We start from the raw sequence: 288358 nt of genomic DNA, 5'->3' as shown, positions 1-288358 counted from the left end.
ATCATCACATTAGATCCATCTTTCTCAAATGGTGTTCTTAAGATCTGCGTTGCGTGAAGTGAATAATCAGCATTAGGAAATGTGGAAATTTTGGTTTATTTTATATCTGATTTTTTAAAGTCACTGCTGGAATTAATCTCATAATTATTATTTCATTATTATTCTTTTTATTGATACGTAGTCTGGCTTGTTTCTAGCTCTGCATGTTATGTGAGAATACTATCGGAGATCCGTCATTTTTTTTATAGTTTATGAAATGTTTCCGTGCAAAAATTAAATTAAAAAACGCTCTCTTGGATAAAGTGCTGGCGAAGACATTTTATTAATACACGAAGCGTATTAATAAATGTGTCAATCAGGTACTGTTCAATATCCATTGAACCGCACCTGATTGATCCCATCTGTGAGATGAGGTAACCACTGAGTTGCCTGGTTGCCAAGTTCTGTAGCCCACAGAAAAGTCAAGCGAACAGGTTACTGATTAGGCTTCTAAATTAGCATTAGCATTAGTAGAGGCATTTGATGCAAGTAAGCAAGCTTATGCAGCATCAGCCAAAAAAAAAAAAAAAAAAAAAACCCTTCCACTTCACCCCTCCTTTCGGTCGAAATACCCGTCCAGCTGAGCCTTAAATTTATTTAGGCTATCAACTTCCACAACAAGGGATGGAAGTCTGTTCCACCAACCAACTATCCGCTGGCTAAAGGCAAATTTCCGCACATCTATCCTACATCTGTCTTTCCTCAATTTGAATTTATGCCCTCTCAGGTGATTATTCTGAGCAATAGGAAGAATCCCATCAGCATTGAGCATGCTCAAACCATTCAAGGCTTTGTACACCTCTTTCAGATCACCTCGCCGGTGCCTAGTCTCCAGACACTGTAATTTGGAAAACTTAAGCCTTTCTTCGTAAGAGCACCCCTTTGTTCCATTCACTAACCCGTTCACTAAACTGGGGACACATCTCACCTTTGCAGTCCACAGAGACATCCTCTGAATCCACATATGCACTCATTATTATGGAAAATCGTTTCATTTCCTTCTTTCCTTCGCCCCTTAATAGAACTGCTTGTGTGCTTTTTTATATTTCATATAGCTGTTATTCTATACAATAAATTAGTACAAAACAGATGAAATAAAGAAGGTTTTGGAGAGAGAAAAAACATTTCAATTTCTGGAGTTAACGAGATAGTTTTTTGGCAGCTGATCAGTCTCAATTTAGGGGTCACACGTTGAAGGTGATGGACCCTTCGGTGATGGTGAAGAAAAGACTGCTGCTGTTCAATTGACCGTTACGATAATTCTAAATCCTTTGTTTTATGGTGGAATTCGGGCAGAAATCTGCTCTTCAACTTCTTCTGTAAGTTCCACTTGGGATATTGTGCTGAAGTGAGAACGTGAAGCACGTCATCTCTGCTTCTTGCGTGTTTCACGTAAAAGTTGTAGAGAATGGCCTTGGCGGCAACGAATAAGTTGCACGTGGTGTGTGTTGTCTGTTCAGAGTGAAGCAGATACCAGTAGGCCTCCCGAATGTGGGCTTGGTTGCAGGCAAGCCTCGCAGCATCCAATGCGTACTCTATCAGTAATGATAATAATTCTATAACTTTATAAAATTCTTAATATCACTTATACCCCCAGTTTTTCCCTCCTAATTAACACCTGACTCTTTTAATTTTTCAGAAATTTTCAGATGCAAGTGGGAGGGGAGTCTAGTACTTCATGTAGGCCTCCTCCGGGGCAAAACTCAGGTTCATCATATATAACATTGTTTATTCGCGCTATTTACAAGACAAATTAACTGAGTACATTATTAGTAGGTAAAATTTGTTCAATTTCTAGCATTAAACGTGTGCAATGGTGCAAAGACAATATAATAATACCAACACATCACTGTGTTTCTTCGTGTCTCTTGACAATAGCTCCACCAGGTCCAAGTTAACATCTCACTAAACACTATTCATTACCTTTACAGTACAATTTTACAGTAGTGGACACGGCATACACTTCTGAATTTATATATGTATATATATATATTTAACTAAATATCTATATGTTCTTTCCAAAATTTCCTTTAATTACCCCTTCCAAAATAAGGTGTTTGACATTCTTACTTCTCAAGATAACACATATCTCTTACGTGTGCATAGAACTAAGTTTACAGTCCTTATATCTTAACTATATAATAAGTCCAATTTATCTATGAGACTCCCTTACTTCCCTTTATATTAGTACATGTTCAAACTCTCTATTAATTTAAGAGTACTTCCTCTAAAGTCCTTTCCTTTCTTAAACTAGTATTGCGTACTTATCTAGTACTTACATATGCTGCTGAGTGGATCTCTCTGCAGGCTTTTTCTTTGTTTCTGCTCAGGGCGGCCATCATCTTCTATATAGGGCATTGTCAGGATCCTCCTGGAAATCGTCATCTAGCTAGTGGGGGGCTATTCTTCTATTGGAATCTGCTTTCCTTCCGAAACTCTCACCTCTATCTATTCTGTAACTGCTAAATCTCGTCAGGGTACTCATTTCCTCCCCCCAGGGTCTGCTCTGGGTGTCCAAATCGTTCCACGATTCTAGGATGCTTGACAGAATCGTCAGGTTTCGCTTCTCTGCTCTATCGGGAAACCGAACCTTTCAAAGTTCCCTTTCTCTTTCTTTTCCTCTCTATATTTTCTTTTCTCCGGGATATTTCTATTATCATGGATAGGGTTCTTACAGTGCCAAAGTCTCCACGGGATGTCGGTTTCCGATTTGGAACGTTTTGTCCTGTACTGGAGGTTCCAGTGAAAGTTAGATGGTTCCTTATTTTAGCGATCCCATTTGTTACAGTACAGTTCAGTGTCAAGGCAACTCGTTGTGAAGGCAAAGTTATCTTTCTGCCAGACACTGTGCCTGTACCCATTGCACCCACAGCTACTCTTTTTCAAGCTGACAACGGTACACATAACCCAGTGTGGTCTCTTCAGGTGATCTCCTTCAGTTAAAGGCCTCATGTCCTCCAGTTTTCGATCTTTGAACAGCATTGCACTTTAAAAGACATTCATTACGGATAAAAAGGTCATTGTGCTTTTTAAGCATTTAAAGGATTGGTCTACAACTTTGAGGAGACTCTGCGAGAAGCAACGCCAAATGAAAGGATCGCTAAATATGGTCCAACACAAGCCAGAAACCGCACTGGCCAGTGAACAACAGGAAAAATCGACCCAGCAAACCCTCATTGTAAATGTTTATGTGGTTCGTGAGTGTGTGTAAAAGAATTAATGAAAGTCTGTAGGCAGTAAATAAAGCAATGCCAGAAAAAACAGAATAATTTTTATACCAAAAATAGTTTACATAAATTAGAATAAATATTATGCATAAAAGCCTCAGACTAAGACAGCTATATAACATTCTAGCAGAGGTTAGGCCAAAATTATTAAGATTATATAACAGGCATTATACCTAGCAATACCAGGTAACCTCGTCAAGGCGCATCCACCAAATGAGATTGGTACTTTCGCAGCAGTGCTACTTTGTCCACATTTCAAGTTTTTACTCTAACCTACTATAATCACACAAAAGAATTTACACAAGAAATGTTTTTGGAGAAATTTAACGCGCTGTTTTTCATTGAAGTTAAATTAACGTGAACACAAAAAAAAAAAAAAAAAAAAAAAACCCCGGAAAATTCCAACTTGAAATTTTCATCGTTCATTCTGTCAGTTGTGCGAAATCTGCAGCACCACCAAACCCACTGATAAACAACTGGTCCCCAGACACTCCTCTCAACAAGGATTAAAGAAAGTCCTTTTAAGGATGCTACAGAAGATTGTGCCTCAGCAACCTGTACCTCTGTATTTAAAAATAAAGTCACGAAACAGAAATGTCTGTTGGGCCGTCCATTTTTAAGGTTCATATCGGCCATTTAGTATGGGGTGCACAGTATATTGTAGAGTAGATTTGGGTCGGAGTTCCTCTCCAAATGTATTCTAAGTATACTGTCTGATCACAGCAATAAGAAATAGAATGTGACAGATTTTGACAGTTTTTAAAATTTTCACTGGATATAGTATTTCTCAACTCACACTGGAATATCCAGATATAACAGTCAACTTTAATCTCTGAGTTGTTTTTGATTACAGAGAAATAAAAAATAATAAGAATAACAATAAGGATAAAATAAGTAATAACAACAGTGCACAGATATGAATAGAAAACTTTGTCACTTAGAATAAACTGAAACTGTAATTTTAAATATAGAACCTCAGTGATCTTAATTAATCTGCCTTCACAGCGAGTTGCCATCGTATTGCACCACTTCTAGTATTTTCCTTGATTAAGTTCATCGATACGAGTAGATTTTACAAAAATATACATAAAAAGACTATGTACAATGATGATACATAAATAAATACTGGGCTTCGGAGTCCAGGAGACTGGTCAATACATCAGGTAAGAGTAATGCAAAGAAACAGTCTTGCATTTTACTGAACCTCAGGAGCAATTTCCTCCTTTTAAACTCTCTCTGCATAGGCGGAGAAGGCAGGATAATATTCAGAACAGTCAACCAATGTTGGCAGTTGGGAGCAGTCAAATACATTTGTGACAAGTTGAAAGTCCAGTCTTAAATCATCATACAGGGGACAATGAAAGACGAGGTGCTCAACAGTTTCTTGAGCACCACAACTGCAGAAAAGAGTGTTACTTAATCCCACTGAGAGCAATTCAAAGTTAAGACTTCCACGACCGGTATATAAAAACTTAAAGGTATCCCTACCCAAAGTAGAGGTGGACCAGGTATTTTGCCACGCTCTACAACATTCATTTCTCATTCTTTTAATGTCTACATTTTCTTGTAAGTCAGTATTATATGTTATACCATTTACAATCACAGGAACATTTTTACTTCTACAATATAAAAGATAGTGTAACATTACTTCATATTGGATTGGCAGTCGATGACTGAGGACCTGGAGAGCAGCTGTAGAGGCAGTTCGACAAGCTCTACTTACAGCGAGAAGAAAGAATCTTTGTGCTTGGGTAAGATATTTTTGAACAAGGGAGTTACCGATTCTGTATCCCCAGGCCCCAGCCCCGTAACACACAATTGGTATAAATATACAAGAGTAGTATAATTTAATGGAAGATTTCTTTACACCAAAAGTACTCCTGGTAATCTTAATAATCTTATAGGTCATAGCTTTTATTTTCTGAAGTATATATTTTGCGTGCTAATTTAAAATTAAGATGGTCATCAAAATAAATTCCTAAGTATTTATGCTGCCGAGTACTCCTAATCATTTCTCCATTCAACGTAATAACAGGTGGTCAATAACAGGTGTTCTGTTCACATCAAGAGAGCCTTTTAGCAACATTCGTTTTGTTTTATTAGTCACGATTTGAAGTTTATGTGTTTGACACAGATATTCAAGTCCTCTACAACTTCATTTGCTCTGCACTCTAGCTCCAGGCGAGAATTATCAAAAATCAGAATTGCAGGGTCGTCTGCATAAGCTGTCTGAAGGATGTTGTCTCGATCAAACGAAAGCCACCCATCAAGGACCATGTTCCAGCACACAGGCCAATAACAGAGCCCTGATGGCAGCCCCTAGAAGCAGATCTGGAGACAGAGCAGAATCCTGAGGAAACTGTGATGCTGCGGGAATCAAAGTAATTCGAAAGAAGACGGTAAATAGGAGCAGAGACCCCTGCCTCTCTGGACTTCGCCAGGACACTGCCACCATACAGCATCGAATGCCCCTTTGAAGTCAACAAAGAGACAGATGACATATTTAGAAGTGGAATGTTTTTGAACAGTATTCAGAACCTGACAAATAGCATCAACAGAAGACCTTCCACGGGTAAAGTCGAATTGAAGTGGGGAACTTAGATTTCTATCTAAATAGAAATTTAGAAAACGAGATACAATTTTTCTAGGACTTTGCCAAGGATGGGCAACAGAGCAATGGGCCTGTAAGAGGCCGGATCATTGGAGAGTTTGTCAAAGGACTTAAGCAGAAGTTTAAGTCTAGCCTGTTTCCAAGCCAGCGGGAATAATCCTGAAGACAGACAAGCATTCAAAAGATTTACTATAATTAATGGGCAATTTTTCCAAAATCTTTTAAGTACAGAAACCTGAAGGAGATCCTGTCCAGGACACTTACCATCCCTTAAGGTTAAGGTAGCAGATTCCAACTCAGTATCCGTAAAAGGAGCTTCGGCTCGGGCCCTTGGTAAAATACAAATCATTTCAATGAGATGAGATCATTTGTAAATGATCTCATCTCATTGTAGTTTGGATGGTGTTTTCACAGTAGGCAGTGTGCTCATGGAGCAAGCCGTCCAAGATAGCATTTACGGACAAACTCCAGTCCAGGGTTTCATTACCATTTACAATCAGAGAAGAAAGAACACCGCCGGGATGAACCTTGTTACTAACAAGTTTGTAGGATAATCCCCACGGATCTTGGTTTATGTTATGCTGAACAAACCTTGCCCAGGCAAGTTTCTTCTCTTGGAAAATGGTATAGGTATACCATTTTCCAAGAGAGAGAGAGAGAGAGAGAGAGAGAGAGAGAGAGAGAGAGAGAGAGAGAGAGAGAGAGAGAGGGAGATAATCTTTATTGCCCTTCACGGCCATAAAGCCTGGGGTTTAACTCCTTCTATTGGATTTATACAACTCACCAAGTATGTCAATCTCATCTCTAGGCCTGTTAGCTCTCTGAAAATTACGATGAGCATTTTGTAAGTTTCTTCTGAGAATTATGAGATTTGGGGTCCACCATGAAACACTATTCATTTTTCGTTTTTTTTCTTTTTTAAGAGTGGGCTCACAGACGGTGATTAGAATCTCTTGAACCCTTGAAACCTGCATATCAGCAGGAAGCGAGCCAAGTTGGACGATTATTTCTTCTGAAACAAGCTCATGAACGTTTACATCAAAGATATTCCAATCAATGTGTTTTGTTTTAAACCGCGGAAAGTCAAAACAGCACCTAATAATCATAGGATTGTTGTTTAACTGATCATAAAAGTGATGACATTGTGGTCGCTCGAGCACCACGAAGTATGGCTAAGCCATTTGGAAATGTCATAACCAAGAGTAGAGTTTGAAAGGGTAAAGTCAATATATGATTGACTCAGAGAGTAAATAAAACTAGGCGGATGGCCTGGCGTATTCCACAGAGTGAGGTTAATGGACTGAATAAGCTTCTCCAAAAGCTCACCTTTAGAGTCTGTAGTAGGGCTATTCCAAAGCTGGGAATGAGCATTAGCATCCATCATAAAAATGATGGGAAAACCAGATAAACGGATCAAAACGTCTTCCATGTAATTTAGAAATGGCTCTATGGCCTGTCCAGCCTGACTACATTGAGCGTACAGAGAAACAACATAAAATAAACACTGCCAACTGGTGGAAAGAAAATTTTTCTACACCCATACAAGCCCGCTTCAAGATAACAAGGCTTCTCCAGTTTGAGACGATAGAGAGCATTAACTAGGTCGTATTTCTGATTTATTTTTTTTGCCACCACCCATCCGAACCCAACAAACACACACACACAGGAACTGAATGTTGGGATCCGCTTTCTACCCGAACCGACCAAAGGGCACCCGTAAGGGGAACCCCGAACCATCTGAGCTGCCACCGTCTTTCTGGCCAGCAGAAGGATGGAGGCGGCTCAGGGAACCCTCCCTCAACCATACCATAAACACTCCAAAATAAACTTCCCATAAGATAGGGATGGCCCTTTCCCCACAGCATAACAATTCCAAAAGACACCTTTTCAATTAACACCCATAATGCAACGCCACAAAATTAAAATTAAAAATATTCACTTTGACGTCGCAACAAATACATTCAATGGTTACATCTAACCCAAATCGAACGGGGTACCCGCACAGTCACAAGGAAATGTCGAAGCCCACTGTATACGATGATTCCAGTTCAAGCTCAGCCCAAAGATAAAAATAAATTGAAGATTAAATTCTGAAATTAAAACCAACGCTATCTACTTACAGAAAAACAAAACAATGCCAGAAAAATAAACATTTCTTTTCAAACCCCCTCAGGTCAAGTCAAGTGTTTGACTGGTCAAGTCAAGTGTTTCACTGGTCAAGTCAAGTGTTTGACTGGTCAAGTCAAACACTTGACTTGACCCGTCATCCACTTGCCAAGGAGAGCTTGGCAAGTGGATGACGGGAAAAACGTTGCAGTGTGCCATGACATAAGTAGACATTTTTGGATGGTGCAGGAGCCAGACGTACCGTATCTTCTGGTAATGTGATGACGAAGGTGGGTGCAGGTGAGGATCTGGAGACATATCCAACCCCTTTTGTGTTATGATATCTAGAACGGCTTGTGCAAACGATGATTATAGAAGTCTGTATTGCTGCTTTGAATTTATGGTTTTAATGGGAAAGTCTTTTGATCCTTTCCATTCACGCGGTGGTGTCAGGAGGGTTCCAGTGGTCGTACTCCTGCGCAGTTCCACGTACGAAGAAGGAGAATTTCATCGGTTGCACGATCTGTTATCCTTTTATTGTACAAGAGCGGTTCAGAAAGTATTGCGGGAAATGATGATCCCTCAAGAGTGTGTTGAAGATTTTTACAGCGGTACAGAGCATCTTTACAGAAGGACGGTAATCAGAGAGTTGCTGGTTCCACATCGATTCTCAAGATTGCTAAGCGAGATAATACTCTAGTTGCTGTTGTTATTAGTTTATCCTTAGTGGCGGTTGTGGGCATTTCATTTGCAGTGTCTTAAGAAGATGATCCGCAAGGTTGCGATTTTGTCATCAAGCGAGACCAACCCCTAATCCCCGTGAGTGAATGGCAGGTAGAGTTTAGAACAGGACGTCCGGTTGGTTTCTTCCAAATGAAGCTTCGGATGGATGCTCGGATTTGGTGAAAGAAGTCAACGGCGGAGTTAGAACTTTAAGGTGCGCCACGAACGCTTTCCGCCATCTTGTTCACCACAAGCAATCGAACTCTCAGCAAAGATGTAGCGCACATTCTTCTTTATTTTCCCAAGTATTCTATCGATACGACTCAGCAGTTCGAGGCAGTTCTTGTGGGAGAAAAGGAGGTTATTGCAGGGATACACCCCCAGATATTTCTGTCCCTCGCTGAACCATGTGCATGGATTGGGGGTCGGTTCTGGTGTATCACTTTCCAGCCCAAAGGCCACTGGTTTCACCGTGGTTAAGTTTTGTTCCTGATGCTTGAGCACACAGATAAATAGACCTTTTGTCGATGTCATTCATCGGAAAGTAGTGCAATACCAGTGTAACGCTTTGGGAAGAGAAACAGTTTTTTCTTTGTGAATGGCAATATTGTTTCCTTGCCTCAGCAGTTTAAACCTAGATAGCCAAAAAAATAGCATTTTCCTCTAGCTATTATTTTAGCAACTGAAATATAAGCTAGATGAAAGAAGTCTGTGTCTTGCGGCTATTATTTCACTGTAATTTATTGCATAGTTTAAAATAAATCGCATATAAAAAGCACACACCGAAATCGTTGGTCGTCAAGAGAAATGATTAATGTTATTGTGGTATCCTTTGTAATTTGTCTAATTATTTTTACTTGGGGACATTTACAAATGTAGAACCAGCGAACCCATCTGAAAATCCAATGGCAATTACGTCTTCTATCACTGAGAACCCGACCTCTCTTTCAATTTACTTGAAGATGTTTGGATTAAACCTTAACCTTTAAAATCTGCAATAATGATTTATTCGTTGAAACAGCAACCAACAGTAATTCAACCATCAGTTTTGGGTACTCTCATCCCAGTGGTTACCTGCCATAAGGACCTCGGTGTCTATTTTGATCCGAAGCTGAAATTTAATGTTCACACAGAAAACCTCCAGAAGCGATTTAACACCCTACGCTGGACAGCGAAGCAGCACTTACTTCATTCCAAGGAACCGCAACCACTACCAGATATCTTCAAACCAATGTTTACTACCTTATTTTATACGCTGTTGAAATTTGGGCATCAGTTTTTATTTTAATACCTGCCCAGGCTCTCCCCAAAATTCAAGAACTGCTCCGTCTTGAAGTTAACCTGCAGAAAATGGCTACCCACAACAAATACCTTCGCATTCTCCCCGAGTGGATTGCATCTGTTGAACTGAGAAAAATCTTCCGAATTCTGTTACAATGTTCAGTTCTGTTACTCTTAATATTTTCTATTTATTATAATTTCATATTTACATGTTTTAATTTTTGTGTAACCCAAATCTGATGTAACTGTTTTTTTTTTTTTTTACCAATTTAAACTCTTGGCTATGTTGCCTTGATGACAGTTATTGTTTCTAGTACATCTATCACACTTAGCTGCAATAAAGAAGTTTATTAAAATCTGAAACCTGCTGTCATAATACCATCGGAGAAGTATTTTTAAAATTAATAATATGATTTGAGCGAGCCAATTTGTTTGAATATAGTTCAATATCAAGACAACTTGTTGTGAAGGCAAAGTTCATCTTTCTTCCAGACTTTCTGCCTATATCCGTTGCACCCACAACTACTCTTTTTCGACCTGACAAAGGTATAACCCAGTTTTGTGTCTTCCGGTGATCTCCTTCCCTAACAGGTCTCAATCCCTCCAGCTTTCGATCTTTGAACAGCATTGAATCATAGTACTGTCCATTGACATCGTGCACCGGTTTGACTTCACGAATTTTAAGAATCCCCCGGAATCCACTGATATTAATGAATTGAGATATGCGTATGTCCAGCCTGTTCATGTAAAAGAGTGATATTTAATGAATTATTGCATGGAAAGAATTTTCTTTATTGTAAACACCCATGAAATTGAGCTCATTGTAAAAATCACGAGGATTTACTATTAAGTGAAATAATATTATAGTGGAGTATCAATAAAATAATAAACTAATTAAGATGAGTAAATAATAATGAGATATTTTAAAATATCAGAACATTGTTAGTGAGAGCAGTCACAATGGGAAATAGTTTACTGTTGGAGAAAAAAGTTGCAATTTTCTCTAATTTGTGTTTCCAATTGTCAGGTCACAATGGCCAAAGCTCACTTCACGCATTCTGTTCTTTTATTCTTCGTCATTTCATAGACTCATCTTCTCGTATTAGCAAGCATTTCTATACAAAGAAAAGCAATAAGCGAAATAAAGGAAAAAACTACTCAGAAAGAGAAAGAAGTAATTCGAGAGACAAAGAAAAAGGGAAAGAAAAGGAATTAATAATATAAAGGAGAAAAACAGGAAGAAAAATAAAAAAGAAAAGGGGTAAGTAGTAGAAAGAAGAAAAGGAGTAAGAAAAAGAAAGGAGTAAGAAAAGAAAGAAAGGAGAAAAAGAAAGGAAAGATCTCTCTCTTTTCCTCCCTTCCCCCCCCATCCCCCCCCCCCCCCCCCCCCCCCACCTTACCCCCCCCCCCCCCCCCCCTTGGATTACCCCATGCATCAATCTGTATCACACAATCCGCGACAGAAGAAGGGGTAAGTTTACTAAGGTTTTTTCATGTCTTGTTGTTATTATTATTAGTAATAATAGTTATTATTGTTAAAAATTATAAGATGGAAACTGTAAAATCTTGAAATTGCAACCAATTCATTTTGGATATCAACACCGAATCTGGTTTTATATTGCAGAGAGGAGACTTCTCAGGTTAAGAGAAAAACATCGACAGATGCGGAACGAAAGAATAGCCAAATACGGTCCTTATGGTCCAGCTCGACGCACCAGAGGAAGCCTCGATCTTCGACTTGCAATGGCCCGCCATTATCGAGAACGGGCAGAAGCGGACGCGGCCGTGTATAAAATCCTAACTGCATCAGAACCGATCCCGGGTCGAAAATCTCCAAGACCACCAAAGCCTCGCATAAATAACTGGTTCCCCGGCACTCCTCTCAACAAGGAATAAGCGAGACTTTACTGTGTCCTGGAAACCCTTTTAATAAACGTTAATGTGGTGTGATTGTTGAGGGGATGTCAGGGAACCACTTATTTATTCTTTCTGGTATAAGAAAGAGAAATCTGTAAGCAATAAATAAAGGATTGCTGTAAAAAAACATTGCAGTCTTTATATGTAATAGTTTACTCAAAATCAAATATTCTGCATAAAACCCTCACACAATATAACACTGTAGTATCGGATAGGCCAGTGGTGTTCAACCGGGGTGCTGCAACAACATTCCAGGGGTCCACATAGCTCGAGCTAAAGTTACTTAAACTTATTATTTTTTTTTAAATTTATTATTTCATTATGAAAAGGTGCGCAGTTTTTGTTTAATTTTGTAAGGAACTATACTGATGTTTACTTAGTACTCCTGTTTTTTTTGTCCTCTCTTTTTCCCATTAAATATTTAGGAGAGAAACGTTTTTACTGTTTTGTCCTGTACGGGAGGTTCCGGTGAAAGCTAGATGATGGCATTTGGGGAAGGGTGCAGGAACAGCTTGGCAAGTGGATGAGAAAATCGTGGCTGTTTGGCGTGACATAAGTAACTAATAGACTTTTTTGAAAGTGAAGAAGGCAGCGATACCGTATTTTCTGGTGATGAAGTAGAAGAAGGTGGGTGCAGATGAGAATCCGGTCACATTTCCAAACCCTTTTGCTGTTGTGATATGTGGAAGGGCTTGTGAAAACGCGGATTTAGACGTTTGGGAAAGTCTTTTGATCCCTTCCATTCAAGGCGAGGTGTGAGGATGTGTCCAATTGTACTAATTTTGTCCAGTTCCACGTACGAATAAGGAGAATTTCATCAGTTGCAGGGTCTGTTTTTTTTTTTATTGTGACACAGTCCACTGTCAGCTGTCTCGAGGTCCCCCTGGGGTGGGAGACAACAGTGATGTGGCGCCTCAGTAGCCAGGTGGGCAGGAGCAGCAGTGAGTGGCAAACGCTTCTTGATTGGACCAGGGTTCGAACCCGTGACCTCCAGATACGGAGGATGCGGAAAGGTCAGGGAATGACCACCGCATATCCCCGGAACAATATGGCCTTAGTTGCTAATGCTCCTAAAAACCAAATAACAAACAAATACCAGAGATCATCAAGTCAGACTTGACTCTACACATCTCCTGACCAGCGTCTGTGGCCTCTGAAACAAACTCACCGGACATGACTATTGCTACAGCTTCCTGCTAAGGCCATTGGCCTCCCCCATGCCAGTGCACTCTTGCACGGTACATTCTTCCTACTTTCTGGGTGGGGGGAGGAGAAGTAAATTGTCTACTCCCCTCCTAGCCACCCGATTTTCTTCAATCTGGTGGGGCATGGGCATGTCTCACTGACCATTTGCGGTCGCCTTCTCTATTGACCCATCCTCTGTCTTACCCCACAGTCTACAGTCTCCCCCCCCTAACTTTGCGACCGCATCTAATGAAACCCAAACTCTTTAAACCCACATTCAAAAACTCAAGTCCACCATGCAACAACTATATTACCATTCGGCCTATCCCTTGGTATAAACTATCGTGCGGACCGGGCTAGCCAGGTGGGTAAAGTACCAGCCTGGGAACCTAAAGGTCGAGGGTGCTTCGAATCACCCCTCGTGCTAGGATCACAAGAAAATGCAAAAACTTTGGGAGGTGCATTATGGCCACAGAAGCTGATGCGGCAACAAGAAAAATAAAACATAGTAACTTTTTTTTTAGATCCTAGTCGCTGAAATCTCGGGAAATTAGGTGGCAGGGCCTGCCAGAGTAAATATAACTATACTGGGTGTACCTGGTCTGCCTCCATGAGGCCAAGTCTGGGCAACGGGGGGTCCCATTTAGGGTGCAATGGCTAAAAGGCCAGATGAACAACGGTACAAAACATTACACATATACAAGATCCACATACCTTTAAATCTCTGGCCTTTACAGTGTACTGTATCACAAGACAATGTATACTAAGCTGAGATGTAGGAAACCCCTGGTGCCGTTTGACCCGAAAACACTTTACGCTTTATTGCAGAAGAGCTGTTCGGGAAGTATTGCGGGAAGTGATGTTCCCTCAAGAGTGTGGTGAAAATTAAGCGTTTTAGAGCGAAACAGGGCGTCTTTACAAAAGGACGGTAGTTTGAGCGTGGCTGTTTCCAAATCCATTCTCAAGATTGCTGAGAGACAGACAGATAGCACTCTAGTAAATAAATAAATTTTCTGTTTATACTCCAGGACGACCAAACGGTCAGAGGAGTTTACAAGGTACACAGAATACAAGAAACAGCACCGTATTCAGCAGTCACGGACTTGAACCCCGGTCACTCAAGGCACGTGTACTTATGCACCCGCGCGCCTGACCACTAGGCTACGGCGGCCTCTAGTTGTTGCTAGTAGTTTATCCGTAGTGGTGGTTGAGGGCATTTAATTTGCAGTGTCTTAAGAAGGTGATCCAGAGAGCTATGATTTTGTCATCAAGAGAGGTCAACACCTAAGCCCTGTGAGTGAGCGACCTGCAGAGTTTAGAACAGGACCTCCAGCTGGTTTTGTTTCAAATGAAGCTTCGGATAGATGCTGGGATTTGCTGGAGGAAATCAAAGGTGGAGTTTAAACTTTTAAGGTGTGCCACCAAACGCTTTCTTGCATCTGGTTCACCACAAACACTCTCAATCTGACCGAATGCGAAGAGCACACTTTTCTACATTCCTCAACACTCTCTTGAAACGGCTCAGCAATTCGAGGCAGTTGTTTTGAGAAAAAAAGAGGGTAATGCCGACTAAAAACCCCAGATATTTCTGTTCCTCGCTGAACCATGTGCTTTGGATTGGGCAGTCTGTTGTGGTTTATCAGTTTCCTAACCAACGACTACTGGTTTTACCGTGATTAAGTTTTGCTCCTGATGGTTGAGTGCATAGATAGATCGATCTTTTGTCGATGCCATTCATCGGAAAGTAGTGCAATACCAGTGTAACGCTTTGCGAAGGAAAACGTTTTTTCTTTGTGAACGCAATATTGTTTCCTTGCCTGTAAAGTTTAAATCTTGGTAGCCCAAAAATCTGAAATCAGAAAAATAGTCTTTTCCTCTATTATTTTATCAACTGAAATACAACCTACATCGGCGGTTCTCAACTTTTTTTTTTGCCCCATGCACCCTTTTCACCATATGTTTCAATGTCATTCCCCCTTTCGAAGATTGTTTGACTCAAAAGGTGCATTCCAAAAAGATAAGGAAAAGGAAAGTGAAATGTTTATCTTTATTTTTAATTTAATATCGGACATGCAATAAATTGTGATGTCCTCTAGATTAAATAAAATATTAAACATTAGCATTAGAAGAGGCGTACAGTACAAGAAAGCAAGCGCTTATGCAGCATCAGCCAAAAAAAAAAAAAAACATCCTAACATGGTTAGGGAAGGACGTAACGTGGTTTCCATCCATTTGAGTTATATCTAAATTACCACTCTTATGCCACATGGAGCTCCAATATATTGTACTTAGGTGCCACCGAAGCCAATACACAACGTACAATGAACAACATTTCAGGCATCCTGCCGATAACCACCACCACACCTTGCTGTTGGGAGACAAAAATATATTTTACATTGAGCAGATCTAAATAACAATCAACTAAGATGTATTTACACACGATCAATTCTAATTTACAAAAATAGATGAAAAGTTCTGTTACAATGAGCTATTTTTAGTTTCAATTACGGTTAACCTATTTTTAATTAAATAAATAATATAAGTTATTTTTTCTCCCAAAAGCAATGCTCGGCGATGGGTATCGTCAAGATAATTGAAATTTCACTCATTTTCTACAGAACACATAAACAAAATAGAACAAAACTCCACGTGGTAATTTAGATATATTATAATTTAACAAAAAAAAAAACATTTCAGTACAAATGCTTATCAAGGTCACCCTTAAATTTATTTAAGCTATCAACTTACACAACCAGAGATGGAAGTCTGTTCCAGCATTCAACTAACCGCTGGCTAAAGGCAAATTTCCGCATAGCTATTTTACAACTGTATCTCCTCAGTTTGAATTTATGCCCTCTCAGGTTCTTAATGTGAGCAAGTAGAAAAATGCCATCAGCAATGAGGTTGCTCAACCCGTTCAAGACCTTATACACCTCAATCAGATCACCTCGCATGTGCCTAGTCTCCAGGCAGTGCAATTTGTAGAACTTATGCCTATCTTGGTAAGACCACCCCTCACCGATCTTGTTACCCTTCTTTGCGCTCGTTTTAGCAACTCTGCATCCTTCCTAAAATGAGGCCTCCAGACCTGTACGCAGTACTCAAGGTGGCCTGATCATTGCCTTGTACAATAAGTTAATCAATTCTTTGTCCCTGTTAGAAAACTTTCTATATATCATTGACTAGAGTTAATGACCTGTTCTGGCAGCCAGTCTACGCTACTCAGCGAACTTCATATCTGACACAATTACCCCCAGTTCTTTTTGCCTCTCTATTTCCCTGAGTGTAGTACCACACAGTTGGTACGTTTCTCTTGGGTTACTGCTACCCATATACATTGTGTGTACTGCCACTACCAGTGTTGCTAATGAGCTACCCACTTTCCCTCATTTCGGTTATCTTAAACTATTATGTGTTAGTTAAAATTTACAATTAAAAGAAGGCAGCGAGCCGGTCAGTAAAATATTTCACAAAACTAACAAATGCCATTGATCACAACTGGCTGTGTCTGCATCAGTGTGCAACTGAGCAGGTGAAAATGTGGGTGAGTAATGTGCTTCTGTATCATGTACAATCTGTACAATTGTAGTTTGTAGAAAGATCAATGTGTCCCAATTCGCAACCCCCCCAAACTCTAAAAATCCCATTTGTCGGGAATTGCTGAGATAGATGAAAGAAATGCAAGTGTTTCACGGCTATTATTTTAGTTTAATTTATTGCATACGGTTAAAATAAATCGCGTACAAAAAGCACACACAAAAATCGCAATGAAAAATGTTATTGTGGTATCATTTTAATTTGTCTTATTATTCTTCCTTGAGCCCCTTTACTATTATAGAACCACCAAAATCTAAAACCCGCTCTCATAATCTCATCGGAGAAGTATTTTTCAAATTAATAATAATATGGGATTTCTGTTATTTTCCAATCATTTTAGCGATCCCATTTGTTTGAGTACAGTTCAGTGTCAAGGCAACTCGTTGTGAAAGCAAAGTTTACCTTTCTGCCAGACCCTGTGCCTGTACCCATTGCACCCACAGCTACTCTTTTTCAAGCTGACAAGGGTATAACCCAGGGTGGTCTCTTCACTGGTGATCTCCTTCCGTTAAAGGTCTCATGTCCTGCAGTTTTCGATCTTTGAGCAGCATTGCACTTTAAAAGACATTCATTACGGATAAAAAGGTCATTGCTTTTTATCTCAATTAAGCATTTAAATGATTGGTCGTACAACTTTGCTTTTTCTAGTCAAATAGCATTTAGATCTTATTATTTGAATTAGAACTAAACGAGATATTCAAATGTCCACTTCACTCTGAAGATACTTTTTTTTTTTTTTTTTTTTTTATTACAAAATAAGTGTATAATGAATGCAATAACTTGGAAAACACACGGTTCCTTTCGTAAGAGTTGCTTCGGTGTTGCACTAATTTCAAATGGAATGGCTGAATAATCGCACGGGAACGGAATACTGAGGTATTTAATAAGATTCAGGTACAATATCAGTAAATAATACTGAAGTATCAATAAATAATATCAATAAATAGAAAAAATATCAGAAAATAAATATCAATAAGAAAATAAAGAAATAAGAATCAGAAATAAAGGAATAAGAAAATAAAGAAGGCACATAACTCAGCTCCCAATGGAAGGAATTTTCATGACATTTTATATTTCAGCCTTTTAGAAAGATTTTTGGATCCATCATTAAAAATGAGAAATTTGAGAGACAAATAAGGAATAAAAGAATCGTTAAATATGGCCCCACACAAGCCTGAAACCGCAATGGCCAGTCAACAACAGAAGCAAACGGCCCAGCAATCCCTCACAGGAAATGTTTACGTGGTTCGTGAGTCTGTGTATAAGAATTAATGAAAGTTTCTACGCAATAAATAAAGCAATGCCATAAAAGACAGAACAATTTTTATACCAATAATAGTTTACGTAACATCGAATAAATATTATGCATAAAAGCCTCAGACTAAGACAGCTATATAATATTCTAGCAGAGGTTAGGCCAAAATTATCAAGATTATATAACAGGCATTATACCTAGCAATACCAGGTAAGCTCGTCAAGGCGCATCCACCATATGAGATTCGTACTTTCGCAGCAGTGCCACTTTGTCCAGATTTGAAGCTTTTACTCGAACCTTCTATAATTACACAAACGAATTATAATATTCAGAACAGTCAACCAATCTTGGGAGTTGGGAGCAGTCAAATACATTTGTGAGAAGTTGAAAGTCCAGTCTTAAATCATCGTACAGGGGACAATGAAAGACGAGGTGCTCAACTGTTTCTTGAGCACCACAACTGCAGAGAAGAGTGTTACATAATCCCAATGACAGCAAATCAAAGTTAAGACTTCCACGACCGGTATTTAAAAACGTAGCGTATAAACCAGGATTGAACCAGTCCATTTTCTTGTCGTAATCAACAACCTCGGGAAAAAACTTGAAGGTCTCCCTACCCAAAGTAGAGGTGGACCAGGTATTTTGCCACGCTCTACAACATTCATTTCTCGTTCTTTTAATGTCTACATTTTCTTGCAAGTCAGTGTTATACCATTTACAATCGCAGGAACATTTTTTCTTCTACAATATCAAAGATAGTGTAACATTACTTCATATTGGATTGGCAGTCGATGACTGAGGACCTGGAGAGCAGCTGTAGAGGCAGTTCGACAAGCTCTACTTACAGCGAGAAGAAGGAATCTTTGTGTTTGGGTAAGATATTTTTGAACAAGGGAGTTACCGCTTCTGTATCCCCAGGCCCCAGCCACATAACACACAATTGGTATAAATATACAAGAGTAGTATAATTTAATGGAAGATTTCTTTACATCAAAAGTACTCCTGGTAATCTTAATAACCTTTCAGGTCATAGCTTTCATTTTCTGAAGTACATATTTTGCGTGGTAATTAAAATTAAGATGGCCATCAAAATAAATTCCTAAGTATTTATGCTGCGGAGTACTCCTAATCATTTCTCCATTCAACTTAATAACAGGTGGCCAATAACAGGTGTTCTATTCACATCAAGAGAGCCTTTTAGCAACATTCGTTTTGTTTTATTAGTCGAGATTTCAAGTTTATATGTTTGACACCAGATATTCAAGTCCTCTAGAACTTCATTTGCTCTGCACTCTAGCTCCCGATGGGAAATACCAAAGATAAGAATAGCAAGTTCGTCTGCATAAGCTGTCTGAAGGATATTGTCTTGATCAAACGAGAGCCACCCATCAAGGACCATGTTCCAGCACACAGGGCCAAGAACTGAGCCCTGACGGCAGCCCCTAGAAGCAGATCTGGAGAAGAGCAGAATCCTGAGGAAACTGTGATGCTGCGAGAATCAAAGTAATTCGAAAGGAGACGGTAAATAGGAGCAGAGACCCCTGCCTCTCTGGACTTCGCCAGGACACTGCCACCATACAGCATCGAATACCCCTTTGAATTAACAAACAGACAGATCACATATTTAGAAGTGGAATTTTGAACAGTATTCAGAACCTCACAAATAGCATCAACAGAAGGTCTTCCACGGGTAAAGCCGAATTGAAGTGCGGAACTTAGATTTCTATCTAAATAGAAATTTAGAAAACGAGAAACAATTTTTCTAGGACTTTACTAAGGATGGGTAGCAGAGCAATGGGCCTGTAAGAGGCCGGATCATTTCAGGGTTTGTCAAAGGACTTAAGGAGAAGTTTAAGTCTAGCCTGTTTCCAAGCCAGCGGGAATAATCCTGAAGACAGACAAGCTTTCAAAAGATTTAATGTAATTAATGGGCAATTTTTCCAAAATCTTTTAAGTACAGAAACCTCAAGGAAATCCTGTCCAGGACATTTACCATCGCTTAAGGTTGAGATAGAAGATTCCAACTTAGTATCCGTAAAAGGAGCTTCGGTTCGGGGCCCCGGTAAGATAAATGATCTCATCTCATTGTAGTTTGGATGGTGTTTTCACAAGAGGCAGTGTCCTCATGGAGCAAGCCGTCCAAGATAGCATTTATGGACAAACTCCAGTCCAGGGTTTCATTACCATTTACAATAATAGAAGAAAGACCATCGCCGGGATGAATCTTGTTATTAACAAGTTTGTAGGGTAATCCCTACGGATCTTCATTTATATTATGCTGAACAAACCTTGCCCAGGCAAGTTTCTTCTCTTGGAAAATGGTATAGGTATACCATTTTCCAAGAGAAGAGAGAGAGAGAGAGAGAGAGAGAGAGAGAGAGAGAGAGAGAGAAAGAGAGAGAGAGATAATCTTTATTGCCCTTCACGGCCATAAAGCCTGTTGTTTAACTCCTTCTATTGGACTTATACAACTCACCAAGTCTGTCAATCTCATCTCTGGGCCTGTTAGCTCTCTTTTCTCTCTGAAAATTACGACAAGCATTTTGTAAGTTTCTTTTGAGAATTGTGAAATTTGGGGTCCGCCCTGAAACACTATTCATTTTTCGTTTTTTTCTTTTTTAGAGTGGGCTCACAGACGGTGATTAGAATCTCTTGAACCCTAGAAACCTGCATATCAGCAGAAAGCGAGTCAAGTTGGACGATTATTTCTTCTGAAATAAGCTCATGAACGTTTACATCAAAGATATTCCAATCAATGTGTTTTGGTTTAAATCGTGGGAAGTCAAAACAGCATCTAATAAACCTAGGATTGTTGCTTAGACTGATCATAAAAGTGATGACATTGTGGTCGCTCCAGCAGCACGAAGTATGGCTAAGCCAGTTGGAAATGCCATAATCAAGAGTAGAGTTTGAAAGGGTAAAGTCAATATATGATTGACTCAGAGAGTAAATAAAACTAGGCGGATGGCCTGGGGTATTCCACAGAGTGAGGTTATTGGACTAAATAAGCTCCTCCCAAAGCTCATCTTTAGAGTCTGTAGTAGGGCTATTCCAAAGCTGGTACTGAGCATTAGCATCCATCATAAAGATGACGGAAAAACCAGATAAAAGGATCAAAACGTCTTCCATGTAATTTAGAAATGGCTCTATGGCCTGCCCAGCATGACTGCATTGAGCGTACAGAGAAACCACATAAATTTTCCCAGAAATGCCTTCCAAGCATGCACATGCGGCATGTGTGGTTCAAAGACTAGAAATTTTTGTTACACTAATGAGGGGGTCAGAAACCAGCAGGGCGGCAGAAACCCTGGTGGCGTTACCACGGTCACCGAACGTAACCGGGTTCAAAGAAATAATGCGACAGCTGAGAGGGAGGCCCTTGACCACACCCTTATAAGAATACAGTTCTTGTAACCCCAAAAGTTGAAATGTATCTTGGACCATTAACTTAGAAAGATCACTTAAAACCGATAAAGATTGTTGACAATTTAACTGTAAAATATATACACAAGACATTCCAGAGTTAGGTAAAGTCGGTCCGAATATTTTTTACCTCTGGGGAGAGGTAGAAGCACTTGAAGGAATGGTCCGCATTCCACTTCTTAAGACGACAATTTCGCCAAACAACAGGTCCTCCATTTTAGAACAATCTATGAATTTGATGACCCAGGTCACCGCAATCTCCGTAGGAAAACTCGGACTGGTGGCAGTTTTTAGACGAGTGTTCGTAGCCAAGATATTTAAAACAGCGTGATGCTGGAAAAAAGTCCTTCCTACCATGGACGGCCATCGGACAAAAACCTTGCAATTTGAAGCCAAAAACACTTTCCTAATTTTATTTGAGATCTCAAGAACCCGATATTGATTGTTTTTGTTCCGAGACCTGATTTTAAAACTAACCTTAACAGACTCGAAATCTTTCGGGGAAATCGCATGATCCACAAGGTTTTTATGGAATAAGTCCTCCAGAAAATCAAAGTCATTGACATCTTTAGGTATGTCATATATTATGAAAGTTGGGTTTAATTTTTTAGGGGAATCCACAGAGAATTTTAACGCCTTGAACTTAGGGCAGGATTTAAGTTTATTTAGATCCTTGCTGATGTCAGTTTGGATTAGAACTCTCTTTTCTCTTATCTTTAATTTTTTAAATTAACGTTTAAGACTTTTAGAAATTTCAGCTTTAACTTCCTCACTACTTTTACAATTACTATCTGCATTTGCTTGAACTATGAGTACGTAATTTGTTTGAACATCCGGTAAGTTATCAATACTCTGAGATTGTTTGCCAGTGCCTAAGGCAACCACACCCGCATAGGTGGGAGCCAAGACATTTACATTGAATTTTTAGATCATTTCATTTTGTTCTCAACTTCTTATTCACTATAGTTACATCTATCACTAACTGCTATATATTATTCCAATTTATGGACATCTCAACAAACATAAGAGGTGTCACAGTAGAGCCCTCTACAAAAATATCAAGCATATTTGCTTTTAATTCAAAAGGATAGTCGAGAATAGCTGCACTACCAGTTTGTTCACAATCTTGAGAATCATCAAACGTATGAGTAGAATTTAAAGGTCCTTTTGTAGGGGGAAATTTGTCCTCCAGTGTTTTTTCCATCATAGCTAGTGGTTCCTTGAAACTGGTGTCTCGAACTTCAGAGAAAGTCAATTCACCAGACAACTCGGCTATTGAAGCACTACAATCCGACATTTTGGAAGACAGAAATTTGTATGGGGGAGGATCGTCAAAGCTTTCCAGGAACACGAAGCCGCCTTTTCCATTAGGCACTGCTCAAGGGCTTTGTGACGAACGCTGTATGTCGCTCCGTCCTACGGCGAGACGTCACTTTAAGAGACTTCACCTTATTTGGGAATTATCACTCCTCTCTGACCTTAATGGGGCTGCAATCCAGTAGGCAGAAATCCGAACTGCTGAAAATGATGATCTTCCACTGCAGATCTTGCCTGGTACGATTACACTTACACATAATTTGAAAGCGTTAGAATAAACGGATCCTGGAGATACTCACCTTGGGAGAGGTAGAACCATTTGGCCGTTGCACTGTAACATGTGAGAACATCACTTATATTAGAAAAATCGAGTGACAATCAGGAGCACTTAAAACAACCTCTTAACCGAGTCCAATGCAAAGTCCCAAATATAGACACAAAAAGATCGAAACCCCCCACCCCACAAAAATAGAGCAATTGTGGAATGCCAGTTGCACAGTAGCGATTCGAGTGATGAACAAGCGACCGTATCGAAATCCCACCGCATCCGAACCCAAAACCCAAACAGAGGAATTGAACCTTGCAATCCACTTTCTACCCGAACCGACCAAAGGGCACCCGGAAGGGGAACCCCGAACCATATGAGCTGCCACTGTCTTTCTGGCCAGCAGAAGGATGGAGGCGGCTCAGGGAACCCTCCCTCACCTATACCATAAACACTCCAAAATAAACTTCCCAGAAGATGGGGATGGCCCTTCCCCCACAGCATAACAACTCCAAAAGACACCTTTCCAATTAACACCCATAATGCAACGCCACATAATTAAAATTAAAAATATTCACTTTGACGTCACAACAAATACATTCAATGGTTACATCTAACCCAAATCTAACGGGATACCCGCACAGTCACAAGGAAATGTGGAAGCCCACTGTATACAATGATCCCAGTTCAAGCTCAGCCCAAAGATAAATATAAATTGAAGATTAAATTCTGAAATTACAACCAAGGCTATCTACCTAGAGAAAAACAAAACAATGCCAGAAAAATAAACAATTTTTTCCAAACCTCCTCAGGACATGGTCAAGTCAAACACTTGACTTGACCCGTCATCCACTTGCCAAGAAGAGCTTGGCAAGTGGATGAGGGGAAAAATGTGGCTGTGTGCCATGATATAAGTAGATTTTTTTGTAGAGTACAGGAGCCAGAGGAACCGTATCTTCTGGTAATGTGATGACGAAGGTGGGTGCAGGTGAGGATCTGGAGACATATCCAACCCCTTTTGCTGTTATGATATCTAGAACAGCTTGTGCAAACGATGCTTATAGAAGTCTGTATTGCTGCTTTGAATTTATGGTTTTAATGGGAAAGTCTTTTGATTCTTTCCATTCAAGCGGTGGTGTCAGGAGGGTTCCAGTGGTCGTACTGCTGCCCAGTTAAACGGAGGAAGAAGGAGAATTTCTTGGGTTGCACGCTCTAAGAAAACAGGGAACCGGTCAGTAAAATATTTCATGGAACTAAGAAATGCCATTGATCACAACTAGCTGTGTCTGCATCAGTGTGTAACTGAGCAGATGAAAATGTGGGTGAGAATTGTGCTGCTGTATCATGTACAATCTGTACAATTGTAGTTTGTAGAAAGATGAATGTGTCCCAATTCCCCCCTCCCCGAAACACTAAAATTCCCATTGGTCGAGAATTCCTGAGATAGATGAAAAAACATGCAAGTGTTTGACGGCTATTATTTTAGTTTAATTTATTGCATAGGTTAAAATAAATCGCATACAAAAAGCACACACAAAAATCGAAATGAATAATGTTATTGTGGTATTCTTTTAATTATTGTTCCTTGAGCCCCGTTACTATTGTAGAACCACCAAAATCTAAAACCTACTCTCGTAATCTCATCGGAGTAGTATTTTTCTAATTAATAATAATATGGGATTTCTGTTATTTTCCAATCATTTTAGCGATCCCATTTGTTTGAGTACAGTTCAGTGTCGAGGCAACTCGTTGTGAAGGCAACTTTTATCTTTCTTCAAGACACTGTGCCTGTACCCATTGCACCCATAGCTACTCTTTTTCAAGCTGACAACAACGGTATAATCAACCAGTGTGATCTCTTCAAGTGATCTTCTTCCGTTAATGGTCTCTTGCCATCCGGTTTTCGATCTTTGAACAGGATTGAAGCAGACTTTAAAAGACATTCATTACTTAAATTTCCACATGTGCGCCATGAAGAAATACAGAACTACTGTAAATGGCAGAAGTGTTGAATGTGTAGTATTGTGCTGGGTTCTGTTGTTATTTCTATTAAGATTTTAAATGACTGGTCGTACAACTTCGGTTTTTCGAGTCAAATAGCATATAGATATTAATATTTGAATTAGAACTAAACAGCCCACCGGGCCCAGCCAGGTGGGTAAAAGTGCCTGCCTGGCAAACCAAAGGTCGCGAGTTCGAATCCCGCCTCGGGCTTGGATGAAAGTACTGCAAAAACCTTGGGAGGTGCATTATGGCCATAGAAACCGATGCTCCAACAACTACAAAAGAAAAGAACTCAACAAGATGTTCAATCTGAAGATACGTTTTTTCCTCTTTTTTTTTTCGGTAACGAAATAAGTGTGTAATGAATGCAATAACTTGGAAAACACACGGTTCCTTTAGGAAAGAGTTGCTTCGGTGTTGCACTAATTTCAAATGGGATGGCTGAATAATCGCACGGGAACGGAATACTGAGGTATTTAATAAGATTCAGGTAAATAATAAAGTAAATATAATTTTAGATATTTTAAAATCGCAGAACATTCTTACTCAAAGTGGTCAGAATGGGAAATAGTTCAATGTTGGAGAAAACAAGCTGATTCGGAGACAAAACCAACCTTACTGCCTTTCCTGGTCACTACACAACGGTCAAATTTGGCAATCGAAATAAATTTTTCTTCCACTCCCCCCCCCCACTACAGTAAATGCCCTCTGTTACCTAACAGCACCAAATCTTATATTTCATGTAGTTCAAATTTGATAGAACAGAAATAAGTGAACTTCTTTTCTCTAATTTGCGTTTCCAATTGTCAGGTCACAACGGCTAAAGCTCACTTCAAAAAGGATTAAGCAAAGGGGTTCAATGAAAATGTATTAGAAACATTTTTCCATGACATATTTTTATTCTTTTGTTCTCTCCAGGAAACCTTCTTATTAAATGTTTATATGGTTTATGAGTCCGTGTATAAGAATTAAAGAATGTTTGTAGGCAATCAAGAAGGCAATGCCATAAAAAACAGAATAATTTTTATACTAATAATCGTTTACATAAAATCGAATAAATGTTATGCATAAAAGCCTCAGACTAAAACAGCTATATAACATTGTAGCAGAGGTTAGACCAAAATTATCAAGATAATATAACAGGCATTATACTTAGCAATACCAAATACCAGGTAACTTCTTCAAGACGCATCCACGAAATGAGATTGGTACTTTCGCAGCAGTGCCACTTTGTCCAGATTTGAAGCTTTTACTCTAACCTACTATAATCACACAAAAGAATTTACACAAGCAATGTTTTAAGAGAAATTTAACGTGCTCTTTTTCATTTAAGTTAAATTAACGTGAACACAAAAAAAAAAAAAAAAAAAACCGGAAAATTCCAACTTTAAATTTCCATCGTTCCTTCTGTCAGTTGTAAACCAGCTCCACCTGCGAAACTGGTAGCTCCATATTTAAAAATAAAGTCACGAAAGAGAAAATGTCTGTTTGTCCGTCCATTTTTAGGGTTCATATCGGACATTTAGTATCGGGGGTGCACAGTATATTCAAGAGTAGATTTGGGTCGGAGTTCCTCTCCAAATGTATTCTAAGTATACTGTGTGATGACAGCAATAAGAAATAGAATGTGACAGATTTTGACAGTTTTTAAAGATTTCACTGGATATAGTATTTCTCAACTCACGCTGGCATATCCAGATATAACAGTCAAATAATAATAAAAACAATAATAATAGGATAAAATAAATAATAACAATAGTGCACGATATGCATAGAAAACTTTGTTACTTAGAATAAATTGAAACTGTAATTTTCAATATCGAACATCAGTGATCTTAATTAATCTGCCTTCACAGCGAGCTGCCGTCGTATTGCACTACTTCAAGTATTGACAAAAAAGAAAGAAAGAAATTATCATTAAAATTGAAAATTCCCAATCAGCTTATTTTTTTTTTTTTTTTTTGTTCCTCACTTTTTAATTATTACCACATTAGATCCAACTTTCTGAAATGGTTTCTGCGTTGTGGGAAGTGAATAATCAACATTACCAATGTCCAAACAAAATTCTTTTCTGATTTTTTAAAGTCCCTGCTGGAGTTAATCTTATAATTATTATTTGTTTATTATTCTTTCTATTCAGCTTGTTTTCTACCTCTTTACGTCATGTGAGAATATTATCGGGGATCTGTCATTTTTGTATACTTTATGAAATGGTTCCGTGCACAAATTAAATTAAAAACGCTCTCTTGGATAAAGTATTGCCGAAGACATTTTGTTAATACACGAAGCGATTTTCTTTTCCATTGAAGAGAACGAACAGTGACGAATTGACCCACCTGTCAGGTGGGGTAACCACTGAGTTGCCTGGTTGTCAACGTCTGTAACCCACAAGTTAAGCGAACACGTCTGTGAATACACTTCTGAACTGAGGACACATTCTCACATCTGCAGTCCACAGAGACATCCCCTCAATCCACATGCACTCAAGGAAAATCGTTTGATTTCCTTCTTTCTTTGCCTTTTAATACAACTGCTTGTGTACTTTTATATATGAGATTTATTTTACATTTCAGATAGCTGTTACTCTAAACAATAAATTAGTACAAAACAGATAAAATAAAGCAGGTTTTGGAGAGAGAAAAGAAACATTTCAACTTCTGGAGTTAACGAGAGAGTTTTTTGGCAGCTGATCAGTCTCGTTCTAGGGGTCACCCGTTGAAGGTGGTGGACTCTTCGGTGATGCTGAAGAGACGACCGCTGCTGTTCAATTCACCGTTACGATAATTCAAAATCCTTTCTTTCTAATGGTGGAATTCGCGCAAAAATCTGCTCTGCAACTTCTTTGCAGGCTCCACTTGAGTTGTGCTGATGTGGCAAATGAGGCACGTCATCCCTGCTTCTTGCGTGTTTCACGTAAAAGTTGTAGAGGATGGCCTTGGCGGCAATGAATACGTTGCACGTGGTGTGTGTTGTCTGTTCAGAATGAAGCAGATACCAGTAGTCCTTTCGAGTGTGGGCTTCGTTGCAGGCAAGCCTCGGAGCTTATAATGTGTACTCCATCAGTTTGTCGTTTACAAGGCACGCCACGTATGTGTGTTCCATGGCACCGCGAGTTGCGCACAAGAAATAGTAATTTGAGTGAAGTAATCCGAAACTGTTTTGCTTTACTGGGGTAAAAAGGAAGTTGGGCCTCAGTTTCTACTTGATGTCACTGTTCGATTTGGAACATTTCGTCCTGTACGGGAGGTTCCAACGAAAGTTAGATGGTGGCATATGGGGAAGAGTGCAGGAACAACTTGGCAAGTGGATGACCGGAAAATCGTGGCTGTGTGGCATGACATAAGTAGCTGATAGACTTTTTGGAAGGTGAAGAAGCCAGAGGTACCGTGTCTTCTGGTGATGTGATGACGAATGCTGGCGCAGATGAGGATCCAATGACATTTCAAACCTCTTTTGCTGTTGTGAGATTTGGAAGTGCTGGTACAAACGTTGATTTTAGAGATCTGTTGCTGCTTTCCATTTATGGTTTTAGTGGGAAAGTCTTTTGATTCCTTCCATTCAAGGCGAAGTGTTGGGACGTGTCCAACTGTCCTAATTTCTGTCCATTTCCACGTTGGAAGAAGGAGAAGGAGAATTTCATCGGTTGTAGGGTCTGTTATTCTTTTATTGTGACACAGTCCACTGCTCACCTGCCTCGATGTCCTTCTGCGGCGGGAAACACCTGTGATCACCAAGTCAGACTTGACTGTACACATCTCCTGACCAGCGTCTGTGACCTCTGAAACAAACTCACCGGACATGACTATTGATGCAGCTGGTGCTAAGGCCATTGGCCTCCCCATACCAGTGCACTCTTGCACGGTACTTTCTTCCTACTTTCTGGGTGGGGGGAGGAAAAGTCAATTGTCTCCTCGATCCCCGACTTTCTTCAATCTGGTGCGGTATGGGTATGCCTCACTGACAATCTCGGGTCGCCTTCTCTATTTACCCAACCCCTGTCTTACCCTCCCAGTCTTTATTCTTCCCACCCCTCTCTAATTTTGCGATCGCGTCTAACGAAACCAAAATTTTCGAAACCCACACTCAAAAACTTTAGTCCGCCCAGCAAAAACCCTATTACCATTCAGCCTATCCCCTTTCACCATAAAATATAGTAACTTTTTTTTTTCTTTGTTTTTTTAGGTCCTAGCCACTGAAATCTCGGGAAATTAGGTGGCAGGGCCTGCCAGAGTAAATATAATTATACCTGGTCTGCCTCCATGAGGCCAACTGTGGGCAACGGTGGGGTCCCATTAAGGGCCCAACGGCTAAAAGCCCAGATGAACAACGGTACAAAACATTACACATACACAAGATCCACACACTTTTAAATCTCTGGCCTTTACAGTGTACTGTATCACAAGACAAAGTATACTACTCGGAGATGGGGGAAAATCCCTGGTGCCGTTTCACCCTAAACACCCTTTCACTTTCTAGTAGCTGTTGGTAGTACTTTATCCGTATTCCCTGTTGTGGGCATTTCATTTGTAGTGTCTTAAGAAGGTGATCCAGAAGGCTGCGATTTTGTTATCAAGAGAGACCAGCACCTAACCCCTGTGAGTGAACGGTTGGTAGAATTTAGAAGAGGGCATCCAGCTGGTTTTGTTTCAAATGAAGCTACGGATAGATGCTCGGATTTGCTGGAGGAAATCAAAGGTCGAGTTAGGCCTTTTAAGGTGTGCCGCCGAACGCTTTCTTGCATCTGGTTCACCACAAGCACTCTCAATCTCAGAGAAGGCGTACGCCCGCTTTTCTACATTTCTCAATACTCTCTTGAAGCGGCTCAGCAATTCGAGGCAGTCCATGTGGGAGAAAAGGAGGGTATTGCCGAGATACACCCGCAGATATTTCTGTTCCTGGTTCCACATCGATTCTCAATACCACTGTGCCTGTATCGAGTCCACACATAGCTACTCTTTTTCAAGCTGACAACGGTACACATAACCCAGTGTGGTCTCTTCAGGTGATCTCCTACCGTTAAAGGTCTCAGGCCCTCCAGTTTTCGATCTTTGAACAGCATTGCAGCAGACTTTAAAAGACTTTCATTACGGATAAAAAGTTCCTTCTGCTCTTTATTTCTATTAAGATTTTAAATGACTGGTCGTACAACTCCGGTTTATCGAGTCAAATAGCATATAGATATTATTATTTGATTTAGAACTAAACAAGATATTCAAATGTCCAGTTCACTCTGAAGATTCCTTTTTTTTTTGGTTAAGAAATAAGTGTGTAATGAATGCAATAACTGGAAAACACACGGTTCCTTTACGAAAGAGTTACTTTGGTGTTGCACTAATTTCAAATAGGATGGCTAAATAATCGCACGGGAACGGAATACTGAGGTATTTAATAAGATTCAGGTAAATAATAAAGGAAATATAATTTTAGATATTTTAAAATCGCAGAACATTCTTACTCAGGGCAGTCACAATGGGAAATAGTTTAATGTTGGAGAAAAAAGTTAGAATTTTCTCTAATTTGCGTTTCCAATTGTCAGGTCACAATGGCCAAAGCTCACTTCACGCATTCTGTACTTTTACTATTCTTCGTCATTTAATAGAGCCATCTTCTCATGTGAAGAATCATTTTTAAGGAATAAAAAAAAAAAAAAAAGGAATAAGCAAAATAAAGAAGAAAGCTAATAAAGAATGAGAAAGACGAAATCTGAGAGACAAAGAAAAAGCGAAAAAAAAAAAGAAATTAATAACCTAAAGGAGAAAAGGAGGAAGAAAATGTAAGGAGAAAATTAAAAAAAAAAAAAAAAGAAGAAGAAATACGGAACCGAAGAAGGAAAGAAAGGGAATGAAAATAATTATTTATGGAAAGCAAAGAACAATGGACGTGGTGGAGTGTGTTATGTATTGGATAACGCCATATATTAATCTTTATCATACCATCCGTGATAGACGAAGGGGTTTCTATGTCTTCTTGTTATTATTATTTGTAATAATACTTATTATGGTTGAAAATTATAATGAAGAAATTGTAAAATCTTGGAATTGCAACCAATTTATTTTGGTTATCAACACTGAATCTGCTTTTACATTGCAAAGAGGAGACCTTTGAGACTCCGCGAGAAGCATCACCAAATGAGGAATGAAAAAATCGTAAAATTTGGTCCTTATGGACAGCGCGACGCACAATAGGAAGCCTCAAACTTCACATGGCCCGTCAACAACAGGAACAAGCCGCCCAGTAAACCCTCATTGCTTCAGTACCAAAACCATAAATAAACAAATGGATCCAAGACACTCCTCTCAACAATGAATAATGAAGACTCCTGTTTTCCACCGGAAACCCTCTTAGTAAATGTTTATGTGGTTCGTGAGTCTGTGTATAAGAATTTAAGAAACTTTGTCTACATAAAATAAAATAAATATTATGCATAAAAGCGTCACACTAAGAAAGCTAAATAACATTCTAACAGAGCTTAGGCCAAAATTATCAAACTTATATCATCATCATCAGCCATTTCCAATCCACTGCAGGATGAAGGTCTCTCCAGCAACTTTCCAGTTCCTTCTGTTTTCAGCACTGGCCATCCATATACTACCCGCAAACTCATGAATTTCATCTATCCATCTCCGCCTTTGTCTTCCAGGTTTTCTTCTAGCTCCTCTTGCGTACCATTCTGTTATTTTCTTAGTCCATCTGCCATCATGTCTTCGAGCTATGTGTCCTGCCCAAGACCATTTTAGTTTTTAGTGTTGATAAGAATGTCCTTTACTTGAGTTTGTTGCCTAATCCACGTGTTTCTCTTCTTATCTAACAGTCTGATTCCCAATATAATTCGTTCCATTCTTCGCTGTGTAGTTCTCAGCTTCTCTTCCATTCTTTTGGTGAGTGCCCAAGTTTCACTTCCATAAGTCATGTTGGGGAGCACAAATTGGTTCATTATTTTACGTTTCACACAAACGGGGATATTGCTCCTCACTACGTGACTATATTTCCTGAATGCTATCAATCCAAAATTTATTCTTCTCTTGACTTCCAGCCATTTATCATTATTACAGCTAATAACTTGTCACAGATAAGTATATGACTCCACCTTTTCAATTACTGCTCCTTCAATCATTGTATCCCTTTCTATGGCATACTTGTTCATCATTACTTTTGTTTTAGCCATATTCATCTTTAGTCCAAAATCCTTATTAACTGTGCATAACTGATCAAGATTTTCCTCTAATTCTTGGGTATCGTGGCTTATGATCACAATGTCATCTGTAAATAGTTTAGGTACTCTCCGTTCACATTCACTCCTTTCTGCGACCAGTCTAATCTTCTGAAAGCTTCCTCAAGGGCAGCAGTAAACAGCTTCGGAGATATTGTGTCTCCTTGTCGAACTCCTTTCTCGATTTTAAATTTGCTACTGTCTTTGTCTAGTCTAATAAAGAAGGTAGTGTTCTCATATATTTTCTTCAAATTCATAATATATGGGGTATCTATGCCTCGTCTTTCCAGTGCCCGAAACATTGCCTTATGCTGTATGGAGTCAAATGCCTTTTCATAATCCACAAATGCCAGGCATAATGGTGTTTTATATTCATTTGCTTTCTCCATTAGCTGTGATATTACGTGAAGGTGATCCATAGTTGAGAATCCTGTCCTAAAGCCAGCTTGCTCTTTCGGTTGATTCTCATCAAGTATTCTTTCTAATCTGTTAGTAATGACCCTTGTGAACAACTTGTAGTTGTGGGATAACAAGATAATTGGTCTGTAATTTTAAATTTCTGATTTATCTCCTTTGTTATGCAGCAAAACTATGATTGCATTATTCCACTGCTTAGGCATCACACCTTTTCAAATGCACTTTGCGAAGAGCATTGCCAGTTTCTGTGTCTCTTCCTCCCAGATTTAACAACTCTACAGTAACTTCATCTTCCCCCGGGGCTTTCCGATTCTTCATTTTCTTCAATGCATGTTCTACCTCATCAGGAAGAATATTGGGTATGTCGTATGTGTTGCTACTTTGCAATCCATCTTCCCCACTGCTGGCATTCTCTCGCTCCTTGTATAATTCTCTATAGTAGTCTTCTGCTATTTGAATTATGCCTTCTCTGCTGTTTATAAGTACACCATCGCTATTCTTCAGTTTCAGTATCATTTGTCTTTCTGTATTACTGCTCATGGCTGCTGATTTAAATCCTCTGTTTTCCCTTAATGTTTGTTTCCTCTCTGAGTCTCTTTCTAATGGCTTTGCATAACTCAATTTTCTTCTTGTCACTGTTTATCTTGCTCTTCATTTTTCGCCTTCGGTTCATTGTAACGAGTGTTTCTTGACTAATTTTTTCTTCTTTGGATTTCTATTTCCCTATAGGTTTCTTGGGCTTTATCACTTTCAGAAAGTTGTAATATTCCTCGTCGATACCTTCGTCCTGAGCAGTCTGCAGAAGCTCAAACTTGTTCTTAAGTTCCAGTACAAAAACTCGAGTCAGTTTTTTCCTTTCCTTTCCTACATTTATATCAAGTGTACATCTTACCATTCTGTGATCACTTCCAACATTTACCTTGTTCAGGACGGTAACATCATTCACGATATATCTTCTGTTAGTGAGGATGAAGTCGATTTCATTAGTTGTTAATCCATTTGGACTCTTCCATGTCCACTTTCTGTTCACCCTTTTCTTGAAAAAAGTGTTCATTGCTGACAATCCTTGAGATTCTGCAAATTCCAGACGTCTTTCGCCTTTCATTTCTTTCACCAATTCCAAAATTTCCTATAGTTCCCCTTTCTGCGCTGTTTTGTTTTTTTTTCAACCTTAGCATTGAAGTTCCCCATTATGATAGTGTAGTGGGATTTCTGCTCCATCTAGAAAACTCTCAATTTCGGTGTAAATTTCTTCAACCTCTTCATCATGATGACTGGATATTGGCGCATAAATCCTTATAACCTTTAGTTTGAACCTCTTAGAAATCGTGAGTATTAGTCTTGACACCCTTGGTGATGTGCTTTTGAATTCCAAAATGTTGTTTGTTAAATCTTTATGGACCAGAAACCCAACTCCACCTTCACTCCTTTCATTGTTTCCATTAGTACAGCAGATTTCCAATTGATAAACTTATAAGTGATACATTTCTTCTTCTTGTTTTAGCCAAATAGATGATATTCCACTTTGTCCAATTTGAAGCTTTTACTCTAACCTACTATAATCACACAAAACAATTTACACAAGCAATGGTTTAGGAGAAATTGAAAGTGCTCTTTTTCACCGAAGTAAAATTAACCTGAAAACAAAAAGAACGGAAAAGTCCAACTTGAAATTTCCATCGTTCATTCAGTCAGTTGTAAAACCAACTCCACGTGCGAAACCTGCAGCACCACCAAAGTTACGTCTTCAATCGTTAATCCCGTTATCCTCGATTTTGACAGTTTTTAAAGATTTCACTGGATATATATAAAAAAAAAAAAAAGGTAAAGTGCAGCCATTATCAACCCACTGCAGGATTGAAGCCTCTTCAACAATTTATGCTGAGGGAAACGGACCATAATCTGCCACGCTTGTCCATTGCGGGTTGACAGAGCGACTGTATTCAGCAGTCAGAGGCTTGAACCCCGGTCTGCTCAAAGAGCGTGTGCTACTGCACTCCTCCTCCTAACCACTCGGCTACTGAGGCATCTCACTGGATCTAGTAATTCTCAACTCACACTGGCATGTCCAGATATAACAGCCAACTTTAATCTCTTAAGGTGTTTATGGTTACAGAGAAATAAAAAAAAAAATAATAAAAACAATAATAATAAGGTAAAATAAATAATAACAATAGTGCACAGATATGAATAGAAAACTTTGTTAGTTAGAATAAACTAAAACTGTAATTTTCGATGTCGAAGATCAGTGAGCCTAATTAATCTGCTTTCTCAGCGAGCTGCCATTGTATTGCACTACTTCAAATAGCTGCCCTACCACTTTGTTCACAATCTTGAGAATCATTAAATGTATGAGTAGAATTGAAAGGTCCTTTTATAGGGGGAAATTTGTCTTCCAGTGCTTTTTCCATCATAGCTAGAGGTTCCTTGAAACTGGTGTCTCGAACTTCACAGAAAGTCAATTCACCAGACAACTCGGCTATTGAAGCACTAGAATCGGACATTTTATTTTGGACTACAGAAATTTGTATGGGGGTGGATCGTCACTTTAAGAGATTTCACCTGTGGGGGGAATTTTCACTCCTCTCTGACCTTAATGGGGCTGCAATCCAGTAGGTAGAAATCCGAACTGCTGAAAATGACGATCTTCCACTGCAGAACGTGCCTGGTTCGATTAAACTTACACACAATTTGAAAGCGTTAGAATAAACGGATCACATGCTACAGCAAGGGCTATTTGGCCGTTGCACTGTAACATGTGAGAACCTTTAAACATCGCTTATCTTAGAAAAATCGAGTGACAATCAGGAGCACTTAAAACCACCTCTTAACCGTGTCCGCGCCCAGTGCAAAGTCCCAAATATAGACACAAAAAGATCGAAACCCCCCACCCCACAAAAATAGAGCAATTGTGGAATGCGAGTTGCACAGTAGCGATTCGAGTGATGAAAAGAAAACGCGACCGTATCGAAATCCGACCGCATCCGAACACAAACAGAGGAACTGAACCTTGCAATCCACTTTCTACCCGAATCGACCAAAGGGCACCCGGACTGGAGCCCCTAACCATCTGAGCTGCCATCGTCTTTCTGGCCAGCAGAAGGATGGAGGCGGCTCAGGGAACCCTCCCCCATCCATACCATAAACGCTCCAAAATGAACTTCCCAGAAGATGGGGATGGCCCTTCCCCCGCAACATAACAACTCCAAAATAAACCTTTTCAATTAACACCCGTAATGCAACGCCACATAATTAAAATTCAATGGTTACATCTAACCCACATCTAAAGTCACAAGGAAACGTCGAAGCCCACTGTATACGATGATCCCAGTTCAAGCCCAGCCCAAAGATAAAAATAAATTGAAGATTAAATTCTGAAATTACAACCTACGTTATCTACCTAGAGAAAAACAAAACAATGATAGAAAAATAAACAATTTTTTCCTGACCCATCAGGACATGGTCAAGTCAAACACTTGCACTCAAAAGCATTCAGTTCAAACAGAATTCCGATAGCACTGAAGAGCTTGGCAAGTGGATGACGGGAAAAACGTGGCAGTGTGCCATGACATAAGTAGAGTTTTTTGGAGGGTGCAGGAGCCAGAAGTATCGAATCTTCTGGTAATGTGATGACGAAGGTGGGTGCAGGTGAGGATCTGGTGAGATATCCAACCCCTTTTGCTGTTATGATATCTAGAACGGCTGTGCACACGATGATTAAAGAAGTCTGAATCGCAGCTTTGCATTTATGGTTTTAATGGGAAAGTCTTTTGATCCTTTCCATTCACGCGGTGGTGTCAGGAGGGCGCCAGTGGTCGTACTCCTGCGCAGTTCCACGTAGGAAGAAGGAGAATTTCATCGGTTGCACGATCTGTTATCCTTTTATTGTAGAAGAGCAGTTCGGGATGTGATGTTCCCTCAAGAGTGTGGTGAAGATTTTTACAGCGGTACAGAGCATCTTTAGAGGAGGACGGTAATCAGAGAGTTGCTGGTTCCACATCGATTCTCAAGATTGCTACGCGAGATAACACTCTAGTTGCTGTTACTATTAGTTTATCCTTAGTGGCGGTTGTGGCCATTTCATTTGCAGTGTCTTAAGAAGGTGATCCGCAAGGCTGCGATTTTTCATCAAGAGAGACCAAACCTTAACCCCCGTGAGTGATCGGCAGGCAGAGTTTAGAAAAGGATGTTCTGGTTTTCTTCCAAATGAAGCTTCGGATAGATGCTCGGATTTGGTGAAAGAAGTCAAAGGCGGAGTTAGAACTTTTAAGGTGTGCCACCAACGCTTTTCGCCATCTGGTTCACCACAAGCAATCGAACTTTCAGGGAAGATGTAGCGCACACTCTTCTTTATTTTCCCAAGTATTCTGTCGAAACGACTTAAGAATTCGAAGGAGTTCTCCTGGGAGAAAAGGAGAATATTGCCGAGATACACCCCCAGATATTTCTGTCCCTCGCTGAACCATGTGCATTGGATTGGGGAGTCGGTTCTGGTTTATCAGTTTCCAGCCCAAAGGCCAATGGTTTTGCCGTGGTTAAGTTTTGCTCCTGATGTTTGAGCGCATAAATAGATATACCCTTGTTGATGCCATTCATCGCAAAGAAGTGCAATACCAGTGTAACACTTTGTGAAGGAAAAACCTTTTTTCTTCGTGAACGGCAATATTGTTCCCTTGCCTGCACAGTTTAAACCTAGACAGTCACAAAAGTATTATTTTGCTCTAGCTATTAATTTATCAACTGAAATATAAGCTAGATGAAAGAAGTCTGTGTCTTGGGCCTATAATTTCACTGTAAATTATTGCATAGTTTAAAATAAATCGCATATAAAAAGTACACACCAAAATCGTTGATCGGCAAGAGAAATGATTAATGTTATTGTGGTATTCTTTGTAATTTGTCTAATTATTTTTACTTGGGGACATTTACAAATGTAGAACCAGCGAACCCGTCTGCAAATCCAATGGCAATTACGAATTCTATCACAGAGAAGTTGACCTCTCTTTCAACTTACTTGAAGATGTTTGGATTAAACCTTAACCCTTCTTAATCTGTAATAATGATTTACTCGTTGAAACAGCAACCAACAGTAATTCAACCATCAGTTTTCGGGTACTTTCTTCCCAGTGGTTACCTGCCACAAGGACCTCGGTGTCTATTTTGATCCGAAGCTCAAATTTAATGTTCACACTGAAAACCTCCAGAAGCGATTTAACACCCTACTCTGGACAGCGAAGCAGCACTTTGCTGCTTCGCTGTCCAGATCGAACTCTGTTCGATCTTGTAAATAGATCGAACTCTTGTCGATGCCATCCATCGCAAAGTAGTGCAATACCAGCATAACGCTTTGCGAAGGAAAATGTTTTTCTTTGTGAACGCAATATTGTTTCCTTGCCTGTAAAGTTTAAATCTTGGTAGCCACAAAAATATGAAATCAGAAAAATAGTCTTTTCCTCTAACTATTATTTTATCAACTGAAATAAAACCTACATCGGCGGTTTACAGCTTTTTTGCACCATGCACTCTTTTTAACATACAGGGTGATTCACTACCAGTGCGACAAACTTGCAGGATGTGTAGGGGCCACAAAGACGAATCGGAATCACATAGCATAGCAGTGTACGATTTTCGCACGTGTGCACAGAAGGTTACGTGAGACTGGTTGTTGCACGAGAGGTACCACCAATCGAGAGCGAACGACGAGGACGCCAGACAAGGAGGAGAATGTCCTACGTGTCCTACGTCTTGTAGAAGGCAATCTGAGTACGAGTATTCGAGCGATAGGCCAACGATTGGGTATTTCCCAATCCACTGTATGGAGGATACTGTCAACAAACCAAATGAGTTCATACCATCTGCAACACGTCCAATCATTGGAACCTGCGGAATACCCACGCCGGAGGACTTTTGCTACTTGGTTTCTTCAACAGAAACGGTTCGCAAATGCTGACTTCCAGCGGGATCGCTGTTCACGCGACCTCCCGTTCAACGTCCTCTTCCGGTGGACAAAGGCATTTCGAACCCTGCAATGCTATGTGATTCCGATTCGTCTTTGTGTCCCCTACACATCCAGCATGTTTGTCGCACTGGTAGTGAATCACCCTGTATGTTACGATGTAATCCCCCCTTTCGAAGATTGTTTGACTCAAAAGTTGCATTACAAAAAGTAAAATGAAATGTTATCTTTATTTTTAATTTAATATGGGACATCCAATAAAGTGTGATGACCTCTAGATTAAATAAGACATTAAACGTTAGCATTAGAAGAGGCGTACAGTGCAAGAAAGCAAGCGCTTATGCAGCATCAGCCAAAAAAAAAACATAAAAACACATTCTAATATCGTTAGGAAAGGAAGTAACGTGGTTTCCATCCATTTAAGTTATAATATATCTAAATCACCACTATTATCCCACATGGAGCCCCAATATATTTTACCTAGGTGCCACCCAAGCCAATACACAATGTACAAACAGCAACATTTCAGGCATCCTGCCGATAACCACCACCACACCTTGCTGTTGGGAGACAAAAATATATTTTACATTGAGCAGATCTAAATAACAATCAACTGAGACGTATTTACAGATGATCAATTCCAATTTACAAAAATAGATGAAAAGTTCTATGTTACAATGAGCTATTTTGAGTTTCAATTACGGATGATCTATTTTTAATTAAATAATAAATGATATAAGTTATTTTTTCTCCCAAAAGCAAGGCCCGATGATGGGTATCGTCAAAGTAACTGAAACTTCACTCGTTGTATATTAGTCTACGCAACACCCAAACAAAATAGAACAAAACTCCACGTGGTAATTTATATATATTATAATTTAACAAAAAAAAAAAACCCATTTCACTCCAAATGCTTATCCAGCTCAGCCTTAAATTTATTTTATCAACTTACACAACCAGAGATGGATTTCTGTTCCAGCAATCAACTAATCGCTGGCTAAAGGTAAATTTGCGCTCAACTATTTTACAACTGTCTCTCCTTAGTTTGAATCTATGCCCTCTCAGGTTCTTAATCAGAGCCATTTTAAGACAGGTACCGGATGAGGTTAGCAATTTCAGTTGCCTCTTGAAGTGTCCGGAGGTGTCAAATATCTCCATATTTGTTTTGTTTATTGATCTTGCAGTCCTATTGTAGAAGTTATAGAATCCATAATTTGTTCTCGCATAGGATGATTTCAGCAGTGGATGGTTTCTTCACGCTCTTGTCGGAGCGTTGAAATTTATTTGTGAGACGAGATGAGGGCAATTCAGGGTACCATTTAACAGCTGGTTAAGAAGGAGAAAGGCGGCTTTATCTCTTCTTTTTTCCAGCGTTTCGAGTCCAAAAAATACAGACCACTCTTTGTAGGATTTCTCACCGTATTCAAGTCCACTTTTAAAGTAAACGTATTGGATTGGTCTTTTATGAATATTTTCAATTTCTAATTTTTGGTAAGCAACATGTGGGGATCAGACCTGTGAGGCAAATTCTAGGGCTGGCCTAATATAGAATAATGTTATTGTGGTATCCTTTTAATTTGTCTAATTATTGTTCCTTGATCCCCTTTAGTATTGTAGAACCACCAAAATCTAAAACCCGCTCTCATAATCTCATCGGAGAAGTATTTTTCATAATAATAATAAGGGATTTCTGTTATTTTCCAATCATTTTAGCGATCGCATTTGTTTCAGTACAGTTCAGCGTCGAAGCAACTCGTTGTGAAGGCAAAGTTTATCTTTGCCTTCACAACGAGTTATCTTTGCCTTCACAAAGACACTGTACAGGCACAGTGTCTTTATTCAAGACACTGTGCCTGTACCCATTGCTACTCTTTTTCGAGCTGACAACGGTATAACCAACCAGTGTGGTCTCTTCAGGTGATCTCCTTCCGTGAAAGGTCTCATGCCATCCAAGTTTCCATCTTTGAACAACATTGAAGCAGACTTTAAAAGACATTCATTACTTAAATTTCCACATCTGCGCCACGAAGAAATACAGAACTACTGTAAATGGCAGAAGTGTTGAGTGTGTAGTATTGTGCTGGGTTCTGTTGTTATTTCTATTAAGATTTTATATGACTGGTCGTACAACTTCGGTTTTTCGAGTCAAATAGATATTATTATTTGAATTAAAAGTAAACAAGATATTGAAATGTCCAGTTCACTCTGAAGATACGTTTCCTTTTTTTCTCAGTTACAAATAAGTGTGTAATGAATGCAATAACTTGGAAACACACGGTTCCTTTAGGAAAGAGTTGCTTCGATGTTGCACTAATTTCAAATGGAATGGCTGAATAATCGCACGGGAACGGAATACTGAAGTATTTAATAAGATTCAGGTACAATATCAGTAAATAATATCAATAAATAATAAAGTAAATATAATGTTAGATATTTTAAAATCGCAGTACATTCTTACTCAGGGCAGTCACAATTGAAAATAGTTTAATGTTGGAGAAAAAAAAAGTTAGAATTTTCTCTAATTTGCGTTTCCAATTGTCAGGTCACAATGGCCAAAGCTCATTTCACGCATTCTATTCTTCGTCATTTAATAGACTCGTCTTCTCGTGTGAAGATTGATTTTTATGCAAATAAAAGGAATAAGCAAAATAAAGAAGAAAACTAATAAGAATGAGGAGAAAAAAAGCGAATAAAATGAATTAACATTAAAGAGGAAGAAAAGTAAGGAGAAGACTTAAAAAAACAAAGAAGAAAAGGAAATGAAAATAATTATTTAGAGAAAGTAATGAACAATGAGTCTGTTTTTTAACGCCACGATATCACACCAATACAAATCACAGGTGAAGGATAACAAGAATGGAAAGAGGAAAGAGTAAAGGTATAAGTTTAGAAACGTTTTTCTAAAACTTCTCATTTTTATTAAAAATAACAATTGTTTTCTCATTCGCCAGGAAACCCTCTTATCAAATGTGTATGTGGATTATGAGTCAGTGTATAAGAATTAAAGAAAGTTTGTAGGCAATAAAGAAAGCTATGCCAAAAAAATCAGAACAATTTTTATACATATAATGGTTCACATAAAATCGAATAAATGTTATGAATAAAAGCCTCAAACTAAGACAGTTATATAACATTCTAGCAGAAGTTAGGCCAAAATTATCAAGATTATATAACAGGCATTATACCTGCAAATACCAAAAAGCAGGTAACTTCGTCAAGGCGCATCCACCAAATGAGATTGGTACTTTGGCAGCAGTGCCACTTTGTCCACATTTCAAGCTTTTACTCTAACCTACTATAAACACACAAAAGAATTTACACAAGCAATGTTTTCATAGAAATTTAACGTGCTGTTTTTCATTGAAGTTAAATTAACGTGAACACAAACAAAAAAAAAAAAAAAAAACCTGGAAAATTCCAACTTGCGAAACATGCAGCACCACCAAAGCCACTCATGAGCAAGTGGTTCCCAGACACTCCTCTCAACAAGGATTAAACAAAGTCCTTTTTCGGATGTTACAGAACATTGTGCCTCAGCAACCTGTGGCTCCATATTTAAAAATAAAGTCACGAAACAGAAAATGTCTGTTGGTCCGTCCATTTTTAAGGTTCATATCGGACGTTTAATATGGGGTGCACAGTATATTGTAGAGTAGATTTGGGTCGGAGTTCCTCTGGAAATTGTATTCTACAGTATACTGTCTGGTCACAGCAATAAGAAATAAAATGTGACAGATTTTAAGTTTTTAAAGATTTCACTGGATATAGTATTTCCCAACTCGCACTGACATATCCAGACATAAAAGTCAACTTTAATCTCTAAGTTGTTTATGGTTATAGAGAAATAAAAAATAATAATAGGATAAAATAAATAATAACAATAATGCACAATATGCATAGAAAACTTTGTTACTTAGAATAAATTGAAACTGTAATTTTTAATATCGAAAATTAGTGATCTTAATTAATCTGCTTTCACAGCGAACTGCCATCGTATTGCACTACTTGAAGTGCAATACGATACGTCGTATTGCACTACTTGAAGTAGTGCAATACGACGCATTTTCCTTGATTAAGTTCATCGATACGAGTAGATTTGAGTAGAAGAAAGAAAGAAAGAAATTATCATTAAAATTGAAAATTCCAGATCAGCTGAATTTTTGTTCCTCACTTTCTAATTGTTACCACATTAGATTCATCATTCTGAAATGGTGTTGTTAAGCATCTGCGTTGTGCAAAGTGAATAATCAACGTTAGCAATGTCGAAATTTTTTCTTTTTTTTTCATCAGATTTTTTGAAGTCACTGCTGGAGTAAATCTTAAAATTATTATTTGATTAATATGCTATTCATTGATACTTACTCTGACTTGTTTTCTACCTCTGTATGTGAGAATATTATCGGAGATACGTCATTTTTTTATAATTTATGAAAAGGATCCGTGCAGAAATTAAATTAAAAAACGCTCTCTTGGATAAAGTGTTGGCGAAGACATTTTGTTAATACACGAAGCGATTTTCTTATCCATTGAAAACAAGGAAAACAGTGACAGATTGAGCTCACCCGTGAGGTGTTGTAACATCACTGAGTTGCCTGGTTGCCAACGTCTATAACCCACAAGTTAAGCGAACAGGTCTGTGAATACACTTCTGAACTGGGGACACATTCTCACATCTGCAGTCCACAGAGACATTCCCTGAATCCACATGCACTCAAGGAAAATCATTTGATTTCTTTCTTTATTTCCCTCTTAATACAACTGCTTGTGTCCTTTTTTATATGAGATTTATTTTACATTTCAGATAGCTGTTACTCTAAACAATAAATTAGTACAAAACGGATAAAATAAAGGTTTTGGAGAGAGAAAAAAAACGTTTCATTTTCTGGAGTTAAGGAGAGAGTTTTTTGGCAGCTGATCAGTCTCATTCAAGGGGTCACCCGATGAAGGTGGTGGACTCTTCGGTGATGCTGAAGAGACGACCGCTGCTGTTCAATTCACCGTTACGATAATTCAAAATCCTTTGTTTTTAATGGTGGTATTCGCGCAGAAATCTGCTCTGCAACTTCCTTTGTACGCTCCACTTGAGTTGTGCTGATGTGGCGAAAGAGGCATGTCATCCCTGCTTCTTGCGTGTTTCACGTAAAAGTTGTAGAGGAAGGCCTTGGCGGCAATGAATAAGTTGCACGTGGTGTGTGTGTTGTCTATTCAGAATGAAGCAGATACCAGCAGTCCTCCCGAGTGCGGGCTTCGTTGCAGGCAAGCCTAAGAGCTTACAATGCGGACCCCATCAGTTTGTCGTTTGCACAGCCCGCCACGTACGTGTGTTCCATGGCACCGTGTGGCATCGTGAGTAGCACACAAGAGATAGTAATTTGAGTGAAGTAATCCGAAACGTTTGTGCTTTATTGGGGTAGAAAGGATGTCGGGCCTCATTCTCTACTGGATGTCACTGTTCGATTTGGAACATTTCATCCTTTACGGGAGGTCGGAACGAAAGTTAGATGGTGGCATATGGGGAAGAGTGCAGGAACAGCTTGGCAAGTGGATGACGGGAAAATCGTGGCTCTGCGGCATGACATAAGTAGCTGATAGACTTTTTTGGAGGTGAAGAAGCCAGAGGTACCGTGTCTTCTGGTGATATGATGAGGAACGCGGGCGCAGATGCGGATCCAGTCACATTTCCAACCTCTTTTGCTGTTGTGAGATCTGGAAGTGCTTATACAAACGCTGATTTTAGACTTCTGTTGCTGCTTCCCATTTATGGTTTTAATGGGAAAGTCTTTTGATCCCTTCCATTCAAGTCGAAATGTCGTGATGTCTCTAACTGTCCTAATATCTGTCCATTTCCACGTTGGAAGAAGGAGAAGGAGAATTTCATCGGTTGTAGGGCCTGTTATTCTTTTATTGTGACACACTCCACTGCTCACCTGCCTCGATGTCCTTCTGCGGCGGGAAATACCTGTGATCACTAGGTGAGACTTGACTGTACGCTTCTCCTGACCAGCCTCTGTGATCTCTGAAACAAACTCAACGGACATGACTATTGCTGCAGCTTGCTGCTAAGGCCATTGGCCTCCCCATACCAGTGCACTCTTGCACGGTACTTTCTTCCTACTTTCTGGGTGGGGGGAGGAGAAGTCAATTGTCTCCTCCCCTCCTCGACATCCCCATTTTCTTCAATCTGGTGGGGCATGGGCGTGTTTCACTATCCATCTGCGGTCACCTTCTCTATTGACCAACCCCTGTCTTACCCTCCCAGTCTTTATTCTTCCTACCCCTCTCGAACTTTGCGACCGCCGCTAATGAAACCAAAATTTTCAAAACCCACACTCAAAAACTTTAGTCCGCCAAGCAAAAACCCTATTACCATTCGGCCTATCCTCTTTCACCATAAAATATAGTAACTTTTTTTTCTTGTTTTTTTAGGTCCTAGCCACTGAAATCTCGGGAAATTAGGTGACAGGGCCTGCCAGAGTAAATATAATTATACCTGGTCTGCCTCCATGAGGCCAACTGTGGGCAACGGTGCGGTCCCATTAAGGGCCCAATGGCTAAAAGCTCAGATGAACAACGGTACAAAACATTACACATACACAAGATCCACACACTTTTAAATCTCTGGCCTTTACAGTGTACTGCATCACAAGACAAAGTATACTACGCGGAAATGGAGGAAAATCCTTGGTGCCGTTTCACCCTAAACACACTCTCTCTTTCCAGTAGCTGTTGCTAGTAATTTTTCCGTATTCCCTGTTGTGGGCAGTTCAGTTGTAGTGTCTTAAGAAGGTGATCCAGAAGGCTGCGATTTTGTTATCAAGAGAGACCAGCACCTAAACCGTGTGAGTGAACTGTTGGTAGAATATAGAAGAGGACATCCAGCTGGTTTTGTTTCAAATGAAGCTATGGATACATGCTCGGATTTGCTGGAGGAAATCAAAGGTCGAGTTAGGCCTTTTAAGTTGTGCCACCGAACGCTTTCTTGCATCTGGTTCACCACAAGCACTCTCCCTCCCAGCGAAGGCGTACGCACGCTTTTCTGCACATCAAAACACTCTTGAAACGGCTCAGAAATTCGAGGCATTTCATCTGGGAGAAAAGGAGGGTATTGCCGAGATACACACCCAGATATTTCTATCGCTGGTTCTACATCGATTCTCAATACCACTGTGCCTGTACCCAGTCCACCCATAGCTACTGTTTTTCAAGCTGACAACGGTATAACCCAGTGTGGTCTCTTCAGGTGATCTCCTTCCATTAAAGGTCTCAGGCCCTCCAGTTTTCGATCTTTGAACAGCATTGAAGCAGTGTACTTTAAAAGACATTCATTACGGATAAAAAGTTGCTTCTGCTCTTCATTTCTATTAAGATTTTAAATGACTGGTCGTACAACTTCGGTTTTTGAGTCAAATAGATATTATTATTTGAATTAGAACTAAACAAGATATTCAAATGTTCAGTTCACTCTGAAGTTACATTTCTTTTTTTTTTTTCTCGGTTACAGATAAGTGTGTAATGAATGCAATAACTTGGAAACACACGGTTTCTTTAGGAAAGAGTTCATTCGGTGTTGCACTAATTTCAAATGAGATGGCTGAATAATCGCACGGGAACGGAAAACTGAGGTATTTAATAAGATTCAGGTAAATAATAAAGTAAATATAATTTTAAAATCGCAGAGCATTCTTACTCATGGCAGTCACAATGGGAAATTGTTTAATGTTGGAGAAAAAAGTTAGAAAATTCTCTAATTTACGTTTGCAGTTGTCATGTCACAATGGCCAAAGCTCCCTTCACGCATTCTGTATTTTTAATTCCCATTCGTCATTTAATAGACTCGTGTGAAGAAGCATTTTTATGCAAAGAAAAGGAATAAGCAAAATAAAGAAGAAATCTAATAAAGAATGAGAAAGAAGGAATCTGAGATACAAAGAAAAAGCGAAAAAAAAAATGAAATTAATAACCTAAAGGAGAAAAGGAGGAAGAAAAAGTAAGGAGAAAAAAAAAAAAAAAAAAAGAAGAAGTACGGAAAGGAAGAAGGAAAGAAAAGGAATGAAAATAATTATTTATGGAAAGCAAAGAACAATGGACGTGGTGGAGTGTGTTATGTATTGGATAACGCCATATATTAATCTTTATCATACCATCCGTGATAGACGAAGGGGTTTAGAAACGTTTTTCCATGTCTTCTTCTTATTAGTAATAATAGTTATTATGGTTGAAAATTATAATGAAGAAACTGTAAAATCTTGGAATTGCAACCAATTCATTTTGGATATCAACACTGAATGTGGTTTTATATTGCAGAGAGGAGACTTTTGAGACTCCGCGAGGAGCATCGCCAAACGAGGAATGAAAAAATCGTAAAATTTGGCCCTTATGGACAGCACGACGCACAAGAGGAAGAAACTTCAGATGGCCCGTCAACAACAGGAACAAGCCGCCCAGTAAACCCTCATTGCTTCAGGACCAACTGCACCAAAACCATAAATAAAGAAATGGTTCCGAGACACTCCTCTCAACAATGAATAATGAAGACTCCTGTTTTCCACAGGAAACCCTCTTAGTAAATGTTTATGTGGTTCGTGTCTCTCTATAAGAATTAAAGAAACTTTGTCTACATAAAATCGAATAAATATTATGAATAAAAGCCTCACACTAACACATCTATATAACATTCTAACAGAGCTTAAGCCAAAATTATCAAACTTATATCATCATCACCATCAGCCAATTTCAATCCACTTCACGATGAAGGTCTCTCCAGCAACTTTCAAGTTCCTTCTGTTTTGAGCACTGGAGATCCATTTACTGCCCAAACACTCATGAATTTCATCTATCCATCTCTGCCTTTGTCTTCCTGGGTTTCTTCTGGCTCCTTTTGGGTACCATTCTGTTATTTTCTTAGTCCAACTATCATGTCTTCGAGCTATGTGTCCTGCCCAAGACCATTGTAGTTTTTAGTTTTGATAAGAATGTCCTTTACTTCAGTTTGCAGCCTAATCCACGTTTTCTCTTGTTATCTACAGTCTGATTCCCAATATAATTCGTTCCATTCTTCGCTGTGTTGTTCTCAGCTTCTCTTCCATTCTTTTGGTGAGTGCCCAAGTTTCACTTCCATAAGACATGGTGGGGAGTATACATTGGTTCATTATTTTACGTTTCAGACAAACTGGGATATTGCTCTTCAGTATGTGACTATATTTCCTGAATGCTATCCATCCAAAATTTATTCTTCTCTTGACTTCCAGCCATTTATCATTATTACAGCTAATAACTTGTCCCAGATAAGTATATGACTCCACCTTTTCAATTACTGCTCCTTCAATCATTATTTCCCTTTCCGTGGCATACTTGTTCATCATTAATTTTGTTTTAGCCATATTCATCTTTAGTCCAAAGTCCTTACTAACTGTGCATAACTGATTAAGATTTTCCTCTAATTCTTTGAGATCGTCGCTTATGATCACAATGTCATCTGTAAATGGTTTAGGTACTCTCCATTCACGTTGACTCCTTTCTGCGACCAGTGTAATCTTCTGAAAGCTTCCTCAAGGGCAGCAGTAAACAGCTTCGGAGATATTGTGTCTCCTTGTCGAACTCCTTTCTCGATTTTAAATTTGCTACTGTCTTTGTCTAGTCTAATAAAGGAGGTAACACTCTCATACATTTTCTTCCAAATCATAATATATGGGGTATCTATGCCTCGTCTTTCTAGTGCCCGAAACATTGCCTTATGCCGTATGGAGTCAAATGCCTTTTCATAATCTCCAAATGCCAGGCATAATGGTGTTTTATATTCATTTGCTTTCTGCATTAGCTGTGATATTACGTGAAGGTGATCCATAGTTGAGAATCCTGTCCTAAAGCCAGCTTGCTCTTTCGGTTGATTCTCATCAAGTATTCTTTCTAATCTGTTAATAATGACCCTTGTGAAAAACTTGTAGATGTGGGATAACAAGCTAATTGGTCTATAATTTCCAATTTCTGATTTATCTCCTTTCTTACGCAGTAAAACTATGATTGCATTATTCCACTGCTTAGGCGTCACACCTTTTCTAATGCAGTTTGTGAAGAGTCTTGCCAGTTTCTCTGTTATGGCTCTTCCTCCCAGATTTAACATCTCTACAGTAAATTCGTCTTCCCCCGGAGCTTTCCGATTCTTCATTTTCTTCAATGCATGTTCTACCTCATCAGGAAGAATATCGGGTATGTCGTATGTGTTGCTACTTTGCAATCCATCTTCCCCACTGCTGGCATCATTCCCTCGCTCCTTGTATAATTCTCTATAGTAGTCTTCTGCTATTTGAATTATGCCTTCTCTGCTGTTTATAAGTACACCATCGCTAATCTTCATTTTCAGAATCATTTGTCTTTCTGTATTACTGCTCATGGCTGCTGATGTAAATGCTTTGTTTTCATTTTCTTGTGTTAAATCTTCTTATGTCCTCTCCGAGTCTCTTTCTAATGGCTTTGCATAACTCAGTATACTCAATTTTCTTCTTGTCAGTGTTTAACCTGATCTTCATTTTTCGCCTTCGGTTCATCATATTAAGTGTTTGTTGACTAATATTTTCTTCTTTCGATTTCGTTTTCCCTAAGGTTTCTTGGGCTTTATCACTTTCAGAAAGTTGTAATATTCCTCGTCGATATCTTGGTCCTGAGCAGTCTGCAGAAGCTCAAACGTGTTCTTAAGTTCCAGTACATACTGCTCTTTCTCCTCTTCTGTTATCTCAAAGACCTTTGTATTATTTATTCGAGTCAGTTTTTTCTTCCCCTTTCCTACATCTATATCAAGTGTACATCTTACCATTCTGTTATCACTTCCAACATTTACCTTATTCAGGACGGTAACGTCATTCACAATATACCTTATGTTTTGGAGGATGAAGTTGATTTCATTAGTTGATTTCATTTGTTAATCCAGCTGAGCCTTAAATTTATTTTATCAACTTACACAACGAAAGATGGCAGTTTGTTCCACCAATCAACTAATCGCTGGCTAAAGGTAAATTTTCGCGCAACTATTTTACAACTGTCTCTCCTCAGTTTGAATCTATGCCCTCTGAGGTTCTCAATCAGAGCCATTTTAAGTCAGGTGCCGGATGAGGTTAGCAAATTCAGTTGCCCTTGAAGTGTCCGGGGTGTCAAATGTCTCAATATTTGCTTCGTTCATTGATCTTGCAATCCTGTTGTAGAAGTTGTAGAATCCATAATTTTTTCTTGCATAGGATGGGTTCAGCAGTGGATGGTTTCTTAACGCTCTTCTCGGGGCGTTGCAATTTATTTGTGAGACGAAATGAAGGTAATTCAGGGTACCATTTAACAGCTGCTTAAGAAGGAGTAAGTCGGCTTTATCTCTTCTTTTTTCCAGCGTTTCGAGTCCAAACAATACTCTTGGTACGATTTCTCACCGTATTCAAGGCCACTTTTAAAGCAAACGTATTGGATTGCTCTTTTTTGAATATTTTCAATTTCTAATTTTTGGTAAGCAACATGTGGGGATCAGACCTGTGAGGCAAATTCTAGGGCTGGCCTAATATAGAATAATGTTATTGTGGTATCCTTTTAATTTGTCTAATTATTGTTCCTTGATCCCCTTTAGTATTGTAGAACCACCAAAATCTAAAACCCGCTCTCATAATCTCATCGGAGAAGTATTTTTCAAATTAATAATAATATGGGATTTCTGTTATTTTCCAATCATTTTAGCGATCCCATTTGTTTGAGTACAGTTCAGCGTCGAGGCAACTCGTTGTGAAGGCAAAGTTTATTTTTCTTCAAGAATGTGCCTGTACTCATTGCTACCCTTTTTCAAGCTGACAACGGTATAACCAACCAGTGTGGTCTCTTCAGGTGATCTCCTTCCGTTAAAGGTCTCATGCCATTCAAGTTTTGATCTTTGAACAACATTGTAGCAGACTTTAAAAGACATTCATTACTTAAATTTCCACATGTGCGCCCTGAAGAAATACACGGTTCCTTTAGGAAAGAGTTGCTTCGGTGTTGCACTAATTTCAAATGGGACGGCTGAATAATCGCACGGGAACGGAATACTGAGGTATTTAATAAGATTCAGGTAAAATATCAGTAATAATATCAATAAATAATAAAGTAAATATAATTTTAGATAAATTAAAATCGTAGAACATTCTTACTCAGGGCAGTCACAATTGAAAATAGTTTAATGTTGGAGAAAAAAAAAGTTAGAATTTTCTCTAATTTGCATTTTCAATTGTCAGGTCACAATGGCCAAAGCTCACTTCGCGAATTCTATTCTTTTATTCTTCGTCATTTAACATCTTCTCGTGTGAAAAATCATTTTTATGCCAAAAAAAAAAAAAGGAAAAAGCAAAAGAAGAAAGCTAATAAGAATGAGGGAAAGAAACGCGAATGAAAGGAATAAGATTAAAGAGGAGGAAAAGTAAGAAGAAAACTTAATAGAGGTGGAGTCTGTTTTATAACGCACCAAGGAATAATCGTTATTGTTTTTTTTTCGTCAAGAAACCCTTTTATTAAATGTCTATGTGGTTTGTAAGTCAGTGTATAAGAATTAAAGAATGTTTGTAGGCAATAAAGAAAGCTATGCCATAAAGTACAGAACAATTTTTATACATATAATGATTTACATAAAATCGAATAAATATTATGAATAAAAGCCTCAAACTAAGACAGTTATATAACATTCCAGCAGAAGTTAGGCCAAAATTATCAAGATTATATAACAGGCATTATACCTGGCAGTACCAAATACTAGGTAACTTCGTCAAGGCGCATCCACCAAATGAGATTGGTACTTTGGCAGCAGTGCCACTTTGTCCACATTTCAAGCTTTTACTCTAACCTACTACAATCACACAAAAGAATTTACATAAGCAATGATTTCATAGAAATTTAACGTGCTGTTTTTCATTGAAGTTAAATTAACGTGAACACAAACAAACAAAAAAAAAACCTGGAAAATTCCAACTTGCGAAACTGCAGCACCACCAAAGCCACTCAGAAACAACTGGTCCCCAGACACTCCTCTCAACAAGGATTAAAGAAAGTCCTTTTAAGGATGCTACAGAAGATTGTGCCTCAGCAACCTGTAGCTCCATATTTAAAAATAAAGTCACGAAACAGAAAATGTCTGTTGGTCCGTCCATTTTTAAGGTTCATATCGGACGTTTAATATGGGGTGCACAGTATATTGTAGAGTAGATTTGGGTCGGAGTTCCTCTACAAATGTATTCTGCAGTATACTGTCTGGTCACAGCAATAAGAAATAAAATGTGACAGATTTTGACAGTATTTAAAGATTTCACTGGATATAGTATTTCTCAACTCACACTGACATATCCAGACATAAGAGTCAACTTTAATCTCTAAGTTGTTTATGGTTATAGAGAAATAAAAAATAATAATAAAAACAATAATAATAGGATAAAATAATAATAACAATAGTGCACGATATGCATAGAAAACTATGTCACTTAGAATAAATTGAGACTGTAATTTTTAATATCGAACATCAGTGATGATAATTAATCTGCTTTCACAGCGAGCTGACATTGTATTGCACTACTTGAAGTAGTGCAATACAATACTTGAAGTAGTGCAATACGACGCATTTTCCTTGATTAAGTTCATCGATACGAGTACATTTGAAAAAAAGAAAGAAAGAAAGAAATTATCATTAAAATTGAAAATTCCAGATCAACTGAATTTTTGGTCCTCACTTTCTAATTATTACCACATTAGACCCATCTTTCTAAAATGGTGTTCTTAAGCATCTGCGTTGTGCACAGTGAATAATCAGCGTTAGCCATGTCGAAATTTTTTCTTTTTTTTTTCTCTGATTTTTTGAAGTCACTGCTGAAGTTAATCTTATAATTATTATTTGATTAATATGCTATTCATTGATACTCATTCTGACTTGTTTTCTACCTCTGTATGTTATGTGAGAATATTATCGGGGATACGTCATTTTTTATAGTTTATGAATGGTTCCGTACACAAATTGGAAAATACTATCTGGGATAAATTGGTGGCGAAGCCATTTTAACAATAAACGAAGCGATTTTCTTATCCATCGAATAGTACGAACACTGTCGGGTTGACCACACCTGTGAGATGCCTGGTTGCCAAGTTCTGTAGCCCACATAAAAGTTAAGCGAACAGGTCTCTGATTATTAGGGCTTGCAAACCGGTTAAATCCGGTTTTCATATTGAGTTGTTAAAACCGAAACCGAGCTTCTAAAACCGGATTCGAATATTTTCTTAGTTAGCCGTCGAATATAGTTTTTTGTTACGCACATTTTCTTTTGTTTGTTCGTTTGTCTGGATCGTTCAACTGCTTATAGTATTGTGCCTTTGTTATCTTCAATATTTTTATTTAAAATTGTTGGTGATATAAATTCCTAATTAATATTTATTACTCTGAATATGTCTAAGATGAAATCCAATGTATGGAATTATTTTGCTCGAAAAAGCAAAGATGAAGCACAATGTTCGACATCTCTGAAAATAATGAAGTCGTCTGGAGGATCTACATCATCTTTGACGTTGCATTTGAAGAAAATGCGTCAGATTGACATTAAACAAGATAACAGTGAACCTCCCGTAAAAATGGTAAGAACATTGGAAAACTTTATCGTTAAAAAAATCTATGGAAGAAGAGATTTCAATATTAGCTGCTTTAGATGGATTTTCTTTTAATTCAATTGCCAAGAGTGCGTTTATACAATCAAGCCTTCACCTTCAGAGAAATAAATACGATAAATTACCACCAGCCTCAGTGAATGGAATTAAAAATATGGTTCTGAATTATTATAAAACTAAGAAAGAAGAACTCATTCAGCATTTCAAAAATTCATTGGTTTTGGGTGCACGGTATTCATTGATTCTAGACGAATATACATCTATACAAAATAAAAGGTATATGAATATAAATGTGCATTCAAAAGACAATCATTGGTCGTTAGGTCTTATTGAGATTAATGGTTCACTTGAAAGCAGAAGAACTGAGCAAATTGTGAATGGACACTTGAAGGAATTTGGTTTAAACTTGGATGACGATATTGTTGCCTGCACCACCGATGGAGCAGCAATGATGATTAAGTTTGGCAAACAAATTACGCCTAATCATCAACAACGTATAGCCCATTGTATACATCTGTCAGTTATAGATGTACTTTATGAAAAAGCAATCAGTTATGGTGCCACAGTCTCTGAGTCTCCCAAAAACAATGAAGAAAGTAGTGATGATGAAGAAGTTGAAGAAAGACAGCAAGGCATGCTTTATCAAACCGACTTTACCGATGAGCTCATTTATTTCTTCAATCCAATGGCCAATATTGCACAAACTATTAACAAAGCCAGAAAAATTTGCAAGCTTTTTCGAAAATCGCCTACCAAAAATGACATATTACAAAATTTTGTTAAAGCAAAATTTAATGGGAAAGAATATAAACTTATATTAGATTGCAAGACTAGATGGGATAGCACATTCTATATGATTGAGAGATTTTTGAAATTGCATTCCAAATGCTCTATGTGCAGTATCAACTGAAGCTGTCTGACGATGACTGTAAAACACTTGAATTGCTTTGTGAAACTTTCTGACCTGTTGAAATTATTCTGAAGGCTATATTCTCAGAAGATAGACTTACTTAAACCAGAGTCTTCAATAGAATTTCTGCTTGCTAAGCTTGATACAGCAGAAAACCCATTTGCTTTAAAGTTTCACCAAAGCCTTTAGCAGCGTTACAATGCAAGACGAAATTGCCAAACTGTGGCTTTGCTGAGCTGTAGATTATTTGCAAAACATTCCGAAGGAGTCTTAGCATTGAATGAAGAAACTAAAAATAAACGAACTGTTCTTTTAGAAGAAAACAAAGCCTCGTCTAGTTCCGATGTCGGAGATACACTCATGCGAGAGTATGATAGTGTAATAAAGATATTAACTGAAGAGCCTTCAAAATATCCGAGTGAATTGGAAATCAGCAAAGAATTTAAAATTTCGGAGGCAACTAGCAGTAGAAGTGAAAAGCTGGAGAAAGTTTATAGAGCACTGCTGACCATTAAACCAACAAGTGTCCAATCTGACAGAGTGTTTTCGATCACTGGTCTCTTTAACACAAAAATAAGGTCAAGTCTATCAGGAAAAATGCTTAATATACAGAAAATAAGTGAGCAATAAATAGTAAAGTAATTTCCCCAAGCTGTTTTTTTTCACATTATTTTTATTTATTTATTATTATTATTATAGGACTTATTATTTTTTTGTTTACTATACAAGAAGATAGTTTTTATTCAAAGGATTTGAATACAATTTGTAATTTTGTATAATCTCAAGCTTTTTGGAGCATTTTAATATTTTTTTTACTATAAGAGGTGATAGATTTTGTTTAAAAGATTTGATTACGATTTGTACAATCTACCCAAGATAAAATAAATACCTGTGTGTTATAAGCTTTTAATTATTTTCCCTAAGTCTGAGAAAATCGGTTTTAAAACCGGTTTTAAGAGTAAACTTCGGTTAAACTCGGTTTTGAAATTTCTCGGTTTTATGCAAGCCCTAGTGATTACACTTTTAAATTGAGGACACATCTCACATCTGCAGTCCACAGAGACATCCCCTGAATCCATATATCCAGCACAGATTAATATGTAAACTCGTTTAATTTCCTTTTCTTACTTGCCCCTTAATACAACTGCTTGTGTGCTTTTTTATTTGAGATTTATTTTATATTTTAGATAGCTGTTACTATTAAACAATAAATTAGTACAAAACACATAAGAGAAAGAAGATTTTAGAAAGAGAAAATAACATATCAAGTTGAGGAATTAACGACATATTTTTTTGCCAGTTCATTAGTCTCAATTTAGGGGTCGCACGTTTAAGGTGGTGGACTCTTCGGTGATGCTGAAGAGAAGACCGCCGCTGTTCAATTTACCCTTACGATAATTCAAAATCCCTTGTGTTTTCGAGTAGAATTCGCGGAGATATTTGGTCTGCAACTTCCTCTGTAGGCTGAACTTCAGATGTTCAGCTGATGTGGCGACGTGTTTCAGGTAAAATTTGGAGAGGATGGCCTTGGTGGCAATAAATAAGTTGCAAGTGGTGTGTGTTCAGAGTGAAGCAGATACCAAGTCAAGTCAAGTCAAAGTATTTTATTATTTTTTGGCGAGCTCCAGGGTTTCCCCTATTCGCCGTTGAAAGTAATATATTCATTGTGTACAATTTATGATGATTAATTATACATAAAAAGTACAATGATGGTACAAAAAACAACTATATACAATGATGATAAGTAAATAAATACTGGGCTTCGGAGTGAGTCCAGCAGACTGATCGATACATCAGGTAAGAGTAATGCAAAGAAACAGTCTTGCATTTTACTGAACCTCAGGAGCAATTTCCTCCGTTTAAACACTTTCTCTGCATAGGTGGAGAAGGCAGTATAATATTGAGAACAGTCAACCAATGTTGGCACTTGGGAGCAGTCAAATACATTTGTGACAATTTGAAAGTCCAGTCTTAAATAATCGAACAGGGGACAATGAAACGAGGTGCTCAACAGTTTCTTGAACACCACAACTGCAGAGAGGAGTGTTACTTAATCCCAATGAGCGCAATTCAAAGTTAAGACTTCCATGACCGGTATATAAAAACCTAGCGTATAAACCAGGATTGAACCAGTCCATTTTCTTGTTGTAATCAACAACCTCCGGAAAAAACTTAAAGGTGTCCCTACCCAAAGTAGAGGTAGACCAGGTATTTTGTGTGCAACATTCATTTCTCATTCTTTTAATGTCTACATTTTCTTGCAAGTCAGTATTATATGTTATTCCTTTTACGATCGCAGGAACATTTTTTCTTCTACAGTATAAAAGATAGTGTAACATTACTTCATATTGGATTGGCAATCGATGACTGAGGACCCAGAGAGCAGCCGTAGAGACAGATCGACAAGCTCTACTTAAAACGAGAAGAAAGAATCTTTGTGCTTGGATAAGAAATTTTTGAACAAGGGAGTTCCCGATTCTGTATCCCCAGGCCCCAGCCGCATAACACACAATTGGTATAAATATACAAGAGAAGTATAATTTAATGGAAGATTTCTTTACACCAAATGTACTCCTGGTAATCTTAATAATCTTATAGGTAATAGCTTTTATTTTCTGAAGTACATATTTTGCGTGCTAATTGAAATTAAGATGGTCAACAAAATACATTCCTAAGTATGCTGTGGAGTACTTCTAATCATTTCTCCATTTAGCTTAATACCAGGTGGTCTATTCACATCAAGAGAGCCTTTTAGCAATATTCGTTTTGTTTTATTAGCCGAGATTTGAAGTTTATGTGTTTGACACCAGATATTCAAGTCCTCAAGAACTTTATTTGCTCTGCACTCTACCTCTAAAAACAATAATAACAGGATAAAATAAATAATAACAATAGCGCACAGATATGAATAGAAAACTTTGTTACTTAGAATAAATTTTAATATCGAACATCACCCCCAGGGGCTCACATCCGGTGAGTATGGGCTTGGCACACCCAGGGTCCTGAGCTGGATATCATCATTCTTCTCCTTTTTGGTGATTCCTTTTTCTCTCTCTCTGTTCTCTCTCTCTCTCTCTCTCTCTCTCTCTCTCTCTCTCTCTCTCTCTCTCTCTCTCTCTCTGTCAGGGTAACTGGGGAATTCTTTTTTGGCTGGTGCAGCATAAGCCTCGGGCTTCCTTGCATCATATGGCTAATAATAATAATAATAATAAAATAATAATCAGTGATCTTAATTAATCTGCCTTCACAGCGAGCTGCCGTCGTATTGCACTACTTCAAGCATTGACAAAAAAAAAAAGAAACAAATTATCATTAAAATTGAAATTCCCAATTAGCTTTTTTTTTTTTTTTTTTGTTCCTGACATTTTAATTATTACCACATTAGATCCGACTTTCTGAAATGGTTTCTGTGTTGTGTGAATTTAATAATCAGCATTACCAATGTCGACAAAAAATTTTTTTCTGATTTTTTAAAGTCACTGCTGGAGTTAATCTTATAATTATTATTTGTTTATTATTCTTTCTATTCAGCTTGTTTTCTACCTCTTTACGTCATGTGAGAATATTATCGGGGATCTGTGATGTTTTTATAGTTTATGAAAAGGTTCCGTGCACAAATTAAATTAAAAAACGCTCTCTTGGATAAAGTGTTGGCGAAGACATTTTGTTAATACACGAAGCGAATTTCTTATCCATTCAAGAGAAGGAAAACGGTGAGGGATTGACCTCACCTGTGAGGTGGGGTAACCACTGAGTTGCCTGGTTGCCAACGTCTCTAACCCACAAGTTAAGCGAACAGGTCTGAGAATACTCTTCTGAACTGGGGACACATTCTCACATCTGCAGTCCACAGAAACATCCCCTGAATCCACATATGCACTCAAGGAAAATCATTTCATTTCTTTTTTTGTTTGCCTCTTAATACAACTGCTTGTGTACTTTTTTGTAGGAGATTTACTTTATATTTCAGATAGCTGTTACTCTAAACAATAAATTGTTACAAAACAGATAAAATAAAGGTTTTGGAGAGAGAAAAAACATTTGAACTTCTGGAGTTAACGAGAGAGTTTTTTGGCAGCTGATCAGTCTCATTCAAGGGGTCACCCGATGAAGGTGGTGGACTCTTCGGTGATGCTGAAGAGACGACCGCTGCTGTTCAATTCACCCTTACGATAATTAAAAATCCTTTCTTTTTAATGGTGGAATTCGCGCAAAAATCTGCTCTGCAACTTCCTTTGTACACTCCACATGAGTTGTGCTGATGTGGCGAAAGATGCACGTCATCCCTGCTTCTTGCGTGTTTCACGTAAAAGTCGTAGAGGATGGCCTTGACGGCAATGAATAAGTTGCACGTGGTGTGTGTTTTCATGATTTAATCCGTTCTGGATGTCACTGTTCGATTTGGAACATTTCTTCCTGTACGGGAGGTTCCAACGAAAGTTAGATAGTGGCATATGGGGAAGAGTGCAGGAACAGCTTGGCAAGTGGATGACGTGAAAATCGTGGCTCTGTGGCATGACAGAAGTAGCTGATAGACTTTTTGGAAGGTGAAGAAGCCAGAGGAACCGTATCTTCTGGTGATGTGATGACGAACGCGGGCGCAGATGAGGATCCGGTGACATTTCCAACATCTTTTGATGTTATGAGATCTGAAAGTGCTTGTACAAACGTTTATTTTAGACTTGTATTGCTGCTTTCCATTTATGGTTTTAATGGGAAAGTCTTTTGATCCCTTCCATTCAAGGCGAAGTGTTGGGACGTGTCCAAGTGTCCTAATTTCTGTCCATTTCCACGTTGGAAGAAGGAGAAGGAGAATTTCATCGGTTGTAGGGTCTGTTATTCTTTTATTGTGACACAGTCCACTGCTCACCTGCCTCGATGTCCTTCTGCGGCGGGAAACACCTGTGATCACCAAGTCAGACTTGACTGTACACATCTCCTGACCAGCGTCTGTGACCTCTGAAACAAACTCACCGGACATGACTATTGCTGCAGCTTGCTGCTAAGGCCATTGGCCTCCCCATACCAGTGCACTCTTGCACGGTACTTTCTTCCTACTTTCTGGGTGGGGGGAGAAGAAGTCAATTGTCTCCTCCCATCCTCGACATCCGATTTTCTTCAATCTGGTGGGGCATCGGTATGTCTCACTATCCACCTGCGGTCGCTTTCTTTATTGATATTCGTACGTTGGCATTCGAGGTGAGCGGACGCGCTTAGATAGTGCTCCTCAGTTAAGTGGTTTTGCGTTCAAGGATGGAGACCGCACCTAAAGAAGAACATCGAGCTCCTTGAAAGGGGTGCAGAGAAGGGTAACTCGCCTGGTAAGATCTGCAAAAGGGCGTCCTTGTGAAGAAAGACTTCGAATATGTGGGTTGCAGAGTTTGGAAACTAGACACCTTTTCAATTAACACCCATAATGCAACGCCACATAATTAAAATTCAATGGTTACATCTAACCCACATCTAAAGTCACAAGGAAATGTCAAAGCCTACTGTGTACAATGATCCCAGTTCAAGCCCAGCCCAAAGATTAAATTCTGAAATTACAACCTACGCTATCTACCTAGAGAAAAACAAAACAATGCCTGAAAAATAAACAATTTTTTCCTGACCCCCTCTGGACATGGTCAAGTCAAACACGTGTACTCAAAAGCATTCAGTTCAAACAGAATTCCGATACTACTGAAACGTGGCAATGTGCCATGACATAAGTAGACTTTTTTGGAGGGTGCAGGAGTCAGAAGTACCCTATCTTCTGCTAATGTGATGACAAAGGTGGGAGCAGGTGAGGATCTGGTGAGATATCCAACCCCTTTTGCTGTTATGATATCTAGAACGGCTTGTGCACACGATGATTAAAGAAGTCTGAATCGCAGCTTTGCATTTATGGTTTTAATGGGAAAGTCTTTTGATCCTTTCCATTCAAGCGGTGGTGTCAGGAGGGCGCCAGTGGTCGTAGTCCTGCCCAGTTCCACGTACGAAGAAGGAGAATTTCATCGGTTGCACGATCTGTTATCCTTTTATTGTAGAAGAGCGGTTCGGAAAGTATTGCGCGAAGTGACGTTCCCTCAAGAGTGTGGTGAAGATTTTTACAGCGGTACAGAGCATCTTTACAGAAGGACGGTAATCAGAGAGTTGCTGGTTCCACATCGATTCTCAAGATTGCTAAGCGAGATAACACTCTAGTTGCTGTTGCTATTAATTTATCTTTAGTGGCGGTTGTGGGCATTTCATTTGCAGTGTCTTAAGAAGATGATCCGCAAGGCTACGATTTTGTCAACAAGATAGGCGAAACCCTAACCCCCGTGAGTGATTGGCAGGCAGGGTTTAGAACAGAATGTCCAGTTGGTTTTTTTCCAAATGAAGCTTCGGATGGATGCTCGGATTTGGTGAAAGAAGTCAAAGGCGGAATTATAACTTTTAAGGTGTACCCCGAACGCTTTTCGCCATCTGGTTCACCACAAGCAATCGAACTCTCAGGGAAGATGTAGCGCACACTCTTCTTTATTTTCCCAAGTATTCTGTCGAAACGACTTAAGAATTTGGGCAGTTTTTGTGGGAGAAAAGGAGGATTTTGCCGAGATACACCCGCAGACATTTCTGTCCCTCTTTGAACCATGTGCATTGGATTGGGGAGTCGGTTCTGATTTATCAGTTTCCAGCCAAAAGGCCACTGGTTTTGCCGTGGTTAAGTTTTGCCCTTGATGCTTGAGCGCATAGATAGATCTATCCCTTGTTGATGCCATTAATCGGAAAGTAGTGCAATACCAGTGTAACACTTTGTGAAAGACAAACCTTTTTTCTTCGTGAACTGCAATATTGTTCCCTTGCCTGAACAATTTAAACCTAGATAGCCACAAAAGTAGTATTTTCCTCTAGCTATTATTTTATCAACTGAAATATAAGCTAGATGAAAGAAGTCTGTGTCTTGTGGCTATTATTTCACTGTAAATTATTACATAGTTTAAAATAAATCGCATATAAAAAGCACACACCAAAATCGTTGGTCGCAAAGAGAAATGATTAATGTTATTGTGGTATCCTTTGTAATTTGTCTAATTATTTTTACTTGGGGACATTTACAAATGTAGAACCAGCGAACCCGTCTGCAAATCCAATGGCAATTACGTCTTCGATCACAGAGAACTTGACCTCTCTTTCAACTTACTTGAAGATGTTTGGATTAAACCTTAACCTGCAATAATGATTTACTGATTGAAACAGCAACCAACAGTAATTCAACCATCAGTTTTGGGTACTCTCATCCCAGTGGTTACCTACCATAAGGACCTCGGTGTCTATTTTGATCCGAAGCTGAAATTTAATGTTCACACAGAAAACCTCCAGAAGCGATTCAACACCCTACGCTGGACAGCGCGAAGCAACACTGACTTCATTCCAAGGAACCGCAACCACTACCAGATATCTTCAAACTAATATTTATTATGTTATTTTATATGGTCCTGATTAATTTTTCAAATTAATAATATGATTTCAGCGATTCAATATGTTTGAATATAGTTCAATATCAAGACAACTTGTTGTGAAGGCAAAGTTCATCTTTCTTCCAGACTTTGTGCCTGTATCCATTGCACCCACAACTACTCTTTTTTGAGCTCACAAAGGTATATCCCAGTTTTTTGTCTTCCGGTGATCTCCTTCCCTAACAGATCTCAATCCCTCCAGTTTTCGATCTTTGAACAGCATTGAATCAGAGTACTGTCCATTGACATCGTGCACCGGTTGGACTTCACGAATTTTAAGAATCCCCTGAGTCCACTTATAGCAATGAATCGAGAAATGCGTATGTCCAGCCCATTTCATGAAAAAGAGTGATATTTAATAAATTATTGCATGGAGAAAATTTTCTTTATTGTAAACACCCATGAAATTGAGCTCATTGTAAAAATCCTAAAATGTACAAAACAATAATTTGAAGCATCACGAGGATTTACTATGAAGTGAAATAATATTATAGTGGGGTATCAATAAATAATAAACTAATTAAGATGAGTAAATAATAATGAGATATTTTAAAATATCAGAACATTGTTAGTGAGAGCAGTCACAATGGGAAATAGTTTACTGTTGGGGAAAAAAGTTGCAATTTTCTCTAATTTGTGTTTCCAATTGTCAGGTCACAATGGCCAAAGCTCACTTCACGCATTCTGTTGTTTTATTCTTCGTCATTTCATAGACTCATCTTCACGTATGAGCAAGCATTTCTATACAAAGAAAAGCCATAAGCAAAATAAAACAAAATAAAGAAGAACATTACTAAGAAAGAGATAGAAGTAATTCGAGAGACAAAGAAAAAGAGAAAGATCAGAAATTAATAAAGGAGAAAAGGAAGGAATTAATAAAGGAGCCATCTTCTCAGTGAAGAAGCACTTTCATACAAAGAAAAGCAATAAGCAAAATAAAGAAGAAAATTACTAAGAGAGAGAAAGAAGAAATTGGAGAGACAAAGATAAAGCGGAAGAAAGCGAATATAAAGGAGAAAAAGAGAAGAAAAATAAAGAAGTAAAAGTAAGAAAAAGAAAGTAGAAAAAGAGGAAGAAGAAAGAAGAAAAGGAGTAAGAAAAATAAAGTAGAAAAGAGGAAGAGTCGAAGAAAGAGGAAAAGGAGAAATAAAAGAAAGGACAAAAGGTGGGAGAAAAATAAAGGAGAAAACTTTTAAAAAAAAGAAGAAATAAGGAAAGCAAAAAGGAAACAAAGGGAATAAAAAGAATTATAGAAAACAGAATAATGGAGTTGGTCAATTGTCTTATATGTTGTTTAATTCCCTGTGTCGCTATTTTTCACTCGATACGTAAGAGAAGAAGGGGTAAGTTTACTAAAGATTTTCCTTTTCTTCTTATTATTATTATTAGTAGTAATACTTAATGTGGTTGAAAATTATAATAATTAAAATTAAAATTATAATATTAAAATTAAATTATAATAATAAACTGTAAAATCTTGAAATTGCAACCAATTCATTTTGAATATCAACACCGAATCTGGTTTTATTTTGCAGAGAGGAGGCTTTTGCGACTTAGAGAGAACAATCGCCAATTGCGAAACGAAAGAATAGCCAAGTACGGTCCTTATGGTCCAGCTCGACGCACCAGAGGAAGCCTCGATCTTCGACTTGCAATGGCCCGCCATTATCGAGAACGGGCAGAAGCGGACGCGGCCGTGCAGAAAATCCTAACTGCATCCGAACCAATCCCTCGTCTAAAATCTGCAGGACCACCAAAGCCCCGCATAAATAATTGGTTCCCCGGCACCCCTCTCATCAAGGAATAGGACTGTTTCCTGGAAACCCCCTTAATAAATGATTATGTGGTGTGATTGTTGAGAGGGATGTCAGGGAACCACTTATTTATTCTTTCTGTGTATCAGAAAGAAAAATCTGTAGGCAATAAAGAAAGCATTGCTGTAAAAACACATTGCGGTCGTTATATGTAATAGTTTACTCAAAATAAATAAATATCATGCGTAAAACCCTCAGACGAAGACCTTAGACAATATAACACTGTACTGTTGGGTAGGCCGGTGGTTTTCAACCGGGGTGCCACAACTCTTTTAGAAGGTAAAGAAGGCAGCAGTACCGTATTTTCTGGTGGTGAAGTAGAAGAAGGTGGTGCAGATGAGGATCCGGTCACATTTCCGACCCCTTTTGCTGTTGTGATATGTGGAAGGGCTTGTGAAAACGCGGATTTAGACGTTTGTTGCTGCTTTGCAACAAACGTCTTTTGATCGTTTGCTGCGTGGAAATGGGAAAGTCTTTTGATGCCTTCCATTGAAGGCGAGGTGCCAGGACGTGTCCAATTGTACTAATTTTTGTCCAGTTCCACGTAGGACGTGGGAGAATTTCATGAGTTGCAGGGTCTGTTATTTTTTTATTGTGACACAGTCCACTGCTCAGTCTCGAGATCCCCCTAGGGTGGGAGACACGAGTGATGTGGCCCTTTCGTAGCCCGGTTGGCAAGAGCAGCAGTGCGTAGCACACGCTTCTTGATTCGAAACTGTGATCCCCAAATACAGAGAATCCGGAAAGGTCAGGGAATGAGCACCGCATATCCCTAGACCAATATGGCCTAAGTTGCTAATGCTCCTAAAAACCAAAAAACAAACAACAAACAAACACTAGAGATCACCAAGTCACACTTGATTGTACACATCTACTGACCAGCGTCTGTGACCTCTGAAACAAACTCACCGGACATGACTGTTGCTGCAGCTTGCGGCTAAGGCTATTGGCCACCCCATACCAGAGCACTCTTGCACGGTACATTCTTCCTACTTTCTGGGTGGGGGGAGGAGACGTCAATTGTCTTTTCACCTCCTAGTCACCCAATTTTTTTCAATCTGATGTGCCATGGGCATGCCTCACTGACCATCTGCAGTCGCCTTCTCTATTGACCCAACCTCTGTCTTACTTCCCAGTCTACAGTCTCTCCACCCTCTCTCTAACTTTGCGACCGCGTCTAATGAAACCAAAACTTTCGAAACCCACACTCAAAAACTTAAGTGCACGATGCAACAACCCTATTACCATTCGGCCGATCCCCTTTCAGCATAAAATAGCAACTTTTTTTATAGGTCTTAGCCACTGGCAGTTGTTTTGGAAAAAAAAGAGGGTATTGCCCAGATACACCCGCAGATATTTCTGTCCCTCTTTGAACCAATGTGCATTGGATTGAGGAATCAGTTCTGCTTTATCACTTTTCTGACCAACGAATACTGGTTTTACCATGGATAAGTTTTGCTCTTGATGGTTGAGTGCATAGAAAGATCGAACTTTTGTCGATGCCATTCATCGCAAAGTAGTGCAATACCAGCGTAACGCTTTGCGAAGGAAAAAGTTTTTTCTTTGTGAACGCAATATTGTTTCCTTGCCTGTAAAGTTTAAACCTTGGTAGCCCAAAAATATGAAATCAGAAAAATAGTCTTTTCCTCTAACTATTATTTCATCATCTGAAATATCACCTACATCGGCGGTTTACAGCTTTTTTGCACCATGCACTCTTTTTAACATACAGGGTGAATCACTAGCAGTGCGACGAACTTGCAGGAGGTGTAGGGGGCACAAAGACGAGTATTCAAACGTTGAACTGGCCGAACATGCACCTCTCGTACGGAACAGCGGACTGTGCCGGGCGCGCTGCTCTGCGCTTGTACCACGAACGTTTCCCGCACAGGAGAGTTTCTCATCATACGATTTTCGCACGTGTGCACAGAAGGTTACGTGAGACTGGTTGTTTCACAAGAGGTACCACCAATCAAGAGTGAACGACGAGGACGCCAGACAATGAGGAGAATGTCCTACGTCTTGCAGAAGGCAATCCGAGTACGAGTACTCGAGCGATAGGCCAACGATTGGGTATTTCCCAATCCACTGTATGGAGGATACTGTCAACAAACCAAATGAGTTCATACCATCTGCAATGCGTCCAATTATTGGAGCCTGCGGATTATCCACTCCGGAGGACTTTTTCTACTTGGTTTCTTAAAAGAAACGGTTTGCATATGCTGACTTCCAGCGGGATCGCTGTTCACGCGACCTCCCGTTCAACGTCCTCTACCGCATGACGAAGGCATTTTGGACCCTGCAATGCTGTGATTCCGATTCGTCTTTGTGCCAACTACTCCTCCTGCATGTTTGTCGCACTGGTAGTGAACCACCCTGTATGTTACGATGTCATTCCCCCTTTCGAAGATTGTTTGACTCAAAAGTTGCATTACAAAAAGTAAAATGAAATGATAACTTTATTTTTAATTTAATATGGGACATCCAATAAAGTGTGATGACCTCTAGATTAAATAAGACATTAAACGTTAGCATTAGAAGAGGAGTACAATGCAAGAAAGCAAGCGCTTATGCAGCATCAGCCAAAAAAAAAAAAAAAAAAAAAAAAACACATTCTAATATGGACAGGAAAGGAAGTAACGTGGTTTCCATCCATTTAAGTTATAATATATCTAAATCACCACTATTATCCCACATGGAGCCCCAATATATTTTACCTAGGTGCCACCCAAGCCAATACACAATGCATAATCAGCAACATTTCAGGCATTGTACCGATAACCACCACCACACCTTGCTGTTGGGAGACAAAAATATATTTTACATTGAGCAGATCTAAATAACAATCAACTGAGACGTATTTACAGATGATCAATACCAATTTACATAAATAGATGAAAAGTTCTATGTTACAATGAGCTATTTTGAGTTTCAATTACGGATGATCTATTTTTAATTATATAATAAATAATATCAGTTATTTTTTCTCCCAAAAGCAAGGCCCGATGATGGGTATCGTCAAGGTAACTGAAACTTCACTCGTTGTATATTAGTCTACGCAACACCCAAACAAAATAGAACAAAACTCCACGTGGTAATTTAGATATATTATAATTTAACAAAAAAAAACCATTTCACTCCAAATGCTTATTAAGCTCAGCCTTAAATTTATTTCATCAACTTACACAACCAGAGATAGAAATCTGTTCCAGCAATCAACTAACCGCTGGCTAAAGGTAAATTTGCGCACAACTATTTTACAACTGTCTCTCCTCAGTTTGAATCTATGCCCTCTCAGGTTCTTAATAAGAGCCATTTTAAGACAGGTACCGGATGAGGTTAGCAATTTCAGTTGCCTCTTGAAGTGTCCGGGGTGTCAAATATCTAAATATTTGCTTTGTTCATTGATCTTGCATTCCTGTTGTAGAAGTTGTAGAATCCATAATTTGTTCTCGCATAGGATGGTTTCAGCAGTGGATGGTTTCTTCACGCTCTTGTCGGAGCGTTGAAATTTATTTGTGAGACGAGATGAGGGCAATTCAGGATACCATTTAACAGCTGGTTAAGAAGGAGAAAGTCGGCTTTATCTCTTCTTTTTTCCACCGTTTCGAGTCCAAAGAATACACACCACGTTTGGTAGATTTCTCACCGTATTCAAGGCCACTTTTAAAGAAAACGTATTGGATTAGTCTTTTTTGAATATTTTCAATTTCTCATTTTTGGTAAGCAACATGTGGGGATCAGACCTGTGAGGCAAATTCTGGGGCTGGCCTAATATAGAATAATGTTATTGTGGTATCCTTTCAATTTGTCTAATTATTGTTCCTTGATCCCCTTTAGTATTGTAGAACCACCATAATCTAAAACCCGCTCTCATAATCTCATCGGAGAAGTATTTTTCAAATTAATAATAATATGGGATTTCTGTTATTTTCCAATCATTTTAGCGATCGCATTTGTTTGAGTACAGTTCAGCGTCGAGGCAACTCGTTGTGAAGGCAAAGTTTATCGTTCTTCAAGACACTGTGCCTGTACCCATTACACCCATAGGTACTCTTTTTCAAGCTGACAACGGTATAATCCAGTGTGGTGTCTTCAGGTGATCTCCTTCCGTTAAAGGTCTCATGCCATCCAAGTTTCCGTCTTTGAATAACATTGAAGCAGACTTTAAAAGACATTCATTACTTAAATTCCCACATCTGCGCCACGAAGAAATACAGAACTACTGTAAATGCCAGAAGTGTTGAATGTGTAGTATTGTGCTGGGTTCTGTTGTTATTTCTATTAAGATTTTATATGACTGGTCGTACAACTTCGGTTTTTTGAGTCAAATAGATATTATTATTTGAATTAGAACTAAACAAGATATTCAAATGTCCAGTTCACTCTGAAGATACGTTTCCTTTTTTTCTCAGTTACAAATAAGTGTGTAATGAATGCAATAACTTGGAAACACACGGTTCCTTTAGGAAAGAGTTGCTTCGGTGTTGCACTAATTTCAAATGGAATGGCTGAATAATCGAACGGGAACGGCATACTGAGGTATTTAATAAGATTCAGGTACAATATCAGTAAATAATATCAATAAATAATAAAGTAAATATAATTTTAAATATTTAAAAATCGCAGAACATTCTTACTCAGGGCAGTAACAATTGAAAATAGTTTAATGTTGGAGAAAAAAAAATTAGAATTTTCTCTAATTTGAGTTTCCAATTGTCAGGTCACAATTGCCAAAGCTCACTTCACGCATTCTATTCTTCGTCATTTAATAGACTCGTCTTCTCGTGTGAAGATTGATTTTTATGCATTTGCATAAAAATCAATCTTCACACGAGAAGACGAGTCTATAAAAGGAATAAGCAAAATAAAGCTAAATAAAAGGAATAAGCAAAATAAGGAAGAAAACTAATAAGAATGAGGAGAAAAAAAGCGAATAAAAGGAATTAACATTAAAGAGGAAGAAAAGTAAGGAGAAAGCTTAAAAAACAAAGAAGAAATAAGGAAAGGAAATGAAAATAATTATTTAGAGAAAGCAATGAACAATGGAGGAGGACTCTGTTTTTTAACGAATTATATTTATCACACCCACCATCAACGAGTAGAGGGAGAAGGCATAAGTTTAGAAACGTTTTTCTAAAACTTCTCATTTTTATTAAAAATAACAGTTGTTTTTTCAATCGCCAGGTAACCTTCTTATTAAAGGTGTATGTGGATTATGAGTTAGTGTATAAGAATTAAAGAAAGTTTGTAGGCAATAAAGAAAGCTATGCCAAAAAATTCAGAACAATTTTTATACATATAATGGTTTACATAAAATCGAATAAATATTATGAATAAAAGCCTCAAACTAAGACAGTTACATAACATTCTAGCAGAAGTTAGGCCAAAATTATCAAGATTATATAACAGGCATTATACCTGGCAATACCAAAAACCAGGTAACTTCGTCAAGGCGCATCCACCAAATGAGATTGGTACTTCCGCAGCGGTGCCACTTTGTCCACATTTCAAGCTTTTACTCTAACCTACTATAATCACACAAAACAATTTACACAAGCAATGTTTTAATAGAAATTTAACGTGCTGTTTTTCATTAAAGTTAAATTTACGTGAACACAAACTAAAAAAAAAAAAAAAACCTGGAAAATTCCAACTTGCGAAACCTGCAGCACCACCAAAGCCACTCATAAACAACTGGTACTCAGACACTCCTCTTAACAAGGATTAAACAAAGTCCTTTTTCGGATGCTACAGAACATTGTCCCTCAGCAACCTGTAACTCCATATTTAAAAATAAAATCACGAAACAGAAAATGTCTGTTGGCCGTACATTTTTAAGGTTCATATCGGACGTTTAATATGGGATGCACAGTATATTGTAGAGTAGATTTCGGTTAGAGTTCCTCTGGAAATGTATTCTAAGTAAAAGTAAAAAAGTAAAGTGCAGCCATTATCAACCCACTGCAGGATAAAAGCCTCAACAATTCATGCTGAAGGAAATAGACCATAATCTGCCACGCTGGTCCAGTGCGGGTTGGCAGATCGACCGTATTCAGCAGTCAGGGGCTTGAACCCCGGTCTACTCAAAGAGCGCCTGCTACTGCACGCGCTCTTTGAGTAGACCGGGGTTCTAAGTATACTGTCCTATCACAGCAATAAGAAATAAAATGTGACAGATTTTGACAATTTTTAAAGATTTCACTGGATATAGTATTTCTCAACTCACACTGACATATCCAGACATAAGAGTAAAGTTTAATCTCTAAGCTGTTTATGGTTATAGAGAAATAAAAAAATAATAATAAAAACAATAATAATAGGGTAAATAAATAATAACAATAGTGCACGATATGCATAGAAAACTTTGTTACTTAGAATAAATTGAAACTGTAATTTTTAATATACGACGTGCAATACGACGCATTTTCCTTAATTAAGTTCATCGATACGAGTAGATTTGACAAAAAAGAAAGAAAGAAAGAAATTATCATTAAAATTGAAATTTCCAGATCAGCTGAATGTTTGTTCCTCACTTTCTAATTATTACCACATTAGACCCATCTTTCTGAAATGGAGTTCTTAAGCATCTGCGTTGTGTGAAGTGAATAATCAGCGTGAGCAATGTCGAAATTTTTTCTTTTTTTTTCATCTGATTTTTACGATCGCAGGAACATTTTTTCTTCTAAAATACAAAAGATAATGTAACATTACTTCATACTAGATTGGTAGTGGATGACTGAGGACCTGGAGAGCAGCTGTAGAGACAGTTTGACAAGCTCTACTTACAGCGAAAAGAAAGAATCTTTGTGCTTGGGTAAGATATTTTTGAACAAGGGAGTTCCCGATTCTGTATCCCCAGGTCCCAGCCGCATAACACACAATTGGTATAAATATACAAGAGAAGTATAATTTAATGGAAGATTCTTTACACCAAATGTACTCCTGGTAATCTTAATAATCTTATAGGTCATAGTTTTTTTTTTTTCTGAAGTATATATTTTGGGTGCTAATTAAAATTAAGATGGTCTTCAAAATAAATTTCCAAGGATTTATGCTGCCGAGTACTCCTAATCATTTCTTCAATCCACTTAATAACAGGTGGTCTATTCACGTCAAGAGAGCCTTTTAGCAACATTTGTTTTGTTTTTTTAGTCGAGATTTGAAGTTTGTGTTTGACACCAGATATTCAAGTCCTCTAGAACTTCATTTGCTCTGCACTCTAGCTCTAAAAACAATAATAATTGGATAAAATAAATAATAACAATAGTGCACAGATATGAATACAAAACTTTGTTACTTAGAATAAACTGAAACTGTAATTTTAATATCGGACATCAGTGATCCTAATTAATCTGCCTTCACAGCGAGCTGCCGCCGTATTGCACTACTTCAAATATTGACAAAAAAGAAAGAAAGAAATTATCATTAAAATTGAAAATTCCCAATCAGCTTATTTTTTTTTTTTTTTTTTTTTTTTTGTTCCTCACATTTTAATTATTACCACATTAGATCCAACTTTCTGAAATGGTTTCTGTGTTGTGTGAAGTGAATAATCAGCATTACCAATGTCGAAAAAAATTTTTTTTCGATTTTTTAAAGTCACTGCTGGAGTTAATCTTATTATTTGTTTATTATTCGTTCGATTCACATTGTTTTCTAGCTCTGTACGTCATATGAGAATATTATCGGGAATCCGTCATTTTTTTATAGTTTATGAAATGGTTCCGTGCACAAATTAAATTAAAAAACGCTCTCTTGGATAAAGTGTTGGCGAAGACATTTTGTTAATACACGAAGCGATTTTCTTATCCATTGAAGAGAAGGAAAACAGTGACGATTGACCTCACCAGTGAGGTGGGGTAACCACTGAGTTGCCTGGTTGCCAACGTCTGTAACCCACAAGTTAAGCGAACAGGTCTGGGAATACACTTCTGAACTGGGGACACATTCTCACATCTGCAGTCCACAGAGACATCCCCTGAATCCACATGCACTCAAGGAAAATCGTTTGATTTCCTTCTTTGTTTGCCTCTTAATACAACTGCTTGTGTGCTTTTTTTATATGAGATTTATTTTATAATTTAGATAAGTTTTATTCTATACAATAAATTAGTACAAAACAGATAAAATAAAGGTTTTGGAGAGAGAAAAAACATTTCAACTTCTGGAGTTAAAGAGAGAGTTTTTTGGCAGCTGATCAGTCTCATTCTAGTGGTCACCCGTTGAAGGTGGTGGACTCTTCTGTGATGCTGAAGAGACGACCGCTGCTGTTCAATTCACCCTTACGATAATTCAAAATCCTTTCTTTTTAAAGGTGGTATTCGCGCAGAAATCTGCTCTGCAACTTCCTTTGTACGCTCCACTTGAGTTGTGCTGATGTGGCGAAAGATGCACGTCATCCCTGCTTCTTGCGTGTTTCACGTAAAAGTTGTAGGGATGGCCTTGGCGGCAATGAATAAGTTGCACGTGGTGTGTGTTGTCTGTTCACAATGAAGCACATACCAGCACTCCTCCAGAGTGTGGGCTTCGTTGCAGACAAGTCTCGGAGCTTACAATGCGTACCCCATCAGTTTGTCGTTTACAAGACACGCCACGTACGTGTGTTCCATGGCACCGCGAGTAGCGCACAACAGATAGTAATTCGAGTGAAGTAATCCTAACCGTTTGTGCTTTACTGGGGTAAGAAGGATGTTGGCCTCAGTCTCAGTGGATGTAACTGTTCGATTTGGACACATTTCGTCCTGTACGGGAGGATCCAACGAAAGTTAGATGGTGGCATATGGGGAAGAGTGCAGGAACAGCTTGGCAAGTGGATGACGGGAAAATCGTGGCTCTGCGGCATGACATAAGTAGCTGATAAACTTTTTTGAAGGTGGAGAAGATAGAGGTACTTTGTCTTCTGGTAATGTGATGACGAACGCGGCGGCAGATGAGGATCCAGTCACATTTCCAACCTCTTTTGCTGTTGTGAGATCTGGAAGTGCTTGTACAAACGCTGATTTTAGACTTCTGTTGCTGCTTCCCATTTATGGTTTTAATTTATGGTTTTAATGGGAAAATCTTTTAATCCCTTCCATTCAAGTCGAAATGTCGTGATGTCTCCAACTGTCCTAATATCTGTCCATTTCCACGTTGGAAGAAGGAGAAGGAGAATATCATCGGTTGGAGGGTCTGTTATTCTTTTATTGTGACACAGTCCACTGCTCACCTGCCTCGATGTCCTTCTGCGGCGGGAAACACCTGTGATCACTATATCAGACTTGACTGTACACATCTCCTGACCTGCGTCTGTGACTTCTCAAACAAACCCACCGTACATGACTGTTGCTGCAACTTGCTGCTAAGACCATTGGCCTCCCCATACCAGTGCACTCTTGCATGGTACTTTCTTCCTACTTTCTGGGTGTGGGGGGAGAAGTCGATTGTCTCCTCCCCTCCTCGACACCCGATTTTCTTCAATCTGGTGGGGCATCGGCCTGTCTCACTATCCATCTGCGGTCGCTTTCTCTATTGACCCAACCCCTGTCTTACCCTCCCAGTCTTTATTCTTTCCACCCCTCCCTAACTTTGCGACAGCGTCTAATGAAACCAAAGTTTTCGAAACCTACACTCAAAAACTTTAGTCCGCCCAGCAAAAACCCTATTACCATTCGGCCTATCCCCTTTAACCATAAAATATAGTAACTTTTTTTCTTGTTTTTTTAGGTCCTAGCCACTGAAATCTCGGAAAAGTAGGTGACAAGGCCTGCCAGAGTAAATATAATTTTAATGGGTGTACCTGGTCTGCCTCCATGAGGCCAACTGTGGGCAACGGTGCGGTCCCATTAAGGGCCCAATGGCGAAAAGTCCAGATGAACAACGGTACAAAACATTACACATACACAAGATCCACACACTTATAAATCTCTGGCCTTTACAGTGTAATGTGTCACAAGACAAAGTATACTACGCGGAGAGGGAGGAAAATCCCTGGTGCGGTTTCACCCTAAACACCCTTTCACTTTCTAGTAGCTGTTGGTAATACTTTTTCCGTATTCCCTGTTGTGGCATTTCATTTGTAGTGTCTTAAGAAGGTGATCCAGAAGGCTGCGATTTTGTTATCAAGAGAGACCAGCACCTAACCGTGTGAGTGAACCGTTGGTAGAATTTAGAACAGGACATCCAGCTGGTTTTGTTTCAAATGAAGCTATGGATAGATGCTCAGATTTGCTAAAGTAAATCAAAGGTCGAGTTAGGCCTTTTAAGGTGTGCCACCGAACGCTTTCTTGCATCTGGTTCACCACAAGCACTCTCAATCTCAGCGAAGGTACGCACGCTTTTCTACATTTCTCAATACTCTCTTGAAACGGCTCAGCAATTCGAGGCATTTCATCTGGGAGAAAAGGAGGGTATTGCCGAGATACACCCCCAGATAATTCTGTTCCTGGTTCCACATCAATTCTCAATACCACTGTGCCTGTACCCATTGCACCCACAGCTACTGTTTTTCAAGCTGACAACGGTACAACTCAGTGTGGTCTCTTCAGGTGATCTCCTTCCATTAAAGGTCTCAGGCCCTCCAGTTTTCGATCTTTGAACAGCATTGCAACAGACTTTAAAAGACATTCATTACGGATAAAAAGTTCCTTCTGCTCTTCATTTCTATTAAGATTTTAAATGACTGGTCGTACAACTTCGGTTTTTGAGTCAAATAGATATTATTATTTGAATTAGAACTAAACAAGATATTCAAATGTTCAGTTCACTCTGAAGAGACGTTTCTTTTTTTTTTTCTCAGTTACAAATAAGTGTGTGATGAATGCAATAACTTGGAAACACACGGTTCCTTTACGAAAGAGTTGCTTCGGTGTTGCACTAATTTCAAATGAGATGGCTGAATAATCGCACGGGAACGGAATACTGAGGTATTTAATAAGATTCAGGTAAATAATATCAGTAAATAATAAAGTAAATATAATTTTAGATATTTTAAAATCGCACAACTTTCTTACTGAGGGCAGTCACAATGGGAAATAGTTTAATGTTGGAGAAAAAAGTTAGAATTTTCTCTAATTTGCGTTTCCAATTGTCAGGTCACAATTGCCAAAGCTCACTTCACGCATTCTGTTCTTTTATTTTTCGTCATTTAATAGACTTATCTTCTCGTGTGAAGAATCATTTTTATGCAAAAAAAACAAAAAAAAAAAAACGGAAAAAGCAAAATAAAGAAGAAAACTAATGAAAAAGAAGAAATTTGAGAGAACAAAAAAAAAAAAAAAAACACAAATTAATAACATAAAGAAGGAAGAAACAGTAAGGAGAAGAATTTATAGAAAGCAAAGAATAATGGAAGGGAGTCACCATCCGTGATAGACGAATGGATGAGTTTAGAAACCTTTTTCCATATTGTCCTTCTATTCTCTCCAGGAAACCATCTTACTAAATGTTTATGTGGTTTATGACTCAGTGTATAAGAATTAAAGAAAGTTTGTCGGCAATGCCATAAGAAAGAGAACGATTTTTATAGCAATAATAGTTTACATAAAATCGAATAAATATTATGCATAAAAGCCTCAGGCTAAGACAGCTATATAACATTCTAGCAGAGGTTAGGTCAAAATTATCAAGATTATATAACACGCATTATACCTGGCAATACCAAATACCAGGTAACCTCGTCAAGGCGCATCCACCAAATGAGATTGGTACTTTGGCAGCAGTGCCACTTTGTCCACATTTCAAGCTTTTACTCTAACCTACTACAATCACACAAAAGAATTTACACAAGCACTGTTTTAGTAGAAATTTAACGTGCTCTTTTTCACTGAGTTAAGTTAACCTGAACACAAAAAAAAAATCCCCGAAAATTCCAATTTGAAATTTCCATCGTTCATTCTGTCAGTTGTAAAACCACTCCACGTGCAAAACCTGCAGCGCCACCAAAGCCACTCATAAACAACTGGTTCCCAGACACTCCTCTCAACAAGGATTAAACAAAGTCCTTTTTCGGATGCTACAGAACATTGTGCCTCTGCAACCTGTAGCTCCATATTTAAAAATAAAGTCACGAAACAGAAAATATCTGTTGGTCCGTCCATTTTGAAGGTTCATATCGGACATTTAGTATGAGGTGCACAATATATTGTAGAGTATATTTGGGTCGGAGTTCCTCTACAAATGTATTCTGCAGTATACTGTCTGGTCACAGCAATAAGAAATAAAATGTGACAGATTTTGACAGTATTTAAAGATTTCACTGGATATAGTATTTCTGAACTCATGCTGGCATATCCAGATATAACAGTGAACTTTAATCTCTAAGTTGTTTATGGTTATAGAGAAATAAAAAATAATAATAAAAACAATAATAATAGGATAAAATAAATAATGACAATAGTCCACGATATGCATAGAAAACTTTGTTACTTAGAATAAACTGAAACTGTAATTTTTATTATCGAACATCAGTGATCTTAATTAATCTGCCTTCACAGCGAGCTGCCGTCGTATTGCACTACTTCTAGTATTTTCCTTGATTAAGTTCATCGATACGAGTAGATTTGACAAAAAAGAAAGAAAGAAAGGAATTATCATTAAAACTGAAAATTCCAGATCAGCTGAATCTTTGTTCCTCACTTTCTAATTATTACCACATTAGACCCATCTTTCTGAAATGGAGTTCTTAAGCATCTGCGTTGTGTAAATTAAATAGTCAGCGTGAGGAATGTCGAAAATTTTTCTTTTTTTTTTCCTCTGATTTTTTGAAGTCACTGCTGGAGTTAATCTTATTATTTTTTATTTGATTAATATGGTATTCATTGATACTTATTTTGACTTGTTTTCTACCTCTGTATGTTATGTGAGAATATTATCAGGGATACGTCATTTTTTTATAGATTATGAAATGGTGCCGTACACAAATTTGAAAATACTATCTGCGATAAATTGGTGGCGAAGACATTTTATTAATAAACGAAGCGATTTTCTTATCCATCGAACAGTACGATGACTGTCGGATTGACCACACCTGTGAGATGCCTGGTTGCCAAGTTCTGTAGCCCACATAAAAGTTAAGCGAACGGGTCTGTGATTACGCTTTTAAATTGAGGACACATCTCACATCTGCAGTCCACAGAGACATCCCCTGAATCCACATATGCAGCACAGATTAATATCTAAACTCGTTTGATTTCCTTTTGTGTCTTGCCCCTTAATACAACTGCTTGTGTACTTTTTTTATATGAGATTTATTTTATATTTTAGATAGCTGTTACTCTATACAATAATAAATTTGTACAAAACAGATAAAATAAGGAAGGTTTTGGAGAGAGAAAATAACAGATCAACTTGAGGAATTAACGAGATATTTTTTGGCAGTTCATTAGTCTCAATTTAAGGGTCGCACGTTTAATGTGGTGGACTCTTCGGTGATGCTGAAGAGAAGACCGCCGCTGTTCAATTTACCCTTACGATAATTCAAAATCCCTTGTGTTTTCGAGTGGAATTCGCACAGAAGTTTGGTCTGCAACTTCCTCTGTAGGCTGAACTTCAGATGTTCAGCTGATGTGGCGACGTGTTTCAGGTAAAATTTGGAGAGGATGGCCTTGGTGGCAATAAATAAGTTGCAAGTGGTGTGTGTTGTTTGTTCAGAGTGAAGCAGATACCAAGTCAAGTCAAAGTATTTTAATATTTTTTGGCGGGCTCCAGGGTTTCCCCTATTCGCCGCTGAAAGTAATCTATACGTTGAGTACAATTTATAATGATTAGTTATACATAAAAAGTACAATGATGGTACAAAAAACAACTATATACAATGATGATACATAAATAAATACTGGGCTTCGGAGTCCAGCAGACTGATCGATACATCAGGTAAGAGTAATGGAAAGAAACAGTCTTGCATTTTACTGAACCTCAGGAGAAATTTCCTCCGTTTAAACACTTTCTCTGCATAGGTGGAGAAGGCAGTATAATATTCAGAACAGTCAACCAATGTTGGCACTTGGGAGCAGTCAAATACATTTGTGACAAGTTGAAAGTCCACTCTTAATAATCGAACAGGGGACAATGAAACGAGGTGTTCAACAGTTTCTTGAGCACCACAACTGCAGAGAGGAGTGTTACTTAATCCCAATGAGAGCAATTCAAAGTTAAGACTTCCAGGACCGGTATATAAAAACGTAGCGTACAAACCGGTTGTGGAAGTTAAGACTTCCACGACTGGTTTGTACGCTACGTTTTTATATACCGGTCGTGGAAGTCTTAACGACCGCTACGTTTTTATATACCGGTCGTTAAGACTTCCACGACTGGTATATAAAAACGTAGCGTACAAACCAGGATTGAACCAGTCCATTTTTTTGTCGTAATCAACAACCTCGGGAAAAAACTTGAAGGCCTCCCTACCCAAAGTAGAGGTACACCAGGTATTTTGTCACGCTGTGCAACATTCATTTCTCACTCTTTTAATGTCTACATTTTCTTGAAAGTCAGTATTATATGTTATACCATTTACGATCGCGGGAACAATTTTTTCTTCTACAATACAAAAGATAATGTAACATTACTTCATATTGGATTGGCAGTCGATGACTGAGGACCTGAAGAGAAGCTGTAGAGACAGTTCGACAAGATCTACTTACAACAAGAAGAAAGAACCTTTGTGCTTGCGTAAGATATTTTTGAACAAGGGAGTTACCGATTCTGTATCCCCAGGCCCCAGCAGCATAACACACAATTGGTATAAATATACAAGAGTAGTATAAATTAATGGAAGATTTCTTTACACCAAAAGTACTCCTGGTAATCTTAATAATCTTATAGGTCATAGCTTTTGTTTTCTGAAGTACATATTTTGCGTGCTAATTAAAATTAAGATGGTCATCAAAATAAATTCCTAAGTATTGATGCTACCGTGTACTCCTAATCATTTCTCTATTTAGCTTAATACCAGGTGGTCTATTGACATCAAGAGAGCTTTTAGCAACATTCGTTTTGTTTTATTAGTCGAAATTTGAAGTTTATGTGTTTGACACCAGATATTCAAGTCCTCTAGAACTTCATTTTCTCTGCACTCCAGCTCTAAAAACGCTCTCTTGGATAAAGTGTTGCCGAAAACATTTTGTTAATACATGAAGCGATTTTCTTATCCATCGAGGAGAACGAACAGTGACGGATTGACCTCACCTGTGAGGTGAGGTAACCACTCAGTTGCCTGGTTGGCAACGTCTGTAACCCACAAGTTAAGCGAATAGGTCTGTGAATACACTTCTGAACTGGGGACACATTCTCACATCTGCAGTCCACAGAGACATCCCCTGAATCCACATATGCACTCAAGGAAAATCGTTTGATTTCCTTCTTTGTTTGCCTCTTAATACAACAGCTTGTGTAGTTTTTTATGATATTTATTTTACATTTCAGATAGCTGTTACTCTAAACAATAAATTATTACAAAACAGATAAAATAAAGAAGGTTTTGGAGAGAGAAAAGAAACATTTCAACATTCATGTTTAGTCCAAAATCCTTACTAACTCTGCATAACTGATTAAGAGTTTCCTCTAATTCTTTGGGATCGTGGCTTATGACCACAACGTCATCTGCAAATCGTAAATGGTTTAGGTACTCTCCGTTCACATTGACTTCTTTCTGCGACCAGTCTAATCTTCTGAAAGCTTCCTCAAGGGCAGCAGTAAACAGCTTCGGAGATATTGTGTCTCCTTGTCGAACTCCTTTCTCGATTTTAAATTTGCTACTGTCTTTGTCTACTCTAATAAAGAAGGCAGCACTCTCATATATTTTCTTCAAAATCATAATATATGGAGTATCTATGCCTTGTCTTTCCAGTGCCCGAAACATTGCCTTATGCTGTATGGAGTCAAATGCCTTTTCATAATCCACAAATGCCAGGCGTAATGGTGTTTTATATTCATTTGCTTTCTCCATTAGCTGTGATATTACGTGAAGGTGATCCATAGTTGAGAATCCTGTCCTAAAGCCAGCTTGCTCTTTCGGTTGATTCTCATCAAGTATTCTTTCTAATCTGTTAGTAATGACCCTTGTGAACAACTTGTAGATGTGGGATAACAAGCTAATTGGTCTATAATTTCCAATTTATCTCCTTTCTTATGCAGTAAAACTATAATTGCATTATTCCGCTGCATAGGCTTCACACCTTTTCAAATGCATTTTGTGAAGAGCCTTTGCTAGTTTCTGTGTCTCTTCCTCCCAGATTTAATAACTCCACATTAACTTCGTCTTCCCCCGGAGCTTTCTGATTCTTCATTTTCTTCAATGCATGTTCTACCTCATCAGGAAGGATATCAGGTATGTCGTATGTGTTGCTACTTTGCAATCCATCTTCCCCACTGCTGGTATCATTCCCTTGCTCCTTGTATAATTCTCTATAGTAGTCTTCTGCTATTTGAATTATGCCTTCTCTGCTGTTTATAAGTACACCATCGCTATTCTTCAGTTTCAGTATCATTTGTCTTTCTGTATTACTGCTCATGGCTGCTGATTTAAATCCTTTGTTTTCCCTCAATGTTTGTTCTACTTTTCTTGTGTTAAATCTTGTTATGTCCTCTCTGAGTCTCTTTCTAATGGCTTTGCATCACTCAGTATACTCAATTTTGTTTTCTTCATTTTTGGCCTTCTGTTAATCGTAACTAGTGTTTCTTGACTAATTTTTTCTTCTTTGGATTTCTGTTTCCCTATAGGTTTCTTTGGCTTTATCACTTTGAGAAAGTTGTAATATTCCTCTTCGATATCTTGGTCCCGAGCAGTCTGCAGAAGCTCAGACTTGTTCTTAATTTCCAGTACATACTGCTTTTTCTCCTCTTCTGTTATCTCAAAGACCTTTGTATTATTTACTCGAGTCAGTTTTTTCCTTTCCTTTCCTACATCTATATCAAGTGTACGTCTTACCATTCTGTGATCACTTCCAACATTTACCTTATTCAGGACGGTAACATCATTCACAATATATCTTCTGTTAGTGAGGATGAAGTCGATTTCATTAGTTGTTAATCCATTTGGACTCTTCCATGTCCACTTTCTGTTCACCCTTTTCTTGAAAAAACTGTTCATTACTGACAATCCTTGAGATTCTGCAAATTCCCAAGTGTGCCATCGGTGCATAAATCATTATAACCTTTAGTTTGAACCTCTTAGAAATCGTGAATAATAGTTTTGAGACCCTTGGTGATGTACTTTTGAATTCCAAAATGTTGTTTTTTAAATCTTTATGGACCAGAAACCCAACTCCACCTTCACTCCTTTCACTGTTTCCATTGGTGTACAGCAGTTTTCCAATTGATACTCTTATAAATGATTCATTTCTTCTTCTTGTTTTAGCCACACCGATGATATTCCAAGCTTATATTACAGGCATTATACCTAGCAATACCAAATACCAGGTAACCTCATGAAGGCGCATCCACCAAATGAGATTGGTACTTTCGCAGCAGTGCTACTTTGTCCACATTTGAAGCTTTTACTCTAACCTACTATAATCACAGAAAAGAATTTGCACAAGCAATGTTTTAAGAGAAATTTAACGTGCTGTTTTTCACTGAAGTTAAATTAACCTGAGCCCAAAAAAATGAAAAATTCCAACTTGAAATTTCAATCGTTCATTTTGTCAGTTGTAAAAGCACTCCACGTGCGAAACCTGCAGCACGATCAAAGTTACGTCCTGAATCGTTAATCCCGTCATCCACGATTTTGACAGCTTTTAAAGATTTCACTGGATATAAAAAAAAAAAAAAGGAAAAACGCATCCATTATCAACCCACTGCAGGATGGAAGCCTCCTCATACTGAGAGAAATGGACCATAACCTACCACGCTGGTCCAGTGCGAGTTGGCAGATCGACCGTATTCAGGGGCTTGAACCCCGGTCTACTCAAAGAGCGTGTGCTACTGCACTTCTGCTCCTAACCACTCGGCTATCGATCCCTCTCACTGGATATAGTAATTCTCAAGTAACACTGGCATATCCAGATAGAAGAGACAAGTTTAAACTCTAAGTTGTTTATGGTTACAGAGAAATAAAAAATAATAATAATAAAATCAATAATAATAAGGTAAAATAAATAATAACAATAGTGCACAGATATGAATAAAAAACTTTGTTAGTTAGAATAAATTAAAACTGTAATTTTCGTTGTCGAACATCAGTGAACCTAATTAATCTGCCTTCTCAGCGAGCTGCCATTGTATTGCACTACTTGAAATAGCTGCACTACCACTTTGTCCACAATCTTGAGAATCATTAAATGTATGAGTAGAATTTAAAGGTCCTTTTGTAGGGGGAAATTTGTCTTCCAGTGCTTTTTCCATCATAGCTAGAGGTTCCTTGAAACTGGTGTCTGGAACTTCAGAGAAAGTCAATTCACCAGACAACTCGGCTATTGAAGCACTAGAATCCGACATTTTGGACGACAGAAATTTGTATGGGGGAGGATCGTCAAAGCTTTCCAGGAACACGAAGCCGCCTTTTCCATTACGCACTGCGCAAGGACTTTGTGACTGACGCTGTATGTCGCTCCGTCCTACTGCGAGACGTCACTTTAACACTTCACCTGAGGGGTGAATTTTCACTCCTCTCTGACCTTAATGAGGCTGCAATCCAGTAGGCAGAAATCCGAACTGCTGAAAATGACGATCTTCCACTGCAGAACGTGCCTGGTTTGATTAAACTTACACACAATTTGAAAGCGTTAGAATAAACGGATCACATGTTACAGTGCAAGGGCCATTTGACCGTTGCACTGTAACATGTGAGAACCTTTAAACATCACTTATATTAAAAAAATCTAACGGGATACCCACACAGTCACAAGGAAATATCGAAGCCCACTGAATACGATGATCCCAGTTCAAGCCCAGCCCAAAGATAAAAATAAATTGAAGATTAAATTCTGAAATTACACCCTACGCTATCTACCTAGAGAAAAACAAAACAATGCCAGAAAAATAAACAATTTTTTCCTGACCCCCTCAGGACATGGTCAAGTCCAACACTTGCACTCAAAAGCATTCAGTTCAAACAGAATTCCGATAGCACTGAAGAGCTTGGCAAGTGGATGACGGGAAAAACGTGGCAGTGTACCATGACATAAGTAGACTTTTTTGGAGGGTGCAGGAGCCAGAAGTATCATATCTTCTGGTAACGTGATGACGAAGGTGGGTGCAGGTGAGGATCTGGTGAGATATCCAACTCCTTTTGCTGTTATGATATCTAGAACGGCTTGTGCACACGATGATTAAAGAAGTCTGTATCGCAGCTTTGCATTTATGGTTTTAATGGGAAAGTCTTTTGATCCTTTCCATTCAAGCGGTCGTGTCAGGAGGGCGCCAGTGGGCGTACTCCTGCCCAGTTCCACGTACGAAGAAGGAGAATTTCATCGGTTGCACGATCTGTTATCCTTTTATTGTAGAAGAGCGGTTCGGAAAGTATTGCGGGAAGTGATGTCCCCTCAAGAGTGTGGGGAAGATTTTTACAGCGGTAGAGAACATCTTTATAGAAGGACGGTAATCAGACAGTTGCTGGTTCCACATCGATTCTCAAGATTGCTAAGCGAGGTAACACTCTAGTTGCTGTTGCTATTAGTTTATCCTCAGTGGCAGTTGTGGCCATTTCAATTGCAGTGTCTTAGGAAGGTGATCCGCAAGGCTGCGATTTTTCATCAAGAGAGCCCTAACCCCCGTGAGTGATCGGCAGGCAGGGTTTAGAACAGAATGTCCAGTTGGTTTTCTTACAAATGAAGCTTCGGATAGATGCTCAGATTTGTCGAAAGAAGTCATAGGCGGAGTTAGAACTTTTAAGGTGTGCCACCAACGCTTTTCTCCATCTGGTTCACCACAAGCAATCGAACTCTCAGGGAAGATGTAGCGCACACTCTTCTTTATTTTCCCAAGTATTCTGTAGAAACGACTCAGCAATTCGAGGCAGCTCTTGTGGGAGAAAAGGAGGATTTTGCCGAGATACACCCCAGACATTTCTGTCCCTCTTTGAACCACGTGCATTGGATTGGGAAGTATGTTCTGGTTTATCAGTTTCCTGACCAAAGGCCACTGGTTTTGCCGTGGTTAAGTTTTGACCTTCATGCTTGAGCGCATAGATAGATTGATGCCATTCATCGCAAAGTAGTGCAATACCAGTGTAACACTTTGTGAAGGAAAAACTTTTTTCTTCGTGAACTGCAATATTATTCCCTTTCCTGAACAGTTTAAACCTAGATAGCCACAAAAGTACTATTTTCCTCTAGCTATTATTTTATCAACTGAAATATAAGCAAGATGAAAGAAGTCTGTGTGTTGCGGCTATTATTTCACTGTAAATTATTGCATAGTTTGAAATAAATCGCATATAAAAAGCACACACCAAAATCGTTGGTCGCAAAGAGAAATGATTAATGTTATTGTGGTATCCTTTGTAATTTGTCTAATTATTTTTACTTGGGGACATTTACAAATGTAGAACCAGCAAACCCGTCTGCAAATCCAATGGCAATTACGAATTCTATCACAGAGAACTTGACCTCTCTTTCAACTTACTTGAAGATGTTTGGATTAAACCTTAACCCTGCTTAATCTGCAATAATGATTTACTCATTGAAACAGCAACCAACAGTAACTCAACCATCAGTTTTGGGTACTGTCATCTCAGTGGTTACCTGCCATAAGGACCTCGGTGTCTATTTTGATCCGAAGCTGAAATTTAATGTTCACACAGAAAACCTCCGGAAGCGATTCAACACCCTACGCTGGACAGCGAAGCAACACTTACTTCATTCCAAGGAACCGGAACCACTACCTGATATCTTGAAACCAATGTTTATTATGTTATTTTATACGCTCCTGATTAATTTTTCCAATTAATAATATGATTTCAGCGATCCAATATGTTTGAATATAGTTCAATATCAAGACAACTTGTTTTGAAGGCAAAGTTCACCTTTCTTCCAGAATTTGTGCCTGTATCCATTGCAACCACAACTACTCTTTTTTGAGCTCACAAAAGTATAACCCAGTTTTGTCTCTTCCGGTGATCTCCTTCCCTAACAGGTCTCAATCTCTCCAGTTTTCGATCTTTGAACAGCCTTGAATCAGAGTACTGTCCATTGACATCGTGCTCCGGCATGACTTCACGAATTTTAAGAATCCTCCGCAGTCTACTTATATCAATGAATTGAGAAATGCGTATGTCCAGCTGATTCTTGAAAAAAGTGATATTTAATAAATTATTGCATGGAAAGAATTTTCTTTATTGTAAACACCCATGAAATTGAGCTCATTGTAAAAATCACGAGGATTTACTATTAAGTGAAATAATATTATAGTGGGGTATCAATAAAATAATAAACTAATTAAGATGAGTAAATTATAACGAGATATTTTAAAATATTAGAACATTGTTAGTGAGAGCAGTCACAATGGGAAATAGTTTACTGTTGGGGAAAAAAGTTGCAATTTTCTCTAATTTGTGTTTCCAATTGTCAGGTCACAATGGCCAAAGCTCACTTCACGCATTCTATTCTTTTATTCTTCGTCATTTCATAGACTCATCTTCTCAGTGAAGAAGCATTTTGATACAAAGTAAAGCAATAAGCAAAATAAAGGAAAAAACTACTAAGATAGAGAAAGAAGTAATTCGAGAGACAAAGACAAAGCGAAGGAGAAGGAATTAATAAAGGAGAAAAAGAAGAAATTAATAAAGGAGCCATCTTCTCAGTGAAGAAGCACTTTTATACAAAGAAAAGAAATAAGCAAAATAAGGAAGAAAATTAATAAGAAAGAGAAAGAAGAAATTGGAGAGACAAAGATAAAGCGGAAGAAAGCGAATATAAAGGAGAAAAAGAGGAAGAACAATAAAGAATAAAAGGAGTAAGAAAAAGAAAGTAGAAAAAGAGGAAGAAGAAGAAAGTAGAAAAGGAGGAAATAAAAGAAAGGACAAAAGGCGGGAGAAAAATAAAGGAGAAAACTTTGAATAAAAGAAGAAATAAGGAAAGCAAAAAAAGAAAGAAAGGAAATAAAAATATATATAGAAAAGAGAGAATAATGGAGTTGGTCAATTGTCTTATAAGTTGTATAACTCCCTGTGTCGATATATTTCACTCGATACGTAAGAGAAGAAGGGGTAAGTTTACTAAAGTTTTTCCTTTTCTTCTTCTTCTTTTTATTATTAGTAGTAGTAACAGTTATTATGGTTGAATATTATAAGATGGAAACTGTAAAATCTTGAAATTGCAATCAATTCATTTTGGATATCAACACCGAATCTGGTTTTATTTTGCAGAGAGGAGGCTTTTACGACTTAGAGAAAAGAATCGCCAATTGCGAAACGAAAGAATAGCCAAGTACGGTCCGTATGGTCCAGCACGACGCACCAGAGGAAGCCTCGATCTTCGACTTGCAATGGCCCGTCACTATCGAGAGCGGGCAGAAGCGGACGCAGCCGTGTATCAAATCCTAACAGCATCTGAACCAATCCCTGGTCTAAAATCTCGAGGACCACCAAAGCCTCGCATAAATAATTGGTTCCCCGGCACCCCTCTCATCAAGGAATAGGACTGTTTCCTGGAAACCCCCTTAATAAATGATTATGTGGTGTGATTGTTGAGAGGGATGTCAGGGAACCACTTATTTATTCTTTCTGTGTATCAGAAAGAAAACTCTGTAGGCAATTAATAAATAATTGCTGTGAAAAAACATTGCAGTCGTTATATGTAATAGTTTACTCAAAACCAAATAAATATTATGCATAAAACCCTCAGACAATATAACACTGTAGTATCGGGTAGGCCGGTGGTTTTCAACCGGGGTGCTACATAATCTGAGTTAAAGTTACTTAAACGTATTATTTTTTGTCCTCGACTTTTTCCCATTATATATTTAGGAGGGCAACGTTTTTACTGTTTCGTCCTGTATGGGAGGTTGCAATGAAAGTTGGATGGTGCCATTTGAGGAAGGGTGCAGGAACAGCTTGGCAAGTGATGACGGGAAAATCGTGGCTGTGTGCCGTGACATAAGTAACTAATACACTCTTTTGGAAGGTGAAGAAGCCAGCGGTACCGTATTTTCTGGTGACGTGATTAAAAAGAAGGTGGGTGCAGATGAGGATCCGGTCACATTTCCAACCCCTTTTGCTGTTGTGATATGTGGAAGGGCTTGTGAAAAGGCAGATTTAGACGTTTGTTGCTGCTTTGCAACAAACGTCTTTTGATCGTTTGTTGCACGTGTCCAATTGTATTAATTTTTGTCCAGTTCCACGTAGCACGCGGGAGAATTTCATCATTGCAGGGTCTGTTATTTTTTTATTGTGACACAGTCCACTGCTCACTAGTCTCGAGATCCCTCTAGGACGGGAGACACGAGTGATGTGGCGCCTCCGTAGCCAGGTGGGCAGGAGCAGCAGTGCGTAGCACACGCTTCTTGATTGGACCAGGGTTCGAACCCGTAACCTCCAAATACGGAGGATGCGGAAAGGTCAGGGAATGACCACCGCATATCCTGGAGCAATATGGCCTTAGTTGCTAATGCTCCTAAAAACCAAAAAACAAACAAGAAATAAACACTAGAGATCACCAAGTCACACTTGACTCTACACATCTCCTGACCAGCGTCTGTGACCTTTAAAAGAAACTCACTGGACATGACTATTGCTGCAGCTTGCTGCTAAGGCCATTGGCCTCCCTATACCAGTGCACCTTTGCACGGTACTTTCTTTCTCCTTTCTGGGTTGGGGGAGGAGACGTCAATTGTCTCTTCCCCACCTAGCCACCCTCTCTCTAACTTTGCGACCGCGTGTAATGAAACCAAAACTTTCGAAACCCACATTCAAAAACTTAAGTGCACGATGCAACAACCCTATTACCATACGGCCTACCCCCTTTCAGAATAAAATAGTAACTTTTTTTATAGGTCTTAGCCACTGGCAGTTGTTTTGGCAAAAAAAGAGGGTATTGCCGAGATACGCGCCCCAGATATTTCTGTCCCTCGCTGAACCATGTCCATTGGATTGGGTAGTCGGTTCTGGTTTATCACTTTTCTGACCAACGACTACTGGTTTTACCATGGATAAGTTTTGCTCTTGATGGTTGAGTGCATAGATAGATCGAACTTTTGTCGATGCCATTCATCGCAAAGTAGTGCAATACCAGCGTAACGCTTTGCGAAGGAAAAAGTTGTTTCTTTGTGAAAGCAATATTGTTTCCTTGGCTGTAAAGTTTAAATCTTGGTAGCCCAAAAATATGAAATCAGAAAAATAGTCTTTTCCTGTAACTATTATTTTATCAACTGAAATATAACTTACATCGGCGGTTCTCAACTTTTTTGCCCCATGCACCCTTTTAAAGATATGTTACAATGTCATCCCGCCTTTCGAAGATTGTTTGACTCAAAAGTTGCATTCCAAAAAGATAAGGAAAAGTAAAGTGGAATTTTTAATTTAATATGGGACATCCAATAAAGTGTGATGTCCTCTAGATTAAATAAGACATTAAACGTTAGCATTAGAAGAGGCGTACAGTGCAAGAAAGGAAGCGCTTATGCAGCATCAGCCAAAAAAAAAAAAAAACAAAAAAAAAAAAAAACACATTCTAATATGGTTAGGAAAGGAAGTAACGTGTTTTCTATCCATTTAAGTTATAATATATTGTACTTAGGTGCCACCCAAGCCAATACACAATGTACAATGAGCAACATTTCAGGCATCCTGCCGATAACCACCACCACACCTTGGTGTTGGGAGACAAAAATATATTTTACATTGAGCAGATCTAAATAACAATCAACTGAGACGTATTTACACATCATCAATTCCAATTTACAAAAATAGATGAAAATTTCTAAGTTACAGTTATGTTACAATGAGCTATTTTGAGTTTCAATTACGGATAAACTATTTTTAATTAAATAATAAATAATATAAGTTATTTTTTCTCCCAAAAGCAAGGCCCGATGATGGGTATCGTCAAGGTAACTGAAACTTCACTCGTTGTATATTAGTCTACGCAACACCCAAACAAAATAGAACAAAACTCCACGTGGTAATTTAGATATATTATAATTTAACAAAAAAAAACATTTCACTCCAAATGCTTATCCAGCTCAGCCTTAAATTTATTTAAGCTATCAACTTACACAACCAGAGATGGAAGTCTGTTCCAGCAATCAACTAATCGCTGGCTAAAGGTAAATTTCCGCACAGCTCTTTTACAACTGTCTCTCCTCTGTTTGAATTTATGCCCTCTCAGGTTCTTAATCAGAGCAAGTAGAAAAATCCCATCAGCAATGAGCTTGCTCAACCCGTTCAAGACCTAATACACCTCAATCAGATCACCTCGCATGTGCCTAGTCTCCAGGCACTGCAATTTGCAAAACTTATGCCTATCTTGGTAAGAACACTCCTTTGTCCCCCTCACCAATCTTGTAACGCTTCTTTGTGTTCGTTTCAGCAACTCTGCATCCTTCCTAAAATGAGACCTCCAGACCTGTACGCAGTACTCAAGGTGGCCTGACCATTGCCTTCTACAATAAGATAATCGACTCCTTGTCCCTGTTAGAAAACTTTCTATACATCACTGACTAGACTTAATGACCTGATCTGGCAGCCAGTCTACGCTACTCAGCGAACTTCATATCTGACACACAATTACCCCCAGTTCTTTTTCCCTCTCTATTTCCCTGAGTGTAGTACCACACAGTTGGTACGTTTCTCTTGGGTTACTGCTACCCATATACAGTGTGTGTACTGCCACTACCAGTGTTGCTAATGAGCTACGCAGGTTTACTCATTTCGCTTATCTTAAACTATTTTGTGTTAGTTAAAATTTACAATTAAAAGAAGACAGCGAACAGGTCAGTAAAATATTTCATGGAACTAAGAAATGCCATTGATCACAACTAGCTGTGTCTGCATCAGTGTGTATGAGCAGGTGAAAATGTGGGTGAGAAATGTGCTGCTGTATCATCTACAATCTATACAATTGTAGTTTACAGAAAGATCAATGTGTTCCAATTCTCATCCCCCGAAACTCTAAAAATCCCATTGGTCGAGAATTCCTGAGATAGAGGAAAAAAACATGCAAGTGTTTCACGGCTACTATTTTAGTTTAATTTATTGCATAGGTTAAAATAAATCGCATACAAAAAGCAGACACAAAAATCGAAATGAATAATGTTATTGTGGTATCCTTTTAATTATTGTTCCTTGAGGCCCTTTACTATTGTAGAACCTCCAAAATCTAAAACCCCCTCTCATAATCTCATCGGAGAAGTATTTTTCAAATTAATAATATGGGATTTCTGTTATTTTCCAATTATTTTAGCGATTCCATTTGTTTGAGTACAGTTCAGTGTCGAGGCAACTCGTTGTGAAGGCAAAGTTATCTTTCTGCCAGACACTGTGCCTGTACCCATTGCACCCACAGCTCTTTTTCAAGTATAACCCAATGTGGGTTCTTCAGGTGATCTCCTTCCGTTAAAGGTCTCATGTCCTCCAGTTTTCGATCTTTGAACAGCATTGAAGCAGTGTACTTTAAAAGACATTCATTACGGATAAAAAGATCATTGTGCTTTTTATCTCTATTAAGCATTTAAATGATTGGTCGTACAACTTCGGTTTTTCGAGTCAAATAGCATATAGATATTATTATTTGAATTAGAACTAAACAAGATATTCAAATGTCCAGTTCACTCTGAAGATACGTTTTTTTTTTTTCTCGGTTACAAATAAACTGATAGGTGGTAGATGGCTTTCATCAACCGGTGAAATACCACCACTTTGCTTATTGGAAGCTTGAAGTGGTGAAACCCATGTTTAGTCTCTAGAGCAAAGTTTCCGGCATTCCCCTCCCCCCATACTTCTCCTTCAACCCTAACCCAAGCACGGTACTAAGTACTATAGGTTCTAATACCTCTCGTGTTTGGGGTTCACATAAAAAAAAAAAAAAAAAGTGTGTAATGAATGCAATAACTTGGAAAACACACGGTTCCTTTACATAAGAGTTGCTTCGGTGTTGCACTAATTTCAAATGGGATGGCTGATTAATCGCACGGGAACGGAATACTGAGGTATTTAGTAAGATTTAGGTAAAATATCAGTAAATAATATTGAGGTATCGATAAATAATAAAGTAAATATAATTTTAGATATTTTAAAATCGCAGAACATTGTTAGTCAGAGCAGTCACAATAAGAAATAGTTTAATGTTGGAGAAAAAAAAAAGTTAGAATTTTCTCTAATTTGCGTTTCCAATTGTCAGGTCACAATGGCCAAAGCTCACTTCACGCATTTTATTCTTCGTCAATTAATAGACTCATCTTCTCGTGTGAAGAATCTTCTTTTATGCAAAGAAAAGCAATAAGCAAAATAACTACGAAAACTACTAAGAAAGAAAGAGAAGTAATTTATGAGACAAAGAAAAAGCGAAAGAAAAGGAATTAACATAAAGGAGAAAAGAAGGAAGAAAAAGAAAGGAGAAAAGGAGGAAGTAAAAGAAAGGAGAGGAGAAAAAAAAGGAGAAAGTAAAAGAGAGGAGAGGAGAAAAAAAAGGAGAAAGAAAAAGTAAGGAGAAAACTTTAAAAAAAAGAAGAAATAAGGAAAGGAAGAAGGAAAGAAAGGGAATGAAAATAATTATTTATAGAAAGCAAAGAACAATGGAGGTGGTGGAGGTTAGGCCAAAATTATCAAGCTTATATACCAGTTAACCTCATGAAGGCGCATCCACCAAATGAGATTGGTACCTTCGCAGCAGTGCTACTTTGTTCAGATTTGAAGCTTTTACTCTAACCTACTATAATCACACAAACGAATTTACACAAGCAATGTTTTAGGAGAAATTTAACGTGCTGTTTTTCACTGAGGTTGAATTAACCTGAACACAAAAAAACGGAAAATTCCAACTTGAAATTTCCATCCTTCATTCTGTCAGTTGTAAAACCAACTCCACGTGAGAAACCTGCAGCACTACCAAAGCTACTCATAAACAACTGGTTCCCAGACAATCCTCTCAACAAGGATTAAAGGAAATCCTCTTATGGATGCTACAAAACATTGTGACTCAGCAACCTGTAGCTCCATATTTAAAAATAAAGTACGAAACAGAAAATGTCTGTTGTTCCGTCCATTTTTAAGGTACATATCGGACATTTAGAATAGGGTGCGTAGTAACATTGTAGAGTAGATTTGGGTCGGAGTTCCTCCACAAATGTATTCTACAGTATACTGATTGATAACAGCAATAAGTCATAGAATGTGACAAATGCATTTGTACGCTTTTGACAGATTTTAAACATTTCAGATTTAGTTTTTCTCAAATCATGGTGGTATATCGGGATATAGCAGTCAACTTTAATCTATGCGTTGTTTAAGGTTACAGAGAAATAAAAAATAATCATAATAACAATAATAATAAAATAAAAGAAATAATAAAGTTAATGCACAGACATTAATAGAAAACTTTTTTCTTGGAATAAATTGAAACTGCAATTTCGAATATCAAGACCTCAGTGATCTTAATTAATCTGCCTTCTCAGTGAGCTGCCATCGTATTGCACTACTTCAAGTATTTTCCTTGATTAAGTTCATCGATACGAGCAGATTTGACAAAAAAGAAAGAAAGAAATTATCATTAAAATTGAAAATTCCCGATCAGCTTATTTTTTTTGTTCCTCCTTTTCTAATTATCACCACATTAGATCCAAATTTCTGAAATGGTGTTCTTAAGTATCTGCGTTGTGTGAAGTGAATAATCAGAGTACAATCAGATAGATTTTTGGCAGCTGCTCAATCTTATTCTAGGGGTCACACGTTGAAGGTTGTGAACTGTTCGGGGATGATGAAGAGACGAAAACCGCTGTTCAATTCATGGTTACGATAATTCAAAATTCCCTGTCTTTTATGGAGGAATTCGCGCAAAACTCTGCTCTGCAACTTCCTCTGTAGGCTCCACTCGAGATGCTGTGCAGATGTGGCGACGGGAGGTACGTCATCCCTTCTTCTTTCGTGTTTCAGGTAAAGTTGCAGAGGATGGCCTTGGCAGCAATGAATAAGTTGCACGGGGTGTGTGTTGTCTGTTCAGAGTGAAACAGATACCAGTAGTCCTCCCGAATGTGGACTTTGTTGCAGGCAAACCCCACAGAGTCCAATGCGTACTCCATCAGTTTGTTTACAGGGGATACCACGTAATTGTGTTCCAGGATATCGGGAGTAGCACACGAGAGAAAGTAATTTGAGGCAAGTAATCCCAAACTTTGTTGCTTTACTGAGGTAGGAGAAATGTTGTGCCACAGTCTCCACTGGATGTCAGTGTCCGATTTGGAACATTTCGTCCTATCAGGGAACCAGTTATTTATTCTTTCTGTGTATAAGAAAGAAAAATCTGCAGGCAATTCATAAAGCATTGCCATAAAAAAAACATTGCAGTCGTTATATATAATAGTTTACTTAAAATCAAATAAATATTATGCATAAAACCCCCAGACTAAGACAGCTATCAACTATCACCTCTCCATCAGCCCCAAAAATTTGTCCAGTTCCTCCTTGAATTTATTTAAACTTCCACAACGATAGATGGAAAGTTTGTTGCAGCAATCAACCGCCCGCTGGCTAAAGCAAATTTCCACACTTCTGTTCTGCAACTGGCTTTCTTCAATTTGAATCTGTGCCCCCTCAGATTCTTAATCTGAGCAAGAGGAATAATCCCATCAGCATCGAGCCTGCTCAACCCATTTAAGGCCTTACACCGCAATCCGATCACGTCGCAGGTGCCTAATCACCAGCTGCAATTCGCAGAACTTAAGCCTTTCTTGGGCACCCCTTTGTTCTCCTCATTTGCATACCCCAACGTCACACATCCATTCCCACTAAACGTTTGTCCTGTTCCTCCTTGAATTTATTTAAGCTATCAACTTCTACAACGGCACATGGAAGTTTGTTCCAGAAATCAACTACCCGCTGACTAAAGGCAAATTTCCGCACATCTATTCTACAACTGCCTTTCCTTAATTTGAATTTATGTCCTCTCAGGTTCGTAATCTGAGCAAGCGGAAGAATCCCATCAGAATTGAGACTGCTCAGCCCATTCAGGGCCTCATACCGTTCAATCAGTTCACCTCGCAAGTGCCTAGTCTCCAGACGCTGCAATTTGCAGAACTTAAGCCATTCTTCGTAAGACCATCCTTTCGTTCCACTCACCAATCTTGTTGCCCTTCTCTGTACTCTCTCAAGCAACTCTACATCCTTCCTAAAATGAGGCTTCCAGACCTGTACGCAGTACTCAAGGCGTGGCCTGACCATTGCCTTATACAAAAGGACAATCACCTCCTTTTCCCTACTAGCAAAATTCCTGTATTGCCTATTCGAGAATCCATTGTCGAAACGTTGCTTATTCGAGGTAGTTCAATTTCAGGACAACTCGTTGTGAAGGCATTCACAATATAAGATATAAAAGAAACGATGCCATTTCATCTACTTCGGTGATTTACTACCAACTAAAATGATGATTGGCACTAACTTGTTCGATTAGTGAATTTTCTGTAGTCTGAGGCTTTCAGCGCTAAAACGTTTTTAGTATAAACATTTTGATATAATGGGGAAGTGACATATTGCAATTGCTTTCATCCATATCCATACTGGGTACGTAGACCACATTGAGAGTTAAGTTCTGATGGTTGTGAACAGTTCTAAATTAGTGGATTGTTACTCTGTCTTATTGTAATTGTGACCTTTTTAAGTAAGGTTGAAACTCCAAAGGAGCTCATTCTTCCAACTTGGTAATGAGTTCAATGAACAGAACGTTAAGCAATTAGAAATCCTCAGTTTAAAAATGTTTCCCATAGCATTCTGAAATAGTACTTAAAAATGATCTTTAACTTATTTGCGTGTATCTTTTCATTTTTATTTGTGTAGTTCATACCCTCGGGTCATTTTACCTTCTAAGAAGTTTTCTCGCGTAAGAAGTTAATCTCCAGCCACTTGGAAAACTTCTTATCGGGTTTTACTGTAATTTTAAAATTACCTTTCACTATCCAATTTGTTTATAGGCGTAATCTGTTTTAGTTTGCTTGTGCTTGTCCATCACAAAAATCTCCACTGGGAATATAGTTTGGTGAGGATTACTTGCCTGCAGTTTGTGTCAGCGGACTGACAGGCAACGGTTACTCAGGGGAGTGGCTGATTTGACTGATCAGCCACGTCATTTCCCCTCATCCCGATTGTAATGATCAGGGTGGAAGGAGTTGCCTAGATGACAGGTAACGTTATCTACAGTAATATCCAGATCAGTTAATAGCTTTTGGACCTGAATACCAAAGGATCAGTTGGAAATCTGGAGATGTTCGGATCTAAGGGATATTGGAGTTATTGGATTCATGGGGTATGTACATGGACGGCATTCCGTGACGAAAATTTGAAGCTATTAGACAAATTCTGGAATGCAAGATGATCAATGGCTTTTTGTATTTGCCTTTCAGTGCCTCATACTGCATGAATGGCAAAATACAATACAGTAGAGGACATTGTTTACAATTTGTGGAAGTTGTTCTGTGACAGGATTTATTTTAATGATAAAAAGCGTGGCACTACGAACGGATCCTTGTGGAATTCCTAGAGCAGGGGGCCCCAAACTGCGGGCCGAAACCGATCATCGAAAGAATTTTATCCGGCCCCGAATATTTCAATTAGATCGTAAAAATTAACGTTTATATTAGATCACAATAAAATTTATGAAAAACGTCTGTTAATTCCACTCAAAGCTATTCTTTGTAACTTTGTTAAAATAATCCGTTAATCTTTACTCTGTCATTAAATAGCAATAGACGTTAGAAACAGCAATTAGGCATAGATTTTCTGATTTTAAAAATAATTCAAAGGTGTTTGAACTTTTTCAAAATCTATTTGACGTACCCTTTCATGAGAATTTACAATTACAGTCGGTAGATCTTCAATCTAATGATGCACTGAAGACAATATTTAAAAATTAAAATCTAATTCAATTTTATTCAACACTTTCTGAATCAGATTATCTAAAAATTAAAAATTTTGCAAGAAAGATTACATCAATTTTCAGAAGCACATATAAGCAGACCTTTTCAAAAATGCGATCAAGTCTAACTACCTCCTATTTATAAGACTTTTTTAGAATTGGAACTAGTACAGTACTTTAAAAACTGATATTATGAAACTCAGTCGCACTCTATACCCACATGCACCGTATTAATTAAAATATCCATCGATTTATTTTTGAATCTGTCCATATAGGTAGGTATAAAATTTGTTTCTCTGCATAAATATGATCGAATATAGTTTTAAATAATTAGGAATTTTCTCCGGCTCGCAAAAAAGTCATATGTGGCCCGCTTCTCTAAAAGTTTGGGGACCCATGCTCTTTTTGCAACTACAGCCGGATCTGCAATTGCACATTATGTTCTAGGATTATTGCGGGGATAATGATCTATTATTATTTTTTATTTTTGCTGCTGTACATTCTGCATTCAAAGCAGATATCACAGCGAAATGACATAAAACAAACAGATAAAGATATTATTTCCCAAATTTAGGAGAGAAAACTCATTATTTTCAAGCCTATGATCTATAATGCGGCCCGTGGTATGCTATGAGCAAACGAGAAATCGCTGCTGACGAGATTGCGTAGCGTTGTTCTGCGCATGACTCCTAAAGAAACAATAAATTAATTTTATAAATTATATCATTAGGGTTTATTTATTTTAATTTATAAAATATATTTTCAAATAAAATACTATTTTTATATTTTTGATAATATTAAGATTATTTTTTAAATTTTAGAATCATTAATATATTGCTAAAACACCGTAAGATAACTTATCTATTAAGATTCTATAAGATTTATGTCATTAAAAGTCTGGTTGTGAAAATCCATGTTTTATCTTTGGAATTTCTTTTAATGGTGGAAGAAAGTTTCTTCCGCAGTTGTAATTTTTAGAAAGAAGCCATTTTTTTTTTTTTTTTAAAGATGGACTGATGGGTTTGAACTTAGTGCAATACCAGGGCATCCTCCAACCAAGTTTGTTCTGTCGCGAATCCATGATGAAAGAAATGTGCCTTGGGGACGCAGTAATTTTTAGAGAGAAATCTTGAGGGTTATATACACTGAGTGTACAGAAATCATGGGATACTTACCTAGTAACGGGCAGGCTCACCTTTTGCTTGGATAAGGGCAATCACACGAGGAGGCATTGAGTCCACGAAAGCGTTCCACAGATATTTCCATCCATGCTGTCCATAATTCCGTCACATTCCTGGGTGGAGGATCCAAAGCTCCAATGGACCTTTCTACAACATCTCAAAGATGCTCCACATGGTTCATGTCCAGTGAATGGGGAGGCTATTCCATGGTGTTAAAATGTGCAGAATGCTCTTCGAAATGTTTTTTTTTATGGCAGTGCTTTATTTATCCAGCGTTTTTTTTTTTTTTTTTTTTTAATAATTTGAACCCAAAAAAGTTCCCTTACGTACGTCCATTTTCGCAGCATGACCACCCCTTCTCCACTCTGGGGTTTTTACTGCTTTTTTAAGGTTGCCTAAAAGATTTTCTTAAACACAGACACTCATTCTACATAAACATTTATTAAGAGGGTTTCCTGGAAACCAGTTGTTTATGAGCGTCTTTGGTGGTCCTGGACGATTTGCACTTGTTGGATGACATCGATCAGCTGTAGACGCTTCGACCTTTTGAAATACCGGTATTGATTCAAAAATACAATTCAATAAATAAATAAATGAGAAGGAAATAAATAAGGTTCTTGCGAAAAAAAGATGGGGTTGTGGTTGTTGTTCGGAGTGGTTGCAGACTTACAGTGGTAGTTCTGGGAGCGTCCCGCTATATAGTGAAGAGCTTCGTTGGGCATGTTCTTGTGGTAGAAGTTAATCCGGAAGTTGAATAACAAGCCAGTCAGATAGTGCCCTGGCTTCTACTACTGCTGTGGTAATTTCTTTCAGTAAACAGAATTGTTCCTGAAAGCGTTCCACAGATAAAATTCAACTAAGATAAGAGTTCTTCGTGGAAGGAATCCGCACAGAGGAATCCCACCGTGATAGAGAAGGAACGTTAAAGTAATTACAGCTTAGATAAGGCTGTAATTATTTTAAAGTAAGGATGAAGTTCAAGAAATTACGAAATATTTACAGAAATGTTTGGTATTGAGTTGGTTTATAAAGATAAATATTTTTACTTTACTTTTACTTATCTTTTTGGAATGCACCTTTTGCGTCAAACAATCTTGGAAAGGGGGAATGACATTCTAACATATTGTGAAAAGGGTGCATGGGGCAAAAAAGTTTGAGAACCATCTAGCTTATATTTCAGTTGATAAAATAATAGCTAGAGGAAAAGACTATTTTTCTGATTTCACATTTTTGTGGCTACCAGGATTTAAACTGCTCATGCAAGGAAACAATATTATTGCTGGTATTGCACTACTTTCCGATGAATGGCATGGACAAAAGATCAATCTATCTATGCGCTCAAGCATCAGGAGCAAAACTTAACCATGGTAAAATCAATGAAGAAAAATATGATGAAATAATTGCCTAGAGTGTTACAAGCTTTTCGACACCTATTCCTTCTTCAACTTATTTACATAATTTCCAAACTGGTATGCATTGTGGAATGCAAAGTTCAGGAGTTGAGTGGAAGGTGATTTAGATCAGACATCCCTGGTATTGTGTTCAGTTAGGAGCTTCTTGAACTGGTTTAGTGAAATGGTGTTTTTGATATTTTCAGTAAGAACCGACTCCTCAATCCAATGCACATGGTTCAGCGAGGGACAGAAATATCAAGGATGTATCTCGGCATTACCCTCCTTTCTCCCAGAAGTACTTGGGAAATGTAGAAAAGTGTGCGCTACGTCTTCGCTGAGGCTGAGAGGGAGAGTGCTTGTGGTGAACCAGATGGCGGAAAGCGTTTGGTGGCACACATGAAAAGTTCTAACTCCACCTTTGTGTTCCTGCAGCAAATCTGAGCATCAATCTGATGCTTCCTTTAGAACAAAACCAACTGGATGTCCTGTTCTAAACTCTGCCAGCCGCTCACTCACGGTGGTTAGGGGTTGGTCTCTCTTGATGACAAAATCACAGCCTTCTGGATCACCTTCTTAAGACACTACAATTAAAATGTCCACAACCGCGGCTACGGATAAACTACTAGCAACAGCTACTACAGTGCTCTCTGTCTCTCAGCAATCTTGAAAATGGATATGGAACTAGCAACACTCTAACTACCGCCCTTCTATAAAGACGCACTATACCGCTTAATCTTCACCACACTCTTGAGGGAACATCACTTCCCGCAATACTTACCGAACAGCTCTTCTACAATAAAAGGATAACAGGACCCTGCATCCGATGAAATTCTCCTTCTTCCGACGTGGAACTGGGCAGATATTAGGACCATTAGAGACCTCCTGACACCTCGCCTTTAATGGAAGGATCAAAAGACTTTCCCATTAAAACCATAAATGCAAAGCAGCAACAAACGTCTAAAATCAGCGTTTGCACAATCCTTTCGAGATAGCAAAACAGCAAAAGGGGTTGGAAATGTCACCGGATCCTCACCTGCGCCCACCTTCGTCATCATATCACCAGAAGATACGGTACCTCTGGCTCCTGCACCCTCCAAAAAAGTCTATCAGCTACTTCCTGTACCCTTTAACACAAGCCAAAATCTAACTTTCACTGGAACCATTCGTACAGGACGAAATTTTCCAAATCGGACGCTGACATCCAGTGGAGACTATGGTACAACATCCTTCCTACCCCAGTCAAGCAACAAAATTTCGGATTACTTGCCTCAAATTACTGAATTGATGAGTTGCTGGCTCAGTGTTTTCTGTTCTTCATTGCTCGATACGACACCACTGCATCTACGCTGTCTTTTGCTTCTTACCTCTTGGCCTTGAATCCACCTTGTCAGGAGAAGCTTATAGAGGAAGTGGACAGGACCTTCGACGAATATGGGGAACTAAGCTACGACACCATCAGCAATATTTGGACTGGGTTGTTTCAGAAACTCTACGAATATTCCCTCCTATAATAAACTTGGAGCGGAAAGTGGAATATGACTATAAATTAGGAGATACGGGACTCGTTGTCCCTAAAGGAATGACTGTGTCTATTTCAGTGTATAGTAAACAATTATTGATATAAAAACAACAATGTTTTTTTTATGGCAGTTCTTTATTTATCCAGCGTTTTTTTTTTTTTTTAATAATCTCAACCCAAAAAACTTCCCTTACGGACGTCTAGTTTGGCATCATGACCCCACTAGGGAGGGGTTTAGTGCGTGTGTAGGGTTGCCTACACACTTTCTTTAATTCTTAAACACAGACACTCACTCTACGTAAACATTTATTAAGAGGGGTTCCTGGAAACCAGTTGTTTATGAGCGGCTTTGGTGGCCCTGGAGGATTTGCACTTGGATATTGTCGGATGACATTGAAAGTGAAGAACGTAATGAGGAAGTCAGGTTTTCTTTCGTTTGATCTGGGTCTCGGTAGTGCGTATGAAGTTGAACTGAATATTGTTTGTAACGTGTGCAGTTAAATACACTACTCTCATTTTGATATTGAATACTTGTCCCTCTGAGGTATGGTTGAATTCTTCTGAGCAGAAGTTTTGTCTTCTGCTGTGAGCTTTCTTCTTTTGACTTCAAGAAGGCAGATTAATCTGTTAGTGATGTAATTTGTTTGGAAGTAGTGCAATACCAGAACATCTCGTTGTGAGGGCAAAGTTTGCTGTGCTATAAGTAATATTCTGACTTCTCATGATTGATATGTGGGCCAAATTGCTTGGGGTAGGTAGCTATTGATGAGAGAGTGGAGGTTAGCTCTTTTGAGATTTGGTGAGGGTCTTGGTTTGCCTTAATTGGCGTGAGTAACTTTAGGTCATCAGCCTAAACCATAGTATTTAGCTCTAGGACTATCAGTGGAGCAATAAGAGCGGTGAAGAGGCCAGATAGTAGCAGATTTTGTGTTTTGGCATAACGAAATGGGTGAAGCGTAAACAACTAGTTGATCCCAAACTTTTTTTTTTTTTGATAGTAAATGAATGGAATATTTTATAAAATCAAAGATACTGTTCATCACTTAGCCAAGTGGTCAAGCACAAGGATACAGATGCACCTGCTTGGAGTGGACATGGTTCAAGCTCTTGTGACGACCAATACAGTGATTTCTCGTATTCTCTTTATCTTGTGAACCCTTTGGCCTTATGTGGTCATTCCAGAGTACAGAAAACTTAAAAAAAATTTTTTTTTATTAAGCAACACTACAAGTATACATGCAATAACGGTTATTGAATAACCTATGCATCGTACTCACTCTCTACAAAGAATTGAGAACAAAATGAAATGAATTTTTCTCTGTATCATGACATGATCCGTACCTTTTTGATTTTGAAAACTTTCAAAATTCTCAACTTATACTAGAGCGTCTACGGTAAACCATACTGGCCGCTAGAACAGATTATGGAACACGACAGTCACTCCTGCAAGTATCTGAAGTTGTTTGATGCAATAGAGTTTTCAAAGGCAATCTGATTCCATATACATGCGGTATAATCAGGGTTTTCAAAGTTGTAATATAGCTCAGCTCTTTGTTTTGTCTGGGTGTTGTCACTAGAAACCACCTGCTATCTGATGAGGGACCAGTTATCCGTGAAATAGGCTGTCATAAAAGTGTCTCATCTTTTAAAAAATGCTTAATTAATCTTTTGGAGAGGTCATCCCTTTGAATATAGAGCCTGATCCTAGGGCCTCGGATTTGGCCCAATATTCTGCTGAAGCCGGACGTTGTTGCAACTTCGTTGAAATTGCAACACTGTCCAGAGATCAGTGCAGGTTGAAGAGACATTTGAAGAACTGTTTTTCATTAGGGCTCTCCTCAATTCCGTCAATAGATAAAAGGGGATTCTGAATCAACAATGACATGGTATATATTTTCAAAAGCAGTTTTGGCATCACAGGAACTGGTCCGCAAATCTAATATCATTTTTGATTTATCACATCCTAAGTACTTTGGCAGCAACTTCCAGGAAAAAAAATTCGGTAACAAATAGGAACAGAAAAATGAAAAGAAAAATTACATGTTATATGCATTAAATTTTTTTTTTTTTTTTTTTTTTTTATGTGAACCCCAAACACGAGAGGTATTAGAACCTATAGTACTTAGTACCGTGCTTGGGTCAAATGAATTCATTATTCATAATAAAAATCATTTGAATAATGAATAAAATTGTAAATATTAAAAATTAATATTAATATTAAATTTAAAATGAAATAAACAATTATTACTAAATTATAAAAAATCATTAGAAAATCATTAATTGCAAATAAAATTATAAGGTCATAAAAAGAATTTATATAAAACAACTATTAAACTATAAAGTTATATTATGGCATAAATTCTCTTTTAGCTTAAAACTTTTCGCGGACCATTAGCTTGAAAAAAAATGTTTTCGTGGACACTCACGCTTGGTAATATTTCTACGCTTTAAATTTTTTAAATTAATACTAAATTTCAAGGGTCACCTTGAAAGGTTGGCCTTGAAATTTGGTATCTCTCCTTTAAAAACCTGGTCATGGTGACTTCCTCACAATACTTTTAACAGTGAAAAACATTTTTGAATAAAATAGAAAGAAAACACAACATAAATAAATTCTGTCTGATGTCTTTTAAACCTGTTCTTCTTCATTATTATTATTATTATTAATAATAATAATGAACAAGGAAGCCTGAGGCTTATGCTGCACCAGCAAAAAAAAAAAAAAAAAAAAATTTCCGAGTTACCCCCCCTGTGTGAGAGAGAGAGAGAAATGTAGAAAGGCATCATCAAGAAAGAGAAGAATGATGATATCCAGCTCAGGACCCTGGGTTTGCAAAGCCCATACTCACCAGATGTGAGCCCCCGGGGTTAATGTAGGTCTAAAGGCTCTCTCCATCTTCTACTTTCTTATTTGGCGTCCACACAGGAGGAATGGCAAAAGTTCCATCATATTCTTTTCTTCAGCTTTGTGACTGGTTGTTTTTGTTGTTGAATTTCTCCTTGGCGATAACAGACAACAATTTCCTCCAATGTGATTTGCTCAAGAGAGTTCCCCGTGTTTGGTATTTTATGATTGAGAAAGTTTTATTACAATTTTATAAGTTTGTTCATTTATTTTTAGTTGAATCCAGTTTAGTTTTAATAAATTTTGCAACCATTGTTGCTTTAGGAAAAAAAATTCTATTTAATTTTTTTATTTAAATAAAACTGTTTAAATAAAATTTCAACTTTTATGGACAGATGAAAGTAATAATTTGTGCGTTGAAGCTATGAGGTGACTTTTAAAATTTTATTTTTTATTAAATAATAAAAAACGAGAGATAAAAGCTGTACAATCAAATTTAAATTATAAATTGCAGATTATTTTGAATAAACTTTCCGTTTAGTACCATTATATTTAGATTAGTATTTCTTAATATATATCTCTTTCTAATTAGATTTTTTTTTTTTTTTTAATTTCCTTGTGTGTTCGGTATTGTTATGGAAACCATCTAGTAAATCTATTTATTTTGGAGCAACTGGCTCGAAACCGGAAGTTGTAGATGTGAAACTGATAGATGTCTGGTATTTCTGAGGACATAGTGTTGTCCTCAGAATTGTCAAGCGGCAACTCCCCCCCCCCCCCACGAAACCCTCAACTTCGCATATTTCTGAGGATGCCTGGCAACGCTACTTCCGAAAGGGCGCCTCATCAATCTTTCTCGCCCACGACTTTGCACCTCTACACTCCATAGAGTGAGTGAGTGATTTTAGTTTTTATGGCGCCTCACTAGTCCATAGAGATCACTCTAAAATCTTGTGATGATCTTTGTAGCAACTTTAATGGTATGCAATCCACTGCGGCATTCTTTATCAGGATAATAACTTTAAAATCATAACAGATATACTTAATTGTGAAATGAGTTACCTCACTGATAAACAATCCGACCTAATTAGTGAATGCAGTACATGTAGTCAAAATTGACACTGCTTTAGACATTGAAAATTACTTTAAAGTAATTAACGGAAGTATAGGAAACAAGAAACTCTGGTTTTCATGAAGAGCGCTCATGGCAACTAAACTTATGGTATAGGAGGGCATCAATTGGTTTCTAAACTTCTTTACTCCACCACCTATTATCAAAGTAACATTTTCATTGCCACGTCTGTCTTCATGTTCAATAAATAAATTTGTTAGTCCTTCCCATCCAGGGTGCGCTACGTTCTTTGGAAACCATTGCTAACGAGAATACATAGCATCGTTCCATTGCTCATTTCTTCAAGTGAGTGGGCAAAGATAAATTAAGTTTATAAAATAAATATTAAAAAAATAACATGTTTAATTATGAAATATTTGTGAATATTAAATACTATTTAAAAATATTTTAAATAATATTTAAAAATTTTCAGAATTTTTAAAAATTATTATTATAATATTAAAACACCATAAAATAACTTTTCTACCATCTGTTGATAAGATTTATGCACGAAAACACTTGCTTTTGATAAATCCATGTTTTATCATAGGAATTTCTGACTTTAGGGGAAGTTCTCATATTATATGTTTGTTTTTGGCTTTTATTATTATTATAGCCATATGGTGCAGCAGCCAATGCCCTGAGAGAGAAGAAACAGAAGCATCATGATGTCCACCTCAGGACCCTGGGTGTGTCAAGCTATTTGATATATAAAAACTATGGGTGTATTTACACCGATATTATATAGATATATAAAAAAATATATAAATATACCCCAAGGGCTCACATCTGGTGAGCATGGGCTTGGCAAACCGAGGGTACCGAGCGGGATATCGTCATCTTTCTCTTTGAAAAAAATTTCCCGAGTTACCTCAGAGTAACTCGGGAAATTTTTTTTGGCTGGTGCAGCATAAGCTTCAGGCTTCCTTGCATCATATGGCTAATACAAAAGGATTACTTCTAGAAACACAGAGCAGCAGGCCATAAGGAAGATAGACAAGTGGTATACCCCACTCAACCTAAGCGAGGAGGCACAAATGAAGCTAGAAGATGGGCAGAGAAGACACTCCATGGCAGACACTACAATGATCTCCATCAAGATCACATAGATAAAATTGCTTCCAATTCATGGCTCATGAGCGGGACACTCTTCCTCCGAGACTGAAGGATTCGTGCTCGCCATCCAAGACCAGGTAATCAACACCAGAAACTATAGAAAATGCATCGCAAAGGAGCCCGGAATGTCAGATGACACATGTCGATGATGCCACCTGGCCTCAGAAATGATCCAACACATCACTGCGGGGCAAGGTGATCACCCAGACTGAGTACACCAATAGACACGACCAGGTAGCCAGGATAATACATCAGAAGCTAGCTACGAAATACCATTTGACTAAAGAAAGTGTACCGTACTACAACTACGAACCCCAGGCAGTACTAGAGACCCCAACTCACAAGCTGTACTGGGACCGGGCCATAATAATGGATAGGATAATCCCACACAACAGACTGGACATAACCCTTGTGGACAAGAAGGAAAAGGCTATCTATCTGATTGACATAGAGATACCCAACATTGGCAACCTGCACAAAACCCATGGGGAAAAGATCAGGAAGTATATGAACCTAAGACAGGAGATCAAAGAGATGTGGCATATGCAACAAGTAATGACCATCCCAATCATCGTGTCAACTACAGGTATGGTGCCAAAGATCCTACATAACACCCTAGCAGCAATAGGTCTCCCAGCGAACACCTACAAGGAACTCCAGAAAGTCGCAATCCTGAACACCTGTAAGATAGTCAGAGAGTTCCTCAACCAACAGTAACACCAGACATAACAACAACCACCCTGTGTATTTGGTAGCAATACCCGTCAAGAGGTGGAACCCTCAATCAGGGAGAAAAATAATATGAGAGTAATAATATAATTAATAAATGATGAAAATAAAGTTAAACATAAGAAAGGCACCTGGATAGGATCTATCCATTTATATTAAGGGAGGTAGCAAAGTAAGCAAAAGCTTAGCCATAATTATGAGAGTATCCTTGGATTCAAGGGAGGTCCCCATGGACTGAAGATGTGAGAATGTGTCCTCAATTCACAAAGGGGAATCAAACTGTGACACTTGTAATTACATACCTGTTAGTTTAACTTCTATTCCAGGGAAAGTAATGGAGTCACTGGTAAAAGAAGTAGTGTAGGATCATCTAGAGAAGACTGCAGTTATAGTTAAGACAGCATGTTTCTTAACACAGTGGTCTAATGCTCACATAAGAATAAAGTTTGCTTTCACAATGAAACTCTGGTCAGTGCACCTCCCTCAAACAAATAATGTCACCAAACATTTATCCAAGATTTCATTAAAGGATGACACTGCTATGACATCTCATTTAGACTTATAGGTGCATCATTGGCATTAGCAGTGGCAAATGATGCAAGAAAGCAAGCTTATACAGCATCAGCCAAAAAAAAAAAAAAAATTCTCGACATCTTCCATTTCACCTATTTGTTCTCTCCAATAGTTTGTCTAGTTCTTCCTTGAATTTATTTAAACTATCAACTTCCACCTGTTGTTGTGGTGGAATCTGATAGTTGACCTCTGTATGCATTCCAGCAGCTCCACATCCTAAAATGAGGCCTCCAGACCTGTATGTAGTATTCAAGGTATGGCCTGGCCGTTGGATTATACAATGGGATAATCACCTCCTTATCCCTGCTAGCAAAATGCCTTTATATCATTGACAAAACCCCATGAGCTGTCTTAGCAGCCTGTCTCATTGCACAGAGAACTTCATAACTGACTGCACAATTACCCCAATGTCTTTTTCATATTCCATTAACCTGAGTGTACCACACAGTTGACATGTTACATATGTAGCCTGGGTGTACCACACAGTTGGCATGTTACATATGTAGCACTTTGCATTTGTCAATATTAAACTTCAGCTGTCATTTCTCAGCCCACCTGCCTAACTTTTCTAGATCCTGTTGCAGTAGCATACTATCATAACTGTCATTAACTAACCTGCCAACTTTTGCATCATCTGCAAAAAATGGACATTAAGCCCGATACGCCTTTATCAATATCATTGATAAATATAGAATACAACAATGGGCCCAACACTGAAGAACCTTGGAGGACTCCACTAATAACATTAGGTCATGAAGAGAAATGTACAGTGATTAACACTCTCTGTCTTCTTCCACTCAACCACTCCTTTATCCATAGCAGCAACTTGCCCTTAATGCCATACTGCTCCAATTTGTACAGTACAGTAGTCTTTTATATGGAACCGTATCAAAAGTTTTCCTGAAATCCTAGTATATGATATGATATCAAAATTATTTTTTTGCATCCAGTTCCTTTGTGACCGCATCATAGTATCCAGTCAAATTGGTTAAACAAGACTTTCCTTTAACCAGTTTAAATCATAATGACCACAAAAACACAAGAAGATAGTCCTCCCAAGTTCATATAAAATTACAAAAAGTAGATCTGTTAACAATTTCTTCATTGATATGAATAGTATAGCAACATCACCAGCATAATAGCACTGCTTACTTTGTTATTCCTAATTTGCTTAAACATTTGAACTTACCCTGTGATAACATATGCTGCTCAGTGAAAGCTATGCCCTGCCAAGCAGGATGCCATTAACTATACTTTATACAGCTCACATCAACCCTAGGATATAACAGATTAGCAGAATATACTGCTAGAGGCAGCAATAGTTAACTTTCATAGTGGTGTATTAAAAAAGAGAACCCAGTGCTAAACTTACAAAAGCAACAATTTGGGACACACAGTAGCATGTTTCATGTAGCAATTATTTTATTGCATAAAAAAAAAAAAAAAAAAAAAAAAGCTGCAGCCATTATCAACCCACTGCAGGATGGAAGCCTCTTCAACAATTCATGCTAAGGGAAAATGGACTATAATCTGCCAAGCTGGTCCAGTGTGGGTTGGCAGATTGCCTGTATTTAGCAGTCAGGGTTTTAACCGTCACCACCGTAATAGTATTATTACTATTACGGTGGTGACGCTTTAACCCCAGTCTACTCAAAGAGCACACGCTCTTTGAGTAGACTGACCACTCCTGACCACTCGGCTACAGAGGGCAACTTATTGCATAAAATAATAACAAAATAAATAACACTGAGAAAGGGATACACAAAAAATTGCTGAGTTACTCAAAGAATTCAGAATCACAATGAGCGCTATTATGAATGGTTGTCAGTGATATTGCCAATATTAAAAAAATGAATAAATTTCGGTCATATTGTCAATATTAAAAAAAAATGAATAAATTTCAATAATATTGCAGATATCTTTTGTATTTTGTCCAGTTGTTGTTACTACTAGCTGGAGGATTAGCAAGACCTACAATAGGCTGTCATAATAATCTCATCTTTCATGCATTTTTCTGATAATAGGATTGCAGGGGGGGGGGATACCTAACACTTATTGCACTTATCTGTCTGATTAATCTGTTGGCAATCCAATTTGTTTGAAAGTAGTACAACATCAGGGCAACTTGTCTGAAGGAAAAATTTGTTCATTAACACCATTGGTGATGATGCTGGAAACAGTATGCTTAGTGTGTGGCCGAAAAATTTTTTCATCAAGTTTTTTTTATGAAAGAAGAATTTTTATGAATTATAAATATTTATAAACTGTACTTTTGGTTATTTTTTCATCTTTGACCTAATTTTTGAGTATACCACCAGTGGTATACGACGGCTCCAATGAATATTCTTTTATTGGGGCCATCATACCACCAGTAACCTCTGAATAAATTCCACAATATGTCTCGGACCAAATGTCATCTTATTATATCGCCCTTAGAAAAAGTATCAAATGCTACAAAAAAGTTTTCTTTGAAATAGTTCTTGACACATGCATCGCGAATACTTGGGTAATGTATAATAACCTTGGTGACAACAGCAAGAAATTGGATATGCTACAGCCAGTGGCGGATTCAGAGTTGGGGGGGGGCAACCCTGTCGTTTTTCAGAAAATAGACACCAATCGTTTAAATTCCCTTTAGCTACAAAAAAAAATTGTTTTTCATTGATGAAATAGCTGAGCCACAATTCAAAAATAGATAAAATCCTATGTTAACTGACTACATTTGGCAACATGATGATAATGTGATCACCATTCTAGTGAACAAAATGGTGCCCCCTTGTAATTTTTTTCGGATCCGCCACTGGCTACAGCTTAGACAAAAAATTATAAGAGGATTGTTGGACACTGAAAGTGAAAATATAGAGGCTGATGATGATGCTCAAATTGAAAAAAAAAACAACTCCCTGCAAAGAAGAGACCAAGAAGTAGTAGTACCATAGCTCATCCCAAAATGGGAAAATATGAAGGGACTGCAAATATGAGCAGGAAGAGATCTACTTTATGTTACAAAAAATTCAAAATGAATGAGGCATCAAGGAAGCTAGGGATAAAGCTAAGAGAGTTTGTACATTTTGTGAAGTTGTCTAGGAAAGTCAATTGTGTGCCTACAGTGTTTCAATGAAAAACATAAGTAATAACTATTAGTTTTGAGCTACTTACTAAAGTTTTTATTTTATTGATTAGTTTTCACCTCATTATTTAGAATACATCTGTATTTGTTTCAAAAATAAAAATATATTTTTTCATTTTTTTATATCCTGATTTTATTAACTAATAACATCCATATTTATAGACAAGTGCATCACCAGTGATACACCAAACAACTTGTAGCTATTCTATAGCCGTATGCCCAATATAGAGGGTCTCACTATTAAGTGCAAGATTTTTAGCTATATAGAAAGTGGATTGACAAGTGTACTACCGGTGGTCAACAAAAGCCACAATCAAATGTGTAATGTACCACTAGTATACCACATCGTTGCCAATGTGTTAAGACCAATTTAAATCCTTTATTTTTTATTTTTTTGTAGCAATTGAAATCCTTCTGGCAGCCCACCCTCCTAACTTATACAATTTCAATAAAGCATAGTTTTTAATTTTGAACTTATAATTTCAATGAACTGTCCTATAAAACATATAGCTGACTTTCATAGTATTCAGATTCATAAGCCATTCACTATTTCTCTTGGTTGGCTGTGTAAAATTCTATTTTTAATGAAGGCAATATTAAAAAAAAAAAAAAATCAAACTTCAAGTTCACTCAATGATTACCTATTAGAATGGAAGGGACAACCCTTCACCACTTCTGTCTTGTTTTGAACTAATCCAACAGCAAACTGTGATTGGCCGGTCACTGCCCATTTGCTCTGCCCTGTATCGTTTCTATATGTGTAATATATGAAGGATTTAAAGAGTGCTTTCAGGAATGTCAGTTTTGGGGATTCTTGGCATATTTTTGACAAGTTTGCTCATAGTGTACCAGGTCTTATGATCTCTGTCACTTATTATGTTTGTATAAGTGTGTATTCATAGGCTGAAAAACCTGGAAGTGAAGGAGGCAACCTCCCATATGTTCTTTGATTAGCTGATATAGCACAAAATCTGGAATAAATTTATACAAGCTCATATAGTATCAGCCAAAAAACTTCCTGCATCACTATCCACCCCTCTAATAATTTGCCTAATTCTTCCTTAAATTTATTCAATGTACCCACCTGGTGTTGTAAAGTACCCACTTTGACAACATCAGATGGAAGTTTGTTCCAACAATCATTCTTCCTCAATTTAAATTAATTTTCCCTACCATTACAGAACTGTAAGTCTACTTAGTAACGTCTTTTTAAATTGTGTTTGAAATTTATGCTTAAGAGCAGTGTCAGACTGTAACTCATTGAACAAAAGTATGTGCTGCACCTTCTTGGGGTTGGTAAATTCTGCCATGTTTATAATTTTGGAATTATGTTGTCATGTTCTGCAGTAAGCACATTTTCTAGTTTGTGAATAAAAACTTCAAGATATCCTCTATCACCTGGAAGTGGTTTCAAGTGTATGTGTCACGTACTCTATTCACACCGTAATGCTTTAGTTTTGTAAAGGTTTGTGGACACCCTTTATTAACACCTGCAATGTTAATTGGAACAAAAAAACCCTAAATATTAGATATGAATACCATATGTAATATTTAGATATGGTATTCATACCACACAGCATTGAATTTGAAAGGAATATTTTGGAAGGCACTAACAAAAATACACAATGCTTGTTGAGATCATCTTGTCTTTTTTGCAGCTAGTACTTTTGAAGAGTATGAAATTTGTAAAATAAAATAAAATAGAATATCTACTCACATAACACTGATCTTCATTGAAAGAGAAAGAAACAACTGAATTTTTTTAATCATATAAAAGTACACATTACTTGCTAAGATGACCTTGTCACCTTTGCATGCTTTTGTTTTTTGGAATTTGTGAACCGAAATGGTAGAAGATAAAAATTCAAAACATAAATTAGTATCAGTAATGGCAAATGATGCAAGAAAGCAAGCTTAAAAAGAATCAGCCAAAAAAAAAAAAAAAAAGAAAAAAATACACTTCCCATATCACTCGTCCATCCCCTCTAATAGTTTGTCGTGTGCTTCCTTGAATATAAATTTATTCAAGCTACCTACTTCTGCAATGCTAGATGGAAGTTGTTAACGATCAACTACCCATTGAGTGAGGGGTCAGTAGTGGGAGTGCAGTAGCACATGCTCTTTGAGTAGACCAGGATTCAAGCTCCTGACTACTAAATACAGTCGATCTGCCAACCCGCACTGGACCAGTGTGGCAGATTATGGTCCATTTCCCTCAACGTGAATTGTTGAGGAGGCTTCCATCCTGCAATGGGATGATAATGGTTGCAGTTTACCTTTTTAGGGGCCTCCGTAGCAAAGTGGTCTGGTGCGGACATGCAGTAGCAGCGCTTTTAGTAGATCGGGGTTCATGCTCCTGACTGCTAAATACAGTTGATCTGCCAACCCGCACTGGACCAGCATGGCAGTTTATGGTCAATTTCGCTTAACATGAATCATTGGAGGTTTTCATCCTGCAGTGGATTGATAATGACTGCTGCTTACCTTTACCCATTGACTGAAGGCAAATTTCCACACATCTACCTGCAACCATCCTTCCTCAATTTGAATTTTATTATTATTATTATTATTATTAGCTAATTTATGCCCACTCTTGTGTGTAGTCTGAGCAAGGAGGAGGATGCCATCAGCACTGAGCTTAATCAATCCATTCAAAGTCTTAAACACCTCAATCAGGTCTTCTACAGGTGCCCAGTCTCCAGATACAATTTACAGAACTGAATCCTTTCATGTTAAGAGCACCATTTTTTCCCATCACTAATTGTAATGAGCAAGCAGCAGCCTAGAGGGCAAGTTGCTGAGGGTTTCAAGAGCTGCTGGCAGTCATCATGGAACAAGTAAATACATGGGCTGTGTTAGGGTAACTAAAAGTAGCAACAGGTGCATGTACACCAATGCTAGAAGTATAGTGAATATATTTGAATTTGAAGTGCTGGTCAAGATGTGAAAGGCAGATATTGTTGGGATATCAGAGACATGATGTCACACAGATATAAGCAGTGCAGAATTGGAATTGGGGGAGTACGACATGTACAGAAAGAATGGACAGAGTAGGAAGGGAGGAGGGGTTATGCTGTTAGTTAAGAATACATAAAACTTAAGGAAGTGCATCCAGTTGACATGGGTGGACACTGCAAGGTTGAATCAGTTTGCTGTGACATAAAGACTGGGAAAGGGAAAATGCAGGAGTGTGTTATAGGCCTAATGATTCTGATGAGTACAACAAATAATTGTGCAGAGAAATAGAGTGGGCCAGTAAATCAGAATGTCTTGTAATGGGAGATATTGACTGAAACTTGTGGATTGGTCACTTGCACACTAGCAAGATCAGGTGGTAGATGACTTTCATCGACCGGTGAAACACCACCACTTTGCTTATTGGAGGCTTGAAGTGGTGAAACCCATGTTTAGTCTCTAGAGCAAAGTTTCCGGTATCCCCCTCCCCCCCATATTTCTCCTTCAACCCATGCACGGTACTAAGTACTATAGGTTTTGATACCTTTCGTGTTTGGGGTTTTCATAAAAAAAAAAAAAAAGACTTTTGTGGATTTATTGGAGGATTGTTTTCTACAGCAACATGTTCAAGGGGCAACCAGAGGGAGTAATACTCTTGATCTGATTATCAGCAGTGATTATTCATGCATTAAGAATTTACAGATAAAGGAACCACTAGGTGGTAGTTATCTCACAGTGTACTGATGTGGGATTAACTTAAAGATGCAACTACCATCAAGGGAAAAGGGAAGGGTTTTTGCTTTCATAAAGGTAACTACAGTGGTCTCAGACAGTTTTTAAATTCTATACAGTGGGATCAACTGAAGATGTTAAAAACAGCGACTTCTAAATGGGAAGCCTTCGAGGAATTAATCTTGGAAGCTACTAGGCCTATCATACCAACTAAGAAATATTGTTCAAGATTTAGACCTAAATGGATGTCAGATGAACTAATGAGGTTCTTGGCAGAAAAGAAAAATGCATAGGATGCATATAAATTATCAGGAGACACAGAAGCCTATGGCAGATATAAGCTAGTCTGTAATCAAGTCAGACTAGCTTATAAACAGCGAAGCTGGTTATGAGAAATCCTTGGCAAAGGATGCAAAGAAAAACAACAAAGACTTCTTTACTTATGTAAACTCTAGAAGGAAGGGGATGAATCAGATTGGTCCACTTGATATTGGTGGTTCGACTGTTGATGATCCTGCTCAGATAGCTAACAAACTGAATGAGTATTTTGCATCTACATTCACACATGAGGAATTCTGTAATGAAGGGGGAGGACAGAAGTTTACTAAACTCTTAACAGGGAGCTAAACGATTTTGTAATAACAGAGAGCAAAGTAGAGGAGAAATTGTTGAAGTTAAACATAAAAAAGGTACCTGGGGTGGATGGAATCTATCCAGTTAAATTGAAGGAGGCAGCAAGGGAAGTAAATAAACCTGTAGCCATAATTATGAGAGCATCCTTAGATTCAGGGGAGGTGCAAATATATCCCCTATTCATAAAATAGGGTTCAAAGGGTGACACAAATAATTATAGAGCAGGAGGTAACTTATGAGCTGAATGTGACTTGGGACACTAAACTGCAGGTCTACTGACTCGCTTTGTTTCGGTCTCAGTCTGCCTCAAGCTGTCAGGTTGTATACAGAGTGTTTCTCTGATTTCTAATTGTGACTTTCATTATTATAATCAAATCCACGGCCAAATTGCAACATTTTATATTTACAACAGAATATTACACATTCTTTATTATAATTTAATAAAGTTAAATTATTGCATTTTATAATTAAATGCAACAAGGTATTAAAGCTTTTTTTTTACATTAAGAACAATATTTAAGTAAAATTAAATGCAACAATTCATTATACCTTTAAGAGTATAATAATCTATATAATATCGGTGTAAACACACCATAGACAACTCTTAAACAAAAGACTACGTTAGTAGTTTGAAGGGCATCATTTTATCTGTATCTCATATTGTCTTTTTCCTTCACAATGAGTTGGCATCTCGCATATTGTGGGATTATATTCACAACTGGATTGTCATGTCTGCAATACCAGGGTACCTGCCCACCCACTGATGAGAGGCCAACAAGGCTTGAAACGGTGCTGTCTGGGTAGTGGTGGTGCTCACTGAGAATAAGTAACAATACTCTTCTCTTTTAGTGAAGCATTACTTATTCAAGGTAGTGCAATACATGGCAACTCTTTGTGAAGGAAGAGCACAATATGAGATAGAGATAAAATGATGCCCTTCAAACTGCTGTCGTTTTTTTTTTTTTTTTTTGTTTAAGATTTGTCTATGGTGTGTTTACACCAATATTATATAGATTAAGAACAATAAAAAATTCCCCCTCAGGTTACATTTGATTTAATGGACTTTTGGCATTAATGGATATCCCTTCTCCTCTATTAGTCCATTAAATAGTGTTTATTGTATTTATCAATGATATTGATGAAATATATCAGGCTTAATGTCCAAGTTTGCAGATGATACAAAGGTTGGCAGGGTTGTTAATGACAGTATGCTACTGCAACAGGATCTAGAAAGTCAGACAGATGGGCTGAGAAGTGGCAACTGAAGTTTAACATTGACAAATGCAAAGTACTACATATGGGTAGTAGTAAGTAACCCAAGAGAAATGCACCAACTGTGTGGTATTACACTTTGGGAAGTGGAGAATAAAAAAGACCTGGGGGTTATTGTGCAGTCAGATATGAAGTTCTCTGAGCAGTACAGATGGGCTGCCATAGCAAGTCATGGAGTCTTTCAATGATATATAGGAATTTTGCTAGCAGAGACAAGGACATGATTATCCTTTTGTATAAGGCAATGGTCAGGCCACACTTTGAGTACTGCATACAGGTATGGAGGCCTCATTTTAGGAAGGATATAGAGTTGCTAGAACGAGTACAGAGAAGGGTAACAAGATTGGTGAGAGGAACAAGTGGGTGCTCTTACCAAGAGAGGCATAAGTTCTGCAAGTTGCAGCATCTGGAGATTAGGCACCAGTGAGATGATCTCATTGAGGTGTATAAGGCTTTGAATGGTTTGAGCAGGCTCAATGCTGATGAGATTCTTCCACTTGCTCAGATTAAGAACCTAAGGTTGCACAGATTCAAATTGAGGAAAGACTGTTGTAGAATAGATGCGGAGATGGGAGAAATCCCAGGTGCCGTCCGACACGAACATACCTTATACTTTCATCTGTTGTTGTGGAAGTTGATAGCTTAAATAAATTTGAGGCTGAACTAGACAAACATTTGGAGTGACCGGATGGGAGAAATGGGAAGGTGTTTTTTTTTTTTTTTTTTTTTTTGCTGATGCTGTATAAGCTTGCTTTTTCGCATAATATGCCTCAACTATGCTAATCTATTGCACTTCTCTGCTCCCATTCCAAGGGATCCTTCCTAAAATGAGGCTTCCAGATCTGTATATGATACTCATGATGTGGCCTAACCATTGCCTTATACACCAGGATAATTATCTCCTTCTCCCTGCTGGAAAAATTCCAGTATATAATTAACAAAGCTGCTCAGAAAACTTCATATCTAACTGCATAATTTTCATCAGGTCTTTTACATTCTCTTCTACCCTGATGTGGCACTACTACTACATAGTTGATCTGGGATTACTACAACCCATATGCAGTACTTTGCATTTGTCAATTTTAAAATTCAATTGCTACTTCCCAACCAATCTGCCTAATTTTTCTAGATCTTGATGCAGTAGCATACCCTGACGACTTTCATTAACCACCACCCTGCCAACCTTCATTAGAAATTAGGACTGATATGCCTTCATCAGTATCATAAATAAATATAGAAAACAACAATGGACACAACACTGAACCCTGGGGTACTTCACTAATAACATTAGCCCACGAAGAGCAGTATCCATTAATTACAACTCTCTGTCTTCTCCCACTCAACCATCCCTTTATCCATAGCAGCAACTTGCCCTTAATGCCATCTGCTCCAATTTGTACAGTAGTCTTCCATGTGCAATAGTATCAAAAGTTTTCCTAAGATCCAAGTATATGATATCAAAATTATTTTTTTCATCCAGTTCCTTTGTGACCACATCATAGTATCCAATCAAATTGGTCAGACAAATCCATGGTGTGACTTCAACTGATCAAATACAATTAAAATATTATTGAAAAAAGAACTGTTTCATCTGACGGAACCCCTATCTCATCAGGAACTACAAGGCACTGAAATCCAAAGGAGGGTATTAATGAATGTACAGATTATGAACTAAACAGAGCCATTGGGGAGCTAAGCTACCTTGGACCCAGACTAATGGCCTAGACCATAGCCATAAGTTATAGAAAAGAGGAACTGGAGGGAAAAGATGGACCAAACAAAGCTGTTTGTTCTAGGGCCCATGCTGGCTTTTGATACCCCAGAAACTAAATAATTTTGAAGATAGAGACAAAGATGTTGAAGCAGATGGTATTGTATATAGTAACCATGATTCTGCTACAAACAGGCAACACTAGGTCTCAGCAAATTTTCCTTAATCATGCTAATGTGTGTAGTATGTAAACTGTTTGGCCAGTCATAACTGGTCAAAATCATTATATTCTCACTGATGAATGCAATTTATTTGAAAGATCCTATATATCTTCAATGTTTAAGTGCTAAATTATTTTAGCACTTAAAAAAAATTAGCATTTCCTTAAGTTTCCCATTTACAACTGTTGTTTTTGTATTTTTTATTATATTATATAATAAAATACAATGCAGTTATTATTTTGGAGATTTGTGAAAATCTAAACAGTTCAATTTGTGTAGTGAAATCTGCCATTCATTTCTAGAAAGAATACAAATAATACTCAGATGTTTTGCAATACTTTCTGTACAGCTTCTTCAGTGACTGGATTTATTATAATAAATGTGTGTGCGCAGTTGTCATGTAAATAATTAATAAACAGCAATTCATTCACCGAAGTAGTGGCTCAGGAAGTACCATGATATGTCTGAGAATTATTTTCCTTAATATTTTTTCAAGGAATTAAAGACAGGCTGCACTCTACTCAAGCTGATGTGCATAGATTTTCACTGTTTTTCATTTTAATTTACTCTTCACTATGCTGTAAAAGAAAAACTAAGTTAATTTTTTAAAGAGAAATGTTTCTTCAAAATGTATAGCCATCTTTATTCCTTGTTCAGCATAAGAGAAATACTTTCTATAAATGTGGAGCATTAGATGACTCTTTTAAATCTGGCTTTGTATCAAGTTTGTTGGGGTATTTTGACTTTACCAAGGTTCAAAGTACCTTCTTGCATAATAAGTGAGCAAACATGAATATGTTTCATGTGAAAACAGAAAAAGTAGGCTACTCTTTGCAGCTGTGCATTTAACTGAAATCATTAATATGAGTGAAGATTTAAAGGCCTGTGTTTTGAAATGCTACCATCCCTCCCTTTATTGCTCCCATTTGGATCATCTTTTTGGACCACTAAAAGTGGCATTGAACTTCTTGATCCTTGTGTTCACCTTTTGGGGAAGCAATTGGATCAGACTTTCTTTTAATGGGTCATAATACATATCCTCACAGAGCCCTCCTGGTTAACCAATGCTTTAAGGAGAGTGTAACCTGTATGGAATGGACAGCCAAGTTCTCAGACCTCAACTAATCAAATGTGTTTGAGTTAGTCTATGAAGGAGGGTTGTCATTCACAGCTCCCCCATCCAAAAAAACATAATGAGTTTGCAACATCCCTTGTGCAAGAATGGAAATTAATATTACCAGCACTAATTAATTCTAATTTCCAGGATGAGTCAATGTCATGCCTGTACTGCTATCCATGAAGATCACAAAATTTATTAGGGTATATTTCCTTGCACCAGTTTTAGTGCATAAGAAAATTAAGGATTATGCACAAGTTCATTTTGCTCATGAACTCATTTCCATAACTCTGCAATTTCATAATGAAAATTTGGCCAGTCATAATCTAATATAAGGTGTCTGATTTATATACATTTTTGTGTTTGTTCCTTAGCTTTTGAGAACAATCATATGCTGTCAGAGCATATGTTCCTTCACTTTTATTGAGGATCAAATTTTTGTTACTACAATTCTGGGATTTTAAGTGCCCTTTATGGGGTCTGATATGTGCCACTCCACCTGTCCAGTTAATTTATATTGCACTTTATAAGTTTCCATATTTTATTTCTTATCTCTGAATTGTTTAATTACTTTGTTAAGTGATTGAAAGCCCAATTAATATGTTTTCCGGTGCATTCCCATGAAATTTGTAACACCCTGATCTACTTGGGGTTTCAAAACTCCAACAAAACATTAAAAATTGATTTCAGCCACAATCAGGGGTAATTCCTAGGATATGTGGTGCCCGGGTGCCAATGGAATTTTGGTGCCCCCTTTAAAATTTTCTTCATATGTGTTTGTAAGTTTTCAATCATCCCTTGAATGTTGGCACCTGGGTGCAGTGCACTTCTTGCACTCTTGGGATGGTACATCCCTGGCCACAATAACACACATGTATAGGCTTTAATGAAAAGAATTACTAATTGTTTGCTGCACCATTTTCGGACTTCCTTTCTTTGCTCTCTCACTCTTTTCAGCAAGAGTAGTTGAGTTGGACAGCATTCAGTTTGTTGATGTCATTTTCAGTGTTGATGTCATTTTCTTCATCATCACCTTTGTCCGTATCATTTTAAGGAGCTCCAGTTTCTTCTACATTCACAATTTCGTTTTCATTAAAAACAGGAAACCCTGTAGCATCAATATCATTTTCCATCTGTGCCTTTGCATCATCTTCATCACAATTTTCAAACCCAGAGACTGACTGAAACAAGTTGATCATCTCATTCAATATTTGTCCATCTCTTTCAAATCGATTCTGCTTATCTCCTACAGTTTCTTCTTCAATAGACCACAGTTTTTCCCAAGAATTTTTTTTTTTTTTAATTCTGTGCTGTGAGTGATTCTCACGTGTCAGCTAACGTGTAGTAGTTGTCCATGAGACTGAGCTTTTTCGAAAAAGCTACGATGCTTTCAACACAAGACTTGTTTTTTGTAGATTCTCTCAACTTTTCAATGACTCCCTGGTCCATTGGTTAGAGAAGTGCGGTAACATGACCTTGAATCCGTTGTCGAATTTGTTTAATGTTTCCACTGAAGGATGTGATGATGCAATGTCTAGGATAAGCAAGACTCTGCCCATTTTCCTTCTCTTCACATTATTTCTTGACATTCAGAACAAAATCGTTGGTAAACCTTATCAGATTACAAAGTGTTATGTTTAGTTAGTACTGAATGTTGTAGGGTTTTAGGTGTATCAGTGACTCCCATATTGCTCCATGTATACTGGACAAAAAAACCCGAGTTTCAGGGAGAAAAAACCATGGTACCCTCACCTGAGACTGAGTAACTCAGCACTGTTGTGAAAAAGGTCATAAAAATTTCTCATGTCATCGGCTGGACTTGAACTCAGGTCTTTTCCACCTGGTGTTGGGAGGAGGGCGAACATACCAACTGTGCTACCCATGAGGTCTAGTTAGTACTATATGTATATTACTGTCTGTGTGGGCATCACAGTGGTATCGTCACCATCCTTCCCACACCAGGTGGAAAAGGCTCGAGTTCAAATCCTGTCGATGATGCAAGGAACTTTTATGGACTTTTTCATTCCGTCGCTGAGTTAGTTGGTCTCAGGCTTAGATAGCAAGGATTTTTTACCCCCAGAAACTGGGGTTTTTTCATCCAGCAAAAGAGGCAAATCAACCAGAGAACACACCCAATTTACAGACTCAAATACAGGTTTATGTAAGAAATTATGGGTGACCTTAATATAATAATTTGAATTTTTTTATATGTATATTAATTATTCTATGTATTAAACATAAATTTATTTTTATTTTGCTAACCTGTGGAAGATTTTCATGTATCATTTAATTTTGTTAATTGGTAAGGTAATAAAAGTGTAAGTTTGTGCTTTATATCTTAATTTTTATAGCTTATGGATAATATACCTTCAGTTTTTGCTTATTAGAATTGCCGTTTAATAGAATCAAAATTCAATTTGCAAATGTGATTACAACTGGCGGCACTTACTGTAATTATTTCATGGCATTAGCATAAAAAAAATGTTTGGATTTTTGATGCTCTACTGTATTTAAAAAACTTTGAGCACAGAAAGAATATTGGTAAGTGTTGGGGTCCACAAAAACATTTTCAAACTAAAAAGAATTTTTTAAATGTTTTTCATGCTAAAAGGGGATCCCTATGTCGCTAAAGTGTGAGAACTACTACTTTACATTATGAAATTATTATTTCATTATTATTTTTGAAAACTGTGCATTTATTTAATCGATGCATACAACACCACTTTTCTGCATCGAGTGTATAAGTGGTGAAAATGCTGCACCTGCCTGGTGTATGTCAACTTTCATTGAGGACAGAGATGTAAGATTACATCCATATACTTGAGACTTGAAGTAGTCCCATAACCAAAAATGGCTGGTGTCCAGATGGGAGGCAACCTACACGAATGTCTGCCAAACGGAGAGTGTGCACCCAGTTGACATGAATAATTGTTGCACTCGGTGTGCAAAATTATAGTATCATCTCTGTACTTTTCATGAAGGCTAGGTGTGACAGCATGGCATAAAGGGTCAATATATTGCTACTCTCTAACATGCAGGTTTTCAAACCAGTGGCACAATGTCCTTCAAAGAAGAATGGCCCAATGAAAAATAATGCAGCAAAACCATATCACACCATTACCTTTTGAGCCTACAGAGCAGATTCAGCGAGGGCATGATAATTGTCTTTTGTCCAAATATAGCAATTGTTGGCATTTACTCCATTTAGGGCTTTGTCTGTCCAGTGCACATTGAACAACCAGTTCTTATCCTGCTTAGTGTTTACAAGGGCCCACCTAGTGAATGCCTCTCACTTTGGTAAATCTTATAGTAGCAATTACTGCACATGCTGGATTTTCTAAGGATACTGGCATAGCATTAGCACTCACCACACCGTTGTACTTGGAATGTTTGATGCAAAACTACACGAAATCTTTCTGTTTCAGCAAAGTGTCCAATTCATTAATTTTCTCTTCGATATTAGATGAAACTCCAGTGCATGTTGATGATCTCTCACTTTATGGGTGAGCTGCCAAGCCTATCTGTGAAGTGGGACCCCTTCAACACCTTATTTCCTTGAACCTTCTAGCTTGATGAAATATTGGTCCACCTCTACCCTTCATGTGTCTTTCTGAAAGAAGTCTCTGTAACTTGACTGCCTCAGAATCTTGTATGATCAAGTTGTAGTATAATGTAATCATCGGAGCTTGGTCAGGAAGAGAGAACATAATGATTAATGGAAAGTGAATGGCCAAGCTGCCTTTTAAAATAACCTATACATCCCTTTGCACAACATTGCACCATTCTAGTGATATTTGGAACTAAATAAAGTTTTCATTCCATAAAAACCCCATAAATTATAAAACATTATTGTAAAAAGTGCATTCATCCACACCAGTAATTCTCCTTGTGTAATTGATTTTTAATTTTTACAGACTTTTTGAAAACTATATTTATTTACTTCTACAATATTTGGAATTTTATGATTGTACACAAGAACTTTGGTTTGTTGTATTGTTTTTCTTGCCTTACTGAGTATTGTCCTACTCTGAATATCTGTTAGGATTTCTTTATTTTTTGAATTTCTTCATTATGATCAACTTATATGGAGGTCTGAGCATTAAAGCTTCAACATCTTCCTTCTCATGCCTTGGTGATTAGAACTGTAATTTGAATGTCTTGCCAAGCCTGTTGGTTTACAGTAGACTTCAAAATGGCACCTGGTTGTTTTGGGTTTTTAATATTAACCTAATCTGCAGATACCTGCTATTAAAATGCAATTTAAAAGTTTTACTATTTAAAATCATCTGCTATCAGTATGTGTCATCCACATAAATATAATAGACAGATTTTAAATAGTACTGGTCAATGACCTCTGTTTTCTTCATAAAGTTATAGCTCATGAAAATGTATTTCTTGTGTTTAGCCCCAATTTTTAAATGTGTCATATAAATGTCTGAAATATCCTTGTTTAGTAACCAAGTCATCTATGAAGGTTGCTGAAAAGTAATGGCAACATGAATGTTATGAGGTGATCATGTGAAAATGAAATTATTTTTTAAATTGATAATTTAAAAAATAATGTTTACTATAGGCTTTTGTGTCCCCCAATAAGTTATAATCATCCCATGCATTTTTTTTCTCTGCCACTAGTCTCACAGTTCATCTAATATACATTTAGGTCTAAACATTGAACAATATCTCTTAGTTGTTATACAGAGCTAAGGAGTTTATGTGATTACTTCCCATTTAGCATCTGCATTTATTAACATCAGTTTATCCTACTGAAAAGAATTTAAAAACTGTCTAAGGCCCTTGTAATCACCTTTGCAAAAGAAAAATCCTTTCCCTTTACCGTTGATAGTTTTATTTTTAAATAAATCCCACATCAATATGCTGTATTATGATCATTTCCACCATGTTTTGTATTATCCAAAAAAGAACTGATCCCTAAACTGTATCTTCAACTTTCAGAATTAATCAGTTATAAGGACTCCACTGCAGTAATGCCCTTCAAAGCACCAGCCACATTATACTTTTGCACAGGGTCAGACTGGCTGTAGTTAGCCCTGACGGCCCTCAAAATATTGGCCCTTCTTTTTTTTTAGTTTACATTAGTAACATGCTACAAATACTATTTGCTGTGGCAGTGATTACTTCTTAGCTATCCAAACCAGTTTGCTCCTGCCCTTGCATTGTCATGCAAAATGATTGGCACTGTCTCTAGACAATGGTAGCACTTTCTTCATATTTCTGAGAACAAATGCCTTTTAAGAATGAGAAATAATGGGTGGAATTTACAGTGTTGGCTTGTGGAACAGCATGATACAGAATTAAAACATCCTAGTCATGCAAAATCATTATTTACTTTCACATTCCCTGGTTTGTGTGAATTTTTTTTTGGATGGTGAGAACTTGGATGAAGAAAGCACTGTCATAAGCAACTACACAGTATGTTAGGGATTCAAAGAACATAAAAAAACAGACTCTTACACATTTGTATACTAATGGTAAAGGTATAGCTAATAAATCTGATGAATGTGAAATACTGGAAAATCAGCAATTGCCAGCATAATATCAGAAACACAATATCATTCTGATATGTTAGATGGATGCTGAATTTAAATGTGTTAATACAGGGTTTTGAGGGAAGAGGGGGGGGGGATTACATTTTTAATTACAAAGCACATTGATTCAAGAAAAGTATATCCAGTGGATGAGAACTATCAAGATATGGAGTCAGTCTGCTGCAAATGATGGGAAACAAAATTTGATGGGAGAGAGGACCATAGACCAAATGAGTGTGATGAATATGATGACAATTTATGTAAACAAACTGGTGCAATCCATGTAAATGAATGTATTAACATGGGGAACTTTTCCAGAGATAGACTAGGAATTATGGAGGTCAACTGCATACATTTATATATCAGCAGTATTTATTTTTTTTTTTATGAAAATCCCAAACACAAAATGTATCGAAACCTATATTACTTAGTATTGTGCATGGGTTGAAGGGGAAGTATTGGGGGGATGCTGGAAACTTTGCTCTAGAGATTAAACATGGGTTTCACCACTTCGAGCTCCCAATAAGCAAAGTGGTGGTATTGCACCAGTTGATGAAGGTCATCTACCGCCTAGATACTAGGTGTAGCAATAAAGTTCCCAGACTGGACTGGACAATAAAAGGACACAAAATGAAGGAGTTCAAAAATGGTTCCATTTTTATTCAAAGTAATCACCACCTGATTGAATGCACTTATTACAATGTTCTAAAACTTTCTGAAAAGAGTCATTGAAGGCATCCAAAGAGATGATGTTTAGTTTGGCAATTACATTTTTCTTTATGTCCTCAACGTTCTGAAATCTCTTTCCTTTGAGGGCAGTTTTCACCTTGGAAAAGAGGAAGAAGTCTACTGGTGCTAAATTGGGGGAGTACAGTGGATGATTGATCTGTACAATGCCATGTTTTGTCAGAAATGTGTATATAACAAGTGCAGAATGGGCAGGGGCATTATCATTCAATAAGAACTAGCTGCCTTCTCTAGAAATTGTGGCCTCACCTGTAAGATGCACCTCAATAGTCTTTAAAGCACCTGTACCTAGAATGCAGCACTGACCCTCTCCTCTTCAGGTATACATTTCCTTGGGGTTCACATCCTGTTTGTTGAAAAATATGACCAGCATCGTCTTGATCCTGAACTTCTGTAAATGAAACCTTTTGGGCCTTGGTGATGGTTTGAAAGTCCACTGCATGCTTTCACACTTTGTCTCTAGGTTATACCAAATATCCAACATTCGTCTCCAGTGACAATACAGTTGAGGAAATTAGGATTGTCTTGACAAGTCTGGATGAAGTCTCCACATGATGATGCTCTTTGTTGCTTCTGCTCATGCTTCGGCAGCACAAATTTTGCATACACTGTCCTTTTCCCTAAATCTTCATGCAGAATTTTATGAATCATCTCTTTATTCATATCCAACGTTTCATCCTCAGAATGATGGCTGATGAGATTTACCAAACTTTTGTGATTTTATCCTCATTTTGAGAGGTGCCCACTTCTTGGGTCATCACAAACGTCCTAACATCTACCTTTGAACTGCTTATACCATCAAACACACTGGTATGACTTAATGTTTCATTACTATAACAGTTTTAAAATTTCATACATTTCTGTTGCAGGTTTTTCCAGTTGAAAGCAAACTTGATATCTGTTTCTTGCTCTGTTGCAAAATGGAACATTGACACTAATGAAACTGGTTGTTACTTGCAACTTGTCAGCCTACTGGACAATCTTTGTACCACCATCTGTTGGAGGAAGGTTGAACTATAACATACCACTTCCATTTATTTTCAAACTCATCGAACTTGACTGAAACAGCACCAGCCCTGAAACTTTATAACCACACCTATTTCAGGATTTATTTGATGACTGTTGTTATGGGTTTTCTGGAGCAAAGGGCTACTTAGGATATTGCATTTGGCAACAATAATTGAGGCTAATTATGATGACTGATAGGAAAGCAATCAAAACCACTCATACAGCTTGATTTGTTTCATAAAGGAAACAACTTTAGAGAGTTTTGCATCATTGCTTGTGATATGGCAGAGCAACAAAGATTCTTTTGGATCTGATAGGAAACTGAATGCTGGTTATTGATCATTGTTGAACAAGGTACAGTCAATATGTGCATGGTGTGTGGCAGTATGTACACTGCAGAGGATTACTTCCTGTTAGAAGAAACAAATGAGTGAGGTGGTATGACTGATTTGGGTTCTGGCTTCAGTTACTTCCACTCATCTATTTGCATGAATGCTAGTGGTCCATAATTGTAGTTCAGGTTTAAATTGAAACAGTCTATGTTGTTGCATTTGCCACAGAAGTATCCATTGTTCCATGTATATTCTCCATGTATTGCATCTATAACCATTATATAAGACTAGAAAATTTTCCAAGGCTATGCTGAATGGATGTTTGGCAGCCTGATATGCCACTGTGGCATGGGATTCAATGGAAGACAATGCATTGCATCTGCTAATTGAGATGTAATAGCTCAGATCTTATATTAGCATTATTAACATTAACAAAGACATATGATGCAAGAAAGCAAGCTTATACAGCATCAGCCAAAAAAAATTAAAAAAAACCTTCTCATTTCGCCCATCCACTTGCTCCAAATGTTTGTCTAGTTCTGCCATGAATCTATCAACTTCTACAACAACAGATGGAAGTTTGTTCCAGCAATCAACCATCCTCTGGCTAAAGGCAAACTTCTATACATCTCTATCCTACAACTGTCTTTCCTCAATTTGAATTTATGCCCTCCCAGGCAATTATTCTGAGAAAGAATCCCATCAACATTGAGCATGCCAAACCATTCCAGGCCTTATACACCTCAATCATATCACCTTGCAGGTGACTAGTCTCCAGATACTGTAATTTGCAAAATTTCAGCATTTCTTTGTAAGAGCAACCCTTTGTTCCATTCACTAATCTTGTTGCCCTTCTCTGTACTCATTCCAGCAGCTCTACATCCTTCTTAAAATTAAGCCTCCAGACATGTATACAGTACTCAAGGTGTGGCCTGACCATTGCCTTATACAAGGGGATAATCACCTCCTTATCCCTGCTAGAAAAATTCCTGTATATCATTGACAAGACACCATGAACTACTCTTGCAGACCGTCTGCACTGCTCAGAAAACTTCATATCTGCCTTCACAATTACCCCCAGGTCATTTTCATTCTCTACCACTGTCAGTGTAGTACCACAGAGTTGATACATTGCTCTGGGATTGCTGTTTCCCATACGTAGTACTTTACATTTGTCAATGTTAAACTTCATTTGCCACCTCTCAGCTCATCTGCTCAACCTTTCCAGATCCTGTTGCAGCAGCGTACCGTCATTAGTGTCACTAACAAGCCTGCTCACCTTTGTTTCGCCTGCACACTTGGACATCAAGCCTGATATACCATCATCAATATCATCATTAATAAATACAGAAAACAACAATGGACCCAACACTGAACCCTGGGGGACTCCATTAATAACATTAGTCCACGAAGAGCAGTGTCTATTGATTACCACTCTCTGTCTTCTCCCACTCAACCATCCCTTTATCTATAGCAGAAATTTGCCTCCAATGCTACACTGCTCCAATTTGTGCAACAGTATCAAAAGCCTTTCTAAGATCCAAATATATGATATCAGAATTATCCTTTGCATCCAGTTCCTTTGTGACCACATCAAGTATCCAATCAAATTGGTCAGACAAGAATTCCCCATAACAAATCCATGCTCTGTCCAAGTTATACCTGAAGTGTTACCTAGATGATCCTGCAATGCTTCTTTAACCAGTGCCTCCATTAATGTCCATGGAACAGAAGTTAACTAATAGGTCTGTAATTACTTGTGTTGCCCTTTGATCCTCCTTTGTGAATTGGGGTCCATTTGCACATCTCCAGTCCATGGGTACCTCCCCTAAGTCTAAGGAAGCTCCCATAATTATGGGTAAGGGTTTGCTTACTTCCTTTGTTGCCTCCTTTAATATAACTGGATAGATCCCATCCACCCCAGGTGCCTTTCTTATGTTTATCTTCAACAATTTCTCCTCCACTTTGCTCTCAATTATTACAAATTCATCTAGCTCACTGCCAGAGTTTAATTCACCTCTGGCATTCCCCTCCCTGAACAACTCATGTGAATGTAGATGCAGAATACTCATTTAGTTTGTTAGCTACCTGAGCAAGACCATCAACAGTTGAACCATTGATATCAAGTGGACCAATCTGATTCAACCCCTTCCTTCTAAAGTTTACATAAGTAAAGAACTCTTTGCTGTTTTTCTTTGCATCCTTTGCCAAAGATTTCTTATAATCTGCTTTTGCCTGCTTAACCTCCTTTGTGACTTGGTTACAGACCAGCTTATATCTTTCATAGGCTTCTATGTCACCTGTTAATTTATATGTATTCCATGCATTTTTCTTCTCTGCCACATGTCTAATTAGTTCATCTGTCATCCATCTAGGCCTAAACCTTGAACAATATTTCTTAGTCAGTATGAAAAGCCTAGTAGTTTCCAAGATTAATTCTTTGAATCCTTCTCCTTTTGAATTTGCTGTTGGTAACATCATCAGTTGGTCCCACCGTATAGAATTTAAATAATGTCTCAGACCACCGTAGTCACCTTTACGAAAGCAAAAACCCTTTCCTTTATTCCCGATGGTAGTTACTGCTTTGAGTAAATTTCCACTTCAACACACTGTGAGAACTGCCACTTAGTGGTTCCTTAATCTGCAGATTCTTAATGCATGAAAACTCTTAATGCACATTAATATGCATATTACTTCTTAAAGGATATTAGTGGCAAATGATGCATGAAAGCAAGCTTGTATAGTATCAGCCAAAAAAAAACCCACCTCCCATTTCACCTATTAATTCCCTCCAATAGTTTGTCTAGTTGTGGCTTGAATATATTTAAGCTATCAATCTCCATAACAACAGAGGGAAGCTCGTTCCAACAATCAACCACCCTTTGGCTAATGGCAAACTTCTTCAATTTGAATTTGTGTCCACTCATGCGAATCCCATCAGCATTGAACTTGCTCAATCCATTCAAAGCTTTAAACACCTCAATCAGATCACATCACAAGTGCCTAGTCTCCAGACACTGTAATTTGCAGAACTGAAAACTTTCCAGGTAGGAGCACCCTTTTGTTCCATTAACAAATCTTGTTACCTTTCTCTGTATTCATTCCAGCAGCTCAACATCTTTCCTAAACTCAGGCCTCCAAACCTATATGCAGTACTCAAGATGTGACCTAGCCATTGCTTTTTATAATGGGATAATCACCTCCTTATCCATGCTAGCAAAATTCCTGTATATCATTGAGAAAACCCCATGAGCTGCCCTGGCAGCCTGTGTGCATTGCTCAGAGAACTTCATATCTGACTGCACAATTACCCCCAGCTCTTTTTCATTTTCCACTACCCTGAGTACAGTGCTGGATTAAGGCAAGGGCTAGCAGGGTCCTTGCCCAGGGAGCCAATTTTATAAATTATGAAAAAAAAAAAAAAAATATATATATATATATATATCCTTAGTAAAGGGGGTGCCGAAAAATCTTTCTGTCAGGGATGTGAAAATACCTTTGTCCGGCACTGCTTGAGCATAGTTATACACAGTTGGTACATTACTCTGGGGTTACTGCTACCCGTATGCAGTACTTTGCATTTGTGAATATTGAACTTCAATTTCCATTTCTCAGCCCATCTGCCTAATTTTTCTATATCCTGTTGCAGTAGCATACTGTCATTAACAACACTGCCAACCTTCATATCCTCTGAAAACTTGGACATTAATCCTGATATAAAACTGCAGCCATTATCAACCCACTACAGGATGGAAGCCTCCTCAGCAATTCATGCTGAGGGAAATGGACCATAATCTGCCACGCTGATCCAGTGTGGATTGGCAGGTGGACCATATTTAGCAGTCAGGAACTCGAATTCCGGTCTATTCAAGGTGCGTGTGCTACTGCACTCCTGCTCCTGTCCACTCGGCTATGGAGCCAAGTAAGCCTGATATACCTTCATCAATTTTATTGATAAATATAGAAAACCACAATGAGATCCCACACCGAATCATGGGGGAGGGACTTCACTAATAACAGTCCCATGAAGAGTAATGTCCATTGATTACTACTCTGTCTTCTCCCACTCAATCATCCCTTTATCCATAGCAGCACCTTGCCCTTAACACCACACTGCTCTGATTTGTACAGCAGTCTTTTATGTGCAACAGTATCAAAAACTTTCCTAAAATCCAAGTATATATCAAAATTATTTTTTGCATCCAGTTCCTTTGTGACCACAATGTAGTATCCAATTGAATTGGTCAGACAAGATTTCTCCTTAACAAAGCCATCCTGTCCAAAGTATAATTGTAGACTTGTCCTAATTATCCTGCATTACTTCTTTTACCAGTGACTCCATTATTTTTCGTGAAACAGTAGTTAAACTAACAGGTCTGTGATTACTTGTGTCACTTTTTTATCCTCCTTTGCGAATTGGGGATACTCTCACACTGGGACCTCCCCTGAATCCTAGGATTCTCTCATAATTATGGCCAAGGGTTTGCTTACTTTCTTCGTTGCCTTCCTCAATATAATTGGATATATCCCATCCACCCAAGGTTCCTTTCTTTTGTTTAAATTCAACAAGTTCTCTTCCACTTTTCTCTCAGTTATAAAATCATTTAGCTCTCTTTTAGAGTCTTATAAACGTCTGGCGTCCCCTTCCCTAAAGAATTCCTCATGTGTGAATATTTATATATTTTTTAATATTTAATATACACAACAGGCATGCACCCAGTTAAAGTGTATAACAGAGCAGAAAAAAGATAACAGAATGAAGATTGTACAAAATAAATAGTAGAATAACACACTTTGTACAGTGTAAGGTATTTAGGGTCTAATGGCACCAGGGGCCTTCCCCATCCCTGCACTGCACACATTTCCCGTGAAACACAGCACTCCATGGAGGCCAGAGGCTTAAAAAATATATGGGTACTGTTCTGTTGTGCAGTGTCATGGTTCACCACATCCTGACCCTTCAGCCGCTGGGCCTCCAATAGGACCCACCACCACCACCCACACCTCACTGTGAGGAGGCAGGCCAGACACCCAGTAGATTATATTTCGTACTCTGGCAGGCCCTGCCACCTAGTTTCCGAAGATTTATATGCAGATTCTTAACGATCACCGATACTGATGATCAAAATAAATAAATAAATAAATAAATAAATAAATTTTCTGTTTATACTCCGGCACGACAACCAAGTCAGTAGAGTTTACAATAAATCGTCAATACAAATATTTATCGTATTTAGTGGTCACGGGCTTGAACCCCGGTCCACTCAAGGAACGCGTGCTATGCACACCCAGTAGATTATATTTCGTACTCTGGCAGGCCCTGCCACCTAGTTTCCGAAGATTTATATGCAGATTCTTAACGATCACCGATACTGATGATCAAAATAAATAAATAAATAAATAAATAAATAAATTTTCTGTTTATACTCCGGCACGACAACCAAGTCAGTAGAGTTTACAATAAATCGTCAATACAAATATTTATCGTATTTAGTGGTCACGGGCTTGAACCCCGGTCCACTCAAGGAACGCGTGCTATGCACTCTCGCTCCTGCCCAAAATACTCGTTTGTAAGCAACCTGGGCAGGATCATCAACAGTTGAACCACCAATATCAAGTGAACCAATTTGAATCATCCTATTCCTTCTAGTGTTTACATACATAAAGAAGTATTTGCTGTTTTTCTTTGCATCCTTCTCCAAAGATTCCTTGTAATCTGCCTTTGCTTGCCTAAACCTCTTTGTGATTTGATTACAGACTAGTTTATACCCACCGTAGGCTTCTGTGTTGCCTAATAATTTATATATATCCTATGCATTATTCTTCTCTGCTAAGAGTCTCATCAGCTCATCTCACATCCGTTTAGGTCCATACCTTGAAGAGTATTTCTTAGTTGGTATGAAAAACCTAGTGGCTTCTATGATTAATTCCTTGAATGCTTCCCATCAGTGGGTCCCACTGTATAGAATTTAAAAATGTCTAAGATCACTGTAGTCACCTTTATGAATGCAAAAGCCCTTTTCTTTTCCTTTGATAGTAGTTACATCTTTAAGTAAATCTGAAATCAGTACTCTGTGATCACTGCCACGTAGTTTCTTTTATTTGCAGATTCTTAATGCATGAATAATCACTGCTGATAATCATATCAAGAGTATTACTCCCTCTTGTTGCCTCCCTAACATGCTGCTTTAGATAAGTCACCCAATAAATCCACAAAAGCCTTGCTAATCTGTGAGTGACCAATCCACAAGTTCCAGTCAATATCTGGAAAGTTAAAATCCCCCATAATAAGACATTCTGATTTCCTGACCCCACTCTATTCCTCTATACCAGGGGTGGGCAACTTTTTTCGTCAGCGGGCCGAATGAAATTTTCGTATCATGATGCGGGCCGAATGAAATTTTTGCATCACGATGCGGGTCGGAATAGATTGAACGATTTAATAAAAAAAATCAGAACCTAAAAAATGTTATATTACTTGAATTACCAAATTATTAATGTATTTTTAAAAAAAATATCTGAATGTCCAATTATCATTGAAAATGCGGCATTCGGCATCAATTTTTCTTTTTTTTTTAATTGGCTCATTTTATGGGCTATAAATTATATTAAATTAAAAATTGTAATAATTAGAAAAGGCATAAAACATAAAATATCTCGCACCAATATTATTTTTTTCAATAAGAAGTCAAACCCAAAGGAACTTTGTTCGATCGATGCTACAATAATAATTAGGAATAACTCTTTGACGCTGTGTAGAATCACTTGGTTACTGTTGTACTGGCCGCGATTCCCGATTGAACCGAACGTTTACGGCGAGTGTAGTCAGGTATGGATTTTCTATATTTATGCATTTACCGAGGGGGCCGGATTCAACATCGTCGCGGGCCGGCTGTTGCCCACCCCTGCTCTATACAGATGTTTGTTGTGCTCATTAGAGTCATTAGGCCTATAATACACTCCTACTCTCATTTTTGCTTTCCCAATGCTCATGCCACACCAAACTGACATTGCACTGGCTGCACTGCCTTAAATTTTATATGCTCCTTAACTAAGAGCATAACCCCTCCTATTCTGTTTGTCCTTTCTGTACACATTTTACTCCCCATATTCAAATTCTGCATATGTTATATATAAGGTGACACCATGTCTCCGATATCCCAACGTCATGCAGATGTTGTTGGGATATCAGATGTCTTGACCAGCACTTCAAATTCATTTTAGTAAGGGATAGTTAAGTAAGGTGCTTTTCAAAGCTAAGAGCATACTGTGTGAGTCAATATATATATTATACTTTTTTTGATTGACAGGTGTCATGCAGATGTTGTTGAGATATCAGATGTCTTGACCAGCACTTCAAATTCATTTTAGTAAGAGATAGTTAAGTAAGGTGCTTTTCAAAGCTAAGAGCATACTGTGTGAGTCAATATATATATTATAATTTTTTTGATTGCCAGGTGTGAAATAGTTACTAAGGTAATATTAATGGCATGTAACTCAGCAGTAACACTACTGCATTTGGTGGGAAGTGATATGAAACAGCTGTATTGGGGAACACTGCAGCTGCATCAAATTTATTGACAGACTTGAATCATTAGTGTAGAGCTCAATAAAGTGGGAATAATTTTATGCGAGCATGCTGTAGTTGTTGGCTGTTAATATTTGCTGTAGAACCATTCCTCCTATTGCTCAAAGTAATCATTACTAGAAAGCACGAAGCAATCCATCGGGAATCAGGATCTTTTAAGTCTCTGAGGATTATACGAAAGTGAACATTCCAACATTCTGTTAGGTTCTGTAATCTGATACTGGTAGGCTGATTTGTTTCTACAGTGGGTTGCCCACTGCAGTTCATGTAATAGTGGAAGTTTGTGAGTCCCAACACATAGACGTTGAATTGGAGACAATCTGCATGCATCAAGGGCAATCCTAAGAAAATGTTGGGGGGAGTGAGATGTGCTAAGGTACTCTCCCTAGCAGAATCATAAACAGGCACTCTATAGCCTAGCTGAGATCTAATTGGAGACCTACATAAGTAGAGCAGGGTATAGGGGCTCACATCTGGTGAGTATGGGCTTGGCACACCCAGGGTCTTGAGCTGGATATCATTCTCTTTCTTGGTGAGTTCTCTCTCTCTCTCTCTCTCTCAGGGTAACTCAGGAATTTTTTTTTTGGCTGGTGCAGCATAAGCCTCAAGCTTCCTTGCACCATATGTCTAATAATAATAACAACAATCTGCAACTCACATCATTTTAATGACTGCTTCTTATATTAACATGTTAGAGGTGCCACATGGAATACTCGTATTCTTGACATAGTTCTTTTAAGGATTCAATTGATATTGATAATTTTCATATAAAGGAACCATTAGCTGGTAAATTAGGAAGAAAAGCAGATGGCCAAAGATCACTCACTTATTTTCCCACTCTGCACTAATGCTATGGAAGAGAAGGCCTAGTGGGTGACTGTGAGCTGCCTGTTGTTTTTTCTCAATGCTATAATAACGTTAACATATTGATGTGGAGCATATCTAAAGAGAAATATATTTCTATGGTAATGGAAAAAGTTGTAATGTTTGCAAGGGAAATTGTGATGGCCTTATTTGAATTCTATTCGACAGATAGAGTTGGTGAATCTAAAAAGTGCAAATGCTAAATATTCAAATAAGTAATTTTAAAAAAGCATCTCATCTTTTTATACATTTGCATAGTTATCATTACAGGTCTAGATGCAAGTGGATGACCACTGATGAACATAAAAGGAAGTTGAAAATGAGAAATACAAATTATCAAGAGATATTGAACACAATGGCAATAATAAATTAGTCTAATAAAGTTACTCAAGGAGTAAGATATGCCAAGGCAGACCAATTAAAGGTTAATAAACAGTTAATTGAATGGTGTCAGGCAAAGGGTAGCCTAAAATTGTAGAATTCTAGGGCTATAAATGGCTACTGCTTTAAGTGGACCATGATTGCAAGTGAGTTCCTGAAATTTTAGCACCAAGTTTCCTTGTTGTTTCTGATATTTGTTAATTGCATTAATGCCAACATCACAGATTTGATGTCAAAGTTTCCTGATGATTCAAAGGTTGGGAATGTGATAAACAGTAATCACCACGGTATGCTCCTTCAACAAGAACTAGATTAAATTATTAGTTTAATTGTTGGGAAAATTATTGGTAATTGTAAGGTTCCAAGTTTGTGCACAGTAATCCCAGATTATCTTATTAGTTTGGGAAGCAACAACTTAAGGTGGTTAATAATAATAAAGGGTATAATTATACAATTCAAAACAAAGTTCCTTCGACAATGAAGACAGGCTGCCAAGACAGCACAAAGTGCCTTGACTATGACAAGCAGAATTTTTGCCAGTAGGGAGAAAGGAGTATGAAATCTTCAGATGTTATTGGTTTTACGATGTATTAGCATCTTATGATATAATGCACCAGTGTATTACAGGAATGTCAGTAAAATTGTGTTCACAGGCCAATTTGAATTTTGTGCAAGTTGAAAAACAAAATAACTTGAGAGTACCTACTCCCTCTGCCCAAGATTGGTCAACTATAGCTTCAATTGCAAAGCCATTTTAGAAATTCGTGACCTGTGGCAGGATTCAATCCAGACTTCTCTAAATAAGTAAGAAACAGCTCACTTTGGAATTTGTATTTCTTTTTCTGTCATAGAGGGCAGGTGCACAAATATTTTTGCAAAATAAGCCTAACTTCCTTACATCGATTTGCCTTTATTATTACTAATGTATGTGTTGTGTATCAAAGTGACAAAAAATATTGGCTTTGTTAGTTTGTTATTTGGGTTTCAGGAGCATTAGCAACTAAGGCCATATTGCTCCGGGGATATGCAGTGGTCATTCCCTGACCTTTCCGCATCCGTATTTGGTGGTCACGGTCTTAAACCCCGGTCTAATCAAGAAGCATGTGCTACGCACTGCTGCTCCTGGCTACGGAGGCGCCTGAAAATATATAGGCAGTAATAGTTTCTAGATTTGGGCTGGCTGTAAACCTAAGGCAAGGATTCCTCCACTATTTGTACAGTCACCTCCTCTCCCTTATTCCAGTTTCAAAAATTGCAAATGAAATACATAGTCATAGCATCATGAAAAGATGAGAGAGAGATATTTATGTAAAAAATTACCTTAACAGAGATATTTATGTAAAAGAAATTACCTTAACAGTACAAATGTATTTTTATGGTATACAAATATATATATTTTTTTATCTATTCTCAACAATAACAGGAAATGATGAAACAATATTTTCGTTAACCTCATCTGCTAGCATGTTATCTGACAGGCACCACTTTTTAAAAATTTGTTATTTTTTTAAATCTGGAACTAAAATAAAATCCTATTGTGTACCTTTTCCCACCAATATTCTCTAACTGGTTATACTGTATTTTCAGTTTTCATTTCGATATACTATGAATTACAAGACATTAAATTTTTGTTTGGTGTTTAACAGATTCCAGATGAGCAAAAGTGTCTCCTTTTCTTCTAGGCAACTCCCATTCCCACGTGGCATTTGTAAGATGCTAGAGACAGGTGTCCAATTTTGCTGTAATGCTATGATTTTGCTGGCTAAATGCAAACAGATGACAAAAACAGACATTCACATTGCATCTTCCAGACATCACACATGCATCTTAAGTTTCAATCTGGGAGGGTCAGTGACTCAAATTCTAAAATAAGTACCATAAAAACTTTATTATTATGTATGATTATTGATTTCTCTAATTTATTTTCATTTGATATTTTTTAATTGGATTTAAAAATCATAATTAATAGATCACTGTTTTCAATTCAATAAAAAAAGCTAAAAATTAATTTTTCATAATTAAAACAGGGGGGTTACACAATTACCATGTGAGTGTCCTTGTTAGAGTTGAAATTGTGAGTGATGGTTAAGGGAAATATAGTGGCCCAATGAAAGAAACTGTCTTCTTTCCGAAGGTATCCTGTGTAAAAGCTTAAAACAAGTGTGCTATAAGTTTTGATTAAAATTGCTGCAAAATTTTGGATTACATAAAGAAAGACAAAAGATAATGAATGATACCATATTCAGTAGAAGGTACACATCTTTTTTTTTGTTTATTTTTAATTATTAAAGAAAACTATTTTCCTTTCAAAGAAAATATTTATTTTTTGTAAAAAAATGCATTTGTTTTAGCAAAAATAATTATGCAAATTTTATTGTAATATATGTATATTACTCATTAATATATTAACATTGGAATTAAAATTTTAGCAACCTTATCCTGTAGATCAGGGGTCAGCAACCTGCACTCTTTCAAGAAATACGTGCTTGTTGCACATATTTCTGCACCTCGCAGAAATACATGCAACAAGTGATGCATTTCTGCAAGCAGATATTTTCGAACATGGACTATATTAAAAATAAATCAAGAAAACGTCTGAACAATGTGACTCTTTCAGTATGTTTAAAGATGAAAATTATGGCATACTCGCTCAGGAAGTTAAGCAGCAAAAGTCATTAATTTGTTCCTAATTGGATGTTTTTTGTGTTTTTTCAGTATTAATAAATAATATTTCAAAAAAAAATTTTTTTTAATAAAATAACTTCCCACCCTATTCCATTTTCTTAAAAAACTCCCCTCCTCCGAGCTAGAGCTGAAGCTCTTCGGATTTTTTTTTTTTATTAGATCAAAAATGGCCCTTCACTCAAAAAAGGTTGACGACCCGTACTGTAGATATTTGGAATCTACACAAGAAACTATCACAGGGATCCAGATTCGGTGAGTATTGTGCACAAGACCATCTAATCCTATATTGTCCATGGTTTCAATTAGAGACGATATTATCATTAAAATGTTCCTTCAGGAAATGACAAACCACATTTGTTGTTTGTTGGGAAAATCTTTCTGAATCTCTCTTTTTTTTGTTTGCAACCAAATCTCACTTTAAACTCATGTTGCATTACAGGGAAACTATCAGTTTGATAAAACCTTACACACACAAAAATATTCTTCTCTGCAGTGTTCTCCCCAGAAAATTTTGCCAGCCGGGTGGCATTATGAAGTAACTGGGTGGGGAAGTGTAATACTTTGCAATATTTATAAATGTGACTTAAGCAAGCCAAAGCAAAAATTAATTGCATAATTTAACATTATATGCTCCTGTTGCATTGACCTCAATCACATAGTATGTTCGAATTAATACTGATCAAGATCAGTACCATATGGTACTGTGAGAATCGCTTAAATTTTAGCCAGGCAGTCAGTTAAATTCAATAGGTCCTGGGGAGAACACTGATCTGTATAGTATATTTCTTGTTAGGATATATCATTAACCATTAAAAAAACTCTCTCTTATGTGTTTAATAACACCAGCCCAATACATAAAAAAAAAGATATTCAAAACTGTTATCTTTTTCTTGATGACCCTGTAATAATAAAAGAATTGGCTGTAATAAAATATCAGTTGTAATCTTCTTTGTTCCCAGCCATACAAAAATTTTATTCATATTGTGTGTAATACTATTGCCAATTTTATAGTATTCTGTACCTTCATAGAAAAATAAGAGAAATTCACCTCAATATTTTGCGCAGAACACTTCAATGTGACACTCTCCAAAATTTAACCAAATATAAAACTACCTCTGACTTCTGACACCCAAAGACATACCAATGATTCGACACATCTGGAATTGATGGCTAAGGTTCCCCAACCTGATCCCAAAACAGATCAAACCACTAACACGTAACCCGGAGTGAAAGAAGACATCACGTCCAATAATAAAATCAAGTGAAGAATGATTACAACAATGAAATATGATATTTAAAGTAATTTAATTTAAAATAATTTAGTAATAACTTTCCTTCCTGAAGCTTATGGGGCTTTTCGACTATGAGTCTTGATCACCGAACAGAAGTAATCAAATTATTTTAAATTAAATTATTTTAAATATCATATTTCACTGTTATAATCATTCTCCGCTTAATTTTATTATTGGATACGTGTTCTTTCACTCAGGGTTACGTAAATGTAAACTTCCTGTGATCCAATCTATTAGATTTCCCCAATAGTTTGCCTCCTGTTTTCATATATGTTCCATTTCAAACTGAAAATTCTGCCATCATTAAATTTTCTCCCCCATCCAAATACTTTATACACAATCAATCAAACCCCCCCTGAGATACCTTGTTTACAGGTAACCTTACCCACACCTTTGTCATCTTTCCTCGCATGAATGTCCCTCTGCTCTTTGCACTAGACAAGTCATCTATCTTTGGACTCTTTCAAGAAGCTCAACGTCTTTTATAAAATGCCTCCAAATCTGAACACAGAATTCCAAATGTCTCACTATTTACTTTTTTTTTTTTTTTATGTGAACCCCAAACACGAGAGGTATTAGAACCTATAGTACTTAGTACCGTGCTTGGGTTAGGGTTGAAGGAGAAGTATGGGGGGAGGGGGATGCCGGAAACTTTGCTCTAGAGACTAAACATGGGTTTCACCACTTCAGGCCTCCAATAAGCAAAGTGGTGGTATTTCACCGGTTGATGAAAGCCATCTACCACCTGGAACTGCGACCTAGAGTTCTGCATCGGGTCAGGTAACTGTAGGTTACCCGGAATGCAGATCGGGTCTCGGGTAATTTTGCGGTTCGTGTGCAGTTCCAGTTTTTATAAAATAATTCATTGCCACATAACACCAAAAGACTAGAATTAAAAGGGTCAACAGAAGGGAAAAGGAGGAAGGCAGCAAATTTATTTGATATGGAAGATTCAAGTGATGAAAATGTTGACTTCCATCTGACAAAATCTACAATTACAACACAATGAAACTTACAAAACCAGTTTCTGACAATGGAGATTTTAATTTGTTGAAGTGGTGGGAAAAGTGATTTTTCATATTTTTTTTCAAATCTTGCAGCTGTGGCTCATTTCACTCTTGCCATCCCTCCCTACAGTGTAGTCAGTGAAAGAGATTTTTCTGTAGCTGAATGTCTAATCCAAGAACACAGCTGAACAAAGAAACTGTTGATGACTGTTCTCTTTTTGCACAGCAGAAATGTAATTTAAAAATTAATTGTTATGCATATATTTTCATTATTTTTTGTATTTAATTGTTTTTCTTTAAATTTTTTGTATCATATACAATAAAAATATCTACATTGATTTTTGATGACTGATTTTTCATTATTATTTATGGGTAAAAAATTAAAGAAAAAATTTCTTAATATGTAGTTTTTTTATGCAGGTGTAATACAATGGACCCATGCGGGACTCTATTATAACCTCCCTTTATCTTGATGCAAAGGTACAGAATATATTATTAATGAAACACCATGTGCCTTCCTGGCCACCTACTTACACTGCATGCCTGACCATACAAAAATACCCACATCTATTTCCTCATTCATATCATTCAAATGTATCTCTACTACTTCTGGGTAACTATTTCCCAAACGTAGAACCCTACATTGGTCAGCATTAAAACATAACTGCCATTTCTCTGACTATCCATGAAGCATGTCCAAATCATTTAAGGCAGCCTGATTTGAACTGTTAATGACCCTACTGACCGTTAAATCATATGCAAACTAACTTTTTACTCTTTATTTTCTTGCCTATATCATTCAAGATCAGAAACAAGAGTGACGCTAGCACAAAACCTAGTAAGATCATGCTTATAATCTTGGCCAACTCTGAAGCATGACTGTTTTTAACAGCCTTCTGCCCATTAGCCATCTCTCAATCTACCCTAGGATCCTGCCTGTTTCTGTACACTGAAAGGACAGAATTCATGAGATACCTGGTTCCTGGGCTACACGACTCTGTCACCACCCTCGCTGGTGGATGAACCCAATGCTTGGCAGGTATTTAGGTATCCCCATTCAACAGTATAGTGTTTCAGGAATACGCCATTTCTGTAATAACAGCTCATCGTGGACATTGCTGTGGGTGGAGAAAGGTGGTGGATCAACATGGCTGTTGACATCTGTCTCGCATTTTTTCGGCCAACCAACCACAGAGCAACAGTGGTACAAATCATCGCCAACTTCAATGAGGGAGGTGCCAGAAACGTCTCCACCAAGACCATAAGGCAATTATTAGCCACAATAGGTTATGGGAGCCGCCAACCCATCAAAGTTCCATTGCAAACGCCATGATACAGGACTCTATGCCCAACTGGGCGAAAGAACATCGGCACCGGCCCGATGAGTCCCTTTTCCAGTTATTTTGAGTAGACAGGAGTGCATATTTGGCAGAAACCGCACAAAGCTATGCACTCATCATGTCAATAAGGAACTGTTCAGGCAGGTGGGCGGTCGGTAATGGTCTGGGGCATTTTCAACTGGCACACGTTGGGACCTCTGGTACACCTAGATGCATTTCTGAATGGTCCAAGTTACGTGTCCATCCTTGCAGATCATCTGCATACCTTCATGGTTATCGTGCACCCACAGGGCAATGGACTCTTCCAGCAGAACAATGCACCTACCCACAGAGCTGTGGTGACTAGAACATGGTTCAAAGAGCATTCCGCAGATTTTACCACCACGGAATGGCCTCTGTTCACCGGACATGAATCCTGTGGAGCACCTTTGGGATGCTGTTGAAAAGTCTGTTCCAGCTTTGGATCCTCCACCCAGGAATGTGACGGAATTATATAAAGAGTGGTGCAGCAAGCATAGATGGAAATATCTGTGGAACGCTTTCGTGAACTAGTGGGCTCAATGCCTCGCCATGTGACTGCCCTTATCCGGGCAAAAGGTGGGCCTACCCAATTCTAGGTAAGTATCCCATGATTTCTGTCCACTCAGTGTACAAGATAGAATTTCAGAAGATTCTAGCTTATACAACCCATGTCAATATTTTGTAAAAGTTCCAATTATATTATGTTAAATTGTTTCTTCTATCCAATTCCTACATCTATCATCAGGGTGATCAAACAGGATTTTCTGTTTTAAAATCAGTTTGAAAGAAATTAAATGGATTTATTATTTGCACTGACATTTCATAAAATATCGAGCTGTCATGCTAAATATCCAGTCTCAAATTATAATAAAATCGAAAAACAGCTTAACTTAATTTAGCTTGCATTTCTAAGAAATGTTATTTTAATTTGAAAACTGTGGGCATCTCTGGGATACTTTGATCCTTCCAGTAATAGTAGCTGATTTTTTACTATAAAAAGCTTTTGTTCACATAGATATCACATCAATATCTGTGATTCAACCTAAATTGCAAATGTCATTTAATACAATACCATTATCTGTCTAACAGACAGATGCACCCAACCGTTAAATAATTTCAATGTCTGCATTGAAATATGAACATGCCAACCTCTACTGTTTCAAAATTTTGATTTTTTTTTTGTCCTTGCCTTTTCCCATTATATATGTGGTCAGCGTTTTTGCGGCTGGATGCCCTGACACCAACCCTCACCCTTTATCCGGGCCGGGGATATACAGTGGTCATTCCCTGACCTTTCGCATCCTCCATATTTGGTGGTCACGGGCTCAAACCCCGGTCTAATCAAGAAGCGTGTGCTACGCACTACTGCTCCTGCCCACAGAGGCGCCCTATTTCAAAATTTTGATACATTTCAAAATAATATTATTCCAAATACAATATTTCAAAAATTCTGATATAAAAAAAAAGTTGTGACAGGAACTTACAGAAAGAATAACTAAACTCATTTTTTCTTTATTTACAAATGGATACATACACATGGAAAAGTAGTGTATCAATTAATAAGCATATCTGATAAACAAAATGACTTTTTTCCTTATCATACAAGGTTAAGAGTTAGGGCTACAAAGTGAATAAGAGATCTGTTTAGTTCCATAAAAAAACTTCATTTTTACAGGAGGGAGGGAGAGAAATAAACTCCAAAATTTATAGATAAAGAAACTTCTCAATAACTATATGCCAGAAAGAGAAAATTTATTGGTAAACCACGTATTTAATAAATTCTGTTTCTTTCCAACACTGTGAAGTCCCTTTATCTGTTAATACATGCCTACATGATGTTATTTAGAAGCCATATAAGAATCTTCAAAAACTGCTGGCAGTTTTTAATTCTGCTTTTTTTATTTATTTATGTGAGTTCTAAAGACTTATAACCAGCCTCGTTTTGAGAATTCAGTGAAAATGCATAAAAGCCTCCATTTCAGAAAGCACTAAACAGCAAGTTCCTATCTTATTATGGTACATTTTCATTAGTTATATGAGCATTCTTCTAATTAAATTCTGTTATACAACTAAATGCAAGGCAAGTTTGCTTGCATCCAAATCATGATTGATTCACGACTGCTTTCTAGTAGGCTTGCTATATTCAGATAGATTATTGCTCAAATTGTACGTTATGTTTAACACATTTTATACTAACAATTATCAATTTAGGAAATAGTTGTAATATCTAATTGTTTCATATTTTCATTCCCAGATCTTCAATGACTAAGTTCATGAAATGTAAAGCAGTGTAAAGTCTAAGAAATTACTACAGCATGCCTTTCAAATATAAATATTAAAACTGTATGTGTTGTAGAGAGCAAACATACAACTAGAAATTATATGAAATATAAAGATCAGTGGTGTGCACTTATAAAGGTTCAGAAAATATCAATTTCATTCAACATTTAGTAAAGGGTTAAATAAACTGAATGCATATTTCACAGAGTACATGACCATCCCATAACTTTTTTCTTTTTTTATACAATAAAGGCGTTTGAAAAAGACGTCAAGTTTACTTATACAAACAAGCAAACTGTGCTAAAAATAAAAAGGCCCCCTTTTATTATGCTTCATATGGAGTCACAAGGTAACGTGAGAATTCTTTTACCTGATCAGAACCACGCACTTCATGATCCAATAAAGGAAGGTGAGTAATGTGAAAATCTTCATAGAGATCAGCAATTTGATCTATATATTTTGCTTGTAACTTACATCTCGCAGCACACATTTTACATGGTTTTTCATTAGGTTTAAGAAACAGCAACTGATTTACTACAATGTTATGTGTATCTATGCCATATTTTGTTAATTCTTGAACTAGTCTTTCTGTTTCGTACAATGATAAAAACTCCGCTATACACACACACACAAACGTTGTTTGGTCTGGGTCTCTAAACTGTTCGTTCACTTGTCGAATTACAGGTAACATTTCTTCAACCTTAGAAGACATCACATCGGCTGTAAAATCCTGTAATCCTAACAATGATGCCACCTGAGATATAAATGGATTCAGCTGGGTCTTTAATCTCAAAAGTTTTCCCAAACCTTTTTCTACTACTTGGGGAAATGATAAAAGGCGGAGTGTATGTCCAGTTGGTGCGGTGTCAAATATTACAACGGAAAAATTCATACTTTTCACAAGTTTCATGACTTCAGCATAACTCATAGCTTCATCTATACCTGGAAAAGCTCCAAGAATTTCCTGCATCATTCCTTTACTCATACGCATTGGATCTGCTTCATCAAAATACTCTTCAGGCAATTCAGTAACGCCAAGATTTGGATCAATTTCCATAGCGTACAAATTATGGAAACCTTTTACGAGAGTTGGGACCTTTGAAAATTTTTGATCGAATGCATCAGAAATGTTATGTGCAGGATCTGTCGAAATAATAAGCACACTTTCCCTAACAGATGCCAACTGTACAGCCAAACTACAACTACAAGTTGTTTTTCCGACTCCACCTTTACCTCCAATAAATACCCACTTCAGGGACTTCTGATCCAGAATATTTTTTAGTGACGATTCGAGGGGAGGAAGCATATCTGCGTCACCCATTTTTTTTTTCTTTTAAATTTTGCGTATTATAACGGGAAGAAAAAGCAAACGCTAACTTACAATATTATCACTTCTCTAGGCACCCTTCCTTAAACCTCACAGTAAGCGAAAATGAATGTCACGTGTGTATCTGATACGTCCGCTAGAAGGCGCTTCACTATCCACCTACTAAATAATACATAAATACAGTACATGCATTATTATTGAAGTTTTTTTTTATTTAATATGTACTATATTAAACAATATCTAAAATATACGAAAATATGCACCAAAATACTGTAATACAATAACAAGAGCATTTTTACATTTATTACTAGTTTATTACAATTAATTGAATTGCAATGAATGTCTTTGTATTCAATGTTTAAAAGTAACGAAACCTATTAATTTAAGGATAAATATTAAGTATACCTATTAGTTTAAGGATAAGGATCATTTTGCGAATAGCATGGAATAACCTTTGTTACAGTAAACAGCTGTATTTTTTTCATAGATAACAGCCATAGATTTATAATATGGTCATTTGTAAATCTATGGTTTTTATCGTCCGAATTCATTTCAAAGGCAGAGAACTGATCTTTCCAAGTTGAAGGAAGCGACTGGGCTAAATTTATAAATAAAAACTTTTGAAAACATCTACTTGAAATGGAAGTTATTGTTAATTTCCATTAACACAGTTATCATTGCTCTATACGAAGAAAGTCCCAGTGCTTCAAGTTCAGTTATATAATTACATAATCAGACAATCCGAATCTCAATGAACTTGGCGAAACTATCAGATTGCCACTGCAGAGGGAAGGGGCATAAGGGTTGTCTTGGTATGGTAGTTTAATATCCCATGAGGTTCTCTTTCAATCTGGCGAGCGCCTAGAATTTTATAACATTCAGTTGGCCACTTAATGTTATAAAACACGAAACGTTTTCTAACCAGAGAAACATTTGAAGTTCATTTCTTACCGTTGGGAAAGAATTGGTCCATGATATTTGGACTCTTTCCTCAAAGAAGACAGGAATGTTCTTGAGGAGCTTCCTCTGTTTGCGGATCCTGTTACCAGGACGGGACTTTTTGTAAAATGCCAGGCGCCCATCACACAACAGCAGAACAGAGCACAAATTTACACACAAAACACCACGCACGCGACCGGTTATGGCGCAAGACTCATCATATAGAAATATAAAAGTGGTTAATGGGGGAAACCATTGGGTCCGCAACAACTACACTTAAGTTATTTATTTATTCTAACTACGAGTTCTCACAGTGATTTAATATATTAGATGATAACAGTAATATTGTTATAAATTAGAACTGCTGGATTTCTATGCCTCTGAAGATTATTCTTTTTTGATTCTTGGAAATGCTAATCCAGTGGATTATCTTTTTGGACCTGTATTGTTTGGTGAACTGTTGAAGCCAACTTAGACTTGCTATTGATTGTACATAGTACATATATTTGTTAATGATAAATGTTTCCCTATTAATGGAGTTTGATGGGGTGAAAATTAGTCCATAATATTTTGACTCTTCCCTCAAAGAAGACAGGAATGTTCTTGAGGAGCTTTCTCTGTTTGGCGATCCTGATACCAGAATGGGCCCTTTGGTAAAATGCCAGGCGCCGTCACATAACATAACAGCAGATCAGAGCACAAATTTACACACAAAACACTACACGCACGTGACCGGTTATGATGTAAGCCTCACCACAAGAAGTATAAAAGCAGCTAATGGGGGGGGGACCCTAGGTTTCGCAACAACTACACTTTAATACTTAATTTGGAAAAGAATTGGCTAATGGGAGAAACTCTGGAACAACATATGAATTGGGAAAGAATTGGCCCTCTTGGGTAGCACAGTTGGTGTAATCATCATCCTTCCCACACCGGGTGGAAAAGACACGAGTTCGAATCCCGTGGATGACGCGAGGAATTCACGGGATTTGAACGGGTATTTTTCACAATGTGGCTGATTTAGCTGGCCTCAAGCCAGGGTAGCATGGCTTTTTCTCCTAGAACTCTGGTTTTTCGCTCAGTAATTAGCAAATCGATCACAGACCAATTTTAGCAAATCGATCACAATTAACAGACAAATTAAATACGGCTGAATACAGCCTAAGTTGCTGATGCGCCTAAATCCCTACAACAACCAACCAACATCACCTGAACAGGCAAATGGAGCAGGAATTTCCCTACGATCGTATACCTAAAGCAGCAACGTTCCTCAAATTTGTCATATTCTGTTTTCAGCATTAAGTATATCCTGCATCCTATATCATTATATTCTAGTTATAAATTCTAGAGAAATTTTTATTTAAAAACAAAGACATACAAAATGCATTATCCACATGTTCAACAACATTTGTATATCCCCTCTGAGGCTTAAATGATTATTTTGATGTTAAAAACGTTTTTACTGGCGTTTTCCAAAACTATTTTAACGGAAAACCGTCATGCGAAAAGTGTTACGGAAGTGACGTCATCTTCAGCTTCCTCCAGAAGCGAATTATTGTAACTTGTTTTGTTGCAACCATACTTGTATAATTCTGGACCAAATTTAATGACATTTTCCATGGAGCTTCATCTTAGCTCTATACTAGAAGGACATCTTTCAAACCTCTGAAAATTGCAGCAGTTTTCCCAGGATATTGGAAAATATGAACATGTGATCAAGGAAATTTTCTCACGTAATAAACGGGATAATGTGAACTTACAGCATATCGTTGGAAAGCTAAGGAATTTAGAAACAGAAATATTAAGGTTTTAAGATAATAAAAACTTTCGGAAAATGGGAAATTCGTTAATTCGAAAACGTATCTAGTTTCATGTCACCTGGTGTTTTCAGATTGAATGTAATTTTTTTCTTTACAATTCTGCACATTTATGAAAATATTCTTCAGCTTAGACATGTCATCAGATCTTTCGATAAATACTACACATAATGGAACTACTATAGATGGTGTATTTAGTCGTGAACTAAAATCTCTTCAATGTAAAAATTATGTATCCTGCTTTAGTCAAAACATACCAATACTTTCAGTAACCGATATGTAATTATTATTAATAAAATAAAAACATTGTTATATTATTATCCATGACTTTTATTAATATCTGAAAATTAAAACGTTTTAACGCCTGCCGATGACTCTTAAATGTAAAACACTTTAAATATGCTCGCGGCAGGACACATTATGTACCTGGTACAGAATTTTGTTCTTTACTTATTTCACAGAATACAACTACATATACACTGGTGTGCAAAATTTAAGGACCAGTCAGGTTTTCACCTGTAGCTTCTCATTGGAGTGGCTTGGATATGGGAAAAGCATACCAATTGCATGATACAGATGCATCACTGCCAAAGATGGAACAAAGAGAAGAGGTGGTCCTCAGTAGGAGATATGGCCACCCATAATGTCGATGCAGGCTTTGCACCGCCTATCCATACTTAGAACAATGTTGTTGATAAGTTCTTGCGGTAACATCATCCATTCCTCTGTCAGCGCTATCTTCAGCTGGTGAACATTTTCTGGTGGGTGTGGATGTGCCGCTAGGCGTCTCCCCAGAGCGTTCCATGTATGTTCAATGGGATTTAGATCGAAGGGAACGGCTAGGCCAATCCACACGAATAATGTCCTCACTTTCCAAAAGCATATAAACAACTGCAGTGCGATGGGGTGTGGCGTTATCATGCATAAGCACGAACTCGGGGCCAATGGCTCCTCGGAACAGACGCACATGGAGAAGGATTACCTTAGTGCAGCAGCGTGCACCGGTTACAGTATCTGGAGTTGTGTACGTCCAAGATAACGTCTTCCCAGACGAAAAAACCTCGACCGCCATATCGATCCCTTTCAGTAATGTTTGCGGGATACCCTGTGCCGACCTCTCGCCAATTAGCTGACATATAGAATCGCTGCTGAGACTGAATCTACTCTCATCAGTAAAGATTTTGTGGTTGTAACCTTTAGAAATAGTGTTGGTCCTTAAGTTTTGCACACCAGTGTATTAGATACAGTATAATTCATACATAATCGGTGTATAAACGAGTAGGTCATATTTCTTGTTGGACAATTTCTGAATATAGGACTGCACTCAATGTGTCATCGACACAATCGCCAACTGTAGTGCAATTTAAAAAATAATTTTCCAAAACGTTCCCCTCGAGAAGGGCCGTGTAAGGCCAGGTTCGGTAAAAAGAGCTCTTTGAGCATGCCCAAACCTGGTCCTCTTCTTCATTATGCCATCTTTTCTTTCTACGAAAAATAAATAAAATAAAATAAAATAATGGTTCCTAAAATTCGCGCATTTTCACCCTTAAATCTATAAATATGCATCTGTGAATATTTATGTCATACGTATCACCTTTAATTAAATCTCCCTACAATAGTCGGTACACCGCGCCCACTGATGGCGGCATGAGTGTAGCGCATGCACACTTTATCTTGCTTGGCTGCCGCTTTAGTTGCCTGCTCGTCAGCGTGTGTAACACAGTGGTTAATAATCACCGACAGCCCCACACTGGGTCAGAAAGGCCCGGATTCGAATCCCGTCAATGATGTGAGGTACTTTTATGTTGTTTTTTTTTCACTCTGCGGCTGAGTCATTCGGTAAAATTGAGGACAACAAGGTTCTCAATCGGAAACTCGGGTTTTTCGTACAGCAAACCAGGAAAATCGACCAAGAATATGCACAATTATGGACTTGCTCCGTACGCTGGACTTTGTTAGTCGCACATTTTTCCTCTGAAATAACTGAATTTAATTACCACTGCACGCAACATTTTTGTCATATTATTTTCCAAATTAAAAATAGAAACAGTTAGAAGAGCTAATATACAATTGTACTATACTAGAAGTAAAATTCAAAGAAAACAAATGGAAGTATTAGCATTAGCATTAGCATTAGTAGAGGCATTTGATGCAAGAAAGCAAGCTTATGCAGCATCAGCCAAAAAAAAAAAAAAAACCCCACTTCCACTTCACCCCTCTGTTCGTTCAAAATACCTGTCCAGCTGAGCCTTAAACTTATTTAGGCTATCAACCTCCACCACAAGGGATGGAAGTCTGTTCCACCAACCAACCACCCGCTGGCTAAAGGCAAATTTCCGCACGTCTATCCTACATCTGTCTTTCCTCAATTTGAATTTATGCCCTCTCAGGTGATTTTTCTGAGCTAGAGGAGTAACTGAATTTCAAAGGTATACTACACTTTACAGAAGGATGCTACTTTTTTAATTGTATTATATTATACAGGAACTCCCCGACTTACGCAAGGGTTGCGTTCCGCGGAACGCTACATAAGTCGGGGAATTTCCCCTCAGCACTCGCAACTGTGCTCGCTGAATTGATTGAATCAAAAAAGAAATGTTCGATGAACATGTAAATAGAATTATTTATTGTATTTATTCAATTTTTTTTATCTCATGCGCATGAAAAATTACAAAAGCGCGCAATTTAAAAAATTTCAAAATTATAAAATTACAAAAAAAGAGAGGAGACAGGCATAACATTAGTAAATTTTACCTCTCGAGCATCGTTGCCAAAATCGACGTCTTCAGCTGATACGTACGCCACTGCGGAGGTTGAGGGCTGTGGGGGATATAGAAGGGGGTCGGCCGCTCAACCTTACGAAAGAACATACTAATGGATGACTGGACTGTGGCTTTTTTCTTTTTTTATCGTAGATTTCTTTGTAGCAAGCATATCATTAACCCCTCTGTTAACTTTTAAGAATCGTTCTCTGTCAGGATCCATCTTCTGAAACCTCGCCATTGCCGATGCAATTTCACGAAATGCCATTGCTATCTCTCTGGCGATGAAGCGTCTCGGTTGCTCATTAGATTCATCTTGAGCTTCGTCAGCATTTTCTTCTTTCACTATTGCTGCCTGCAAGTCAATATGTTATTCGTTAGATAATTCCTTCTCTTCCTCTATTAACTCTTCCACGTCTTTGGCATCAACCTCCAACTGGAGTAGCTCTGCAACCTTTACAATCTTATCTGTAACCTTCGTTTTCAAATCCTCCGTAGCATTTTACGTGCCGTGGGCATATTTTCTTCCATGTGACATTTAAACAACTTTTAGTAATTTCTTCCCAGGCCTTATTAATGTTTAAGATGGCGTGGTAAATATTGTAAGATTTTCAAAGTCTCTCAACGTAAAATTTTTCTCATCGTCTACTGCAGACAATGCCTGAGCAAATATTGTGAGTAAATAGTATGCTTTTAAATTTGAAATAACACCCTGATCCATAGGTTGGATGAGTGAAGTCGTGTTTGGCGGTAGAAATATAACTCTCACGTTCGAATTGAAATCATCTAGATGTGGAGCATGCCCAGGAACATTATCTAATAGAAGCAAAATCATGAAAGTAACGTCGTTGTCTTTACAACATTTTCAACCTCGGGAATGAAGCAGCATTTAAACCAATCCTCAAAGAGAGATATTGTTATCCATGCTGTCTGGTTCGATCGGAAATGCACGGGTAAGGTGGGTTTATTGATGCCCTTAAATGCACGAGGATTTTCAGAATGGTACACAAGCAGTGGTTTTAATCTGTAATCTCTCGCTGCATTAGCCCAAGCAAGAGCGTGGCCCTATCTTTTGATGCCTTGAAACCTGGCATTGTATCTTCCTCTTTGACAATGTGTGTTCGATCCGGCATTTTTTTCCAACAGTGAGCAGACTCGTCAACGTAAAAAAATTGCTGCATTGAATAGCCGCCTACATCAAAATTTTTTCCAAAACATCACAAAATTTCTCTGCAGCTGCAGAATCGGTACTGGTGACTTCACCGCATACTTTAACGTTGTGGAAACCAGCGCGATGCTTGAACCTCTTAAACCACTCGTTGCTTTCCGCGAACTTAGGGTGGGTTTTGCCGTACTTATGTTTAATATTTTTATAAATACTTGTTGCTTTTGCTTGAATGGTCATTAAACTCAGGGGAACATGCTTCTGAATCTGATTTTCCATTCACATTATTAACAGCTGTTTATAATTTCGATTATAATTACCAATATTACTATTACAATTACAACTATCAATATTACATTTGCTAATATTGATAGTTGTAATTGTAATAGTAATATTGGTAATTGTAACTGTAATATTCTAAAATATTCAAAATTTGTAACCTTTTCTATTTTCTGTTTCCCCAACAGCATGGTCTGATGATGGGTATCGGTAAGATACCCGAAACGTCACTTTAACGTAATGTAGGCGAACAGTCTAATAAACTACGTTACGTGTAATTTCACGTGATATAAATAACCTTCAATGGTAAATTTTTTAAAATAGTTTTACAGAATAGAGGGCACCACTGAAGGTTATTGACTGTGTACGTTCAGGTTGTTGGCCACGTTGGTAATGGGCTCGGTATTATGGAATTTTGAAGCTGAATTTTCAGTTTGTGTATGAATAATGATTGGTTTTGAGTAACCAATGCTAAAATTTAACTTCTTTAATACGTAGGACAAAGGTTTTTTGTTTACATCATGTTATTTTTTTTAAGAACTATTACTTGGAAAACAATATGCTTGACAATATTTATGTGCTTGTCACAGGGACACAAACTAAATGCCCCGAGATTACTTTTACCTTATAATCATGGCACACCAACTAATTTCACTTTGCAGGTTGTTGATGGTGGAACTAAGTGTTATAAATGGTCAGTTTCAGTGAGAAGTTTATACATCTTAATTTTATCTTAGTATATTTTATACTTCTAAAATTTGATCAGAAAGAGGCATGAGGTTTTCATCACATTTGGCTTTGTAAACCACATCCCCCCCCCCATTTTTAAATATAGAACTATTTAAAAGTATTTTAAAATTTAGAACCAGCCATGATAGTGACGTAAGTGCCATTATGTCATGTAGCTGCATAGTTGAGGTATTTATCGGAACTGCTACTGCTCCTTCAATATTGCTGTATAATTCTTGGTAACTAATATTTTCGCATACACCAAGTGGTATTCTTAGCCAGCCAAGGATATCCATTAGTGGTATACTTCAGGTTTGTGGTGGTGAGGATTCAAACAGAGATACAAGCCAGTCTTAGAACATGTAGACATGGCACACTTAAGTCTGAAGTTTAGCCTTGGTTGCCTTGAAGTTTTGCTTCAAAATAGCCCTTTCTGACAAATAAAACATATTGAGAGTATGAGATTGTTCATAATGTTATAGATAATATAAAGTGTCCCTATTCAACATAGAATACAAATTGCAGAATTTGTATTCCATGTTGGCTTGCAAATTACCTCTTGTCACATGGCCTTAATTGTTGAGTCATTTGGTATTTACCTTAACTGATTTAGAGATGTGTAAAGGGTTGTTGTGGGAGCTATTTCAAATTTTAATGGAGAAGATTACTACTGAATTGGTAAAGTGGTTTAGAGCATAAAAGAGCTAAAGAAATGTATGCCAAAATGACATTCTTAAACACTTGTTGGGTAGGTTATACATCCAGCCAACCAGCTTACCTCAAGCCATTCTTGAGGAATTGTATTCGTTTTATGTATTGTGTAGATAATTTTAAATTTCAAAATAAAATATATAAGAAAAATTACCTGCTTCAAGTGCAGGTTCATGTTCAAATAAATATGTTTCTATTAAATATATCCATAATTGCCACTTTGTATATCTGTGGGAAGAAACCCAGAATAACTCATTATGGTGATAATTTTAAATGAGAACCCATGAAATGTGAATAACTGTCAGTAAGAGAATGTTAGAAACATGATATTTACAAGTAGTGTTCCTTTTTCTGTGCATGGTCTTCATCATCTTCAACAATCTGTAAAACAACAAGTGAACATGCTCAGTGCAGCTGTAAAACTACTTAACATGATTTTTGTAGGTAATTTTGATACCTTAAAGTGCCATCAAAATTTGTGATGTGAAAGCTTATGAAGGCAAACTAGGATGTGAATGTTGAGTCATGTTTGCATATCAATTGTTGTGACTGGAGAATGTTTAGTACAAGTTAGGGAGAGCAGAACAGTTTAGAAAATAAGTATGGTGGCAATTATGATCAGCATTTTTTTTTTTCTTTTTTTGTTAAATTAAGTAATGTCAGTGAATGAAGAATGTTACTTATAAATATTGTCTCTAGCACTTATTTACCTGAAGTCATTTTTATATACGCTGCTGCAACAGGATCTAGAAAATTTGAGCAGATGGGCTGAGAGGTGGCAAATGAAGTTTAACATTGACAAATACAAATGTAAAGTACTAGATATGGGAAGCAGCAACCCCAGAGTGACGTATCAACTCTGGAGTACTACACTGACAGTGGTAGAGAACGAAAAGGACCTGGGGATAATTGTGCAGGCAGATATAAAGTTTTCTGAGCAGTGCAGACAGTCTGCATACTTCTATTTGTTTCCCCTCCCTTCTTCAGTCTTTATCCCTACTCTAACTGAATATGCACTTTTTTTTTAGGCCCTTGCCACTGAAATCTTAGGAAATTAGGTGGCAGGGCCTGCCAGAGTACTTACTTCTAATGCAATCCCTCTATGCCTGACCTGCCTCCTTGGGGCAATGGGGGGGGTCTCACTAGGGGCCCAATGGTTAAAAGGTCAGAGGAACAACACAACATGGCACTACACAACATAAACATATACCTTACACTTTTTAAAATCTCTGGCCTTCACAGTATTCTGTGTTTCACAGACAGTACACAACACAGAGATGGGGGGAACCCCTTTGGCCATTAGATAATGAGCACTTTACCTAAACATCATTGCTGACAAGGTACACCCTTTCATGGCAGTGGTCTTTCCCTCTGGTGGTGCTGTCTTTCAGCAGGATAATGCGCCATGCCACACTGCCCAGATTGTTTGAGACTGGTCCATGGAATGCGAGAAAGACTTCCAGGTATTGTCCTGGTCTCCAAATTCCTCAGACATCAATCCCGTTGAGCATCTGTGGTTTGTGTTGGAACAGCAACTCCGGTCTGCGGCGTCTCAACCACAGACCTTACAGGAGTTAAAGGATCTGCTGGTTACATGTTGGTACCAGATACCACAAGACACATTTAGAAATCTTGTAACGTCCATGCCTTGCTGGGTACGAGCTGTTTTGGCTGCACATGGAAGACCAACATCATATTAAGTAGGTGGTCATAATGTTTTGGCTCATGGGTATATATACTTTTATCATGTAAAATTGCAGATGTAGTGTTTGCTATCATGTTAAGCAGTTGGTGCACTTTAAAGACATTGATATTTCAGTTAATTTCTTTGATGAAGATCTATACTATGGTCAGACTATGTCTGTTCCATATGTAGCTGTAGAATAAATAGTGATTTCCTACGTAGAGAAAGAGTTTGTTTAATTTAGTATATATATTTTTTTTTTAAAAAAATTATTTTTATTTTCTTTATGCAATTATAACATTCAAAGCTTATTTTTGAGTCCTTTTGATCTTTATTTTGTAGGTCATCTTCGGAGCCCAAGTTTGTACGTGTGACACCACTTACCAACACTGGAAGTATTTGTTCACAGAAAGCATTGGTATCAGCCATTTCATCCTCTATTATGCATGTCCGGGCCACTGTTATGGCAGAAGAAGAAGAAGGAGAGAGTAAGTAAAATATATAGTATAATGTGTATATATATTTTTAATCTTGAAAAAATTAATGTTGATTATGTAAATGCAAAGCAGTATATTTGGTGAAAAAGAAATTCATATGCAAGTATTGCTCAAGTTACATGATTATAGCATTCCTAGAAATTGTTATACAAAGCAAAAGTGTATCTCTTTTTTTAAAAAAAGTCTTGTTAGAAAATAATGCAATAGGGCTATGTTATGATCTTTTTCAGAGCATAACAGATATACTATACTTCATCCTGTTAATGGTTTATAAGAATCTTAAATTACAATATAATTATTTCTAACCTACAAAAATTATTTGATATATGTACCGTGTATTGTGTGTATTCATGTAACAGCACCATAGTTTCAAGGCTGTGAAATGAAACTGGAGATATGAAACTTTGCATCTTACTAAGGAAACCTGAGGAATATTACAGATGTGCACCTGGTTATTATTTTTTTTTGATGCATTCTGTAAGAGAGCATCATCAGTTGCCAGATATTATAAAATAAATGGTCCTATATTATGAGAATATTTAGATATCTCAGGATTTTATTATGACAACCTATGCAAAATATGACACCTTAGCTAGTCTACCATATAAAGGATGGATTACATCTTTTTTATGGCAAAGGAAAGCATGAAATTGCATATTCCTCTAATGTCAATTGAAATAGCCCCCTCTCCAACAAACTGAAGATTATCCCCTCCCAACAATCCATTATATGGATGAATTCAATGGACTTAATGGACTTTAATATTGATCTGTTTTTTAAGTTGGTAAGGGGCCTTAGTTTGGAACTCAAAACTACCCCTATAAATTGTTCTTGTTAACTCTGTGTATGTCATTTATTCTTCACTAATGTGCCACACATGCTATTCTATAATGTGATAGAACTAGACATTTTCATAGACATTCTGTTTCTGCTGAATGCCTTTTCTATAGATACTTCTATGGTCACTGCTCTTCTGAATTGGCTTCTATAATTCCTGCTGTCTCTTTAAAAGTAGCCCAAACATGTGGTGCAACCAGTCAACATCCTTTTGCTGTCCAACTTCAAACTCACAGAACCAGCTCATTTATTCATTCAACTTCCGTTTTCTGGAACAACCTTCCTTCATACGTATTTCCTGAAAATTACAGTCTGCAGTAGTTCAAGTCTAATGTCAACAAATACAGTCAGACCTCCATATAACAAAATTGATCATTCGCTTGAAAAAATTCGTTATAAAGAAATATGACCTTTTCAACAATGAAAAATACTGTAATTCAACATTTAGAAATACAGTAAAATATGGGAATTAAATCAGAAATAAGTGGGAATGAATAAATTTTCTAACATTTTAAAACAATTAATTTATTAATACTAATTTATTATTTATTAATATTAAGAAATGACTACTTACATGATGCGCACAATATATTAGTACACTTTTAAGAATTATTTAGTAAAATATTTGGTTATTTTTTGTTGTACACTGGATTTTCCTCTAAATCATTCATAAAAATGTTTCCATTTGTTTAAGCACTCAAATATATTTTGTGGCACATTTTCTTCACACTGAAGGCCTCAATGCAAAGTTTCAAATGCTGCCAACTCTTCATGTTTGGAAGGTTTAATATTGTCTTCGTTGCTCTCAATTTCATACAACTCATCGTCGATATTCTCACTAGTTCTTTGAATACTCTCCAAAATGTTGGAGTCACTTGGATATTCAGCTAATATGACATCGTTATCAACTTCTAAAAATTCTTCAAGAACAATTTCTCCACCAATCAAACCTCTCGCTTGGAGTTCTTCCCAAGGTTGCTCAATGTCTTGTAGCAGTTCATCCCTCTTGTTGCTGTTAATTGGCGTTTTGGAAAAATCTGCTTTTGCGAAAAATTTTTAATCATTGTTTCCATCACATCTTGACTCCAAACTTTTGCCAATTCTGATATACACACTGCAAATCTATAAGGCGCCTCCGTAGCCAGGTGGGAAGGAGCTGCAGTGCGTAGCACACACTTCTTGATTAGACCGGGGTTCGAGCCCGTCACCACCAAATACGGAGGATGCGGAAAGGTCAGGGAATGACCACCGCATATCCCCCGAGCAATATGGCCTTAGTTGCTAATGCTCCTAAAAACCAAATAACAAACAACAAAACAAACAGCAAATCTATAACAGAATCTATAGGTTCATTGGTTTCTGTTCTCAGTATAATTTTTTTCAGTATGCATCCTTCAGTAGTTCATTTTCAAATTCTTGATAATGCCTTGGTCCATTGGCTGCAGTTTAGACGAGGTATTCGGAGGGAAGAAAACAAACTTCACACTTGTAAGTTTCAAAATTACTGAGTGAAGGTGGGCAGGGCAGTTGTTGACAATTAAAGCGATTTTTCTGTTTTCTTTCGTCGTCTTTCTATCAAATTTTAAAATCCACTGTTCAGAAATTTTACTTTCATCCAAGCTTTTTTGTTGTAGTTGTAGTCCAACTCTAACGACTTTACTCCTTTGAAACATCAGGGTTGTTTACCTTTGCCTATTACCAAAAGCTTCAGTTTACCTCTACTACTCCATTACCAGCCATATTTGCACTAACCGAGACTGTAATTCTCTCCGTACTCTTTTTTTACCGCCTACACATTTATCACCTTTAAAAGTCAGTGTCTTGTTCGGCAAACATTTAAAAAATAGACATGTTTTATCAATGTTCAATATTGCTTTGGGCTCGTAGTCCTTTATAATTTTTTCAAAACTGTTTCTTTCCAATGGGTACAGTCTTCTTCAATTACAACCCCACTTTCACCAGAAATAACTTTTTCGAGTAAGTCATGGCACTTTTTAAATTTGTCCAGCTAAGAACTGGCTTGGAAAGTTTTATGCCCAAGAAAAGATGTGCACTCCATAGCCTTTTCTTTTATTAATGGCCCTGATATCGGCATGTTTTGGTTTTGAATCAATATCACCCACTTAAAAACGGCTTCATCTACATCTTCATACAGGCATAATTTCACACGCTTCTGACTGGGTCCTGTTTCCTCAAACAGTTTGAGAATCAAAACACAGTTTTTCAGAATTGTTGACACACTACTGGCAGGGACACCAAATTTTAAAGCGATTTCTTTTTTTTTAATGTTGTGATCTACACTATTAAGTACTTCCACTTTTTCCACTACACTCAAGGATTTCCTCTTATACATTCTAAGGTTACTTGCACAGCAGTTAAAACAAAACCGATGACTCATTTCTGCGAAACAACAGATGAATTTCCGGGATAAAGAAAAATCACTCTCTCCTAATTCTCTAATAGGATGCTTACAATAGGAAACAGGTCGACCAGAGCCAGTGTCCATGTTGGGAATATTCCTTAATCTTTGCCAATGACTGTGGACATATAGATAGCAGTTGAGCAGTATGACTTCTTGGTACGGTAAATGCTTTATGGGCAACACTAAGTTGTGGAATGCTATTAAGAATTAAGCCCTTTAGCTATTAAAAGCTAAAGTGATTTATTCTTAATTCTTTTAGCTCTTAATTTTTTTTTTCTACAGCGTTAGCTCTATTGCCTAAAGGCCAGAGGTGCGAACAATGCGTATCCAGGTCTCTCGAAATCAGTTCATTATATGGAAATTTTCTTTATTATACGGAAACTATTTACAATATAATGACCAAGGGAAAATCAAAAAAGTTCACTACATAGAAAAATTCACTATATGGAAGTTTGTTAAATAGAGGTCCAACTGTATCTTTTTTTTATCTTCTCAACCTCCAAACCCATTCATGGTACTAAGTACTATAGGGTCTAATACCTTTCATGTTTGGGGTTTTCATAAAAAAAAACAAAAAAAAACTAGGTTATCTCTTTAAATGAATATAATCTCTCTGCACCACTAAGATGAGACAGTTATAAGGTCATTGGATACCTATGTCTTTTGTTAGTAAATTTAATGCTGATATGGTAAGGTTTATACTACACAGGCAGTTTCCGCTTTACAAGTTCCCAGGTTTAAGAGATCTTTTCTTCAAGTATTAACAGAATCGAAAATATGAACATTAATTGCAATAAATAAATGCTAAACATTCATAAATGACACATTTCAAACCATGCCTGTAGTTTATATAATACAGTCCTACTGTGCGTGCATTTGTTTGTTCAGGCAGAGATGAGGAGGGAGGTCCAACTCTTAAAGAATTTTGAAGCAATGAAAATAACAAAACGAGCATGGAACAAAATTACAGAGAAAAACATGAAGTGTGTTTGGAATAAACTCTGTCATCAGTTTATTGTTAACTTTGAAGAACCAGCAGAGATCGTACAAAATGAAACAGAAGCGGTCGTAAATGTTGCTAACCAATTGCAGCCTGAGGTATCTACAACTGACATCACTGATCTGCTTCAGTTATACAATGGAGCACTCACAAATGATGACCTCATTGAAGTGGCAAAATGTGAAGCTGAGGAAGAAGATTTAACAGCTGAAACTCCTGTTTCTTTCCTTCACTTTCAAGGGGCTAGATGAAGCTTTTCAACACAGAAAAAGCAATTGAGATTTTCGAGTCACATGATTCAAATTTTGAGTGCACCAGAAAAGTTGCTACAGATTTAAAAAATTCTTATGCATGTTATCATGAACTTTATAAAGAAAAGAGAAGACTGCCTTGGAAACAAACTGACTCGAAGCATTTTCGAAGAAGACAATGACTTCTTGTGCTTCCGACAACCCAACAATGAGTGATGAACCATCAACAAGTAATGAACAATCAATGAATGTGCATTTAGTCAATGATGATGAAGAATAAACATTCTTTAACATTTGTATGACATAAACAATTTCTTTATTATTATAATTTTCTCGATTTTAAAGGCTTTGTTTTCACTTCTTTGGATAAATAAATCATTGTTTAAGCATAAAATATTTTTGTTGACCTTTATTTAACATTACTGTAGTCAAATTTCATTGTTGAGAACATAACCCCTGTTTTTAACATTGTCTATGGGAAATAAATTCTCGCTTTACAAATTTTTGCTTTACGAGCATGCACTAGGAACAAATTAGCTCGTAAAGTCGGGTAGTGCCTGCGCGCGCACACACACACACACACACACACACACACACACACATACACACAGGGAGTCCCTGTGTATTTATATATACACAGGGGGGGCCCCGGTACCAGAGTCCTCGCAGTTACGAGGATTTGAAAATTAAAGGAAGCCCTTGAGAAAATTGACCAAGCACTTGAATATTTTTGCGAGAACAACCCTCTTCATGATCCTGCAGTAAAAGTTAAGCATGAAGTTAAATACATAACTAAATGCTACAACACAATTTTATCTGAAAAAATACTGGAAAAAAAAAACAACTCGGGATTCATTCTTTATTCGTAAAACTGAAAAATAGTGTAACTTCAATAAACTTTACTTAACTTTACATTGTTCAACGTATTATAATAAAAATGTCTAATAAAATAATTGTCTAATTTTTCAGTTCCTTCAATCTAGTTACAAGTATTAATATTATGTACAAGTTCATAATATGCATAAATGCAAATTTGATCCCTGTTTTAAGGGGATTCGTTTTAAGTGGAATTTTCTGGAAACAATTATCCTCGAATAATGAGGATCCCCTGTATATACGTTTTACCTTATATATATATATATATATATATATATGTATGTATATACTGTAGCCAAGTGGTCAGGAGCAGGAGTGCAATAATACATGCTCTTTGAGTAGACTGAGGTTCAAGCCCCTGACTGCTAAATACGGTCGATCTACCAACTTGCACTGGACTAGCGTGGCAGATTATGGTCAATTTCCCTCAGCATGAATTGTTGAGGAGGCTTCCATCCTGCAGTGGGTTGATAATTGGCTGCAGCTTACCTTATGCATATATATATATATATATAATCCAATTAATCCAAAAATTAAATAGAGAGATAGAAATTAATAAAAATATATATTAAAAATAAATAAGAAAAAATAGTGGGAAAGCTGACATCAGTGGCAGCAGGATGGGGATAGCGTGATGATGTGCTAATGCTGCGCTTGTACCGCCATCTATAGCCTAATTTGTTTCTATATATTTTCAGTTCAACTGTTGTTTTGTCAGTGTGGTGTGGTTTGGCCATGCAAGTACTAGGCTTTCTTTCTTATTATTTTTCGCTGCATAAGGACCACCGCTATGCAAATCTATTGCATCAGCGGTGTGATTTTAGTATCATTCTGTCGCATGGATTTGTTTAGTGTTCGAAATACAGTGATTCCCTGACTATTATTGGCCTCGTGGTCCTCTGTTGAGATGGGGCATAATGGTCAGTCTATTTATTTATTTTTTTCATCTATTTATTATTTTCTATTTATCTATCTATTCATCTATTTATCTATCTATTTATTATTTTCAATTTATTTGGTTGTGTAATGTTGTTAGTGAGATTTCACATAATTCGGAAATGGGTGCCATCAAGGGGGCGCCTCTAAATTTCTTTTAATTGGCCTAATTTTCTAAATTATTTTAGGAATGTAGCTTCAATACTACCCTCTTCTTCTTTATCCCCTATATATTTTCTGTTATTGTTATGTTATTTTATTTCGCTAAGTTCTTTTTCACTCTACTGGTTTGCCATGCTACTGGCAAATATCCTGTTTTAATTTAGCTTATATATATATATATATATATATATATATATATATATTAATAAAGGGAAAAAAAAAACATGAGGGAGCTAGAGAGTGATAGAAGGGAGAAGGTAAGGTAACAAAAAAAATGTATAATAAGAGATAAATAATTACAAAAATGATAAGATAATTTCAAAACTGACAAAATAGGGATGTTGCCACAGTTTCAAAACTGGCCTCTCCATCAGGTGTCAACAGCCAGGATTGCAAGCAAAATAGCAATGTCTTCATTTCTGATGTAAACCACAAGTCAAACAGTAAAAGCATAAACATAAATAAAAATGAGAATAAAATTTTATTGTTACCGAAATAAATGAAAATGAAAATAAACTTTTTTTTACAAGGACTGAAAAGGGAGAGGGGGAGTATTTTGAAAATGGCTTGTGAACTTTATTTACGGTTAATACTGCAAAGACGAGAAATTAAAAACTGGAATCGACAGCAGAAATTTTTAGAAACATAAAACTTATTAGTCTAATCCAAGTAAAGGTAAAGAGATTTGGAAACAGTAAAAAGCAAATAGCTGTGGAAAAAATAACTAGCGCTGTAGAGACATGTGAGGTGGCAATGTGACTGTATGTACACAGGAAAAACTGAAATCAGAACTGAAAAGCATGTGCCAATGAAATACAAATATAAAATTATGTGACAGTGACACCTAGTGATAAACAATTGTGAAAACTAGAAATAATTAGAAACTAAAAAAAAAAAAAAAAAATGCATTATATTACACTGAATGATGATAAATAATATTTTTTCTTTATATAGGAAATGGAAATATGTTATATTGTGATGTAATTGTTGATGTCATTCACTCCATTGCAGTAGAGGCTACTAGTTTTGAGATATTCTTAAATAGCCCCCCAGCATTATTTCAGATAAGAGGACAAACTAAAACAGGTAATATTTTTTCAACTGGATTTAAATAATGGCAAATTTTTACTTTTAGTAAATAAATTTGATGAATTTGAGGTATTGCTCAAAACATCAAAGGCAGATATTGTGGGGATTTCAGAGACGTGGTGTCACACAGATATAAGAAATGCAGAACTGGAATTTGGGGAGTACAATGTGTACAGAAAGGATAGACAGGATAGGAAGGGAGGAGGGGTTATGCTATTAATTAAGAAACACATAAAATCCAAGGAAGTGAAGCCAGTCGACATCGCTGGACAGTGCAGTGTCGAGTCAGTTTGGTGTGACATAAGCATTGGGAGATCAAAATTGAGAGTAGGAGTGTGCTATAGGCCTAATGACTCTGATGAGTATAATAAGAAACTGTTCGGAGAAATAGAGTGGGCCAGTAAATCAGAGAGTCTTATAATGGGGGATTTTAATTTCCCAGATATTGACTGGAATTTGGGGGCTGGTCACTCACACAGTAGCAAGGCTTTTGTGGATTTATTGGATGATTGTTTTCTACATCAGCATGTTCGGGAGGCAACTAGAGGGAGTAATACTCTTGATTTGATTATCAGTAGTGATTCTTCATGCATTCAGAATCTGCAGATAAATGAACCACTTGGTGGCAGTGATCACAGTGTGCTGAAGTGGGAGTTACTCAAAGAGGTAACTACCATTAGGGGTAAAGGGAAGGGGTATTGCTTTCGTAAAGGCGACTACAATGGACTGAGACAGTATTTAAATTCTATACAGTGGGATCAACTGATGATATTGCCAACAGCAAATTCAAAATGGGAAGCATTCAAAGAACTTATCGTGGAAGCTACTAGGCTTTACATACCAACTAAGAAATATTGTTCAAGGTTTAGGCCTAAATGGTTGTCAGATGAACTAATGAGGCATATGGCAGAGAAGAAAAATGCATGGGATACATACAAATTAACACGTGACACGGATGCCTATGATAGATACAAGTTGATCTGTAACCAAGTTACAAAGGAGGTTAGGCAGGCGAAGGCAGATTACGAGAGATCCTTGGCAAGGGATGCGAAGAAAAACAGCAAAGAGTTCTTTACTTATGTAAACTCTAGAAGGAAGGGGATGAATCAGATTGGTCCACTTGAGATCGATGGGTCAACTGTTGATGACCCTGCTCGGGTAGCTAACAAACTAAATGAATATTTTGCATCGACATTCACACATGAGGAGTTATTCAGCGAGGGGAATGCCAGAGGTGTATTCAACTCTAGCAGTAAGCTAGAGAATCTTGTAATAACTGAGAGCAAAGTGGAGGAGAAATTGTTGAAGATAAACACAAGAAAGGCACCTGGGGTGGATGGGATCTATCCAGTTATATTAAAGGAGGCAGCAAAGGAGGTAAGCAAACCCTTAGCCATAATTATGAGAGCTTCCTTGGACTCAGGGGAGGTACCCATTGACTGGAGATGTGCAAATGTGACCCCAATTCACAAAGGGGGATCAAAGGCTGACACAAGTAATTATAGACCTGTGAGTTTAACTTCTGTTCCCGGAAAATTAATGGAGGCACTGGTGAAAGAAGCACTGCAGGATCATCTAGACAAGACTTCAGTTATAGCTAGGACACAGCATGGTTTTGTTAAGGGGAAGTCTTGCCTGACCAAATTGATTGGATACTATGATGCAGTCACAAAAGAACTGGATGCAGGGAATAACTTTGATATTATATACTTGGATCTTAGAAAGGCTTTTGATACTGTTGCACATGGAAGACTGCTGCACAAATTGGAGCAGTGTGGCATTGGAGGCAAGTTGCTGCTATGGATAAAGGGGTGGTTGAGGGGGAGAAGACAGAGAGTGGTAATCAATGGACACTGCTCATCGTGGACTAATGTTATTAGTGGAGTCCCTCAGGGTTCAGTATTGGGGCCTTTATTGTTTTCTGTATTTATAAATGATATTGATGATGGTATATCAGGCTTAATGTCCAAGTTTGCAGACGATACAAAGGTTGGCAGGGTTGTCAAGGACACTACTGACACTATGCTGCTGCAACAGGATTTGGAAAGGTTGAGCAGATGGGCTTCGAGGTGGCAAATGAAGTTTAACATTGACAAATGTAAAGTACTACATATGGGAAACAGCAACCCCAGAGCAACGTATCAACTCTGTGGTACTACACTGACAGTGGTAGAGAATGAAAGGGACCTGGGGGTGGTGGTGCAGGCAGATATGAAGTTCTCTGAGCAGTGCAGACGAGCTGCAAGAGTAGCTCATGGTGTATTGTCAATGATATATAGAAATTTTTCTAGCAGGGATAAGGAGGTGATTATTCCCTTGTATAAGGCAATGGTCAGGCCACACCTAGAGTACTGTATACAGGCCTGGAGGCCTCATTTCAGGAAGGATGTAGAGCTGCTGGAACGAGTACAGAGAAGGGCAACTAGATTGGTGAATGGGACAAAGGGGTTCTCTTACGAAGAAAGGCTTAAGTTTTGCAAATTACAGTGTCTGGAAACTAGGCACCAGCGGGGTGATCTGATAGAGGTGTACAAAGCCTTGAATGGTTTGAGCATGCTCAATGCTGATGGGATTCTTCCTCTAGCTCAGAAAAATCACCTGAGAGGGCATAAATTCAAATTGAGGAAAGACAGATGTAGGATAGATGTGCGGAAATTTGCCTTTAGCCAGCGGGTGGTTGGTGGGTGGAACAGACTTCCATCCCTTGTCGTGGAAGTTGATAGCCTAAATAAGTTTAAGGCTCAGCTGGACAGGTATTTCGAACGAACAGAGGGGTGAAGTGGAAGTGGTTATTTTTATTTATTTATGTTACTTTTTTTTTTTTTTTTTTTTTTTTTTTTTTTTTTTGGCTGATGCTGCATAAGCTTGCTTTCTTGCATCAAATGCCTCTACTAATGCTAATGCTAATGCTAATGCTTTCTGAAAATAAGTTTACTAGTTGAATCATGCAAAAGAGATGAAAGAAAGTTGTGTTCAAAATGACCCTCTTGCACATACCAGTATGTCAGCAGTTAGGAATGGTCCATATTTGCAAATTTCTGATATTTTCAGCACATTGAATGGAAGAAAATTAGTTATTAATTTAATTTTTCAAGTGATTTTAAATATAAAATGAAAGTATTTATTAATCAGTGAACCCTCTCTACTAACTCATCATTCTCCTGCACAATTGTATGTTTAATTTTTCTGTTATCATCAGATCTTCCTTTTGATCATTCCTGTTACACCATAGCAATGTAACAGGAATGATCGAAACACCTGATAGCAGTGTACGAGCACCAGTATGAAAGTAATGTCGCCTAATTTTATGCTTTCAAATGTGGTTCCATAGATCATTTTGCTTGTCATTGAGTGGTCACTAGAGGTTTCTGTTTGCACCACATTGAGTGGCGCTGTGATTGATCCATCACAGTGCCATCCGTTTGAACCATCCATGGAGTGCAGCACATGGATGGTTCAAAATGGTGGACGTTACAGATATACATATCAAGCAAAGAGTGATGATTGAATTTCTTACCAAGGAAGAAGTGACACCTATTGAAATCCACATGTGCCTCAAAAACATTTATAGTGACAATACTGTAGATGTGGTGTAGTGTTTTGGAGCTTGTCAACAGCCGGCCACTAACACCATTGACAACAGACAACAAGAGCCAGATTGACATGCTGATCAAAGAGGAATGCCGCATTGCAACATGTTAATTGTGCGATGCAATAGGTATAGGGAAACCTGCTGTGATAACCCTCATAAAATAACTAGGCTACAACAAGGTTTGCGCTCAGTGGGTCACAAAAATGCTGACACATGAGCACAAAGAGGACCACAAAACCGAGCTTGCAACTAGGGTGCACTGTTCTTCCTCACCCCTCTCATAGCCCAGATCGATCTTGCACCTTCCAACTATCACCTGTTCAGCCTGCTAAATGATGCACTCCTCCATGGAACCCATTTTGTGGACGACAATCAGCCGAAGCACAGTGTTCACAAAGCCCTCTGGAGCAAAAGTAAGGACTTTTATAGGATTGGAATACAGAGTCTGACTCAGAGATGGCAGAAGTGCATAGAAAATGGTGTCTTTTTGTGAAAAAATAACAGTGTGTTTATTAATGACTGAGGATTAATTGATGTAAAAGGCATAGGTGTAGGAATTAAATTTCTCAGGAAAAAAATAGGAGGCATTACTTTTGTACCTCTCGTATCTTGACTTTTAGAGATTAAGATATTACTACATCTGAAATTCTTTTGATGCAGTTCTTTCTCTGCAATGATTTGATATGTTTATCGCATATATATTCAAAATTTAATGCATTGATGTTGCAAGGATTTCTATCATGATTCTTAAATAATTTTTTAAAAAATTTTACATGTATTCAACATAGCATGTATTGTTTTTTAATTCTTAAGTTAAGCTACAATGGTGTTTAAACATAATTGTATTAAAAGAAAATGAAAATCTAAAATTAGCAATTTTTGTCTCTTCTTTTACAGAGTAATGACATGACGGATACAAAATTGTTGAGGCTTTTTGAACTGCTATAAAATTGTCTAAGGGCACTATTGTCTAATACAAAAGAATAAAAAAAAAATTACTTTTTCATGCCATTACTCAGGTAGACCGTCAGAAACTACATATATGACTTTTTTTAAAAAATGGTTGAGTTCATTAATGAGTATGTACAGAGTGAATTTCTCTTTCCAAGCATTTCTATTGCTTACTGACAGGGTCTTTGCTAATTAGGTGATTGTAGTTATTTAGCCAAGTAATCTTCACTGTTCCTTGAGAGGTGCTGAAGGTTAAAACTGAGTGAGTAAGTTCATTGGAGCATGGGGAAAACTTTAATTTGTGCTGGGATCAAATTGCCCATTTAACATTCCTCTTTTAAAAAATCTACCTCAATGGCCTTTATGGGATGGCGGGGGGGGGATTCAATAACTTGTGTACCTTGAATATAAATATGATCAATATATAAAAAAGTGTAGCTTTACCATATTCTTATAAATGTCTTATTTTCACAGGTACAGTGGAGTACAGAAGAACACAAGAGATTTAATGTAGCCATCCCAAAATAAAACATCGCTGTCATGAAATTTTAGCAATGGGTTATGAAATTTTATCAAATCATTGACAAAAGAAGGGAATGGATCAAAAGTTATTCATGAATACACGATAGCTATATATGGCAATGCTGCCTCTACTAAATATTAGATAAAATTTTGGCCTAAGCAGTTTAAACTTAGTTGCAAATACATAGAGGATACCCCTACTTGGGATGACCAATGATAGTGACAACTTGAGAAATGTCCCAAAAATCAAAGGCCTGGTTATGTAGGATTGACATATTACAGTGTATGATTTCCAGAGAGTGTAATATTTCTGAGGGTTTGGTGCTATCTTTCGCGAACACTTGGCTGTGTCAAAGGTCAGTTCTTGCAGGCTGTCAAGGATTGTCGTACCTCTTCAGAAATGCTGCAGGGCTCAAATTTACACATGCATGTTGCAGATCCACAAGGGTTTCTTTTGAGAATTATAATTTGTGCTGAAATGTGGATTCATCACTGGGGTCTGGAAACAAAACAGGACTCCATGCAATGGAAACATCATGGGTCAATGCTATCCAAAAATTCAGCACTCAGCCCTCTATCAGGAAGATCATAGTCACCATTTTTTGGGATATGAAAAGAATTTTTTTTGATAGACTATGTGCCACGTACGAAAACAGTTGTGTGTGCTGCTGTTCTAATTTAAGAGGGACCATAAAAAGAACAGAGATATTGACACGGGGTATACTGCTTCTTTGCAAAGTATTCCTGTACAAAAGGTCCTATGTAGGACTTACAGGAGCATTGCTGCTCTGAGAGAGTTTAGACCTGGTCCTTAGTTATATTTCTTCTTCAGAAATTTGGAGAAACACCTATGTGTGCATTGATTTTCAAATGATGATGATTATCTCAAGGAAGCTGTATATGTTTTTTCAGAGACCAGAACAAAGGCTTCTTTTTTTTCAGATACAGCAATACCTCGCACAGTGCAGTTAATGCATTGGAAAAAACCACCGTACTGACTGAATCAGCACTAAAAGGCGAATAGTTTCAATGGGAAAAATAATGATATGTGGATATTGTAAGGATTTTTTTATAGTAGAAATAATTATGCATGATTAGTTAGAAAAATAATGAATACAAATGGTAATGAGGTAGACTAAGAACGAAATTAATTGATAAATTTTATTTTGAAAACAATGAAAACTATAAAATTTTACTGATTAAAGAAAAATATATCTAATCTAAGATGCACCATTTTGTTTATCTTCTTTTCTTTGTGGGGTTCTTGGTAACATTGAATGGCATTTTCTAACACACTTCGGGAGTTAATGCTACGCTCTATGTCTGGATCATGATTAAGTCTGAAGCAGTTTCCACTGCCGTAAACATTTTTTAAAGTTCTTGTAAGGGAAATTCTTTTTCTCGCACTTTACTAGCTCCTTCATTACAATTACACTCTGGACTTTCTTCTGCTTTCTCATATGCCTGTTCTTAGATAGTCTAAGTTAAGGAGAGTATCATTATCGAGAGCTTGAGAATGTGCATCAGTGCACTCTCGAACATTAGCCATTTCCAAAGACTTGCATCTAAGATTGTGCCCAATTTTGATGACGTCTTTGGAAACATCCTGAATTTCAGACTCAAAGTCGCAGGAATCGCTTGCACAATGAGGCAAAACTTGCTTTCATGCTACTCTCACTAACCTCGAACCATGCTTCGTTTATATTTTCAATAACATTTTCCAGAATTCAGCCAAAGATGGTGCAGCTGCTCCAGTTGTAGCCTTTATTGCTTGAGAAAAAGTTTGTCTCAAATAATATGCTTTAAACTTTGCACTGACATCTTGATCCATTGGTTGCAGTAGAGATGTTGTGTGTTGGGTGGAAGAAAATGAATTTTGACATTTTCATTAAAGTCACAAAGTCCAGTTGGATGGATGCTCTGGTGCATTATCCAATAACAACAAAGCTTTAAAATCCACGTTGTTTTCTTTGCAGTAATGTTCGACTGCAGGACAAAAGTAAGTTTTATACCAGTCTTCAAACATTGTTTTCGTTATCCAAACTTTTTTATTTCAACACCAAACAACTGGCAGAACCTTTTTTGCATAATAGCTAAGTGCTTCGGGGTTTTCTGCACAATACAAAAGCAGGATTTTTAATTTAAAATTGCTAGATGCATTTCTGCCCAGAAAAAGCGTCAGGCGATCTTTTGATGCCTTGTAACCCAGTTGGGTTTTTTTCATTTTCTGATAGAAAAGTTCTAGAAGGCATTTTTTTTACAAAACAAGCCCATTTCATCAACATTAAAAATTTGGTTATCTTTGTACCTTTTTTCAATAATTTCTATAAATTCTTTAGGAAATTTTTCGGCAGGATGTTTGTCTGCACTTGCACTTTCACCTACAATATGGACATTATGAATTCCCGTGCATTTTTTAAAACGAAAGAACCAACCACGACTTGCTGAAAATGTTTCTCAGTTGCCCCTTCTCCATAATTTTCTTTCTTACACTTTCTTTAAGTGCATTGAAAAGACTCAGTTTTTGTTTGAATTTCCATTTGACTTAACTGAATTTGCTTCTGATTGCAATCTTACAGTTTACAGTTAGTAAACAGTTAGTAAAAAATTTTGTTGGTCCAGTGAATTGCACTATATTTTGCACCATGAAGAGTAAGATTCAGAAGCCATAGCTGCTAGTATTGGCATGGTTTGAGGTTACACTTTATATGTTTCTCAGGTCTGTGGTATGTGGACGAAGTTTCCTGATTGATGGCTGAAAAACTACCTGAAAATTGTTGTAGATTGGATATCTATTAATGCTTTTGTTGTATATCAGTGTAAAGGAGTAAGAGAACTTCTGTTTGCAGCTAAATTAATCATTACAGTACAGAAAGGAATATTTTGCAAGACTTTGCCCTTCTTTGTGAGCAACAAATTTTAATTTTCCAGATTGCAAGCCAAATTGAGCATTTATAAAATCTAAACCACCTTTGGTACAAATATTCAACTCACCTGCAGTATGAACTGGTCATTTGGAAAAGTGCACTTCAAACCACTTGGGCTCTAAAACCCTCCTTAACACTACGAGATCTTATTGGGAATGTTATTGCTTAGCTATCAAAGATCATAGTTTCTGTTATGGCCTACAAGCCTTCTCTGCCTGAATATTCATTTTTAGAGCTAATTTGCATATTTTGGAAGTGGCATACTTTACTCATAAATTTACTCATGGTACTGTTGCATTCATAATATAGTATTTTTCCATACCATATTTTATTGATTTCTGAAAATTATTTTGCAAACAATTTCACCTGTAAAAAAATTTTTTTAGACATAATTTCAAAGGAATTGCTGAATGAATTTTAAAATATCTATACTTTTCAATAGGACTTACTTTTTCAAGTTTGGGAGGTGTAGAGTTTGAATGGAAGATTAGAAATAATCTCATAGAAAACAATGCTGAAGACAATTCTGTTTTAAGGTAAGTAATATAAATTTGTATCATTAAAAGAATGAAAGATATTTGCCTGTTATGGCAGCAGAAAACTCATAATATAAATTAATGTAGAATATCAGAACTGTTCTTGCTTTATATTTTCGGAAAAATGTGAATTACATAAAATCTACCATAAAAATATTAATTATACAAAATATGCTTGACCATTAAAATAATTGTTTCAGTGATTTAAACTTTAACATTTTTTTTCAGTTTTAAAGCACTATTTGAATCAAACGGGTTTTACAGTTCATTGTTAAATGTAATGAATTTCATCCCACTTGCTTATTTCTTCTGCACAGTCATTTTTAAAAATACAGAATTTAGTAGTTTGAAGTTATTTTATTTGTCTTTATTTTTTGGGATTATGAGCATGGATTATAAGCATGTTCTTAAGCAGGATTACTAGAAGGTTGGAAACTAGATTGCATTTCAATATACATTTTTTTTTTCATTGCTTTTTAAATCTATGAGAGTTACTGTTAATGTTTTGACTGAATTTTAAAGATTTTTGTGCTGTTAATGGATTTTCTGTGTTAAAATAATCTGTTAACTGTCAATTAGTTGCATCAAAAAAAAAGTTGCAGAAGCAGGTGTATTTTATGTTTTTCGGACCTTTGATATGTGAATGAGGATTAGTATTAGTAGTGACAAATGATGCAAGAAAGCAAGATTATACAGCATCAGCCAAAAAAAAAAAAAAAATTCTATTTTATCCATCCATTCCCTCCAATAGTTTATCTAATTCTTCCTTGAATTTATCCAAACTATCCACTTCCATAACAACAGATGGAGGCTTTTTTCCAGCATTCATCCACCTGTTGGCTGAAGGTAAACTTCTGCAACTATACTTCCTCAATCTCAATTTGTCCTCTTAAGTGCATAATCTGAGCAAGAGGAAGAATTCCATCAGCATTGTTTGCTCAAGCCATTCAAAGCGTTAAACACCTCATTGGGATCACAATGCAGATGCCTTGTCTCCAGACACTGGTTTGCAGAACTGAAACCTTTCTTGGTAAGAGTACCCCTTTATTCCCCTTACCAGTCTTATTGCCCTACTCTGTATCCCTTCCAGCAGGTATACTCCTTCATAAAATGAGGCCTGCAGACCTGTATGCAGTACTCAAGATGAGGCCTGACCATTGCCTTATATAATGAGATAATCACTTCCTTATCCCTGCTAGCAAAATTCCTGTATATCATTGACAAAACACCATGAGCCTTTTTTTTTTTTTTTTTATGAAACCCCAAACACGAGAGGTATTAGAACCGATAGTACTTAGTACTGTGCTTGGGTTGGAGGTTGAGAAGATGAAAGAAGATATTTGTTGACATTAGACTTGAACCTCTGTAGACCGTAATTTTCAGGAAATACGTATGAAGAAAGGTTGTTCCATGAATGAATAAACGAAGAAGATGAAAAGTTGGTTCTGTGAGTTTGAAGTTTGATAGTAAATGGATGTTGGCTGGTGGTGGCCCGTGTTCGGACTGTTTTGAAAGAGAGAGTGGGAATTATAGAAGCCAGTTCAGAAGAACAGTGCCCATGGAAGTATCTGTAGAAAAGGCATGCAGCAGAAACAGTACGTCTATGAGACAGCAAGTGGAGAGACTCTGTTAGAGAGAAGTTATTAATTAACCCAACTGCCCTCTTCTGAATGGAATCTAGAAGCCTGAGAGAGGTTTTGGGGGCACAGACCCAGATGTGGGAACAATATTCCATGGTAGGGCAGATTTGCGATTTGTACAGAGTGAGCAGCTGTTTGGAAGAAAAGTAACGCCGAGAGCGAAAGAGAAAACCAAGTTTTTTAGATGCAGAGAAAGCAATATTTGTAATGTGCTTGTGCCAAGAGAGCTTAGAAGTTAGGGTTATCCCCAAAAAAGATATATCATCTTGCCTAGAAATCAGAATGTCACCAAAGTTAAGCATAGGAGCAGAAGAATCCTTTTGCAAGATATAAGACAAGACTGAGTTTTAGAAGGATTGAAATCAACTAAGTTGTCTTTGCCCCACTGGAGAATTACCTGAAGATCGCCATTTAAGGAATTGGTAGTGGATATTCGAGAAGTTTAAGCTGAGTGAGCTGGACAAGGTTTCTCAAAATGGAAAGTGGAATGCAATGTGCTATCATCGGCAAAACTATGGATAGGATTTCTGGCCAATGGAAGAAGTTCATTAATATACAAAAGGAAAAGAACTAAACTTGGGGGACACCAGCATTAGTGGAGAAGTTAGAAGACAGGGAACCATCACCCTCAGTGAGCGATCAGAGAGAAAACTGGATAACCAATTACAAAAAACAGTTGAAAAACCATAAGATGGAATCTTGTTTAGAAGGCCTTTATGCCAAACACAATCCAAAGCCTTTGAGATGTCAAGAGAAACTGCTTGTGTTTCCCCAAACTTTTCCACTGAATTTGTCCATAAATGGGTAACATAAGCCAGAATATCACCAGTGGATCGACACTTGACAGAATTCATACTGGCAATCATTGATCAGACAGAAGGTTTCTAGGTAGTTTAAAAGATGGCGGTTAATTGATTTCTCCATTACTTTAGAAAGAGTAGAAGTAATTGCAATGGGATGATAATTGGATGGGAGGGATTTGTCACCCTTTTTAGGAACTGGCTGGATATGAGCAAATTTCCAAGCAGAAAGAAAAACACAGTGAAAAAAGGTGGCAAAGAACAGGAGTAAGTTCAGGAGCACAAGTTTTGAGAACAAGTGGAGAAATACCATCAGGACCTGGAACTTTCTGAGCATCGAGTTTTGTCAAAATCCTTCTAACATCCTTTTGACGGAATGCCACAGGAGACATTGAATGGAGTGTGTTGGGAATGGTGGGAGGTGTTTTACCAAGATTATTAATACATGAGTTGGAAGAAAAATGGAATGCTAGCAGGTCAGCTTTATCCTTGGCTGAAGTGACAACAGAATCATCTGGTTTTGACAGAGGTGGGAGCGGAGTTGGGCAATAGCTTTGGCAAGAGACAGAATGCTTGGCTACCATTAGGGCAAGAAGCAAGTTTTCTACTCTTAGCTTGTTCAAAACCTTGTTTGGACTGATTAATAACTGCTTTACAATTGTTGCAAGCTTTGGTGTAGGCAGAAAAGGAAACTGAAGAATTGGAAACAAGCCAATTACAATATGCAACATTCTTCTCTTGAACAGCCTTAGCACATTTATTGGAAAACCAAGGTTTAGATAAAGGACGTGATTTTAAAGTGGAGTGTGGAATAAAGGATTCCATTCCTACAAGAATAATTTCGCTGACACAATGTGAGCAAACGTTGACATCAGAAGTTTTGAAACAATAATCTGACCAAGGAAAAGAAGAAAAGAAATCTTGCAAGTCATCCCATTTTGCATCCTTGTAATGTCAAACAACACTAGGTTGGGAATAGCCGTGAGATAAAGGCTCCATTGGTGAAGAGCCAATCACCAAGTTGTGATCTGAGGTGCCTAAATGACCACTCACTTCGATCGTGTATTTAGAAGGTAGAAAATGAAACTGAAGAATTGGAAACAAGCCAATTGGAAACAAGGTCCACACCACATGGAGGAACGCCGCCCCTCTATGTTACCAGGCAGTACTAGGTGGTAGATGACTCTCATCAACCGGTAAAATACCACCACTTTGCTTATTGGAGGCTTGAAGTGGTGGAACCCATGTTTAGTCTCTAGAGCTAAGTTCTGGCCAACCCTTCCCTATCTCTTCCATCATGCAGTATGATTGATGATTTTTGAGGTTATGATGAATGTCGTGGCGAGATCCAATATTCCTTACATTTCGAGGGTACAGCTCTAAAACGGTGTTCGCAGGCCGGCCGCTAGATAGTACACCGGACCAAACCTATTGGTAACTCTCTAGGAGGCTTCCGGATCAGCTAGTGTATAATCTTGCTACCTCTACTCTGCCAGATAGTGACTGGAGGGAGTCCGAGTAGTTTGTATGCGGGGAGCATTGTCGAGGCCACGTTATGTCAAGGATCTGGGTATATTCTTACCACATGTACGCCATATCCAAAAATTTCATTACTTCATACAGCATGTCCCACCCACTTTTTCTTACCATTGAATACACCATGAATTGTCAAAATAATAGAGCAAGCTTATCTGCGAAAAGATCTAAACCTCCCAAGGACTTCCTAATTCATTTCACAAATATACGTGGTCTTAATTGAAATCTCAACGATGTCCATTTCCACTTGCAGTCTTCCAAACCCCATGTACTTTTTCTGACTGAATCTCAGTTATCAGTTGATTCAACTACTGCTCATCTCAGATGTCCAAATTATTTGCTGTATGATTCCTTTCGCCTCAAAGGTGGTACTTGTGCATATGTCCGTTCTGATATTCCCTGTCAGAGACTTGGCAATTTGGAATCTCCTCTCTTTGATCTTCTCTGGCTTAAAATCTCTCTACCTCATTGTGTAAAAGTCATCTGTTGTCTCTACCGTTCTCCCAACTCCACTAATCACTTGGAGCTCTTTGACTTCCTCTCTTTGCAACTTGACTTTCTCCAGTCCAACTTTCCTAACAGTGAGGTAATTTTCCTTGGTGATTTTAACGTTCACAACTCCAGCTGGCTTCCGTTTTCTAGTCACACCGACCCAGCAGGTCGAGATGCTGAGGCTTTTGCAATTACTAATGACCTAGCACAGATTGTTCATTTACCTACAAGAATACCGGACAATCCTAATCATACAGCCAATACGCTTGATCTTTTTCTCACAAACAACCCTTCTAAGTACAAGGTTGAAGTGAGAGGCCCTTTAGGCACTTCTGATCACAACTTGGTGATTGTCTCTTCTCCAATGGAACCTTTATCTCATGGCTATTCCCAACCTCGTATTGTTTGGCATTACAAGAATGCAAAATGGGATGACCTGCGAGACTTCTTTTCTTCTTTTCCTTGGTCTGATTACTGTTTCAAAACTACTGATGTCAACGTTTGCTCAGATCGTGTCGGTGAAATTATTCTTGCAGGAATGGAATCCTTTATCCCACACTCCACTTTAAAATCTCGTCCTTTATCTAAACCTTGGTTTTCCAATAAATGTGCTAAGGCTGTCCAAGAGAAGAATGTTGCATATCGTAATTGGCTTGTTTCTAATTCTTCAGTTTCATTTTCTGCCTACACCAAAGCTCGCAACAATTGTAAAGCAGTTATTAATCAGTCCAAACTAGAGTTTGAACAGGCTAAGAGTAGAAAACTTGCTTCTTGCCCTAATGGTAGCCGAGCATTCTGGTCTCTTGCCAAAGCTATTGGCCGCAACTTTTGCCCATCTCTGCTCCCACGTCTGTCCAAACCAGATGGTTCTGTTGTCACTTCAGCCAAGGATAAAGCTGACCTGCTAGCATCCCATTTTTCTTCGAGCTCATGTATTAATGATCTTGGTAAAACACCTCCCACCATTGTTAACACGCTCCATTCAATGCCTCCTGTGGTCTTCCGTCAAAAGGATATCAGAAGGATTTTGATGAATCTTGATGCTAAGAAAGCTCTAGGTCCTGATGGTATTTCTCCACTTGTTCTCAAAACCTGTGCTCCTGAACTTACTCCTATTCTTTGCCGACTTTATTCACTTTCTTATTCCAAAGGTGTTTTTCCTTCTGCTTGGAAATTTGCTCATATCCAGCCAGTTCCTAAAAAGGGTGACAAATCCCTCCCATCCAATTATCGTCCCATTGCAATCACTTCTTCTCTTTCTAAAGTAATGGAGAAATCAATTAACCGGCAACTCTTAAACTACCTAGAAACCTTCCGTCTGATCAACGATCGCCAGTATGAATTCTGTCAGTGTCGATCCACTGGTGATATTCTGGCTTATGTTACCCATTTATGGACTAATTCAGTGGAAAGGTTCGGTGAAACACAAGTAGTTGCTCTTGACATCTCAAAGGCTTTTGATCGTGTTTGGCATAAAGGTCTTCTAAACAAGCTTCCATCTTATGGTTTGCCAACTGTTTTTAGTAATTGGTTATCCAGTTTTCTCTCTGATCGCTCACTGAGGGTGATGGTAGATGGCTCTCTGTCTTCTAACTTCTCCACTAATGCCGGTGTCCCCCAAGGTTCAGTTCTTTCCCCCACTCTTTTCCTCTTGAATATCAATGACCTTCTTCCATTGACTGGAAATCCTATCCATAGTTTTGCCGATGATAGCACATTGCATTCAACTTTCCATTTTGAGAAACCTTGTCCAGCTCAATCAGCTTCAAGTTCTCGAAAATCTGCTGCCAATTCCTTAAATGGCGATCTTCAGGTAATTCTCCAGTGGGGCAAAGACAACTTAGTTGATTTCAAACCTTCTAAAACTCAATCTTGTCTTATATCTCGCAAAAACGATTCTTCTGCTCCCATGCTTATCTTTAGTGACACTCCGATTTCTAGGCAAAATGATATATCTCTTTTGGGGATTACCCTGACTTCTAATCTCTCTTGGCACAAGCACATTACAAATATTGCTTCCTCTGCATCTAAAAAACTTGGTTTTCTCTTTCGCTCTCGGCGTTACTTTTTTTCCAAACAGCTGCTCACTCTGTATAAATCGCAAATCCGCCCTGCCATGGAATATTGTTCCCACATCTGGGGTGGTGCCCCCAAAACCTCTCTCAGGCTTCTTGATTCCATTCAGAAGAGGGCAGTTAGGTTAATTAATGATTCATCTCTAACAGTCTCTCTCCACTCGCTTTCTCAAAAACGCACTGTTTCTGCTGCATGCCTCTTCTACAGATACTTCCATGGGCACTGTTCTTTTGAATTGGCTTCTATAATTCCCGCTCTCTCTTTCAAAACAGTCCGAACACGTGCCGCCACCAGCCAACATCCATTTACTGTCCAACTTCAAACCCACAGAACCAACTTTTCATCTTCCTCATTTATTCATTCAACTGCCGTTTTCTGGAACAACCTTCCTTCATATGTGTTTCCTGAAAATTACAATCTACAGAAGTTCAAGTCCAATATCAACAAATATCTTCTTTCGTCTTCTCAACCTCCAACCCAAGCACGGTACTAAGTACTATAGGTTCTAATACCTCTCGTGTTTGGGGTTCTCATAAAAAAAAAAAAAAAAAAAAAAATTACGATATGCAACATTGTTCTCTTGAACTGCCTTAGCACATTTATTGGAAAATCAAGGTTTAGAAAAAGGACGTGATTTTTAAAGCAGTAACTTGCCCTTAATGTCACGCTGCTCCAATTTGTAAAGCGGTCTTTTATTTGAAACAGGATCAAAAACTTTCCTGTAATCCAAGATGCCTGATTGATGGTTGAAAAAGACTACCTAGAGATTGTTATAGACTGGATCGTTTTGGAAAAAAAAAAAAAAAAATTGGATGAAATTTTGCACTTTTTAGTGTCACCCATTATTTTATTTACATGAATGATATAATAATAAAAAAAATAGTATTTTTTTAAATTGAAACAGTAAAACAGAATGACAGTAATGAACAGCCATTTCTTTGATTACTAGGTGTTGTGATCAGGCACATAGGTGTATATTGAACATTATTTATTACAATTAAAAAAAAAAACAGATAAAACAATTTCAGATAAATGAGGTTTTTTTTTTTTTTCATTATTTTAACAAATTTTTTAATTAAAAGTAAATTTTTAATAAAGTCAGTATTGCTGACAAAAGTTATGTGGGCAGGTATGTGAGTATTGCTTATACCAATAATGAAAAATGAGTTTTTTTTTTGTTTTTTTTTGTGGTTATACTTCTTGCATTTTGAACATGTTGAATGTTTTTTGCATGTTGAAAGTGAAAATGAAGAAATAATTTATTTATTTATTTTTTTTATTTCAGTTGCTAAATTTCACCAGTGTTCCTGGTTAATAGTTAAGATTCTAATCCACTAGAAACAAACTAATGGCTGAGTGAATTAAGCTATTTTTTAAAAATATCTGCAAAGTTGTTTTAAATTATAATTTTTGTTTTATGTGGTTTCCTTGATCAGCATCCTTGCTGCTGCTTGATGCATATGCAAGAGAAGGGATTTTTAATCCACATAGAGAAAACCACCTGACTTTAACAACCATTTTCTTCTGATTTGCTGGAAAAAAAACCAGATAGTTTTGTCAGGTTTGATAAATGGCAGGCAGCCTTTGCCAGCAGCTGACTAATTCAGCTGTAGTGAGAAGAAAGCCCAGAAATTGCTCTGCCCTCCCCAGTCCTGATTGACTCAATCGTGTGACTTTTGAATTTGGTTCATTAAGGTTGTGTGTCAAGCTGGCAGTGAATGTATTAATATTTTGTAAGCTGTTTGCATAAATTTGACCTATTATGAGATGATAGCATATGAGATTTAACCAATGTAAATACACTATTTGAATAGGACTGGAGAAAAAGAAAAGAAAAAAAAATGTAATGAAATATAATGTGTTGTATTTTAGAATATCAAGAAAACATAATTTTGCTAATGGAAATTTGATAAATATGTCAGTAATTAATGATTTTAGCAATAATGTTATACATATAGTAGTGCTCAAAAAAAATTGCACCACTTTACAGAATTCGCCAAATTTTGCAAGTGATGCAATTTATCCAGAATATTATAGATATATATTTATCCATAAAGCATAAATTTGACAATATATGATATATATTTTACCCTATTGTATCATCCATCTTTAGCAAACTCTCTTAGATGGTGTCACATGCCATACATAATTGCATCACCCTGGCAGCATTATAAATACAGTGCATGTGCCACAAGCCCAGTATTCTGTGCTATTGCAGTGGTTAGGTTTTCACAATTAGCACTATGTAAGAAAATTGTTGCTGCTGTGTTGAATGCAGAGGGACATTCTACACATGAAATAGCTAAAAGGATTCACTGTAATTAGTCAACAGTGGCATGTTTATTACAAAAATTATCAGAAAGTGGCAGTCTAAACAGGAAGGAAGTGAACATCCACAAATATCTTTTGCAGTGCAGGACAGATTTCTGGTCTGTCTGTCTGAAACAGAAGATCCTCATCAACAGATCTCGAAACAGCATCGGAGGAGGATACAGGAGTAAAGCCAACTACTGCTACAGTATCTAAATGCCTTTTCTCATTGGGATTAGTAGCACGTCATCCATGAAAAAGCCACTTTTGACAAAAAATGATAGCCCACTGTCTAAAGTGGGCTGCTCCTTAACTTCAGTCCGTCCTCCTTTCCCTCTTTCTGTTCCTTCTAACTCGTACTCCTGCTCTGTTTTCTCCCCCCCCCACTTTTTTATTTTTTATTTTTTATTATTATTTTTTATTTTTTATTATTTTTTTTATTATTATTTTTTTTTTGTATTATTTTTTTTTTATTTTATTTATTTATTTATTTTTATTTATTTATTTATTTTTTTCACTTGACCTTTGTCAGGAAGCTTAGGCAACCCTGGCAAAGGCCAGCCAGAGTATAATGGGCAGCCTGGCTCACCTCCCAGTGGTGGTGGCGGGCAACGTGGGGTCCCACTAGGGGCTCTGCGGCCAAGCAGCCAGAGACACAACAACAAAACATAACACTACTCTGACAGAAACCAGACATTACACTTTTTCTGGCTTTTACAGAGATTCTGTACTTCTTCACAAAGTACCATGGTGCAGATGTGGGAAACCACAGGTGGCGCCTTTCACAAAACACTATGCCACTATGTCTAAAGTGGGCAAAAGAGCATCCTAGTTGGTCTGAGAATCAGTGAAAAACAAAGGAAATTTTTGTATATAGTGGGGCCCCACTTTTTGGTGTTCCACTTCTCGGCGTTCCACTAATACGGTGGTTTTCAAGGTTATATCTATGTTCTTTATGTTTGGCGATTGTTCCGCTTTTTCGGCATGACACGCTCAGCAGCTGAGTCCAAAAATGCCTTCGGGCACCATTTTATTGTTGGTGATTGTCAGTTTACAGCATATGATAGTGTAAACATGTTATTAGGCTTTTATATGCATTCACAAGTGACAAAAAGCTATGTTCCACTTTTTGGCGATTTTCGCTTTTCGGCAGGGGTTTGGAACATAACCTGCCATATGAGTGGGGCCCTACTGTACATTTGTACAAATATTATTGTATACAATTGATAAGAATAAAATCATTTCATATAGATATTTTTTGTTTGACATTTCTTGAAATATGGATTTCTTCCAGATTGTTAAAATTTTCGGAATCATATTACAAATCACCAGATTATATTGAGATGTGGGAAAATCGTGATCTTCATGGGCCTTTGATTTTAGTGGAAGGTTTGAAGGCAGGAGTGGGTACACTGTGGGTTAAACCCAAACATTCAGATTATAAAGTAAGATTTAATATATATTTATTGATGTAATTGCATTATTAATAATTTCTACTTTTTTGAATAGTCAGAATTGCCCAATGTTATAATAAAAATTGTCATTTTAATAATCATAATCCAACAATCAGTTTTACTACTAAGGTGCAAAAATAATAATACAGACAATGTGTAGATTATAAGGAAGTTTATTTTTAAAGACTATACTCTAACAATAATTAACACAATAAATTACAGCTAATACAGCAATTAGGAACAAACAGTCTAAATTGTTGACTTATTGGCTACTATGCCACAGCCTTTGACAAAATAAATGATGGTCACTTGGGTGATGACTGAAGTTACTGGTTGCAAAGAAAGACAGACAGAAGTGACTGACACTGAAATCTGCAATATTCCTGGGTTTTACAGAGAACCATTCTGATTGGTTGAAAGGTAGGTCCTAATTTCTAATCTGCTTTGATTGGATATATCCTGTTCTGTAGCTGCTATAATCTTTGAGAGTATATGTGAGTATACTCTCAAAGAGAGTATACTCTTTGCTGAGTATATGTGCTCAGCAATTTCTGTGTGCCTACTGTCATATATCAGTGGATTCCAGTATCTTAAGGTGATGTCACTATTGGTTTTATGACACATCATCTCTTAGGCTGTATTGCATCAGTGTATGATGCCTGTTTATGCCTATGTTCATAGGTTGATTTGCATGTTCATATGATTATTGCAGTCCAGCATGGGGTTCCATTGATGTCATTAGAAGTTTTTGCTACATTTCTAAGATTACTGTCTTGTTTCAATGTAGGCATTAAGTTACTTGCTTCAGTGCTGGAAGTTGTGGCTGTGGATGTATCAAAGTTCAACTGATGGGAGGATTCTATCCTTAGGGATATTTCTGTTCTGGTAGTGAAGGTTTGATTCTATTCTTTAAAATGTTTAGCTACTATCAAAGTGGCTAAACATTTTTGATGAATATTTTTGATTTGATGCTGTAACATTCACACTTCCTGTTTGTGACTTGTTGGAAAAGAACCTTCATGGAAGAAACTCAATTCTTTGTACTGTCTGCAGGACAGAGAATTCCTCCTGCTTTTTTTGCTTAAGAGAGACATACAATTTTATCTTTTGGAAATGAAAAATAACTTCAAACATTAACAGATACTTTCAGTTTCCTCATCCCATAAATTAATGTACAAACATTTCTAAATAATTAGATCCAGAAGCACTTTTAGTTTAGCCTGCATTTTTGTTGCTTATTTGCTAATAATAGGTTAAATGGTGAATTTCTAATAGATAAATTAAAGAAAACTTTTTTGGATGGTATGAGTTACACCTGGATAGAAAATATGGTTGTAGAGTAAAGAGTAATTTTTTGGCAGGGGCTTCTCAAACTGCTAGATACTGCCAAGGGGTTGACTTCAGATTGAACATCACTATTTCAAGGGAGTTTATTTAAGCTACTATTTCAAGTAGCTTAAATAGTAGTGTTTTCCAGGGAGGATACCTAGAGGAAGTACACATTTGGGTATCCTCTTTTAAATAGTGCTGCTAAGTGATTTTTCTATTTGTTATTTATTTAGAGAAGGTTAGGTTCATATCCCAAAAGAGGTGGGGGAATTCTTAAAAGCCTCTTTCAAAAGTCTCTTCAGTTGTGGGTTTTTCCCTCTACACAACTTTACAGGTATGATAATGTACACTGGTTCAGTATACCTAATTGTCATATGTTGATATGACAAAAAAATAAATAAATAAAAAATGCCAACCAACCACAAATCTGGAATTAAGTATCAAAAGTTACAGAGTGCTGTAGCACTTCCTTAATTGTATCCTAAGTAATGTTTATGTTATTTTTGCATCCTGGTAATTTGGTAATTATTATTGCATTATGTTTTTTTAAAGTTACGTATCTCTCTATACATTAAAAAAGTTTTCCTCCTAGTGATATTTATTCGAGCCAATGGGAGAAGAGGGAAGGCAAGTACGTCACTACAATGCAATTAATTATTGACAACTGCCTTCATAATGTTCACCAACCTCATGCATTGCTCCCCTGTCTAACATTTGATGTTCCATTGTAACATTTTTTGTATATTAATGAATAATGTATACAGCATTTGTAAATAGTTTAGTATTTTGTAAATATTTTAAATATTTGTATAGTTTGACAAAAATATCTGCCTAAAATATTTCAGTTAAATATTTTAGTCCTGCTCTTTTGGATACAACAATATTCCTCATGCATTATGGAACCCGAAGCAAAAGGCCTTTTCCTAAGTGACCTATGTAAACACAGGTAAATAATTATATAGTGATATTTATTCAACCTTGAGAATGCTGAGCACTATAAATGCACAGGTAAATAATTACATAGGTCATTTCCTGATTAGATATCAATCAGTGCATATTGACAGGTGTCTTTTATGTAGAAAAGATTTGACTTACTCCATATACCTCTACATTTTATGTAGAAAAGGGTGCACGGGCGTGGATGAGCAAAGCAAGTAGGGGCGAAGTCCCCTAGTATTCATTATTATTATTATTTGTGTGTATGTGTGTGTGTGTCTTAAATACATAATGGAATAAATGAAAAATGCATAAATTAGAAATCTAAGTAAAAAAGTATAATACTTAACAGAATTGCATTTTGTAAAGTAGCAGACACAAATATTGCTAGAATGTAGATATAATGCATAACTGAAGGCAAGGAATGAGAACTGTAATAATGGAGATAATGTGGAAAGTGGAATAACAAAGCAAACCATGAAATTAATAAATTTTAAAAAATTGTATGGTAGGTCCAAAAAAGCCAAAATTACCATAAAGCCAGACAGGAATTAATTTAACCAGTCACAGTAGCTTAAATAGTACTATTTCAGGGAGGATATATTTAAAAACTGTCTATATTTAAAATATGTGCAGTATCACTAATGGTCTGACAATAAACCAAGCTTTATAATATTGCATGGGAAGACAAGGTAACAAGAAATAATACAGCAAAGATTATAGTGGAGGTATTTACAAATACAGTCAAACTCGGTTATAATGAGCACAGAAATAATGATATCACGGCTGTAATGAGCAAAAAGCCATAATGATTTTAATTTATGCATATTCCAATACGTGTTGTGTGGGAATACATGTAAATTAAAATTAAATTAAAATTACGCGTATTCCCATACGCTCACTGTTATAATGAGTGTACTACATGGATATACCATACAAATTTTCGTGACTATGCAAACATTCTTAATTGCTCGGGGTCGAAAAAACCCAATTCTTGGAATAGACAAAAATGAAAATGGCGACTAAGCTTTTATGACCATCCGCATCACATCGGATTAGCAGCCAGTTTATGACCTTGTCCTTTCAGGGATGGGTGCTATACAATATTGTATTGGTGTTCTGCTTGTCGCATTACCCTATTTATAGATTGTCTTGTATTCACCAAACCATAAATTTATTTTGGGACTTCTAAGAATTTTGTCAACGGGACATCTAAGAACTTTGTGGGCATTTCGGGACTTCTAAGAATTTTGTATGCAGATCACCTTACTGTCATTTTAAATAAAATCAGATAGAAAGGAACACTTCCTTCGGAAATATGTCTACTAACAAAAGAAAGTGTCTCTCGATTTGCGAAAAAGTCGAAATTATTTGTGAGTTAGAATGTGGTCCAAAAATGTTGGAAGTGTTTAAAAAGGTTTTTGTCCTCTTCAACAGTAATGACATTGTGGAAGAATAAACATTTTTACCTATCAGCACTGGTAAAGAACATAACTGATAATAATAAAAAAAATTAGAAATTGCGAGGTTACAAATGCCAATGAAGCATTGTTTCAATGGTTCACTACACAAAGAAGTGCTGGATTTTCAATAGACAATGAGATCTTGGAGGCCCAAGCAGAAAAATTTGCTAAACAATTTGGATGCTACGATTTTGAATGTAGCAACGGTTGGCTGGATCGATTTAAAAACTGAATACATGCATATTAATACAAATAATATGTAGGTATATTTTTTGTGTACTGTATTATTTTTTTCTCTCTAATATTTCTTTTGTTTTTTTGAATCTGTCTTTTTATCAAGTTATCGAGAATTAAAAAAAATTGTAGGCAGATTTAACTCATCACTGATATAGTGAATAATGGTTATAACAAGGAAATTTTGTCGGTACCTTGATGCTCGTTATAACCAAGTTCGACTGTATGTCAATTAAATAAAAATTTACCAACTGTGAAGAAGCTAGCTGTGACCTAAATGAAATGTCATTTAATAATAATCCAGCAGTAAGCATCATGCAAATAATCCAAACTGAAACAAAACAAGCTGTTTAGATTTATTCCTGTCTAGTGTTATAGTAATTTTGGCCATTTTGGGCTTATCATACAATTTTTGTAAATATTGCTCCACGGTTTATTTTACTTTCCGTTTTTCATGCTACATTCATTATTATGTTTCTTATTCCTCACCTTCAATAACATATTTTTTACATTTATGTCTAAATGTGCATGAGATTTGAAAACTGTCCAGAATAATAAGATTAATTAACTAAACTATCTAGTTTAATTAATTCAATAATAATCATGATGTATGTGATAAAACCTCTCCTGGAAACTCTGATTTTTCATCTGTAAAACATCAAATTGACCACAGAACACACACAATTTATATAGATATATATGGCACATTATGGCCTAAATTGCTGATGCACCTAAACCCCAACAATAACAATAAAACCTCTGTTATGTCTTGACTATTCTGGTCTGAACTGCCTAAAAAAATTTTAGATATTGCAATTTCCTAGTTCAAATCATTTAAAAGGTTTTAGAAAATCCCTGTGGGAACTAATAGTTTGTCTGCCCACTGCTATTTACAAAACAAATAAAGGGTTTATCAGTGTACTACAGGAAGGCACTACACAGTCCTTAACTGCCTTCATGCAGACATTAAAGACAGCAGTTAAGGATGCACATCAAAATTTCTGATTGGAATTTTGTTTTTCATCATCTTAATTCAAATGTCTTAATAGTACAATATTGAAACGAAGAAAAACCTAGGAAGCTTGGCAGTTTCTTTCCTACCCAGGAAGGTTGACAGTTTACGCAGACAGTTGATACCTGGAGAACCACTAGAGGGAGATTTAATCTCTCTGTAATATCACCTTCACTTAAGTTCAAGTCATTTACTATTGGGTTGTTTAATAAATATTGTAATTTACTTCCTGAATAAAATAATCTGTCTCTCTAAACACACAATATGTAACAAATAATCCTGATGAATTCACTGATTTTGTTTTGGCCTGTGTAATACAGGGTTAGGCAAATACAACTTCCCAGTTTAAAAATGAAATGATTACTGTGCAGATTGGAAAAGACATTTATTTCATTGTAATTTAATAAGATACATCAAAGCATTTATGTTATACTCCTCAGTGTTTGAAAGTGGTGTCCCTTAAATGGCCACTACCATTGTGAACACAGTCCTCTATTTGTATTCTCACATTATTCATTGCTCTGTAATGTTTCTGCTGGTATTCTTTCACTCTCATCATGAATGTTTTGTTTCAATTGCTGAAGTTTCTGTGAATGGTTTGCACTTTGGATTTTAAGAAACCCCATAAAAAAATTACAAACAAATAAGTCTGGTGATTATGGTGATCAGTATATGTTTCCAAAACGAGACATAATGCAAGTTGGAAATATTTCCTTTAAAGTGTCCACGATTATTCATTATTATTCTTGTAGGAATGAAATATTCCACACCCTGCCTTAAAATCTTATCCTTTATCTAAACCGTAGTCTTCCAAAAAATGTGTTAAGGCTGTTCAAGATAAGAATGTTGAACATCACAATTGGCTTGCATCCAAATCTCGAGATTCATTTTCTGCCTACACAAAAGCTTGCAACTATTGTAAAGCAATTATTAATCAGTCCAAACTAGATTTTGAACAGCCTAAGAGTAGAAAACTTGCTTCTTGTCCAAATAGTAGTCGAGCATTCTAGTTTCTTGCCAAAGCTATTGGCTGAAACTTTGCCAATCTCTGTTCTTGCCTCTGTCAAAACCTGATGGTTCTATTCTGCCTCAGCTAAAGATAAAGCTGACCTGCTAGCATCCCACTTTTCTTATAACTCATGTATTGATGATCTTGGTAAACCACCTCTTACCATTCCCAGTACACTCCATTGAATCCTGTGGTTTTCCATCAAAAGGATGTCAGAAGAATTTTGAACAGCTTTGATGCCAAGAAAGCACCAGGTCCTGATGGTATTTCTCTACTTGTTCTCAAAACCTGTACTCCTGTGCATACTCATGTTCTGGGTCACCTTTTTACATTTCCTTATTCCAATGGTGTTTTTCCTTTTTACTTGGAAATTTGCTCATATCCAGCCATTTCCTAAAAAGGGTGACAAATCCCTCCATCCAATTATCGTCCCATTGCACTTCTACCCTTTATAAAGTAATGGAGAAATCTATTAGATGCCAACTCCTAAACTATCTAGAAACCTTCCATCTGATCACTGATTGCCAGTGTCAATTCACTGGTGATATACTGGCTTATGTTACCCATCTAGAGACAAATTCAGTGGAAAAGTTTGGTGAAACTCAAGCAGTTCCGCTTGGCATTTCAAAGGCTTTTTATCATGTTTGGCATAAAGGTCTCCTAATAAGCTTCCATCTTATGGTTTTCCAACCATTTTTTTAAATTGGTTATCCAGTTTTCTCTCTGACCACTCACTGCAGGTAATGGTACATGCTCTCTTTCTTCCAGCTTCATTAATCATTCAAGTATTCCCCAAGGTTCATTTCTTTTTCCCACTCTTTTCCTCTTGTATGTTAATGACCTTCCATTGACCCAAAATCCTGTCCATAGTTTTTCTGGGCGCCTCCGTAGCCAGGTGGGAAGGAGCAGCAGTGCGTAGCACATGCTTCTTGATTAGACCGGGGTTCAAGCCCGTCACCACTAAATACGGAGGATGCGGAAAGGTCAGGGGATGACCACCGCATATCCCGGAGCAATATAGCCTTAGTTGCTAATGCTCCTAAAAACTAAATAACAATAACAACAATAGTTTTTCTGATGATAGCACATTGCATTCCACCTTCCAGTTTGAGAAACCTTGCCCTGCACAAACAGCTTGAGTGTCTTGAATATCCACTACTAATTTCCTAAATGCTGATCTCCAGCTGAGGAAAAGATAACTTAGTTGATTTCAATCCTCCTAAAAGTCAGAAATGGCTGTGAAGTGGTTGTTCATGAAGGGGATGTGAATTTTCGAACGCCCACCTAAAATTTTGTTTATGTACATTTTCATGATTAAATTATTGATTAAGTCTGGATCATCATTCACCTTTTGTAGGAATAGATTAAAAAAAATTGAAATATATATCCAAATCATGAACAAGTAATTGTTGAACTACTATTTTATTCAGATAGAACTTTAAATCAGTATGTAATACACACTTCATCCCGATATGTTAAGTTCTCTTGATGAGCTTACAACAGATGTTCGAGTACTGGGTTAATGTTACTCTAATCGTTTTACTGTTTTCTGGAATATGCTGTACACCTTTGACCTTGAGGTTTCACATCTGTTAAAGATGCTGTTTTTATAAATTTGTAAATCCAATGTGTTATGGTCTTTCAACTTGGAACACTACCAATTCTTGAAATGTTGAAGTGGCATCTAAATTCATGTTTGAGAACTCACAATAGTCACCTGATTTTAAAAATGTTTCTACATCAAATGTGTGTTTATCGACCACCACTCCATTTTTACTGAATGCTTTAGTGTACTCCTCCAGGATAAAAACCAGCACCCCACTGCAAATGCTATGAAATAGCACCACTTTTAAAATAGATAATTGTTTTTGCCTTACCCTGTATCATTCATCACTGAGTACTTGTGATGGTGATATCACAAAAATTTAAGCTAGTGTCAAATTTATGTAGTAAATGTGTGCACGTGCACGTACACGCGCATGTGTGTATATATATATATGTGTATGAAATATATATATGTAGAGTCTGCAAAAAAGGATATATAAAATATATATTTAAAAAATAGTAGTATCAAAGAAATAAAAACAGTGAAGATATATATTTTTTTAATATTTCAAGTCACAGGAATAATTAAAAATTTTTTTTATTGCATTTATTATTATTACTTTTTAAATATATAAAATTGATTTTTTGAGTCTTATTTAAATCATTAGAGAAATTTTAGTATATTTCAGCCTGGCACTTTCTTTATAATGTTTTTTTATATTTGTGGACAGAAATGGTATTTAAGTAATGATGGTTGGATAAATTCAGATTCATTCTTTAACCATCAAAACCATCAATTTTAGTATCAAAGCCTTTTTTTTTTTTAATATTGAAATGTGCTTTAGACAAACAATTGAACAATATCATTATTTATACAGTTGAACTTTGTTATAATAAGCATCAAGGGACCAACAAAATTTCCTCATTATAACCATTACTCGCAATATCAGTTATAGCAGAGATGGGGAAACCCCTGGGGCCATTAAACAATGAACACTTTATATCAGTGAAATGTTAAATCTATCTCCTATTTTTTTAAATTCTCAATAACTTTGATAAAAAGATAGTCAAAAAAAACGAAAGAAATATTAGAGAAAAAAATAATATAAGTATATACTTACGTATTATTTGTATTAATATGCTTGTATAAACTACAATACACTTAATATTAAGCACAATTTATTTGTCTGTAATTTTAAAACCATACACTTAATACTAAACACAATTTATTTCTGTGTAATTAAAAACTACTATTTAATAATAAACAATTTCAATTAGTCTTTATTTATGAATCTTAAAATTGATGTTTGTTTTAAAGGTTTCACTTTGATATTTCTTAAGTTTCCCCTTAAAACACTTGTGTTAAGTCTCATTACTTGCCTCAGTTCCTTCAAAAAAATTGACTAATGTGTCCATTGCACCTTAAGCTTGTGAGATTGTAGGCACTCAGTTTGATTCACTTTCAATTGTCATTATATCATCATCACAATCATCGTCATTATCATCTTTTGTTGAGCACAGCATCTACAATGTCATTCTCTGTAGGAAGACCAATATTTAATAAGTTGTCATCGACTCATACAAATTCATCGATACTATCTGTATTAAAACCTACAATGTTGTTACGTAGCAACCATTCAGATAATGGTAAGTTTTCTTCATCTCCATCTTCTTCATCTACAATTGAAATTTCATTTGAATTTAATTTCGATTTCTTGAAGCAATTTGATATGGTTGGCGAAGTAATGTTGTTCCACGCATCATTCAATAAATTTATATATCCAATATCGATATGGACTCTAAGTTTCTGTTCTCTTTGACTGATCAGATGTAGAACTAGAAATCTTTTATAAAATCCTTTCAAACTCTTAATTACACCTATATTCATTGGTTGTAAAATTGATGTCACATTTGGAGGCAGAAGCACCAGCTTAATGTTGGTCAAATTTTGAATCTGGTGATGTGCAGGACAGTTATCAACTAACAATAAAATATTTTTATTCTTTTTGAATAGCTCCTTATTCCAATCATTTATGTATTGCCGAAAAATATCCGAAGTTATCCAAGCTTTCTTGTTTGCAGTGTAATCCACAGGAAGTTTGATTGTGTTTTTGAAACACCGAGATTTTAACGATTTTCCAATAACAAACAGTTTTTTTTTTTTTATCAGTTCCGGTTATATTTGCGTATACGAGCACTGTCAAGCGAGCCTTTGATTTTTTTCCACCAACAGATTTTTCCCCTTTGAATTTAAATGTATTGTCAGGTGTCAAATTATAAAAAAAGCCCTGTTTCATCAGCATTGTAGTAGTAGTTATAGAGGCATGTGATGCTAGAAAGCAAGCATAGGAGCTTATGTAGCATCAGCCGACCGGGCTAGCCGGGTGGGTAAAGTACCTGCCTAGAAACCTATCAACTAACAATAAAATATTTTTCTTCTTTTTGAATAGCTCCTTATTCCAATCATTTATGTATTGCCGAAAAATATCCGAAGTTATCCAAGCTTTCTTGTTTGCAGTGTAATCCACAGTGACAGATGGAAGTTTGTTCCAGCAATTAACGACCCTCTGGCTAAAGGCAAATTTCCGCACATCTATTTTACAAATGTCTTTCCTCATTTTGAATTTATGCCCCCTCAAGTTCGTAATCTGAGAAAGAGGAAGAACCCATCAGAATTCAGTGTGCTCAACCCATTCAAAGCCTTATACACCTCAATTAGATCACCTCCCAGGTGCCTAGTCTCCAGATGCTGCGATTTGTAGAACTTAAGCCTTTCTTGGTAAAAGGACCCTTCATTCCCCCTCACCAATCTTGTTGCCCTTCTCTGTACTCACTATAGCAATTGTATATTCTTCCTAAAATGAGGCCTCCAGACACAGGACTCAAGGTGTGTCCTGACCATTGCCTTATACAAAGGGATAATCACTTCCTTTTCCCTGCTAGCAAAATCCCTGTATATCATTGAGAATACCCCCATGACCTGCTCTGGCAGCCTGTCTGCATTGCTCAGAAAATTTCATATCTGACTGCACAATTGCTCCCAGGTCTTATTTTCTACCACCCTAAGTGTAGTACCACACAGTTGGTATGTTACTCTTACCCATAATGCAGTACTTTGCATTTGTCAATGTTAAACTTCAGTTGCCACTTCTCAGCCCATCTGCCCAATTTTCCAGATCCTGTTGCAGTAGCAAAACTTCTGTTGATGTCTTTGTCATTGAAATCTTTCTTGATTTCTGCCCAAACACGGTCACTCCATTCATTTGCCATTATTGGATCTGCAGATCGAGATTCTCCACTAATTTTTGCATAATCAGTGTTATGTCAGTGTTTAAATCTATCCAGCCAACCATTGTTACCCACAAAATTGTTGCTTTCAAATTGTTTAGCAGATTTTTCCACTTGAGCCTTAAAGATCAGATCAGACTGTCTGTTGAAAATCCAGCACTTCTTTGAGGAAGCATTGCTTCAATGCTTCTTCAATGTTTGTAACCTCACACTTTCTAAATTTTTTTTTTTTTTGGTTATGTTCTTTTTCCAGTGCCGATATGTAAACATCTTTATTCTTCCACAATGTTGATACACTTGAAGAGGACAGAGAAAACTTTTTACACACTTCAACATTTTTTATACCATATTCTAACTCACGAATAACTTCGACTTTTTTTCGAATCAAGAGACACCTTCTTTTTTTAGTAGACACATTTCTGAAGGAAGGGTTCATTTCTAGCCGATTTTACTTTAAAATGATAAAGTGATCTGCATACAAAGTTCTTAGTGTGCAGAACTTATATATAATTTGTATGCAGATCTTAGTGATCTGCACACAAAGCTCAAAATGCATACAACATTCCTAGAAGTCCCGAAATGCATACAACGTTCCTAGAAGTTCCATTTCCAAAATTCTTAGAAGTCCCAAAATAAATTTATGATTCAGTGAATACAAGACAATCTGTAAATAGGGTAATGCGACAAGCGGAATGCCAATGCACTATTGCATAGTCCCCATCCCCGAAATGCATGCAGCGTTTCTAGAAGTCCCGAAATAAATTTATGATTCAGTGAATACAAGACAATCTGTAAATAGGGTAATGCGACAAGCGGAATGCCAATGCACTCTATTGTATAGTCCCCATCCCCGAAATGCATACAGTGTTCCTAGAAGTCCCGTTTCCAAAATTCTTAGAAGTCCCGAAATAAATTTATGGTTCACTGAATACAAGACAATCTGTAAATAGGGTAATGCGACAAGTAGAATGCCAATGCACTCTGTTGTATAGCCCCTGTCCCCGGAGGACCAGGTCATAAATGGGCTGCTAATCGGATGCGGGTGGTCATAAAGCTAAGTCGCCCTTTTCATTTTTGTCTATTCCAAGAATTGGGTTTTTCCAACTACCAGAGCAATTAAGAACGTTTGCATAGTTACCAAAATTTGTTCGATATATCTGTGTAGTATGCTCATTATAACAGTGAGTGATTGTATGGGAATATACGTAAATTAAAATCATTATGGGTTTTTGCTTGTTACAGCAGTGATCTTGTTATTTCCATGCTCATTATAATTAAGTTCTATTGTATATATTTTTTAAAATAATTAAGCCATATCTGTACAAAATAATCTAATACCATGTTACTCTGATCCTTGCCATGCAATTAAATTGCCACATGGCCTGAAATAATGACAGTTTTTATATCGAGTGCTTAGATTGCTTAAATGAGACTTACTCAGTCTGCTTTGAGTAAGAAATGCTTAGCTAATTGTCAGATATTTTAATGCATATGGTTATTATATATTCATTTTATTATATAATAATTCATTGATGACATATAAAACATCTTTATTGTATTCATACCCCAGAATATCAAGTCCTGTGAGGTAAATTTGACTGTGTTTCCAAATATCAGGCTCAGTCCTCCTCATGATGTATATATTTTGCCACATGCCACTGTACAGTACAAAGTTGAATTAATGAACCAAATGAAGAATATAGGTAAGATTTAAATTATTTGTTATTAAAACAGCTCCTATGATTCAGTATGGTGAAGGTAAAGAAAGCCAACATGAGAACCATGGGAAACTTCGGGAAACTTAACCGGCAAACTTGTTTTCTGCTACTGCAGTTTTATCCTGCATTCTCGGTAAACAGATGGTGCATGTTATCAGTAGTGGCAGTAGAAGTTGATGACAATGTATTGATTAGTTTTTTCTCATTATTAAAAGCAGATTATTGGAGTTCATGAGTGTAATGCCTTTGCAGCTGAAATTTGCTTACAGGTACACCCTCCAGACTACCTCAGTCTCAGGGTGTTTCTCCCCCCCTTTCTGCTGTTTTAAAATAGGAAAACGACTTCTACAGATGGTGCGTGTTATCGGTAGTGGCAGTAGATTTAATTTTCTTATTTTAAAACAGTGGAAAGGGGGAGATAAACACCCTAAGACTGAGGCAGTCTGGAGGGTGTACCCTTAAGTAAATCTCATGAACTCCAATAATCTGCTTTTAATAATGAGAAAAAACTAATCAACACGTCGTTATTGACTTCTACTGCCACTACTGATAACATGCATCATCCGTTTACCGAGAATGCAGGGAGAAACTGCAGTAGCAGGAAACGGTTTGCCCAGTCAAGTTTCCCGGGTTGTCTTTCTTTACCTTAGCTTTCAGTACATAAGCAAAAGAACTTTGTCCGTTTTCTGGCAGGTTTGAAAAGTAAAGTGTATCTGAAATAATAGTTTTTTTTTTTTTTTTTTTTAAGGGTATTGATTTCTCATTTGCAATGTAGTTTCCACAAATTACCCTGGATTATAACTATTAATAAAAGGCATTCTAGCATGGGTGAAGTTTTTAAAAACTCTGCAATTTTAAATTGCAAATGAATTAAATCATTCTTTTGTGATGTGCCACATTGGAAAAGGCATCTGGCTGCCTTCTGAAGAGACAGCCACACCATTTAAACAGTTGAGTGATGATAACTAGTTATGAGCAAAGAGCAGTATATTTCACGATAGAGATGTCCCTTTTTCATTGCATACCATGGCCACGAGGCTACAGTACTGCATATTAGAGGACGATTTTTTTTAGAAAATGTTATCAATTTTTTATGCAAAAATTTGGTTTGCAGACTCATCATAACAAATGGATATGTCCTCTTGCTTATTTTAGTGTTATTTTATGTAAGAATGAAACTACTGTTTTAAATGATTCATTATGATTAATTTGAAACTAAAATTTTATCATGATATCAGTGGCAAGACAGATTGTCTGTCTTATAAAACATTAATGCCCATTTTAGTTTTTAAAATAGGCTCTAATGCTCTGGGAAATCTAGCCTTTGCCATGAATAGACTAAGTTAAAATTTTCTGAAGAAAATGAAAGGAATTTAAAGGCTTACTAGTTCTTTTAGTGTTCCACATCATGAGAGTAGGTTAAAAAGTCTCTGGTGTTTTGACTGCTACGTTACATGTAAATATTGGATTTATTTTAATTTCAGTGTTTTTGTTGGTAGTTTTAATGACTAATAATTCATTGATGACATATAAAACATCTTTATTGATCTTTATTGCATTCATCCAAAACAAAATGGCAATTTTACACTCACTAGTATATTTAAAGGGACTTTTTTTTTTTTGACCTCCTAACTAATAAAAGATCCCAGAATGCAAAATTTTCACTAGCAAACACTAATTGGGAAGAAAAAAAAAAACTTTAAAAATAATGAAGTTCTTTTTCAACATATAAATGGAGTAATTTTAAAATATGGTTTTTTAAAAACAATCATTTTAAATTGCACATGAATTAAATCAAATCAAATCAAAATAAAATTTAAATCAAATCAAATCAAATTTAATTTTTTTTGCAACCGGAAAGTTACACACCTCATTACTTATGGAGTGATAAGTAACAAGGTGTGCGAATGACATGCATTAATCATTATTAATTGGGAAGAAATTTTGGAACACTGTTTTTTATTGCCTCTGGTTGGAAGAATGCTTTTGATTTCTAAAAGTTGACAACTACACATATGTAATGAGCAGTATCTGTCCTTTCTTTTATATCAATTATTTTATGCCCCACCCTGGAGGGTTTGCTACTTTAATTTGAGAACCACTTTAATAGATAGTCAATATTCTGGTCTACTTTCAATTTATACAATAGTGAGTGTTCAAATTTTTGTATACAATCAAGATGTTCCAGTATTGCTCACTGCCCATAGGTACACCCATAGGGAGTTGGCTGAAGGGGCTAAAGAATATTTTGTTTTATTTTATATAATTGTACTGTCATGTATTGACATTTGTAAAAGCTATCTGTGTAGAATGTCTGAGCTCTACCCTCAAACAAAATTTCTGAGTATACCACTGTCGTTGCCTGTGGTTAGATGAAATAGTAATGTCAAAACATTTTTACTGTGCAATTGTATTCCAACATAACTAATTTTATTCCATTAGTTTTATCTTCTTTCATTTGTAACCTTTGTCCATTTTGATATTTAATGTCCTCCTCCCTAAGCTTAATTATACCTGAATTCGAAGCTATGTAAAGAATTTAGAGGAGTTTTAATTCTTCATATTAATCAGGTAGCTGAAATGTGTCAGCCCGAGGATTTGCGATCCTTGGACTGACACACTGTAAGAATCAAAATCCTCTTGTAGTGGAAATCATACATCTGGAGTAGAGTAAAGAACTATCTTAATTTTTCTTATTTGTTGTTAGATCTTGCTGCTAACAATTAATGATATTACAATAATACTAATATTATTGATAAGAATTATTTATTTTTTATTTATTATGCAGTTAAGTTTTGCGTATCGATAGAATGAATTATGCCTAATTGAGTAATGAAATATGTAGTTATGACAGACTTATGTTTTTATATAAAAATTTATAAGAAGTATCTCATTAATTGATGGGAATAAGAAATTAGGATAATTGTGTAATCTGAAATATTTTAAATATTGGAGGATATACGAATCCATTAGCAAGGGCACATGATGCAAGAAAGCAAGCTTATATAGCATCAGCCAAAAAAAAAAAAATCCCTTATTTCACCCATCCCCTCGCTCCAAATGTTTGTCAAGTTATGCTTTGAATCTATTTAAGCTATCAACTTCTACGACAGATGGAAGTTTGTTCCAGCAATCAACCACCCGCTGGTTAAAGGCAAACTTCTGCACATCTATCCTACAACCGTCTTTCCTCAATTTGAATTTATGCCCTCTCAGGTATGATTATTCTGAGCAAGAGGAAGAATCCCATCACCATTGAGCATGCTCAAACCATTCAAGGCTTTATACATCTCAATCAGATCACCTCGCAGGTGCCTAGTCTCCAGACACTGTAATTTGCAAAACTTAAGCCTTTCTTCGTAAGAGCAACCCTTTGTTCTGTTCATAATACTTTCTAAGTAGTCTTTCTTATTTACTCAGTTCATGTAAGATTTAATGAAAATATGGGAATAAAGATAGTTCTTTTGACTGTGAGAAAAACTTAGTAGTGTTTTATCCATTTATTTTAGCACTTGCCCTGCCACCTGAACGGTATGATCTGAAGGTCCAAAACTCAAAGATTGCAAGGCTTGACAGAAAATCTGGAAATATTACAGCTATTCAACTTGGTCATACATCTTTGTTACTTAAGGAGAAAAGTATCCTTTTCCTTTCCCTCTGAAGGATGAATGATTAGAAGTAATTTCTTTATACAGTGGATAGTTTGTCAAAATGAGTGGTATATAGTGATTTGAGCTATTGTTAAGGGTTTTAAAAAACTGTTGCTATAAGCAAGTTCACACAAATTTTAATGGATTGTTTTGGGTCACAGCAGCTTATGTGTAATTGTAATGTAAACTGCTAATGCTATACAGTATACCACTGTGTAGAAAACACCACAAATCATCATCATCACTAGAACAAATGTTTGATAAAATATAGAAAACACACTGCACATACTGAAAACACACTGAACTGCCTCAGACTGTGTTGAAATAGATTTACTTAATGAGAGATGCTGAAAGTGGCTTCAACCAATAATCAGGCATATTTGGATATGACACTCTAAATTCTGAAAAAAGTGCACTCTACTATATCAATTGCTGCATTATTCCATAAAATGTCATTCAACCCTGTGATGTCATAAAAAAAAAAAAAGGCTTATTTGTAAACATGTCACTTTCAGCAGACAATGGTTATTCAGAATTGAGAGCATTACCCCTGGTGTATATTTATGTATAATAACAAAAAAGTAACTATATAATGACATGAGTTTTGCCAAAATTAAAAACTATTAAATGCTAGAATTTTAATCAGGTAAATGGGAGAAAGAATACCTTTGTCTGGTCTCCTATGATTATTGGAATAAAATGCAGTTTAAATTCTGGATTTGTGCATAATGGTTTCATCTGCCAGTATGCCATAAAAACCCAAAATAAACTAGTCTTCTTGCAATCTATATCCTCCTCCATTATCCCTAGATAATTGAGACCTAACTCTGTACTTAATTATTTTTAAGGAATTTGTGCATATTTTAGCTTCTTCCTGATAGAGATGAGCGAAATTAGTATGTAAACATGATGAAATAGCTTATTTCATCCATGCTTAATTATGAAAAAGTGTGTGTGTGTGTGTGTGTGTGTATAATCTATAACGTTGAAGGTATTTTCTCACAAGATCTTTTGAGACCCTTCAAAATGGTAAACCAAACTATTGTTTTAAATTTACACTTTAATTTCTTGAAAAAATGTCAGTGGTGATTTTAGTCATTTATCCTTACAGTGTAATAAATCAATCTGTTCATAACATTGTAGAAATCAAAAAGTAAAATTAGATAAATCTAGATTGTTTCTACTTGTTAGTTCTAATTTGTCATTTCACATAAGCAGATGGGATGCATGTTTTTTTATCTGTGATTTTTCCAAATTCACTAAAGAAGATTAAGTTATTCCTATAATTTGGAAGGTTTGTTTGTTTGTTATTTGGGTTTTACGAGCATTAGCAACTAAGGCCATATTGCTCCAGGGATATGCGGTGGTTGTTCCCTGACCTTTCCGTATCTTCCGTACTATGCACTGTTGCTCCTGCCCACCTGGCTACATAGGCACCTAATTTGGAAGGATATCCTGATCTTAAAATTTTAATTCTTTCCCCCCACCCCCCCACCACCACTGGCAAAGTGTATTTCTGTTGGTTAATTTCATTCTCATGATTTTTATTTTTGATTCCAGTTACTGATCACCCATGATCAGCTTAAATTTATTTTTGTTTGTTTTTATGAATTCTGTTAATTATTGATATTCATTATTAATTTCTTAACATTTGCATAAGAAAATAATAATTTTGAATTATTGCATTCATCTGGAATACGTGTTGTGCAGCCAAGCTATATTGGTAAGTATTATTTTTATACTTGATCGTAAAATATTATACTTTTGTTATTTTCAATTGCTAGTTTAAAAAAAAAAAATTGAGAGGAAAAAAATTTATTAATTTCTTGAATAAATATGTTTTGGAATGTTTTAAAAATTTCTAATGATAGTCATTTTAACTCAAATTTAATAGCAATGCTTAATTTAGCAGTACTCACCTTAGTATGATCTGCAATTGATGCTTGGGATAGGAAATTAAATAAATTGAATAGTTGATAAATTAATTAAGGAAGGAATTTAAAAGTTGTTATAAAAGCTGTTATATCAGAAGTACCACCACCAAATACTGTTCCACAAAAACACCTAATATACGAGCATATTATCATTACAATAGTTTTAGAACAGGACAATCAAGTACCAAACTTACACAACATGTACATTCCAATAATCACAACCCCCCTAATCGATTCAGCCATCACTATCATTAAATTAAAATCCAGTTATAAAATTTTTCAATATGAAGCCCTCATTATAGAATGGTTTTGCCGTCACTCCAAACTCAACGTCATAAATGCAAAACTACCCTACAATCTTTCCCCGGTCTGGAATCTCACACCTGAAATTCCCACATGTTTCAAAGAGCATCACGGGAACTTAGAACTCCTTTAAATATACACGTTCTCTCCCTACCTCATCATTGCCAACTGAAGACGTTAATAAACAAAAGTCAACTCGTTACGACTTTTGGCCTACCCAGTTCAAACTTTTAAATTCCTTCCTTAATTAATTTATAAACTATTCATTAATGACAACCAAGGACGAAGTTGTGCACTCTTACTTCCTTGAGCTTATTTTAATTCCAATTTTCAATTCATTACCCCAACCTCAATTTATTTAATTTCCTATCCCAAGTATCAATTGCAGATCATACTAAGGTGAGTACCGCTAAATTAAGCATTGATATTAAATTTGAGTCAAATCAATTCAGTACCTTAAGAAATTTCTATAATTATTTGATAGTCATTTTAACATATTAGAAGAACTTTGACAACTTAAAAAAATGTGTAAACTGTCTGAATTGTTATTCAAATTTCTGAATGAATTACAGAATTGCATATTTTTAATTACCTCAAATCAGACATATTCCATGTTATTGTAATGAGAATGACCTTTCTAAACATGTTTAAAAGAAATAAATACATTAAGAATATGCTTAAAATAAGTAATAAATTAACATATATTTATTATAAAATAAATAAATATATAAAATAAATATATTATTAAATTAATAATATATTTATTTTATATTATTTTATTATTATTTTTTTGTTGGCAGTAGCATATGGAGAATAAAACATGCATTTAATTTGCATGATGGCACAAATACATATTCTGTTTATTAACTGTAGTAACCAGCTTAGCTATAGTATAAGTTTCTGTGGCCCTATATTGCTAGCAGAGCATATACTCTGGAGTTAAAGCATAAAAGAAATTATTTATATATATTTCCTATGGATCTAACTTCAATTACAGCTGTTTTTGGGTGGAATGGGGGGGTACCTTCATTTAAATTTTTTCCTGATGGTAACGGTGGGACCACTAATGCATAGTGATGTATGCAATAGTGGTCTTGTTATTACTTCCTTTGTCTTGATAGTGATGCCCAAAATGGTTTCTGAAATGTCAGCTATCTGTATTCAGTATTCAGGCTTGATTGATTTAGTTTAGGTCTTGCCTAGGTGAAATTTATTTCACTTAAGGTTCAGCAAACTTAATTAATTCACAAAAATGACATAAGATAGTGTGGTCCTTCATTTATATATTTAGTGAATTAACTTAGTCTCACATTTGTCTTTCACACAGCACATCTGCATAAGTCCTAAAGAAGTAAAGATTTAATTATGTATTGAATTCATGAAGGCTAAATTTTATTTGTGATACTATTTAAGTAATACCATTGTAAATCCATAAAGTATGAGGAATGTAAAAATTAAAGTTAAAAAAGCATTTTAAAAGGGAATGAAATAAATGAAACAAAATCTACAAAGAAATCTTGCTTTTGTTCATTGATACAATATTATGTAAATTAGCATTACAAAAAAATTTGTTGTCATAATATTCTTTGTTTTGACTATTTACAGATGGAGTTCTACATTTTAAACTTTATCATCAATTGCCTTGTAAAAATGAAGCTCAGCTTATTTTAAAATTACACCTGACTACTGTTGGATGACTTTTTAAAGATGTCATGCACTGTCCCAGTGTATGGCAGCTTGACAAAGTAATTTTTCCTTAAACTTAGGAGCACATAATTACAAGAGATTAATTTCAACACAAACCTTTCATAATATAAGTTCTCACTGCATAACCTGTTATTTTTCTTTCTTGAAATTAACTGAAAGTGATAATCTTTTTCAAATACAGTAAGGTCCCCGTATCCGCGGGGGACATGGTCCAAGACCTACTACGGATGGCTGAAATCGCAGATATAAGCGTACACTTGCTGACCCCATATATAATGTGATTTTCTTGTACATACATACGTATAATAAAGTTTAATTGATAAATTAAACACACAGTAAGACATTACCAACATTAAATACGGTAATAATAAAGTACTGCAGACTCTCAATTTACTGGGATTGGATTAACCGGGACACTTCAGGACTCCAAATTAAAAAAAAAAAAAAAAAAATTAACCAGAAATCATAAAGTTCAAGTAATAACTAGAACAGGTATAAACAGATATTTTGCAAGTCGTAAATAAGCAACAAGAACCGGTGTTATAAGTTGTCATTGGGAGATTAGTGTACCTATTATCTTGCAACCCCAGCTGTCTTCACTCAAAACAAAAAAAAAAAAAAAAAGACCGACCAAATGTTTAGTTTGATTTAGTGCGTCGCATTGATTGTTGTGTTCCATCACACCGCAAAAGGACAAATTTTGTTTTGTTATTTATGTCAGGGATGGCGGAATTTTTTTTGTTTATAGTAACTTTTTTTTTTTTTTTTGTTTAGAAATTGTGAAAATGATGGGCAAACGCAAGAGTTATGCTTTCAAATTAAACAAAAACTTGAAATTATTCAAAAGTTTGAAAACGGTGCATCCGTTAAATCTCTAAAGAACCATTATAATGTTGGTGACCAAACCATATGCGATATTGTAAAAAATAAAGGGAAACTATTCGATTTAAAATCAACATTGTAAAAAATAAAGGGAAGCATCGTATTGGACACTGAGTAGTACGTGTTAAGTTTTTTCTTTTTTTTTTCCATGGTTAAACACAGGTAACTGAATCAGTGGATACGGGGGCACAATTGTATTTTTATTCATTTCCAATATCTTTCAGATTTTATGTATTATAGCAGGGATACTATAAAAGCTGTATTCGCACTACTCTATGGATTTTTTGTTTCATCTAATCACTTAATCCATTTTATTACAAAATTGGATCAACGGTTACTATTATAAACCAAATTGGCTCTGTCCACATTAGTTGCATACATATGTATACATACTATAATGGTTTTTAAAGCAATAATAGTATATAAATGTCACACACATATAGACAGCAGAACTTGTCTGTAGTGGCTACCCTTGGGACAAATTATTGGTTACTATAGACAAGTAGTTACCATACAAAAATTAGCTCCAACACTTTACTCACAATTGGTATAATTAAAGAAATTAGGCCACTAGTAGGCATTTTAATTGGATAAAAGGATTTTTACAATCTAGATGTTCAAGGTAATTTAAACGAAATTTAATCGAGTTTTAAAGCATTTATTTTTATTTTAAAACAGATAATGTCAAGTTACCAATTTACATGGTTATATGTATATATATAAGGTGTTTCTATTAATAGGTACTGAGGTCCACAATGCTTATTTTTAGGCTTAGGTTATTGCCACCTGACCTTTTTTGTCATATTTGGGCTAAAATTTTGAATTTAACATTAAAATTGTACTTAAGATTTCTGAATTAAAATTTTGCATAATATGCTACTTTTTTTGTCATTGGGAAGGTTGTTCCCTTTCTTCAGTTTAGTCTAAAAACATCATCTCTGTATATCAGAAATGAACAGAAACCAGTTTTATTTGAAAACAAAAATAAAATCAAATGAAATGTTAGCACGAGGAGCTGCAACACAACTGTACTTCTAGCTTAATGTGCATACTGTGTGTGATTACTGCTAAATGGGCATACTGAAGAGCAAACATCATGAAAATGTATTTTGCATTTTAATTCAAATAAAATTGGTTCATTGTTTATTTCTAAAGTATGGAGGTGATGTTTTTAGATATATTAAAGACAGAAAACAACTTTCCCATTGAGAAAAAAAAACAAAAACAAAATACAGTTGATTAGGCAAAATATTTAATTTAGAAATAAAAACTACATGGTAATCCTTAGTTCAATGCAAATATGACAAAAGAGATCCAGATGACAAATAGCCTAAACCTAAAAATAAGCAAAATAGATCCTGGCGCATTGAAATGCCTTGAGTGTTGTGGACTTGGGACTTGGTTTTATACATAAAAGTGGGTTTACTTTGCTTATCTTTCCATGTAATAAGAAATGGCCATGAATTCTACATAAAATAAGTAATTTAATACATTCTGATTTATTACCTTTTCAGTTCTTGGCATTGAACCTGGAGAAAATTGGGCTCTAAAGGAACTTTCTAATTATGTTATTAGTGTCAAGTTATATGATGATAGACATCACCAGATTCACTTGTCAGATGTAAGTTATTTTTAGGGAAAAAAATTTTTATTTCAAATTTACATTTCTAAATTGTTTATTATTCTAGGGAGTGGCCCTCAAACTTACTAGAGTCACAGATCCTCTTGGAATTTTTACACGATGACACCATAACTTACAACTTCTCTTCTTCCATACATATAATTTATTCAACAGCTTGTTTCCATTAGAAATTATTATAACTTGCAGCTTGCTCCTTGTTACTGGTAAAAAAAATGATCAATTTATATTAAAAACTTGGAAAGACACATCTTGGCCATTGATGCCCTTGTATCTTAAAACCCTTAAACAACAACAACCTTGTTACTGGTATCTTGTTGCTTTAACTTAGGATCTCTTGACTCCATAAGAACTTTTTAATTATTAGTGTCAATTTATATGATAGGCATTAGCAGATTCACATGTCAGATCTTTTGAAGGAAAAAAAAAAGTTTAATTTCAGATCTTTATATTAAATGATTTATTATGCTACGGCAGTGGCCTGCAGCTTAGTCACAAATTCTTTTGAAAATTTTTACATTAAGTTAACCTGTGCCCTCTTTTTTATATATATATAATTTGTTCCCAAGCTCATTTCCATTTAGAAATTGGTATGACTTGCATACCAATAAGATACCAGGGCTTTATGGTTCCTGGTATCTTATTGCTTTAACTTAAGATCTTTAAAAATCAGAGAATAAATATGCATAATCTGAAAACTGTATGTATCTCTACAATTTTCAGATCAATGTCTGAATTAATGTCTTTGAGGAGGCCATATTCCTTCAGTGATAGTAGTTTACTTTTTTGAGCAGAGAGGTGCATGCAGTTTTCAAATTATTTCAATGCCTGCATTAAAATAAGTTGAAAACTAGCACTTTTTTTTAACTTTTATTATTATGACCTTTGTCCACAGCTGTTTACACCATCACCACAAATAAATAAAAAAATTATTGCTGAAAGCATAAACATCATATTGTGGCTTGAAGGTTTTAGTGGGATTGAAGTATTAATTTTTTTTTAATGGGAAATTTTTCAAAAAAAAAAAACCCAGTATGGAATAGATACTATTCTAATGCAACTGCATATGGGGACCAAACATGCAAGAAAAATAAATCTTGTCTTGCTTTTTTACTCTATAGACAATGCCTAGTTCACATTTCAGGATAGAATGTGTTCTCAAAAAAGGTGCTTTAACCATCTATCTTTGTCTGAAGTTTTCATATCTAGCTTTACTTGCTATCCATATGAAACTTAAACATGAAGTCTCATTTAAAGTTATGACCTATGGGAATAATAGGTTTTTTTTGTTGTTGATGCAGAATAAGTGTTACTGTGCCATTATGATACTGATTTGATCAAAAAGATTCAAAAGTGGCCAACAAGAATAGTTGCAGATGTAGAGTCATTTTTAGAAAGAAACTGCAGTTTCATAGGCTGCAAAGTTCAGAAACCAAATATCTGTGTGAGCAGCCGATTGAGCTGTTTAACACCTTAAATCAGAGGCTGGAAAATAGCTCATCCTAAAGTATGTTTTGGTTGATTGTAGCACACGAGAAAAAAAAAGAAAATTATAATTTTGTGAAAATCACCAATGCAAGAAATCTCATTAATTTCATGGCTAATTTAGTTTTTTTATGCTTACTTCAAATTTTGATGTACTTACCTGAATGTATTTTTATTATACAAAAATTATAATAATTCTACAAGCAGAAAGCTTTCTTTAAAGAGAGAGATATACTTGTAAAAAAAATTTTATAAGTTGATCCTGAGACCTTGTTTATTTTTTAAAGTAGCTCATGTAGTGCAAAGGGTTGCAAAAATTGAATGGTGGAGGCATATTTTCTCTTTCTAGGATAACACAAACTGGGACATAGATTCAAATTAAAGTAGGATAATTGTAGCTGAATGTAAGAAAAGTTTCCATTAGTCAAAGCATAATCAACTATGTAGTAAGTGTTACCAAGTGTTATATTCAGTGACAAAGTTATGAAATGATATCATTCCTGCATGGTAATCAATTTCAATGAATGTTTAAAGTTATATTTAAGTGCCACTTTAGAACTTTGCTTACAGTTTAGATCTAATGAAAGTACCTTGTAATATAAATGTCATAGGCATTATCTTTTAATGCTATAAGATTTAGACATGATAAAATCATATGTTGGTTCTAAATGATTTTGTTTTGATGATGTAGACAAATAATTTTCTTTGAAAGTAAATACCAATGTTTGTTTTGAACTCTTATCTCATGAGGTTTCTCTTTCACTTTGACAGCACTCATTTACAGAGTAGTTTTGTGAATTCAGGAAGCTTTGCATTTCCGACCTGTGCTTTGATAGGGAGCCCCAAGGCCATGCAAGAGCAGTTTACTTTTCCTTTATTTGTTAAATGCTGTTAGTAGACTGAGTTATAAATTATTCTTGGTACTTTCTGTACTTCCCCAAGTAACAAGAAGGTTACAGTCGCCTGAACCTGTAAACCTTTAATAAATTTCTGTGGTCGATTCTTTTTTACAGATATCACAGATACCCAAGTATAAGTTAACTTTGAGTAGAAGTTGACCTCTGGTTTTAGGCTTTGGGATGACAGCCTGTCACCTCTATTTGTATTGACCCTTGTATAAGTTGATATTAGAAAATGTGTTTTGAGAGCATAGGCAATGCTGCCAGGTATTGTATATTTTTGCATAACAAAATGGGTAAAGAAGTGTGCAAAACTATTTGATCCAAAATCTTTTTTGATAGTAAATGAATGGAATATTTATATTAATGTATTTTATAAAATCAGAGATACTGTTTGTCACTTCCCTTAATGTTAAATTATTAAACCATGTAGTGCAAAGGGTCAATGGTTGAAAAATTACTTGAAAAATTATTTTATTGAAAGTAAATTCCAAATTTACCTGCAGCTTTGCAACTATTTGTGGCCTCTGCAAGATTAACTACTTTAAATTTAAAGCCAGCTTCATATGACACTCATTTTTAATGTATTTCAGCCATACTTGCACATTCCATGATAGACTTAATAAAACTGGTTTTATATGATTACCAGTGTTATCAACAGCACTTTAATGTTAATTTCTGACTACTGCACTAAACAAACATAGGCACCATAAAAGTTGAGAAATGTGAGACTGTCACTTGAATTTGTTCTACAAACTGCTGTGTAGCAAAAATTAGTAGCAACTAGATATGCAATATTTGTGCATCATACTCACTCTATAAAAAACTAATAACAAGATGGATTTTTCCTTGTAACATTAAAAAAATTATTTTAACCCATTAACATAAATTTTTTCTCTGTATGTAGAAACCTGATGTGGCCTGTATAATGTATAAGACTACCTCGTACTTTTTTTTGATTTCAAAAACATTCAGAATTTCTCGACTTACACTTGATTATCTGCAGTAATGTAATGATTAGAATTTTTTATCTTTTTTCATCTCACACGCATGTATGCACATGAATAAGAAAAGAAAGGGCCACAGCTTCCTTGCATAGATGGTCCTAGTGATAGCATAGCTAATTTTGTTAGATCCTTTGGCATTGTATTTTTGTTCTGGACAATTAAGGCAGTTCATCATGCATCCCTTCCCCAGAAAACTGATTTATCAATGTCTTGTGTGTGTGTGGGGGGGGGCAGAATCATTTACAATTAAATGGTTCAGTGCAACAAAATTTATGTTGGCCCGAGATGTAGAAGCCTTGTTACCCACCCTGCTAAACAAACATTCAGCAGGTGACCTAAAATACTTAGAAGCTTAATAAATCTAAGTCTGAAAGAATCATTTACAATGAAATGGTTCAGTGCAACAAAATTTATGTTGGCCCGAGATGTAGAAGCCTTGTTGCCCACCCTGCTAAACAAACATTCAGGTGACCTAAAATACTTAGAAGTTTAATAAATCTAAGTCTGAAAGAAATCATTTACAATTAAATGGTTCAGTGCAACAAAATTTATGTTGGCCCGAGATGTAGAAGCCTTGTTACCCACCCTGCTAAACAAACATTCAGGTGACCTAAAATACTTAGAAGCTTAATAAATCTAAGTCTGAAAGAAATGCTTGGGAATATGATTATAATTTCCATCTAACATTCATTTAGATTTTTCTTGACTCATGTCAACAGAGAAGAAATTCAAGAATAAAAGAATTTTAAGGATTTTTTTTATCTGCTGTCTCCCTAATTTGGTTATCACTGCTAACCTGATTAAATGTAACATGATTAAAGCAGATGCCTGCAGAATTTTGGACAAATTTCTTTCTCACCTGTACCAAGCAGAAGCTCTTAACGCTGAAGCTTCCCATATGCAATCTACACTCTCACATTGACAGTTGTCTTCCAGATCGGCAATTGCACCAGACAGTAGAGACATTTATTCAGTGTCACCACATACCTTGTCAGAAATCAGTGTAATTTCCATTCCAAAAAAAACCAAAAAAAAAACGCAATTGTCTCGGTTATCTGAACATTCATATTACTATTGTGTTGTTCTTCATGTCATCCCATGGCTTTTTTTCTCCCTCTTCATTTGCTGAACTTGAAACTTGTAAATATTTTTTGAATGTTATTAATTGAAAATATTTTGCTAAATAGAAATCTATAAACAAAAAGTATATGCTTCTTAAAAATAAATTCAATGATTATTTTTTTAGAACCTACAGATGAGGGTGAGCTTTCCATATCGTTTATTTCATCATAATTTTTCTACTCCAAATGCTACCTATCATGTAGTAAGGGCAGTTGTTCCTGGCTCTGGCAAGATTAGAGTCGAGTTCATTGGTGTTGTTGCAGGGGTATGTACAGCTTATCTAATTTTTAAAAAAATTCATTCAGTAAACATTTCTTTAGTTGCATAAAATAATGGAAACCTTTCACTCGAGTGTTGTTTAATGTATTTATTTTTTTAATTCCTTTATTTGCAAATACAATTCCAAGGACACAGAAAAGGTACCTTCACCACATGGCAATCAAAGAAAGAGGGGCTTGCAAAAGAATAGTTCAACAAAATATGATTAACAAAATTATTCTAGTTATGATCAGTAAACTAACAAAATAATATACAAATTAACTTTAAACAATCAGTTTCGCAGTAACTGAAATAATTAACTTAAAAATTGTTATTAAAATGAACTTACATAAAAAATATGAACAACTTAAATTTGATTACAGAATGTTAGTTTTTACTTGTTTTCAATAAGCATACACAACTGCAGAGAAAGAGAGAAATGTAATCCTTAAATGATAATTTCAAATATTTGAAAAAGAAAAAATGTATCTTACTGTTTTTTAAAATGCATTCTTTTCATTTTCCTTCTTAATCCCAGTTAAATACTAGCAGTTGTGAGATGAATGGCATGTCATACATTTCTATTCTTAAGGAATATTGATAACTTTATTGCAATTTAAAAAATAAATTCTTTCATATGGTTATTAGGAAAATGCTTTTGAAGAAAATTTAAAAACACCCTTGGTTTTTCAGTAAATTAACAGAGGAGTACTAATATTTTTACCTTTTCATATGGATACCTATGCTGTGTGATATATCTACTGCAAATAATAATAGTGTGCATACAGTTTAATATATAGGTGCCTCTGTAGCCAGGTGGGAAGGAGCCTCAGTGTGTAGCACACGCTTCTTGATTAGACCGGGGTTCAAGCCCGTCACCACCAAATACGGAGGATGCGGAAAGAAAAAATGTATCTTACTGTTTTTTAAAATGCATTCTTTTCATTTTCCTTCTTAATCCCAGTTAATCCCAGATATATCACACCTATGCTGTGTGATATATCTACTGCAAATAATAATAGTGCGCATACAGTTTAATATATAGGTGCCTCCATAGCCAGGTGGGAAGGAGCCTCAGTGTGTAGCACATGCTTCTTGATTAGACCTGGGTTCAAGCCCGTCACCACCAAATACGGAGGATGCGGAAAGGTCAGGGAATGACCACCGCATATCCCAGAGCATTATGACCTTAGTTGCTAATGCTCCTAAAAACCAAACAACAAACAGTTTAATATATGAACAAGTTTTTTAGGCTCATGCACAGTATGATATGCAACATGGAATAGTGTAATTTGGTGCAACATGGAATAGTGTAATTTGGTGCAACATGGAATAGTGTAATTTGGCTTATTAATGCTAGTCCTTGAGGAGTGCAAGTATGCACTCCAACAATTAAATACCCTTCATTGTAAGTTGATACTATGATTGAAGGACTAATATAAATTTTCTGCAGAAAATTATTACTTTGATACACATTTCATATCATTGCTGTTACTTAAGAGATTTCAGAATAACTTTAAAGAAAAAAAACAAAACAAAAACGGAATAACTGCACTAAAGCAAGGATTCTTAACCTTTTTGTATGGTCCCTACCAGTCTAGCTCTCCCATCTCACCACCCTTATTCTAGTTTCAAAATTTGCAAATGAAATATATGGGCAGAAGATTTAAATTTTGGGAGGCCTTCTCACCATCCCAGACTCCTCTCCTCCTTGGTTAAGAATGACTGTACCAAGGCAAGAAATATCATTGTGAGAAAGAATTAAGTTAGTAATTTGATGTTGGCAAGCACAGTAAAAATAAATTCTCTCAATCAGTATTTTAAATGTCCTTTATTTATCCATTTGTGCACTGTGCAGATTTACACGGACAATAGTGGACTGTTTATATGCAAACTGAAGGGAAAATAACGTGAATATTATATAATTATAATATATACACACATGCAGACAATCACTATCTAGTATTTTTATATTTTTTATAACATTAAACTGAAACTTTTGAATCTTCTGTTAATGGCAAAATTAAAGTGCTTGATTGCATAGAATTTAACTGAAGGAGATTTATTACAAAGCTTTCTAACTAAAATTAAAATTTGGAGTTGTAATTTAGAAATTTATAACTGTTTATATGGGCATACCTTGCAGATATTTCTCAAAGCTTTTGTGTATAGCTGTAATCACAAAATAATACTAAATTAAAATGTGTGCATTTGCTCTCTAATCCTGTAAGACACTATTCCATCTATTGAAGCATTTCTCAGTGGATTGGGCATTATAGCCATAGAAGCCGATGCGCCAGTAAAATATCCAATCCAATCGCAGTGGATTATTTTCTGGATGGTTGTTCCATTATCACCTTAATAGACGTTAGGAGCAAAGTCATATAAATGTTTATATGGTACTATTGTGTGATAGAAACTACCGAAAAACGATTTGAGAAGAAAGCTGCAACATATAGTCATGTACAAAGTGAGATCAAAAGTTCCAGAAATGAACTTTTATTTAAAAAATAATGATCTTGGTTACAAATTAATGTAATAAAGGTCATTCTTTTTAAATAAAAATAACCTTTTCTTTTTTCCCATCAGTTTTGTAAGTGCCAAAAACTTCTTCAGAGTCTTTTCTTTTTTTTTTTTTTTGAAAATTGCTTGATTGCATTTGTCATTGCTGTCATAACTTCTGTTTCATCATAAAGTCCCTTAATGAATTCTTTGGTTTGGGAGGTGAGGGGGATAAAAATGACAAGGTGCAAGTTTGAGTGAATAAGAAGGATGACTATAAGTCTCATACCATTGATCAATCCTGAAATTGCCATATTCCACAGTAAAATAACAATTGCTCCTACCTTCAACTCTAAAATGTTGGGTGGTAAAACACTTAAACCGAGGGTGTCCAGGAATTCGGTTGGAGATTCTTCAGTATCTTCAGATATAATTGTGTTAACACTCTTATATTGTAATGAATCACCAGGCATCATTTGTAAAATTTCTAAATTGATTCTTTCACACTTGTTATTTTTTGTGGTAAGAATAACACACAACGAAATAGCACTTACATAAGTAAGGTTGTGTCCAAAAACAAAAGGAATCACACTGTCACGAACTATTAGATTAGGATCTAATTCAATTCTGTTTCAAATACGTTTTAAACGTAACGATTGGCAATGAGTGTATGAGCTCACGTGCGCTACGTGGGGACATATAATGAGTGAGCAGTGCAATGGAATCCTAACGATTAGTTCTTTATTTTTTTTAAGGTATCAGTGCTAGTAGAGAATTATTATTATTATGTTTTTTTTTTTTTTTTTCGGAACAAAGGACATAATTGTGCAAACATGCAAATTGTTAATCAGAAAAAAATGCCTATCAACTTAGACAACTATTTGTTTAACAGTTAACATTTTCCTGTGGCTCCATCTATGAAGTGAATGTTGAACTACTCTAATTTGTACTACAAAACTGGCCCATTCCGTAAAATAAAACTATTCAGAATTTTTAAATTTTAACAACTTTGTGCACACCCGGGAAGAAATAGCTTCAATTTGAGACCACTTCCAGCCCGATCGGTTAAGCCTATTGTGTTCACACTGATGGAGTAAAGAAAACGGCTTCTGTATTAAATATATATATAATAGATCCAAATAATGTTTCTGGTGTGGGAAACATGTTTATCATTTAATGTTATTTGTTGATGTGAAAGACCTCTGACACCTTTAATCATTATCATTGATATATCATCCATCTTTTAAGCACTTGTACCATTCAGATATCTTGCTTCTTGACAAAATCTTTTCACTGAATGCAGAAATCATTTTCGTAGTCTTTGAGGTAGATTTTTTCAACAAAAAGCAAAAATTTATTGAGGATCTTGTTCAAAAAGTGACATTCCAACATTACTCACCACCAATAACGGATAAAAATAAATCTGTGCGTGTGCAACCAAAATGCCACCTACTGTAAAAAAAATTCTACATTCTAGATACAATTTTTATTTAAAAAATAATGATCTTGGTTACAAATTAATGTAATAAAGGTCATTCTTTTTAAATAAAAATAACCTTTTCTTTTTTCCCATCAGTTTTGTAAGTGAAAATTAAAAAGAAAAGTTTTTTTTTTTTTTTTTTATTCGGTGTTGAGATATTTTTAACAAATTTAGTGCCACAGCCTATTGATCCCCAGTACATTGTTTCAAATTTGTATTAATATCTAAATTTTAGATTGCAATTTTAGTTAGGAAGTTTAGCAGTAAATCTGTAATTTATTACACACAGTGAAATGTCTTAATTTTGCCATTCATGGGTACCTGCAGGATTACTTTACCTATTCATTATGTATATTAAGATGATCCTATTAATTTAAAAGCAGCTTTAATACAAAGGACTGAAAGTTTCATGAAAATTAGATTTTGTCTAGAATTAAAAATTCCAATTGTACAAAAAATATTATTACCTAAGAATTATAATTATATTTACTTTAGTAATTAGTGTTTCATTTATTTATTCTTTTTTGATATAGATGTAGTGTTACTTATGAGAAAATGCTGATTTTCTTTCTCCCTAGTAGAATGGAACTTTAATTAAGCATTCTCCTGTGATCAAGTTTGAACAGCATGTTGTTGTATATCAAGTAATACAAGTGACCCCTTCATTTATTCTTCTTCCTTGGGATCCTGTGATTAAACCTGAATATGAGATAACTATGAAGGTGAGTAAATTATATGAAAACAAATAGTATTAACATGTTTACATATACAGTAAACCCCTGCTATTCGCGGTATCTGTATTCGCGGTTTCGCGTATTCGCAATCGCCGATTTAATATAAAATGAAATCTAAAAAATGGGAATTTTAAAGCGCCGTGAATATTTTCCGCCATAAAAAAACATTGGCCTGGCTAAAATTATCTTTCCCGGTCAAAACAGCGCTCAGTGAGTGGGGGGAGAGGGGTGACAAAATCGCGAGCGTGAATGTTTCTCGCTAATCCTTGTTCAATATGTGTTATGCGCTTGTTATGGGAAGGTTTCGTCGTTTGCTTTTAATTTATATGCTTATAAATTGAATAAATTCATCAATTTATAAATTGATATGCTTAAAAAAGTGATAAATCTACCATTTTGTAGTGTAAAACAGACTTTTTCGAGTGTGTTAACGGAAGAAAGTGACTTTATTGTGGACAAGTTCTTTCTAACCCCTACAAAAATATGACTACGAATAACAAGAGAAATGTGAAAATATCAAAGAAGGTGATGACATTAGCGAATAAAATTGAGTTATTAGATAAAATTTCTAATGATGAAAGTGTCTCCTCAGTGGCAAAACATTATAAAATCAATGAGGCAACGGTACGATCAATCAAGAAATCGGAAGAAAAAATCCGCCGTAGTGTCCGTGAAAACGCGCTAATTGCTTCAAAAATTTGCTCTGTAACTCGTGATGTTAAATCAGAAAAAATGGATAAAGCTTTAAATCTGTGGATAGAAGACCGAACTCAAAATAAAATTCAGTTAAATTCACTTATCATTCGTGAAAACCCAAAACTCCTTATCAACGCTTTAGCGAAACTGGTGATAGCACTGGCGGGATAGGTTTTTTAGCTAGCAAAGACGCTGGTTTGAAAGATTTGTTTGAAATTTCTAATAAATATTACATTTAATATTAAATTGTTTCTTATTTTCATTTCTATGCCTTATGCTTGCATTTCACAATACATAGTCATATTATGAAGGTACATATAATACATAAATAGACAAAATTTTAGACTAGTTTTTCTTATATATTTCATACTTTGGAACGGAACCCCTTTATTACTATGGGAGCCATAACTCAGTATTCGCGTTTTCGGTATTCGCGGCATTTCTCAGGAACGTAACCCCCGCGAATAGCGGGGGTTTACTGTACTTCCTTTTTATTTGCTTAATGTGTGAAGATTAGGAAACTTGCCATTTTTAATTTCATAAATCTTGTTTTGAAATAATACACAGGTGTCCAAAACAAGAGTCAATTATTAATTAACTATAAAATCTACAAAATTAAGAAATATATCTATTATACCGTGGGGAAAAAAGCTTATTAATGTTTGAGACCTGTTAATATTCATAAGGAACACACCAAGTGATTATCCAGGCTGTTGAAAGATGAACATTAATCAAATTATCTGAACACTCTGTTGACTGTTAACTATGTTATTTGGATGCTCTGAGGTATTCTACCTTTCTTTTTTTCTTTTTATTTTTTTCTTAATGTAAATTTAGGTTATTATTGTTTTCTTTCCCTTTTCATACTTTTATTGAGTTGGCAGCTCAACCTTGAATTTTGTAGTGGTTTTGCTCAGCACAATATCAGTGTGAGAGCTTTTATATTGTACTGGGCAAAAACCACTGCAACCTGCCTGCCTCCCTCCTGCATTTCCTCAGGATGCATCACATGTAGATCGGTTGTTGTAAATCACCAAGCACTACAGCCCAGAAGAAGAAGAAGAAAGCAAAGTGGCCTTTGAAATGTTGGTTAACACCTTTTAACTTTATTGATTTTGCTTAATGTTATTTTATTTTAAGTTTACTTTCAACTTGTAATAAAATTTTTTTCCCATAATAACCATTCTGATATTATCATCCACAGTGGTGTCTCTCTAATATGTCTGAATACTTGCTTAACTTTAACTGTGCCACTGAATAATTTTTATACTGAGTGCAGTTCTCTTTTAATTTAAACAATTTAATTACAAAACATAATTTGTAATTTAGATCAGTTTAAAAAATAAGATTTTATAATATATGTATATTATTTCTTCAGGCTCTTGGTGGCACAGGATTTTACGTTTGGAGCTCAAGCAATACATCTGCAATAGAAATAACTACTTCAGCTGACGATTTAAATCGTAATGCAGTGATCCATATAAAAGATCTGGGAAATTTTAATATATCAGCAAAAGATATGCACAATCCTTCATTTTCTCAGTCAGGACTAGTAAGCATGCTGCTTTTTTCCCCTTTTGTTTATTTTAGTTGCATTTGTTAATAAAATTAAGCACAGAATTTCTTTTATTTTTATATGCATTCATATTTAAAAATTTTTCATGATTTAGTTATCTATTAGATATTCCATTGAAAGAGCAGTTTTCTGACTATCAGAAATTAGATTAACTTGGATGGTCATGAGTTAAAATAGAATTATAGATGGAAATGCAGAAAAATTACGGTACTTATTCTAGAATTGTAAAATCAAAATAATATGTTGCTGTGTGGAAATATAGGCCAAAGGTGTATATATAGTTTCATGTTCAGAGAAAACTGGTTGTGACCATGTTGAAATGTGGTCTGTTTATCCATAGACAAAATATGTTGATTAATATTTGAGTCTGATGAAATCAGTGAACTTACAATTTTTAAGATGAATAATAATCTAATCTTATATCACTTTAAATTTATTGGCTAAGTTACTAATAAAGTAATATAACAATAGTGTTTTTGTAATAACTGAGAGCAAAGTGGAGGAGAAATTGTTGAAGTTAAACATAAGGAAGGCATCTGGGGTGGATGGGATATATCTATTTATATTACAGGAGGCAGAAAAGGAAGTAAGCAAACTCTTAGCCATAATTATCAGAGCTTCCTTGGACTCAGGGGAGGTCCCCCATGGACTGGAGGTGTGCAAATGTATCACCAATTCACAAAGGGAGTTCAAAAGGTGACACAAGTAACTACAGACCTGTTAGTTTAACTTATGTTCCGGGGAAAATAATGGAATCACTGGTTAAAGAAGCATTGCAGGATCATCTAGACAAGACTGCAGTAATAGTTATGACACAGCATGGGTTTGTTAAAGGGGGAGGTCTTGTCTGACCAACTTGATTAGATACTATGATGTGGTCACAAAGGAACTGAATGCCAAAAATAATTTTGATATCACATACTTAGATTTCAGGAAAGCTTTTGATACTGTTGCACATGGAAGACTGCTGTAAAGCATTAAGGGTAAGTTGCTACAATGGATAAAGGGATGGTTGAGTGGGAGATGACAGAGAGTGGTAATCAATGGACACTGCTCTTCGTGATCAAATGTTATTAGTGGATTTCCCCAGGGTTCGGTGTTGGGCCCATTGTTGTTTTGTATATTTATCAATGATATTGATGAAGGTATATCAGGTCTAATGTCTAAGTTTGCAGATGATACAAAGGTTGGCAGGTTTGTTAATGACAGTAAAGACATTATGCTACTCCAACTGGATCTAGATAAGTTGGGAAAATGGGCTAAGTGGCAACTGAAGTTTAACATTGACAAATGCAAAGTACTGCATATAGGTAGCAATAACCGAAGAGAAACGTACCAACTGTGTGGTACTACACTCAGGGAAGTGAAAAGTGAAAAAGACCTGGGGATAATTGTGCAGTCAAATATGAAGTTCGCTGAGCAGTGCAGATGGGCTGCCAGGGCAGGTCATGGAGTCTTGTCAATGATATATAGGAATTTTGCTAGCGGGGACAGGGAGATGATTATCCAGTTATACAAGGCAATGGTCAGGCCACACCTAGAGTACTGTGTACAGGTCTGGAGGCCTCATTTTAGGAAGGACGTAGAGCTGTTGGAATGGGTACAGAGAAGGGCAACAAGATTGGTGAGGGGAACAAAGGGGTGCTCTTACCAAGAAAGGCTTAAGTTCTGCAAATTGCAGTGCCTGGAGAGTAGGCACCTGCGAGGTGATCTGATTGAGGTGTATAAGGCCTTGAATGGGTTGAGCAAGCTGAAGCCGATGGGATTCTTCCTCTTGCTCAGACTAAGAACCTGAAGAGGCACAGTTTCAAATTGAGGAAAGATAGTTGTAGAATAGATGTGCAGAAATTCTCTTTGCCAGTGGATAGTTGATTAGTGGAACAGACTTCCATCTTTTGTTGTGGAAGCTAATAGCCTAAATAAATTTAAGGCTGAGCTGGACAGGCATTTGGAAAGAATGGAGGGGTGAAATGGAAGGTTTTTTTTTTTTTTTTGGCTGAGGCTGCATAAGCTCGCTTTCTTGCATCGTGTGCCTCTATTAATGCTAATACTAATATAAGAGTAATCAGCATACACTCATCTGTCATTGAAATAGACAGCTTTTTGGTTGTGGATACTTCAGTGAGTTGTAGTTAATGAGAGTCACTTATACAGCTGTTAGAGAAGACTGCATGCCACTGCTGTAATAGACCAAAGTGTCAAATGCATAGTGTATTCAGTGGTAAGCAGTCTTTGCTGCCTTGTGGCATGAAGTTCAGCAACTATGGATATACATTATGATTTAATGACCTTGAATAGATCACAATCATGGGTGACAATTAAAATGGCCCCACTGTCATTGACACAGCATGGACGGCAGACTGTTCTGGACCACCATCAGTATATGGTGGACTCTTACACACATGGTTGTTAGAGAGGGAAGTAAGGACTGTCAAAACATGTAGCAATTACCAACAGCAGAAAAGAAAATCGATAAGCATGTATTGAAAGGACGTAGAAAAGGCCTCACCATGCACCATTGTTCATTTCCAATAATGCAGCGGTTCAAACTGCCAGTTAAAGTAAAAGAGTAAATTTTATGTCCTTACAACTAAAACTAACACATAAGCTTTGATTACTGTTCTTCTGTACTGTGTGCAGCCCCAGGGGCTAATCTTGGGGACTTGACTAAGTGACTTATCAGAAGTGTAATTAGTGAAGTTTGATTTAAATTTCTTTATTGATTTGTTACGTTTCAAGTTTTCTGTTGCACGAAGTGCATAGATTAGCTGCCCTACGTTCTCGACGTCTGGGGTGAGCGGTTAGGGGTTCATCCCCCTAACCGGCCAAACGGGTATTGAGTTGGTGGGGTAGAGTGAATTTGGTTAATTTGTTTTGTATTGTAAAGTTAAAGTTGTAATAGTTGGCAATTACAGCCTTTTAATATGTTTGGTAAAAAGTCGAGCGCTGGCTCTCTTTCCAAGAGAAAAGCACATATTGAGAGGAGAGTGGAGAGTGATTCAGAAGACTCAGAGAGTGGAAACTCTGAAGTTCAGGAAGAAGTGGAAGAAATAGTTCCTGTAAGGACACCACAGGATACAGCTTCTAAAAAGGGAAACTGGACACCAGAAAAGAAATTAGAAACGATACACAGTATGAAGAAGTTGTTGAACTCTATGATAAGAAGTTCAGGACAAGGACCAGTGGTAACTAATCTAGAAAAAGTAGTGGAGGCACGAGAGAGATTAAGGACTCTCCTATTACAAAGAGAACATCGAGTAACGGGCAATGTAGCAACCAAGATTATGGAAATATGGGATGATCTAGAGATGGTCATAGTAAAGTTGGAAATAGACCTACAAGTGAGTAGGGTTGAAAAGGACGATACTCAAGAACAAAATAAAAAGGAATATGCTACTGTGGTAAAAGAAAATTGTGTTGCAAAACCCAAAGTGGCGATTATTACTACCAAGAACAGTAAACATAAATGTAGTGAAGACATTAAAAAAGATCTTATTAGAAAGGTGAGACCTGAATTACAGAATGTAAAAGTCCAAAATCTAAGAACTGTTATGGATAATAAGATCGTCCTTGAAGTAGAGTCGGAAAAAGATATAGATATGATCGCTGATTGTCCAAAGTTTAAAGAACTAAAATTGTGTGTAGAAAAAGTACCGAAGCGAAATCCTAAAGTTTTGATTTACGATGTGGAACTTGATGTGAATAAAGATGAATTGAAAGAACAGTTGTGGATTAAGAACTTAAAAGATTATGGAGTAAACCAAAAAAGTATACCAAGAAAGTTTCAATGTGATATCAGTGAACAAATCAAAAAGCAAGAATTTGAATAACTGGATAGTGCAGATAGCAGGTCCTGTCCATAAACAGTTGATCAGAAAAGGGAAAGTGTTCATCAACTGGTCTGCCTGTCGGGTCTGTGACATTGTCACGGTAACCCAGTGTTACCGATGCATGAGTTTTGGCCATATTGCAAAGACATGTAAAATTAAATCGTTTTGCGGACATTGTTCCATCGAAGGACATTCTTATAAAGACTGTGTTAACAAGGAGAAGTCACCTTGTTGTATAAACTGCAAACGTAGAAAGCAGACAGCAGAACATAATGCTGTAGACCATACTTGTCCTGAGTATGAAAAGGCAATGGCCTTAAATCGAAGAAGAACTGATTATGATTAGAGACAGTGTCGTGCTTGGAAAGAGACTCAGTGTGAGACTACAATTTTATCATGAAAAATTTTAACCGCCGTACGAGTAGAGGTCTTCCTCCACGAGGAAGGGGCGGTAACTGTGGTCACACGGGATATTTGCTTATCTCTGTGTGACCACAGGCTAAAGACCGATAAAATGATCTTTTTAATCAACAGAAATGTCTAGAATAATTTTGGCCTAATAACTATTGCAGTGATGATAAATCACACAAATAAATTTGTAATAAAAGATTAAGACTTTTGCGCAGATAGGCTATTGCCTGGGTGGCGCACTGTAGGTTCTGTTGCTTAAATGGAATGTACTGTGTGCAAAAGGTCTAGATTTGATATTTGTCTGAATAGGGGGAACTTTTAGGATTTCATGCACGGAGGCACAAGGTGCATAGTTGGCTTCAGGTTGACTGTGCATAATGCATAGACTGCGCATAGTTAGCTTCAGGTGCATGTTGCATAATTTTTTCTTGTTCAAGAACTTATTTCCATATAACAGTGGACTTATTTCCAAAGTCCATTGTTACCAACAAATTTATTAAAAGTTACCATTGTTGCCAATTTTGTTACCAACAATAACCAGCTTCTGCTACTTCAACAAAGCTGATAAATTATTCAAATGTTCATAAACTTTGAGTGAGCTTGTCAGAAAAAAGTCACAGCAGGCATATTGGTTTACATAATTCAATGGTCAACCAGCTTTTGGGGATAAGCAGCAAAAAATAATTGAAAACAGCTTCTCACTGTGATGGGTATTATGCACTTAGTTATTTTCTTTCATAATTTAGTGCATAATAAAGAACTCATTTGTTAACTTTAAAATTTTATTCTTAATTTAACATCTGTATTGGATAATAAAATAAAAAATTATCTTTACAAACAACATGTTATCAAAAAAAAAAAAAAATTTTCTCTGATTGCCTTTAATTTGATGTTGGTGTGTCACCTGATGGCTGTCCAACTTTCTTTTTAAATTCTTGAAAATGTTTTAGGTTTTTTTAAAATTTTGCTTGAAAAATGTCAATATTTCATCTTTTCCTAGTATATTGCATTATTTATTGTGTGTACACTGAAAGGACAGAATTCATGGGATACCTGGTTCCTGGGCAACATGACACTCTCACCCCCTTCTAGTGGATGAACCCACCGCTTGGCAGGTATATAGGTACACTGCATTCATGTAGACAGTAATTTGATGTCAGTATGGATAAACATTGTGAGTCAACCAGCTTTGAAAGAGGAATGGTAGTGGGTGCCCAATGCATGGGTCACTCTATTGCGGAGGTGTTACAGAAATTGCACACTATCCCCGTTCGACAGTATCAAGAGTGTATCGGGAATACACCATTTCTGGAATAACATCTCATCATGGACAGCACTGTGGCCGTAGAAAGGTGGTGGATGATGTGGTCATCGATGTCTGTCTTGCATTGTTTCAGCCAACTGGAGAGCAACAGTGGCACAAATCACCACCAACTTCAATGAGGGAGGTGCCAGGAACATCTCCACCAAGACCATCAGGTGATCATTAGCAGCAATAGGTTATGGGAGCCACTGACCCACCAGAGTCCATTTGCTAACACCACGACACGGGACTCTATGCTTCAACTGGGTGAAAGAACATCAGCAATGGACCTTGGCTGATTAGAGATGGGTCTCCTAGTCCAATGAGTCCTGTTTCCAGTTATTTCGAGCAGACAGGAGGGTGCATATCTGGCAGAAACCGCAAAAGCTATGCACTCATCATGTCAACAAGGAACTGTTCAGGCAGGTGGATGGTCGGTAATGGTCTGGGACATGTTCAACTGGTACACATTGAGACCTCTGGTACGTCTAGATGCATCTCTGAATGGGCTAGGTTATGTGTCCTTCCTTGCAGACCATCTGCATCCCTTCATAGTCATCGTGCACCCACAGGGCAGTGGACTCTTCCATCAGGACACTACACCTTCCCACAGAGCTGTAGTGACTAGAATGTGGTTTGAAGAGCATTCCGCAGATTTTATCACCGTGGAATGGCCTCCCTGTTCACCGGACATGAACTCTGTGGAGCATCTTTGGGATGCTGTGGAAAGGTCCATTCAAGCTTTAGATCCTCCCCCCAGGAATGCAATGGAATTATGGACAGCAGTGCAGCAAGCATGGATTGAAATACCTGTGGAATGCTTTCATGAACTTATACATATTTATAAAAAATTAAAAATTTTAAAACAGTATAAGTTTTATGCCTTTTATTTTCAAAAAATAAATAATTCTACTGAAAATTACCAAAAAAAATTTAAGACAAAATAGAAACATCAATCTTTTAGTCTTCCATTTTCCAGTTTAACATGTTTGCTGCCTGAATGCAAAATTACATCTAAGCGAACTGCAATTTTTGTGTCTTAATGCAGATATGCATTCATTCAATTGCAGTTAATAAATGAGCACTGTAAAAGGAAGATCATGTGAAATGAACAGCTGAGTGATATTAGCATAGTGATTGAACTGTGGGATTTAATTGAATCCCAGCTGAATTGCATACAGCTGAGATTTTGCTTAGCATCAATTGCACTCTAGAGAGTGCTGTAAAAGCTGGATACTTGGTTTACAGTTTCATGTGTTCTTTGATTATGTTGGAATTATTTTATCTAGTTTTGTATTTTTGTTTTGCTTATATTTAAGTTACTTTATATAAAAGTTGCTTATGTTGAAGTATTTTCCACAAGAAGAAAAGGTAAAATTTCTTGAAGATCATGCTTGCTGAATTTTAATTCTTTAATTTGTGAAAAACAAAACATCATTTTTATTTTGTGTCTACTGATAAAATTTCATGTAAAAAGTGTTTTCGTATAAAATCTTACCTTAAGGGTTGTTATAATGGATTCACAGCCTGACCCATCAGGACTGAAAAGGGACAGGGATGGATAGTATGTTGAAGCCGATAACATTGAATCAGCTCTTTGTAATATGTCATTTGATACTGAAATAGAATTCTCTTCAAGTGATGCAGATTCTGAATCTTGTTCAAATGCCTGTGTTGATGTTAGAATGCTACTAACAACAGATGCTGGCATTACTTGGAGTAATGATTCTTCACAGATGATATCCATTGGGATCTATGCATAATATTCTGGTTGTTGAGACTATTAGTAAATAAGCTGCTGTTTAACTTGCACTTCTGTTAGCGTTGTTATAAAATGACATTCTTTTTAGTTTTAAAAAAGTTACTTTAGGTATCTCATGCTTTTCTTAGAAGTAAATATAGTATGCATTTTACACCCTTACAGATAAGTGTTCAACCTATAGCAGATTTAGATGTCATCCTTACTTTAGTGGAAACTGAAGTTGGTGGGGACATTATTATTCCAGTTGCACTTTATGGGTATGAAAATTATGAAAATGGAGGTAAGTTTGCATTTTTAATGTTAATAATGCTTTATGCATTTAGGTTTCTGGTTTCTTTAAACAAAGCATTTTAAGGAGAAGTGTTATCATTAACACTTCTCCTTAAGATGCTTTTAGATAATCTGTACAATTTAACTCAATTATAATGGGAATAAATATAACAGACTCATAGCTATAATTAAAAAATAAGACATAAGTCATCAGGAACTATGTTTCTTAATTGTAAACAACAATTTTGTATTTTTCAGCATGTTCTATGTATTGGTGGCGGTCCCTCCCCCCCAACAAAAACACACATGCTGCTAGATGCATAATGTATGCCTTTGCTGTCATGGTAATTCTTGGTTATTTGCATCCATGGAAAATTTTGTTGTACCTCTTGAAGCAGTATGTTTCCTGATGCCAGTGAAATGCTCACTGTAATACGGATGGATGATCCAGTTTGCTTATAATCATAGCTGACAGCAACTGTCATTCCAACCATATGTCATATAAACTGATGGGTATTCTTTTTTCATAATTAAGGTTTAGAATGTTCTTGTTTATACTCTGGCATGACCATCAGCTCTGTGGAAATGGAATGTCAGCAATCATTTCAGCAACTTTTGTGCATGAATTCTTGATTGCACTAGAATCAGTAGTCACAATTCAGAAATGCATAGACTGTGGCAACATTTTGTCAGAAGCACAAAGTGATACTTTGCATTTAGGAATAAAAATTAAGACTTAAAAATTTCGATTAAATTTGATTCCTAGATGTTGGATATCTACTTGAACCATTGCTTCTCTCCAAAAATCCTTTCAAAATTAAATAATTCAGTGTAGTGTAAAAACAAATTTGGCAAGAAATTGTGCATGACTCATAGTTCTCTATCAACATAATGAATGCAGATTGCTGACTGGCTTTTAGCTGGTGATGTGTTGAAATGGAAAAACTGATGATCAGTTTGGGGGAAATTATTGGTACATGGATTGCAGGTCTTCATCAAGACTTGCAAAGTAATGTGATCTAGTTTGTATTCTGCATATACTGTAATATATAGTAATAAATTTTTTTGATAAATATTTATGATTATGCTGAATTAAATTATGTTAATACATATTTATTTTAACTGAAAATAATATAAGTATAATTTGTTAGACAAGAGGAAATATCGGTTATTTGATGACTGTTCAAAAATTCCACTGAAAGTTGAAGTGATTGAGAAGACAAGATTCGCTTATATGGAAGGTAAAAAAAAAATTATATCTAATATATGTAATTTGTCATTGTATATAGTCACATATTTATATATGATTCTTTTCAGATATAAAATGTTTGTGATATTTGTTTTTTTTTACTTTTCTGAAAATATAATTTATGTTGGTATTAGATTGTTAAATCTGTAAACGAATATGGTCATGCATTAGTTAAGATGCGTTTTTTGCAATATCACAGTAACTGCAGTATTGAAACATAGTGGAAATATCAAGTGAAATTTGTTAATGATTATTTAACTTTGAAATTTAAAAAAAAAATTATATATTGAATCAATATATGAGGTAGATTTCATATTTTGTGATTACCTCAAATGGAAAGAGGTAAATGAATTTTTCTTTTATAGGATATTCTTTTCATCCCCTAATGTGTGAACCAATGCACTACTAGCAGGCAATATTTAGCAGTACAGCCTGCAGTAGCTGCTCGGCATTTTACTGTAACTATACTTCCATTTTACCTTCATTTTCCCTTACCTTACTTTAAAGATGATATTGTAAGTGGTAACCCTGCTTCTAGAATGTTCTTTTCACTTCTCTATTTGATTTTTGCCATGATTCTTAATGTGTTTCTTCACGAAGAGTTTACAGGGTTTGATATTGTCATCATAAGGCATGTGAAGAGAGCTTAAGAATTGTCATAATCAACACCTTTTTAAAGTAGATTGAAAGCATAGTACCTGATAAAACACTCGGTAGGTACAGCAGACTACCAAATGAGAAGCAGGTTTACGTGCTATCTGCTAAGCAGTGCCTCACTTCACATGGAACATCTATGTTAAAAAGAACACCATATATTATTCCTTATATCTAAAGCTTTAATGGGTATTCATTTTTATTTAAAATTTTTTAATTGTATGTATATATATTTATATAATAAATAAATAAATATATATATATATATATATATATATATATATTTATACAAGGGGCATTCAAAAAATAAGTTACACCTGCCGCAAATGTGTAACTTATTGTGCAACAAATGTGGCGCCTGCATGGAATGGAGTTCATATCATGCACCCTCCGGTAGGTGAATTTCTTTTGTTGATGTAGCAGTGATAGTTGTATAGGAGCAAGCATTCATAATGGCACATTAGCTGGAATATTACTCCAAGTTCGAGGTACGCGGAACAGTACGATTTTTGTGGGCGAAACATCTGAATTGTTCCGAGATTCATCGTGAAATAATGGCGGTTTATGAGGAAAATGCAATGTTGATCGTGTCCAGCCATAGTGAAGTGGTGCCAGTAGTCTGAAAGTGGTCGCACAGAATTGACGGATGCTGATCAAAAAGGAAGGCCATCAACGTTGACCACCGCAGACAATGTGATGCAGTTTGATGAAATGATTTGCAATAATCGAAGACTGATAGTCGCAGAAATGGCAAAGGAGTTGGATATTTTGATAGGCAGTGTTCATTCCATCGTCCGCGAACATCTTGACTATTGCAAATTGTGTGCACAATGGGTTCCTCGTTCACTGACAGACAAACACAAAGGTCAATGCTTTTTGTTAACATAAGCCGGCATTAGATAGGGGTAGGCTAATTTGACTAAGGTTCAAAAAAGGGGAAATAACTTAATATCAGATTTATTGTATATTTGCTTTATTTCCCTTTTTTGAACCTTAGTCAAATTAGCCTACCCCTATCTGATGCCAGCTTCCATTAACTTATTTTTGATGTAATTTTATTTTACAGGTTACTATATTTTGGCCATATTTTCCTTTTGCTTTTGGCTGTCTGTGTAACCTATTTTATATTTATATATATATATATATATTTATTTATTTATTTATTACAGATGCTGAAGTACCACCGTTTGGAAGAGGTTGCAAAACTCTTCAGTTTACATGTAAAGCTGTTGGTCATTCTCGTGTATTTGTTACATATGGTGAAGGACAAAATGTTTTTAAAACTACTGCTGTTATTGCATGCCATAAATCATTAAAGGTAAGCTGTAAGTTTAATCAGTTTGGCCAGATTAAAGTAAAAATAGAGAGCAACTTAATTTCATCTTAATTACAATTATCATAATGAGAGCCACCACTTCCCTACATTTCAAGATAACTTTAAAAAAGATCCCTAGGCCAACTGTTCCTAATATACCTGACCTAAAGTATTGGTAATACTTTTAGAGGCATTCAGATCAATTAGTAAATAATCTTGCTATTAGCTGTCACTGGAGGAGTGTGAATAGCAGTATTTGGGAGTGACGATATTAGTTAATTTCAGTGCTTCTGAAATCCAGTCCCATCTTATTTTCCACTAAAAAGAATTTTCTGTTTCCATGCTCTTTAGTATTAACATTAGTAAAGGCTAAAAGCTGTAAGAGTGCCAGGCTTTTGTTGCATCAGAATAAAAAAAAAGTTATTCAATCAACTGTATCCACTCTTATCATATTTTCCCGCCTCTAGAATGTACTTCCAGCTGCCTTCATTTCACCAGACTGTTAATCTCGGCCACCTAGAGAGTCAGTTCATTGCAGTAGTTGACAGCATACTGACTAGACATAAACTTTTTGCGATGTCTATTAATTTTCCTAGGTAGTTTGCATTTTATGCCCCTGGATTTGCTAGATGCAAACATATGGTAGATCATTGTTAATACCAGTGTGCTTTCCTGGCCACCTGCTTATATTGCATGCTATAAGATAGTGAGAAATACTTCACTTTATTCTGACAAGCTTGAGTTTAGAATTTGGATAAATTTACATAAAACTGAAGTTCAAATTAAGAGCATTTAAGTCTTAGTATTCTTCTTTAATCAACAAATATGAAGAAATATAAAATCTATTTAAATTTTGCCTGTTTACTCATACACTTCAGTTACTCACAGCATTTTGCACTTTGTTTTAAAAACAGGTACTTATTTTAAAGCCACTTTATATGTATAAACTTTACGCATTGTTTTTGCCCATCAGTTCCCTTTAAATGCAGTTAGTTATTTAAATTCTCATATTGGTCACACAGATAAGTAACAAAGTTTGCTAGAACTGAATATTTCAGTTCTTATTTAACTCATTCACAATCATGTTTTGTTTTATAACATTAGTCACCACATGGCACTGGCCTTTGATACAACTCTGTTTTTAACACTATAGGCAGTTGTGAATATTTTATGTAGTTTTTTATTTACTCATTTGCTGTTTAAAATGAAAAAAAAAAAAGAAAGAAAAGAAATGTGTGCATGGGATGATCTTTAATTTTTTTAAAATTGATCTTATAGCTGCCTTGAAGTATTTAAATTTTAGGTGAACTGCACACACCCAATCATATAAAAACTAATATATCACTAATGAGTTAATTTATAATATTTGATTATATACTTTTGCCTACTTTCTAACAATTAAGTTATGACAAAACGTATAGATGACCAGATATGATGTTTTGTTACTTGTAGCCAGTGCATCCTGTAAGAGTTGCTGTTTTGTCACTGGGATCATCAAAAGAAGTTGCATTTGAAGGAGGTCCCAGAGAATGGCCTATGTATCCTAAGGGACATTTCATTACAGGTGATTTATTTACTAATAATTCTTCATATAGAGCAGTATATCTGTCTGTCTGTCTCTCTCACATACAAAGTATAGAATGCATAAAATTCTCCAGCTTGAAAAAGGTTTTATCTTTTGTAATACAGTAGTTGATGCAACACAATGTAGTTAACTGGCTTACAAATAGCATAATAAGGAAGCTTTATGTAACCACCACTCACATATAATATGTTTTAATAGGTATTACTTTTAAGCCATTAATTATTATTAAATGGATCTTAAATACCAGAAAGTAAATGTGAAATGAAATGTACAATCAAAAATAATTGTTAAGGAAAAATAAACAAATTATAAAGTAATTATAGTTAATAAAATATGGTAAAAGGGATTAAAATATCTTTCCCCCCCCTCCAACTTTAAGTGATGAGTTCGCTATGCCACAGAGAGCAAATGATGAGGATTTCATTATTTTAAAGATTTGAGATCTGGGACTATAATTTGTTTCATTTATTAGATGATTTCAAGGTATATTACTACTATTGGGATTTTAGGGGTAAGAGATGTGACTGTGTCTGCTTTCCAGTTTCTTGATTGTTTAAGATAATCACTATTTCATGTAATCATATTCAAATAATCAGTATCCCACTGCACATAGGTATATTATATACACTCGTATATATGAGCCTGTGCACCCACACATCTATACTGAGTGGTGATGTATGCATGCATCCATCCATGTATGCTTGAGTGGTGTTATTAGCATAGGCATACAATGCAAGAAAACAAGCTTATGCAGCATCAACCAAAAAAAAAAAAAAAAACACTTCCATTTCACCCCTCCATTCATTCCAAATGCCTGTCCAGCTCAGCCTTAAATTTATTTAGGCTATCAACTTCCACAACAAAAGATGGAAGTCTGTTCCACCAATCAACTACCCTCTGGCTAAAAGCAAATTTCCACACATCTATTCTACAATTATCTTTCCTCAATTTGAATCTATGCCCCCTCAGATTCTTAATCTGAGCAAGAGGAAGAAGTCCATCAGCATTCAGCTTGCTCAACCCATTCAAGGCCTTATACACCTCAATCAGATCACGTCGCAGGTGCTTACTCTCCAGGTGCTGCAATTTGCAGAACTTAAGCCTTTCTTGGTAAGAGCACCCCTTTGTTCCCCTCACCAATCTTGTTACCCTTCTTTGCTCATTCTAGCAACTCTACATCCTAAAATGTGGCCTCCAGACCTGTACAGAGTAATCTAGGTGTGGCCTGACTATTGCCTTGTACAACGGGATAATCACCTCCCTGTCCCTGCTAGCAAAATTCCTATATATCATTGACAAGACTCCATGACCTGCCCTGGCCGCCCATCTGCACTGCTCAGCAACTTCATATTTGACTTCACAATTACCCTCAGGTCTTTTTCACTTTATACTTCTCTGAGTGTAGTACCACAGTTGGTACATTTCTCTTGGGTTATTGCTGCCCATATGCAGTACTTTGCGTTTGTCAATGTTAAACTTCAGTTGCCACTTCTCAGCCCATTTGCCCAACATATCTATATCCAGTTGGAGTAGCATACTGTCTTTACTGTCGTTAATAACCCTGCCAACCTTTGTATCATCTGCAAACTTGAACATTAATCCTGAGATACCTTCATCAATATCATTGATGAATACACAAAACAACAATGGGCCCAGCACCGAACCGTATGGAACTTCACTAATAACATTTGTCCACAAAGAGCAGTGTCCATTGATTACCACTCTCTGTTCTGTCCCACTCAACCATCCCTTTATCCATTGTAGCAACTTATCTTTAATGCCATACCTCTCAAATTTGTACAGCAGTCTTCCATGTGCAACAGTATCAAAAGCTTTCCTGAAATCCAATCATATGATATCAAAATTATTTTTGACATTCAGTTCCTTTGTGACCACATCATAGTATCCAATCAAATTGGTCAGACAACACCTCCCTTTAACAAACCCATGCTGTGCCTTAACTATTACTGCAGTATTGTGTAGATGATCCTGCAATGCTTCTTTAACCAGTGACTCCATTATTTTCCCCAGAACACAAGTTAAACTAACAGGTCTATAGTTACTTGTGTCACCTTTTGAACTCCCTTTGTGAATTGGTGATACATTTGCATACCTCCAGTCCATGGGGGATCTCCATTGTTTCCTTTCTGAGTCCAAGGAAGCTCTGATAATTATGGCTAAGAGTTTGCTTACTTCCTTTGCTGCCTCCTTTAATATAGCTGGATAGATCCTGACCACCCCAGGTGCCTTCCTTATGTTTAACTTCAACAATTTCTCCTCCACTTTGCTGTCAGTTATTACAAAATCACTTAGCTCCCTGTTAGAGTTTGATAAACATCTGGCATTGCCTTCATTGAATAACTCCTCATGTGTGAATGTAGATTCAAAATACTCATTCAGTTTATCAGCTACCTGAGCATGATCATCAGTAGTCAACCCATCTATGTTAAGTGGTCCAATCTGATTCATCCCTTTCCTTCTAGAGTTTACATAAATAAAGAACTCTTTGCTGTTTTTCTTTGCATCCTTTTCCAAAGATTTCTCATAATCTGCCTTCGCTTGCCTAACCTCGTTTGTGAATTGATATGCATGTATACACCAATGCTTGAGTGGTGGCATATGCATGTATATACACCTATATTGAGTGGTCAGTTTATTAGATACATCAACCTGAAAAGAAGTTTTACTTCCTTTAGCCTTCAGAATAGCTTCAAATTATTAGGACGTGAAGTCCACGAGGTGGGAAAAGCATTCTACAGGAATGCTGGCCCATTCAGATTTGATCAACAAATCAGGTTGACCTGTTGACTGAGCAGGCTAGTGAATTGTGGTGAAGTCACTCATGCTAATCCTAGAACCATTCCTAAATAATCCATGCCTTCCAGCATTACACATTATCCTGCTGGAAGTAACTGTTAACAGCTGGATAAATTACATGCATGAAAGGATGCATTTAGTAAGCCAAGCCATTTAGAATGTTGATCCATCTATATCAGGAGACCTAATACTTTCCACACCATAACACTCCTACCACCAGCCTACATTATTAATACCTCACACAGTGGATCCATTCATTCATGTTGCTGTTATTGTATCCTGGTTCTGCTGTTGTCATAGCCTATGTCCATACCATGGTTCCAGCTATACCATGCTGACAGCATGGAATAACTGGAACCAGGGTTCATCAGCCCAGGTCACCTTTCTCCATTCCTCAGATGTTCACTATTATACACGCTCTACTTGAAAAAAAAAAAAAAAAAAAAAGAGACAAATAATTTAGTCTCTATTTTTATCTATCATTTATTTAAGTGACCTACTTCTTGATGAGGGATCAGAATGTCTTGAAAGTGGCTGTCACAGCATTGTCTCATCTTTTAAATAAATGGCAATTAGGCATTTGTTTTTAATTAGTGCAATACCAAGGAAAGTCATTGTAAAGCTGTGATTATTGTTTTCATTTTTAGATGCATCTGCAAACTTACTTTGGTATCACATTGCACCATTGTGTATTATGTCTGAAGAAGTGTGTTTTTAGGCCCTTTGTGTGTTGCGTGCATTTAGAAACCTGAAACAACATGGGGAAAAACCTACTTTCTCTACTGAAATCTGTAACCACAATGTCGATTGATGAGGCCATGGAAATTCCCCCAGTCTGTGATGTAATTTGAACTCGCACCACTCAATGAATGACACGTGGCAAAGCTACTACTGTACAGAGGACGTATTAAATGGTGATTTTATACTAATGCCTACTTCAAGTTCAGCAAATATATATTACTGCTTTGTTGTTATTGCAGAGGCAAAATTTGTTATTAACTGTTTAATGTGCTTGAGGAGGGTCAGTTTATGACAATTCTTATTCTTAAAATAAGGAGTGCTCTGCTTTTGCCCATGTACTGGTATTAGTTGGCCATCCAGTTTCAGTTCAAGATCTGGCTACTGTGAGCTATAAAATTATTACATTGAACAGGCAGTTTATGTCCTACTGACTGCTAAAACACATGAAAGGGAAAGACAGTCCACCAAACTTCAGATAATTTCAGAAAGGCCAAATAATATTAGCTGTTTTATAATTTTGTATAGTCAGTTTAAAACATAGTGATTCTCTACCTTTACAGTTTTATGTAATTTTATTTTATTGCATAAAATAATATTTAGATGAAATACAAAGCAAATAGTTTATACAAAAGAAAATTTCAGTATTAGACATAACTAGTTGATACAGCAACACTTTGCTGCTCAGTCGAGAAAGGATGTTGATGGTTCACCTAGTTTCAAAAATGTATTGGCGTGTGCAGGCAGAATGTTACATGCAGTGTTCTATGGTACATGCCGAAATAAATGCTGTCGATGCAACATTTAGATGCATCTGCAAACTTAAAAAAAGTAAAGTAAGTTCTGGAAACCTACATCCACAGCTTGCTTTTAGACTGTCTGGCTGATAGCTAATTACAGACAGTCTAAAAGAAAGTACAATTTGAATTGTGGACAAATGCAGCTGCAAGCTGTGGACAAGCACAGTTGCAATGGTCTTTATTGCAGTCATAGCTCGTAGCAGAAAAAATTTTGCATTCACAACAAGTTCTACTGGTATTGTACTACTTTCAAATAATAGAATGCCGACAGTGGTGTTGGTCCAGTAAGGTCCTCTTGTGTAATAACTCTGGGAAAGCTGTAAAAATAATCTCAAAAACCATACCAAGTAAAAAATTGTCTTATGTTTAGGAAGAAACAAAAAATTACAGATTTTTATCTTCATATCAGTTAACGTAGGCTCATTTTTTTTTCAAGAGGACTTTCACAGGGGCAGGGTTAAGTTATTGTTTATTCGGCAGAATTAAAGTTTACTTTTGGATCTTTTATTTGCAGAATTTGGATTTATTTCAGTTTTTTTGGGAAGTGGCCATTAATTTTTGCATTAAAAAATGAGAGTGAGAGACAATTTTGTAAAGATTGCTTTTATATATTGGCTATGTGAAAAAATATAATTTCCTATACAATAAAATAAATTGGAAATTTTTGTGTGTGTTTATCAGTATTTTTCTGGGGAGTTTCCATAGCTTTCATCAGATTCTCATAGGGGATCCATGGCCCAAAAAAAGTCTCGAAGGGATCCATGACCAAAGAAAAAGTTTTAAACGAGCTACTGATTTAGTGCCATTGCTACAGTGTAATAACAGTTATATAGACAGTTATCCTAATATTTTAATACATGTTTAAAATTTTGTACCTGCTCAGTTACCAAATGCCTAGCCTGATCTTCCATTATGTCCTGAACAGTAGATAGTGGTTAGCCATAGTTTGGTAAAATTATTCATGTAATTTATTTCGTCACTTGTAAATAAGTGTTCACTGAAATACTGGACAAACCATAAACACACTACAGCTTAGGATGAATGGTCATTATTACTAATATTGGAAAAATTATGCAAGGGAACAAGTTTTCACAAGAATCAGCCATAATAATAAAAAAAATAAAAAAATTACTTCATTTGTCCATCCCCTCTAATTTGTCTAGTTCTCCTTTCAATATATTAAAACTACCCACTTCCACAACGTCAGGGTGAAAGTTTATCCCAATGATCAGTTACTCTCTGGCCGATAGCTAATTTCTGCACATCTGTCCTTGCAACCATCCTTCTCCAGGTTTAAATTTATGTCCTCTTTTGTGTATCATTCAAGAAAGAGTAAAGAAGCTACCTGTGTTTAGTTTACTCAACCCATTTAAAGCCTTAAACACTTCAGTCAAGTCTCCTTGCAGGTGCCTAGTTTCCACACGCAGTTTATAAAACTAAAATCTTTCATGATGTGAGTACCCTTTGTGCTCCTTATCTCCTTGCTGTTTGAACCCATTCAAACAGACCTACATCCATCCTAAAATGAGGCTTCCAATCCTGTATACAGTGATCAAGATGCGATTTAACTATTGCCTTGTACAATAGGATAATCACCTTTGTTCCTGTTGGAAAGTTTCTTGTATATTACTGATAACACCCACTGAGCTTTCCTAGCAGCCTATCTGCACTGTTAAGAGAGAGAGAGAGAGAGAGAGAGAGAGCTGCATGTAAAAACCAGAGTTAGGTCTCCACTACCTTGAGTTTAGTACCACCCAAAGGGTTTATTATTCTAGGATTATTGCTACCCAACACTATGTTGGGTAGCATTTATTTAATGTTTGATTCTTTATGTGTGGTCCACGGATGGGCTTTATGGGGGGATTCATGAATTGTGTGCAAAAATGATTTTTCTTCACATACCACAGAACAAATGTTGCCTTCATGATCAGTTGCACTGGTATTGAACTACTTTCAATGGAATGGCCTCATAAAAGGTTAATCTTCCATTTATTAAATAACTTCAGAGTTACATCTGTCAACCTTAAACATAAATTGCCATTTTTCAGCCCATTTATTTAATTTATGGGCTGCTTTATGGCATTATTTAAGCATTGAACTGTTTTATAAAAACTAAAGATCCTGAACTTCTGAGGCTAGAAATATACAGTTCTGCTAAAGCATTAAAAACATAACATTAAAATATTATTATTACTTTTCCCAATGATGTACATGTCCTTTTATAAACACAAAAAAAATTTACTGTCCAATACCTACACCTCTTCGTCCAAGTGAAACCTTCTCTGTCCATGAAAGTGTCCCTTAAGTTACTGGAAAGAGGGTCACCAGGAGTCAGGTATAGAGAATAAGGGGAACAAACAAAGATTTCAAACCCTGCATCTCCAATAGCAGACATTACAGCGGTAGATCTGTGTGCTGGTGGAAAAGGATATTGTGATGCAACTTCCCTTTCTGCTTCATCCTGATGCCTTTGTGCAGTTTCACTATTTGCACATAATATTTAATTCTTTTCATGTGTGCCCTTATGTGTGTCATCAAAGAAAGAGTAAGGATGCCACTGACATTTTGTTTACTCAACCATTTAAAGCCTTAAACAGAAAGCACCACTCCTTGAGCATCCCAAATAATGGGGACCACTACCTTGCCTACTGACCAAGCAACACAGAATTTCTTGAGTGCAGAGAGCAGGGATATGTGCTTCCCAGTCAATCTTTGGCACTTGGATTCAGGATCAAAATGACATAACTTGTGTCTTTTCCATAGTCATGAACCAGAAAAGAAAATCCAAGATTATACCTAAATCTCTCCAATAAGGTGTTCTGTTTTTATGCAGTGGGCTTTCTGGTCAGTGGTTAATATTAGTGGAATTTAATCATATGGAAACTTTTTTTCAGCTTCAAGTAATTGATCAGTATATTACATTCACTTTCTTTAATTATACCAACAGACTAATATATTTAAGTCATATGATAATCATTCATCAATGTTTCTTCACTGTTGCAACTGTTTCTGAATTGAGATGTTGATGAGCAACCTAACAGCAATTACCTTTGCACTTTCTGTCTTGAGTGAAATTTGAATACCACTTAGCAACAGTGGAATGTACTTTGAGGGGAATCCTCCAGTGTTACTGGCATATCAACATAAACTTCTGTTTTTGACATGCCTTCAAATGCAGATATGTGATAACAGTGCAAATTGTGGTATTTCCATTTTTGTATTTTAAACAGACATTTCTTTAACTTTAAGCCCATGGACATGTCTTCAAAAAAAAAGAAAAAGAAAAAAGGAAAAAGCTATTGTTAGTATATTGATATTAAGTGATATTTCCTGCACAAAATTTCAGGGTTGTGTGAATAATATAGCTGGGCTATTTTAGAAACTTTAAATAAAAACCTCATATATTAAAATTTTGTGCAGAATTTTATTGCATATAAAAAGACTTTCAAGTGGATTACTATGTCGTGGTAATTTAAATTTCAGTGATTGTTTTGCTATTTAAGTGCTGGTATTCCATTTGTTTGAAACAATTTGGAATTATTTTAATGTAATGGACCCTCATTTTGACAGCTGAATTAATAAGAAATTGATGTAAAGCAAAATTAAAATTACATTTGTTTTTCTGTGTAAAAAAAGGTTTTTCATAATTTCTTTATTAACATGCATCGTTTTCTTCTTATTCTCGTATGGGATTGGAATCAAATATAGACTTTTATTTTTAATGGAAATAGAGGTTTGTAATAGACTTACATTATTTTTTAACTGTATGCATATTGGGCCTGAAACTTATCCAATTGGGTTTAGCACATCAATACTCAGAAATAGAATGACCAGTCATACTGATATTTTATTGCTTTTTTAGAAAAAAAATTAACTTTTTTTTTTTTTTTTTTGATAGCTTTAAGTACCCCCTCCAAGGTATGGTTATAGAGAAAGAAGACAGTGTAATGCTTGCTTATCCCCGACTTCACACACCCAAGAGTTGTATCTTTTGGAGCTCCTGTACTTATATTCTAATGAATTTATGGCCTGGGAAAGTGTTTGTTTTTTTATCTTGGGGTTCTTATAGGAAGTTGGCAACTCATTGTAATGTGCATTGAAGTTGTATTGGAGCAAGCAAGATTTTCTAAGAATTTATGGTCAGTGATCATAGTTTTAGATAAGGTACTGAAATGTATTGTGAACTAGGGCCAGAATTTTCATATTTTTACTTTTCGGTTGTTTAAATAAGCAACAACTGAAAAGTTGTAAGCATTTGAAAGATTGGGTTTAGTAGTTTGTGTGTGTGCCTTCCATTCAATCACAATATAGAATTTATGCACTTACTCTGAGTGGTTCAGTGGTGTAGTTACTATTTTAATTCTGAACAGATTAACAGGTATTGTGTCCCTTCATCATTAGTTTGTTTTATATATGTTTGGTACCCTTACTTAGGATATGACATTGTGAAAGAAAGCTTCAGTAATAAATTGTTTAATGATAAATTCAGTAATAAATAATTGTGAAATAAAACATCAGTAATAAATTTTGCTTTTCATGTGAGAAATTATGGACTTGTAAATCATGTTTGTTATAAGCTGTCAAGTTCAAGAATGGTACTTTTAATTGTTTCCTAGTGTCTACCAAGAAATTATCATTAGAGAGAAAAATTAATAAATGTAGGTGACTTATCTGAAGATTATGTTCAGATAAGTCATAATGGTTCATTTAGAACTATCATTATTGCACAGCTCTGTTATTTGTTTCTTTTTAACTTTTTGAATAATTGTTTTTAAAAAAAAGTACATTTTACCTCTTTAAAGTTTTCACATTTTTCTTTTAAGTGACATCTGGAAATGAAAATTTGGTTAACATTGTTCCAATCGAAGACAAATACCGATACAATAGTAAGTAATAACTGTATAATGGTACTTTTATAAATCATGTTTTTCAGTATATTCCATGCATAGCCCATGCATAATATTATGCATAATTTAATTAGATATATACTTAGTGTTCCTTTGTATTAATACTATTTCACTTTGTTCATTTCAGAAGATCTTCATGTATATAGAGTAACCTGTAAAGATTTAGGAGAAGCGGTCAGTATTTCTATCATTTAACTGTTTTAATTGTTATACATAACGCAGTATTAATTAATATTAAATAAAGACTGAAAGTGGTTTCTTTATTTCTGTTACTCTTCTCTGTGGATACTGGTTTATCTTTCCATGATCCATGAATAGGTGTATGCCACTTATATGTTATTAAACCTTTGAGCAGGCATATTGGGCATACAGTATTAACATAGAAAAACTGGTATGAATTTCTTTAAGGCTCCATTTTAGAATAAAAAAAAAATAAGCGTAATAAATATTACTATTAATTTTCTATAGCACTTTCATTTTGATTTTTTTTATTCTTTTGTCAATAAAATGTTTGCCTTAAGGCAGTTAGGAAATAATTCTTTTGGAAAACAAGGCTGTTGTTTCAAATGAATTTTTTATTTTATAATCTAATATAGTATCTGAATTAAGAATAAATTTTAAAGTTTACCCACCTTTCAAATGTTTCTTGCTGTTATTCCAAGAAGCCCAAGTAATGAATTCTGCACTCCAGCACACCTATTGCTGTCGCTGTTTTTATGCATCCAGAAATGGTTAATTTAATTTTATATTGCCATTAGGCCCACTTATAAATTTTTAAAACTTTAATAATGATATGTTACTAACTGGCTCTTCAAATATATTTGGAAGAAATAAAGATTATTCATGTTGTAGAAGAATTAATCCTTTATTCTGAAATTATAAAATATGCACTCTAAGATGCAATTTCTTGTCATTAAAATGCCTTCTCTTCATTATTTTTCTCATAGCACTTTTTTTGATTTTTGATCATTAAAAAAAAAAAAGGTAAATTGCAGCCATTATCAACCCACTGCAGGATGGAAGCCTCCTCAACAATTCATGCTGAGGGAAATGAACCATAATCTGCCACGCTAGTCCAGTGCGGGTTGGCAGATCGATCGTATTCAGCAGTCAGGGGCTTGAACCCCGGTCTACTCAAAGAGCATGTGCTACTGAACTCCCGCTCCTGACCACTCGGCTACGGAGGCCTTTTGATTATGATTATATATCATTTGATATATGATTAAACATAAACTTAATGAAGAATAAATGTTAATATGAATGATTCCCAACATATAAATTCTGTTATATGCATAGACAAAAGTTGAAGTATAGCTGAGTTTGCACGCTTACTCTTTGTAAATTGAACCAAAATTGTTCACCTCAGTTGAGTAACTGATGCAAATGAGCATATATTCACATTCTTCTGATATACAAACATAGGTGGTTTTAAAGTATAAAAGGTCTGCTCATGTATTTCTCATTCGGTAGATACCAAGCATATCTGAGTAACATTTTGTGGCTCAGTGGTACAGAGACAATGTATGAATGATTCATTCCAGCAGAGCAGAGCTGTTGTGGTGTGGAAGAAGGCAACTGAGTATAGTTTGAAACTACACCTTAGTTATGATATATATGACAACGGAGAAAGTTTAATAAGTTTAATAACATCAAAATTACCAATAGACAATTCTGTTTGATCGCCCTCATTATTTAAACTGTACTTATTACCCTAGATTTAAAAATGTAGCTATAGATCAAAAGTATAAAAACATACCTGTCAACTTTTCCTGTTGATGAAAATGTGCCTTTTACAGTTTTATGAAAAGTGGATTAATTGTGATTCACTGTCTCTGAAAACTTTCCCATAACGCTTTTTGGATGTTATTTTGATTCTGGCCAAATCATACTTCAGTTTTGTTAAAGAAATGGTGATAGCCGACTAGTGGCACTGTTGTCTCCCCATTTTGAAAGTTAGTATATGAATGCAAAACAATGCAAAAAAAACTGTCAAAAGCAGTATACATAAGCTTCATTTGAAATTTTGCATTCAAGTATACTGTGCTAAAAAGGATTTGTATATTATATTATATTATACACAGATGTGTACTATGAAATAGCTGTCATAACATATCATAATAAGTTGTAATACTTTTTCACATTTGCAGTGTAGGTTAAATGAAAGTGGACACATAGTAGGAAACCTGTTAAATTTATTTAAATATTCTCTCCAGCATCATTGCATTTATCCCACGGTCTCCTGATGCCTTGCTGTTAACATGTTAACTATTCCATGGGGTTTTTAGTCCACGTGGAGGGGAAACCTCCTGACTTTAAAACCATTTTCTTTTGATTTTACAGAAGAAAACTGGATATTTTTGTAAAACAATCTTCTCCAGCAGACTAATTCAACCATAGTAAGAAGAAAGTCCAAAAATGTCTCTTCCCTCCCCAATCAAGATTGACTCAGTCCCATAGTTTTCAATCCCAGGTCAGAAAGGTAATCAGAAAATCCAGCAGTGAAAACGTTAAAAGAAATCTTTTAGTATCTGCAACAGTACTTTTGTAAATTCTTCCTAGAACTTGCTACCTGTTTAAGATTTCCAGATGCTTGAAAGCCTCAACATGACAAGTTTGGTTGTATGGCAAACATTCCAATCCTTTCTTCTGAATTTCTTGAGAGCTTCAGTTGATTGATGTTTAGCTTTGTATTATCCTGAAGAAGAAAAAAATCACTCTTTCCACTTTGCCAATACTCTTGCTCTGGAGGCTTTCAGAGCTGTAGTTAGCCAATTTCAGGTGGAGGGCATACAGTTTTCTCCCATGACTTATTTTCAGCCCAGCTGGTGTAAATTGGCCTGTGAACACACATAATCGACACACATGGTACACAGTACACATATCTTGAGTAGACCACTTAATTAGGTTACACATGCTGGTTTCCACTATTTTTTCAGTATATTTCATGCACTTATTATTATGACTTTTTCTCCTTATGGGATTTTTTTAAACCCCTTGATGGGTATTAGCACCAAGTGTATGGGATGGATGGTTGTGTCCGGTTATTATTATTACTGTTATTGTTAATTCAGGAACTGTATCCTACAGGTGTTCTGGAGTTCTGTGTAAATGTTCTCTGGGAGGCCTATTGCTGCTAGGTTCTTATGGGAGGCCCTTTGGAACCATGCTGGTGGTTAGCATAGTGATTGGAATGGTCATTACGTGTTCTATGTGCCATATTTCTTTGACTTCTTTTAGGTCTGTATACTTCCTGATCTTTTCTTTGTAGGTTTTCTGGAGGTTGCTGATGTTTTGTTGAGCACCGCTATGTAGATAGCCACTTCCTTCTTGCCGTTTATAGTGTGTGAGTAAGGTCTCTAGTACAGCCTAGAGTTTGCTTGTAATGCAGGATACTTTCTTTGATCAACTGGTATTTTTGCACTGGCTTCCTGGCTATCTGGTTGTGTCTATGAGTGTACTCCGTCTGGGTGATCACCCTGCATTCCACAGTAACGTGCTGGATTGTTTCTGGGGTCAGGTGGCATCATCAATATGTGTCATCTGTCACTTGTGGTTCCTGGCAACATTTTTTCCTTTAGTTCTGGTGTTGATTACCTGGTCTTAGATGGTGAGCATGAATCCATTGGTCTTGAGGAAGAGCCTCTCAGTTGTGATCCATGCATTGGAAGCCATCTTGTCTATGTAGTCTTGATGGAGTTCATTGTAGTGTATCATGGAGTGCCTTCTTCACCATCTTTCTGTCTTTGTTAGTGGGATTAGGTCTCTTCGTTGAGATTGATCTGTGTGTGTGCTGTTTTGTCTGTCTTCTTATGGCTTGATAGCTTGCTGCTGTGTTTTCCTGGAATTAATTCCTCAGGTTCTTAATTTTCTTCTTATTATTTTATCTCTGTATTCCATGACAATAAGAAGTGGTTTCTTGTGGTGAAACAATAGAGTTTAGCAGGACTTCCAAGCTATGGATGCAACTTGATCTCCTTTGTTGGTGAAGAATTCGAGTTCTGCTGATGATGACATTAACACTTCAATTCTGGTTACAACTCTTGATACCATGATACTTTAGTGCAGTGGTGTCCAGCCTTTTCCAGTATGGGGGCCATATTCAAAGTTAGATTTGTTTTGCTTGCCACACTGAGTGATTCGAGAAAAATTAATGTTACATTTTCCATATTTTGTTACATGTAAAAGAAGTTTCTATTTTCATGTTACCATTTTTTATTTTCAGGCTATATATAAATAATGAAAATTCCCAACACTTATGTGCAATAAATCTGTCAGTGATTTATTTTTTAGATTTTATTAAAATTATAAAAATGTGACTTTTGCTTTTTAAAAAAATACCTTACTTTTGTTTTGAAATGGTTACTTTAGAAAATTTACAACCAGAAAAAGATCACTGCATTTCAATTTTAAGGAGAATAAATAAATATAATGATACATCTAAAATTGAAAATATTCAAAAATTTTATTAAGTACAATACACAATAACATTACTGAACAAAACTTAACATTTAACGAGATGATCGAGGCTGGATATTTTTAGATAATTGTTCAAAATTTGGTTGAAGATTTGTGACGGCAATTCTCAATATGGAATGAAGATGCTCATCTGTTGTTTCTATTTAAATAGTCGATCCGAGCAAAGTAACAATTTTCATAGCAGTTCTTTTAGTATCGGAAAATCATCAGATGGGAGAGCCTTGTAGAATTAAAGTAGTTTATTTTCTCAGCCCATATACTTATTTTCGAACTATGTTGGCTTGAAGAACATTAATTTCAAGTTGCAAGCTGGGATTGTAGTTTTCAGCCATAGAGATAAATGGATTCTCAACCAAGCTTACACCAATGAGCCAAAACATTATGACCAGAGAGTCATTATGCAAATTGAAGCAACTGCAGGTGAACTACCGTGTCCCGACCTGCACACGTGCAGGTCGGGACACGGCATAAAAAACCTTAATCAGTGTTACTCTTGTTCTTCAGATGGGAAAGGCAGCGGACTTAAGCCAGTCTGACAAAGGCCAAATTGTAATGGCCAGATGACAGGGTCAGAGCATATCCAAAACGGCACAGCTGGTGGGGTGCTCACGGTCAGTCGTGGTTAGTACCTACCGAAAGAGGTCCGAGGAGGGGAAACCCACAAACCCCCAGCGAGGTGTTGGATGACCACGGCTCATCGATGCTCGAGGTGAGCGAAGGCTCTCCTGGATTGGTACGTGGCAACAGAAGGTTGACTGTGGCGCAACTTGCCGGTAATTGGAATGCTGGTGATGGGAGTAATATGTCACAACACGCAGTACATAGAACCCTACTGAAAATGGGGCTGCGTAGCCACAGGCCACCCAGAGTGCTCATGCTAACCACGGTTCGCCAGCGACAGTGCCTACAATGGGCACACGAGCATCGAAACTGGACCTTGAGTGATTGAAAAAAGGTTGTCTGGTCCGATGAATCACGTTTCCTGTTGCACCATGTGGACAGCCATATACGTGTGCACCGTTTACCTGGGGAAGTGATGGCACCTGGATGCACTGTTGGATGTAAACAATCTAGTGGCGGCGGTATCATGCTTTGGGCGATGTTCTGCTGGGATACCCTGGGTCCAGTCATCAATGTGCCGGGCACTCTGACGTCTACCGCCTACCTGAACATCATTGCTGACCAGGTACACTCTTTCATGGCAACGATATTCTCCTCTGATGGTGCCGTCTTTCAGCAGGATAATGCGCCATGCCACACTGCCCGGATTGTTCGAGACTGGTTCGTGGAACATGAGGAAGACTTCCAGGTATTGCCCTGGCCCCCAAATTCCCCAGACATCAATCCCATCGAGCATCTGTGGTTTGTGTTGGACCTTGCAGGATTAAAGGATCTGCTGGTTACGTGTTGGTATCAGATACCACAAGACACATTTAGAAATCTTGTAGCGTCCATGCCTTGCTGGGTACGAGCTGTTTTGGCTGCACGTGGAGGATCAACATCATATTAGGTAGGTGGTCATAATGTTTTGGCTCATCGGCGTATGTCTTTTTAATGGGATCTTATATTAGCAAATCGACTTTCAAACTTATCAAAAAGTAATTGTAATAACGAAAGGCAATGATTCTTTGGAAATATGTGTTTTTCTTTCAGCTCGGTAGAACATTCAAAGTGACCTGAATTGGCTTTCTCATTTTGGGATTTAAATAATAGCTTATTCTGAAATGATTTTGTTACCATACAAATCAGAGACCAATTTTCCTTTCCCTTGTAGTTTTAAATTAAGAGAATTTAAATGACTAAAAATGTCCGTATGAATTGCAAGATCAAGCAGCCACTGCATATTTGATAATTGTTTTATTGGTTTCCCTTTTTCTGTCATAAAAATATCAATTTCATGATGCAGTTTAATGAAATGATATAACACTGCACCATGTAAAATTATATCTTTGTATTCAGCTTCAATTTCTGAAAGAAACTGTTGAAACATACAGTGATTAAGGCCATGTGATCTTATAAAATTTACAGTTGAAATAACCACATTCATAATGTGTTGGAGATACAGTATTTACACAGAGAGCTTGATGCACAATGCAGTGAATTCCAATCGGATGTACAGCTCCAATATCTATCATTTTCTTGGTTATTCTACCCATAAGCTCAATATTATCACCAGTCATTTTTGCACTGCAGTTGTGACTCCTACAAGGTTTTTAATATTTAATCCTAACTTTTCAGTAGATTGGCAAAATTTGTCAAAAAGATTTTCACCTGTAGTTGTTCTGTGCTACTTGTAGAACAGCTAAATCTTCAACTGGTACAAAATTACCATCAATTCCATGTATGAAGATGAGGAGTTGGGCTGTGTCATTTACATCAGTACTGTCATCCAGTGCCACACTAAAATATTTCATTTGTTTTATGTTTTGCAAAAGGTGTTGGAACAAATTCTTTCCAATATCTTATACTCTTCGAATAATTGTTTGTCGAGACAAACTAATGCCTTGTACCATTGTTCCTTTCTCCGGACAAATTACTTTCACAATTTTTAACAAATTCACTATCAATGAACGGTTTACTTTCAAAAGCGATCAAATTTACAACTTGATAACTGGCACTTACAGCAGAGAAATTTCTTGACTAACAGTGTGTTTTGTTTTGTTTTTTGTTAATTTGTTTTGTAACTTTGAACAATTTTCTTTTCACAACACTCCTTTATGTTGATCATAAGATTTATGCTTTGAATCAGTGTCGCTTTAAATTATATTCTTTAAAAACTCACACAGTCTCCTTACGCACTGCTTTTTCATTGTACTCAATGGAGAAATAGTTTCCAGTCCACCTTTGATTAAAAACATGACAGTCCAAATTTACGTTCCTCTTTTGGAACAGTTTAGGAATTGATTTTTGAATTCAATTTAATGAACAAGTTATATCAAAATTGTAGAATTTCACAATATGAAAAGATTGATATGTACATAACTGTATTTAACATACATGACGACACTGAACTACACGTACACGTTTGACACAGTCAAACTTGCATGCTTGTACACACAGTGACACAACTCTCTAAAATGCTGTTTTAGTTAATTTTCTGTGTGGGCCATTAAAAAACTACTCGCAGGCTGTAGGTTAAACACTACTGCTTTAGTGTATCAACTCGAGATCTTCATGTTTCATTTTCTATTCTCCCGAGATTCTTCTGAAAGGATGCTGTCTGGAACTGACAATCTTCAGTTCCAGATAGTGAACAATATGGAAGCATAGTATAAGCATAGCATAGTAGTGTATAAGACTTTCTAGGACAATAGATGTGCAACATATGGCCTTCCAGATTCTAAATTCAGTATAGTTTGCATTATTTAAATTTAAATTTTTAGTTATTTTAATCTTCATTAGTGCAGTTAACAATAGATTATCTTTTATGTGTTTTATGCAGAGAAGCATTTATTTAATTAGTCCATGCATATTATCAAAATTTCAACAGAGCTTTGTAAATAAAAAAAGTCTTTCTATAAAGTGTGCTTTTTTAACTGTTTTTGAGGAGAATTACTTCCTGGAGGGACGATTTTGTGTTTCTCTGATCATCTTTTGATTTAATGCAGTTTTTTACATGGTTGTTGCCCAACTCTGATATAAAGTGTGCAATAGAGTATTCAGTATTATTCAAATAATAATTGTGTTATATATATATATATATATATATTTTTTACCCTTTAGACTTTACATATTGAAGTTGGGAATGAAGTTTCACCAACAAATACAAATCCAGCAAAAAGTGCAATTGATGTCAAGTGAGAAGTTTTTTAATACTTTTAATATTAAATAGTCAGTAATTAATATTAGTAATAGTAGTGACAAATGATGCAAGAAAGCAAGCTTATAGAGAATCAGCCAAAAAAAAAAAAAAACACCAACCTCATCCATCCATCCCCTCCAAGGATTTGTCTAGTTCTTCCTTGAATTTATTCAAACTCCCACTTCCACAATGACAGGTGGAAGTATATTCCAGCAATCAACTACCCACTGGCTGATGTGAAACTTCTACACATCCATCCTTCCTCAAGCCGACCGGGCTAGCCAGGTGGGTAAAGTGCCTGCCTGGCAACCCAAAGGTCGCGGGTTCGAATCCCGTCTCGGGTTTGATCAGAGTGAATGCAAAAATTTTGGGAGGTGCATTATGGCCACAGAAGCCGATGCGTCAACAACTAACAAAAAAAAAAAAAAAAATCAATCTTCCTCAATTTGAATTTATATGCCCCCTTGGTGTGTAGTCTCAGGAAGAATGTCAATATTGAGCTTACTCAATCCAATGAGGAAGAATGCCAGTCAGTATTGAGCTTACTCAATCCATTCAAGGCCTTAAACAACTCAATCAAATCTCTTTGCAGGTGCCTAGTTTCCAGATGCTGTAATTCGCAGAACTGAAGCCTTTCTTGGTAAGAGCACCCTTTGGTTCCCTTCACCAATCTTGTTGTAGATCTGCTGTGCACGTTACAGCAGATCTACATCCTTCCTAAGATGAAGCCTCCAGACCTGTATATAGTACTCAAGATGCGGCCTTGTACGAAGGGATAATCACCTCCTTATTCCTGCTAGAAAAGTTGCTGTGTATCATTGACAAAAGCCTATCAACTGTCCTGGCAGCCAGTCTGCACTGCTCACAGAACTTCATATTTGACTGCACAGTTACCCCCAGGTCTTTTCATTTTCCACTATGTTGTGAACCACACAGTTGATATGGTAATCTGTGGTATGCCCTGTATATACTGGGTTCTTGTTTACAGATATTACTTTACTGAGAATATTTTTTATTAATTGTTTGAAAGGTGATGATATATGGTTTACCATTGTTAAAAGTTAATTTAAAATAAAAGACATGCCACGTGAGAATTTGTTTTAAGGTGTTTATTGAAGTGTTATTACTTTTATCTATGCTTAATAAGGTTGGCTACATTTCAAGGTTCTGCTGAACCCCATCTTCTGGCCTATAAACAGATATGGGCTTCTGACACTGGATCTGACCACATGGTGATTGATGGGAATTCATGTAATGAAAAGCCAAAATCCTTCACCTTTTCCTTACATGAAGTATTTGGTTACTTTTATTCATTGCAGAAAGTTTTCAGCTTTTCATTGAGATGGAATAAATAGATTCTGTAAATTTTCATGTGGGAAAGATCTGTCTGTTATAACATGTTGCCATGTTATTCACTACTATGTTTTTGCCTTCTAACCAGTTTGCTCCAAGACTTGGCTGATAATGATTCTTATTTTTATTAGTAAAATTTTTTTTAATATAAATGACACAACAAAGTTACTAAAATAGTGCTTTTCATATCTGATAGCATACATTAATTTTATAATAATTTATGACAGTGCAATGTGAGGCACTAATTCATTTGAATATTTGTGAAAAATCTTAACTAATTCAGATTATTCAGAATGTGATATTTGATTTTTTTTTTTTTTTTTTTTGATCTTTCATTTAATAGTTATTTTTATGTTATGAAGCTTCTACAATTATATTTAGATAAATACTTCATTAAATTCCTGTATACATTTATCTAAATTATTTGGAGTGCAGCAGGTAGGAAAGGCAGTTTTGATTTAATATCATATCAGAGTATAAAAAGCACTATCTAGCAAATTTGTAAAGGAAAAAGGTTTTTTTTTTTTTTTTTTTTTCAATGCAGGAATAGAATTAATTTGATAATTAACACCACCTCTGTATCATAATTCTGTCTTGCTTTCTGGAAAATGCTCTGTTGCATCCTGAGGCAGTGGACAGGCTTGAACTTACACTCTTTACAGATATGATGATCCACAAGTTGGCCAAAATTATTAATTTTTTTTTAATTGAATAACATCACCAAAACCACTGAATTCATTACAAACCTGAAGGCACCATTATGACAGCCCATTTCGATTCTTGCTGGAATCTCATCATCATCAGATAGTGAGCAGCCTTGGTTAGCAGCTTTAAACTAAACAGTGAATAATAAGCTTAGTCTAAGCAAGCAGCCAATTGGTGTTCAGAAGGAAAACTTCCAATTAAATATGTAACAAATGTGTGAGTATAAATCCCCTAGTGCATACTGGGCTACGTTGGTCAAAGTAACAAATTGATAAATGAGTGGCTTATTTTATTTCAATGCAGAAGTTGAAATAATTTTATAATACTATGTAACAGAATTTCAAAGAAGTTTTGTTTATCTGTATTTTTTTGGTGTCTGTGAATTTGCACCTGCTGATGAAATACAAATATGACCTTAGTTTTTGCATAGCTCAGGATTTGATCAGAAACGAAAGAAAAGTAAATATACAGTAATATTATATCAGATTTATTAACAGTGTTTAACACATTAACAGCTTCCTGAATGCAAATATGTGGCTTTGAATAAAATTTAATCCACTTGGAGGGGAACCACCCTATTTTTTGAACTCTTTATTCCAATTTGACAGAAGAAAAACTGGATATTTTTGTCAAGAAACCTTCATTGGAGTCTGATTAATTCAGTCATGGTGAGAAGAAAGCCCAAAAATATTTCTACTCCTTCCGATCCAGATTGACTCAATCCTATATCTTTCAATCCTGGCTCAAAAAGGTCTTTGGAAAAGCCAGCAGTGAAAGTGTTAGTTTCTGACCAGAAAAGAATATTTATCTTTGCTACAAGTAAACAACAAGCTAAAGCAATCACAAATCAAAAAGTAGAAACCCTCCTCAGGTGTTACCCAAAAAAAATTTCCTTAAAAATATCCATTTAAATGTCTTCGTTTTCTGCAGGCAGTGTGATCATCTCAAACCAAGAACCAGATATAGTTGTCCATTATAGCTACATCCCACTTTCCTTGATACCTTGTCTCCATTGACTGTATGCCCTGGTGGAATCTCTCCCCATGCTCTTCACCAACATTTCCCAGATTTGGTCTGGAGAGAGAGAGAGAGGGGGGGGTGAGAATAATGGAGTTTGAATCTGCATCCCATAATTTTCAATCAACTTGCCAACTAGTTGTAATTTTGACTCTTCACGTTACCAAGTAAGTCATTCACTACAAATCAAAATGACCTGCCAGGCATTTCGCTCAGCATGAGTAATTTTTCCATCCAGTTCTTGTGAAGCCAATATCTGCTTAACTTGTTTACCAGTAAATATGAACTTAGTAAAACCACTTTGCAAATCTAGAAAGAACCCCAGCATCTTGAGATCTCCACAGATATTCTATTTAAATATATATGCTTGATCTTCTCTAACATATGCTTTAGTCTTCTTTAACATGAACAGAATGTTCAACAGGAATCAATGGGTATAATCCCATTGTAAAGCCACACAGTTTTAAAACTTTTATTTGAACTATCTATGAAAAGATACCACTTTTTTTGATTTTGACTTAATATTGATTTTGTCATAAAGACTGGTCAAATCAGAACAGTAGCAGAGGGATTCTGCAACAATGTAAAATTGTGCATAAGTGATCTCTCTTTTTCTGTATGTGGAAATCTTGCAGCTGTGGTTCAATAAATTCTATTCTTTTAAACAATATTTCAACTGCTCTGCACCAGATTTAGTTAGAACCATTCTTCCCCACTAAGTCATCCAGGTGTTGCTGATTAGAGAGATGTGTTGCTTTACATGAACAGGTTTCTGAGGTGTAATTTGAATTATCCTGTTCACCAGACTTGTCATCCATTTCTAAAGATTCTTCTCTGGAAGGTGGATTTGGAATTGGCAGGCTACAACGCATGGTGATGGAGCAGTAGAGGATGGTATTTTGGGATACACTACTGCGTTATGATGCACAGATATATTCACCTTTGGATTGTGATATATACACTGCACAAAAGTAGTAATTGTTATGATGGTTTCTTTTGTGCTTTTCCATATTCAGGATATAGCAAATGCATACACTTAATGACCAGCATGAAACTAACCCTGTAATGTTTGATTTGTACTTACCACAGTAGAAATGAGGTGCCCTTGTCTTGATCACTAGCATTCCTAACTAAGCTTCATATATATTGTAAAACTTGGCGCCACGAACAATGTTATGCTTTACCTGCTTTGGACCTATATAATATCTGCAGGCATAGTAGAATAAGTCTGGAGATAACACACCTTTTTTTGGTAGTCATAGCAACTTGCAAAAAAAAAAAAAAAACCCTTTTATATGAATACTACAGTGTTACAGGCACTTATATATCACAGTATTGGTACATATGTGTGTGTGTGTGTAATACATATAAATGTTGCTAAAACAAAACCTTCAGTTGTTGCCAAAATATTAATTCTACAGAAAAACCAATGAACTATTGGATTCTGTGATACCCTGCTCTTATTTCAGTGGAAACATAGGGATGAAAGTATTGAAAGTGGTATTTTTCACACTAGTTCTTCTGCTTAGATACCCTTTAAGGAACTAATTGTGTGCCAGTTACAGCTGAAATCAAAAATGGTAGCTGAGCGAAGAGCTTTCAAATGTAATATTACAGCTCTTCCAGCTCTTGCCTCTCCAGTGTTTTAGATTTTTCCAGTGTATGTGACAAATACAGGGTCATCAAGAAAAGAAGCGGTAGTTTTGACTGCCAATATTTTTTGATGCATTAGGCTGGTCTGGTGAGTTGGTGTAATTAAGCACATAAGACACAAGGATTTTGTACCATTTAGTGATGCATCCTAGTGGAAAAATTCTGTAAGAAAGATGGAGCATACTGCTGCTGAGCAGTATGTTTTTTGTATGAACAGGTTTAATCAAACTGGCAGTTTTGTTACAGTGTAACTTGGGTGTAAAGTGATCTTTGGTTGTATTATAGAAAATGGACTGAACATAGAAGAAACATTTTTTTCAAAAAATGAAAAAATGTGATTAAAGATGGTAAGCACTTTATCATAAAAATGCTCTTTCAAGAAAGAGTATTTTAATGACAAAGTTATTTTTAATCAATATCCTGAATAACTCGGTATTGGATTTTTTTGTTCACCATACTCACTAGATCTTAATTTGTGTGATTCTTTCCACTGGGATTCTTGTAGGATAATGACTGCAGAAGTAACACACACACACACACACACACACACACACACACACACACACACACACACACACACACACACACACACACACACACACTGTTGAAGAACTGAAAGGTAAAATCAGCTGCTATGGACAGCATCCTTAAAGAAATGCTGGCTGCAGTTATAGTAAACCTCAATCAACATTTCTAAGTGATCTTGGACACACAGGAATCACACATTGAATGTGTTTTTGTTTGAATAATAAACTTCCATGTTTTACCTGTCTTTGAATAATAAACTTACATGTCTTAAAGCTATTATGTCTTTTCTTGATGGAGATCAATGGCAAATAAATGGCATTTACTTAAAATTATCCATTGAGTTCATTAGCGATAGGAAGTCTGGTTTTGGTGTGTAACACTGTCAGTCTTAAAAGAAGATAAAAAATTAAGATTTTTATTTTTAATTATTTGTTTATCCAACCAACCTCATCCAAATATTTCATATGAGAAATAGACAGCCAAGTTAGCCAGCTCTATTAAAAGCTGTTATTTCCTTAATTTATTAGCCAGGAAGTATAACTTTTCCTTTTAAAACAGTACTTTAATTGTAATTTCACTTTTTAGGTAACTTTAGGAGGAGGAAAACCTGTAGACTGTGAAATAATGGGAAAAAAAACCATGAATGATCTGATGTGATCCTTGGAAGGCATTAAAGTAGGGAGGAATGAACTTCTAGTAAATTCAACTCTTTGCCTACATTAATATCAGCAAGTTATTATTAATATTGTACAATGGCTGAACAAGCCAGATCAGATCATTTATTAGTAGTGGCATGCATTCACTGTTAACAACAATAATAAACATAAAATAATAAAGTACAACTGAGAAAATTACTATTCAGATATATCACTGAATATTCCTTTTAGTTTCTTCAATGAATAGGTTACAATGAAAGCATTATACTACTAAAGGTATAAAATGAAAATTATGCTTGCTACTATAATATTCATTTTCATTCCATGCACAAAAAATGTGTTCCTTTTCAGAATAGTGTGTACCGAACCTGCTGCAATTAATTTAAATCGCAGAGTTAAAAACACTAAAGGACATTTTTCCATTGCGTACCATCAAACAACTAAGGTAAGAATCATTTGAGATTTTAGAATTGTGCTAATAAAATAATTAAAGAAATTGTTTACCTGAATTTAAAGAAATCAAACTTTGTACGGCAGCTGCTTGCACGTGTGCTTCCTTTATGCAAATGTAGTGGTTGATGCCCAATTGGCAAGAGATATATTTTTTGATGTGGAAATGGCTTTTGGAAATTTAATAAAACTAATTGATATAGGGCCTGACATTTTGAAGTCTCTTTACTGTAAATGAAATACACTCTGTATAGATTGGCTGGACTACGATTAATAAACAAAATAATAGTGCAGTGGTCCATCCAACAGGTAAGTAGTTATTTTTCATTTATATAATTTTCTTTTGTCATAGAAGTAATGAAGAAACATCACTTAAAAACATTTTAAATGTAAATTTCAGCTAGTTTTATCAAAGTTCCAAATTCCATTCCAAAATATAGTGTTAAAATTCTTCAAATGAGGCATACTTGTTTTGGAGGACTTTTTCTTTGTTATCCTTCTTATTTAGCCTAACAATTTCTGCATATTTTTTTACAACAAAAGGATTGACTTTTTTATATAATAAATTTTATTTTTCCCTTAAAACATTCACTTTGCATCTACTGTTAAAATTTCATTATTGCAAAATTAAAATCCCATATTGTGGTCACCTCAAGGAATTTTTTCTTATAATATTTAATAATTTAATTAATATTTTAATATAGTGGAATATGAAATTTTATACAATAATTCCAGGATGTAGCTGTTTATTTCATGTTGTTATTACCTGCTATGATTTGTATATTTTTATTTTTCTGTTTTGAATTCTTTGTAGCATCTTGGATATTATTTCATTACTTATTCAAATTTTTTTTTTTTTTTCTTTACCTTTTTTTTAAGATCCCATTAAAAACCACTAAAACTTTGGAGATAGATTTATGGATTAAAGATATTTTGGGTAGGAAATTTGCAAACATCTCATCATTTAGTATTTACTGGGATTTGTCAGACAACAGATTGGCAAAGCCTCGAGATTACAGGGACTTCAAAACTGATGTTGATGGTTCTGCTGGTTATAAAAAGATTTCACGTAGTAAGTAAAGAAATTGATTTCAATCAATGTAGAGTAATTATGATTTATCTTCATGGTTTCAAAAATTTATTTTGAAAACACCACTAAAGTTACACTGAAAAAGTAAATACATTTACTTCAGATAGACAAATGCAAAGTTTTTAACATAGTAGATATGCATTTTATTTGTATCTCTGTAGGCATCAAAATAGTGTTTAGTTTCTGAGCATATATTTCATAACATAACACACAACTCTTGTAATGATTCCATATATCCTTTTGCTTTCAAGTGTTCACAGTTGCTGGTAGTGATGAAACATAAACTTAATTTTCCACATATATTTCAAAGAAAAAAGCCAGTGGTCAGAATGTTTCTTATTTATCAATGTTATAACCATGTTTTGAAAATGTGTTAGCCCATCATCCTGTTAAAACAAAAACATATAGTTTATTCTCTGTTAGCTGGAGGCATAAGCTGCAACTCTAACATAGACACACTTGTCGGCACTGACAGTAGGGTACTTACTTATGTCAGGGGTGTTCACTCCATGGGCCTTGTGTGGCCATGTAGGCAGCCCTAAGTGTTATGCATCTCAGAGTTTAAAACTAGCATGTTACAGAATATAGTTTCACATTGACTTTGAAAATATCTGTTTTTAGTAATATTTAATTTTTTGTATTGCTTTCTTAAGATGTTTTTTATCTTCCTCAGTATTTAACAATATTATATTATATGGTTATTATTGTAATAATAACTATGCAATATATTAATAATAATAATAGTAATAAACAATGATCAACAAAAATCAAATCCTATTTTGATGAACTGTTCTTGCAGCCTGTGAGAGCCTATGTAATTTTACCTGTTTTTCCCCTTAACCAAAAGAGATTGAGCACTCCTTTTTTAAGGCTATCCCTAATGTGTTCATGGAAGGCATGCAGATTTAATGTGATACAATTTTTTTAGCATTTTCTTAAGTTATTAAAAATTGTGAATAGCTTAAACAACTAAACAAAGGTAGCTTGAATTTGAAGCTTGCGAGTAACATTTCGTCTTCCACTTTCATTGTAGTTACCTCACCTATCAATCATTTGGATTGATGGGTTGCTACAGTGAAAAGTTCACACAGATAATGGCAAGTACATGTATATTTTTGATACTTTACAATCAGACACCTTTAAGTTTTCCAGAAAGATGGAATTTTGCCCCTTCACTTAAAACAAATTTTATACAAATAAGTGTCATTTTCCCCATGTGAGATTTTTAATGTCTTTAGTTCTTGTAAACCTGGTGTACTTACTACCCATATTTTTTGGCTATGTTTTCAATCTGTTTGCTAATTTGGGGCACATAGTGGATGGTAATGCACTTTTTTCCCCCTTTTTTTCCAGTTCTTTGTTAGATGTCCATGTGTTGAGATATTTCTCTTTTGTTGTTTTAATTATTTTCATTATGAGTTTTTGTGGATACCTGTTGTTGCTAATATTTGTGAAATTCTGTTGATTTCTCTACTGAATGCATATATCATATAAGTCCTAAGGATGAAACTTTTAAGAATGCCTACTTTTGTTTTCGTGGGTTGATTAGAATGAAACTTTATAATAGGTCCTGTGTCTGTTGGTTTTCTGTATATTTCTATTAAGAGAGAGTTATTATGCTTCTTTAATAAGAGATCTAGGAATGTAAAAATAGCTAAATAAGCATAATAATCTTTCTTAATAGAATACAGAAAACCAACAGACATGGATCCAGATTTCCATGCCTGATGCGAGGACCAATGGGACTACAACAACACCTAAGTCCCATCTGCTGATAGATAAAGAAAATGCAGACTATACAAAGAATCGTTCATTATCAGCATAGCAAACAATATTAACTGAAACAAAGGCATTCAGATCGACAATAACCACATACGTATTTTCAAAAGAAAATAAAGGTTTCATAAAGGCAAATAAAAAACAAAAATAAGAACTAGAATAAGTAAATCCAAAAAAAGAAACCCCATCCCCTTCTAACGTAATCTTGAACTCACTCTCACAATTAAGATGCTCACAAAGGTTAGCTGCCAAATGTATGTTTAATCTGACAACATCCAAATCCTTATTCTCATATTCTGAAATACTGTCATCCTCAGTGATAAACTAATCTAAGATTGGCTTCAGGAGACCTTAACCGGAGTTTTTAATTCCAAATTTTCTTAGTTTAAGATACAGTACAGTACACAACATACAAATATAATGAATTATGAATCACTGTCTTGGTATGTGAGGCTGCTGGTATCTGAAGGATAGCATTACAGGAGTGCAAGTATTCATATTTATCCATTTGCTTAATGTTAATTGATTTATTATTAATTTTATTAACCAAATTGATAACTAATATAAAATTATTTAAGACTGTTAACTAATTCAAGAATAAACCTTAACCTTAATAAATAAGAAATATGTAATCAAAATTAACAACTTTATGTAAATCATAAGTGGTAAAGGAAGTACTACGAAATGTCTGAGAACAATCTGTAATTCTTTAAGAAATTACAGATGCAGGTTTAATTGCTATTATTTATGTCTATTTCACCAATTAATTATGTCTGTTTCTGTTATACTGATATATTGGCCATAATAAAACAGTTGTAATGAAGTCACAAACTCCTCTGGATGTGGTGTGATGATTACTAATGGTAACACTGCACTATATTGAAATGGAAAGAAATGATTTTTGGAATATACATAGAATTTTATTTATATGTAGTGTTACATTGTATAAGCAATGCCTTTCATTGTGTGAGCTGTAGCAGGATTTTTTTCCCATAAGTATGTAATACAGTCGATTCCGGTTATTTGGGACACATCGGAACTAGTGCATTTTGGCACGATTAAGCGGCTGCCCTAATTATCCAAAGTTTCATGTAAATAGTTAAAAATACAATCCGCTCCCGCTTTACAATTGGTTCACTGTACAATCAAATCACGTTACGACGGACTCACCATAGTAAAGTACCGTTCACTATACGATGTGTAGTAAGTGCCGGTCATTGTGATCACGTTTGTGAATTGAATTTTAATTCTATTAAACAGTGATTCTAATTAGCGAAAATAGGAGGAATATTATCCACAGGCTATAAAAGTAAAGATATATAAGCACAGATTTACCCTTTATTACCTTACCAATTAAAAAATTAAATGATACGTGAAAATTGGAAGAATATACATAATAATCAGAATAATTAATACATACTGTAATATGTACATACTAACTAGTTGACATTTCTGTTCACTGACATTTGTGGGTGGGGTTAAAATTTAAAACAGTAAAAAGATAAGCAATCAGTAACAAAGAACACGGCATGCACGATACATGCAAGTGAGAATGGAGTAACAAGTTACGAAGCTTTAAAAATAGGAATGAAGATAAGATTCTGAAAATCAATTTTTTTATATGATTGAAGATTTCATGTAAGTGTAAACACGTTTCACCATAATAACCCACAGAATTCCAGCTATCGGTATTATTGCAAATTCAATAAGATCGAGTTTACTATCCGTTTATGATAGATTGCACTAACAGAAAAGCCCAATAAACAGTTGACTGCTAATTGTTTTTATTGTTTTATGGTTGTGACCTCCAAAAATCCGACCGAATCGCGTAGTACAGTCGGAGACAATCGTAGGGTAATCTCCAGTGCTGCGGTCTCCTGCCCTGATTAAACGGCATGTTGTCCCAATTAACCAAAGTAAACCCTGGCTATTTTCTTGATTGGGTTCTATTTTTTACGATTTGCCTCGAATAAATGGCTGCCCCAATTAACCGGTGGCCCAAATAACTGGAATCCACTGTACTTCATAAATATAATTTTTTTATTTAGCATAATTTATTCTATAATGGACATGTTTTGAACTCTTCATTGTTAATTTATGCACTTACTGGGTTTTTAAATAAAAAAAAAATGGTAGAAAAAATTAATATGTAGTGTTTTAAAGGTTTTTCTAATTTTTCAGCATACCAGATATTTGAGTTGGCAGGAATACCAGGAAATTTAAAAGTCTCTGCTAAAATTACTGGATATAGAAATGATAAGTTACAAAAAGAAGGGATTATGACATATGTAAGTATACTTTTTTAAGAGGAAAAGCATTATTTTTAAGCTTATGAATTATAGTAGTTATATATTTAATTATTTGTAGTACACATTTTTATATGAACATTGAATGTATAATCAGTATACTCTCCTTGTTTATAACTAGTATTTATTATTTTATGTTATTGTAGATGCTTAAATTATAATCAGTACACTTGACTCAGCCTGCTGAAGACTTAGCAGGCCCATGTAAAGTTGTATCTGATAATTCACATCTGAAATTCATCTCTAAGTGGTATTTTCATGTTAAGAAACAGGTTCTTTTGTTGATGTTTCTTTCTCTTGCTTGGTCTATGTTTTGTCTCCATGCATCCTAAATCAGTAGTAGTGGCATGTGATGAAAGAAAGCAAGTGTATGAGCTTATGCAGCATCAGCCAAAAAAAAAAAAAAAAAAAATCACACCATTCCCTCCAAATGCCTGTCCAATTCCTCCTTAAATTTATTTAACCTATCAATTTCCACAACGACAGATGAAAGTTTGTTCCAGCAATTAACCACCTGCTGGCTAAAGGCAAATTTCCGCACATCTATTCTACATCTGTCTTTTCTTAATTTGAATTTATGCCCCCTTAGGTTTGTAATCTGAACAAATAGAAGGATCTCATCAGAATTCAGCTTGCGCAACCCATTCAAGGCCTTATACACCCCAATCAGATCACCGCACAGGTGCCTAGTCTCCAGCCACTGCAATTTGCAGAACTTAAGCCTCTCTTGGTAAGAGGATCCCTTCATTCCCCTCACCAATCTTGTTGCCCTTCTCTGTACACGCTCAAGCAAATCTACATCCTTCCTAAAATGAGGCCTCCAGACCTGTATGCAGTACTCAAGGCATGGCCTGACCATTGCCTTATACAGAGGGCCAATCACCTCTTTTTCCCTGCTAGCAAAATTCCTATATATCATTGACAAAACCCCATGACCTGCCCTGGCAGCCTGTCTGCATTGCTCAGAAAGCTTCATATCTGACTGCACAATTACTCCCAGGTCCTTTTCATTTTCTACCACCTTAAGTGTAGTACCACACAAAGTTGGTACATTTCTCTGGGATTACTTCTACCCATATGCAGTACTTTGCATTTGTCAAGGTTAAACTTCAGTTGCCACTTCTTAGCCCATCTGCCCAAATTATCTAGATCCTGTTGCAGTAGCACACTGCCATTACTGTCATTAACAACCCTGCCAACCTTTGTATCATCTGCAAACGTCAACACTAAGCCTGATATACCTTCATCAATATCATTGATAAATATACAAAACAACAAAGGACCCAACACCGAACCCTATGGGATTCCACTAATAACATTAGTCCACGAAGAGCAGCACCCATTAAATACCACCCTTTGTCCTTTTATCCATTGGTGATTGTTCAACCATCCTTTTATCCATTGTAGCAACTTATCCTTAATACCATTCTGCTCCAATTTGTACAATAGTCTTCCATGCACAACAGTGTCAAAAGCGTTCCTGAAATCCAAATATATGATAGCAAAATTATTTTTTGCATCCAGTTCCTTTGTAACCACATCATATTATCCTATCAAATTTGTCAGACAAGACTTTCTCGTAACAAATCCATGCTGTGCCTGAATTATTGCTGCAGTCTTGTCCAGATGATCCTGCAATGCATCTTTAACCAGTGACTCCATTATTTTACCTGGAACAGAAGTTAAACTAACTGGTCTGTAATTACTCGTATCACCCTTCGATCCCCCCTTTGTGAATTGGGGATACATTTGCACATCCTTGGACTCAGGGGAGACCTCCCCTGAGTCCAAGGATGCTCTCATAATTATGGCTAAAGGTTTGCTTAGTTGCTTTGCCGCCTCCTTTAATATAACTGGATAGATCCCATCCACCCCAGGTGCCTTTCTTATGTTTAACTTCAACAATTTCTCCTCCACTTTGCTCTCAGTTATTACAAAATCATTGAGCACCCTGCTACAATTTGATAACCTTCTGCCATTTTCAAACCTTAAGAACTCCTCATGTGTGAATGTAGATGTAAAATACTCATTCAGTTTGTTTGCTATCTGAGCAGGATCATCAACAGTCGAACCATCGATATCAAGTGGACCAATCAGATTCTTCCCCTTTCTTTTAGAGTTTATATAAGTAAAGAAATCCTTTCTGTTTTTCTTAGCATCTTTTGCCAAAAATTTCTCGTAATCTGCCTTCGCCTGTCTAACCTCCTTTGTGACCTGATAACAGACTAGCTTATATCTACCATAGGCTTCTGAGTCGCTTGATAATTTATATGCATCCCATGCATTTTTCTTCTCTGTCACGAGTGTCATTAGTTTATTTGATAACCATTTAGGCCTAAACCTTGAACAATATTTCTTAATAGGTATGAAACTTTTAGTAGCATCCACGATTAATTCCTTGAATGCTTCCCACTTAGAATTTACTGTTGGTAACATCATCAGTTGATCCCACTGTAAAGAATTTAAAAACTGTCTGAGACCACAGTACTCACCTTTACGGAAGCAAAAACCCTTTCCTTTACCCCTGATGGTAATTATATCTTTAAGTAAATCCTACATCAGTACACTGTGATCGCTACCACCTAGTGGTTCCTTTATTTGCAAATTCTTAATACACGAATGATCACTGCTGATAACCAGATCAAGAGTATTACCCTCTCTGGTTGCCTCTTGAACATGCTGCTGCAGAAAACAATCATCCAATAAATCCACAAAAGTCTTACTAGTGTGTGAGTGACCAACCCACAAGTTCCAGTCAATATCTGGGAAGTTAAAATCCCCCATTATAAGACATTCTGATTTACTAGCCCACTCTCTTTCTCTGTACAATTGTTCATTGTACTCAATCGAGTCATTAAGCCTATAACACACTCTTACTCTTATTTTTGCTTTCGCGGTGCTTATGTCACACCAAACTGACTCAACAGTGCACTGTTCATCTATATCAACTGGATGCACTTCTTTCGATTTTATGTTTTTCTTAATTAACAGCATAACACCTCCTCCCAGGATTAATGTTCATTTTGTTACAAGCTTTGAAAAACTCTGCAGATCCTGTTGAGTGCTTTCTTGAGACACCCATTGTGGGACTGGTGTGGCTGCTCAGTTTTTAGTGTTCAGCAAAAGTGCCATTTAAAATTTGGTGTCATTTTGTTTAGCGATTTAAAAGGGAAAAATATAGGATACCTCTTTCTCATATTTTAGCAAGTATTTTTGCATCCTTTTTCACAACTAGCAGGCGCCTCCGTAGCCAGGTGGGAAGGAGCAGCAGTGCGTAGCACACGCTTCTTGATTAGACTGGGGTTCGAGCCCGTCACCACCAAATACGGAGGATGCGGAAAGGTCAGGGAATGACCACCGCATATTCCCGGAGCAATATGGCCTTAGTTGCTAATGCTCCTAAAAACCAAATACCAACCAATCACAACTAGCAATGATGGCATTCAATCATGTCAGTGATTGAATCGAATTGACAGTGATTGCTGATTTCAAAATCAGTGACAGATTGGCTGTTTCTTTCAAGACATGATTGGCAAGGCTTTATATCGATTTGTTTGGAGAAATTTGTTCTCATGGAATATTCTATTGGAATGAGCAACAGCCCAGAAAGATAGTTGCTGGAGGTCATGAAACAAGTAAATATATGGGCTGTGTTAGAGTAACTAAGAATAAGAACTGGTGATGTATACTTGCATGTACATCAATGCTAGGAGTATAGTAAATAAATTTGATGAATTTGAAGTGTTGGTTAAGACATCCAAGGTGGATATTGTTGGGATATCAGAGATGTTGTGCCACTCAGATATAAGAGATGCAGAATTTGAATTTGGGGAGTACAATGTGTACAGAAAGGATAGACAGGATAGGAAGGGAGGAGGCGTTATGTTGTTAGTTAAGAAACACATAAAATCTAAGGAAGTGCATCCAGTTGACATAGGTGGACAGTGCAATGTTGAGTCAGTTTGGCATGACATAGCACTGGGAAAGCAAAAATGAGGGTAGGAGTTTGTTATAGGCCTAATGACTCTGATGAGTACAATGAACGATTATACAGAGAAATAGTGGGCCAGTAAGTCAGAGTGTCTTATAATGGGAAGTTTTAACTTGGCAGATATAGATTGGAACTTGTGGTTGGTCACTCGCACACTACAAGGCTTTTGTGGACTTATTGGATGATTGTTTTCTTTAGCAGCATGTCAGAGAGGTAACAAGAAGGAGTAACACTAAACACTACTCTTGATCTGATTATCAGCAGTGATTATTCATGCAATGAATGTTAAGACATCAGAAACACTACACAGCTGCCAATTTTTATTCAAAGTGTGGATGAAAACTTGGTTGTAATAGAGGAACTTACAAATCTTCATGGTTTGCATATCTTAACCTCAAAGATTTATTTGGAGAAGTTTCCAAATGCTTGGAAGGTTGTTAGCTTCCCTGGAAAAATTGCGAGGCCTCACTACATATGGGATGCCTGCTTTGCATGGTTGTTGCATAACTAGGTAGTTATGTGACAACCATGGTTTCCTTGTTTCCTGGCAAGAAAGGAACAGAATTACAATTTTCACATCCCTCCGCATTCCATAATTTACCAAGAGGTTCTTTCTTGTGAAAAATTGAAATTGGTTTAAGTGTTGAATGCCATTATTCACATTGTGAACTACATTTGCTTATCTGCAGGGCTGCAGGTGAATCTCTATTCCACCCCAGAAAAGAGAACTTATTATTCAACTATGCAACAAAAATTCAGTCTTTCTCTTCATCCAGTCTGGCCATACCTCTTTGATAGCATGTTGATTAATCATTATATAAGTAAATCCAATGAAAGTAGTCCTACTGAGTTTAGATTGCAGGAATTAATGGGTAATTGGGGTATAAAACTAGATAACATACATCAGGAGACTGATGTGCCTCTGTAGTTTTGATATACCTCTCACTGTGATGACTGTTTTCAGCAATGAAGAATGCACCTCTTTATCACATCAAAACTGCAGGCAGTCTACACGAGCCCATTCATTTACTAAAGGTCAGCATTATCAAAAATACACAATGGTTCAAAGACGGAACCAGAAGTGGAAGCAGCAGTAGTATCTCCTGACTTCTCTATCAGTATCTCTTCTGGTTGAATTCAGTATTTATTCAGTCAAACTGTATGCAGTTAAGATAGCTTTAGAAAACCTTAATTCTGCAACTAATCTACAAGCCGTAATATACAGGATGTCTCAAAAATACACTGCATAACTTCAGGAATGAGTTCCTCATATGTAGACAATAAAAATATTTTATATCAACATAGTTCCGGAAATGCTTGGTTCCCGAGTTATTAACCGGAATGTCTTATCTCCCGCAGGTGATTTCCTTCATCACAAGGTACTGACAGAATCTGATGGTTTTCCATTCCGACCATGTACTCAAAACAGGAGCAAGCGGACATGCACTTTATGTACGGTTTGGTGGATGGCAATGCTCTGGAGGCTCATCGTTCGTACCACGAAAGGTTCCCAGAACGAAGCTGTCCAGACAGGAAAACATTCAAAGGTATCCATCACCGCCTTTGTGAACATGGGACCTTTACACCTCGTGCTGCTGACAGAGGATGATCAAGATCTACGACTCCTGAAGTAGAGGAGGAGATTTTGGATGTTGTGCATGCCACTCCTGGAATAAGCACATGCAGAATAGCAATGCAACTGGCTGTTCAACATTCGACTATTTGAAGAGTGTTGCGAGAACACCAACTGTATCTTTACCATCTGCAACGGGTATAGGCCTTGTCACCAGCAGATTACCCTGCACGAGTAACGTTCTGCCAGTGGCTCTTGCAGCAGTGTGGTACAACTCCTCACTTTCCTGCCTTAGTGATATTCACAGATGAAGCACAGTTCACGAGACAGAATCCAAAACTTACAAAATCCACATGTATGGGCTGAGGAAAACCCACATGCAATTCTTCCATCACATCACCAACAGTGGTTCAGCCTCAACATCTGGGCGGGTGTTTTTGGTGATAAGTTATTTGGGCCCCATGTACTTCAAAACAAACTCACAGGGCAGGCGTACAGAAACTTTCTGGAAAACAGCATGCCTGATTTCTTGGATGCCACGCCCCTGATCATTTGTCAACAAGCACACTTCATGCATGATGGCACTCCTGCACATTTCAGCCACCTTGCCCGCAATTACCTGAATCAAAGGTTTCCTGGTCGGTGGATAGGTAGAGGTGGCCCAACTGCCTGGCCTTTATTCTCACTGATTTAAACCCACTAGATTTCTTCTTGTGGGGCCCTTTAAAGTCAGTGTATTCGACTCCGGTAGCTGATGTGGAAACTCTCCTCAATCGAATTGTGGCAGGTTGTAAGACAATACGAAACATGCCAGGAATTTGGCATCGTCTTCACAAGTACATGAGACGTCGACATCGAGGCCTGTATTCAGGCCTCATGTCGACAGGTGCACATTTTGAACAATTACTATAAGGTGCTGTGAACAGATAAGTGTCATAGACAAACCTTTAAAACCAAGAATTTCCGTAACTGTGTTGATATAAGATATTTTTATTGTCTACATATGAAGAACTCATTCCTGAAGTTATGCCGTGTATTTTTGAGACACCCTGTATACAGGTTCCAGGTGCACAGTACCTTCATTACAGAACACCGACCCAGCAGGCCGAGATGCTGAGGCTTTTGCAATTACTAATGACCTAGCACAGATTGTTCATTTACCTACAAGAATACCGGACAATCCTAATCATACAGCCAATACGCTTGATCTTTTTCTCACAAACAACCCTTCTAAGTACAAGGTTGAAGTGAGAGGTCCTTTAGGCACTTCAGATCACAACTTGGTGATTGTCTCTTCTCCAATGGAACCTTTATCTCATGGCTATTCCCAACCTCGTATTGTTTGGCATTACAAGAATGCAAAATGGGATGACCTGCGTGACTTCTTTTCTTCTTTTCCTTGGTCTGATTACTGTTTAAAAACTTCTGATGTCAACATTTGCTCAGATCGTGTCAGTGAAATTATTCTTGCAGGAATGGAATCCTTTATCCCACACTCCACTTTAAAATCTCATCCTTTATCTAAACCTTGGTTTTCCAATAAATGTGCTAAGGCTGTCCAAGAAAAGAACATTGCATATCGTAATTGGCTTGTTTCTAATTCTTCAGTTTCATTTTCTGCCTACACCAAAGCTCGCAACAATTGTAAAGCAGTTATTAATCAGTCCAAACTAGAGTTTGAACAGGCTAAGAGTAGAAAACTTGCTTCTTGCCCTAATGGTAGCCGAGCATTCTGGTCTCTTGCCAAAGCTATTGGCTGCAACTTTTGCCCATCTCTGCTCCCACCTCTGTCCAAACCAGATGGTTCTGTTGTCACTTCAGCCAAGGATAAAGCTGACCTGCTAGCATCCCATTTTTCCTCGAGCTCATGTATTAATGATCTTGGTAAAACACCTCCCACCATTCCTAACACGCTCCATTCAATGCCTCCTGTGGTCTTCCATCAAAAGGATATCAGAAGGATTTTGATGAATCTTGATGCTAAGAAAGCTCCAGGTCCTGATGGTATTTCTCCAGTTGTTCTCAAAACCTGTGCTCCTGAACTTACTCCTATTCTTTGCCGCCTTTTTTCACTTTCTTATTCCAAAGGTGTTTTTTCTTCTGCTTGGAAATTTGCTCATATCCAGCCAGTTCCTAAAAAGGTTGACAAATCCCTCCCATCCAATTATCGTCCCATTGCAATTGCTTCTACTCTTTCTCAAGTAATGGAGAAATCAATTAACCGCCAACTCTTAAACTACCTAGAAACCTTCCATCTGATCAACGATCGCCAGTATGGATTCCGTCAGTGTCGATCCACTGGTGATATTCTGGCCTATGTTACCCATTTATGGACTAATTCAATGGAAAGGTTCGGTGAAACTCAAGTAGTTGCTCTTGACATCTCAAAGGCTTTTGATCGTGTTTGGCATAAAGGTCTTCTAAACAAGCTTCCATCTTATGGTTTGCCAACTGTTTTTAGTAATTGGGTATCCAGTTTTCTCTCTGATCGCCCACTGAGGGTGATGGTAGATGGCTCTCTGTCTTCTGACTTCTCCACTAATGCCGGTGTCCCCCAAGGTTCAGTTCTTTCCCCCACTCTTTTCCTCTTGTATATCAATGACCTTCTCCCATTGACTGGAAATCCTATCCATAGTTTTGCTGATGATAGCACATTGCATTCAACTTTCCATTTTGAGAAACCTTGTCCAGCTCAATCAGCTTCAAGTTCTCGAAAATCTGCTGCCAATTCCTTAAATGCCGATCTTCAGGTAATTCTCCAGTGGGGCAAAGACAACTTAGTTGATTTCAACCCTTCTAAAACTCAATCTTGTCTTATATCTCGCAAAAAGGATTCTTCTGCTCCTATGCTTATCTTTAGTGACACTCCGATTTCTAGGCAAAATGATATATCTCTTTTGGGGATTACCCTGACTTCTAATCTCTCTTGGCACAAGCACATTACAAATATTGCTTCCTCTGCATCTAAAAAACTTGGTTTTCTCTTTCGCTCTCGGCGTTACTTTTCTCCCAAACAGCTGCTCACTCTGTATAAATCGCAAATCTGCCCTGCCATGGAATATTGTTCCCACATCTGGGGTGGTGCCCCCAAAACCTCTCTCAGGCTTCTTGATTCCATTCAGAAGAGGGCAGTTAGGTTAATTAATGATTCATCTCTAACAGAGTCTCTCCACTTGCTTTCTCATAGACGCACTGTTTCTGCTGCATGCCTCTTCTACAGATACTTCCATGGGCACTGTTCTTCTGAATTGGCTTCTATAATTGCCGCTCTCTCTTTCAAAACAGTCCGAACACGTGCCGCCACCAGCCAACATCCATTTACTGTCCAACTTCAAACCCACAGAACCAACTTTTCACCTTCCTCATTTATTCATTCAACTGCCGTTTTCTGGAACAACCTTCCTTCATACGTATTTCCTGAAAATTACAATCTACAGAAGTTCAAGTCCAATATCAACAAATATCTTCTTTCGTCTTCTCAACCTCCAACCCAAGCACGGTACTAAGTACTATAGGTTATAATACCTCTCGTGTTTGGGGTTCTCATAAAAAAAAAAAAAAAAAAAAAAAAAAAAAAGAACAAATCACCGTCATCTCTTCCCATCATTAATCAAATAAAATCCAAGTTTATGCAGTTATATGAATCTGTTGCTCAGTGTATTTTTGCTGAGTTTCAATATTCCAGGCAATGAGAGAGAGAGAGAGAGAGAGAGAGAGAGAGAGAGAGAGAGAGAGAGAGAGAGAGATAAAATCAAGCTGCAAAGCATTCTGTCAACCCCAATTCATTGCCTCTCCATATACCATATGCTGATTACAAAGTTATCACACAAAAAGCTTTTAAAAAAACAGTGGACATTACTCTGATAAACCCAAAATATTAAATTTTTTCCAATTAAAATAAGAACTCGACTGTGGAGCTCTAGCTTCAGACATAACAGGCAAGAAAAAGTAGGGCTCGCAGGAGCATACATAGATCATATTCACTTGCTTATATTCTCTTTTTCTTACTTATGGGGAAGATCTGCTCCAATGTAGATACTGTCCCCATTTATAGTAAAGTGCATAATATGGGAATATAAATGTTATAAACTTGTAAGAATTTTTTGTATTTAAATCTCCCTGATGTGCCCCACCATGCAAATGTGAACTGGCTGAGTCATGGCATTGTAATAACTTTTTCAACTTCAGAATTAAATTTAAATGTTCTTGGTGGAAAAGGGAAGTCTTTGATTGATTTGTCAAAACTGGTGTGGCTGGTCAGTTTTTAGCTGACATGACAAATCATCTGCAATTACTTGAACAAACTTCTTCAAGGCTGCGATGGAAAGTTAGAGAACTCCTGTTTTAGACTATATTTGAACAAGTTATATTTATACCCATATTTCACACTCAGGGTTTGCACATGTAATTATTGTATTGTGTGTGACACAACAAGTTAATTGTTGTATTAGAAATAATTTTTTTTTATATTCTGGAAACTTGGGATTTTCCTCCCACATATATGCAAACTAGCCTATGATGCGGTCAGTTTACAGACATACTATATTTGATGACCACTGCTTGTTTAGACTAGATAAGGTCAGTTGAATATGTTTTGAATAAGTTTTTCATGTGATCACGGAATTGGAAAATATTCCAGAATGTTATGCTTTTTTGTTTGCTTAAAGCACAGAATAAGGTGATTTATGTCATATTGAGATGGGAAAAATAATACAGCAATACCTCGTTTAGCATGGCTTCAAACAGCACGGGTTTCACTATAACACAGTTTTCATTAAATTTTAAGTTGAAAATTTACTGTGCATATTAAAACTCATTCAATAGCCTAGACATGTACTCTACTTATATGCTGCAGTCCCAACCCTATTGTCTCACATACACATGTGACAATTGCTCCCCTCAGGCAATCAGTTGAAAAGTGCAACAGTGTTTTCAGTATTCTTAATTCCATCCTGATTAGACGATGTGACAGCTTTTCAAACTTTTCATTTCACAATTTATTTTTTATCCTTCAGAGGCTTCAACTTGTTGGTATAAAATAATAATAATACTGTGAATTGATTAAGCAACACAGTTATTCTTTCTGAATACTTCCCAGAACATGTTTTCCTGAAAATGTGCCATAAGTTTGACTGTTTTTCATTTTACAGATTAAAAGTATGCATCATGTGAATACTCATTGTATAGTTTTTTTGTTTTTTTATAAATTTTTTAGTAGAAAATACATGGGAGTAATTAACCCATTTGGGCTATCCCAAGTTATTTCGTGTATGCCAAAAAAGTGTGCAACTTACACAGATTTTTTTAAATAAATTAGTGCTTGAGCTAAAAGAAAGGAACAAAAAAATGCAAACCCTATTCCCTGAAGACAAATTTAATTTCATAAAAAAAGGCATTCCATAAAAAAAAACAGCATTTCATGAAAAACAAATAGTAATTTTACTTGTTGTGATAGGTCTTGAAGCAAGGAGTGATGCAAAGACCAATTTCACATGTTTCACACATGTAGCCTTTCGAATTTTCTTGCCATCTCTGTTCTGCTTTTTTTGGAGCATATCCGACAAGTTCTAGTTGGAAAGTTCTTCTTCTCAGTTGATGGAATATCAGTGGGGTAATGGCCTGGTGAATAGCGAGTTGGGTGGGATGTTGAGGATGGTCTTCCCTTTCTAACTGGTGGAATTTGTGGGTGATATTTCTTGATAAGTTCATCAATCAGGTCCATTATGAAATTCAAGGGTGAAAGAGCTTTTTGCCCATCTGAAATTGTGGCTTTATACAGTAGAAATGAATTCCACATAGCTAAATCCATAAGGTGAAAGAAAACCTTCCTGTAGTATTTTTTAATCTGTTTCCTGGGCAGGGGATAGTTTGCCAAAAGCTGGTCAATTTTATCTACACCTTCCATGGAAAAGTTATAGTCACAAACTACTTTGGGTTTCTTCACTACTCCTGTTCAAGTTTCTATTTCTTCCTGAAAAGGATTATGGACTGTAGATAACAACACTACAACCTTTTTATCTTTCCAATGTACTTTTCCTCTTTGAAAAGCAGCAACCTCTTATGTTTTCAGCTTTTCCTTCTTCAGCACTTCGGGAATTTCCTTTCTGTTTAGTCTCACTGTACCATAAACATCAGTTTTCTTTGTGATGAGAATATCAGCTAATTGGGGACTGGTATAATAATTGTCAACTGTGAGGCAATATCCTTTTCCAAACAGGCTTTATGAGAGTCAAAACCACTTGCGTAGACATTGGAAGACCAATAAAGTCTGGATCCATTTCTGTACCTTTTCCTACATATATTATGAAAGTACAAACATGGCCACTTTCGGATTCATATAGCATGTAATACTTTATGCCAAACGTTGAGTGCTTCAGTGGCATGTACTGCACCCAATCAAGTCTTCCTTTGTACAGCATCAAGCTTTCATCTATTGTTATGTATCTTTTAGGAACTATAGAGATCTCTAAATTTATTTTCTAAGAAGCAAAAGACATCATAAATCTTGTTTAGTTTTGGATTTGGGTGCGTATTTGCGTCATATGACTTATTATCTGAGAAATGAAGGTATTGTTCTATCTTTTTATAATGCTTAAGAGCCATTGTAGTCCAAGCACTGGTGAGTAGGCTTTTTTGACTAGTGCATATATTCTTTGGGCTTTTTCACAATACCTTGCATCATTTTCAGAGCAAAAATACTCTCAATTCAGCATGCATCACTGGAGTCCAACTAGAATCACAAGTGCCACTTTGTTCTGCAAATTTATTAGTCTCAGAGCACACTAGATTGATTATTTCTTCATCAAAAAATAAAGCAAAAAAGTCTATGGGAGTAATTTCATCTGTATTGCTTTCAATGCACAAACCTGGCTGTGCAGCAAATGGAAATCTTGGAGGTGGCGTGGGGACGTCTTTAGTGCAGTCAATTTTGAACCACTGTCTAGCATCTGAAACACTGACATCACCATTTTCTTCATCTGAATCAAAACCTGAAACAGATTCATCAGAATTGGATTCACCAGAAGTTTCCAATTCACAATATGAATCATCACTAATCTCTTCTTCACTACTCATTATATAAATAAATTGAAAAATCAAGTGGAATGTACAAGCAGTAACCTCCTGCCACAGGCAGTAATCATGAACTAACTGCATTCTGACATTGCTGTACAGTATAAGTAAAATGAAAGCCAGTTGTCTGCTGCCAAGCGTAAGAAAATCCCAAGAAATCTCGGGATTTATCTGGCTAATGCAAAATTAGTCAGGTAAATGCCCGAGAAAATGTTTCAGTCCTAAATTTGGAAGTATTATTGTTTGCTTTTATCCTGATATATCTTGTGTAGTTTCAGATAACTTTTAAAACTAAAAACAAGATATCTCAGAATAATCCATGATGGGGTTAAACTCACTAAGACAGCAAAAAGATTACAAGTAATTTAATGAATTTGTTAAATATGAAGTAAAACTTATTGCAAGTATTTGTGATTTTCTGAAGAGAAAAATCATTTAGGTGTCTAGTAAATTTCAGATAACTACGATGATTATCACATGATAATCATTAGCATAAACTTTCTATCATTAAGTCTATCCATGCTGACATGATCTTTTTAACTTAGGTTTGTTGCACATTAAAATTCACACTGTAGGATTGATTACACATGCTGACAGATACATAAAAATATTTTTCAACTTGAATATTTCCATTGACTGCCTTTTTTTTTTTTTTTCCAGCCAAGTTTTGATACCATTACTGGAAGTATTGATCTGCAGTTAATAGATGTGGCAGAACTGAATGAAGATGAGTCAACTTTTAATCACATTTCTGATGAGGTCTGAATATTTTTTCTTATTATTTAGCTTAAATAATACATTTTGATAGAGTTTTAAGTTCAAATCTCTCTCTCTGACAGATGTTAATATTTCAAAGCATGTCTGCTGTTAATGTTCGTAACAGATCATTATGTCGCAGTCGTACTAATAGCAGAAATTGACATGAATGTGCTGTTTCCCATATCAGCAGTTCTCTCTTATTACAGTTTATTTCCTTTTTTTGAAGAGCCCGAATAAGACTGACTCCAACAAGGTAGGGCAATAACCTATGCTGCTGGTGCAACAATGTCAGTTATCTGAATTCTATAGTAACGAATAATTTTCATCCTTTGTGGTCCAGCGTTATTTTTGCTGTCTTCCCATTCCAGACCAGCTCAAAAAAAAATACTGAATATGAGCTATTCAAAAATTATTTATTTTTGAGTTTACATGTGTTATTATATAAAACTGATTGATAAAACAATATAAAAACATTTTAGACATTTTAAATATTTATTGTATGATTTTAGTGTGTGGTATTTCTTGAAACTTTCACCAGGATGCAATCCTGGTTTTCTGGAACATGTCTCACAATACCAAACTGTTTCTTTTCTTCTACCACTTCCACTTTCTTCCTTTATAGGAGTTTTTTCATTTAGTCCCATGTTAATAACCACACCAAAAAAAGCATTTAGTTTGTTTATTGAAACCAAAACCAGTCAGACCATATGGAACTATCAGGAAGTAGCTTATTTGAAAAAAAGTTTCATTGATATACTTATTTGTTTCATTCAAAATTTCTTCAAACAAAGAATCTGTAAAAAACAGCTGAAAATATTCAAGTTCAGTTTTTGGAATACTTCAATTACTTGAAAGAAATCCCCAGTTCTAAACAGTAATGGGAAAATGTTTGAATGAAACATTGTTTACCTTGCTGGGTCTATAATTTTTCACACCATCATTGGTTGATAGGTCGTCATCAATTTCTTCATCACTGCTACAAGATATGTTATTGGGATTGAAAATACATCATCGTCACTATTGGACAAAAGTAAATCAAATTCTGAATTAGAGTTCTAACAATTTCTCAACTTGTTCATCAGAAAGACCTTTACGAGATGTTGACTAAACACTTCGTTTTTGGCAGATAGTAAATACACAGTGAACACTAAAAATGAAGAAAAACTACAGCTGCCAGCTGTTGATGATTGAATGTAAACATTCAATTAGTTTGTTAAATTGTTTATATGAAGTATAAATAGAAGGCAGCTCAGTAAATACACCAAAAGAGCAGAAATAGAAGCTTTATAATTGGCAAAACAGAAAGGCACGTCTGACACTACATTGAACTGGAAGAGAAATTTTCTTATGTTGTTTGAGACGCAAAATTGAACCGCAAAGGGCTAACAAATTTGAAGCAACGTAAATTCCGACCTGACCGTACCTGATCCTTACCCGACTTATTTTCAAACAAAACGTTTTTGCAGACAATTCCACTACGTTAGAAGAACCAAAGTGAAACATTGAAAGATGCTTTTTAAACATTAAAGTTATAACTCTTTGTTATATTACAGAAAACATGGTAAAACATGTAAATTTGCACAACCAACAAGTTGATATGATGTTTTATGAAAATGTATAGATAAATAAAAATATATTCAGTTCTGTTAATGTAGCACAGTATGGGGTGATCAAGGTAACACATCCCAAAGATAGCCGACCGGGTTAGCCAGGTGGGTAAAGTGCCTGCCTGGCAACCCAAAGGTCGCAGGTTCGAATCCCACCTCGGGCTTGGATCAAAGTACTGCAAAAACCTTGGGAGGTGCACTATGGCCACAGAAGCCGATGCAACAACAACTACAAAAAAAAAAAAAAAACATCCCCAAGGTTTAGGTGGCGGTGTATTTGTGTGAAAATACTGTAACTTGCCTTTTCGCCAACAGATGGTATCAGACAGATGTTGTTAAGCAGGCAGTCACTGATGGTGGTGTCACACATTCATTTCATCACCATTAGGTAATGTTATGATCATAATTGAACAGTATTTTGCAGCTGTTCATGTGCACAGGTGGCGAGAGAGATTAACAAGAAATATCTGGATGTTGCAGCTCCTTGTGAGATGATAATAACAAGACTAATTTTGTTGAATAATGCTAAAGTGGTGAAAAAATTGCAGCAGACTCCTTTGAAAAGTCTTAAGAAACTTGCAGTGCAACCAGGATTGTCATATGAAAATGCATGACTATAAAACAGTTCCTTTTCTGTCCATGTTATTTTCAGTTGCTCCAAGGGCCGAAGAAGCCAAATCAAGAAAAATGTCTACTCTACTGTAGGTGGTTTTAGGCATTCATTGATGAATGTATGTTTCCTCACAGAGGGCAAAAATTAATCTAAATACATGGTAAAATTGCATACTGAGGATCTCAGTAGGATAGCATATATCAATGAAATGTAACTCCCAGATTTCAGGAAGTATTTACCACCCAGAAATCTGGGCTATTTGGCCCATCTAGTATCAACTTCACTAGAAACAAATTCAACTGCTTCATTTACTAGTGTAGCAAATTTATATAGGTCAGTCTTATGGCCTTTCCATACCAGAACTAAAAGAGCACATAAATGTCTTGGCTTGGATGTGACGTGAAGGAAGATCTAACAGTACATTGTTGTCATTATAACCACCTCCTCTGTTATAACAGTTATCCCAGTTCTGGCCTGGGATATGAAAAGAGAAATCTTCCTGTAGTCAAATGAAATTACCATCCTGAACAGGAACAGTGTGGCTAAAGATCTTTGACAGGGACTTCTAAGCTAGTCCAGAATCATCTCAAGTGGGAAGGGATTAACTTATTAACATGAAATTAAGTACAAAGTTCCATAAAAATATTAAAAATAAGTCCTTTTGAAAAGATTCAAACTGCTGTTCCAAATTTATAGATTGTGATTATAGATTTATAGATCAGTTTTCAAAATGTAGCACTTTTGCAGTCATGCACTAAGGTAGAGATGCAAGCTGCAGTCTATTGGCGCACTATGGCCATAGTTGCCGATGCACCTAATAAATCCCGAAACAAACAAACAAGCTGCAATCTAGTGTTTTGAATGCAGAAAGGATAAAACCTGCTAAAATTTATCATAGAATGTTGGCTCAGTATGGTAAAGCATGCATGAGTCAATGGCAAACCTACAAGTGGGTGAATAAATTTAAGAATTATATTTAAAGTGTTGAGGATTCTCCTTAAGCAGGGCAAGCACGTTGTGATGTGACACCAAAAATTATTATGGTAGTGGAAGAGCTTGTGTTAGGAAACCATTACATTGCTACTTAAAAAAATTGCCACAGTATGCAAGATTAGCTTTGGTTCAGCATGTGCTACTGTTACCAAGGAGATGCAATTTTGTGTTCAATGAATTCCATGGTATTTACACAAGAACTAAGGGAACAGTGACAATATGTGTTCAATGCTTCTTGGATGGTGTTCATGTGAAGGAACAGTGTGGCTAAAAACATAGTGACTCACAATGAATCTTGAGTGCTCTGTTACACACCAGAAAGCAAATATGCAAGTTCAGAGAGATGCCATACAGACTCACCTCAGCCAAAGAAAGTTCATACCCAAGTGTCAACTGGGAAAGTGTTGCTCCTTGTATTCTAGTATTTCAAAAGATTTATTCTGTAACATTATTGGAGAGAGAGGAGAAACAGTAATGAGTGAAGAATGCAATCATTATTTTCAATTATTTAAAGCCAGCAATTTGAAAGAAATGTTGTGGTTTGCTGTCTCAACTATTATCATACTGTGCCTACAGTATGGTAATACTGTAGACACAGTGGTAATAGTTGAGACAGTAGATTTATGAAAGGTGAAAGAATGTTAATATCCTAGAGGTTATGATGAATTAAGAAAATTATGGGCTGAATTTACCAATTCCGCCCAGAGAAATTCAGCAGAGAAAGGTTGAATTGAATACCCATATATATATACAGAGTGTTTCAAAAGTGATGGTCAATAATTTAAAGGTGAACCGTACAGACTACAATATGCAAAAAAAAAAACCTGGTAAACATGGGTCCTTAAGTGAATCGTTTTCGAGATATTGCACATTTCTAGTTAGGATCCACCATTAGCTTGTTTGTTTAGGTTAGGTTATGCTCATTCTCTCCCTTTCCCCTTTCTTAATGCTTTGAGACGTAGTAGGCATACTAGTACTTGTCAAAGGATAGTCAACATGGAAAGAGGTTGCAGCAACGAAGAGTATGCGGACATGCACTTCATGTATGGTAAAGCCAACGGAAGTGCACTCAAGGCTGCACGTTTGTTCCAAGAAGCATTTCCCCACTGAAGGCAGCCCAACAGGTGCACATTCATCAGGATATATATCAGTGCCTTAGAGAACATGGGTGCTTTGCACATGGAGTATGAGCAGGTAGGCCCAAAAGCATAACACCTAATGTTGAGGAAAGGGTGTTAGAAAGAATAGAACAAAATCCAGGAATTTCAACAAGGAGTGCTCTGCAAGAGCGTGTACTGAGCCATAGCAGTGTGTGGTGAATTTTACATCGCCAATTACTGTACCCCTACTACATCCAGTGTGTACAAGGTCTCAGCAATACAGACTACCCTCCCATAGTCAGTGGCAGATCTTAACAGAAAATGTGCATTTTCTCGAAAACGGTTCATTTGCGGCCTGATGTTCACTGGGACTTTTTTGCTTATTTTAGTTTGTACTTTTCATTTTTAAATTATTGACTATCATTTTTGAAACACCCTGTATATATATAGATAAATCAAGATTTAAAAAAAAAAAAAATTTATACAGTGCTCTATTAAGGGCATTATGTTGGTTTCTTTAAACCATGGTAGTCCTACCCTTATCAATTAGGCATACTCCTTACCAGCCATTTTATTAATGTGCACTGTTACTACTTATATCTGTCCACTAGTGGTTTCATCACTTGTTACGCATTTGTAGGGCTATGAGTCCAAATCCTGTAGGAATTTTTAAAAGCTGTTTTCAGTTTGAGGCTGTAGTTAACAGATCTCAGGCAGATGGAATATGGTTTCCCTTTGAGTTATTCTGGATTTTCCAGCCCCCACAACCTGTAGTTCAACCTTTAAACACAGTGCAGTATGGTGTTTGATGCTGATACGCTATTAAATATACTATTATATTTATATTATATAATATTAATTATTATATTATATAAATATAATTACTATTATATATTGATAATTGTTATTATAAATGTGTTTCTGAAAGTATGGCCCACATCCATGTAGCCAATACTTTCAGAGTCAATTCAGGACTTGAAAACAGTGAAAAAAGTGTTAAACTTGTCTGACTGTGAACTATGACAGAGTTTGATTATTTGAATTTTAAAAAATGGCCATGGAGTGGTCGATGGAAAAATATAATAAAAGTAATAAAAATAAATAAATAAGAATAAGCAAACTGTGGATAGTGTGGATAAAAATTTGACTAAGTATGTATCTGCTTATTAACTGTTCCATAACCATTCAGAAACGGACACACATTTGTATAAAATCAATCTTGAAAATCCCACATGTTGTGAGACACACTGTGTGTAGTGCATCAGAACTTCTAATTACCATGAATGAAACCTGTTTGCTTTGCACTTCACACAGTTCCAGCTGAAGAAAAGTGAAAGTATGGTTAAAAGTCAGAAGTGAGTAATGTATGTTACTAGTAAAAGTGCTTTTTTTTTTTTTTTTTTTTTTTTTATGAACCCAAAAACAAAAGGTATTAGAACCTATAGTATTTAGTACCATGAAGATGAAAGAAGATAATTGTTGACATTAGACTTGAATTTCTGTAATTGTAATTTTCAGGAAATACATACAAGGGGAGGTTTTTCCAGAAAACGGAAGTTGACGGAATAAATGAGGAAGAAGAAAAGTTGGTTCTATGAATTTGAAGTTGGACAGTAAAAGGATGCTGACTGGTTGCAGCCTGTGTTCAGACTGGTTTGGAAGAGAGCGCGAGAGGGAATTACAGAAGCCAATTCAGAAGAATGTTGCCAATGGAAGTATCTATAGAAAAGGCACACAGCACAGACAGAATGTCTATGAGATAGATTGGAGAGACTTTGTAAGGGATGAGTCATTAATTAACCTAACTGCCCTCTTTTGAATGGAGTCTAGAGACATGAGAGAGGTTATGGGACACTGTCCCAGATGTGGGAATAGTATTCCATGGTAGGGCAGATTTGAGATTTGTACAGAGTGAGTAACCGTTTAGAAGAAAAGTAACACCAAGAGCAAAAGAGGAAAACCCAGTTCTTTAGATGCAGAAGGAGCAATATTTGTGATGCTTACATCAAGAGAGATTAGATTAGAATCCCTTTTGCGAGATATGAGACAAGACTGAGTTTTAGAAGTATTGTAGTTAACTAAGTTATCTTTGCTCCACTGGAATATTTAAGGAATTGGTAGTGAATATTTGAGAAGTAGTAGTAGTGGTGGTGGCATGTGATGCAAGAAAGCAAGTGTATGAGCTTATGCAGCATCAGCCAAAAAAAAAAAAAAGAAAAAAAGTTGAAGCTGTTTGTTCAGGGCAATGTTTTTCAAACTGGAAGGTGGAATGTGCTATCGTCAGCAAACTATGGGTAGGATTTCCAGTCCATGGAAGGTCATTAATATATAAGAGGAAAAGAATGGGAGAAAGAACTGAACTTTGGAGAACACTATCATTAGTGCAGAAGTTAGAAAAGAAGACAGAGAGCCATCTGCTCAGCTACACTGAGTGGTCAGAGAGAAAACTGGATACCCAGTTACAAAAAACAGTTGTCAAACCATAAGATGGAAGCTTATTTAGGAGACCTTTATGCCAAACACAATCAGAAGCTTTTGAAATGTCAAGAGCAACTGCTTGAGTTTCACTAGACTTTTCCATTGAATTTCCCAATATATGGATAACATATTACCACTATATCACCAGTGGCTCAACACTGATGGAATCCATACTGTGATCACTGATTAACTGGAAGGTTTCTAGATAGTTTAATTGATGGTTAATGGATTTCTCCATTACTTTGGAAAGCGTAGAAGTGCAGTGGCATGATAATTGGATGGAAGGGATTTGTCAATCAGGAGTAACCTCAGGAGCACAGGTTTTGAGAACAAGTGGAGAAGTACCTTCAGGACTTGGTGCCTTCTTGGCTGGCATCAAGGCTGTTTAAAATTCTTCTGACATCCTTTTGATGGAAGACCACAGGAGGCATTGAATGAAGTGTACCGGGAATGGTAGAAAGTGGTTTACCAAGATCATCAATATACGAGTTAGAAGAAAAGTGGGATGCTAGTAGGTCAGCTTTATTTTTAGCTGAGGTAGAATAGAACCATCTGGTTTTGACAGAGGCAAGAATAGAGATGGGCAAAGTTTCAGCCAATAGCTTTGGCAAGAGACTAGAATGCTCGACTTCTATTTGGACAAGAAGCAAGTTTTCTACTCTTAGGCTGTTCAAAATCTAGTTTGGACTGATTAATAATTGCTATGTAATTGTTGCAATATAAAACATTCTTAACTTGAAAAAGTCTAGCACATTTATTAGAAAAAACAAAGTTTATATAAAGGACAACCTTTTTAATCTGGAGTGTGGAATCAAGGATTTCATCCCTACAAGGATAATTTCACTGACACAATCTGAGCAAACAGGGACATCAAAAGATTTAAAACAGTAATCTAACCAAAGAAAAGAAGAATAGAAATCTAGCCAATCATCTCATTTTGCATTCTTGTAGTGCCAAAGTTGAGTATGGCCACGAGAGAAAGGAGAAGAGACCATCACCAAGTTGTGATCTGAGGTGTAGAGGACCACTCACTTCGACCCTGTACTCAGGAGTGTTGTCTGTGGTAAAAAAAAAAAAAGATCAAGAGTGTTAGCTGTGTAGTTAGGATTGTCTGGTATTTGGTAGGTAAATGAACAATCTTTGTGCAGTCATTAGTAACTGTAAAAGACTCAGCTTCTTGACATGCTGGGCCCATGTGACTAGAAAAATGGAGCTAGCTGGAGTTGTGAACATTAAAATAGTCATGTTAAATTGCCTCCCTGTTAGGAATGTACTGTGTTGGATTATCAGTGCAGTCGTGATGCAAATTTTATGTAGAGAAATAAAAATTACACATTTTTCTAGTGATGGCAACAAATGTCCCTGTAAATATTGCATATTTTAAAATAATTCAATTTGTTGTAATAACAGTAACAAATATATCTGTGTATGTTTTGTGGTATATATTTTCGGTGTTCTATCTTAAAATATATAAATTTGAATTACCTTAAATATTTTATTATTTAATTACAAAAAGTTACTGTTCCATAAGTAGTGAAACCACATGCATTTTGAGTTTATTGTATGCATTGATTTAAATTAAAATCAGAGTGAACAGAGTTCAGTCACTCTGCATTTGAGTGTTATATATGGCAACTTTAGAAGATTGTTGTGTTTTAACTTGTTTGCACTTGTCCATGGTCTCTTTTATGCTCTGATATTGAAACAGCATTATAATGTGCATTTATATCTAGAAATCATGTAGAAGAAACAGTTAAGGAATATCATCACTGTTAAAATATGCATTTTTCACAATGAACTGTTAAGAAAACAACTTTTTCTTCCTTTTTTTTTTTTTTTTTTAAGAGATCTTTCTCAACCACCAGAAAAGGCAAGAGTAGCTGGTTAGTTAGCATGGTAATCATTATTGTGCCATAACAAGACCTTTGAGCATTGGATTTTGAAGCATATCATAAAAATTCTTGAGCCAACCACCATCAACAATTTTTATAGTTTGTAGTGATTATGATCACTGTCTTTCCACATTCACGTGTTAAAATTCTTGGTTTTGAGCCCAACCTTGACTGGTGGAATTTTATTAACATTTCTCACAGAATGACCAAGTAAGTCAGGAAAGAGTTTTTTGTTTTATTGAGCCATAGATGCCAATTTACCGTAGGCATGAAATGGAATTAATGAAAAGGCTGACAGTGCACTATAGTCATACTTACTGATACATCAGAAAAATTCAAACAAACAAACAAAAGCCTGAATTTATAATTTATTTTAAAATATGACTACAATTATTATCCAAATCAGTTATTATAAAAACCTACAGCTTGTATATAAAAGCTACAGGTTTGGATGATGATTTAATAATTTTATTTAATTTTGTAATTTTATTATAATTAAAGAAGTATTGATTAGCCTGACATAGCCAAGTGGTGAATGAAAGAGTGCAGCAGTAGCACTCATTTAAGTGGATTGATTCAAGCCCACATGACTGCTAAATGTGGTTAACAGTTGTATTCTTTGTCAAAATATTTAAACTCCCATGACTCAGCATCATGTTGGATTTAAAAAAAAAATTATGAAAATCAAACTTGCATTCCTGATATTTGGCTGTAGATCTCAAATATAATATCATTAGGTGTTTTTTTTCACCTGAAACTTTTGTCTTCTCTCTCTCTCTCTCTCTCTCTCTCTCTCTCTCTCTCTCTCTCTCTCTCTCTCTCTCTCTCTCTCTCTCTCTCTCTCTCTCACACACACAGTTTTACTTGAAACTCTTCTGTACACTTAAAAGACTCACTCACAGCAGTGCATTTTTAGTTTTTCTATTAAAAATTTACGAAATCTATTGAATAGAGTGAACATAACTTCAGGATTGGGAAGTACAGTGGATATGATTTCATATTGTTTGAAGATAAAGCAGCACTCAAAACTTAAGTTGGTATTATTATGTTTATTTCTGAATTGGAAATATGTACATAATGAGGTCAAACATGTGATATTTTCTTACCACTTCTCCAGTGACTGCAGTGACAGTAACTAAGGGTTATTATTATGGAATTTGAAATTTTTTAGTAGAATTAAATAGAAAATTAAGTAGAAAACATTTTGAAGAATTCCATAAGAGTAACCATTAGTTATTATTATGGAATTCTTAGCCCTTAGTTACTGTCTTTGCAGTCATTGAAGAAGTGGTAAGAAAATACCATGAAACGTTTGACCCCCATTATGTACATATTTCCAATTCAAAAATAAACATAATATTACTAGTTGTTGTTATTTGGTTTTTAGGAGCATTAGCAACTAAGGCCATATTGGGGATATGCAGTGGTCATTCCCTGACCTTTCCACATCCTCCGTATTTGGTGGTGACGGGCTCGAACCCCGGTCTAATCAAGAAGAGTGTGCTACACACTGCTCCTTCCCACCTGGCTATGGAGGCGCCTAATATTACTAGTGTAGGTTTGAATACTTATTATCTTCAAACAACACAGTTTATCTGTGCATCATGCTACTTTAGGACCTTTGATGATTTCATTTTTTTTTTTTTTTTTTTTTCATTCTAAACTTTGGCATTTTTTAAAAACAGACAGCACTTTTCTCTCTCTTCACATACCTGAAAAAACAATTGAAAGGTCATTACTATAAGTTTCAGCAGGAATTTGACAAACCATCAGAAGTAATATATAAGAATATTTTGTGAAATGGTTTCCAATGTATTTTTTGCTAAAAACAGATGGATTTTAGCTTCACAGGTAACTGCTACTCAACCATAAACTCAAAATAAATTCTGTTTCACTACTTATGGAATAGATTTTATAATTTTAGATTAAAATCTCATTAATTATTCCTTTATGATGTTCCAGAAAGAAACATGTGACAAGGAAAAATGCCCAAAATAATAGTAATTATTTTTAATATATACTAACTGTTTAATTTCTTTAGCATCTGGAAAACTTTTGGGAGTTTTTCTTCTCTGTTGTATCTTTGCTTAGATTTGCAGATAATGCATCTTTCAAAAGGTTAAGGCTAAAATCTGGGTCTGTTTATTTCTGATTAATATTGTCTGAATGAATTAATTCCCTTTCCTAATCTCAGTGTGGGTGTTAGGTTTCTTCTTTCTCTAGCTTTTATGCTAATTTATCTGGTTTCTCTTTCCCCCACCCCTTCCCCCAAACTAATTTATTTCACTATTAGTCACCATCAATACAGCAACCAGCACAAAGAAGAAATTACATTCCAGACAGAAGAACCTACTGTCTTTTATTCCATACTCATCATTTTTTTGTGATATATTCATTTGGCTCTAAAGTTATATTTTTGAGAATGTTGATATTTTGTATTTTTGTAATTTTTAGGAAAATAAATATTTTAATTAAATCGAAATTAATGTGTTTTATTTGTCTTGAACTTTTTAAAAATAAAGTATGTATAAATGGAAATTGGTGAAATAACGAGCACTTAAGCCTGTGTGGAGTGTAATCTGTAATCCAATGTTTCTCAACCTTTTCATTGCTGCGGCACACTTTTAAAGACAAAAATTTTGCAGCACACTACAATCACCATTATTCATATATAATATATATTTGTAATATACATATTATAAATATCTATAAATATAAATACAATTTATAAATAAATATAAATACAATTTATAAATAAAAATAAACAAAAATTATAAATAATATATTACTTGGGTCATAAGAAAGATGCACACAAACTAGAAGAAGCACAAATGAGATTTTTAAGACCATTATTAGGCTTTACAAGACTAGACCACCAAAGAAATTTAGATATCCGCGAGAAATTAAAAGTAGATAACATAGTAAATGACATAAAACAGTATCAGGAAAAATGGATCAGCCACGTAGAAAGAATGAACCCAGACCGGATCCCAAAATTAGCCTTTAACTACAAACCTACCAGCAAGAGAGATGTTGGTCGACCAAGACAATTATGGTGAGATCAAAACCACTTCCAAGAGCTACAATGGAACAGGTCTTAAAAGACCTAAGCCGGACCAATTTGATGATGATAATGAATATATATATATTCACAAACTGGGAGTTATTTCTGTTGGGTATATTTAATAATACATTTATTATTTGTTTTAAATGCTTTGGTGTTCTTTTTTGAACATACATGAATTGCATGAAATTTAAAAGAAAATATGTAAAAAATTAACATAATTTTATAAAAACAAACAAATATGCAATTATAACATTTTAATCAGTGAGACAGTTTGATTTGATGGGAAGCACAGTTTTTTTTTTAATACGAGGATTTATTGTGAATAGGCTGATCTTCTACTGACTTTAGTCTCGTTCTTTTTTTTTTTTTTTGTTTAATCTCGTTTAAAGCAGAAAACCCTGTCTCACATAAGAAGGAAGTGGAAAATGGCAATAAAATTCTAATTGCTTTTTTCGGAAATTCGTGGATTAGTGTTATTAATGTTATTAAAGTGAATTTCCAGCGACTGGTCTCTGTGGATTTCAGCCAATTCTTCTTCCTCTTACAGATTCCGAAGTTCTAACGTCGGAAGGTTTCTTGTTGCAAATGGGCCTCTTACCCACAAATAATTTTTGGTATCAAGGGATGGGAAGTAATGCTCAATTTTTGTCTTTAACAGCTCTAATGTTTCTCTTACATTAATTATTTTAGTATAATTCGCTTTGGCAGTCAAGAGGAAACATTTCTAAATTTTTTCATTTCCATATACTCAACTTTTGTAGGCGAACAACCTGTCAATAGGAGTAAGTAAATATTCCTATGGGCCTTGCATACTGATATTTAATTTATTAAGCTGTGCGAATAAATCGGCTAGAAAAGCTAATTTACAGCACAAAATTTAAATAATCACAAAATTCTGATTGCTCCAGTGGAAAAAAAAAGAGCATTTCCTCATGCAACTCGTCCATAGGCATAAGTACATTTCCTTTTGATAACCACCGAACCTCAGTATGCATCATTAAAGAGAAATGATCAGACTCCAGTTCCTCGCATAATTTTCTGAAAATACGGATTTTTTGTGGTCTAGTTTTGATATAATTGACCATTTTAACTGCTTGATCAAGTACAAGTTTTAAATCGGGCAGGACTGTCTTTGCTACTAGAACTTCTCTGTGTCTAAAACAGTGTGTGGTAATAATATTTGAACTGTGTTGTTTTACTAAGTTTACAAATCCTTTTAGTGCTCCTGTCATTACGGGAGCACTGTCGATATAAATGCCAACACAAGACTTCCACAAAATATACCACACTTTTGTAAATAATTATTCATTACTTCGAAAATATCTTGGCTGGTTGTCCTTTCTGTGAGTTCTTTACAACAACAACAACAACAAAAAAAAAGAAATGGATAATTGTCATTTTTGATAAACCTGATGAATCTATTAATTGGGCTTTCCCGCTAATATCTGTTTAATTATCTACTTGCAATGCAAACAGTCATCCAAAATTATTAATATGTTGAACAACTTGTTCTTCAGTATCATCGGACATTTCTTTTATATGCCTGCTAATTGTGCTGTTCCTGTTCGAAAGTGGTACTGTCATTATTTATTTTATTTTTTTTTTTTGCTTCCTCTCCCAAAATACTTTTTGCGATTGCCCGACATGCTGCTAAAATTCTTGAGCTAAATCCGATATTTTAGACATACTATAAAATTCTGTACCTTGTTTTCTAGTAGAGGCCTGCAGTCTTAAAATTTTCCATAGTGTTGGATGATAAATCCTTGTGTTTTGTAGACTGCTGCAATGTAGAATTCTGTAGAATTTACTCAGCACCATTCGACAATTTTAAACCACATACCACATTTAAAGGTAGAGGGCAATCTTGGGTACCAGTATACAAAAATCTTATCGCCAAATAATCACATATTTATGATAACATATTTTCTTCTTTTTTGATGTTGATGGTGGTTTGTTTTTGTCATTTTTTCCAAGCTCGTTATCAATTTGCTTCTGATTTCCTTTCACTAAAAATTTATCCATTGCTAATAATTTCTAAAAATATTAAAAGTTACTTTTAGAATGTGCTAATACAATTAATTGAAAATACATGTTCTATACGAATTAACTGAATATGACGTTTTAGATATATAAAAACACAAAAAGTACTTTTAAAACACAAAGGAAATTTCTTACTGTGCTGCTTACAAGTTGCACTTATACAACTGCAGAGTGCCTGGGAGAGTTGCTGAAATGATAAGAATGGCTGAATAAAGGGTTTTTTTTTTTTTTTTTTTGTTTGGAGCATTAGCAACTAAGACCATATTGCTCCAGGGATATGCGGTGGTCATTCCCTGACCTTTCCGCATCCTCCGTATTTGGTGGTCACAGGCTCAAACCCCGGTTTAATCAAGAAGCGTGTGCTACACACTGCTGCTCCTGCCCACCTTGCTACGGAGGTGCCGCTGAATAAAGGTGAACAGATCTACTACTAAGAATCAAAAGAAGGATAAAGGTGAACAGATCTAGTACTAGGAATCAAAATGTGATGTTACATTGACTGCTGGAAGGGGCTGGGATTGGTGCAGCGTAAATAAATGAATTTTTTATTTGAATTAATTTTGATTATAAAACTTGGATTTATTAATTTTTTTTTATTTGCATTTTCCGCGGCACATCTGAAGCATACTCTCAGCACACAGGTTGAAAAACACTGCTGTACAGCAGGCCTTCTTTATAACGTGGTTCACTTTACGCTGATTCGCTATAACGCTGTTCTTATATTATAACCCATATCTGACTATAAGGCTGTCCCAAATCACTATAACGCTCTTTTACAGATTGCATTTTGGTATATTTAACGAAATCGTTTCATTTGATGGAGTCGATAGCTTGAAAATGAATAGCAAAACAGCATTAAAACGTTTCCCACACCGACTTGAGAAATTTTCTCGCACGCTAATTTAATTGCAGTACAGTGACTTGTTATGTAGTTCCGAGATCAACATTTTTAAAAATGATCAAGTATATTGCTTGTAATATTTGCGTTATATGCATTTTTCCGAAGTCTAGTCATCACTCAGTACAGTATTAGACATTGTGCGTAACAGACAGTTTACTCGAACATTGTATCAAAATTAATGCAACCAACGCAGTTACATTTTCAGAGTTAATAATGGTGGATAAGAATGAAAAAGCAACAACGTCTGGATGCAGTACGAAGACTATAAATGTAAGAAAAAGACTGAATTTGAAAATTAAATTAGACGTTTGGAAGCGAATTGATTCCAGTTAATGACAAGCAGATGTGTGCCATAATTTAGGACTGGCAAATTTAACTGTAAGAACAATTATAAAAAATAAAGAATTAATTTTAGCAGTGGGAAAGACAGCTGTTCCACTGCAAGCAACTAGGGCTAGGCTGGCTATTAGGATTTAAATGGAGACTTTAACTAATTTTATTGAAGGTTATATCCAATGCAGAATTCAGTTAAGTTAAATATTATAAAAAAAAAAAAAGAGAGAGAGATTAGCCTATATGATGATCTGAAGAAAACTCACCTAAAAAAAATGTGGAACTATTTAAAACTAGTAAGGGCTGGTTGAAGAGATTTAAAACCCAGGGAGAAGCCACAAGTGCAGATCAAGGAGCCAAAACTTTCAAAAAAACTTGTTAAAATTATTGAAGAGGGGTATTATGTGTTATACTTCTCAACAAATTTTTAACATAGATGAAACAGGTCTTTTTTTTTTTGGAAATAATGTCTAAAATGAGTTTCATATTGAAAGAAGGAAAAAACTTGCCAGGTTTCAAAGTGGCGAAGGATCATTTGACTTTATTGTTGGGTGGTAATGCTGGGGGGGATTTAAAATTAAAACCCATTTTAGTTTACCTTGAAGAGGGTCAAAGTACAACCCAAAATCAACACATTTTTCATGATTAAATTACATCAATTTAAATCAATTAAATTCATGATTTTAATTGGAATTTTAAGTTTAATTTTGATATGTAAGTAGTTACCACATAATTATATACGTATGTAATGCAGAATATTTTATATGTACAAATATTTGAATATTAAATATTCAAATATTTGTACATTGACCGACATTTGTGCATCTTTTCACTACCATTTATTTTTTATTAGGAAATATCCTATGGCACTGACCGCAACTCACACGTACATATGTTACCTTATGGGAATGCAGCGCTCGCTTAGTACGGATTCACTTAGCGCTCTGTTTTTCCAGAACGAATTATCAGCATTAAGGGGGGTTCACCTGTAATCCTTTAATTTCTGAAAGAATTACAGATAATTCTCAGACGTATTGTGGTACTTTCTGTACCACTTCTTCAGTGACTGTAAAGACAGCAGAACTGGTAAATTATGGTGACTTCATTTAAATAGAGTTGTTAATTGGATTACACATTTGTTGTTAATATTTGGCCTTTAGTACTTATTTGCATAATACAACATGAATTAGTCATCAGAAAACTATTAGTAACCATCTGGTAAAGGTTAATTTTAGCAGTTTAAATAATTTTTTAAATCAGTTAATTTAGATTTTAATCTTATTAAAGATTAAAATATTAATATTTAATAAGATTACTTAAGTAAATAAATATTACTTAAGAAATAGATAGCCATGAATACTCAAAATCCTGTAATGCTGACCTTATGACACCATCAGCCTCATTTCTTGATATACTTATGCAACATGTTGCTAAAAGAATATTTAAAGTATGTATAAAAGTTGTTTGATTAATTGATAACTTAAGCTCCTAAATCCTGGTTAGATGATTAGCTGTTGATTATTTTTGATCAGTATATGCAGCCTATACAGGGTGTGTGATAAGTGACTCCCTATTTTTAAATTATTGTATAGCTTCCTTATTTTTTAACCAATTTTGATGATACAGTCGTTAAATGATTCATTGTTCCTTGAAGTTTAGAAAGTCAATGTTAGTTTTCTTTACAGAAGAATCATCCCTCCAGTTTTGAGTGTGTAAGAGAGGGCAAAAATTTCAGCCCACAATGGAGTTTGGGGATCTATTATGAGTTCAAAGGTTGTTGGAGGGTAGGATGTGGAATCCATGCAACACTGGGGTAAAAAAAAAAATAAAAAATTGTCATAATTAATGACAAAAATGCTGTGTCATCAATTGGAAGAAAACAGGAAGGCCACCAACCTTGCAGACTCCAGAAAACATTGCTACAGTGACTGAGATGTTCTCAAGGAGCCCACAGAAATCAGTGCTTGAAAGAGCTTGTGAAAGTACTCTCTCTCATTATGCAGTTGCAACCATCCTCAGGAAAGAACTCTTTCAAACTATGGAAGCCACATTATGTTCAGCAGTTGTTTCCAGATGCTTGTGAAGGATGGAATTTGCAGAAATTACGTTGTGGTGGAATAGAGTAGTCAGAGCTGTTTGATAACATTATTTGGAGTGACGAGGCTGTTTCACATTGGCCGTCTTGTTAATCAACACAACTGCCATTATTTGCAGCAGAAAATCCAGTTGTTTGTTGAAAAGGCTCAAGCTGACCCGAAGGTAACATTCTAGTGTGATATTATGTTATCTACAGTTGTTGGACCTTTCATTCTCCTAGACACAATGAATGCCAAAAGATACCTCGAAATGTTACAAGATTGTGTGTGGTCAGTTATTTCACAGTGGGACAACGTTGAAATTCTTAATTTTATGCAGGATGCTGCACTCCCTCATGTTTTGGATAATGTCCATACATAGCTACATAATCACTTCTCAGAGCAATGGATTGGCAGATGTGGTGTGCATGAACAGCCAGCCTGCAGCCTGAATCTAATGACTTGTGATTTTTTTATATGGGGCTGTGTCAGGTAAGAGGTTTACTGTAAAAAAAAAAAGACACAGAACTTGGATGAACTGGAAGCAACACCAGTGTGCTCACAGACGTTCCCAATTAACTTTTTCCAGCCAGCAGCAGCAAACATACTAGTTCGTTTAAGGAAATGTGTTACAAGTGCTGAAACACATGTGGAATTTTAAAATGTAATGTCAAAAACCTCAAATTATGAATCATTTAACATTGGTTTCATTAAAATATAAAGAAGTTATTATAATTTAAAATTAGGGAATGACTTTTTATGAAACCCCAAACACGAAAGGTATTAGAATCTAAAAGTACTTTGTATCCTGTGTGGGTTGAAATTTGAGAAGATGAGAGAAGATACTTGTTGACATTACACTTGAATTTCTGTAGATTGTAATTTTCAGAAAATATCTATGAAGGGAGGTTGTTCCAGAAAATGGAATGAGGAAGAAAAGTTAGTTCTGTGAATTTGAAGCTTGACAGTAAAAGGATGCCGATCGTTGCTGGCAT

General features: G+C 36.3%; 2 protein-coding genes across 2 annotated transcripts; one reads left to right on the top strand and one right to left on the bottom strand.

Moving 5' to 3' along the window:
* Positions 1–142803: 142803 nt before the first annotated feature.
* On the bottom strand, positions 142804–144118 carry LOC150086149 (ATPase ASNA1 homolog). Its single transcript, XM_090373743.1, has one exon. It carries the CDS (start codon positions 144006–144008, stop codon positions 143013–143015), a length of 996 nt encoding a protein of 331 aa, XP_090229869.1. The 5' UTR covers positions 144009–144118; the 3' UTR covers positions 142804–143012.
* Positions 144119–151391: 7273 nt separating this feature from the next.
* Positions 151392–281315, top strand: LOC150086148 (nuclear pore membrane glycoprotein 210-like). The gene is made up of 24 exons (XM_090373742.1): positions 151392–151670; positions 154443–154588; positions 162036–162167; positions 170605–170698; positions 180847–180997; positions 193393–193525; positions 197050–197178; positions 198851–198913; positions 203531–203637; positions 208293–208433; positions 212990–213130; positions 215217–215390; positions 222883–223000; positions 224142–224231; positions 226063–226211; positions 227661–227772; positions 236972–237034; positions 237183–237229; positions 245255–245328; positions 251597–251690; positions 252575–252767; positions 256746–256852; positions 270166–270264; positions 280910–281315. The coding sequence occupies exons 1-24, from the start codon at positions 151498–151500 to the stop codon at positions 280943–280945; spliced, it is 2766 nt and encodes a 921-aa protein (XP_090229868.1). The 5' UTR covers positions 151392–151497; the 3' UTR covers positions 280946–281315.
* The last annotated feature ends 7043 nt before the right edge of the window (positions 281316–288358 follow it).

Source organism: Mastigoproctus giganteus, chromosome 5, assembly GCF_048544385.1.
Source record: "Mastigoproctus giganteus isolate SK-2022 chromosome 5, ASM4854438v1, whole genome shotgun sequence".
In the NCBI taxonomy this organism is placed as follows: Eukaryota; Metazoa; Arthropoda; class Arachnida; order Uropygi; family Thelyphonidae; genus Mastigoproctus; species Mastigoproctus giganteus.
Note: the sequence above shows the minus strand (reverse complement) of the source record. Positions and strands in the feature narration are given on the sequence as shown.

What these genes read in the sequence shown, in the direction of transcription:
- LOC150086149 (XM_090373743.1), bottom strand. Translation starts at nt 144,008, where the DNA reads ATGGGTGACGCAGATATGCTTCCTCCCCTCGAATCGTCACTAAAAAAT.
- LOC150086148 (XM_090373742.1), top strand. Translation starts at nt 151,498, where the DNA reads ATGTTATTTTTTTTAAGAACTATTACTTGGAAAACAATATGCTTGACA. An exon ending in GAAGACAATTCTGTTTTAAG is followed by an intron (nt 170,699 to 180,846) that starts GTAAGTAATATA and finishes GATTTCTTCCAG; the next exon opens with ATTGTTAAAATTTTCGGAAT. An exon ending in TGTGCAGCCAAGCTATATTG is followed by an intron (nt 198,914 to 203,530) that starts GTAAGTATTATT and finishes TTACCTTTTCAG; the next exon opens with TTCTTGGCATTGAACCTGGA.